This window comes from Schistocerca gregaria, chromosome 7 (assembly GCF_023897955.1).
Source record: "Schistocerca gregaria isolate iqSchGreg1 chromosome 7, iqSchGreg1.2, whole genome shotgun sequence".
Taxonomy (NCBI): Eukaryota; Metazoa; Arthropoda; class Insecta; order Orthoptera; family Acrididae; genus Schistocerca; species Schistocerca gregaria.
In genome coordinates this window covers 233,126,637-233,414,994 of record NC_064926.1, presented here as the reverse complement: position 1 = coordinate 233,414,994, position 288,358 = coordinate 233,126,637, and the positions used below count along the sequence as shown (strand labels likewise).

The 288,358-nt window shown below is 43.3% G+C and overlaps 1 protein-coding gene across 1 annotated transcript; it reads left to right on the top strand.

Moving 5' to 3' along the window:
• The first annotated feature begins 95,014 nt into the window (after positions 1–95,014).
• Positions 95,015–235,474, top strand: LOC126281909 (uncharacterized). Its single transcript, XM_049981234.1, has 4 exons — positions 95,015–95,095; positions 129,351–129,491; positions 207,419–207,538; positions 233,492–235,474. The coding sequence occupies exons 1-4, from the start codon at positions 95,056–95,058 to the stop codon at positions 233,737–233,739; spliced, it is 549 nt and encodes a 182-aa protein (XP_049837191.1). The 5' UTR covers positions 95,015–95,055; the 3' UTR covers positions 233,740–235,474.
• The last annotated feature ends 52,884 nt before the right edge of the window (positions 235,475–288,358 follow it).

Sequence of the window (288,358 nt, the reverse complement as noted above, 5' to 3'; positions counted from 1 at the left end):
TGTACAACGTAGTACAGAAATCAATATCGTTTCATACAGTACTCGATTTATATCGTTTCAGACAGGATTCGATTTAACTTAGATCCATCCACAGCAAAACCAATCTGATATTCACGAATCGAGAGTTAACTATAGAATAATGCCAACGAATCTTATGGAGTGTTTATCAGAAGTTCATAATATCTCTGCTCACCAAATAACTTTACATTAGTACTTAATTACTATGAATGTTCTTTTCATATGAATCTTTGTGGTAGTAGAGCTTGGTCACAGCAGGGAACAATAAAGGAGATAATATAACACCTTTCTATAGGTAACCTACCTATGAATTCGTGAACTGGTAGGGAGCACTTTTGTTTGAAATATGTAATACGAGTATGATATCCTTTTTCTATCCTTAACTGAAAAAGTCTCATTACCAGAACGGTTTATGATGGTTATTGTGGTGCCTGTACTTGGTACTGGTACCTACCACTAGCACAATTACATATCTCGTAACCGGAAGAGATTTTAAATCCAAGATAAATAACTTTACCTCACAATTTGGGCTTGGCTCATAGGGAAACCCGACAAAAATTCTTGCGAAATCTTCATGTCTGAGGGACGTAATTGTATTGTCTATTAATGTAAGTAGTGTAATGCAGATGTAGTAATATATAAGCCATACTGATGATAACATACTAGGATCGACTCTAGTCTCTTGACAGCTATTGGTAACGTAGGTGTATTTCATGGATAGATATATAGGTTGTTCATACAGTCCTCACGTTGTGGCGATCGTAAAAGTCGGAATCAGAGTTGCAGTTGTGAGGAGACAGCAAGGTGAAAGGAATCAGGTTCGGAACAAGTGACACGACGGATGATGATGTGCTTAGTCAGCAAAGCTCGTTCAGAAGGAAATGGATTCCAGACAGCCACAAACATCATGGTTGGTGCGGACATGGAACAATTGAAGAATGGGACTAGAAAAAGCAACTGCTGTTTTTGATGGGGCTGAAAGAAAAGAGTAATATGGGGTCATCTCTCATTCACATTCAGTTCAATTGGAGTCTGGAGGAACTCAAGAAAAGTAATACGGTGACCATTATTGACTCTTTAGTGAACACCAGGACAGCACCATGAAACTAGCTGACTCTCCAATGCAGTCACGAGCGTGCACTAATAAGCGTATTCAAGGGGTAACGACTTTATCACGCCACTGTGGCTATGGCAGTTTGTGATTTAAGAACGTTCGTCCCATGACACTCATGCAGCTTTGATATTTCGAGTTTACTGCGTTTCACAATAGCTTCATAATCCCAGTTATTCATAAGAGATTGAGTAAGGGCTTTAGTCGGCCTTCATATTCATTCCTTGTTACTAACTGTCCGCTAATAGTCGCACATAGATTTTGGTAATAGTGAGAGGTTCCGTATCTTCTTTTGCATATTGCCTCTCATTTTCATCAATTTTATTAATGTTTTATATCACGTCACGGTGGGAATGGGCTGAAAAAGGTTATTCTGGTGGGAGCATTTGCACTGAAAGCTCAAATTACTATTCACTTGATTACTGTGCATGTTGGGCACTGTATGTGGTCTTGCTTTTACTTTTCTCTGTTGCTTCCGTGTGTGGATTGTTGCGAGGCGAGCACCCGAGGACGCGACACACTGCGTTTTCGTGGGGGGTCTCCACTTCGGCGAACACGGAGAGGGTCGCACACTATAGACTTGAGCGCCTGGCGGGGCGACTGACCTCAGTCGAGTTCCGCCTATTGTATGGAGGGCGAAACGACCTGCGGGCCGTCTAAGCGTCGCCACAGTTTATGTGTTTACCATTCCGGTGCGTCTGGAACGAAGACTGCTGGCGTCGACTGACTGTATTGTCTTCACGATTTTGAGAATTTTTGTGGATGGTTCGCTGTTGGGTGCGACTGTCTGGCGCCGGATGGTCGGTGGTCTTGGCATGCTGTTTTCGTAGCCGGTAAAACGGCAAGTTCAGTGCCCCCAGCTAAATAGCAGAGGCATTATTTGTACACTTGAACTGAGACCAGTTGACGTCATGAAGCCCTGAATGAAGTTGGAGGGAATGATCGCTACTGACGCGGATGATGTTCTGACATAGTGTGGGGGAAATTCGGAATCAGCACTGAATCTGGATTCGCAACTTTCGAGGGTAGTGGGGAGTTGAATAACGTTGACTTCGCTCTTGCGTTGCGCGGGCGTTTGGCATTCAGGATCAGATCTTGGTCGGAATTGGACGGTCTGGCGACTTTGTTGCACTTTTTCGGAATCATTGTGGAGCATGACTCCGGTCAGACTCCAGTTTCATTCTGCGACATAAGACCCAGATTCTTACTCTGCGTTTTCGCACCTGTACCTATAGGGCGAGTTTAGGCGGTTTTGCTGCGTATCTTACTGGAGATACATCCTCGTGCATCCAGGAATTTCCCTGCTTCGGCCACATGTGCAGAACTTAAAATCCTCAGACAGCATTCGATGCAATGGGTTGAAACAGAGTTGTTGCACAGCAGGTGTGGGCACCTACATCATCAGAACGCTGGCTACGGACGACGTGCTGCAGGTTTCAGGACTGGTAAAGTATTTTGCGGTTCCAGCATTGTAGGACATATCATTTTTATACTGTAGTCCTTAGCACCACGTCAGCTTTCTTTGCTACAAGTCCACCTTACTTGTTTCTCGACGTGTTAACATTTGAGGTCTCACTACTAATCGTAATATTGGATTATAGTCGGGGGAGTAATATTTGATTCATTAGGAGCTCCAGTCAATATCGTCAAACTATTGCATCACAAAGAGTAGGAGCCCCTTGTTTTCGAGCCAACTCTTATTTTCATAATAGTTCGGTAAACCGTGTTCTTTAGCCTACTGTTCGTATCGACAGTCAAATACCTTTGTGTTTGGATTTATAATAAATCTCATTTTAATATTTAATTCGCATATCATTTCGTAGATAGAAGCAGAATCCCATTTCCTGTCGTTTATTATGATAAAATTCCCTTTAGTTACTGAGTAGATTACAATTGTTATTAAATTATTGTGGGTGTGCACTCCTTATTTTAGCGACTTACCGTTGTGCGCATAATTAATTAGGTGGTAGGTAAGGAGGGGGTCGAGTGTATGTCTAGTTCTCGTGCTAAATTCGCCAGAATTAAAGAGGTACAAACTCCTCTCCACCCCGGCACCTCGCAACAGATGTGCCCATGGGTATGGTATGCCATGTATTGTACATCGGAAGGGAGGTTCACCGAATTAATTACTATCCGAATGTCCTTAAATTCCTGTGTTCGTACTTTCAGCAACTGATTTACACTGGAGATAACCTTGGTACATTCAGTTAGAATCATTCGCTAGTAGGTTACATGTTTTAATTATGCGTTTGAGGGCTAAGATAACTGTACACACCCACGTCCTGGCGTCACAGGCAGCTAGGATTGGGTACTGATCCTATGAACAGAAACATGCTTAATATGCAATCTAGAATGTCCAAGATTCACATAACTAGTGTACCCGTCAGTAGATTGCCATCACTTGCTAATCACAGCTCAATAATACGTTACTGCTGAGAAAACTTTGTAGAAACCATTAGTTTCTAAATGTATTCAATGCTGTAATAACCTTAGATACTACGGAAATTGTCAAAATTCATGGAAACTTCATGTAACTTAATAAGTTCAACTTTTAGGTAATTATATGTATATACATAGAAATAATCTTTGCTTAATATTGGAGAACAAGAGCAACAGAACAATATTTACCTTAAATTACGTTACTTTAAGGTCACTCATTTCAACATCCATAACTTTCAAGAAATTTTGAGTGAATGTTCACGTGTAGTAACGTTTTAAATCTCTGTGGGGGTATATTCCTTTGATCTTTTTACTTCTGAGGTGCAACAGTAGGTAGGCATCTGGATGTACCCTCATTGCTATCTTAAATGTGCACATGTAAATAAACTGACTTTTGTTGTTTTGTTTCTACAATGTGGATGATCTGTGATGGTCTTCAGGAGTACAGCCACCTGAACTTCAAAACGTTGTCTCTTTCGTATGGTTTTATCATACTGATGTTTTCTCTGACGAGCTCTTACAGTCAGGGTGATGACTCCTTCCTTAATCTTTTGTTCCTAAGCTTCTTGAATCATAGGAGCAAGTGAGGTTTTTACACTTCACCCATATCTTTCCAGTCTTTGCAACATTCTCTTACTCTCATGGTCTGTGGCTGATCTTAATGCTCAGGGATTGACATATTCACCAATTGCGACTGTCCTCTAACAGCAACAATTAACTACTGGAACAATAGGTACATTCGTTCTTTCCTTAATTCTTTGGAACAGAGCTAATGGTATAGCATTGATACATACATCCATTTCAAGTAATGCATTCACAGTTAGACCTTCAATTTCAATCTGTATTGTAGATCGTGGAATCTTAGTTGAATTCGCATTACATGGATCAGGATTGCACATATTCCCCATCATTGTAGCATAGCATTAACAACCCACCATTCCTAATTCTACTACAGCCCCTATGGCAATTCCCGACCTACATATAGGGGCGACAAAAGGTCGATTTTAGTTAAATGTCGATGATTGCGGAGTAGGACAATCCTCCTTCAATTCATCCATAATAATTGACGATTATTCTTCCAATCGTTGTTTACATTAGGAGAAATCAATAGTTTAGGTGAAACTCATTATTGCCAGAATTTACATGGTACCGTGGCCTGAATCTTCGCTCTGTTAATGTTGGTTGTGAGCATTACCGTTTTCGTTATTGTGGTTCTGGTCCATGGTATTCATCACTGGGTTGTGTGGAGTAGGTACATTTTCGTTCCAGCATCACATACTGCAGGAACTAACTAGTATCGACATTCGTTAGCGCTTCCATTTGCATGACGTCTTGTGGGATGAGAGTTACCCAGGAAATAATTCTGACAAGGAAGACTGTGAATATTATTGCTCATTGCTACATTCGTAACAATTGAAGCTATCCTCTAGGTTCCTGCCTAACCACACATTCGGAAATAGTTACATATTCGGAAATTGAGAGCCAGATATTAGTGAGAAGAAAGAGTACGAATTTAATGCTGCTCGTTTTCGTCGCAGAAGCTACAGCTGTCCTCTTAGGTTCCTACTCAACATTGCACTTGGAAAACGCCACATACTCGAAAATAGGAGAGGGAAGAATATGAATGTTATTGCTCCTTGTTTCACTCGCAGCAATTAAAGCTGTCGTGTTAGGTTCCTGCCTAACCTCACATACAGAAATAGCCAGATATTTGTAAATAAATAGCCAAATATTTATTTCATCTTTCGTGCACTAATCAGACGGAAATGTTAAGTAACATCGAATACTACGGAACATACATGTATTACATTCATATGGAAGTCCCAGAATGTGTTAACAATGTAACATGGAAAAAAGCAGGTAATGGATGGAAACCCACATCCTTTGACTCCTTGACGTTATCTATTACGCTACAGCTTTGTCATATGGCTTTTGTCTCTTGTCTCGATTGTCATAGTGTCTCTAAAAGACTTATATGTGTTGATGCTGATTTTTAACTGACATTTAATAATAAGGGTACATGTTTGTGATACATTTTGAGTGTGCCGTTGCCTTGAAACGGTATACTGCCAGTTATGATAAAACACATCTAAATATACGATAACGTTGGATGCTGAAGAAGTGAATTTAATTTTTTGCTGCGGCCGGAACTCGAACTCGAGTCTTCTTGCCTACTGGGCAAATATGCTGGGCCTTACACCGCCGCAGCGTTACGGTCAACACAGCTGCACGAACTACCCAGGTCAATTCCCCCCCCCCCCCCCCCCCCTCCAACACAAACTCCAATTCACCTCTCCCCAGGACACGTCGGAATCGCCGGCAACGAACTTGCCGACAGGCTGGCCAAACAGGAGACGCGGAAACCACTGCTGGAGATAGGCAACTCCGAAGCTGACCTGCGTACTGTCTTACATCGCAGGGTTTTCGGGCTTTGGGAGACGAAATGGAATAACAGCATTCACAGCAAACTGTGTGTCATTAAGGAGACTATGAATGTGTGGAAGTCTTCCAAGCGGGCCTCTCGCAGGGAATCCGTTGTCCTCTGCCGGCTCCGCGTTGGCCACACGTGGCTAACGCATGGATACCTACTCCGTCGCGAGGACCCACCTCAGTGTCGCTGTGGCTCCCAAATGACAGTCATTCACCTCTTGTTGGACTGCCCACTTTTAGCCGCTCTGCGGCAGACTTTTAACTTTCCCAGCACCCTGCCTTCGGTCTTGGGCGACAATGCCTCTACAGAAGCTTTAGTTTTACGTTTTATCCGTGAGAGTGGGTGTCATACTTCTATGTAGGTGTCAGCGCATGTCCTTTGTCCCTCTGTGTCCTCCACTCTAGTGCTTTTAGGATGGAGGTTTTAATGTGTTACAGAGAGGCTGGCTTTCCCTTTTTTTCCTCGTGGTTGGCCAGCCACTGTAATCTGCTTCCATGCTTTACTCTCTTCTGTTTCTAGCGTCTCTCTGTTTTCTTGTCCTCTTTTGTTCCTTTTAGTGTTCGTTGCCTTTCCTTCGTCCTTGTGGCTTTTCCTTTCTTTCCTTTTTGTGTTTCGTCCGTTTTATTCTCACTCTTGTGACATCGTTTTACTAGGAACAAAGGACCGATGGCCTCGTAGTTTGGTCCCTTCTCCCGCCTCTAAACCAACCAGCCAACCAAACTTATATTGTCACTATTACTAGGGCTCTCGGACATTGGACTAGCACCACAGCATTGGACGTATGGGAGCCTTTATATTTTATGAAGTAACAGCATTTTCATGAGATGAGAAAACATTTTATTTTCCAAGCACAGATCAAAAACTAACAAGAATAAACAACTCGTAACCAAGCCGACTACGGCAAAGATAAATATCTATCAGCTGCAGCTTTCAACCGCTGTTTTTGGCGCAGTGGGTGAATGACGTCACCCCATCAGCTCCCTTCCTTTTGAAACCGGGTGCACCAGGTATGTGGGGAAACATGCACTTGATTTTTCTACCAGCTCTCGTGAAAACATCTGGTGCAGGCAATGGCTGTGAGAGTGGGTGTCATACTTCTATGTAGGTGTCAGCGCATGTCCTTTGTCAAATGGTTCAAATGGCTCTGAGCACTATGGGACTCAACTGCTGTGGTCATTAGTCCCCTAGAACTTAGAACTACTTAAACCTAACTAACCTAAGGACATCACACACATCCATGCCCGAGGCAGGATTCGAACCTGCGACCGTAGCAGTCGCACGGTTCCAGACTGCGCGCCTAGAACCGCGAGACCACCGCGGCCGGCGCATGTCCTTTGTCCCTCTGTGTCCTCCACCCTAGTGCTTTTAGGGTGGAGGTTTTAATGTGTTACAGTGAGGCTGGCTTTCCCTTTTTTTCCTCGTGGTTCTTTGGCTTCCACGTTTGAGGGTGATTTTGTAGACCGAGAAAGGAGTGTACCCTCTTCGGTGTAAGCAGGTTTCAGTCGCTCAATTGAGACTTTACTATCCCTATCGATTTTGAAGCTGCGGCTTCTTCTTGTGATTACCCTGTATGGTCCAGAGTAAGGCAAAACAAGCGGCGGGCGCACCGTATCATCCCTAAGCCACATGAGGGATGTTGCTTGCAGGTCTTTGTGTACAAACACTCTCCGGTCTCCATGTCTGACAGGGTTAGTGGTTTTTATGTTTCTCATTCTAACGCTGAGTTGTCTCGCGAATTGCGTGCATAGCTCAGGGGCGAACGGCTGTGTAGATGCTGGAACGATAAATTCTCCAGGAACCCTCAACTGCTCGCCATAAACCAATTCTGCGGAAGAGCACTGTAAGTCCTCCTTCACGGCCGTTCTCAATCCGAGTAGGACCAGCGGTAGTGCTTCAGGCCATGAAGTGGAACTACACATTAATGCAGCTTTGAGCGTGCGGTGTAGTCGGTCTACCATTCCATTACTAGATGGATGATAGCTTGTGGTGCGTAGGTGGTTGCACCCGCACAGTAGTAAAAGTTCATTGAAAAGTTGGCTTTCAAACTGCCTTCCGCGATCTGTAGTTATGTTTTGCGGAACGCCAAGCCTGGAGAACCATGAATGCAACAGTGCTTTTGCAACCGACTCCGCGGAAATGTCTTGTATTTGCAACTACTTCTGGCCACCTGGTAAAACGATCAATGAGCAAATAGCGTTGTTCTGAAGAGCATGATAGCTGGCCCACAATGTCGACATGTATATGTGAAAATCTTGCAGATGGCGTCGGGAAGTCAGCAATAGGTGCAAAGACATGTCTGCTGATTTTATTACGCTGGCATGTTAGGCACGCACGCGCCCACTCACGACAATCTTTTAGTATTCCAGGCCACACTACTTTGGAGGAAACTAACTTGGCTGTAGCTCGTACTCCTGGATGTGGTAGGTTATGTGGCGCATTATAAATCTCGCGACGATATTGTTCTGGTATGTAAGGTCGCTCCTTTCCTTTTGCTACATCACACCAAATTCCGTCTGGAACATTTGGGACAGACATACGTCTGAGCTGCAGCGCAGTTCTCTGTTCCTCTATTAGACGGCGCAAGAAAGGATCTTCTCGTTGTTTAGACGCTAACTCGGTCCAAGGAATTTAAACTGACACAATTCCTAGACAGGCAATCTGCGACCAGGTTGTCTTTTCCTGAAATGTGACGCACGTCAGTTGTGAACTGTGCAATGTACTCGACTTGCCTGCACTGACGTGCTGAAATGAGCTCTGTGCCTCGTTGAAATATAGCAACTAACGGCTTGTGATCGGTTTTGCTGCTGTCGAGTCAGTTTTTTAGAGAAAAATGCGAGCGGCTGCCATCTGCCATCAACTTCTTGCTGTAGCGCTGCACCCACTGCTGTTTGGCTCGCATCAACCATGAGCGCTAAAGGAGCGCTCAATCATGGATGTCCCAGTATTGTTGCCCGAGAAAGACATTTCTTTAAGTCATGGAAAGCTGCTTCACCATCTGGACTCCATGGAATTTTACGATTTCCTGTTGTATTTTTACCTGCAAGTAACGTTGTGAGTGGCTCTTGGGCGGCAGCTAATTTAGGTAAGTGACGTCTGTAATAGTTGAGCATGCCTAACAATCTGCTAAGTCCTTTGTAAGTTGTGGGAAGGGGCATCTTTTGTACTTCTTCAATCCGCTCAGGCAAAGGTGACAGGCCTGCTGCTGAAACCAAAAATCCCAGGAACTTAACCTCGCGATTTCCAAACGTGCACTTTGTTTCGTTAATAATTATGTCATACTCTGTCAGACGGCGGAAAAGCTGCCGCAGATGTTCGACATGCTGATATACAGAACCAGAGAATACTAAAATGTCGTCCATATAACAAAATACGAATGGTAATTCTCGAAGCACCTCATGCATGAATCTTTGCCATATTTGGGCAGCGTTTCTGAGGCCAAATGGCATAAAATTGTACTCAAACAAACCGAATGGTGTGATAACTGCTGTTTTTTTAATGTCAGATGGAGCCATGGGAATCTGGGAAAATGCTTTGGCGCAATCAACACACTAAATATTTTGGCATTGCTAATCGTACTGTTAAAACCAGTCACATTGGGTACTGGGTAGCGGTCGGGAATTGTGCGGGCATTGAGCGCCCTGTAGTCTCCACATACTCTCCATGAATTGTCTTTTTTACGGACCATGTGAATTGGAGATGCCCATGAACTATCAGACCTACTTACAATACCTGTTTTTAGAAGTCTGTCGAACTCAGCTCGCGCCGCGAGCAGCTTCTCTGGAGGCAGACGCCGCGGGCGGATGGCAACGGGTTGACCTTGTGCCGTGCTGATGTGGTATTGAGTATTGTGTCTGCATTTCCTGATTGCGTTGACGGGTTCGGTAAGTGCTGGAAAGTCCTGAAGCAGTTTACGAAAAAGTGATTCCTCCGACAGTGTTTCTGATATTGCCTACAGTATACGAATCGTTACGACTGTCGGGTGTCTTCTTGCGTGAAGCACACGTGTGCGCCCCGCTTAGTTGCGGGTACGAAATCGTATCACAATATCCCGACGCGGATGACGCGGTAGAAGAGCCGGAAATCTTCGTGCGGAAAGACTCGGGCACATCATACTGCACTTTACCGATGCGGAAGACGCAGTAGGCAATATCCCTTCTGTGGCGCAGTGAATAAATGACGTCGCCACAGACGTAATGGGGAAGTGCTGTACTACGTGTGATCGTGTAGATCTGAAATTAAATTTTCCCTGAGACATTTAAGTCTCTAATCTACTACGCAGCAGAAATTTTAATTAACTTCTTCAGCTTCCAACGTTATCGTAGATAAATTAGAGATTTAAATGTCTCAGGGAAAATTTAATTTCACATCTAAATATGCCAATATGAATATGGCACCTACCACATAGATTGTCGATATTGCGTGACGTCAAAATGACGTAATGTTTGCAGGAAGCCTTGTGAGATGAACGTTAACCAACGTAGAATAATGTCAAAGAATAAATTTCTCATGGAGGCACTCTAACACGTTCATATCCTCTCTGCTCAGCAAGTAATTATACAGTGTTACTTAATTACTTTGAATGTTCCTGTATACGATTCTGTATAATAACGAAGTTTGGCGACAAAAGGAAATAATAAAAGGGATAATGTACCAGGTATTGTGATGATGAAGTCCCATACTCCGTAATAGAGTTTAGGGGACGATGCGGGAGAGCCGCACCGCCGTACTAGGCAAGGTCCTAGTAGAGATGGTTTGCCATTGCCTTCCTCCGACCGTAACGCGAATGAATGAATGAATGATGATGATGATGATGATGACGACACAACAACACCCAGTCATCTCGAGGCAGGTGAAAATCCCTGACCCCGCCGGGAATCGAACCCGGGGCTCCGTGCTCGGGAAGCGAGAACGCAAGCGCGAGACGACGAGCGGCTGACAGGTATTGAGAAACACCTATTTATAAATGAGTATTACAGATATGTGAAGCGCCTCAAACACTGAAAGCCAACGGCTACTTCGTGCACTGGTGTGCTCTTTTACATACGACTGCATGACACTCATACGCCGTTCAGTGTTAGATGCAAAGTTTTCTTGGCTATTCAACTGATAACCGGGGTGTTCGTTATTCCAAGTTCAAGCAGCAAAGTTAATTAGTTTGATCCTGCTCCGACATACAGTAATTTGTGATACAAGATTTCCGATCTTTGCGAGAATGACCTTATATCGTAACATATTATGTCATTTACGACGAAGGTTTCGTAATTCTAGAGCTACGCAATAGATCAGCTACCAAATTCAGTACGTCTAATTTGTCACTGCGTTAAAAGGTCGCACCTTCTGTACTCCATTCTGTGTGTGGAGAGTTTTTTGTCTACGCAGTATATATTTATTTGCCATTATACATAAGGTTTACCACGTGGGGGCTTTGGAAAACCATGGTACGTAACTACTTCAGAATGCAACTCCACTGTTACTTTAATCCTAGCATAGTGTGTCGATCTATTTATAGATGTTTTCTATATTTCGTTATTCAGTTTTCTTTGTTGCGTAATGCTATTCGTCGACGCTTGTTGAAGCGCCATGTACATGAGATTAGCGCACTAGGTGTCCGGTGCCATATTCTGCGTCACTTTTGTTAGACTGCTATCGAGGTCTCTAGTATAACAAGCAGTCAAATGAAAACGAGAAAGACGGAAAGAGGTAAGTGCGCTGTTTATTATTTCAAAAGTAATCGCCATAGCTGTTAATGCATTTATCCCACTGAGAGACATCCCAGTCAGTGCCTTCGTGGAATAATGTTTGCGATTGCCTACAGAACCATGGTTGTACGTAGGCGTGTATCTTCGTCCGAAGCAAATCTATGGCCACGAATAGCGTTCGTATTCGGGGCTCCAAAACTATGGAAATCACATGGGGAGAGGTCAGGACTGTATGGAGGATGTGTAAAGGCTTCCGAGTGAAGCATAATGGAAATAGCGTTGGCAACTTGTGCGTCGTCCACCGTAACATTTTTTCCATGAGGGCAAACTCGTAAATTCGTGGTAAGCTCCTATGGGAACAAACTGCTGAGGCCGTCGGTCCCTAAACTTACACACTACTTAATCTAACTTAACTTGCGCTAAGGACAACACACACCCCATGCCCGAGGGAGGACTCGAACCTCTGACAGAAGGAGCCGCACGGATAATGACAAGGCGCCTCAACCGCACGGCTATTCCGTGCAGCCATGAAGGCATTAACCGTCTTGTCTCACAGTAGGATAAATAGACTAACAGGAATGGTGATTACTTTAGTCACAATAAACTTTCAGTTACTTTTTTCCATGTCTCGCTTTCAGTTGACTGCACGTTATATACTAGTGTCAGTGGAAGAGAACTTATATTTCGTAAATGGTACCAGTTACCCGTAGAAATGGTGCTCTATTGAGACGTTATTTGTTGACAGTCTTATGCTCTATGAAGTCGTTGCTTAGTAACACTCATACGTAGAAATTGTGCTCTATTGAGTCGTTACTTCGTAACAGTCATACGAGCAGCATCGGAGGTATCGGGGTGGACCAGCAATTGATACCTCTCGAAACCCGTCACGTCAGCACATAAACCATCCCAGTAACTGCTGACAATGTATATATCACAAGCGTGACTATTCCACTTACGAAATTTCTGCAAAAAAGCTGTTGAGAGCGAAGTGAAGGAGGTTTATTCTTACAGTGCAGGTATGTTTTATAAACATTACTCTAGAAGCGCTTAACAAAATATTGCCGTCAACTGGTATTCATGGACAAATGCTTTTGTCGCATTAGATTTGCCCAAATGGAGACTCAGCAGTTTCCTCGGCCGTCACCGCCGGGAGATTAGCTTCGGTAAACATTTAGGTATTTTTGTTGGACGAATTATGCTACTGAGACATTTCAAAGTCACGGAACTCCCATATCCTACCAGAGATTGTGTCCATGTCTATTACTGAAGACCGTTAGCAGTGATGTTGATTTCGTTAGATGACGGAAGACTTAGCTGATTTGTCTGTTGCTTTTCAACATCAAGCGCCCATTTGCGTGCCCATTAAGGGTGCAGCCACGTTGTTACACATAATGATTTCAAGAGGTGTTTGATGACAGTAGGTGTATTCATGGGGTAATATTTTCGTTTTATGAAACGTAATCGGATGCTTGTTCATGAGGCTGTGTTCGGCGAAACCGGGACATTTAATATGGCGTTGGTGCTGTGTGTAGCTTTCTGAAAATGTTGTTATTGATTCACCAATGTAAATGCAACCATATTCAAGAGGATTTAATAATTTCCAGGTACACCGAGATCATTGCTGTCTTTATCTGATCACATTATCTTTAATTTTCTTGGCTAGACGGAAAATGGATTGAATACAATATGTGTGCAGGACTCTGCCTCTTTGTGATAGCAACAAAGAAAAAAGGAATGTTATGGGCTGATCGTCTGATGATTAACTATCTAAAGCAGCATCAGCCACAACATGCCGAATTTCACGCATGCATGGTGAGCGGGTTGCGTGCGAGCCAAGGCCTGGTCCGTCTCGGCTTTGATGTCCTCCTCGGAAGTAACCGCGGCAGCGGCTCCTGCGATCGCTGCACGGCTCTGCGTCATGAAAAATTCCTAATATGCTGAAAACTGCTAAGAATGTGGTATGAAATCTTGGGCAAGCTAGCAATAAATGATTACAGGTAATAATTTTAACAATTTCTATATCCAAAAAATCAACATAAATTGAACGTGCACACCTTTTACAAATATCAACCCTCCAATGGCGTCTTGGCTACAAGAAGACAGAGAGAGTAATGTTTTAACCTCCACTATTTACAGGCAATTTAATAAGCATCTATGTACTTATTTTTCATTATCTGCTTTGATACATACATTCGCCAACCACAGACGTTATTTGTAAAATACAGATACATAAATATTGCACAAACATAAAAAATGAAAAATTATTTCCTTTTATACGTAATCTACAACCATTCACACAGTAATGGAATAATAATAATAATAACAATAATACAGATAATTTTTTTTTTACATTCTACCGATTTTGTAAATGTCTCAACTTGACTGCACACTGCCCGCGGTAAGACATTGCGACATGTGAAACGACTTCTTTCTGGTTTGATGGGTACGGATTTAAAAAGAGAATCACGTTGTAGAAGGAACAATTTCTGACAAACAAAGACCAGTTACCTAAGCTCAGAAGGATAGTTTCCTAAACGTTTTGAGGGTGCTGCCGTCTTACATCTTTCTTCGACGCCATTTGTCGTTTCAGTTGAAAGCGACTCTGTGCATGTGCAGATGTAACTGATCGAGTTGCAACGTAATTCCCGTTTTGATGACAAATCCTTCTATGTTAAACCTGTACAGGATACATTGCATTCCTCAGGTAAGGTTTTGACGTCTACATGACGATGTTGCAAAAATGCTACAATATTTCGTTCAACTGATGTGTGTGACAAACATTTTTTTATTATGAAACTAATTAAGTCGCCATTAATTGGCAACCTGCTTGCGATAATATGTGAAATTGTCTATGTTTGTCTGTATGCTCTAATGACCCTCCCTTGGCCGCTAGAAAAATTATTAAGTATTATTAAGTATTAAGAGCAAAAAATGGTTCAAATGGCTCTCAGCACAATGGGACTTAACATGTGAGGTCATCAGCCCCCTAGACTTAGAACTACTTAAACCCAACTAACCTAAGGACACCACACACATCCATGCCCGAGGCAGGATTCGAACCTGCGACCGTAACAGCCGCGTGGTTCCGGAATGAAGTGCGTGGAACCGCTCGACCACAGCAGCCGCCTGATAAGAGTAAGAAGGTCAGACAGGCAGCCTCGAAACTTTCCGCTGCAAAACTGATTGTAGCTACTGTACCCTACTCTTACCAGGTTCTCTTTCCTTCCTATTATTAAATAATTTAAGTAATTTTGTCCTTTGGTATTACTTTTGGATATGAAAACTGAAATTGACTTTCATAAAAAATTAAATATTTAGTGCTGTGGATCTTAATTACAGACTTCTTGGCTGGAAAAGAGTAAATTATTAATTTTGCAGTGATATGTTGCGTCTCCTGGAGTGCAGTTGAGCGCACCCAAGGTTAAAGTTATTCTTAGCAGCCAGCGTAATGAACAGCTTTTCAAGATCTGCGTCGTAATGTAGCTCTGAAAAATTCTTGAGGGTGTAATTGAAGACCAAGTCAGACGGATACTATTCTGAGCAACTATGGTAGTCTGTATTGATAGGGCAAGTTCCATAAATTTTCGCTTTTGATAAGTAAGAAACTGTTCATTCCAAAAGAACGTGTTATCAGACAGGGTTCGCATAGTACTACCTAGCATTCAAAAGCCTGTCTTCTGCTTCCGTGCACGTTGTATCGTAATTTCTAGAAGAGGAAAGATGAGCTTAATAGTCACTTCAGAAATGAGAAAATTTTTAAGATAACAATTATTATTTCATAAAAACGTCATTCGCAGTGCTCAACTATTACAGTATTTCAACTTCTTACAAGAGCATATATTGATAAAAAATAATATTTTCTAATATCTTGCAGCAGTGGCGGTTGTCATTTCTTTTTTTAACAACCTCCTTTGAAAATACGTCCTTCCGCAGTCAACTCTACTCTCAGAAAAAAAAAAAAACATTTGTGAAGTCACGGAATACATAAATTTGTTAAAAAAATCACGGAACGCTAACAAGCCAATGTGTTATTTACAATGCTGCGCTCTCGCAGGCCAAAGCGGTAATTCACGTTATTTATAAGTGAGAGTTTTTCTGATGTGTGCGTGTTACGTAAAGTTCGACAAGCCATTATAATGTAATGGTCTTTCTAGCCGTCGCAGCACTTCATATTTGGATTTAATTCACAGTTTGTATTACATGTTATGAAGTGATACTATACTGCCAACTGCTTGTACCAGATAAAAATTGTATTCTGTTTTCAGTACGCCAGAAATAATTAAATAACACCGAAAATTTGTTATATTTGTGATATCGTTTGTTGCAAAATGTGAAATACTAGTGTAAAATAAGTTGTATACAGTGCGACTGCACTGCCATTTAAATGCGGCACTTTTGCATTTGCCACCTCTTCCCAATCCTTGCGCTCAGACAGTATATAGTGGCAGTGGGGGGAAGTGTGTCAGCCAGGCTGAGTGGTATGGCACTTGTGCCATCTCACAGCTTGCGAGCCAAATTCTTGGCCACTTGTGATCCACAGTGGCCGACATATTAAGTTTACTGTCTCTAAGAAACAGAAATACAGAGATTATCAGTTTTTAGAAGGTGATCAGCCTATAGCATTCCTTCCTTTCTTCAGAGCTGTAACAAATAAAATAGGCAGAGTCCTTGGTAGACACGGTATTCAGACACATTATCCAACCCCCTATTAAGTTAAATGTGTACTGTGCTCTGGAATTTATAAGATAACCTTGTGAATGAGGTAGTAGTTACAATGGCCATACAATAAAAACAATTTGAGAACGCTGCATTGAGCGCCGGCGCCATTCTGAATATCGCGATTGCGAGTAATTTCCAATTTCCTAACACAGCCTCATGAACAAACACACGATTACGTTTGACAAAAAGAAAATATTATACCATGCAGTTACCTGCAGCACCCTACGCCATATTCAGCGAGTGGCCTAGATGCTTAGTGACATATAGATTGAAGAAGGTCTGTCCAGTTAGAGAATGTTGTGATGGCTAACTGAATGTTCTGAAGGAATTATGGAACTTGGTCAGGAAATGTAAGAACAAAAGAGGAGACTTGAAAAACAGCAATATTTATTGATCGTCTGAAAATAAAAGGAATGACTGATCCGAATGAAAGCTCACTGTTTCTGTTTATCAAGTTCTCCTGGAGGGTATGTGGCTACATACGACTGCGGGCAGAGCCAGAGCGAACACTTCAAGCCTTAACGTGAGTGAAGACTATGGCTATCGAAAAGATAGACCTTGCTCTGTTGGTGAAACTGTTTTATGTGAATGTCAGCAGTTACACTGCTGCAGTGAGAGAGTATCACCGACTGAAAGGTCTGAGGTGATGCCCTATGTCATTAAATGGTTTAAAGACGATGATAACGACATTCGAAACATCGGTGAGCTTGGTGTGGCATCTGGAAGAGGAAGGCGTGCTGTCCTGGTGGAAGTTAGTGACGAAGGTGTTTTCATGTAACTGACCATGCAGCATGTAGCCTGGCTGGTGCGAGAACTCATGGTGTGTCACGAGAATTGTCCATTTCATGGTCAGCAGCAGGGAAAGTTTTGCGATCTGTTTTACACTGGTGCTCATAGAAGATCCAGATGGTGCAGCAACTGAAACCTCATGATCTGCAGCAACATTCTGATTTTCCTCTTTGGTTTTTGGCAGGAATCGAAGTTGATGACATGTGGCTGAGCAATATTCTATTGTGTGACGAGGCACATTTTACACTACAGGGTGTAGTGAATATACAGAACTGCCGAATTTGGGGTACTGTTAAACCACGTCTTGTGCACTAAGAGCCATTACGCTCGCTGCATGTGAATGTTGTGGCGATACCTGTAAGACACCGCTAGCCCACGCCTCTCGCGGTGTGCGTTTAACCCCATTTAAACGACGCGCCAAGCGCGCGCCCAGCGGCTGTACGATTAATTAAATAATCGGCGTGCCAAACTCAGTTGAAATCTCTGGTCCAGAGGGACGTGAAGAGGCTGTGGTCCAGAGAGAGAGTAGAGTCAGTCGAGTCTTGTTCAGTCTTAAGAGTCAGTCGAGCTAGAAAGTGTCTTGTGAAACGATCATTCTGTGGATAATATGTGTTCTTTATTATTCTTGTTCTATATTCTTTTATATGTGTCGTGTTGTCTTCTTCGATGAGTAAAAAAAAAATATAGGTAAAATAATTTTTTGTGATGTCCATCAATAAGTTCATTCCAGTAAAAATAGAACCACTTCCCTTCACCTTTATTCACCCTTTTTTCTTTCTTTCCTTCCAACAAAGAAAAAAACAAAAAAATTACCACCCTCCTTTTTGTTTTTAATTCCGGACATCACACTGGCGACCGTTTACAGGACGCCAATCTTCGGATTTTACTGGAATGAACTTAACAAGGGCAAATTAAAGTAAAATCATACGTGTAGTAATATTTATTGTCTTGTACATTGGCTAAAAAACTGTAATTTTCTCTTTCATGCCCAATATGAAAACGAGAGCTAACGTTGTTTCAAGATTAACAAGATTTCTGCAAGCTGCAACGCAGCGCGGTGAGTAGTGCAAAAGCTTTTGTTCTGCTATGCCATTGTCCAGCGTGCGCCTCCCGCCTATGCTAACTTTTATTCCCATTTCCCATGCCTTTCCCTAAACAAGAATCATACCTTTTGTCAATGGAATTTCTATTATTGTAACATTGAAATTCAACAGTAAGATATGCAGAAGTCATTGTTATGAGTCAATCCTGTTTGTTACGTCATGTCACCACTTTCAGATTAGCTACGCGAATACGGTTACAACCACAATAATAATTCAGACATTTTTGGAAATTCTATCAAGTAATAGTTATTACCGTCTAACTATTTAAATTTTATTTATCTTTTGTACTTTGCAAGCCATCGCCATTCTGGGTGTGCTATTTGTATATTTCACGTTTGTTAATTATTGGCAAAAATGGAACAACAGCAACAGCAAACTGATAACGGTGATGCTACTGTATCATCACCATCCTCTTTCCTAGGCTTTTCCAGCCCAGAATCTATGGAATTTACTGCAGGTGTATCACATCAAATAATACTAAGTAACGAAAGTAATTCATCAGGTGACACACCCAATAATCCTGACCCTATGGAAAACGATAGTAGACGTGTCCAACTAGGGATTTCCCACTCCGGTCCTAATTTGCACAACTCTAGTGAAAGGAACAATGATCCAAACATTGATCCGAATCAGTACGGAATTTTAATACAACTTCTTACGCGAAGTATGGATAGCATCCTTAATGAAAGGTTTGATAAACTAGACACTAGATTTGATAAACAGGAGCAGAGTACAAAAGAATTAAACAGCAAAATCGATCAATTGTCTTCTGAGGTAACGTCTACTCTGGAAAAACAGGCTAACCAAATCTCAGAACTTAATTCAAAAACGACACAATTGACCGAAAGTTTCAACGAATTGTCATGTCGTGTAAACACTCACGAAAATTCCTTTGTTAAATATCAAACAGTGACAAATTCCGAAATGCAGTCATGTAAAACCAAGTTGGATCAGGTCACGAACGCTCAGGCTCAGGTCAATGATCTAGTTCAGAATTTCGTGCAAAATCAAACCACCTCACAAATAAAATTTCGATGGATATCGAAGGTATTACTCAACAAGTTAGCGTAGTATGCTTACAACAATTAGAAATGAAAGAAAAAATTTCCCATTTGGAGGAAAAAACAGAATCGCTTTCTTTAGAGTGTAACGCAAACATTGCAGAAAAATTAGTGCACGAATGTGGTATTTGCAACAAGCTCACTGAGCAAAGGGTAGAAACCGCTACAAAAGAGATTTTACACCAGGCCACGTCGCAGGTGCAAACCGAGACCAACACTTTAAAAAACCAAATTTCTCAGTTATTAACTCCCGATTCTAACGTAGTTACTGTTCCGCCTACAACCCCACTCACAACGAGTTCACCGCCTAATTTCACTGTGCAGTTTGTTCCACAGTCTAACAGCGAATCACTTGCGAGCGAAAAACATCAAACAGAGCCGCTCTCAGTGATCGCACAAAACAGTAATTCTCAACCACCCTTGTGCCATGAAGTTTCACCAGGGAACAATAGTTCAGGCCCTATAGTGCCTGCCGGTATTGTGGACGGTAACATGATTAAACATGCCTATTTTCCAACGTTCCGTTCCGATCCTCAGGGGATTCGCTACACTAAGTGAATATGTGCCGTAGCGTGCACAGGGCCCCGAGCTGTGGTGGTGCTATTTCCCTTTTAGTTTTCTGCACCGCTGCCTACTCTTTTACTATTCTTTGTATCTATCAAAACAACTCTTCAATTAACAATCTATCTAGAGAGTCGGTAAAGAATAACCGGATATGACTATTTTACCCAAAAGTGATTTAGGAAATTACCGTTTGGACTTACTGTATCTTCAGCAGCATTCATTCGTAGCTTAAACGAAATTTTACCTGTTTATCTTCGTGACAATATTACTTCATATGTTGACGATATTCTTATTGCTAAACGTTCTTGGAGTGAGCATGACAAAATTTTGGATTCATTATTACGTGTTTTTGCTAGAGTTGGCATTACAATGAACTTGGAAAAATCTGAATTTGGTCGTTCTCAGGTGAAATTTCTTGGTCATATTATTTCTACAGAAGGTATTCTTCCAGATCAAGAAAAACTAGACACTATTCGTAATTATGCTCTTCCTACTACAAAACGTGATGTTCGTAGTTTCCTTGGTCTCTGTAATTTTCTTAGACGCTTTGTTAGATTGGATAATTTGGCCACACCCCGTTTGTGTGAACTATCTGGAAGGAATTCTAATTGGTGTTGGGATGAGGAAGCTCAATCAAAATTTGAACAACTTCGTGAATGATACCCAAGCGGTGCACCCGATTGTTTTTATTAGGTCTTTTGACGGAATGTTTCCGCACAACTGGTCAGATGCGGAAAAGATTTTTTTTGTAAGTAATCTGTTGAGGGGGCGAGCATCCAGATGGGGAGCTGAAATAAAAAGGCAAAATTTAACTTTCAAGCAATTTGAAGAGGCTTTTCTGCAGGAATTCTGGTCAGAACATGAGCAAAAACAACTTCGACGTGAAGTTCACAATCCCGAACCATACAACCCTCGTAAAGAAACTTTGCGTCAATATTTTGAAAGATACCTGGACAAAACACTTTATTGGTCAAAACCGGCCGATCTTGCCGATGTGATTAACACCTTAAAAAGTCATTTACCCCTGCATTACCGGACACAATTAATTGGTGTTCCGGAAACAAACATCAAGAAATTTCTAGATTATTTGAATGAAGTAGACCTTGTGTTTAGAAGAGATTCAGGGAACACTCCACATATTTATAATGCTAATTCCAACTCTCGCCAAAACAATTGCCATAATTTCAATCAAAATAACAACAGCGGTAACATGTGGAATGCAAACCCGCTTCCTCAAAATCAGGGGCAAAAATCACAACAGCCCAACTTCACACAATATTCGCAGCAATCTTGCGATCCCCGATTCCAAAATTCCAACAATTACAACAGTTTTGGTAATGGTCAATTTTACCGAAAAAGTAATAGTAATGGCAACAGACGCAATGGTAGTTTCAACAACAATCAGTACTCCAGAGGCAACAACAACCGTAACCGAAACAACAACAATCAAAACAGACGTCAGGATGGAAGATACAACCCTGGTTATTTTGAGAGAAATTCGCCATATCAGCAGAATAATTCAAATTGTCAAAATTCTAGAGTCAGTTATCCACCCCCGCAGTGGGGAAACCCGAACTATACACCACACAACTACAATTATATGTTTCCGAATGCACGACACTTTGTACCAACAAACAATGCTAATAATCAGGACTGCGGTATTCAAACTCCACCGAATACCAAACATGTCCATGAACAAAGGATAAATATTATTGAGGAAAGTGATGACCAATATGCGTCGCCTAATAACGCGGCGGAAAACATGAGCAGACCGGCGTAAGCGCCCAACCCCCGGTCGAGAACTTGAGCACGGGCGCAAATAATCTTGCAAATTGTTTTTTGAGATTCCGAGACGGACACACTATGGAGCATGACCTCCTTACCGAGAATAATAAGTCTAGTAATAACGACAAAGTAAAGGTAACGGTTCAGGCAACTGCTGTTTTATCGTTCGAGGCTAAAACGTTTGCTTAAGAAATGGCAATTAGTTTACTCAGGTCCATACCGGATCGTCGATATTCCTCACCCTGGATGTTATTTATTAGCATACCCTACAACACAGAAAGTTAAAGGACTTTACGCCCACCACCACTTAAAGCAGTATGTAAAGTAAGAGAAAGAGAAAGGATGTGCTAGTTACAGCTAAAATGTTAGTGTTAATTGTTAGTCAATGCAAAGAATCATAACGCATTAAACTATAGCAAATCTACGTTAAACATTACATGCAATCCAAGAACTATTTAATCTACGTTATATTTACTATGCTACGAATAATTTGACTACTAGCCAAGGACAACGAAGTTAGCGACCAGACTTACTCCTTAAACAGGCATTTTCTAGAACAGGAAACTATGTACAAGAAAAAAAGATTTTATTATGTTAATAACTGTGATGAATTTGAGAGCCACCAGAATGCTATACTATACGCCAGCATGAGTGAATGATTGTGCTGAAATGAGTGTGAAAGAATGAATGTGAATTTTAGTTTATAAGGTAGTTTTTATGATGATGATGAGGATTTCGTTGTGTGTGAGCCAATGATGCCACCACGTAGTATTATTTGATGATTTGCGATTTATATTGAAACTGCTCTATGAGAAGAAAGGTGAATATTAATTATATGAAGCTGTATGAATGAAAACGATACGTGTGTATGAATACTGAAAGATGTTAATGAGAAATGATTCGCCGTGTAGGCAATAAAAAAGGAGAAAGAAAAACTTATTTGGTATGTGCCCTATTTAAAAAACCATTATCTCACGCTTGACATAAAGAGTTTGTGTGCTCTCCATCGTAACAAACGTAAATTTTGTACATAGGTCATTGTGGAGGAAAAATGTTTATCAGCCACAGCGAAATAAATAATCTGCTTACGTAGCGAATAAAAATTGCTGTCGTTATAGAATCTCATTCTTTACACAGGCTAATTGTGTAGTACCATGCATGCAGGCTGCCTTCGTAAGATTCGTATTCTACATTTACGAAGGTCGTGTTTAATGGTTACGAACTTATGAACTCACTAACATTAACACTATTTAAAAAAAATGTTTTTATCCTGTGAAGTAATTTAGGTGAAATCTAGCACTCATTACTTGATACTGTGAGGACATGGACATATGTATTTGTGTAAGTGGGATAGTATATAAGTTATGCAATTTTATGTCGTTCTGTCTGGACCAGAGTTAAGAAAATGCGACTCTCATAAAACAATTGCTAGGATACGAAGTCTCCCGCTCTCTGCTCATGTTCTCGACCAGGAAACAAAAACTACACGACTACCGGTACGACGTACAATTCACGATTACAAGAAAACATACTTTAGTGTATGAGATTTTTCTTTCTCTTTCAGCAAGTGGATAAGTTTTTGAAGATTTGTGTGTGAAGCAGTACGACGCAGCTGTCTTCGTGGACACAGCGATTTTCTTGTCTTTATGGAAACTAAAGCGCATTCATTTTCCTTTACCTACAGGAAGTTCATATATTTATTTTACTACGTGATACTCACTAAAGTACACCTCTTATGGAAGGATCCTATAGTCATTTATTAGTACGTTTACTGACCGAATTTTTTTCAGGAATATAAACTACCGTGTCATTAAGCGCGTATTTACCTAAACATGACTGATTCAACGAGTGAATTAAACCATATACGGTACTCACATTGATTCTTGCAAAAATCTTTGACTGATTTACAGGAAGTGATTGACAATGATCATTGAATTTCTTTTTGCTTAAACAGCAATTCGGATCAACTTTAAAGGATGAAACTGAATACAACATGAATTGGCTTAAAGTCAGTGACACTTGCGCAATGGCAAAGTTTATGATGCATACGTTACGCAAACAGATACACTATTCGTCGCACACATGTGTGAAAACACTACTGTATTGATGAAGATTTTGTAAATATGAATATAACCCAATCCTTCTATCTTGATCCTACTCCCACCTCCTTGCTCACTGCTGGACGATGGATAGTGGGGTAGTGAGGTTTTTGCACTGTTCTTTTGTATATTTTACCCATTCATAATTTGCAGCACTTAGGGTCTCTCGTCGAGTTTTGCAGAATTCTTGATGGCAGATGCCATAGATTTCAATATTCTGTAAAGAAGGAGATAGTACTCCGTTAGTGCACATGCACAGCAAGAAATAGATGGCACAACCTGAATTTCGTGTACATAAATATGTCATGTCATGTCTAATTGTAAAATTTTGTAAATGTAAACAACTAGCAATCTCAATATAAATCTGAATTTTGTAAAGTTTCACAGGACACGACTAGCAAAACATGTCTAATTGTAAGTTTTTGAAGATGTAAACAACTAGTATTCTCTATATAAATATGAATTTTGGGAGAGTTTCACAGGTCACGACTAGCAAAGTATTTCAATGGCTATGTAGCAACTTAGCTACGAAGAAGTTCATTTGTATTATGTATATTGAATTTCATGTCTATAGTAGATAAGCATTTTATGTATATGTACATGTCCATTTTTTCTATGTAATTTTGAACTTGCCTATTCAAAACTTAAATGTCCTCTTGTGAAGGCTACACAAAAAACAGTCTTACTATGTGCACCTAATATAAAAGGAGAAAAGATGCAAAGTGTAATTTTGCTCAAAAGTGAAGTGTCTGTGAAAATGTGTTCTCAGAAGGAACAGGACGTCGAACCTCCCTTCTGAACAGTGTAAAAAAAATCAAATAGTGTTGATAAAGAGAAATCAACCAGTCAAGAGTAAAAATATGATAGAAAAGTGTTTTCCGTACAAAGTGATAAGTTTAATCTCAAATTCTACGATAAAGTGCAATGATGCGTATCACAGTGATCCCTACCTTGGAAAGTGCTTGGAAGTCTGCGTTGTACGGTCTTCGGATGCGGCTACCAGTACTGTCGCGTCCGTCGTAAGGGGTGGCGCCGCCAGACGTGTCACCGCCTATTATACCTCAACAGCGGACCCGAGCGCGAGGCTGTACACAGTGCCGCGGTGCGTAGTGGATGGACCACTTTATCAAAATTACTGCACTCGTGCACGCACAGCCACTCTTAAACACCAACAATACTGACATGAACTTTGTTGTCATCGACAACTTAAAACCAAATTGTATGACCTTTTGTGTTCTTTTGTCGTAAGCAGATTCATTACCTATTGTCCTGATGTGCAAACTGTAAAGTAAACAAAGTTGTGGTGCTGTGACTTTTACTGTGCCTCGCACGACGCACCACACTGAACTGAGGCAAAGCATAGTGCTCACTGGTCGACACAATAAGAACTGTGAATACAGGGTAACAGCTATTGTTTTAATAACAGGACTGCCAACGGTGTAGGCATCTCTCTAAAAAAAATGAATCATCCATTGATCAATTTCAAAGTGGCTATTTTGTAATGTGCAACAATTTATGTATATTTACTTAAACTTTGTACTTTAGGCTATAATTCTTTATATATGTATGTACTTGTCATATGTTTGAAAATGTTGTATAATGCTGGTGCAAACACTGCACAACCTTGTTCGTCAACTCAAATCTGGTACTGCCGCGAAGTTTGAAAAACTTACGCACCAGTAGAGGGGGCCGTGTGGCGATACCTGTAAGACACCGCTAGCCCACGCCTCTCGCGGTGTGCGTTTAACCCCATTTAAACGACGCGCCAAGCGCGCGCCCAGCGGCTGTACGATTAATTAAATAATCGGCGTGCCAAACTCAGTTGAAATCTCTGGTCCAAAGGGACGTGAAGAGGCTGTGGTCCAGAGAGAGAGTAGAGTCAGTCGAGTCTTGTTCAGTCTTAAGAGTCAGTCGAGCTAGAAAGTGTCTTGTGAAACGATCATTCTGTGGATAATATGTGTTCTTTATTATTCTTGTTCTATATTCTTTTATATGTGTCGTGTTGTCTTCTTCGATGAGTAAAAAAAAAATATAGGTAAAATAATTTTTTGTGATGTCCATCAATAAGTTCATTCCAGTAAAAATGGAACCACTTCCCTTCACCTTTATTCACCCTTTTTTCTTTCTTTCCTTCCAACAAAGAAAAAAACAAAAAAATTACCACCCTCCTTTTTTTTTAATTCCGGACATCACAATGTGTGGTGTGAATTCACAAGTATCTGTATTCTCCGTCCGTTCTTCTTTGAAGAGAACGATCCCCGAGAGTTTGTCAGGTGAACCGTGATGTCTGTAGGGTATCGATACCTGCTTGTACAGCATGTGATTCCCGCTTTGAAAGAGCGCAACTGTGGAAACCACTGTTTTCATGCAAGATGGGACAATACCTCATGTCGCTCACCCTGTGAGAGATCTGCTTAATGCAGCCTTTCACGGATTTGCAATCTCCAGAGGTTTTGCAGATGCATGGGTTACAGAATCATCTGATCTGGATCCATGTTACATTTGGCTCTGGGATATCTAAAAGAACACGTTTATCCGGTACACCTTCGGTCTCTACCTGATATTAAGGACAGTGCACAGGGAAATGTTGCTCATATTCCACGGGAAATATTGTGAGCAACTGTTGATCACGTCATTGTTCGGATGCAGCATCTCGTCCATATCTCTGGTGCTCAAATTGAACTAATTGTAAAGTGGCTGTTAATAATAAAATAAACATTATGCCTCTCTCACTTGTTTGACCTTTTCTGCTCGCATCCCGTTCCTAATCCATTACAAATGAAAACATTTATATACACCTTTATGGCATTGATAGCGCCAAATTTGCTTTTGGTGGTCAAAGCCGATCTAATTTTTTTCCAGCGTAAATCGGTTACGCATTAACGCATTAGAATATTTATTACGTCTCACTGCCATACGATAATTACAGCCCACACCAGACTTCTGTGAGTAGCTGCATTTTAATTATAACCACCTGGGACATGAGTGCAGGCCCTAGACCTGACCCGTACAAAGTTCTCCCTCTCGTACGATTGTCTCACCTCCTGGTCAGGCGCCTCATCTACACCTGTATACTATACGGCAGGCCACGTCGTCTGTCCCACATTGACGAGGCAGCGAGTGACCATGTATTACGGTATGGCTGCAGCCAACGACTGACGCACTCCGCAGCTGCCTCACGTGAACACGCCTGCCAAGCCGAGCCAAGTCTTACTGGCATCATTTTCTTCGTATTGTCTCTAGAAATCTTATTCGTTTTGGTTTCTGTTATTTGCCTTACCGCACTGCGTTTTCTAGATATACCTGCTGGTATTCTGTCATTAAACAAGCCCTTGAAGTGTAACTACAGTTTCAACCGGGACAGTGACTACACCCTTAGGGGTGCATGCAAACGTGCGATTGATGCTGAAATTCAACAGGGAAATGAATTAAGTTTTTCACCATTTAACTAAACACGCAACGGTGCACGTGTTCCGTAGCCACAGACATCGAATAATTTATAGTTCCATATGAAAGTTCTGTGACTTCATGAGAATAATACTCATCTCAGAACAGTTTCTGCAAACGTGACGTCATTTTCGCGTCACATATGAAACGTCCCCTTAGAAAAATTATACAGGACAGGTCTATATGAAACGTCCCCTTTGAAAAATTATACAAGACTGTGCTTAAACTGACACACAATATTTTTAGCGCAACGCAATCTGACTTCCAAAAATCTCTACGAAAGTATGGCCCTGACTAACATTAACCTATACGTTTCACAAATCACTTACCTCACAAAAATCTTCGTTACTCAAGCTACTGCAATACAGCGAGCGCCACTACTGCCAGCTAAATAAAAGATTCAAACTACTGAAGGCACTAACTACTGATAGGCATAGTTAGCAAATGAAAGATTTTAATAGAGAACAAACAATGTATTTACCTTAATAGTCATAATATATATATCAGTTCATGACACCAATTCTTACAAATTTCAAAACTCCGCCATCTCTCTCCCCACGTCCACCACTGCTGGCGGCTCACCTCCAACTGCGCAACGCTACGCGCTGTTAGCATCCAGCTGCCGCTGCCCAAAACTACAATGGCAGACAACAATGCAAACCAGCCACAGACTGCACACGGCACAGCCAGTGATTTTTCATACAGAGCGCTACGTGGCGTTACCAATAAGAAAACGTAAACAGCCTACTTACATAGCCCCCATGCTCCCCACAAAAAATTTTTACAAATTGTTTTGGGCAGTGGCCAATAATGATTTGATAAAATTTTTCATAATTACTATAACAAAGATATCAAATGCACACACTTATTGATACAATGTTGGTCAAAAGATAAAATTTTCTCACAGTCCATATAGACAGTTCTTATCATTCATCACAGTAAAATAGTAGTGTTTTTCTCAAAAACTGAACAATAAAAGAAAATGCACACGGAAGTAGTGGATTTCCATGCACTTTTGAAGAAGTAGTGTTGTCCTTCCAACGAAAGACAGTGCTGACTCTTGACATGCAGACAGGTAATGGGCAACAACAGAGTCAGTCGACGTTGAAGACTATCGGTAGGTAGGTCATCACAGAGCAGACCCACTGTAGTCCTGGTAGAGATTACGGTATTGGTGGGCCACCAGAGGTGCAGACCCATTGCAGTCCTTGTAGAAATAATGGTATTGGTGGGTCATCAAAGGTGTAGACCCACTGTAGTCCTTGTAGAGATGGCCAGCAGCCATCTGTTTGACTGTGCAGGCGCACAATCACCATTGAAGAGTCTTGCGGATAATATAACAAGTCCATAACCACCACTTGTGCACTCAGAAAAATTGTTTTTGAAATGTCCTTAGAACCATCAATGCTGTTATCCAGTCCCTTACTGAGTTATTAACACATGTGCAAACACTATCAGTCCCTACTTCTCACTTATTGTCCACATACTATGACCAACAGAAATGTGTGCAGTGAAATGTAATTTACAAGTTACTTAATTTGATGAACTGGTGTCAATTACAATTTTATAACATAAGAATACAATAACAAAGGTACAAAATACATCATTAAAGAACATAACAATACAGATAACATTAGCAGTAGTACAGGCTTTACAAAAGAATCGAAATATCAAATACATCAGTGTTACAAAATGACGACATAAGTACATACATAAAAGATCAGAATAACTTTTGAAACATCAACTTCACACATGAGCATTAAAACAAAACACAACAAATAATGTCTGAACATATTTACAAAGAAAATAACATAGTATTTGAAAAATTGTACAACATAAATCTTATTAGCTAAACACATAAAGACAGGAAAAAGACAAATACACAATGGTACACAAACAAATAGCAGGATAACACAAAAGGAAAGGACAGGGTTTGTTTTCAGTGTAACATTTGGTACTGCTGTCCAACCCAAAACGTCATTCTGTAGATCTTAAGTCTTATCTCAACATTTGTTTCCACCAAAAATATCCTATCCAAGCATGCTTTCTGTATTCTGTTCTCATCCTCTTTCAAAAATAGTTTTCCTCCACTGTACACTACTTTTTTGGCCAAACCATTTTCTTATAGCTTCTCAATGCTTTTCTTCCAATTCATCATAGTTAGTTTCTTATATAGTCTACCCCCTCTTAAGCTAACTTAAACTTACTGAGCTCAGATGCTAAACTAATGGATGAGGCAATGCAGCAGCACAAAACAATTAATACAAACAGGAATGTCAAAAAAATGCAAGTAAGCATAGCGAGCAGCAATAAATGTAATAATTTATATCTAAACATGACAAAGCTGAAGCAGAAAAAATATTACAGTAAAAATGTTTAATACCTATGTCACACCTTAACACTAGAGTGATGCATCACTAGAACATACGCTAGCAGATAAGTTACCAAATCGTAAAAAAATTATTTTTGCAAGTCCTGTGAAGGGAAATGTCTATTTGTGCCCTCTTTTCTAAGGAAGTACAGCATAAAATGATTCTTTACTGGGTCTGTAGACAGAAAGTAGTTATATTAGTACATGTATTAAATTTTAATTTAAACAATGCTGCGTTGCAACAAGAAACTAGATATTAAACAAAATAGGCAAAGCAAGGCGTGAAACGTCATTTGCTAGCCATAAGGCACTTCATAATGCAGTAAACAATCTTCCAGCTAGCAAGACAATTGACATGAAACGTTTCTCATCATTTCATTTCAGTAAATATCATAAATTAAGAACTCTACAGTGTTGTCATGTTTTCAAGTTTGAGGGTGTCGTATTTACGATGCTTTCTACAAAGGAATGTCAATAGCGAGGATAATGGCCTCTTTTTTTTTTCCACCTGTGCCTCTGACAGGCACACACTAATGGCTTTTTTCCAGGCGTCTGTCGCGCAGATGGGTGCCCACGACGCATTACGTGCAGGTGGTCACTTAACTTTCTTACCGAAATATTTACGGCACCAGTTTCCGCTACAGTGGCAGTCTCATGTAAAAATATTTCACAGGTCAAGAATTTGCGTTACAAATATGTGGAAACAAAATCCTTTAAATATAATAGTGTCCCAAAAATTTTTGTCGGCATTGTAATACATTCACACATTTACATACATTTCATAGCTCTTAAAGAACGATTCTTGGTTTCCAACAACCTTTTTCCCAGACCAGAGTCCCTAACCACTACTCATTATTCCTTATCTTATTCATCGACACTTCTTCAATATTTCATCATAACAGATACATAGCATAACCAAATAACTCATATAGCATCAGCTTAAACATACCTCAGAAACATAATTCACATCGTCGTCATAATAATAACATCATAACACCTCAGTCAAATCTCAAAAACGTCATAGATTTCTGCAATAATTTCAAAACCTAAAAAAAAAATTCTCTGCTCATGTCAAAAGTGTCATCTACCTCAAACGTACTTTAAAAATCATGATCCCATACCAAATACATCATTCAAAGCTCTCATAGTATCACAATGGTTCCAACAAAATATGAACAGTTCACAAAGTACAGACAAAATACAATTTCATAAGTGTGAAGCTATTCAACTGTGTAATTGCGTAAATATCTGTCACTGACATAGTAAAAAAAAGTCTGTTTCTCTGTTAAATAATCAGATAGCTGTGTAATTTATGTGTTAGAGAAATATGGTACCAATGTGTAGAGTTGTATAAGCAAATACCATATTAGCTACGGCTCCTTGTGCTTGCCAAATACATGATACACAAAGTAAGTGTGTACCCCCCTGAGGATTAATGTAATTATATCCTCAGGTGTTACAGATTACAGCAATGGAATGAAATGTATCACGGAAAACTTTCTTTGTAATTCAAATATGTTGAAAAATAAATAGTTTAATGCGTGTCCTGTAGCGCTAAATGTGCGTCTTGCTGTAAGACAATCTCTGTGGAAGTGTCGTAGTTATTGTCCTCCGAAAGCTAAGTTCTGCAGAAGTCAATGTACTTACCTCATGATAAACGAAATTGAAATGCTTTGCGTATAGATATCTTAGTTATTACGCTTATTGCCGTGATGAAGTAAGTACTGTACTGTACGTATTTTTGTGCTACAGAAAAGGCTGTCTCATTGTAGCTATGCCACAAAAGTTACTACTAAAACATGTTTTACTTTCCAGAATAATACAGAAAAACTGTGCAGATATAAAAAAGATACAGTGCAACAGCAACATTGTAAATTGTCACTCATTAGTAGCGTCGTGATAAAATCGTGTAGCTGTCACATAAACTAACCACTAAGTACTTTAAATCCAGAATTTATTTTCAAGTAAACAAAAATGTTGCATTAAAATCTCATTAGCAATACTGGTAACTGTTCTAAGTATGTCAGCCTTATATTCGTTACGTAATCGTGCAACTAACAAGCAAGAATGTACACGCACAATAACACTGTAATGTCTGTTCACTATAACAATGCATTCGTAATTTCTGTTAAAATAAGTTCTCTTGGTTCTTGACTGGGTATTTAACTTCAAACGTTGTTGCATGTTAACAGTTTCTCAGTGTGACAAATTGTACTAGCAGCGTGAAGTGAAAAATTTTATGGCAAGGACTAAGTTAAAAAGCAGATTATCTCTCAATAAACGGTCTTACATGTGAAATGTGGTGCAATCTTTTACCCTTCATAGTGCTCAGAGTTAACTTGAACGCAATTATCTTGCGCTATACGTCGGTAAGGATTGCTAAAAGTTTTCTCAAGGTTAGCTTATGTTATTTTTCTCTGAGCCAGCCGGCGCAAGCGGCTGCCTGCGGTGCGAGTCATTGTCTGTCTCTTTGTTGGCGCGCGCCGTTATTGGGATTAGGAGACCTAACTTCTACCAATTCACCTTGCCGAGAGGGCCCTGTCCTGTAGGAATCCCGCCAGTTCTGATGCAATTCAGGTCTGTCATTTTGTCGGTAGATTCCATAGTTTCTTTCTTGTCGACCACGTGATGGAGAATTTCTCCCTGAATCGTAACTGCGCGCTGGACCATTGCGTCTGAAGTTATTCTGTGTCCCTTGATAGTAATTATTTTCGTTCCCGTATTGTCTGTTTCTCCGATTGTGTCTGTGATAGTCATTACTACTGAAATGCGATCTTTCTCTGTAACTATTATTACTCCGCCAGTGGTTGTCATATGGGTGGTGTCTGTTTTGGTCACGATTTGCGTTGTAAGAATAGACTTGTCGTGTCCAGTTATTGTTTCTGTCGTCACGGAATTGTGACGGATGTGAACTGTAGTGATTGTTTTCCTGTTGTAATGAACAGCTTATAGTCAAAATCATCGTGTCGGCGGGTCGCATGTCGGTCATTGTTACGTCGTTTCGGCGGTTCCATCTCAAAATTCGGTGTACTTTGCCAATTTCTTTCATAATCTCCAAAGTCCCCTGTGTTGTTATTTTGTGGCAGTTCTGTATTTTTATGTCCCTCTTCCCATATTGGAGTGCGAGTGTCCTCTGAAATACGTAATTCTTGTATTACCTGTGTCAGCTGATCTTGTACTTCCCGGATTTCTCTTTGGTGTTGCGTATTAATTTGATTCTGATTTTGTTTGAATTTCCTAATTTGTTCGAGCTCTTCTGTGTCATTAAAGACTACCGGTTTTGTGTCATTCAGATTATCATCTACCCTCGTAGATAAATTATTTAGCTGATCCGAAAGTTCAACTACTTTCTCTGATAACGAACTAATGTCCTCCATGTGTCTTTCTGAACCAATTTTCAGAGTATCTACTGTGTCCTTTAAGTTTTCTTGAGTTTTTGCAAGTTGCGTAACCGAATCGGTAGATGCAACTGAGTCAATTTTAGCTTGCAAGGTCTCATGATTTTTATGAACAATTGTTTGCAGTTCTTTTATGGCTGCTTCGTGATTCTGTAATGCATTTTCATGCCGCGAAAAAATAGGTTGGAATTGCTCACAAATTTGTGTTTTTACGTCATTACAGACTTTTTGACATTTCGATTCGATTTTATGTAATTCAGTAGTTAAATCTTCACGTGTTTGTTCAAGCGTAAGTTCCACTGAGTCTAACTTTTGAAGCTTTTGCTCCATTGCGTCTAACTTTTGCTGTGTTTGTCTCTGATTTTGTTCCATTGTGTCTAACTTTTGAAGATTTTGTCCCATTTGTTTCTGATTTTGTTCAAGCGTTGTGTCTAACTTTTGTAGCCTTTGTCCCATTTGTTGCATTAACTGTAATAACAGTTCACTGGTGTCTGAAACATGTTCCTCAGTGCTTTTCGGCAGTGCGTTTGAACCGGCAATATTCGCATTTTGAAAAGCAGAAAATGTGTCTTGATTTATTTGAGAAAACGGTGAGGACGCAAAATCTGAATCTACGGTATTTGCAAGATTGTGTCCTGTCATTTCGGAATCCTGAGGCGAGCTGTTGCCGACCGATCGATCGATAATGCTTCCCTGTTCACTAATTGTTTCATTGCCTACACCATTATTTGCAACCCGCTCCATTTCCCTATGCACAATTACCAAATTACTACTTTGAACATTAGTTAATTCATTACATGGTGACGCTAACACACTGCTTTCGTCTTCACTGTCATTTCTCAGTTTACTTTGGAGCCTAGTATTACGTTTTTCACACGCCATTATTGTCACAATTTTTCACACGACAACAAAGAAAAACACAATTTGAAAAACAAAAATAAGAGAACACATTAACATAGCATTGAAAATAATATCTAGTTAATTGCAGGCGCAGCTGCGAAATACTTCGTGCAAAACTACATGCATGCCACAACTATTTTACTGTACAACAATGAAAGACTGCAACTACAAAGGAAATTCTCTCTATGATTACGCGCTAGCAATAAAAAAGTCTACATTAATTACACAAACTACAAGAAAAAATCAGAAGATTCCAGTGAGGTATCCTTGGCTAAGGGTCGACATATGAAACGTCCCCTTAGAAAAATTATACACGACTGTGCTTAAACTGACACACAATATCTTTAGCGCAACGCAATCTGACTTCCAAAAATCTCTACGAAAGAATGGCCCTGACTAACATTAACCTATACGTTTCACAAATCACTTACCTCACAAAAATCTTCGTTACTCAAGCTACTGCAATACAGCGAGCGCCACTACTGCCAGCTAAATAAAAGATTCAAACTACTGAAGGCACTAACTACTGATAGGCATAGTTAGCAAATGAAAGATTTTAATAGAGAACAAACAATGTATTTACCTTAATAGTCATAATATATATATCAGTTCATGACACCAATTCTTACAAATTTCAAAACTCCGCCATCTCTCTCCCCACGTCCACCACTGCTGGCGGCTCACCTCCAACTGCGCAACGCTACGCGCTGTTAGCATCCAGCTGCCGCTGCCCAAAACTACAATGGCAGACAACAATGCAAACCAGCCACAGACTGCACACGGCACAGCCAGTGATTTTTCATACAGAGCGCTACGTGGCGTTACCAATAAGAAAATGTAAACAGCCTACTTACACATCCAATATCGACAATGCATGCGGCACGTGTCGTGTTCAGTTTAGTATATTTAGATACTTTGTATTGTAATTTGCAGCATGCCGTTTCAAGGCAACGGCGCACAGAAAATTAATAACAAACGCTTCACAATCATCATTAAATACCAGTTAATAAAGGATCAAGCATATAACCTTCAAGAGATGCTATATAACCAAGACAATAAAACAGAAAACACACGACCAAGCACTATCGTATTGGATAACGTTGTGGCTTGAGAAAACGAAGAATGTAGGTTCGCATCCCGTTGCATGTTACTACATTTTTCATTTTAGCGTTGTTAACACTTTATAGGACTTCCTTATGAATGTAATACAAGCATATTTTGCAATATCCGACGTTATTTAAATTCAAGGCTGATTAGAGAACGAAGGATCAAATAAATATTTGGCTTTCTCCGAGTGTGTAGTTAGGCAGGGACCTAAGAGAACAGATTTAATTGCTGCGACTGAAACATGCAACAATAAAATGCACATTCTTCCTTTTAAGAAATACTTATCTCATTATTTCCGAATATGTGGCCGTTTCCAAGAATGTATTTAGGCAGGAATCTAAGAGGACAGCTTCAGTTGCTGCGAGTGAAACGAGGAGCGAAAACAGTCATGTTCTTCCTTGTCACAAAGTCGTTAGTAATTCCTGTGTTTGTCGATGCTGCATGTAATGTCAAAATGACGTCATATTTGCAGAAAGTCTTGTGAGGAGAGTGTTAACCTGCTTTATGGTGAGTTCATAGCATAACTCGGTCAACTAAAGTACACAATGGTATCCGAAATCTAATCTCCCGAAGATGGAGGACGTCGCCCAAAACTCGTTATTGACGTTACAAGAAATCCGTGAAGCATTTATTCAAGCATGTCACAGCGGAAACCTACGATCTCATAGCTGATATTCATGTTGAGTCGAACACTGATGTACCGAGAACTATCAATTAAAAAAAAGGTAGCTCACGGTAGATACTTCCTTTTCTTCGGTCATAATCATTTGGTACATTCTGATTTAAACGTGTACCGCCACCAATGTTCCGATTTTTACCCCTTCGTCGGAGAACGATTGTGCCATGTCTTCTGTAGTTTGGCCTGCGTCACGCAAGATCTTCAGTCCAGACTGCACGCTGTGTGTTAAGTAACAATATATTTCTCTGCCTCACCTTTCATCAAGACGAGTTTCGAGAATTAGTACCTCCGAACTGCCTTGTTGGTGGCAGCGAAAAGCTGGAGGAACGTCTGCACTTCACCCTTTGAATACCAATGAGGCTAAGTACGAGTGCACCTGTCTGTATTGCTCCTCTCGCCGTACCGGATACAGGAGCCCCTTGTGAGTAGATTTACGTCAATGACACATCACAGTAATGAAACACCTAACTTAATTTATTAACGAAAATAGACACTCTAAGAAGAAGGGGGGGGGGGGGGGGAAGAACGACGCACCATGAAGGAATCGTCAGGATGCGACGGAAATCGGTAGATATGATTTACATGCGCCGACGAGCAAATAATTTCGAATCAACAAAAATTGTACGATTTATTCAAGAGAAAGAGCTTCACAAATTGAACAATTCAGTAAAGCTTTGGTCCGTCACTGGCCCTTATGCAAGCAATTATTCTGCTTGACATTGATTAACAAAGTTGATGGATGTCCTCCCGAGGAATGACATAACAAATTCTAACTGGCGGGTTAAATCGTATAACCCCAAGCTGATAGGTGAATGGGACGCCCTACCATGAGAACTCCTTACCAACCGTGTGGCCAATAGAGGAGGACGTTGCAGAGCATGCATTTTCGTGATCACACACCCTATTAAGAACCATGTAACGCCTTTTGTAATGCCAGCTCGTCCATCATAAATCACGGTGACTTAAGTGTAATTATTGTCTTTGAATAAAAGTGGAATTTCTTATCTTCTCATTGCGTATTTCTTTCTGCTACCTGTTGCAGTATACCGTAACACCTATTTCTGTGTATGGATCAAGTTTCATCGAGCTATGTTTCTTGGCAGTGAATCATGCGAAAATTACTTTCGTCCTTGAGCTTTGCACACCAGTGTACATGTACGAAGAGTGTGACCATACAAACGTCTTCTTTTTATCCATGTCTCAGACAAATCTCAACAGATCCTCACGAAAAATGACTAAATGCCACATTTTTTGTTTTCAGCTTAATTTTAAAATTACTGAGTTGATGGCTGCTAAAAGAGAATCTACTAACGAAAGAACTGGAAGGAGAGACCTTAATTAATGTTTCAGGTAGACTTTCAGACTAAGACCTCGGCTTTGGAAAGGTTAAAAAACTAATCTACGAGTAAACAATGAACGCAGCGAGTCCGAAATGGTTATCGTTTTCAGCTAGCTTTTTTTTTTCAGAGATTTAAAAATGATCGTACTTTTACTCGTTTTTGTTCTAAATTAGATTTCACTTAGACGAACATGAAAGTGTAACAACATTTTATTCTGTGTCAGACAGTTTTACCCCCGGACTGTGTCTCTGCCGTTAAACCTACCATGTGAAAAATTGAGCTACTGCTTGTAGAAGACATGTGCCATCATAAAACGATTGTAGATCACCTATGAATTATTTTGTGAAAAGGATTTACATTTTTTCTATGTACTTCTGAAGAATGAGATTGTGAATTACGTTTTATAAAGTTTTTCAGCCAATTAATATGTATTGCATTCTTTTACAATATTAAGTGAAAAAATAACACGAAGATTCCACATCTTTTTGCAATGAAAATTTATAAAATATTGATCAATACATATAATACATTACTTGTTATAAACCTGTAGTGTGCGCGTTTCTTCATATGATTGTATTCTACAACATGAGCACATGTATTTATCTCCAACAATAAAAAGCTGGTTTTTTCATATGCTTACTAATCTCACAGTATCAAAACATTTGTCATTTTTTTCTCAGGGAAGAAAATGCTACTATCAGTTGCCTGGCAAGTTGAAGAAGAAATGAAAGCTGGTCTTGTTTTATCTGCCCGCTGTTAGCTTTTCTTTATGCATTCAATAACCAAAACTAATTAAAATAAAAAAATAAAACAGTGTGCCCCCTCTTGACAGATCGCCTACCCAGAGCGTACTGTTGACGTAGCTGGTCCAACAAATCCGCCCATCTCATGGACCTCATTACAGTTTTGGACTGCAAGAGGCAACTAATATTTGCTGAAACGCAATCCTAGGCTTTCTTTTTCTTTTTTACAGTTGTAAAATAATTCGGGTACTGCAGTTTAGTGGGAAAAGTCACTGTACTGTTGTTCATCCATTTCAGAGCTGAAAGACAGCATTTATTCACAAATTTAAAATCACGTTTCTTGAATTTTCCGTTATTTTTCACAAGTTTTGGCGATCTCTGTCCATTTTCTCCAACAGTCCACAGGAGAAATTTCTCCTCTGAGGAGAATCTTAAGCAGATTTGTAGTCGAGAAAAAAATTGCGAAAGGGGAAAAGGCAGAATTATTTGGATGTTACTTTGTGTCAGTAGTTTCAGTAAATTACATTCTACCAGTGTAAAACGAATAAGGTCCTTCGATTTCCCACCGTAAACATAAGAATTCCAGTCACTGATTAAAGATTAGTTTCTTGAACAGAAGTGTCCATATTATTCAACTCTTCACTTCCTTCTGGAGCCCTCTCTGTATCAGAATCATCATTATGATCATGCTATAAAACAAATATATCACTTACCATGTCTAAGCTTATACAGGTATTCAAGAACACATAATCTGGTTCAAAATTGTTCAAATGACTCTGAGCACTATGGGACTTAAATTCTGAGGTCAGCAGTCTCTTAGAACTTAGAACTACGTAAACCTAACTAACCCAAGGACATCACACACATCCATGACCGAGGCAGGATTCGAACCTGTGACCGCAGCGGTCGCGCGTTTCCAGACTGTAGCGCCATATAATCAGGCAACTGAAAATGTAACAGTGTGACAAGTAAATGAGAAATATTAATGCCACTAGGAAGATAGTAGTCACTTTATAGTTTTTACGTCACAGTTGTAATGCTATCATGACCACAAAAATTAGCATCACATTTGAAATATATGATGAAAAAGAAAATTATGTCTTCCGTATTTAAATAAAACGGTAATAATTTAATATGGATGGCTGACTACCTGAATAACAATGCAATAGTACTATGGTACTACTGAAACACACTTGAATGCCACCGGATAGCGGTCACTGTCACTGATCACACATGACATATGGGCCTTACATCCAAACGCGTCACGGTTTCACCGAAATAATTCAGTACTAGCCAAATACTTTCGCCTAACCGACAAATATCTAGTATCATTTCTGCTCTTGTCTAAGACAGATGACTGAACTCCACACACATACACACACACACACACACATACACACACACACACACACACACACACACTCACTCACTTTACTAAAGTTTGAAGCTCCTGCTGATACCAGGTAACGCGATTTAAAAATTGGGTTGTTCTGAAAATGAGCCTCATGCAAACACAATTGCTTTCTCTTTATATTTACCCAGACATGTTTCGACATCTATGTGTCATCTTCTGTCGGTCAAACTTTTATTTCTATACAGCATAATATCAAATTTATAATTATTTAACTATTGTACGCCTAATAACTACAATACCTGCATTTTGCTTTGTTTTGTTTAGACGTTCACCTTAAAATTACATCGCTAAAGGAACAGCGTTATTATACAAAGGTTTTTGTGCCCCTTTTTCGTGTCTATGATAATGCAATTCATTTAGCGATGTAATTTTAAGGTGATCGTCTAAACAAAACAAAGCAAAATGCACATATTGTAATTCTTAGGCCTACAATAGTTCAATTATTAGAAATTTGATATTATGCTTTACAAGAATAAAAGTTTGATCCACAGAAGATGTCAATTGAGTGTCGAAACCTGTCTGGTTAATATAAAAATAAAGGAATTGTGTTTGCGTAAGGCTGATTTTCAAAACAACCTAAAGACACACTCACACAGACACACATTCACATAAAACAGTTACAAAGGTAAAATCAGAATAATACATAGACAACTATTTACTTCTCCGTCTTAACTCTATGTTTTTAGAAGTGTAGGTGAAATCGAAAATGTCTGAAAACAAGCATTTTCATAATAAAGTAGCAGTATCTATGTATATTTTAATAGCAAACGTATTGTGGTAATGCCATCTGCATGTTATTTCATAGCAGACATGCAACCCTGAGAGCTGTGACGCTTTAGACCGTTAGTGTCCTTCATTCGGGTTCAGGATCATCTACTCCAACGTTTATATATGGTTTGGGCAGCAAAACTATGAGACATGATTTTGGTCGTGGGCTATAGTACTGATAGTGATGCTGATTAAGTTCATTCTTCGTCATTCGGATCTAAATGGACGTATCCGCTGCCCCAGCCTTTCCGAAAGCAGGAGGAACGTCGAGTTTATTAGTTTGTTTGCCGCATATGGGTACATGCTCCTTTTTCGTCGCTACTAGCAGGGACAGAGAAAACCGCAGCGCTGTGGCGTCCAGCGGTCGCCACGCCTCCGACTCAGCAGCTGCTCTCGCAGTTTCCCAACAGCTGTTGTCGAGCTCAGGCGTTACTGATACCAGGCAACGTTGCGTGTTCACTACCCACTGCCAGGCTTGGCACTCCTGACTGAAGCTAGGCCTGCAGTCCAGCCAGAATTACTGCCCACTTGGGACCTTTGGCACCGCTCACATTCATTTTATTTTGCTTTTTAATTTTATTTTGGCTTTTTTTCTGAAGGCCATGCTATCAGCTCTTAGTGCCTTAGGAACTTTCCAGGATTTTACGAGGTAAGGGTACACTCATTTAAGAACTTCATATTTGGTTTTAAAATTAATGTATTGTGTTGGTATGGTGATGCCTCCTACTATTGTTCCATCACATTTATGTTAAGGATTATCTTGACCGTGTATTCAGTAAAAGTAGCTGCGGAATGATCCATGATTAAATCTAATACGAGTCAGAGAACTCATAAATCTTATATTTGCCTTAACTGTGTGGAAACAGAGTTACGAGGGAATGTTTGCTTGTATTTGTCCATAGTATTTCTCTTTACTGCGTACGGATGATTGACATTCGTCTTCCCATTGGTGTCTTGCTCCGTCTTTGGTTTAATGGTGGCAATAAGTGTTTTCAAGTGTGTCGTTTTCAGCGGCGATCTTCGACTATTTCATTATATTTGATGTTAGCGCGTCCGTTGATTCACAAAATATTTAACTTCTACCTTGGTAACTTTCATAACGTTCAATAACAATACATTAGCTTTGTTAAGGAGGGCTGGTATCTTGAAGACGCTTCTACGTACAGTCCGTTAGAGTCAAAAAATTTTCTGTACTGTGAGGGCCCTCAAGTAACGTAAGACTGTAAGTATAGCTGTCTCTCTCTTTTTTTTTTAAAAAAAAAAAAAAGTAGTAATTTTAATTGGACAGCGAGATGAGTTCCTTGTAAACTGTTATAGGTCAGAGGAACACGCAGGCCACTCTGCCATTATATGTAGTGTATTTCTCGAAATACTCCGAGAAATTCTCAGCAGTGCAGGTTTTTACTAACTGCTCTGCTCCGTTGTATGTTTCACTGTCCACTGTTCTGCAGACCGTTGCGTGTATTCTCACGCTGTCAATAGTGCATCACTGACATTCCTTATCTTTCGCCACTTCAGCGTGTGACGAGTTTTTAATGTTCGCTATTTTCTGTGTTCAAAGCAGTTACGAATAACCATCACTGATAGATCCTGCAGCACTCTCATTGTACCCTATCTTTTGCACATAACGAACATAAGTCTCTAGATATCTCTTTAGTAACACAAATGTATTACACATCTGATATGTTGCAGCATGTTTCACAATAGGACCACGTATCAGTACGTCTCAATGTGATCGCCCTTCAAGTCTAGCCACAGCTTCCAGCGCTCTTCCACAGGCCGAAACGCAGCTGGAGATATATGGTTAATTGCGTCCCTAATTCGTTGTTTCAATTGCGCTATGCTGTTAATCTCTACGTGACACTCTTTAACCTTGATAAACCCACACAAATAAATCGAAGAGGGTCATGTCCCAACAGCTAGGATCTCACATCCATGCCATCTACTGCGTAAAGCTGCATCCAGAAAACTAAGGGAAAGTAGGGTGGTGCCCCATCCAGCTGGAACACAACTTGAGTCCATAATCCCATCCTGTACCAACTGTATACCGAGGTATGTATCTGCAATTATTGTTTTCTCAACGAACGTAGTCCTCGTCATCCCTAACCAGACATTAATTTTACAGTGAGTTTGGTTCTTCATTTACCCATATCGTCCAGTTGTGTCTATTTACATGCCAACAGGTGTCTAGTGTAGCTTCATCACTGAAAAACACTTGTGGCATGAAATTTTCATTTCTCATAGCCTGTAACAGAGTATAATACATAACCCTCACAGTCCTCACCTTCGGAATATGCGGAATATGGACACGAGATTCGCGTTTGCCCAGTGTGAATCGCAAGTTTTTCCAAATTGGGGATTCTAGAATACCTAGGTTAATCCTCTACGCGTCCCACTGTGGCCTGCGTTTTGGACTGCCTCCCAGGACGTCACTTACCAAAAATCTACCCATAAGTTTGAATTTGTTAATCGGGTTCTTGATTGCCAAACGTTTAGGACCTGACTGCTTAAATTTTCCGATGAAATCTTTTCCCACATGTTGGTATGTCATCCCACACAAATGGGCACGAACAATAGCGGTTCCTTCTTGTGTTAAGAGCAGTCTGGTAGATCACATGCAACGAAAATGGATTTATCTATATCACAGAAATCTGCAGAAACTTCTTTTACAGCCTCTATTTTTTCTTCTGTTATCTAATGTGTAGCATATAATAGCTTACTTATTCTCAAATATCATATTGTTCGTACATATTTTAGCGTTACATTAGACTAAACAACCGCCTCCATAGCCGAGGTAGTTAATGCACGCCCGTGCGGTGGCGCTCGACACGGTGGCACGCCAGTTCGGGTTATGGTGGTGGATGAAATTTTCACGGACAGCGTTTGGACGGCGGCGAGGAGATGTAATGGCGTAAAGTTCCTGGTCACCAGTCTTTGCGCCAGTGTCCTGGATTCAGTTCCACACCTCTCTGCTGTGCCTCACGAAGTGAGGGCACGTGGCTCAGTTGACGGTGACTCGTCCATTGTATAGGGACGTTAAGATCGGCTACCCACTGGGTGCTGTTCGGGAAGAACTGGCTAAGTGCCGGCACCGGGTTTCTCCCTCTCCCTTCTGTCATCATCACAATCATCATCATCATCACATATAACACGAACGTAACGCTACATTATCCTCGGATCCGTTAAACCCACCTACGCACTACATTCACACATACAACGCAACTCTTAGACATACATAAGGTCAGACTGGGATATTCAAGCCAACATTTACGCAAAGGAATTAAAGACATTAGCTGCCAGTGGGAACTGATTTAGCTGCAGTCTGGAACCGCGCGACCACTACGGGCGCAGGTAAGATTCCTACCTCGGGTATGGAAGTGTGTGATGTCCTTAGGTTAGTTAGGTTTAAGTAGTTCTAAGTCCAATGGGACTGATGACCTCAGCAGTTAAGTCCCATACTGTTCAGAGCCATTTGAACTCATTTATGTCAGCAGGGCAAGTGGAAAAGTTTTGCTGGACCAGGATTCGAACCGGGTCTCCTGCTTACAAGGCAGATGAATAGATCATTACGCCATACAGACACAGTGGTCTTCACAACCGCGCGTAGTACTCTGCACGCCTCCCGTCGGACCCGAATTGTCAATTTACACCACACACTGCTGACGTAATCCCCCTTCTCATTATGCTTATTACTCGCGGAATCTCGCTGATTCCCATAAAAGTTCGAGCTAGGAGTGCATCTGCAATGAAGGTATGATTGGCGGTAATCGCCTTAATTATATGTGTGATGTCTGTTCTGTCGGACATGTCCAGAAGAACAGACCCCAGGTATACAATTTATAAACTCCTGCAAATGGAAAAAAGAACACATTGACAGCAGTGTGTCAGACCCACCATACTTGCTCCGGACACTGCGAGAGGGCTGTACAAGCAATGATCACACGCACGGCACAGCGGACACACCAGGAACCGCGGTGTTGGCCGTCGAATGGCGCTAGCTGCACAGCATTTGTGCACCGCCGCCGTCAGTGCCAGCCAGTTTGCCGTGGCATACGGAGCTCCATCGCAGTCTTTAACACTGGTAGCATGCCGCGACAGCGTGGACGTGAACCGTATGTGCAGTTGACGGACTTAGAGCGAGGGCGTATAGTGGGCATGCGGGAGGCCGGATGGACGTACCGCCAAATTGCTCAACACGTGGGGCGTGAGGTCTCCACAGGACATCGATGTTGTCGCCAGTGTTCGGCGGAAGGTGCACGTGCCCGTCGACCTACACACGCGAGACAGATACGCACGGATGCACGCCAAGACCGTAGGATCCTACGCAGTGTCGTAGGGGACCGCACCGCCACTTCCCAGCAAATTAGGGACACTGTTGCTTCTGGGGTATCGGCGAGGACCATTCGCAACCGTCTCCATGAAGCTGGGCAACGGTCCCGCACACCGTTAGGCCGTCTTCCACCCACGCCCCAACATCATGCAGCCCGCCTCCAGTGGTTTCGCGACAGGCGTGAATGGAGGGACGAATGGAGACATGTCGTCTTCAGCTATGAGAGTCGCTTCTGCCTTGGTGCCAATGATGGTCGTATGCGTGTTTGGCGCCATGCAGGTGAGCGTCACAATCAGGACTGCATACGACCGAGGCACACAGGGCCAACACCCGGCATCATGGTGTGGGGAGCGATCTCCTACACTGGCCGTACACCTCTGGTGATCGTCGAGGGGACACTGAATAGTGCACGGTTCATCCAAACCGTCATCGAACCCATCGTTCTACCATTCCTAGACGGGCAAGGGAACTTGCTGTTCCAACAGGACAATGCACGTCCGCATGTATTCCGTGCCACCCAACGTGCTCTAGAAGGTGTAAGTCAACTACCCTGGCCAGCAAGATCTCCGGATCTGTCCCCCATTGAGCATGTTTGGGACTGGATGAAGCGTCGCCTCACGCGGTCTGCACGTCCAGCACGAACGCTGGTCCAACTGAGGCGCCAGGTGGAAATGGCATGGCAAGCCGTTCCACAGGACTACATCCAGCATCTCTACGATCGTCTCCATGGGAGAATAGCAGCCTGCATTGCTGCGAAAGGTGGATATACACTGTACTAGTGCCGACATTGTACATGCTCTGTTGCCTGTGACTATGTGCCTGTGGTTCTGTCAGTGTGATCATGTGATGATATCTGACCCCAGGAATGTGTCAATAAAGTTTCCCCTTCCTGGGACAATGAATTCACGGTGTTCTTATTTCAATTTCCAGGAGTGTATTTGGTACCAGCCTGTAGCCTGGACAGCCCGTGCATAAATGCAGGCCTGGAGAGTATACTATACATAATAAGTTTGCACAATCACTCGTGTGTTGTTAATGTGTAGCCTGAGTTCTCCTTGTGAAAGAGTTTACGGTATGCGACGAATGAACGAGTGTTTCCACTATAACCAAATGTACAATGTAATGTGGTGCGTGTAAGTACCAGACGTATTCAAAAAATTACGAGAGTTTTAGTTTTATGGAAATAATTTCATTTATTCGTATATATCAATGTCATTCCCCTCAAAACTGTCCACATTAGACACTAAACACTTTAACGTGCCAGCGTTTTTCCAATCCCCGTAAAACTGCTGAAACTCAGTCTTTGGGGTAGCTTTTACTTCTATCGCGTTATGCATCTCTAAACCCATCTCAGCTTCTAAACCGAAAGCACTTCAAAGTTTCCTGTATGTTAGTGAGCAAAAAAAAGTTTCATGGCGACATTTCTGGAGAATATGGACGCTGGGACATTATTACTAGTTTCTTGCCAAAATTTCATGAACGAAGAGCGAAATTAGTGCAGGTGAAATATCGTGTTTCCAAAGCTATGCGTTGTTACGACAGAAATCCGGAGAACATCTTCGATCTGATTCACGCAGACGGCGTTGAATTTGTGAGTATTAGTTCTTATTGATCTTTCGATCAAGAGCTCATGGTACACAACTCTGTTAAAATCGAACCACATAGTGAGCATAACTACATATCTCAGAGTACTAGTCGGCCTATTTTAGGTCTTGACGATACAGCTTGCATCCACTGGTTTTGCTGAACATTAGTAACCCCATGTTTAAAAACCTTTCATGTCTTGGTTCAGTAACTCTACAGGGTGAGTCACCTATCGTTACCACTGGATGTATTTCGTAAACCACATCAAATACTGACGAACCGATTCCATAGACCGAACGTGAGGAGACGGGCTAGTATAATTGGTTAATACAAACCATAAAGAAAATGCACGGAAATACGTTTTTTAACACAAACCTACGTTTCTTTTAAATGTAATGACGTTAGTTTTGTTAGCACATCTGAACATATAAACAAACAGGTAATCAGTGCCGTTTGTTGCATTGTAAAATGTTAATTACATCCGGAGATATTGTAGCCTAAAGTTGACGCTTGAAACCTCCGACGTTCAGTTGCGTGTTGTAACAAACTTGGGCCACGGTCGGCGAGCAGCATCTGCAGGGACATGTTTACTATGACGACCGTGTTTATGAGTGTGGTTGTAGTGCACTGTTGTGGTTTGGTCTAGCTGTCGCAGTGTCCGCATGTAGCGCTTGCTGCTATTGTTATTCTGCATTCGTCTCCGCACGCCGACCAACTGTAGTACACCGTGTTACCAGACGTCTGTGATAGCGTAGTGTTGTAGGGAGTGTGACTATGGTGTATTAGAACTCTGAAAAGGCGGAGATGATACTCATCTATGGCGAGTGTCGACGAAATGCAGCTGAAGCCTGCAGGGTGTATGCAGAACGGTACCCGGACAGAGAGCATCCAACGTGCCGCACATTGCAAAACATCTACCGCCAACTGTATGCAACAGGTATTGTCGTAGCACGCAAACGGGTCCGTAACAGGCCCGTCACAGAAGAAGCGGGTGCAGTTGGTGTGTTAGCTGCAGTTGCCATGAACCTACACATGAGTACACGGGACATTGCGAGAGCCGGTGGACTTAGTCAAAGTAGTGTCATGCGCATACTGCATTGTCACCGCTTTCACCCGTTTCATGTGTCGCTACATTAGCAATTACATGGTGATGACTTTAATCATCGAGTGCAATTCTGTCAATGGGCATTAACAGAGAATACGTTGCAGTTCTACCTGTATACCGATGACGCGGGTTTCACGAACCACGGGGCAGTGAATCTACGGAACATGCATTACTGGTCCGTGGACAATCCTCGCTGGCTCAGACAGGTAGAGCGACAGCGACCGTGGACTGTAAATGTGTGGTGCGGAATCATTGGCGACCACCCCATTGGTCCTCACTTCATTGCAGGGGCAAAAACAGCTACCACATACATCGAGTTTCTACAGAATGATGTGCTAACGTTGCTCGAAAATGTCCCACTGGAAACGCGTCGACGTATGTGGTATCAGCATGATTGTGCACCTGCACATTCCGCAATTAACACTAGGCTGACCCTTGGCAGGATGTTCGACGGGCGTTTCATAGGACGTGGAGGACGCATAAATTGGCCAGCCTGTTCTCCTGATCTTACACCTCTGGACTTCTTTCTGTGGGGTACGTTAAAGGAGAATGTGTACCGTGATGTGCCTACAACACCAGAGGATATGAAACAACGTATTGTGGCAGCCTGCGGCGAAATTACACCAGATGTACTGCGGCGTGTACGACATTCATTACGCCAGAGATTGCAATTGTGTGCAGCAAATGATGGCCACCACATTGAACATCTATTGGCCTGACATGTCAGGACACACTCTATTCCACTCCGTAATTGGAAACGGAAACCACGTGTGTACGTGTACCTCACTCCTCATGGTAATGTACATGTGCGTCAGTGAAAAAGACCAATAAAAAGGTGTTAGAATGTGGACGTAATGTGCTGTTCCAGTCTCTTCCGTACCTAGGGTCCATCACCGTTCTCTTCGGATCCATATGTAATTCGTGCTCTCCGGTACACACTATTGAACAGCGGAGGAGTGGTACTACAACACTACACTATCACAGACGTTTGGTAACACGGTGTACTACAGTTGGTCTGCGTGCGGAGACGAATGCAGAATAACAATAGCAGCAAGCGCTACATGCGGACACTGCGACAGCTAGACCAAACCACAACAGTGCACTACAACCACACTCGTAAACACAGTCGTCATAGTAAACATGTCCCTGCAGATGCTGATCGCCGACCTTGGCCCGTGTTTGTTACAACACACAACTGAACGTCGGAGGTTTCAAGCGTCAAATTTAGGTTACAATATCTCCCGATGTAATTAACGTTTTACAATTCATCAAACGGCACTGATTACGTATTTGTTTATAGGTTCAGATGTGCTAACAAAACTAACGTCATTCCGTTAAAAGAAACGTAGGTTTGTGTTAAAAAACCTACTTCCGTGCATTTTTGTATGGCTTGTATTAAACAATTACACCAGCCTCTCTCCTCACGTTCGGTCTATGGAATCGGTTCGTCATTATTTGATGTGGTTTACCAAATATATCCAGCGGTAACGTTAGGTGACTCACCCTGTATATCGTAGTTGACTGCATCTATTGACTGCTGTCAAACTTGCATTCTCCGCTGTTTTCACTTGAAATTCAACAATGTTGGAGCAAATTTTGCTATCAACACGTTTCATACCCAAATATACCTAAGAATTACAGTGATATGCGAAAATCATTAGAGACTTCTCTGGTGGTGATTGGACGATAATACGTAATCTTTTTTTCACTTTTTCCCCAGTTTTACCGGTTTACAATATGTCGAGGGGTCCGGGGCGCTAATCGTCTTCAACGTTTTCACGGCCATCTTAGAAACGCTTCAGTCGTAAACCCTTGTTTTGCTGATAGCGGGGACATCAAATGCAGTGCTTAATAGTTCTAAAACTTTTCAGCACTTTATTCCGTTCTTATGTCAAAATTTAATATAAATTCTCTGATCCATTTTTATACAAAATACGGAATCTCCTGTACTAGCTGAACAACTGTAACATTTTTGACAGGTGACAATAGACTAAATAACTATTACAGCTAACAACATGCTGGCACTTTTACCAACACAGCAAGGAAAAATCGCGGGAATAGCAGTAATGAAACACACTAAATTACAAAATTCAAGTCACTTTTTGAGCACACCTCGCAAGTGAAAACATCCGCTCTGGTTTGACTACAACGTCGACAACAAACTGCTAGGACCCATCACAACCGTCATATATCTCAGCGAATAGATCTGAGGCGTCGTTATCTTGAATAACTGTATAAATACAGTTGAACGGAGGCAGGTCACGTTCATCATTATCGCCACCACCACTTCATGTATTAGTCAATTTACTACCTCTTGTACACCTATCCTCCATTTCTTCTTCCTCTGCATTGAGAACAGAACCTTTGCCGGGATTGCTTCTCCACTCACTCGGTCTACATGCTGTTCCATTTTTTCTCCTAATTTTGTTTATTTTTACTTTTAGGTCACACATATTGCTAAATATTTCCTTATATCATTTATTTCATGATCTTTTGTTGTGCGTCCTTCCATTGTTAGAAAACTATTCTCGAGCTTGTATTCCACTTTCCCGGCGTATTATTGTCAACAATGGGTTTGTATTGGTATGGATTTGTTCAGTTTGCTTTATTACCTGGCTTTATTATGCAAACTTTTTACAATTGTTCCAGATGTGGGAGTAAAACTATTTGATTTTTAGTCCACGTCATTGTCAACGTCGCACCCTGAATATTTCAGTGAAATGTCAGACAAATATTCATTGGAAAGGCGTCGCTTAGGAAACTCTCGCCTGACCGATTATTGATCATACTGACCATTACTCTGCATCGTTTATCAAAATACACTCCTGGAAATGGAAAAAAGAACACATTGACACCGGTGTGTCAGACCCACCATACTTCCTCCGGACACTGCGAGACGGCTGTACAAGCAATGATCACACGCACGGCACAGCGGACACACCAGGAACCGCGGTGTTGGCCGTTGAATGGCGCTAGCTGCGCAGCATTTGTGCACCGCCGCCGTCAGTGCCAGCCGGTTTGCCGTGGCATACGGAGCTCCATCGCAGTCTTTAACACTGGTAGCATGCCGCGACAGCGTGGACGTGAACCGTATGTGCAGTTGACGGACTTTGAGCGAGGGCGTATAGTGGGCATGCGGGAGGCCGGGTGGACGTACCGCCGAATTGCTCAACACGTGGGGCGTGAGGTCTCCACAGTACGTCGATGTTGTCGCCAGTGGTCGACGGAAGGTGCACGTGCCCGTCGACCTGGGACCGGACCGCAGCGACGCACGGATGCACGCCAAGACCGTAGGATCCTACGCAGTGTCGTAGGGGACCACACCGCCACTTCCCAGCAAATTAGGGACACTGTTGCTCCTGGGGTATCGGCGAGGACCATTCGCAACCGTCTCCATGAAGCTGGGCTACGGACCCACACACCGTTAGGCCGTCTTCCGCTCACGCCCCAACATCGTGCAGCCCGCCTCCAGTGGTGTCGCGACAGGCGTGAATGGAGGGACGAATGGAGACGTGTCGTCTTCAGCGATGAGAGTCGCTTCTGCCTTGTTGCCAATGATGGTCGTATGCGTGTTTGGCGCCGTGCAGGTGAGCGCTACAATCAGGACTGCATACGACCGAGGCACACAGGGCCAACACCCGGCATCATGGTGTGGGGAGCGATCTCCTACACTGGCCGTACACCTCTGGTGATCGTCGAGGGGACACTGAATAGTGCACGGTACATCCAAACCGTCATCGAACCCATCGTTCTACCATTCCTAGACCGGCAAGGGAACTTGCTGTTCCAACAGGACAATGCACGTCCGCATGTATTCCGTGCCACCCAACGTGCTCTAGAAGGTGTAAGTCAACTACCCTGGCCAGCAAGATCCCCGGATCTGTCCCCCATTGAGCATGTTTGGGACTGGATGAAGCGTCGTCTCACGCGGTCTGCACGTCCAGCACGAACGCTGGTCCAGCTGAGGCGCCAGGTGGAAATGGCATGGCAAGCCGTTCCACAGGACTACATCCAGCATCTCTACGATCGTCTCCATGGGAGAATAGCAGCCTGCATTGCTGCGAAAGGTGGATATACACTGTACTAGTGCCGACATTGTGCAAGCTCTGTTGCCTGTGACTATGTGCCTGTGGTTCTGTCAGTGTGATCATGTGATGATATCTGACCCCAGGAATGTGTCAATAAAGTTTCCCCTTCCTGGGACAATGAATTCACGGTGTTCTTATTTCAATTTCCAGGAGTGTACATTAAAGGAAGAGACAGAATAAAAATGGTTCATATGGCTCTGAGCACTATGGGACTGAACTTCTGAGGGCATTAGTTCCGTAGAACGTAGAACTAGGTAAACCTAACTAACCTGAGGACATCACACACATCCATGCCCGAGGTAGGATTCGAACCTGCGACCTTAGCGGTCTCGCGGTTCGAGACAGAATGTTCTGGGACGAGCTGCACGGTTTGAAACGTCCCACAGCGTCGCAGATACGTTCCAGTGATCTTACTGGAGGGCTTTGCAGGAATGCTCTTGTACGTCATGTTAGAGACTGAGTGTTCGAGAGAACACCAAGACTACTCAACGAATGCGTTACGGAAAGTCTCTGGCTGATACAAACTGTATTACAGATGAGGATTCGATCATGGTACCTTGTTTTCCGCGAGCAGTCCTCGTTACCGACTGAGCTATCCAAGAACGATGCAAGAGCCGGCCTCATAACTTCAGTTCTGCCAGCTCTTCTTTCCTACTTTCCTAACGCAGCCCTATAGCTCAGCAGGTAGAGGTATTTCCTGTAACAAGCAAATTCCGGTTTCGATCGTGATCCGGGGCAGCTTCAAAATACCACACACTTATGTAAAGAGTGAATGATTCAGTCTGGAAACAACTGCTTGGTGTGATGCAGGATTCGGTGTGAACAGAAAGCAGCTGGGGGTTGTGCAGGCGTAGACTCTTATGCAAATGAAACTTCACTTTGTTAAACAATGTAAATGAACGGAATGTAATGACTTTCGAAACTGAGGATTTCGTCCACAAATGGAGCACCGCCTCTCTTTCAGAATGTCAATGCCACACCACATAAGAGCGTCGCAACATTTGCCACAATCCAACACCTTCGATTCACTGTCATCAGTCATTACCGGTACGGTCCCGACATGGCCACATCTGATTTTCATTTGCTTCCAACAGCTACAGGACGCCTTCGAGAATTTAGCTTTAATAGCGATGAAGTGGTGCAAGCAGATGTAAGGCTGAAGTTTCGTCAAAAAATCAAACAATCTACAGTGACGGTATCAACCAACTGATCATTAGTTGGGAGACATCTGTTCGTCGCAGGGTGACTGTGTTGAGAAATAAATATGTACATATGGAGAATAAAGATGTAAAACGTTACCAAAGTTTGTTTTATTTAAAAAGCTTGTAGGGTTTTCCCAATAAAATTGGAGGCATTATCTTTCATCACGTCGTTGTACAATGGAAGCCAAACAGGTAAGGTGTGCCGAAAACATAAAGCTGCAACATAGCGATCCTATCCCCGATCAATTGGTAAGACCTGGAATAAAACGCTGTGTGACAACTAGTGAAGCCACTCATTGGTCTTATCGCTATTTTTCATTACTTACCTTTCGAACTGGCTAACAGTTACATCATCAGGTTGAAACCTTCCCGTCTCCTCTATATCTCTCATGTTACGCAACCTTCCCTTCTACAATAACTTATGAAACCTTTCCTTAAGATTTCTATCTCTTGCTTAGTAATAATAAATGAAATCTTCCCTTTGAAATTTATCCTCTTTCTCAATCTTCGCATACAAATTTAATTGCTGCTTATTAAAAGTGATTTCCTGATTATGCGACGAAACATAGAATGTGTCGTCGTCGTGGCCCTCAGTCGTTATCTGCAATAACCCGAAAGTGTTCCTTACCTTTTTTACTGTTACTGGATCGACATCGGACTGCTACATCGAACTGCAACATGAATATACTTACTCTGGTTTACTATGCTCTATTAACTGCTGGTGGGCTGTCATAATAAGTGGCTGTATTTATTACCAAAGCTGACGGTATTCTTTAATAGCATAGCTGACGTTATTGTTTAATTAATTTGACTGAAGTTACATAATTCATAGCTACACTTTTTTTAACAACAATAAAACTTTTGCAAAGTTTTACATTGATGGATTTTGGGATGGATTATAATCAGTAATGCAACATTGCTGGCAAAAATTATTTATATTCTGAAAACGTTTCTTCAAATATTTACTGCTGGTAATGAAATACTTTTACAGACTTTCAAATGGGACTTACTTTTGACAATAATCTTACAACTAGCATTGCGCAAACATACCTTCAGTAGCCTTTTTCAAAAAAATTAATTCTATAACATTAGTTCCTCTTATGATAAAAGTTAGCTGATGTCTCTGTACACCCGTTTATAATCTCTTGTAAATCATAGCTGGTGGCTGGCAGGCACACTGCTCCTCTCAACCTCTCGCTTCAGACCTACTACCAACTCGCTTCACATCTCGCTTACTACTGACTTCCTACGAACGCTAAGTGCGGTCTCTCCTGCCAACAATGCTTTTTGGTGCAGACAATCCCTGCTACCATTACAAAATATATCAATGCGCGGTATTTCCCGCTCTTTTCTTAAAATGTATCCATACGCGGTCTCTCCCGCCCTTTTAAAAATTATATCAATGTGCGGTCTCTCTTGCCAATAATACTTTGGTGCAGACATTCCCTGCTACCACAATTATTTCCAACATGACAAATATGAATTATTCCTACTTAATCCTGTTAATAAAATACACTCCTGGAAATGGAACAAAGAACACATTGACACCGGTGTGTCAGACCCACCATACTTGCTCCGGACACTGCGAGAGGGCTGTACAAGCAATGATCACACGCACGGCACAGCGGACACACCAGGAACCGCGGTGTTGGCCGTCGAATGGCGCTAGCTGCGCAGCATTTGTGCACCGCCGCCGTCAGTGTCAGCCAGTTTGCCGTGGCATACGGAGCTCCATCGCAGTCTTTAACACTGGTAGCATGCCGCGACAGCGTAGACGTGAACCGTATGTGCAGTTGACGGACTTTGAGTGAGGGCGTATAGTGGGCATGCGGGAGGCCGGGTGGACGTACCGCCAAATTGCTCAACACGTGGGGCGTGAGGTCTCCACAGTACATCGATGTTGTCGCCAGTGGTCGGCGGAAGGTGCACGTGCCCGTCGACCTGGGACCGGACCGCAGCGACGCACAGATGCACGCCAAGACCGTAGGATCCAACGCAGTGTCGTAGGGGACCGCACCGCCACTTCCCAGCAAATTAGGGACACTGTTGCTCCTGGGGTATCAGCGAGGACCATTCGCAACCGTCTCCATGAAGCTGGGCTACGGTCCCACACACCGTTAGGCCGTCTTCGGCTCACGCCCCAACATCGTGCAGCCCGCCTCCAGTGGTGTCGCGACAGGCGTGAATGGAGGGACGAATGGAGATGTGTCGTCTTCAGCGATGACAGTCGCTTCTGCCTTGGTGCCAATGATGGTCGTATGCGTGTTTGGCGCCGTGCAGGTGAGCGCCACAATCAGGACTGCATACGACCGAGGCACACAGGGCATCTACCCGGCATCATGGTGTGGGGAGCGATCTCCTACACTGGCCGTACACCTCTGGTGATCGTCGAGGGGACACTGAATAGTGCACGGTACATCCAAACCGTCATCGAACCCATCGTTCTACCATTCCTAGACCGGCAAGGGAACTTGCTCTTCCAACAGGACAATGCACGTCCGCATGTATCCCGTGCCACCCAACGTGCTCTAGAAGGTGTAAGTCAACTACCCTGGCCAGCAAGATCTCCGGATCTGTCCCCCATTGAGCATGTTTGGGACTGGATGAAGTGTCGCCTCACGCGGTCTGCACGTCCAGCACGAACGCTGGTCCAACTGAGGCGCCAGGTGGAAATGGCATGGCAAGCCGTTCCACAGGACTACATCCAGCATCTCTACGATCGTCTCCATGGGAGAATAGCAGCCTGCATTGCTGCGAAAGGTGGATATACACTGTACTAGTGCCGACATTGTACATGCTCTGTTGCCTGTGACTATGTGCCTGTGGTTCTGTCAGTGTGATCATGTGATGATATCTGACCCCAGGAATGTGTCAATAAAGTTTCCCCTTCCTGGGACAATGAATTCACGGTGTTCTTATTTCAATTTCCAGGAGTGTATTTGGTACCAGCCTGTAGCCTGGACAGCCCGTGCATAAATGCAGGCCTGGAGAGTATACTATACATAATAAGTTTGCACAATCACTCGTGTGTTGTTAATGTGTAGCCTGAGTTCTCCTTGTGAAAGAGTTTACGGTATGCGACGAATGAACGAGTGTTTCCACTATAACCAAATGTACAATGTAATGTGGTGCGTGTAAGTACCAGACGTATTCAAAAAATTACGAGAGTTTTAGTTTTATGGAAATAATTTCATTTATTCGTATATATCAATGTCATTCCCCTCAAAACTGTCCACATTAGACACTAAACACTTTAACGTGCCAGCGTTTTTCCAATCCCCGTAAAACTGCTGAAACTCAGTCTTTGGGGTAGCTTTTACTTCTATCGCGTTATGCATCTCTAAACCCATCTCAGCTTCTAAACCGAAAGCACTTCAAAGTTTCCTGTATGTTAGTGAGCAAAAAAAAGTTTCATGGCGACATTTCTGGAGAATATGGACGCTGGGACATTATTACTAGTTTCTTGCCAAAATTTCATGAACGAAGAACGAAATTAGTGCAGGTGAAATATCGTGTTTCCAAAGCTATGCGTTGTTACGACAGAAATCCGGAGAACATCTTCGATCTGATTCACGCAGACGGCGTTGAATTTGTGAGTATTAGTTCTTATTGATCTTTCGATCAAGAGCTCATGGTACACAACTCTGTTAAAATCGAACCACATAGTGAGCATAACTACATATCTCAGAGTACTAGTCGGCCTATTTTAGGTCTTGACGATACAGCTTGCATCCACTGGTTTTGCTGAACATTAGTAACCCCATGTTTAAAAACCTTTCATGTCTTGGTTCAGTAACTCTACAGGGTGAGTCACCTATCGTTACCACTGGATGTATTTCGTAAACCACATCAAATACTGACGAACCGATTCCATAGACCGAACGTGAGGAGACGGGCTAGTATAATTGGTTAATACAAACCATAAAGAAAATGCACGGAAATACGTTTTTTAACACAAACCTACGTTTCTTTTAAATGTAATGACGTTAGTTTTGTTAGCACATCTGAACATATAAACAAACAGGTAATCAGTGCCGTTTGTTGCATTGTAAAATGTTAATTACATCCGGAGATATTGTAGCCTAAAGTTGACGCTTGAAACCTCCGACGTTCAGTTGCGTGTTGTAACAAACTTGGGCCACGGTCGGCGAGCAGCATCTGCAGGGACATGTTTACTATGACGACCGTGTTTATGAGTGTGGTTGTAGTGCACTGTTGTGGTTTGGTCTAGCTGTCGCAGTGTCCGCATGTAGCGCTTGCTGCTATTGTTATTCTGCATTCGTCTCCGCACGCCGACCAACTGTAGTACACCGTGTTACCAGACGTCTGTGATAGCGTAGTGTTGTAGGGAGTGTGACTATGGTGTATTAGAACTCTGAAAAGGCGGAGATGATACTCATCTATGGCGAGTGTCGACGAAATGCAGCTGAAGCCTGCAGGGTGTATGCAGAACGGTACCCGGACAGAGAGCATCCAACGTGCCGCACATTGCAAAACATCTACCGCCAACTGTATGCAACAGGTATTGTCGTAGCACGCAAACGGGTCCGTAACAGGCCCGTCACAGAAGAAGCGGGTGCAGTTGGTGTGTTAGCTGCAGTTGCCATGAACCCACACATGAGTACACGGGACATTGCGAGAGCCGGTGGACTTAGTCAAAGTAGTGTCATGCGCATACTGCATTGTCACCGCTTTCACCCGTTTCATGTGTCGCTACATTAGCAATTACATGGTGATGACTTTAATCATCGAGTGCAATTCTGTCAATGGGCATTAACAGAGAATACGTTGCAGTTCTACCTGTATACCGATGACGCGGGTTTCACGAACCACGGGGCAGTGAATCTACGGAACATGCATTACTGGTCCGTGGACAATCCTCGCTGGCTCAGACAGGTAGAGCGACAGCGACCGTGGACTGTAAATGTGTGGTGCGGAATCATTGGCGACCACCCCATTGGTCCTCACTTCATTGCAGGGGCAAAAACAGCTACCACATACATCGAGTTTCTACAGAATGATGTGCTAACGTTGCTCGAAAATGTCCCACTGGAAACGCGTCGACGTATGTGGTATCAGCATGATTGTGCACCTGCACATTCCGCAATTAACACTAGGCTGACCCTTGGCAGGATGTTCGACGGGCGTTTCATAGGACGTGGAGGACGCATAAATTGGCCAGCCTGTTCTCCTGATCTTACACCTCTGGACTTCTTTCTGTGGGGTACGTTAAAGGAGAATGTGTACCGTGATGTGCCTACAACACCAGAGGATATGAAACAACGTATTGTGGCAGCCTGCGGCGAAATTACACCAGATGTACTGCGGCGTGTACGACATTCATTACGCCAGAGATTGCAATTGTGTGCAGCAAATGATGGCCACCACATTGAACATCTATTGGCCTGACATGTCAGGACACACTCTATTCCACTCCGTAATTGGAAACGGAAACCACGTGTGTACGTGTACCTCACTCCTCATGGTAATGTACATGTGCGTCAGTGAAAAAGACCAATAAAAAGGTGTTAGAATGTGGACGTAATGTGCTGTTCCAGTCTCTTCCGTACCTAGGGTCCATCACCGTTCTCTTCGGATCCATACGTAATTCGTGCTCTCCGGTACACACTATTGAACAGCGGAGGAGTGGTACTACAACACTACACTATCACAGACGTCTGGTAACACGGTGTACTACAGTTGGTCTGCGTGCGGAGACGAATGCAGAATAACAATAGCAGCAAGCGCTACATGCGGACACTGCGACAGCTAGACCAAACCACAACAGTGCACTACAACCACACTCGTAAACACAGTCGTCATAGTAAACATGTCCCTGCAGATGCTGATCGCCGACCTTGGCCCGTGTTTGTTACAACACACAACTGAACGTCGGAGGTTTCAAGCGTCAAATTTAGGTTACAATATCTCCCGATGTAATTAACGTTTTACAATTCATCAAACGGCACTGATTACGTATTTGTTTATAGGTTCAGATGTGCTAACAAAACTAACGTCATTCCGTTAAAAGAAACGTAGGTTTGTGTTAAAAAACCTACTTCCGTGCATTTTTGTATGGCTTGTATTAAACAATTACACCAGCCTCTCTCCTCACGTTCGGTCTATGGAATCGGTTCGTCATTATTTGATGTGGTTTACCAAATATATCCAGCGGTAACGTTAGGTGACTCACCCTGTATATCGTAGTTGACTGCATCTATTGACTGCTGTCAAACTTGCATTCTCCGCTGTTTTCACTTGAAATTCAACAATGTTGGAGCAAATTTTGCTATCAACACGTTTCATACCCAAATATACCTAAGAATTACAGTGATATGCGAAAATCATTAGAGACTTCTCTGGTGGTGATTGGACGATAATACGTAATCTTTTTTTCACTTTTTCCCCAGTTTTACCGGTTTACAATATGTCGAGGGGTCCGGGGCGCTAATCGTCTTCAACGTTTTCACGGCCATCTTAGAAACGCTTCAGTCGTAAACCCTTGTTTTGCTGATAGCGGGGACATCAAATGCAGTGCTTAATAGTTCTAAAACTTTTCAGCACTTTATTCCGTTCTTATGTCAAAATTTAATATAAATTCTCTGATCCATTTTTATACAAAATACGGAATCTCCTGTACTAGCTGAACAACTGTAACATTTTTGACAGGTGACAATAGACTAAATAACTATTACAGCTAACAACATGCTGGCACTTTTACCAACACAGCAAGGAAAAATCGCGGGAATAGCAGTAATGAAACACACTAAATTACAAAATTCAAGTCACTTTTTGAGCACACCTCGCAAGTGAAAACATCCGCTCTGGTTTGACTACAACGTCGACAACAAACTGCTAGGACCCATCACAACCGTCATATATCTCAGCGAATAGATCTGAGGCGTCGTTATCTTGAATAACTGTATAAATACAGTTGAACGGAGGCAGGTCACGTTCATCATTATCGCCACCACCACTTCATGTATTAGTCAATTTACTACCTCTTGTACACCTATCCTCCATTTCTTCTTCCTCTGCATTGAGAACAGAACCTTTGCCGGGATTGCTTCTCCACTCACTCGGTCTACATGCTGTTCCATTTTTTCTCCTAATTTTGTTTATTTTTACTTTTAGGTCACACATATTGCTAAATATTTCCTTATATCATTTATTTCATGATCTTTTGTTGTGCGTCCTTCCATTGTTAGAAAACTATTCTCGAGCTTGTATTCCACTTTCCCGGCGTATTATTGTCAACAATGGGTTTGTATTGGTATGGATTTGTTCAGTTTGCTTTATTACCTGGCTTTATTATGCAAACTTTTTACAATTGTTCCAGATGTGGGAGTAAAACTATTTGATTTTTAGTCCACGTCATTGTCAACGTCGCACCCTGAATATTTCAGTGAAATGTCAGACAAATATTCATTGGAAAGGCGTCGCTTAGGAAACTCTCGCCTGACCGATTATTGATCATACTGACCATTACTCTGCATCGTTTATCAAAATACACTCCTGGAAATGGAAAAAAGAACACATTGACACCGGTGTGTCAGACCCACCATACTTCCTCCGGACACTGCGAGACGGCTGTACAAGCAATGATCACACGCACGGCACAGCGGACACACCAGGAACCGCGGTGTTGGCCGTTGAATGGCGCTAGCTGCGCAGCATTTGTGCACCGCCGCCGTCAGTGCCAGCCGGTTTGCCGTGGCATACGGAGCTCCATCGCAGTCTTTAACACTGGTAGCATGCCGCGACAGCGTGGACGTGAACCGTATGTGCAGTTGACGGACTTTGAGCGAGGGCGTATAGTGGGCATGCGGGAGGCCGGGTGGACGTACCGCCGAATTGCTCAACACGTGGGGCGTGAGGTCTCCACAGTACGTCGATGTTGTCGCCAGTGGTCGACGGAAGGTGCACGTGCCCGTCGACCTGGGACCGGACCGCAGCGACGCACGGATGCACGCCAAGACCGTAGGATCCTACGCAGTGTCGTAGGGGACCACACCGCCACTTCCCAGCAAATTAGGGACACTGTTGCTCCTGGGGTATCGGCGAGGACCATTCGCAACCGTCTCCATGAAGCTGGGCTACGGACCCACACACCGTTAGGCCGTCTTCCGCTCACGCCCCAACATCGTGCAGCCCGCCTCCAGTGGTGTCGCGACAGGCGTGAATGGAGGGACGAATGAAGACGTGTCGTCTTCAGCGATGAGAGTCGCTTCTGCCTTGTTGCCAATGATGGTCGTATGCGTGTTTGGCGCCGTGCAGGTGAGCGCCACAATCAGGACTGCATACGACCGAGGCACACAGGGCCAACACCCGGCATCATGGTGTGGGGAGCGATCTCCTACACTGGCCGTACACCTCTGGTGATCGTCGAGGGGACACTGAATAGTGCACGGTACATCCAAACCGTCATCGAACCCATCGTTCTACCATTCCTAGACCGGCAAGGGAACTTGCTGTTCCAACAGGACAATGCACGTCCGCATGTATTCCGTGCCACCCAACGTGCTCTAGAAGGTGTAAGTCAACTACCCTGGCCAGCAAGATCCCCGGATCTGTCCCCCATTGAGCATGTTTGGGACTGGATGAAGCGTCGTCTCACGCGGTCTGCACGTCCAGCACGAACGCTGGTCCAGCTGAGGCGCCAGGTGGAAATGGCATGGCAAGCCGTTCCACAGGACTACATCCAGCATCTCTACGATCGTCTCCATGGGAGAATAGCAGCCTGCATTGCTGCGAAAGGTGGATATACACTGTACTAGTGCCGACATTGTGCAAGCTCTGTTGCCTGTGACTATGTGCCTGTGGTTCTGTCAGTGTGATCATGTGATGATATCTGACCCCAGGAATGTGTCAATAAAGTTTCCCCTTCCTGGGACAATGAATTCACGGTGTTCTTATTTCAATTTCCAGGAGTGTACATTAAAGGAAGAGACAGAATAAAAATGGTTCATATGGCTCTGAGCACTATGGGACTGAACTTCTGAGGTCATTAGTTCCGTAGAACGTAGAACTAGGTAAACCTAACTAACCTGAGGACATCACACACATCCATGCCCGAGGTAGGATTCGAACCTGCGACCTTAGCGGTCTCGCGGTTTGAGACAGAATGTTCTGGGACGAGCTGCACGGTTTGAAACGTCCCACAGCGTCGCAGATACGTTCCAGTGATCTTACTGGAGGGCTTTGCAGGAATGCTCTTGTACGTCATGTTAGAGACTGAGTGTTCGAGAGAACACCAAGACTACTCAACGAATGCGTTACGGAAAGTCTCTGGCTGATACAAACTGTATTACAGATGAGGATTCGATCATGGTACCTTGTTTTCCGCGAGCAGTCCTCGTTACCGACTGAGCTATCCAAGAACGATGCAAGAGCCGGCCTCATAACTTCAGTTCTGCCAGCTCTTCTTTCCTACTTTCCTAACGCAGCCCTATAGCTCAGCAGGTAGAGGTATTTCCTGTAACAAGCAAATTCCGGTTTCGATCGTGATCCGGGGCAGCTTCAAAATACCACACACTTATGTAAAGAGTGAAAGATTCAGTCTGGAAACAACTGCTTGGTGTGATGCAGGATTCGGTGTGAACAGAAAGCAGCTGGGGGTTGTGCAGGCGTAGACTCTTATGCAAATGAAACTTCACTTTGTTAAACAATGTAAATGAACGGAATGTAATGACTTTCGAAACTGAGGATTTCGTCCACAAATGGAGCACCGCCTCTCTTTCAGAATGTCAATGCCACACCACATAAGAGCGTCGCAACATTTGCCACAATCCAACACCTTCGATTCACTGTCATCAGTCATTACCGGTACGGTCCCGACATGGCCACATCTGATTTTCATTTGCTTCCAACAGCTACAGGACGCCTTCGAGAATTTAGCTTTAATAGCGATGAAGTGGTGCAAGCAGATGTAAGGCTGAAGTTTCGTCAAAAAATCAAACAATCTACAGTGACGGTATCAACCAACTGATCATTAGTTGGGAGACATCTGTTCGTCGCAGGGTGACTGTGTTGAGAAATAAATATGTACATATGGAGAATAAAGATGTAAAACGTTACCAAAGTTTGTTTTATTTAAAAAGCTTGTAGGGTTTTCCCAATAAAATTGGAGGCATTATCTTTCATCACGTCGTTGTACAATGGAAGCCAAACAGGTAAGGTGTGCCGAAAACATAAAGCTGCAACATAGCGATCCTATCCCCGATCAATTGGTAAGACCTGGAATAAAACGCTGTGTGACAACTAGTGAAGCCACTCATTGGTCTTATCGCTATTTTTCATTACTTACCTTTCGAACTGGCTAACAGTTACATCATCAGGTTGAAACCTTCCCGTCTCCTCTATATCTCTCATGTTACGCAACCTTCCCTTCTACAATAACTTATGAAACCTTTCCTTAAGATTTCTATCTCTTGCTTAGTAATAATAAATGAAATCTTCCCTTTGAAATTTATCCTCTTTCTCAATCTTCGCATACAAATTTAATTGCTGCTTATTAAAAGTGATTTCCTGATTATGCGACGAAACATAGAATGTGTCGTCGTCGTGGCCCTCAGTCGTTATCTGCAATAACCCGAAAGTGTTCCTTACCTTTTTTACTGTTACTGGATCGACATCGGACTGCTACATCGAACTGCAACATGAATATACTTACTCTGGTTTACTATGCTCTATTAACTGCTGGTGGGCTGTCATAATAAGTGGCTGTATTTATTACCAAAGCTGACGGTATTCTTTAATAGCATAGCTGACGTTATTGTTTAATTAATTTGACTGAAGTTACATAATTCATAGCTACACTTTTTTTTAACAACAATAAAACTTTTGCAAAGTTTTACATTGATGGATTTTGGGATGGATTATAATCAGTAATGCAACATTGCTGGCAAAAATTATTTATATTCTGAAAACGTTTCTTCAAATATTTACTGCTGGTAATGAAATACTTTTACAGACTTTCAAATGGGACTTACTTTTGACAATAATCTTACAACTAGCATTGCGCAAACATACCTTCAGTAGCCTTTTTCAAAAAAATTAATTCTATAACATTAGTTCCTCTTATGATAAAAGTTAGCTGATGTCTCTGTACACCCGTTTATAATCTATTGTAAATCATAGCTGGTGGCTGGCAGGCACACTGCTCCTCTCAACCTCTCGCTTCAGACCTACTACCAACTCGCTTCACATCTCGCTTACTACTGACTTCCTACGAACGCTAAGTGCGGTCTCTCCTGCCAACAATGCTTTTTGGTGCAGACAATCCCTGCTACCATTACAAAATATATCAATGCGCGGTATTTCCCGCTCTTTTCTTAAAATGTATCCATACGCGGTCTCTCCCGCCCTTTTAAAAATTATATCAATGTGCGGTCTCTCTTGCCAATAATACTTTGGTGCAGACATTCCCTGCTACCACAATTATTTCCAACATGACAAATATGAATTATTCCTACTTAATCCTGTTAATAAAATACACTCCTGGAAATGGAACAAAGAACACATTGACACCGATGTGTCAGACCCACCATACTTGCTCCGGACACTGCGAGAGGGCTGTACAAGCAATGATCACACGCACGGCACAGCGGACACACCAGGAACCGCGGTGTTGGCCGTCGAATGGCGCTAGCTGCGCAGCATTTGTGCACCGCCGCCGTCAGTGTCAGCCAGTTTGCCGTGGCATACGGAGCTCCATCGCAGTCTTTAACACTGGTAGCATGCCGCGACAGCGTAGACGTGAACCGTATGTGCAGTTGACGGACTTTGAGCGAGGGCGTATAGTGGGCATGCGGGAGGCCGGGTGGACGTACCGCCAAATTGCTCAACACGTGGGGCGTGAGGTCTCCACAGTACATCGATGTTGTCGCCAGTGGTCGGCGGAAGGTGCACGTGCCCGTCGACCTGGGACCGGACCGCAGCGAAGCACGGATGCACGCCAAGACCGTAGGATCCTACGCAGTGTCGTAGGGGACCGCACCGCCACTTCCCAGCAAATTAGGGACACTGTTGCTCCTGGGGTATCGGCGAGGACCATTCGCAACCGTCTCCATGAAGCTGGGCTGCGGTCCCACACACCGTTAGGCCGTCTTCCGCTCACGCCCCAACATCGTGCAGCCCGCCTCCAGTGGTGTCGCGACAGGCGTGAATGGAGGGACGAATGGAGATGTGTCGTCTTCAGCGATGACAGTCGCTTCTGCCTTGGTGCCAATGATGGTCGTATGCGTGTTTGGCGCCGTGCAGGTGAGCGCCACAATCAGGACTGCATACGACCGAGGCACACAGGGCATCCACCCAGCATCATGGTGTGGGGAGCGATCTCCTACACTGGCCGTACACCTCTGGTGATCGTCGAGGGGACACTGAATAGTGCACGGTACATCCAAACCGTCATCGAACCCATCGTTCTACCATTCCTAGACCGGCAAGGGAACTTGCTGTTCCAACAGGACAATGCACGTCCGCATGTATCCCGTGCCACCCAACGTGCTCTAGAAGGTGTAAGTCAACTACCCTGGCCAGCAAGATCTCCGGATCTGTCCCCCATTGAGCATGTTTGGGATTGGATGAAGCGTCGTCTCACGCGGTCTGCACGTCCAGCACGAACGCTGTTCCAACTGAGGCGCCAGGTGGAAATGGCATGGCAAGCCGTTCCACAGGACTACATCCAGCATCTCTACGATCGTCTCCATGAGAGAATAGCAGCCTGCATTGCTGCGTAAGGTGGATATACACTGTACTAGTGCCGACATTGTGCATGCTCTGTTGCCTGTGTCTATGTGCCTGTGGTTCTGTCAGTGTGATCATGTGATGTATCTGACCCCAGGAATGTGTCAATAAAGTTTCCCCTTCCTGGGACAATGAATTCACGGTGTTCTTATTTCAATTTCCAGGAGTGTATAAACATCTTTCATAAATCGTGGTTTGACAATAGACAACAGAAATATACACGTCTTACAATGTTATAACTTTCAGTGAGTTGTTTCTTTTTGATCCCGTTTTAATTTCTTGTTTAATTACATAGTGTTCATGTTGTTTCGTTGGTTGTCGCACAGAATTTTACTGTAAGTCTTAATCGCATCTATGATCGCTACGTTGCAGCTTTTACATTTTTGACATACCGCCTTCTTAATGGTTTAGCTATTATCCTAAATTTACGTACAATGTTGGGTCTTCCATACCTACCCCATTTCGCTCATCTTATGACTTGAGATATGTGAGTACCATCGATTGCAGCTGTGTTTACGAGTTTAGACTAATACTAGAAGGTAAATATAATAATTATGTGATGATTATGTGTTTATATCAACATGTTCACCTGAATATGCGGTTGTAACGCCACGAACTTGTCATGAGTCGAATAAAAGCGATCTTCATAAAACTGACCTTGACTCTTGATACATTAAAAACGAATGTACAAATTAATGTATGAAATCTACTATATGGCATCCAAAATCATTAGTTCACCATTTCTCACTCCTCTTCCCCTCCTCATACCATTCCCCTGAAATCACTTTATAATAGAGGGGGCAGCAGTAAAGACCTACAGTAACGACACACGTACTAACAGGGGAACACGAGGACACCCAACCGTAGCCTCCGTTGGCAAACACCATAGACACAATACAGACAGACCGACAGACAGACAGACACAAGCTGCAGAGAGACATATCAACTAAATCGGCCAGAATCAAGGGAAAGTGCGTACGTATTGCGAAGAAACGAAACTATCAATGACACTAGCGACTTAAGGTTCAGGGAAAACGTGTCACCATGATGCGGGGCGGTTTATCGGAACATTGGTGCGAGCGTTTCAGCGAGGGAACGAGATACCATATCAGGGGATGGTGTAGTTGATTCAGATGAAACTGCAAGATGAAATTACCTACAGATAAAGTTGAAATATGTGTACAAATATGTCACACACATTATATATATGATGAGTCACTAACTATTGCCACCTAGAATAACTCCGAAAGTATGATGGAGCTGTAAAGTTGCATGGGGCAACGAGACCATAATATGACGTTGGGTTTTTGTTGTCAGGTGGGATCGCTTCAGAGATATGAAGGTCAACTTTTTTTTTTAAAAGGGAGGCTACAGTTTGGTACTTATTTTCTGATAGCAGCTATCGAGACGAATCCAATGCGTGTAATAGTAAGGTCTTTAAAGGTCAACGAAGGTCACAAAGGTGGTATGAACGTCCGTTTACAGAAGGTGTTGGAAGTGATGACCATTGGTATCAATGCAGTGCTGCAATCTTCTTATCACGGATTGAGTGGCGTTCCTTATCACTTCGGCGCTTATCGAAGCACATGCTCTGACAATTCTCTCTCATAAATCGTGCAAATAGTAAATATTCGCCGAATATGGCGTATCCATCTAACATACCATTGACATGTAAACACCATCCGACTATTTCGCAATACAACACTAACAGGAACGGTAAGACTAGTATCGTCGAATCGAGCGAATGTGAATGATGTATTCCTTCGAAGAGCAAGTCGATCTGCTTCTTATTTACGGAGAATGCCAACGAAATTCCGTGAGAACTAGAGCCATATACGCTGAAAGATATCCTCAATGTACTCACCCTACACGTCGTACATTTAAATATGTGTATGATAAATTGAGAACAACTGGATCTTAAATGCAACAGAAACATATCCGGCGAAGGAAAGTTACTAAGAAGAAACGGAAATTGGTACTCTTGCCACTGTGGTTCGAAATCCTTGTCGTAGTTCGAGTGAAATCGCAAGGGAATCTGGAATGAGCCAGAGTAGTGTTGTTCGTGTTCTGAATCGCCATAAGTATCATCCTTACCATATCAGTCTCAACCAAGAATTTACTGGTGCGTAGTGCATGCGTCACATTGAATTCTGCCATTGTGTTCAACTTCAGATTCAGACGGATGACACATTTAAAAATTTTATTTTATTTACTGTCGAGGGTACATTCACGAACCACGGAAATGTTAATCTGCATAGCATTCATTATTGGGCAACTGAAAATCCATATTGGCTGTGGCAAGTTGCACGCAAGAAACAGTGGCTGGAGAATGTATGGTGTAGGACTTTGGAGGACAGAATTATAGAACCTTATTTCGTCGAAGGAAATTCTTAATGGTAGGAAGTACACCACATTCCTGCGAGAAACATTAGGTCTGTTATTGGAAGAAATACCTTTAGGAACAAGGAACAGAATGCGGTATCAACACGATGGGTGTGCGGCACATTTTCCGCTGATGGCAAGAAATGAGCTGCAGAGACACTTCCCAAATCAGTGGATTGGACGCGGAGGAGATGTGTCGTGGCTAGGTAGTTTGCCAGACTTGACGCTTCTGGAGTTTTTCTTGTGGGGATTCGTAAAAAAACATTGTTTATAAAGACGTTCCAACTACACCTGGAGACATGCGAGAGAGAATTGTCAGAGTATGTGCTTCGAAACGTGCCGATGTGAGGAGGAATACCACTCAATCCACAACAAGAAGATTGCAACACTGTATTGATACCATTGGTCATCACTTCGAACACCATCTGTAAATGGACGTTCATGCCACTTTTGTGAACTTCATTGACCTTCAATGACCTTACTGTTACAGATCATTAGATTCGTCTCGACAGCCGCTGTCAGGAAATAAGTACCAAACTATAGCATCCCATAAAAAAAAAAAAACAAAGTTGATCTTCATATGTCTGAAGCGATCCCACTGACAACAAAAAACGGTCATATTATGACCGCGTTGTCGCATGCCACTTTTGTCCCACAATAACAGATAAAATAAAATATTTGTGAGTCCCAAAAAGATGTCAAGATAATATAAGTTTATGTAAACGCAGTCAACTATATAACACAGTAAACCGCTTAATTTCTTAACGAACTCCTCGACGGTACAGAAGGAGTGACCCACGAGAACACTCTTCAGTTTCGATATGAAAGCGCGTGGATTACTGTTAAAGTTTTTGAATTCCTCTGGTAGCTTATTGAGAATGTATGCTGCATTATACTGCACACCTTTCTGAGCAAGAGTCAAGGAAGTGCGATCCAAATGCAGATTTGATTTCTGTCTGGTGTTAACTGAGTGAAAACTGCCAATTCTCGGGAATAAGCTGATATTGTGAACAAGAAACGACAGTAAAGAACATGTATATTGAGAGGCCAATGCCAGAATACCAAGACTAGTGAACAGGGATCGAGAAGAGGTTCGTGAACTTACGCCACGTATTGTCCGAACCGCCCAGGAGCGTACGAAAAATACCCTATGAGAGTAGGAAGACTTACTCCAAAATATAATACCATACATCGTAAGCGAATGAAAATAAGCAAATTAGACTACTTTTTATGTCGAACTGTCATTTACTTCAAATACTGTTTTTATACACTCCTGGAAATGGAAAAAGAACACATTGACACCGGTGTGTCAGACCCACCATACTTCCCTCGGACACTGCGAGAGGGCTGTACAAGCAATGATCACACGCACGGCACAGCGGACACACCAGGAACCGCGGTGTTGGCCGTCGAATGGCGCTAGCTGCGCAGCATTTGTGCACCGCCGCCGTCAGTGTCAGCCAGTTTGCCGTGGCATACGGAGCTCCATCGCAGTCTTTAACACTGGTAGCATGCCGCGACAGCGTGGACGTGAACCGTATGTGCAGTTGACGGACTTTGAGCGAGGGCGTATAGTGGGCATGCGGGAGGTCGGGTGGACGTACCGCCGAATTGCTCAACACGTGGGGCGTGAGGTCTCCACAGTACATCGATGTTGTAGCCAGTGGTCGGCGGAAGGTGCACGTGCCCATCGATCTGGGACCGGACCGCAGCGACGCACGGATGCACGCCAAGACCGTAGGATCCTACGCAGTGTCGTAGGGGACCGCACCGCCACTTCCCAGCAAATTAGGGACACTGTTGCTCCTGGGGTATCGGCGAGGACCATTCGCAACCGTCTTCATGAAGCTGGGCTACGGTCCCGCACACCGTTAGGCCGACTTCCGCTCACGCCCCAACATCGTGCAGCCCGCCTCCAGTGGTGTCGCGACAGGCGTGAATGGAGGGACGAATGGAGATGTGTCGTCTTCAGCGATGACAGTCGCTTCTGCCTTGGTGCCAATGATGGTCGTATGCGTGTTTGGCGCCGTGCAGGTGAGCGCCACAATCAGCACTGCATACGACCGAGGCACACAGGGCATCCACCCGGCATCATGGTGTGGGGAGCGATCTCCTACACTGGCCGTACACCTCTGGTGATCGTCGAGGGGACACTGAATAGTGCACGGTACATCCAAACCGTCATCGAACCCATCGTTCTACCATTCCTAGACCGGCAAGGGAACTTGCTGTTCCAACAGGACAATGCACGTCCGCATGTATCCCGTGCCACCCAACGTGCTCTAGAAGGTGTAAGTCAACTACCCTGGCCAGCAAGATCTCCGGATCTGTCCCCCATTGAGCATGTTTGGGATTGGATGAAGCGTCGTCTCACGCGGTCTGCACGTCCAGCACGAACGCTGTTCCAACTGAGGCGCCAGGTGGAAATGGCATGGCAAGCCGTTCCACAGGACTACATCCAGCATCTCTACGATCGTCTCCATGAGAGAATAGCAGCCTGCATTGCTGCGTAAGGTGGATATACACTGTACTAGTGCCGACATTGTGCATGCTCTGTTGCCTGTGTCTATGTGCCTGTGGTTCTGTCAGTGTGATCATGTGATGTATCTGACCCCAGGAATGTGTCAATAAAGTTTCCCCTTCCTGGGACAATGAATTCACGGTGTTCTTATTTCAATTTCCAGGAGTGTATAAACATCTTTCATAAATCGTGGTTTGACAATAGACAACAGAAATATACACGTCTTACAATGTTATAACTTTCAGTGAGTTGTTTCTTTTTGATCCTGTTTTAATTTCTTGTTTAATTACATAGTGTTCATGTTGTTTCGTTGGTTGTCGCACAGAATTTTACTGTAAGTCTTAATCGCATCTATGATCGCTACGTTGCAGCTTTTACATTTTTGACATACCGCCTTCTTAATGGTTTAGCTATTATCCTAAATTTACGTACAATGTTGGGTCTTCCATACCCACCCCATTTCGCTCATCTTATGACTTGAGATATGTGAGTACCATCGATTGCAGCTGTGTTTACGAGTTTAGACTAATACTAGAAGGTAAATATAATAATTATGTGATGATTATGTGTTTATATCAACATGTTCACCTGAATATGCGGTTGTAACGCCACGAACTTGTCATGAGTCGAATAAAAGCGATCTTCATAAAACTGACCTTGACTCTTGATACATTAAAAACGAATGTACAAATTAATGTATGAAATCTACTATATGGCATCCAAAATCATTAGTTCACCATTTCTCACTCCTCTTCCCCTCCTCATACCACTCCCCTGAAATCACTTTATAATAGAGGGGGCAGCAGTAAAGACCTACAGTAACGACACACGTACTAACAGGGGAACACGAGGACACCCAACCGAAGCCTCCGTTGGCAAACACCATAGACACAATACAGACAGACCGACAGACAGACAGACACAAGCTGCAGAGAGACATATCAACTAAATCGGCCAGATTCAAGGGAAAGTGCGTACGTATTGCGAAGAAACGAAACTATCAATGACACTAGCGACTTAAGGTTCAGGGAAAACGTGTCACCATGATGCGTGGCGGTTTATCGGAACATTAGTGCGAGCGTTTCAGCGAGGGAACGAGATACCATATCAGGGGATGGTGTAGTTGATTCAGATGAAACTGCAAGATGAAATTACCTACAGATAAAGTTGAAATATGTGTACAAATATGTCACACACATTATATATATGATGAGTCACTAACTATTGCCACCTAGAATAACTCCGAAAGTATGATGGAGCTGTAAAGTTGCATGGGGCAACGAGACCATAATATGACGTTGGGTTTTTGTTGTCAGGTGGGATCGCTTCAGAGATATGAAGGTCAACTTTTTTTTTTTAAAGGGAGGCTACAGTTTGGTACTTATTTTCTGATAGCAGCTATCGAGACGAATCCAATGCGTGTAATAGTAAGGTCTTTAAAGGTCAACGAAGGTCACAAAGGTGGTATGAACGTCCGTTTACAGAAGGTGTTGGAAGTGATGACCATTGGTATCAGTGCAGTGGTGCAGTCTTCTTATCACGGATTGAGTGGTGTTCCTTATCACTTCGGCGCTTATCGAAGCACATGCTCTGACAATTCTCTCTCATAAATCGTGCAAATAGTAAATATTCGCCGAATATGGCGTATCCATCTAACATACCATTGACATGTAAACACCATCCGACTATTTCGCAATACAACACTAACAGGAACGGTAAGACTAGTATCGTCGAATCGAGCGAATGTGAATGATGTATTCCTTCGAAGAGCAAGTCGATCTGCTTCTTATTTACGGAGAATGCCAACGAAATTCCGTGAGAACTAGAGCCATATACGCTGAAAGATATCCTCAATGTACTCACCCTACACGTCGTACATTTAAATATGTGTATGATAAATTGAGAACAACTGGATCTTAAATGCAACAGAAACATATCCGGCGAAGGAAAGTTACTAAGAAGAAACGGAAATTGGTACTCTTGCCACTGTGGTTCGAAATCCTTGTCGTAGTTCGAGTGAAATCGCAAGGGAATCTGGAATGAGCCAGAGTAGTGTTGTTCGTGTTCTGAATCGCCATAAGTATCATCCATACCATATCAGTCTCAACCAAGAATTTACTGGTGCGTAGTGCATGCGTCACATTGAATTCTGCCATTGTGTTCAACTTCAGATTCAGACGGATGACACATTTAAAAATTTTATTTTATTTACTGTCGAGGGTACATTCACGAACCACGGAAATTTTAATCTGCATAGCATTCATTATTGGGCAACTGAAAATCCATATTGGCTGTGGCAAGTTGCACGCAAGAAACAGTGGCCGGAGAATGTATGGTGTAGGACTTTGGAGGACAGAATTATAGACCCCTATTTCGTCGAAGGAAATTCTTAATGGTAGGAAGTACACCACATTCCTGCGAGAAACATTAGGTCTGTTATTGGAAGAAATACCTTTAGGAACAAGGAACAGAATGCGGTATCAACACGATGGGTGTGCGGCACATTTTCCGCTGATGGCTAGAAATGAGCTGCAGAGACACTTTCCAAATCAGTGGATTGGACGCGGAGGAGATGTGTCGTGGCTAGGTAGTTTGCCAGACTTGACGCTTCTGGAGTTTTTCTTGTGGGGATTCGTAAAAAAACATTGTTTATAAAGACGTTCCAACTACACCTGGAGACATGCGAGAGAGAATTGTCAGAGTATGTGCTTCGAAACGTGCCGATGTGAGAAGGAATACCACTCAATCCATAACAAGAAGATTGCAACACTGTATTGATACCATTGGTCATCACTTCGAACACCATCTGTAAATGGACGTTCATGCCACTTTTGTGAACTTCATTGACCTTCAATGACCTTACTGTTACAGATCATTAGATTCGTCTCGACAGCCGCTGTCAGGAAATAAGTACCAAACTAAAGCATCCCATAAAAAAAAACAAAGTTGACCTTCATATGTCTGAAGCGATCCCACTGACAACAAAAAACGGTCATATTATGACCGCGTTGTCGCATGCCACTTTTGTCCCACAATAACAGATAAAATAAAATATTTGTGAGTCCCAAAAAGATGTCAAGATAATATAAGTTTATGTAAACGCAGTCAACTATATAACACAGTAAACCGCTTAATTTTTTAACGAACTCCTCGACGGAACAGTAGGAGTGACCCACGAGAACACTCTTCAGTTTCGATATGAAAGCGCGTGGATTACTGTTAATGTTTTTGAATTCCTCTGGTAGCTTATTGAGAATGTATGCTGCATTATACTGCACACCTTTCTGAGCAAGAGTCAAGGAAGTGCGATCCAAATGCAGATTTGATTTCTGTCTGGTGTTAACTGAGTGAAAACTGCCAATTCTCGGGAATAAGCTGATATTGTGAACAAGAAACGACAGTAAAGAACATGTATATTGAGAGGCCAATGCCAGAATACCAAGACTAGTGAACAGGGATCGAGAAGAGGTTCGTGAACTTACGCCACGTATTGTCCGAACCGCCCAGGAGCGTACGAAAAATACCCTATGAGAGTAGGAAGACTTACTCCAAAATATAATACCATACATCGTAAGCGAATGAAAATAAGCAAATTAGACTACTTTTTATGTCGAACTGTCATTTACTTCAAATACTGTTTTTATACACTCCTGGAAATGGAAAAAGAAAACATTGACACCGGTGTGTCAGACCCACCATACTTCCCTCGGACACTGCGAGAGGGCTGTACAAGCAATGATCACACGCACGGCACAGCGGACACACCAGGAGCCGCGGTGTTGGCCGTCGAATGGCGCTAGCTGCGCAGCCTTTGTGCACCGCCGCTGTCAGTGTCAGCCAGTTTGCCGTGGCATACGGAGCTCCATCGCAGTCTTTAACACTGGTAGCATGCCGCGACAGCGTGGACGTGTACCGTATGTGCAGTTGACGGACTTTGAGCGAGGGCGTATAGTGGGCATGCGGGAGGTCGGGTGGACGTACCGCCGAATTGCTCAACACGTGGGGCGTGAGGTCTCCACAGTACATCGATGTTGTCGCCAGTGGTCGGCGGAAGGTGCACGTGCCCATCGACCTGGGACCGGATTGCAGCGACGCACGGATGCACGCCAAGACCGTAGGATCCAACGCAGTGTCGTAGGGGACCGCACCGCCACTTCCCAGCAAATTAGGGACACTGTTGCTCCTGGGGTATCGGCGAGGACCATTCGCAACCGTCTTCATGAAGCTGGGCTACGGTCCCGCACACCGTTAGGCCGTCTTCCGCTCACGCCCCAACATCGTGCAGCCCGCCTCCAGTGGTGTCGCGACAGGCGTGAATGGAGGGACGAATGGAGATGTGTCGTCTTCAGCGATGACAGTCGCTTCTGCCTTGGTGCCAATGATGGTCGTATGCGTGTTTGGCGCCGTGCAGGTGAGCGCCACAATCAGGACTGCATACGACCGAGGCACACAGGGCATCCACCCGGCATCATGGTGTGGGGAGCGATCTCCTACACTGGACGTACACCTCTGGTGATCGTCGAGGGGACACTGAATAGTGCACGGTACATCCAAACCGTCATCGAACCCATCGTTCTACCATTCCTAGACCGGCAAGGGAACTTGCTGTTCCAACAGGACAATGCACGTCCGCATGTATCCCGTGCCACCCAACGTGCTCTAGAAGGTATAAGTCAACTACCCTGGGCAGCAAGATCTCCGGATCTGTCCCCCATTGAGCATGTTTGGGATTGGATGAAGCGTCGTCTCACGCGGTCTGCACGTCCAGCACGAACGCTGTTCCAACTGAGGCGCCAGGTGGAAATGGCATGGCAAGCCGTTCCACAGGACTACATCCAGCATCTCTACGATCGTCTCCATGAGAGAATAGCAGCCTGCATTGCTGCGTAAGGTGGATATACACTGTACTAGTGCCGACATTGTGCATGCTCTGTTGCCTGTGTCTATGTGCCTGTGGTTCTGTCAGTGTGATCATGTGATGTATCTGACCCCAGGAATGTGTCAATAAAGTTTCCCCTTCCTGGGACAATGAATTCACGGTGTTCTTATTTCAATTTCCAGGAGTGTATAAACATCTTTCATAAATCGTGGTTTGACAATAGACAACAGAAATATACACGTCTTACAATGTTATAACTTTCAGTGAGTTGTTTCTTTTTGATCCCGTTTTAATTTCTTGTTTAATTACATAGTGTTCATGTTGTTTCGTTGGTTGTCGCACAGAATTTTACTGTAAGTCTTAATCGCATCTATGATCGCTACGTTGCAGCTTTTACATTTTTGACATACCGCCTTCTTAATGGTTTAGCTATTATCCTAAATTTACGTACAATGTTGGGTCTTCCATACCCACCCCATTTCGCTCATCTTATGACTTGAGATATGTGAGTACCATCGATTGCAGCTGTGTTTACGAGTTTAGACTAATACTAGAAGGTAAATATAATAATTATGTGATGATTATGTGTTTATATCAACATGTTCACCTGAATATGCGGTTGTAACGCCACGAACTTGTCATGAGTCGAATAAAAGCGATCTTCATAAAACTGACCTTGACTCTTGATACATTAAAAACGAATGTACAAATTAATGTATGAAATCTACTATATGGCATCCAAAATCATTAGTTCACCATTTCTCACTCCTCTTCCCCTCCTCATACCACTCCCCTGAAATCACTTTATAATAGAGGGGGCAGCAGTAAAGACCTACAGTAACGACACACGTACTAACAGGGGAACACGAGGACACCCAACCGAAGCCTCCGTTGGCAAACACCATAGACACAATACAGACAGACCGACAGACAGACAGACACAAGCTGCAGAGAGACATATCAACTAAATCGGCCAGATTCAAGGGAAAGTGCGTACGTATTGCGAAGAAACGAAACTATCAATGACACTAGCGACTTAAGGTTCAGGGAAAACGTGTCACCATGATGCGTGGCGGTTTATCGGAACATTAGTGCGAGCGTTTCAGCGAGGGAACGAGATACCATATCAGGGGATGGTGTAGTTGATTCAGATGAAACTGCAAGATGAAATTACCTACAGATAAAGTTGAAATATGTGTACAAATATGTCACACACATTATATATATGATGAGTCACTAACTATTGCCACCTAGAATAACTCCGAAAGTATGATGGAGCTGTAAAGTTGCATGGGGCAACGAGACCATAATATGACGTTGGGTTTTTGTTGTCAGGTGGGATCGCTTCAGAGATATGAAGGTCAACTTTTTTTTTTAAAAGGGAGGCTACAGTTTGGTACTTATTTTCTGATAGCAGCTATCGAGACGAATCCAATGCGTGTAATAGTAAGGTCTTTAAAGGTCAACGAAGGTCACAAAGGTGGTATGAACGTCCGTTTACAGAAGGTGTTGGAAGTGATGACCATTGGTATCAGTGCAGTGGTGCAGTCTTCTTATCACGGATTGAGTGGTGTTCCTTATCACTTCGGCGCTTATCGAAGCACATGCTCTGACAATTCTCTCTCATAAATCGTGCAAATAGTAAATATTCGCCGAATATGGCGTATCCATCTAACATACCATTGACATGTAAACACCATCCGACTACTTCGCAATACAACACTAACAGGAACGGTAAGACTAGTATCGTCGAATCGAGCGAATGTGAATGATGTATTCCTTCGAAGAGCAAGTCGATCTGCTTCTTATTTACGGAGAATGCCAACGAAATTCCGTGAGAACTAGAGCCATATACGCTGAAAGATATCCTCAATGTACTCACCCTACACGTCGTACATTTAAATATGTGTATGATAAATTGAGAACAACTGGATCTTAAATGCAACAGAAACATATCCGGCGAAGGAAAGTTACTAAGAAGAAACGGAAATTGGTACTCTTGCCACTGTGGTTCGAAATCCTTGTCGTAGTTCGAGTGAAATCGCAAGGGAATCTGGAATGAGCCAGAGTAGTGTTGTTCGTGTTCTGAATCGCCATAAGTATCATCCATACCATATCAGTCTCAACCAAGAATTTACTGGTGCGTAGTGCATGCGTCACATTGAATTCTGCCATTGTGTTCAACTTCAGATTCAGACGGATGACACATTTAAAAATTTTATTTTATTTACTGTCGAGGGTACATTCACGAACCACGGAAATTTTAATCTGCATAGCATTCATTATTGGGCAACTGAAAATCCATATTGGCTGTGGCAAGTTGCACGCAAGAAACAGTGGCCGGAGAATGTATGGTGTAGGACTTTGGAGGACAGAATTATAGAACCTTATTTCGTCGAAGGAAATTCTTAATGGTAGGAAGTACACCACATTCCTGCGAGAAACATTAGGTCTGTTATTGGAAGAAATACCTTTAGGAACAAGGAACAGAATGCGGTATCAACACGATGGGTGTGCGGCACATTTTCCGCTGATGGCTAGAAATGAGCTGCAGAGACACTTCCCAAATCAGTGGATTGGACGCGGAGGAGATGTGTCGTGGCTAGGTAGTTTGCCAGACTTGACGCTTCTGGAGTTTTTCTTGTGGGGATTCGTAAAAAAACATTGTTTATAAAGACGTTCCAACTACACCTGGAGACATGCGAGAGAGAATTGTCAGAGTATGTGCTTCGAAACGTGCCGATGTGAGGAGGAATACCACTCAATCCACAACAAGAAGATTGCAACACTGTATTGATACCATTGGTCATCACTTCGAACACCATCTGTAAATGGACGTTCATGCCACTTTTGTGAACTTCATTGACCTTCAATGACCTTACTGTTACAGATCATTAGATTCGTCTCGACAGCCGCTGTCAGGAAATAAGTACCAAACTAAAGCATCCCATAAAAAAAAACAAAGTTGACCTTCATATGTCTGAAGCGATCCCACTGACAACAAAAAACGGTCATATTATGACCGCGTTGTCGCATGCCACTTTTGTCCCACAATAACAGATAAAATAAAATATTTGTGAGTCCCAAAAAGATGTCAAGATAATATAAGTTTATGTAAACGCAGTCAACTATATAACACAGTAAACCGCTTAATTGCTTAACGAACTCCTCGACGGTACAGAAGGAGTGACCCACGAGAACACTCTTCAGTTTCGATATGAAAGCGCGTGGATTACTGTTAAAGTTTTTGAATTCCTCTGGTCGCTTATTGAGAATGTATGCTGCATTATACTGCACACCTTTCTGAGCAAGAGTCAAGGAAGTGCGATCCAAATGCAGATTTGATTTCTGTCTGGTGTTAACTGAGTGAAAACTGCCAATTCTCGGGAATAAGCTGATATTGTGAACAAGAAACGACAGTAAAGAACATGTATATTGAGAGGCCAATGCCAGAATACCAAGACTAGTGAACAGGGATCGAGAAGAGGTTCGTGAACTTACGCCACGTATTGTCCGAACCGCCCAGGAGCGTACGAAAAATACCCTATGAGAGTAGGAAGACTTACTCCAAAATATAATACCATACATCGTAAGCGAATGAAAATAAGCAAATTAGACTACTTTTTATGTTGAACTGTCATTTACTTCAAATACTGTTTTTATACACTCCTGGAAATGGAAAAAAGAACACATTGACACCGGTGTGTCAGACCCACCATACTTCCTCCGGACACTGCGAGAGGGCTGTACAAGCAATGATCACACGCACGGCACAGCGGACACACCAGGAGCCGCGGTGTTGGCCGTCGAATGGCGCTAGCTGCGCAGCATTTGTGCACCGCCGCCGTCAGTGTCAGCCAGTTTGCCGTGGCATACGGAGCTCCATCGCAGTCTTTAACACTGGTAGCATGCCGCGACAGCGTGGACGTGAACCGTATGTGCAGTTGACGGACTTTGAGCGAGGGCGTATAGTGGGCATGCGGGAGGCCGGGTGGACGTACCGCCGAATTGCTCAACACGTGGGGCTTGAGGTCTCCACAGTACATCGATGTTGTCGCCAGTGGTCGGCGGAAGGTGCAAGTGCCCATCGATCTGGGACCGGACCGCAGCGACGCACGGATGCACGCCAAGACCGTAGGATCCTACGCAGTGTCGTAGGGGACCGCACCGCCACTTCCCAGTAAATTAGGGACACTGTTGCTCCTGGGGTATCGGCGAGGACCATTCGCAACCGTCTTCATGAAGCCGGGCTACGGTCCCGCACACCGTTAGGCCGTCTTCCGCTCACGCCCCAACATCGTGCAGCCCGCCTCCAGTGGTGTCGCGACAGGCGTGAATGGAGGGACGAATGGAGACGTGTCGTCTTCAGCGATGAGAGTCGCTTCTGCCTTGGTGACAATGATGGTCGTATGCGTGTTTGGCGACGTGCAGGTGAGCGCCACAATCAGGACTGCATACGACCGAGGCACATAGGGCCAACACCCGGCATCATGGTGTGGGGAGCGATCTCCTACACTGGCCGTACACCTCTGTTGTTCGTCGAGGGGACACTGAATAGTGCACGGTACATCCAAACCGTCATCGAACCCATCGTTCTACCATTCCTAGACCGGCAAGGGAACTTGCTGTTCCAACAGGACAATGCACGTCCGCATGTATCCCGTGCCACCCAACGTGCTCTAGAAGGTATAAGTCAACTACCCTGGGCAGCAAGATCTCCGGATCTGTCCCTCATTGAGCATGTTTGGGACTGGATGAAGCGTCGCCTCACGCGGTCTGCACGTCCAGCACGAACGCTGGTCCAACTGAGGCGCCAGGTGGAAATGGCATGGCAAGCCGTTCCACAGGACTACATCCAGCATCTCTACGATCGTCTCCATGAGAGAATAGCAGCCTGCATTGCTGCGAAAGTTGGATATACACTGTACTAGTGCCGACATTGTGCATGCTCTGTTGCCTGTGTCTATGCGCCTGTGGTTCTGTCAGTGTGATCATGTGTTGTATCTGACCCCAGGAATGTGTCAATAAAGTTTCCCCTTCCTGGGACAATGAATTCACGGTGTTCTTATTTCAATTTCCAGGAGTGTAGTAAAAGTAGCAGAATTAAGCCTTTGAACCAGATCTTGAAGATGGGCTTTCACAGACAATTTACTGTATGTCTGAACACCTAAAAATCTGAATTGTTCATTCTCACTAATCACATTCCAGTTCTGTGTCATGAAAACGTAAATTTTGTTGATATGTGTGTTAGAAACTGTAAAAATTGAGATTTATTGTGATTTAGCTTTATTTTCTATAGGCCATGAACTTATGAGTTGAACTGCACTATTCGAAACAGTGCCAATGTTGCATGCGACATCCATTACTACCAAGCAAACAGAAATATTTTAGAATCACCTGTAATACTAGAAGGCACGTTACTTATATAAACAAGAAATAGGTGTGGCCCCAGCACTGATCTGTGGGACACCCTCCAATTAACCATATCTCATTGAGATCTCACATCATAGCCATTCACTATACTGTGGAGAATGAAATTTTACTGTCAGTTCTTAAAGTAAGAGGTCAACCAGTTGTGAGCTTCTCCCCGTATTCCCTAATGATTCAACTTCTGGAGTAATATTTTGTGATCAACACAATCAAAGACCTCAGTTAAATCATAAAAGATGCCTAGCGTTCGAAGCATTTAGATTAATCCATCCAGCATTGCACAGAGAAAAGTAGAATATACCGTTACGGTATATTGATAATTTTTACTTACGGACCGTCTGACAGCAACTGAATAAAACACAATTTTAGTGCCATACGCGTTTCGTCTTTATTTTCCGCACGGGGTCATCAGTGGCCTGGAATATGTACATATGTTAGCTATTTAATTTACATTTTTGTGACTGTGCCTCCTATTGCATTTTTGGTGTTCTTCTTCTTCTTATGAACGCCAATTTGCGGTTTTTTCCACATTCCACAGCACTATGAACTGAACGCTTGTTTTAATGCAATGTTTTGGTTTCTGTTGCCGACTGTCAAATGTTTTTGCCAAAGATCGAATGTTATTGCCAAACTTATGGGTGTAACTGTTGAAGTATCTGTTGTCTGTTCGTGTATGCATTTGTGTGTGCGTTTGTGTGTGTGTGTGTGTGTGTGTGTGTGTGTGTGTGTGTGTGTGTGTATGTGTGTGTGTGTGTGTGTGTGTGTGTGTGAATTGTCATTAAATCAATAAAATAAAATAAATAGCACACCAAAACGCACACAAACATAAAATAACAATTTATATAATACAACAAAAATATGTACAACAAATAACTAGAATAATAATGAACCTTTGGGTTATTTTCTAGATATCGTATTACAGAAACCAGTTTTATTACACATGGATGTATGTGACGTGAAAGCTTCTTTTATTTATGTAGTAAAAAAAGTTTCCGTTTTTCAAAATTCATTAATGGTGGTGGGGTGATATGCAAATTCTCAATTTTTTTTCAAAAGTTGACTATACAGTTTTCCTGAACGCTATTTACATTTCAACTTTTATATGAAAGACATTTTTGTGTGCTTAACGGTTTACAAGGTATTCCCTCTAAGCCGATTATACCAAATTACCTTTCAGAGTGTGTCGTGCCACTTAATATTGAAATTGGGCACAAAGAAAAAAATGTGAATTGTGATATTTTGCCCCCTCTGCGCACCTTCCAAGTCTCATCAACATCGTTTTTTGACACTTGGGAATGTCCCCTTATCAATTAAAATAGAGCGGATGTGAAACACTTTTAAAGCTGTGTAATTCCTCAGCACCATAAAGAAAACATTATTCGTTTTGGAACCTTTGTTTAGCAAATTAAGCAGCTTAACACAACCACTGTGATATTATGTCTTGCGTCAGGGCAGCTTTTCCTAAACTTCTGCTTATACATCAAATCGGGAACTCGGCGCTGTTGACTGTGCGACTTTATATTCCCTGAAGCATGCTTGCATTAGAAAACTGAACGAACATACCATTCGCACTTAAATGCTTGACGCTTACAGTATTATGCCATATCCATCAAGTCTCAGCTGCAGCATATTACATTAAAACCAAGAAGGAAAAATGGCGCAGGTACCAGCCAAAATCCTTCAATGGAGAACACTTGAATAAATCTAGGTGTATGTAGGTCAGCGAGTCTGTGTTCACTTCGACACTTACCAGTTCCAAAATTTCCTGGAGCTGACTGAGAATACCAGTTTAACAGCTACAGGTGCGTTACAGTCAACGGCCAGAAATCCCTCTAAGGAAAAGGAGTACCACGATTTCAACCCAGCTGGATATTAACAGCACAGATAGAATTAATTTTAAAAATTACTAAAACGTACCAGGGCCCCCTGAAAATTAAAACCACCGATTCTTCTACGTGAACACTCTTAAAGCTTTTTATTTGAAATAAATTTTTTTAACATTCCACATCTTTGTTTTTAACGTATATATATATATATATATATATATATATATATATATATATATATATATATATTTCTGAACATAGAAACCGTGGTGACGAATACATTTCTCCCAACGAGAGACCAGTTCCTTGATACCGTCACTGTAGAAAGTTTGTCTTTGTTGGCGGAACCACTCCCACACTCCCACATGCACTGCTTTATCACTATCAAAGTGACGTCCACGAAGATGTTCTTCAGGTTTTGTAAACAGATGAAAATCGGATGGGGCCAAGTTGAGACTGTGTGGAAGATGATAGATGACAGAGACCTCAAACCGGCGGATTCTTGTAGATGTCGCAGCGCTGATATGTGGTCTGGCATTGTCATGCTGAAGGAGAGGGTGCTCTTTGTGTGGACAAACTCTTGGAATTCGTGACTTCAGATTTCTGAGGGTCTCTCACGCACCAACATAGTTTCGTTACGCACCTGCACATTACACGCTTGTATCATCACAGTCGGCCAAGTAATAAGCCTGACATCTAATACCATAATCAAAATAGACAACAGAATAAAAAAAGCTTTTAGGTATTATTTTTAGCACTCCTCGAACAATAGAGATAAGAAAGGACTCGGCTGTCAACTACAACATAAAAGCAAATAGAGACTGCCTTATCACTGTCGCGCATCCTCTCCCTATCTAACTCAATCTCAGAAAGTAAATTCTTTATACAACCTGGAGCCTCGTTGTATACTCAGAGAACGCTCAGTGTTCTAGGCAGCTGTCAGTCACATTCCGCTAATACTAATACACTTTATATTTCTGGTGCTACGTGGGTCCGTTATAAGTTTTTTCTCGCAGTACCGGGGCTGATGACCACCGTACCTTTATAATTCACCACTCTGTAATACATTTTACACCTAGCCCCACCACCATCACTGCAATCATGGGTAGCTGTCCAGGCTGAGCCCCACGGACCACACTGCTGTGGCTTTTCCAACTGAAGACCCTTATTTCTTGCTCCACTTTCATAGTTGACATAGTATTTACGAAAGGTATGACAGTGCGAACTTTGGCCTACCTTGTATATCTTCCTTACTATTGGCTGTTCTAAATTGCTTTTACGCTCATTGCTTCTTTGAATTAAAAATAACACAACAGGGGCGGAGAACTGTTACTGAACCATAAAATCTTCTTAAGATGTACTTATCTTTCCTGACCTTGCACTTTCATTTCTCCCATACGATTTTTTGTAGATCTTCTTATTCTTTGTCTTTTGCTCCGCTTGTAGCAGGGTCATCTAATGATGGCAGTGATCCATTGATGATTTGACGTGTATCTTCTGTTTATTTTTTGGCACAATGCTCCTCCTACCACTGTAATAACCCGTTACTCAAAAGATAAAGAGCCTTGCGCACCATCTGCTTGCTAATCGTTGAAACTCTGCTTTCCGTGTTTTTTCCATTTTAATTGTATATTTATTGTATTACTGAAGAGGAGATAGCAAACGAGCCGAATATTTGCTTTCTAATGTGCCGATCATTCTTACAGTCTGCTCCCCACTACTTGTCCTGCAAGGACGTCTGAGTGTATGTAGAAGTGTTAATGTTCTGGCACTGACAGGTAGGCAGCTTGAATCGTCGTATTGGTTAGACACCAGAAGAATGATTATTTGTGGATTCCTGAAACACTTTCTGTACCAAGTAAATTAATGTATGCGAGTAGGTAGCCTACTTTTAGGACAAACAACTTGTTCCCTGTGCTGTTATATTGTGTTTATTGATTTAGTATAGCAGTGACACAAGTATCAGATAGTTATACACTCCTGGAAATGGAAAAAAGAACACATTGACACCGGTGTGTCAGACCCACCATACTTGCTCCGGACACTGCGAGAGGGCTGTACAAGCAATGATCACACGCACGGCACAGCGGACACACCAGGAACCGCGGTGTTGGCCGTCGAATGGCGCTAGCTGCGCAGCATTTGTGCACCGCCGCCGTCAGTGTCAGCCAGTTTGCCGTGGCATACGGAGCTCCATCGCAGTCTTTAACACTGGTAGCATGCCGCGACAGCGTGGACGTGAACCGTATGTGCAGTTGACGGACTTTGAGCGAGGGCTGTATAGTAGGCATGCGGGAGGCCGAGTGGACGTACCGCCGAATTGCTCAACACGTGGGGCGTGAGGTCTCCACAGTACATCGATGTTGTCGCCAGTGGTCGGCGGAAGGTGCACGTGCCCGTCGACCTGGGCCCGAACCGCAGCGACGCACGGATGCACGCCAAGACCGCAGGATCCTACGCAGTGCCGTAGGGGACCGCACCGCCACTTCCCAGCAAATTAGGGACACTGTTACTCCTGGGGTATCGGTGAGGACCATTCGCAACCGTCTCCATGAAGCTGTGCTACGGTCCCGCACACCGTTAGGCCGTCTTCCGCTCACGCCCCAACATCGTGCAGCCTGCCTCCAGTGGTGTCGCGACAGGCGTGAATGGAGGGACGAATGGAGATGTGTCGTCTTCAGCGATGAGAGTCGCTTCTGCCTTGGTGCCAATGATGGTCGTATGCGTGTTTGGCGCCGTGCAGGTGAGCGCCACCATCAGGACTGCATACGACCGAGGCACACAGGGCCAACACCTGGCATCATGGTGTGGGGAGCGATCTCCTACACTGGCCGTACACCTCTGGTGATCGTCGAGGGGACACTGAATAGTGCACGGTACATCCAAACAGTCATCGAACCCATCGTTCTACCATTCCTAGACCGGCAAGGGAACTTGCTGTTCCAACAGGACAATGCACGTCCTTATGTATCCCGAGCCACCCAACGTGCTCTTGAAGGTGTAAGTCAACTACCCTGGCCAGCAAGATCTCCGGATCTGTCCCCCATTGAGCATGTTTGGGACTGGATGAAGCGCTGTCTCACGCGGTCTGCACGTCCAGCACGAACGTTGGTCCAACTGAGGCGCCAGGTGGAAAGGGCATGGCAAGCCGTTCCACAGGACTACATCCAGCATCTCTACGACCGTCTCCATGGGAGAATAGCAGCCTGCATTGCTGCGAAAGGTGGATATACACTGTACTAGTGCCGACATTGTGCATGCTCTGTTGCCTGTGTCTATGTGCCTGTGGTTCTGTCACTGTGATCATGTGATGTATCTGACCCCAGGAATGTGTCAATAAAGTTTCCCCTTTCTGGGACAATGAATTCACGGTGTTCTTATTTCAATTTCCAGGAGTGTAGATGAGAATCCTTTGTTACTCAATGATTTAAAACAAATGAGTAAACATAATTAAATTATGCAGAACTGGATTCTATAATATACTATACTTAAACAACGTTAATTATTGTAGCTGAACAACCGTTCCTAACTGACATTCAACTTTATGATCTTGCCTGGCTGAACACAACATGCCTTGTGATGACTGGGTGTTGTGTGATGTCCTTAGGTTAGTTAGGTTTAAGTAGTTTTAAGTTCTAGAGGACTGATGACCATAGATGTTAAGTCCCATAGTGCTCAGAGCCATTTGAACAATTTTTTTGAACACAACACGGATGAGGGTTTAGTATACTACTCCATACTGGACGCTGAACTGGACAAAGAGGCACGCTTGTGTTAAGTCCCATAGTGCTCAGAGCCATTTGAACAATTTTTTTGAACACAACACGGATGAGGGTTTAGTATACTACTCCATACTGGACGCTGAACTGGACAAAGAGGCACGCTTGTGTTAAGTCCCATAGTGCTCAGAGCCATTTGAACAATTTTTTTGAACACAACACGGATGAGGGTTTAGTATACTACTCCATACTGGACGCTGAACTGGACAAAGAGGCACGCTTGTGACAACATCATATGCAACGTACTCATTGTGCGGTTGTAATGCGTCATTTCCATTTGCTGCACAATGTGTCGTTGGCCGTGCAGGATTCCAGACAGCTTCGTCTGCGCTGGTCTGCCTGTCAGCTGTTTAATCTTGACTGACATGTCAGTCCTATACTCTTAAGAGTTGTTCTGTGAAGCAGAAGACTGGCTGCCCCTTGTCTGTCTATAATGGCGACATATGCTCGCCTGGTTAGTGGGGTGAAGTGCACAGTGATGCCGTCGCAATTCTCACAAGAATGTATTAACTAACACTACTTTTCTCGATGCCTCCACCTGGAGAATACATGAGGCTTGCAGCTCATTTAACGCTGACCTATTTAGAGTCTATTGTGATCGAAGTGACCACAGAATAAATCTCTTTCCACGCCCCACAGAGCATTAATCACTCCGTGTATCAACACAACGTTTTGGAGAGACCCAGCCGTTTTTGTCACCAAATAGCACATATCGAGCTACCTCCCCCCTCTATGTGAACATTGCTTCCCTCCGAATTGGAGTCTCCCAGCCAAAATACGACGTACAGGAATTATTTCTCCCACTCTTAAAACATTACTATCGGTGGTTCTATCTGCTATCTCCACCTCCGCATGGAAGTGACGTAAAGAGTGCAGTCTCCCTTCCCTCGAAATTTTCAGACTGTTCTGCCAGTGAGAGAGTGTTCTTCTAGAGGCGCAGATCTTCACTAGCACTCATATATATATATATATATATATATATATATATATATATATATATATATATATATATATATATATATATATATATATTAGATATCATGCCTGTTCACAAGAGTGCTGCGTGCTTTTTTAACTACGTATTTCTTTTTCTGCCCCTAAAAATGTGGCTCACCAAATTAGTGTGAAGTGCACAGTTGCCTCCCACTTAGGCTACGTGAGGCAGTAAACACACCCTCCACCTCCTGTGGCAAAACAAGCTATGCGACTCTGTGGAGACCCACACTGTGTCCCTTCAGCCATGGTAGTTGTGACTGACCCCTATCCTTTGACATGGGTCTCCAAAGTGGCTTTTAAAGAAAATTGAAGCTGTTTCATGTCTGCATTGCCACCAAAATATGTGTGCATGCAAATGGGAAAAGGGCTTACTTAGTACAGTATTCCATGCAGCCACATACACTTTCATTGTCATTTGATATGCAAACTAAGTCTGTTACACACAAAGTATGATATGTGTCACATTCGAATCGTCTCATTGAGTTGATGCTCATGGAAGGAGGTAAAATGGACTGCCACCTTATCATTTGTCATGAAATATGGTAAAAATGGATTGCCACGTTACATAACCTCTCCCTTCATAGTTAATTTGGTGGTGGATTTAGTCAGAGGTATTTTTGTATTAGGCAATCTAAGCCTACGTCATCCTCTTTTTGTTTTTTATGCATGGAGGGAGATCCTCCTGCTCATCACAAGATTCCCAGTCTGTTGTGCCGCAACCTTTTACCTTTTTGCCCCACTGAATACGAAATTCCAACTCTCTCACAATCCCTTCACACGCTTGCACATCATCTCCTGTTCCTGCTACTAACGACTATATATATATATATATATATATATATATATATATATATATATATATATATATATAGCTCTCCATCACTGTACAATGTGTCCAGACATTGGTTTATTTTTGCCACGTTCCCCAAAACTAAAACTGCTTTTTGGAGCAACTCACACTTTATACGATTTTGTGCTTCACTTGGCAACTACATCATAAGAAAAGTTGTCTTAAAATCGTCATGTGACGTTCAGTTCCTTTCCACCCTCTCCATGATTTCTGCTACAACATACTCCATGTGAGCTCATATCAAGTCCACTTCATACACTAGTAACCAATGTTCTACTAACGTTGCTGGGAACTGATTTATAAAGGACCTTGGATGCCATGCTGAAACTTACTGACTGTTAAGAAGTGGTCATTATCAAAATTTGTTGTTCCACCATGTGATGATGATTCCGCTATCGTACCCCATCTTCTACCTGTTGTGTCCATATTGTTACTTTCTGATTGTTGAATGGCAATCGGGTATTGCAGACTTTCTAGGTGCGTATTGCAACGCCTTAATTGTACGCATATACCTGTGTCTATTTGACCCGCCGTTAACATTTTGTCTATTCCAGGTATGTTTTCACGTCCTTGACTTACGCCCGTTATCGGTTGTGTGCAGCGGTGGCTGCTCTGTAAGCGTACAACAAGAACACATAAACATCACAACTTTCCAAACCTTGAGGATTTATTGGTTATTTTTCTTTGAATGCTGTTAGACGTAACATAGATGCTGCAATCGGAAAGGTATGGCACTTTAATCTACCGCACTACTGCTCCTCTAGACTCCATTAAACTCGGCATCAGGGTCGACAGCACACCTTCAGTTGCGCACGTTTTAAAGAGCTCTTGAGCTTGCCCAACTCGCGTGACGTAATTGCCTTAAGTGCCAAATACATACGGATTTGATCATCAATGTGGACGGTTCATGATGTGCGCAAGGGCCACTTACCTAGAAGTTTACATCTGTGCCATCATGTGGTGGTAGCACACTGTGGCAGAGTTTTTACCCCATTTGCTTGGCATAAATCCTGCTGGATGAGAGCACACTCCTTAGATATGCTAATTCATTCACTAAATGCTGTAGTAAAATTAGATCGGACTTCAGTATAAGTTAAAGTTGTACTGGAAGTAAACATATTTTGGGGGCTTCTATATGAGTTATGCTATAATAAATTATGAATTTTATCATACAGTAATCCGTTTGAGTTACTGAGAACCATAAGTGACTAAAGCACATCAGTATAGATTGGGTGATTGTAGTATTTATTCATGTTTCTGAAATCTGTTATCTTATGATGAGTCAGGTTTGTCTGTTCTGTTGGCCCACATTATATATATGAAAATTCACGAAAAGCTATTCCACTGGTTTCTCTGATATACATTTGAATGTGGGATCGACGGTTGTGTGCTTTAGGCCCTTGTGGATCTCATCGCCTCATTTGTATTCTTGTCAAGTGATCATGTTGGAGGACGTTAGTACTAGAGTTCAATCATTTCCAGAAACGGCACTTTGTGTTTGGAGCTGATTGTTACTGTGCGGGAATCGGCTTTCGATTGCAGTGAAAATATGAACTACGTTGAATCTATTTTAAATGCTAACAGACAAGTAAAGCTGTAAAGATGAGTCGTGAGTCATGATTGGGTAGCTCGGTCGGTAGAGCACTTGCCCCACGAAAGGCAGAGGTCCCGAGTTCGAGTCTCAGTCCAGCACACAGCTTTAACCTGCTGGGAAGTTTCATGTCAGCACACACTCCGCTGCGAAATGAAAAATCTTATTCTGGGAACGGAAAAGTAAATTCTCAGCAATTAGTCACAAAGGAACTAGGGCTTCCGAGAAAAATCCTTTGATTGAGAGAGAGACGAAATCAAGTAAGCGTGATTACAAGCGAACATTTTATAAGGAAGCGTAGAGTTAGCACAAGTTATTGTATAGGTACAGCGAATGATCATCTCATTTTCAGCCCGCAAGTAAATTCTTGTACTAATACATTTGTTAGGGATCTTGTACATTTGTCATAAGAAATGGAAAAGCACTCCCACGTAGACAAAAATGGGAAATGGAGAGTTGCGAAAGGTTACACATTATTTCGTTTTTGCACTAAATTGTACTTAATTATGTACAAAACAACAAAATTCCACCAAAACAATTCTTTCTTTTGTCAGATAAGTTATGCATCTTATTACTTTTATTATTATTATTATTATTATTATTATTATTATTATTACTGTTATACTTATTAGCAGTGGCTGTAGTTGTATAAACTTGTTGATAAGCATAACTGTTATACAGCAAATGCTGCTTATTTCACTCTCTCAAATTTATCTGAATCGAAGAAAGTCAGACTATTATACATCATAGACTGTTCTGTACTAGAATGAGATTTTCACCCTACAGCGGAGTGTGCGCTGATATGAAATTTCCAGGCAGATTAAAACTGTGTCCCAGACCGAGACTCGAACTCGGGACCTTTGCCTTTCGCGGGCAAGTGCTCTACCATGTTTTTTTTATTTTTTTGTTAAATCTCATTTAGTTCGCTTTTGTTCGTTGCATCTGCTCGGGGCGGACGTCGTAAGACATCCGTTTAAGTTCGGTGTTGATCGATTAACTCAGGTTTTTTATCACAGAGGGCAGCTAGCCCTCTGACCAAACACGCTGAGCTACCGTGCCGGCAACCATCTGAGCTACCGAAGCACGACTCACGCCCCTTCCTCACAGCTTTACTTCCGCCAGTACCTTCACAGAAGCTCTCCTGCGAACCTAGCAGAACTAGCAGTCTTAGAAGAAAGGATATGTGGAGACATGGCGTAGCCACAGCCTGGGGGATGTTTCCAGAATGAGATTTACACTCTGCAGCGGAGTGTGCGCTGACATGAAACTTCCTGGCATATTAAAACTGTGTGCCGGACCGTGACTCGAACTCGGGACCTTTGCCTTTCACGGGCAAGTGTTCTCTACTGTGTCTTGCTACACATTGCATTGGTTCTTGTTTAGCTGTGACTAGTCTGGCTTGACACTTGCCTGCATGCGTTACCCTGAGCGCAAGTCCGATTAGATTGTGTTTCTCGAATCTCTTATCGGTTTTCTAGAATCTCTTGTAAGGTTGTATTTGACTGTCTAATGTTTCTTGACTGGTTTGTTTTTGACTTAGGGTGATTGACTCAATTTCTGCAAAAATTCGAGCATGTCAAGTTCGTCGTCATGTTTACTGCCCTGCTTTTCTGTTACCATTGTATACAATCTTTCCCTGTTTCGTTTGTCAACTGCCGAATCTTTCTCCCATGCACATAGTACTGGTGTACTAACATGCAACGCTTTGGTATTACGGTTGTTAGGATCTTGTGACTTTCGATCCTCTATGATTGTGTGAGGTTCCACGTAAACTAGTACATCCTGCTCATCGTTACTCATGATTTTCGGTACTTCTCCAAATGATTCAAAATCGAGTACTTCTACTCGCCCATGTCTGCCATGTACAGGATGTGACACTTGTTTACTTACGCAGTGAGTGACATAAATTTGATCTTGCTACGTCAAACCGTTCCTAAGGAGTAGGGACTTAACAGATGGACGGACAGACAGAGTGTCTCATAACAAATGTCAAAAAAAAAAAAAAATTCTCGTGTGAGATAAAGACAAATTAACAGTTTTCGGATTTTTTTCTTTTCTTGTACTTGAAACCTTTTTTCTTGCCAAATTTCGTGACTCTAGACCAACGAAAAGCACCCTACAGTTTTGAAGAGTGAGTGTTCGAGTATCAAAGTATGCGACATAAGTGGCCGTATCTATTGATTGTATTGAGTTATAAGCTGACATTTATAATAACACCAATGACCATAAACCTTAGTATGTGACATATATTTTAGCTTCTGTGTCTACCTGTCCCTGAGAGAAGTGATTCGTAACAGATGAACAGACAGCCAGATAACAAATTACAATTTTTTTCGTGTGGTATAAGTAGGCAGTAAATGTTCCGATTTTTCCCTTTGTTTGTACTGTAAAACCAGATTCCTGCAAAATTTTGTGATTCCAGACCAACGATAACTACCCTGCAGGTTTTGATTAATGTGTTTTCTAGTATGTATGTGACTTAAACGTCAATACATTTTGACTGCATTTATTTGGAAACTTCAATTTCTTACACCGCCTTGGGACCGTAGACTGCAGTAGGTGACATAAATTTCAGCTTGATACGTTTACACATCCTGCAGAAAACTGTTTTCAAGCCGGCCGGAGTGGCCGTGCGGTTCTAGGCGCTACAGTCTGGAGCCGAGCGACCGCTCCGGTCGCAGGTTCGAATCCTGCCTCGGGCATGGACGTGTGTGATGTCCTTAGGTTAGTTAGGTTTAATTAGTTCTAACTTCTGGGCGACTGATGACTTCAGAAGTCGAGTCGCATAGTGCTCAGAGCCATTTGAACCATTTTTTGAACTGTTTTCAAAAGTCAGAGATACAGACAGTCAGACAGATGGACAACAAAGTGATCCTATAAGGGTTTCGTTTTTACAGAATTAGGTACGGAATCGTAAAAATATAATTTTTTTAAATATATAACCTATACTTGCATGTCAACATTACTTCTCCACATAGCCGCCAGCAAACCTCAAACACCTGTCATAACATGACGCCAGCATCTTTATCCTTTCATCAAAGAATGTTGCCGCCTGATGCTTCAGCCGCCAGTTGGTGACGGCAGTCTTGACCTCATCGTCCGTCGTGAAGTGCTGAGCTGCCGTCTCGGGCCTGGTCCCAAAGTCTGGACTATAAGGAGGATAATAAATAATCTCCTTACCAAAAGATCTAATTTTTTTCTGCGTTGAATTGGCAGTAATGGGTCGCTTATTGTCGAGAAGGATTAGCCTGGGGAATTTCGTTGGGGTCACAGCATTTTCAAACGTTACTGTCTTGGAGTTTGTTGTCAAAACCCATTTCCAGTCCCAAAAAAAAAAAAAAAAACTGTAACCATTATTTTGCAAGTCTGTCTGAGTTTCTGTGCTTATTAAGAGGATGAGTGTTCATCTACGTCTGTTTCTTAGTTTCAGAGTTTACGTACTGCCCTCTTATCTCGTTCCCCGTAATGATTTTGTTCAGAAATTCATTCCCCTCTTCAAAGTCGCGCCGATGTAATGTCAAGGTTGAAGCCTTGCTTTCAGTTTTGGGACCATCGGCTAGACATTTTGGCACAAACCGAGCATAAAAACGTACGTTAATCTAAACTCTCTGTAAATATGTTAAAGAAGGTTGTCCTTGGAATCTCCAGAAATTCGAAAATTATGGACCGACATCTCACAAGCACAATAATTTGGCCAACCAGTTGCGCAAGTTCATCAGACACGTGTGAATGTCTTCCTCAACCACATTCATCGTGCATTTCTTTGCGGCCAGCCTTCACTTTTCGCTACCAATCCTCCACAACACCATCACTTATAACCCCATCCCCCTATAAACGACACAATCGACGATGAACTTCGACGGCACTTCCTTTTACTAGTTGCAGGGCGCGAATGACAGGAAGTGTCTCGGAACTGTTGGGAGACATACACTACTGGCCACTAAAATTGCTACACCAAGAAGAAATGGAGATGGTAAACGGGTATTCATTGAACAAATATATTGTACTAGAACTGATATATGATTACATTTTCACGCAATTTTGGTTCATAGATCCTGAGAAATCAGTACCCAACGCAACCACTCTGCTCGTAATAACGGCCTTGATACGCCTGGGCATTGAGTCAAACAGAGCTTGGATGGCGTGTACAGGTACAGCTGCCCATGCAGCTTCAACACGATTCCACAGTTCATCAAGAGTGGTGACTGGCGTATTGTGACGAGTCAGTTGCTTGGCCACCATTGACCAGACGTTTTCAATTGGTGAGAGATCTGGAGAATGTGGTGGCCAGGGCAGCAGTCGAACATTTTCTGTATCGAGAAACGCCCGTACTGGACCTGCAACATGGGGTCGTGCATTATCCTGCTGAAATGTAGGGTTTCGCAGGGATCGAATGAAGGGTAGAGCCACGGGTCGTAACACACCTGAAATGTAACGTCCACTGTTCAAAGTGCCGTCAATGCGACCAAGAGGTGACCAAGGCATCCCATACCGTCACTCCGGGTGATAGGCCAGTATGGCGATGACGAATACACGCTTTCAATGTGCGTTCACCGCGATATCGCCAAACACGGATGCGACCATCTTGATGCTGTAAACAGAACCTGGATTCATCCGAAAAAATGGCGTTTTGCCACTAGTGCACCCAAGTTCGTCGTTGAGTACACCATCGCTCCTGTCTGTGATGCAGCGTCAAGGGTAACCGCAGCCATGGTCTCCGAGCTGATAGTCCATGCTGCTGCAAACGTGGTCGAACTGTTCTTGCAGATGGTTGTTGTCTTGCAAACGTCCCCATCTGTTGATTCAGAGATCGAGACGTGGCTGCACAATCCGTTAGAGCCATGCGGATAAGATGCCTGTCATCTCGACTGCTAGTGATACGAGGCCGTTGGTATCCAGCACGGCCTTCCATATTACCCTCCGATTCCATATTCTGCAAACAGTCATTGGATCTCCACCCACGCGAGCGGCAATGTCGCGATACGATAAACCGGAATAGCGATAGGCTACAATCCGACCTTTATCAAAATCGGAATCGTGATGGTATGCATTTCTCCTCCTTACACAAAGCATCACAACAACGTTTCACCAGGCAACGCCGGTCAACTGCTGTTTGTGTATGAGAAATTGGTTGGAAACTTTCCTCATGTCAGCACGTTGTATTTGTCGCCACCGCGGCCAACCTAGTGTGAGAGGTCTGAAAAGCTTATCATGTCCATAGCACCGCATCTTCTTCCTGTCGGTTAAATTTCGCGTCTGTAGCACGTCATCTTCGTGGTGTAGCAATTTTAATGGCCAGTAGTGTAGTAACGCATTCCGTTTCAGTCGTTTGGTGCTTACACACCGAGAAACGTAACAAAGGGTTGACTGACGCAACGCGATCTTCAGGATGTGTTTTTCTTACCACACAAGCGCAGTGAAGCTACAATCATTTGTTTATTTTTAACAGCCAGTCGTAAATGGCAGCAGCGATGAACAAAAGATATCACCCGTTATTTGGCTTCAGAACTGTGAAAAACTGCTAAAAGCGACATGCGAGTACCCGTGTGTGTTCTACGTGGGCGGTAGCGCTCTGGCGTACGGAATGGGTAAGGTGCCTCTGACAAAGAAAGCGTGCGTCAACATGTCACGGCTGATTTCCCGATAGGGAGACGGGTTATCAGCACGCGCCGCTTATCGCCCGCGCCGTCAATCAGAAGCTTGACGCCTAGGTCGCCATCTCAGTCGCATGCAAGAGTGCCCGACGACGACTACGCCGCCATGCGGGTTCTGTGGGCGCTGCTACTGGTGCTGTTCGCCGGTAAGAACTGACCACTCCCTACATGTAGACAGCCACTCATTTGCACAGTTCTCGCGAAATTGGACAACTCTGGAATGTGTAGAGATTAGATTCCAGGTGCAAGAACATTACTCCTCTGATGCCATTGTGTAGAACTTCTACAGTACGATCGGAAAGTCGCGTGCTTGAAAATAAACGTCTCTCTAAATAGGAGCTACATTGCATTTTCCCATCAGCGTGATAGCACGTAAAGCAAATGAAGACGCCAATGCAACAGATACACGTCTGAAGACTTCTGTAGTAGATCGTAGTTCACTGACAGGTTGACTGAATACAAGGCACATTTATTAGTTAAAGAGACAGATAGCTACAAAAAAGCTGTAATTTTACAAAATGAGGCTTCTACTACTTACCAACGTAATCCTCACCAATACTAACTCACTTGTCTAAAAGATGAACAATTTTGCTTATACCAGATGCCACGACGTCTGTCTTGTTGTTTGAGCCACTTAATCACAGATTGTTTCACCTTATCGTTGTTGCTGAATTTTAGTGAACCAAAAAAAAATCTTGTTTATCAAACACACGTCTCCCTTTTCCTAGCGTTCTTTCAAGGGTCTACACAGTTGAGTCTTGTTTCCTTGTGTTTTGTGTCGTTGCGTTAACTCTTCCCAGATACTTCTTGCACTCATTTTGCGGTACTTCATCTTATTACTGATAACGTCACGAACTGTAGGCAACGCTTAGTGCAGCTGCTTTCGCTGTACGTGTAACAGTAAAAAGTCGGTATTCGCGAATAATGTCTTCAGTGCGGGTTTCAAGCAAATGGAGTTGACACTCCAACTAGCCGGCCAGGACGTTGCTCATCAGTCACTGGTTTCAACCCGTTTTTGAACTTTTTTACCCATTTATGAATATCTCTGCTGTTCACCATATTGAAAAAATCGTTAGAGGATCACCGAACGTTATTCAACTAATGTGGAAACTTAAGTGGGCGCGCCATCGTTAAATGCCATGCTAAGACTATAAACAAAACAATTTTTATCCGTCTGCTGTTCTTAAAAAAATGGTTCAAATGGCTCTGAGCACTATGGGACTCAACTGCTGTGGTCATCAGTCCCCTAGAACTTAGAACTACTTAAACCTAACTAACCTAAGGACATCAAACACATCCATGCCCGAGGCAGGATTCGAACCTGCGACCGTAGCAGTCGCACGTTTCCGGACTGCGAGTCTAGAACCGCGAGACCACCGCGGCCGGCTGCTGTTCTTAGCTCATCCCTGTGACACCGAAGTAATGTGATGAAAGTACAAAACTCCTCCAACTAACTGTTTCATTCCTATATCAGTTTGCCCATTTAATGACGGAATGTCCCTAATATAACGTTTTCCCCAAGAGTTTCATATGCATGTGCTACAGGCGCTTTTTTGTGGGAAATCCAGATGTCACAAAGCCGAACAATTCAGCAATAACGAGATTAATCGGCTGTTTCCGGGAATGCGGTTCAGTTGCTTACAAGCAGATGGAGATTGGGCATTTTCGTGGACGCTCAACAGGCCGAGGTGAAGAAAGTGATGCGGTGTTCGCCTTCATAACGTTTGAGGTAACCAGCTGTCCAGTGTCAGACATCGTATGGTAGTGCTCAGAAAGTAACGCAGAAATTAAATTCTTGTGCATAAAGTATTTATAGCGGACTGGAGGTGCAGGATAAAGAAAAGCGTACAGCGTAATATACATGGTTCCGGTCATTTGTTGACATCCATGGAATCACGGAACTGTACCGTGTTCTTTGATGAGGTGTGGTTTCACCTTATTGGATAGATGAATAGCCAGAATTCGGTCAACCGAAAATTCACGTGCACTGTTAAAAAATTGGAGTGTGGTGTGTCGTATCACGTCGTTCAATAGTGGGGCACCTATTTTCTTTGAAACGTGACTGAATAGTATCGTGTGTATAGTTTATTTCACTACTTGAGGTAAATAACCTTTTTGTTGCTTGCAGAACGACGGTACCACTTGTCGCACATCTGGTGAAACGATACTTTCTTAAGCGAAATCTTATTAATCGGATCAGTTCTAAAGGATTAGGGTCCCCAAGTTCTCTCTATTTAAAGTCTCGTTATTTCTTCCCGTGGGACTATGTTAAGGGAAGGGCATATAAAAACACGCTATACACACTGGCGGAACTATAGAGTTACATATCAACGGAGATTAATGTCCAGTATCAACGCACTCCGTATACTTTGTGAATGAATTATGTTCATAGGAACCATTTTGAGTGTATGTTATAGACAATGTGTTTGATGTAATGAATTAAAATAATTGTTATGCATTTGTGCGACGTTTTTAGATGATAATTACTTCAACCATACCTGTAAAATACAGGTATGGCAAAGCAGTGAACGGCGGAGGGGACGAGTGCATACTGCAAAAGTGTCATTTAACCCCATGTCCATTCCGCGCACTACTGGGTTGTGGAAAGACTGGCTAACACTGCGTTTCCTAGTAAGCACAAATTATTCAAATTTTCTTGTCATGGTAACCGCGCTCAAAGTTCTTGGGAGAAATCAAAAAGGTCCTTGACTCGGTTTGTATTTATAAGACGAATCTCTTACACGATACCCAATTTCTACCCTGTAGCAGCTACCAGTGGAGGTCTTTCCTGCGACGTTCACGCATTCACTGAAAAAATCTGCGATGACTTGCATGGATTAACCGGCCTATTTCACTGATCGTGGTTGGTAAAGATCCAGTTGATGAACAGTAAGACACGATTTTCAGAGGGTCTTCCTGGATATATTACATATTCTTTGGATTATTTTTACCAGCGTGTATTCCCTACAACTACTGTGGTTGTTGCACCTTAGAGTACAGCGGATGAGTGACTGATTCGCCTACTTATTGACAATGAATTAAACTTGCTGATAGGACTGTGAACTGTCTGCCCATATTGGGAGACACGAGCAGGCCTGCTGCTGAGCGGGGCTCGCTGCACTTCAAAGTGATTCGACCTTCCTGTGTACATATACATGGTTCGCGAATAGCGTCAAAGAGATGCTGCCATTATTTTCCGGGCCATTTGTATGTACTGTGAATGGCAAGTGTCGTGTAAGGCATTACTGAGGCACACCGGACGTTAAAGGCCGTTCTGTCTGTCTTTCAGTTGATACTGACGGAATGAGCTATGTGTTCTAAGAGGCCTTCAGTTCAAAGCAAGTACATCCTCCGATATTCTGCAAGGGATTATTTATGTCGCTGATGGAATATCTGAAATGCATAAAAGTAAACCAGTAACCGTCCACAGGCGCTGGGGTACCGACCCACTACTGGGTCATCCTCTAATAATGATGGCATTGGATGTGGTGCGAGGGCGGTCAGCATACCGTTCTCCCGGCCGTTGTCAGTTTTCGTGACCAGGAGCAGCTACTAATCTGTCATGTAAGTCCGTAACTGGCACCACGAGGCAAAGTGCACCCGGTTACAATCCTTCCACCAAAGAAAAAATTCCCAGCAGTATCGCTAATCGAACGCAGGCCCTCGGGAGGATAGTCATCCGCGTTGAGCACTCAGCTACGGAGCGGACGAAACGTAAAAAACAATGGCGAATTGATATATTGAGTAAGTGAGCTCAGTGGCCACTCAATCAACGTAAACTGATACTTTTTCTCTAGTAATGAAATCGGAAATGTAACCATGAAGTTGGTGTTATGAGACAGAGTGTGATCTGAACATACTAGTATGTGTTCTGTCCTGCTGGGTGTTGCGAAGCGAGACATATATTTTTATACTGTAGTACGTATTGCTGATTTGTCTTTCTGTTCTCTTCGTTTATAATAGTGTAATGTGAGATTTTAGGAAATACCACACACAAGTGCAGTGAGATGAACTTGAACACATTTGCAATGTTGTTTCGACGATTTTTGCAAGGAAGATGGAAGATCAGATTTAACACCTCGTCGATATCGAATTTTCTAATGTGTTAGGACTTAACAACTCAGGAAAATAAGAGGCAAACGTGAGAAGCGGAACTAGCGATTCAGCTGTGGCTTCAGGCCCTATAGAATAAACCATACCAGAAATAAAAAATTGGACAACCTCTGTTACTTGGGTACCAGTCTTCATGAATATGAAAGCAACTGCAAACTGTCCGTTGTGACCCTCAATTGGTTAATTACAGTACGCTCATAGCTCTATATTGTGCTGGTATCTTATAAACACACAACTGATCACAGCTTCCGACCGAGCTATGATGATTCTGTGTATATTTTTCACCCTGCGGTGCATCACCGTTCTTCCCAACTGTTCTTCATATCTTTCGTTTACCATAATGCCGTAATACCCCTATACTATATGTAAGGTGTAACAGTTAGCTGTGGTGTCTATAATACCTGAAACTACACTACTGGCCATTAAAATTGCTACACCAAGAAGAAATGCAGATGATAAACGGGTATTCATTGGACAAATATATTATGCTAGAACTGACATGTGATTACATTTTCACGCAATTTGGGTGCACAGATCCTGAGAAATCAGTACCCAACGCAACCACTCTGGCCGTAATAACGGCCTTGATACGCATGGGCATTGAGTCAAACAGAGCTTGGATGGTGTGTACAGGTACAGCTGCCCATTCAGCTTCAACACGATACCACAGTTCATTAAGAGTAGTGACTGGGGTACTGTGACGAGCCAGTTCCTAGGCCACCATTGACCAGACGTTTTCAATTGGTGAGAGATCTGGAGAATGTGCTGGCCAGGGCAGCAGTCGAACATTTTCTGTAGCCAGAAAGGCCCGTGCACGACCTGCAACACGCGGTTGTGCATTATCCTGCTGAAATGTAGGGTTTCGCAGATATCGAATGAAGGGTAGAGAAACGGGTCGTAACACATCTGAAATGTAACGCCCACTGTTCAAAGTGCCGTCAATGCGAACAAGAGGTGACCGAGACGTGTAACCAATGGCACCCCATACCATCACGCCGGGTGATATGCTAGTATGGCGATGATGAATACGCTTCCAATGTGCGGTCACCGCGATGTCGCCAAACAGGGATGCGACCATCATGTTGCTCTAAACAGAACCTGGATTCATCCGAAAAAATGGCGTTTGCCATTCGTGCATCCAGGTTTGTCGTTGAGTACACCATCGCAGGCGCTCCTGTCTGTGATGCAGCGTCAAAGGTAACTGCAGCCATGGCCTCCGAGGTGATAGTCCATGCTGCTGCATACGTCATCGAACTGTTCATGCAGATGGTTGTTGTCTTGCAAACGTCCCCATCTGTTGACTCAGGGATCGAGACGTCGCTGCTCGATCCGTTACAGCCATGTGGATAAGATGCCATCTCGACTGCTAGTGATACGAGGCCATTGGGATCCAGCAGGGCGGTCCGTATTACCCTCCTGAACCCATCGATTCCATATTCTGCTAACAGTCATCGGATCTCGACCAACGCGAGTAGTAATGTCACGATACGATAAACCAAACTTTCGATAGGCTACAATCCGACCTTTATCAAAGTCGGAAACATGATGGTACGCATTTCTCCTCCTTACACGAGGCCTCACAACAACGTTTCACCAGGCAACACCGGTCAACTGCTGTTTGTGTATGAGAAACCGGTTGGAACCTTTCCTCATGTCAGCACGTTGTAGCTGGCGCCACCGGCGCCAACCTTGTGTGAATGCTCTGAAAATCTAATCATTTGCATATCACAGCATCCTCTTCTTGTCGGTTAAATTTCGCGTCTGTAGCACGTCATCTTCGTGGTGTAGCAATTTTAATGGCCAGCAGCGTATATAGATAGTGCGTGTAACGGGTATAAGTACAGTTATTTATATTGAAGACTGAGGATGGTGTGCTGAACACATCATATCAGTATTTACGTAATTTGCAGACTAATAACACTGTTCGACATGGGTTCTGTTTCTGATATTAAAGTATGTGCTTCTAGACCATTTTACCGTGGGAAATTCAAATATGTAAACAAAATATCGTTGTCAGGGATACTTTTTATGTAATATGTATATATATGAATATTCACAATTCATGGCATACACAGAGACATTACAGAGCAATACGGGTATGTTGCCACATCCGGTAGTGATAGAACGTGATAATTTCTTGTGCAACAGCAGGTGGGAAGAATCAGACATCATTAGGTTATCCCCCGCCACACCTATGTCATTAAGACCACCTGAAACATCTCATTAACTCGGAACGGCAACAGCCATTCGCTGCCTCTGCAGTAAAGCTTCACGTCTCCTAGGGGCAGGTGCATCGAGTTTACAACAGAGGTGTTTGCTGCAATTTGTGCCAGTCTTAGTGAGTGGGTGTTTTGGCTGACTAGTAACTGTCTCTAATATTTCCGAACACCGTTGAATTTTTTAGTCCCTGTGTGTAAACTGATTGAGCCTGGTGCTGAAGGTAAAACGACTGCTTGTTTCTACACATCAGCATTCCTCTAGTTCCCTACTATTAATTTAATACAGGTGTATTACCAAAGTGGTATTCTTAAATTTGCAGAAATGGCACATCGTTATGGATGTCGATATAAACTGGACAACTTCTGCTGCATCTGTGGGAAGTTCACTTTTGCCACAAATAGAAAGGAAATCTGTTCAATCATAAAGAAAGCATACAAACATTACTTTGGAGTAGAGGTAGTAGACCAAGATGAAGAGTGGGCACCACATTCTGTTGTGCTAGATGTTACTGCAAACTAATTCAGTGGTGAAAAGGTAAAGAGAATATGGCGTTGTTTGCTGTTCCCATGGTGTGGAGGGAGCCTAAGGACCATGTTACTGATTGTTATTTCTGTCTAACAAAAATTCAGGGTTTTAAAAACAAAAAGTAAAAGAGGCACAGTGTTTACTCAGATCTGCCTTCAGCGAGAATGCCACTGCAGCATTCCGACAACCTTCCAGTACCTTGACGAGCTCGAGGTCTAATTCCGAGTGACAGTGAAATAAGTGGTACTGAAGAAATCACAGATGATAATTCTTTATATCACTGCACAAGTGAGTCATCGTCACATTTTTTAACACAGGCAGATTTAAATGATTTAGTACGTGATCTAGGACTAAGTAAACAAAAGGCGCAGCTGCTTGGTTCAAGATTACAAGAGTATAATCTACTGCACCAAAGTACTAAAATCAGTGTGTCCAGGCACAGAGAACATGCCTTTATTTCTTATTTTTCAACTGACAAAGCACAGACATTTTGCAATGACGTTGCTGGCCTGATGAAAGTGCTGAACTTCACTTATATTTCACAGGAGTCGAGACTTTTCATAGATGCATCGAAAACAAGTCTGAAGGATGTTTTGCTCCATAACGGAAATAAAATACCCTCTGTTCCAGTAGCTTGCGCTAGTTTGACAAAAGAGAATTACGAATTCGTACAAAGGATGCTAAATTCATTAAAATACAATGAACACAAATGGAAAATATGTGCAGATTTCAAGGTAATTGCTATGGTACTGGGAATGCAACAAGGCTACACAAAGTATGCCTGTTTTCTTTGCGAGTGGGATAGTCAAGACCGAAATTCTCACTACGTGAAAAAGAAATGGCCTAGGCGAAGAGGGAAAGTTGGCGAAAAGAATGTACAACGTGAAAGTCTGGTAGCTCCTGAATATATACTACTTCCACCGCTTCATATCAAACTTGGCCTGATGAAACAATTCGTGAAGGCCATGGATTCAACAGGCTGTGGGTTTGCATATCTATCTACCAAATTCCCCCGTCTTTCAGCTGCAAAAATAAAGGAAGGTGTATTTGTGGGCCTACAAATCAGGGAGCTGCAGAAAGATGCAAATTTTGAAGCATGCTTAACTGATAAAGAAAAAACCGCATGGGACTGTTTCAAGATGGTGTCGGAAAACTTCCTCGGAAGAAGAAGAGCTACTAACTACAAAGCAATGGTGAAGGATATGATCAAAGCATATCAGGATTTGGGGTGCAATATGTCTTTGAAGGTACATATGATGGACTCTCATCTGGACTACTTCAAAGAGAGTTGTAGTGACGTATCGGATGAACATGGGGAAAGATTCCATAAAGGCATTTCTACCATAGAAAGGCGCTATGGAGGGAAGTAGGTACATTCTATGTTAGCAGATTATTGCTGGAATATCATTCGAGAGAAGAAAGATTCACAATACAAGAGAAAAAAGTGATGTGCATTACAAGGCAGTGGCTCATTGTATGTGAATTTTCTGTAATTTCTCATGTCAAATAAATGCTTCAAAGTGTACCCACAAAGGTTACTGTGTTATATGTTAGATCCCACCCTCCACTAATGTGATGAACTTATAACATCATAAAGATGTGCATTTGTTTGTCGATTTTCACCTCACGTTTGCTGCACTATATCAGAAACTGAAAAGAGAAATAAAATTGCGATTACTCAAGAACTATCCCTGACAGAAAAAAAACAAAAACAGTTTTCAATTCAGCACTCAAAATACAACTAGGATCACAATATTTTTTTATCAGAAATAGAGAAAAGGTTTTTTTTGTAGAACAGTGTAATTATAGCTATTAGAAGTAGTATGTTTTTAGGATGGTTAGTACATCCAAGTACACGGGGCAAGAGCAAGCCATTAATGTTTATTTTTCCCTAGGCAGCAGGCCAGGTGTTGAAGTATGGACGCAAAACGGTTAGTCTATAACGAAAGGCCAATCCACTTAATGGTGCAGCTACCACCCTGCAGAAAACGTCAGGTTGCAATGTTTGCGAGGTGTATGTGGTAAGACTGCTCAACGCGGAGAAAAAACAAGCAACACACTTACGTGTGTACATATTAAGGTACCACATATAAAACTATCTGCACTTATACCCGTTGCACGCTGTTTGTATGTTGCAACTAAATTCCCTGTGCAGGGTTACACCAAAACAAGAAAAAAGTCCAATAAAATAGTCTATGAATTGCGTAGCTCAAGGGCTATGAGCACTTGTTCAACTTCGATACTGTCAACCACATCTCTTCCAGTGCCAGCTCTTTGCTTTCCATATTCTGGAAGCAGGTAGTATGGATCAAAAGAAGAAAAAATTATTCGGTGAACATGGACTCTAAAATGCATCCTTGAAGAGCTGAGAGCACTTATTCAACTCTGCTACTTAAGCCACATCTCTTCAACTAAACAAGTGGTCATCGCTCTTATAGTATGCATTTTAGAGACTTTTTTCTTGTTTTGTTGTAAGAAACCTGTCGTCAAAGTCCGCAAAGGAAAGTTAGCTACATATTATATATTTTGTGTGCTCTCATTAGTATTGTCCTATTGCGTGTGCAATATTCAGGGGAAACCAGAACTTCCCCTCAACATTTCGGAGATTTTTAAGCGATATTTTCTGAATAGTTCGGTGTAAGGGACTCGTGATCTCCGGTGGCTGGTAACAGAATAATTGCATTTCGTTCTTTTCTTTCTTGCATTTATTTTTGCACCTGTGTCGCACTGAAAATACCTGCTCAGTAGTGAAAAGGTCGACAGTTGGAGCCCTGTGTCCTGTTTGGGAACTAAATCGTTCGATTCACCTACGGTACTTGGTGTTGACAAGAGTAATGTCCTCTTAACCCTGTGCTCTAAAGCTTGCATTCAGTATGTCTCCGTTCTGTCTCGGGATTGTTCCTCCGGTAATAATGATACACTGCGGTGTGAATGGGTTGGCTTATGAAGAGTTGACTGATATGCATTGCGTGTGTGGCTACAATGAATGGAATAACAACCAGAGTAAATCATTATTACATTACTACTATGTAACGAGTCACCAGTGACCACGGGTCCCTTATACGACAATACTCAGAAAATATTCCTGAACAGCCTCTGAAATTTTTTATATTAGTAACCACAGTGCTAGGCCTAAAACCAAAATGGTCGTCTCCTAACCTACTTCAATTTTCTTTCCTATTCTTCAACATAGTACTCTCATCAGTATTTTTTAAGCATATATCGATTAAAATCTAAATGACTAATCTTCAGTTCACATTTAAATGCTTGGCAGAGGGTTCTTTGAACATTTTCAGACCATTTTTCTACCGTTCTTCAGTCTAACAGCGCTTGGGGGAAACTGAACACTTAAATCTCTTTGTACTTGCTCTGTTTTCACTTATTTTATTATGATGACAATTCTTCCGTGCGTAAGCTGGTGACAGTAAAATATTTTCACATTCAGAGGTGAAAGTTGGTCACTGAAATTTTGTGAAAAGATCTCGCCTTTGTTTTAATGATTGCGATCCCTACTCGCTTATGACAGCCGTCACACCCTCTCACCTTTTTCGCTACAAGTCAAAATGAGCTGCCGTTCTTTGAAATTTTTCGACGTCCATCGTCAATCCTATCTGGTAAGGATTTCATACAGTAGAGCAATACTCTAGCAGTTTACGGACAAGCGTAATGTAGGTCGTCTCTTTAGCAGATCTGTTGCATCTTCTGTGTGTTCTACCAACAAAACGTTGGTTTGCCTTTCCCAGAACATTATTTATGTAGACGTCCAAATTAAGTTGTTCGTAATTGTAGTTCCTAGGTATTTATTCGAATTGACAACCTTTAAATTTGTGTGATTTGTTGTGTAATGGCAATTTAACGGATTGCTTGTTGTACTCATGTGGATGACTTTTCCTTACACTGGGACAGCTGCCATTTTTCGCACCGTTCAGATATTGAATATAAGTCATTTTGAGTTTGGTTTTGATCACCTGATTACATAAGTATACTGTAAATAACATTACCAACTGAAAACATTCTACGGGGGAAGATCAGATTGTCTTTTAAATCGTTTATGCAGATAATGAACAACAGGGAGCCTGTAACACTTCCTTGGAGAACGACAGACATCACTTCTGTTTTACTAGATTATTTTCCGTCTATTACTACGTACTATGACCTTTCTGAGGAGAAATCACAGATAAAGTCGCACAGCTGAAGTGATACTCCATAGGCAAGCGATTTGATTAGAAGTCTCTAGTAAGGAACGGTGGCAGTTTGAGACCCCCTATCGATAGCATTCAGTACTTCGTGAGAATAAAGACCTTGTTGTGTTCCACAAGAGCAGTATTTTCTGTCCTTGCTGACTGTGTGTCAATACACCGTTACCTCCGAGGTAATTCATAATGTTCGAACACACTATATGTTCCAAGATCATACTGCAAATCGACGCTGGTATATGGATCTGTAATTCAGCGGATTTCACGTATTTGTCCGCAGCTCGTGGTCGTGCGGTAGCGTTCTTGATTCCCCCGCCCGGGTTCCCGGGTTCGATTCCCGGCGAGGTCAGGGACTTTCTCTGCCTCGTAATGACTGGGTGTTGTGTGATGTCCTTAGGTTAGTTAGGTTTAAGTAGTTCTAAGTTCTAGGGGACTTATGACCATAGCTGTTAAGTCCCATAGTGCTCAGAGCCATTACACGTATTACTTTTCTTGAGTATTTGTGCGATCTGTGCATCTTTCCAGCCTTTTGATATAGATCACTCGTCAGACGAGCCGTTGTATGTGATTGTTAAGCACGAGGTTATTATATCAGCATACTCTGAAGGGAACCTTATTGGTATGCTGTGTTGACAAGAAGGCTTGTCTTTAAGTGCTTTAAGAATATCTGCTACTAAGTTACTCATGTTGGTAATTGTTCTCGATTCGAATTCTGGAATATTTACTTTGTCTTCTTTGTTAAAGGAATTTCGGAAAACTGTGTTTAACAACTACGATTTAGTGGCGCTGCCATTGGTTATATTACCATTGCTATTCATTTCATCATAACTGACTCGCAAGCTACCGAAACGGTCTCACATCGAAAGAGTTGCAGCAGGCTGCCGAATACCTCGGACGGGATATCCCCGCCAAAAATGCCATTCGATCATTTCATTTCATTTTACCACCGTAATCGTAGAGAGAGAGTACTGGTTGCGTCTTGCCGCTGATGTAATTTACATACAATCAGAATCTCTTTTGATTTTCTGTCACCAGAGTTTCATTGTGGATGTTGCTAAAAGTATCTGGCGCTGACGTCCGCGCTAAGTTTCGAACTTCTACATCTACATGATTACTCTGCAATTCACAATTAAGTGCTTAGCTGAGGGTTCACCGAACCACTTTCAAGGTATTTCTTCACGATTCCACTCTCTAACAGCGCGCGGGAAAAACGAACACTTAAACCTTTCTGCGATTTATTTTATCAAGATGATCATTTCTCGCTATGTAAGTGGAAGCCAACGGAATAGTTTCGCTTTCGGGGGAGAAAGTTGGAGATCGAAATTTCACAATAAGATTTTGCTGCAACGAAAAACGCCTTTGTTTTAATGACTGCCACCCTAATCCATGTAGCATGTGAGCTGCACTCTCTCTCCTAGTTCACGATAATACATAACGAGCTAACCTTATTTGAACTTTTTCGGTGTCCTCCGTCTGTCCCACCTGATGCGGATCCCACACCCCACAGCAGTATTCCAGAATAGGGTAGATAAGTGTGGTGTACGCAGTTCTTTACGTGACCTGTTGCATTTTCTAAGTGTTCTACCAATAAATCACAGTCTTCAGTTTGCTTTACCCACAACATTATCTATGTGATCGTTCCAATTGAAATTATTCGTAATTGTAATCCCTACGTATTTAGTTGAATTTACACCTTCCAGATTTGTGTGATTTATCATGTAATCGAAATTTAGCGGATTTCTTTCAGTAAAAGATCACCAGTCCTGGAGTACATGTACTTGTAAATTTGGCTTGCATTTTCGTTGTTACTGCACGCTGTTCTGACCTGTTCCGTGTACCACGGGAGATTATCGCCATCTTTTATAGGCTGTCTTTAGGGTAGGCGTCAAACGAATTTTTATCTACTTTTTTAAGTAGAAATATTTTGAGTTTATTTTTGGTGGATTTGGATGTGCATTTTGCAGTAGTCAGTCTCGTTACAACGATCTTTGGTCACTAATACCTGTATACGACTTGATGCTTCTAATATATTCAGGATTATTTGTTGCTAAGAGGTAAAGTATGTTTTTGGAAGCATTTTCATTTCGAGTGGGTTTCTGAACTAATAACCCGAAATAATTTTCGGAGAAAACATTTAGTACAATTTCTGCCGATGTTCTATACCTACCACCGGCTTTGAAAATGTATTTTGTCCAACAAATCGTGGTAACATTGAAGTCACCACTTGGTATAATTGTATGGGCGGGTACCTATTTGGGACTCAAGCTTTCTATGAACAAGAAACTTGATACAAGGTTGGCTGTAAGGGTACGTTCCACTTGTATCTGCTCTTGCTTTACTAAGAAGCATAAAAACTTCTACACTGGCGAGCTCTTTGTCTAGCTCGCAGGTGTACGGGACAGTGTTGGAACTGCATTGCGATAGAAGAAGATCGCCTGAAAATTTCTACTGAGATGGTTTTTATAATATGATATTATATGATATGTTCTCCTTAGTATAATCACTTACAACGGTGTCTAATATGAAATTATTGCATAGAGACTAAGGTGTAATAAATTTAGAGACTGTGAGATGCGTATATCTTTAAACTGTTTTGTCATTACTTCCTCGGGCCGCCCCTCCTCCCCTTCTCATTGGCAACTTTCTACGTTCTGAGCGAATGATGGTCTTCCTACTGAATGGAATGAAACAAGTTCGTGTTGAAATCTGGTTGGTTGTGCAACAAAATGGTTGAATGAATTTAATTAAAATTATTTCTCACGTTCACTTAAACTACTTTACTGGCATTGGCAGTGTCATATCTGGCATTCCGTTTGCCATTTTTGGGGCATCGTTCTCCAGAAATTGTTTTCCAACATGTGCAGCTCACTGCACCGTATACTAGCTGAGTCTCTGGTTTGAACATTGGCCATAATTTGAAGCCCTCATCTCGAACGATTGTTCATCAGATGCGGCGCTGAAGACGAAAAACTTTGTATAGACGGGGGATAGACTCATTCTTATCCTAAGAAAACGTCGATTCGATTGGGGAGAAAGAAAGTAAAGAAGTTATATCTTAAGCAAGCCAGAGACAGAACTGATAGAAAATTAAATGAGGGAATAGAAATAGTAAGGATCAGGCAAGCTTCTAGGTTTGCATCTATGCTGTTTAATATCTACCTAGGCGCCTGGACGAGATCACAGGAGAGTAAATAGGTGGAAAGTGAGGTATGTGTGTAGGCCGAGGGCGTGTTGACCGAATCCAGTAAGGAGCTTAATGAAAAGGTAGAAGATGAAAATAACAAACGCGTATTGCTCGCAATGAAAATACTAGGGAAAAGGAGAGATTGTCACAATCACGATAAAAGAACAAGAATTAGAGCAGATTTCAAAATTCAAGTACTCAGTAACTATTACAACAGAGGATCTAGAGAAAATTGGTATGTGAGCTACCGAATAAAACACAATGGAAAAGATTGACGAAACACTACAAATCGAGAACTGTATTGTATGTTGCAGAGACACGAACGCTGAGAAAATATAAAGAAAGAAAACTGTAAACACTATAAATGTGGATATCGGGATAACTAGACGGTGTGAGTTTGAAAGAGAGGCGAGAAGCATAATGGTGATGATAAGACTTTGGGAGATCAGAAAACTTTTAGAGGTCATCTGAAAAAGGAAGGAAAATCGTCTAGGAAACATCTTGAGACGCCGGAGTTTATTCTAGCAAGTAATTGAAGGGATAGTAAAGGGAAAGAGAGGGAGTGGGATCAAGAAGACAGCAACAAACCCAACAGTGTCAGTGGGGAATGCTATAACTGCCAGTAACTGAAGATAAAGGCAAAAAAGAAATAGACAGGGAGAGGTGGACAAGTACCAAGGCTATTTTTTATTCCGCAATATTGAATTTCTTGAGATGAGAATGAGTTTGTCTTCCTCTGATAAGTCGGAAGGCCTGCTTCTAAGATTCACAGGCTGCCTGGGCAGAGGTTCAGAGCCACGGCAGTAACTTTTCACGGGCCGTCGGTTTCCGGTCGGGCTCATAAAACAGAAACCAAGCCGCTCCTGATGCCTGGCAATTAACTGCTGGCGCCGCTGCCGGTTTTGTTGTCCTAGTAACGAGGTCTCGCCCGGGCCTGCCAACTTCTGACGCGGTTTTATTAAGGACGTGCTGTGCTGACTGCTCCAGTGCTGCCTGTTTTCTACCTCTTTCCCTTTGCGTTCGCTTTCAGCTCTTTCGTCAGCACTCGAACGGTGAAAATAAATAGGAGCGCCAGAGTAAAAAGTTTTAATTCTGATCGCGGGAACAGTTTTTACACAGTGATAAACCAGCACTACTGCATTAGTAATTACTGATTTCTTTTAATTTGCTTCCCCATGATTATTGTCAACAGGCCATGGATTTTCTTGTAAGGTTTCAGACATTGGTAGAAGAACTAAACAAACGCTAACCAGGTGGTTTGTGGGGTGAGGACCTTTTGCCTTTCAGACGACTTTCTAATCTTAAAATATTAGTCGTATAAATTTCTTATTAATTCCTCAGGATTCAGCACAGAGAAGTTTCACAAACCTATTAAGATTTGATGGTTCTTACGGAAATGAGGTTATATACACACAACATGAACAACAACTGAAATCTGCACTACGAACACAGAGAAAGCAGTGTCGAATTAGTCCACCGCTATCAGCCCTCACACAACCAGCGTTCACTGAGGGCGAAACATGGAGGCAGCTGTCGAAATATAGAAAAGTTGAGATTCCAATCAAGATGGTTTTATAAAAAGCAGGGGTCCAAACTATACTCAAATAGCGAAATGTGAGCGAAGTTCCAAACGAAAATCCAGCCACGCACACAGCGTAGTCTGAGTCCAGAGATTAGGATGAAGGCAAGGATGGCTTTCGTAGCAGATCATGACCGTTTTTACTGCATCCCTTTTGGCGATAAGTGAGCGATGAAGGGCAGATTACTCCTACATACCTGTACAATGCATGCAACATTGTGCTTCTATTCAACACCAGCGATTTTATGCCCTATTCCATTAGCGCATTATGTGACGGAAATATCAGTGTCTCTGTGCCTCAGTATGCACACAGTTCTGTCTTATTTTCACGATCCCTGCGCGAGGCCTAACAGAGTGGCAGCAAAATAGTCGAACAATCTTCTTCGAATGCAGGTACTCTTAATTTCGGGAGAGCTACGTCGTCTTTCTTCGAAAGACACCCATTTCCGTTCCCCGAGCATTTCTGTTAGACTTTTGGTTGTACTATACCGACCAGTTACGATCCTAGCAGCGCGCTTCTGAATTCGCTCCGTGTCTGTTATACCTACACTACTTGATAAAGACTACAGACACTGTGATAGTTAAAATGGGTCGCGTTTTGCATGCGATTTACATTGCAGAGGCGCTGCACTTTCCTAGAATCCTGTCAACAAATCTAAGCGCTGTGTAGTAATGATTTTACGAAATGATCCCATTTCACATCGCTTCTTAGCATTACCCCTCCGTACTTATACCATGTGACATTCCCAAGACGTTCACCGCTGATCTCATAATCTCATACTACTGGGTTCTTTTTATGTGTTACAGGCTTTGTCTTCCTTTTATGCACTTTAATGGGGATTGCCATTGACCACAGCAAGTGGTATGTCATTTAAAATCTTTCTGCATATGATCCAACGGCGATACTTTCCCTACACAGCAACGTCGTCAGCTAGCAGTTTTATAGTGCTCCTGATCCAATCTCATTAATTTTTTGTCAATATTGAGAACGTCAGAGGTTACGTTAAGCTTCCTTCTGTCATACATGATATCATTTTCATTTCTGTAGGACATTGGGCTTCCAGTGTAACGCAGTGAATTGCATTAGGCGTACACGGTCCAGTCGCATCATTGTGACCACCACCGATGTTCAAAGTCAACGTGCAATAACCACACACACAAGGCAGATAGCAGCACTAGCAGTGTATTGTGTATGAAGCATGAGCCGGCCGCTGTGTCCGAGCGGTTCTTGGCGCTTTAGTCCACGCTGCTGCTACGGTCGCAGGTTCGAATCCTGCCTCAGGCCTGGATGTGTGTGATGGCCTTAAATTAGTTAGGTTTAACTAGTTCTAAGCCTAGGGGACAGATGGCCTCAAATGTTGATTCTCATAGTGCTTGGTGTCATTTGAACCATTTTATAAAGCATGTCGGGAGAGGGGCTTGGGCAGGAAACAACGCGTCATTGCTGTAATGCGGAAATAGAGAAATTTATCTGATGTCCAGAATACCATGATCGTTGGCTAAGTCTGTGAACAGCCTTTACAGTTTACAGCCTTTACTATACAGATTTCTAGAGCGTACGTGCCACGAAGAGTCGGACAACATTCTGCTTCTTTGCACATACGTCTCGCATAATGACATCGAAAAGACAAGAGGGGAGGGGGGAGAAATAATATTGGAACTGCTGTGGTTGGCAGGAGACCCAACACCTTGGTACTAAAGGAGGCCGAAATGCACGCGTTTTAGCTCACGCAGGCTGGCGTGAGGTCTGGAACATGGCAAGGGAATTAAAATTGAGAAAAACGGACGTAGCTGGTGGAATACCTAACTTTAATCCATTAATGACGAACGTCGCTCTTGATGGTACATGATTTACAATATCAATAGAAACTGGTCATGGCGCCTTGCTAGGTCGTAGCAAATAACGTAGCAGAAGGCTATGCTAACTATCGTCTCGGCAAATGAGAGCGTGGAAGTCAGTGAACCATCGCTAGCAAAGTCGGCTGTACAACTGGGGCAATTGCTAGGAAGTCTCTCTAGACCTGCCGTGTGGCTGCTCTCGGTCTGCAATCACTGATAGTGGCGACACGCGAGTCCGACGTACACTACCGGACCGCGGCCGATTTAAAGACTACCACCTAGCAAGTATGGTTTCTGGCGGTGACACCACAGGAACCCTCCGCCAAACTTCGTCATCTGGCTTGGGGAGTAGAAAAGTGGATGAATTTCTTTTTTACTGGTTACTACCGTTGCTCACCAGTAGCTTCCATTATTCCACACTAAAAACACACTCTACAATAAAGTTTAGTTTGCCTGTTTCTCTCACAACAACAGCATAAGACGGATGTTCAATAACTTGCTGCTGGACCTGCGAAGCAAATGTTGCGTAAACGGAGGAAAATGCGGGTGAGTCGTTGCAGACGGTGTAGTTCCTGATGGCTGTGTCGATGGGATGCTGCATTTTCGGTGTTTATTCTAAGCTTCAGATCGATGAGTAGGCTCCCTTTTCGATCTGGAGTGAACGGAGACTCTCCCAGCCGCATTAGATGTCATGTCGTTCTTTATTGGGGACAGTACCGGCTTAGCACCGTTACAGATGGAGCCTCAGGAGATGCAATGATCAGCCTTCGAACATTCGGGAAGGCACGATGCCCGATAGTTCAGTAACAAATCGAAAATGTTGATCCAATATAGGCTGTTGCGATAGTAACCTTGGTATTAAGCACCAGTGACCTTGGAGTAGCGTTCTCGCTTTTCTCGCACGGGTTCCCAGGTTCGATTCCTGGCGGGGTCAGGGTTTTTCCCTACCTCAAGAATACTGGGTGTTGTTGTGTCGTCTTCATCATTATCATTCATCACTATTGCGGTTGGAGGAAGACAATGGCAAACCACCTCCGCTAGGACCTTGCCTAGTACAGCGTTGCAGGTCTCCCGCATCATCCACTACGCTCCTCGAAGTATGGGACCTCATCATCGCCAGGTGAAGAACTGGACACATGGGGTGATAAGATCATTAAGCAAATGCGAAAACCGCGACTGTTCGTTATGCCAATGCTACGGACTGGTAATCGGTGGTGTTGTACTAGAAGCTCATATTGACATACTTTCATCTCGACTTTAATACCATGAATCAGGCGATTCCCAGGGTTTTCTGCAGAAACGCCATAAGAAACAGCATAAAATAAGCATTACTATGATTCATGTATGCTCGGCAAGATGTAGAACCAACGCAGGAAGCATCCGCGGTACAGCTGTTGCAGGTTGCGGGCGGTAAAGTGGATATTGAGCAAATGGGCCTTGAAATAGTATAAAAGAACACAGCAGGCAGTCATCCTGGAAGCATATTGAAATCTTCTATCTAAGATACTATTGAGAAGATCGAACATCACTCAGAGTCTTAAAGCACTCATACACTGATGGAAAAGAAATCGCCACACCAAGAAGGAATTCAGCGACATAAACGAAAGTTGGTAGGCGTGTTTCTACATCTGAAAGATGATGTCTATTCAGATCTCGTGGCAGTCGCATAAGAATGGCGCTAGTAGCGTCACTACGAGGATGCAAATCAGGTTTGCCTTAAATATGCGCTGTGATGGTCGTGAACGTTAGTTACCTTTGAGACTGCACGTGGTGAGTCTATGTTAGTCTAGAATGCCTTTCAGGCCACAAAGACACCATTATAAACACCTCACTGAGTTTGAACGAGGTCGTGTATAGGGCTAGGAGAAGCTGCATGTTCCTTCTGCGATATGCAGAAAGACTTGGCAGGAATGTAGACACTGTGCATGACTGCACGTGGCAGTGGTGGTCACGAGAACGTACGGTCGCAAGGAGGCCGGAATCCTGACAGCCACGTGGCACTATGGAGGGGGAAGACCACTGTATGCACCGTAATGGGTCTTCAGCAGCAATTTGAGCAGCAGATGATACCACAGCGACACAGTGACCTGTTATGATTCGATAACTGCAAGGAGAGTTTCAAACCCGACGCCCTCTAGCGTGCTTGCCACTGATCCCAACCACCGCCATTTGTGACTTAAGTGGTGACCTGATTGGAGGGCTGGATGGAGGTCTGTTGTATTTTCTGATGAAAGCTCGTTCTGCCTCGGTGCCAGTGATGGCCGTAGGTTGGCTGTAAGGACGCCAATTGAGGGCCTGCAGCCAACTTACGTGCTAGAGACACTGGACCCACACCTGGAGTTAAGGTGTGGGGTGCAGTTTAGTGTGACAGCAAGAAGCTCTCGTGGTGACTTTGTACGTCAGTCTGGTGATTTGATCCGTTGTGCTACCATTCTTGTTCAGCGTCCCAGGAGGTATTTTCCAACAGGATAACCCTCGCCCAAATATCGTCGTTGCAACCCAACATGCTATGCAGAGTGTCGACATGTCGCCTTGACCTGCTCGATCACCAGATCTGTCTCCAATTGAGCACAGATTAGATTTCTTCGGTCGACAACTCCAGCGTCGTCCACAAACAGCATTAACCGTCCCTGTATTGATCGACCAAGTGCAACAGGCACGGAACCTCATCCCAGAAACCGACAACGAGCACCCGTACAACACCTGGAGTTACAAGAAATGCAAGCTCGTTTGCGTGCTTGCATTCAACATTCTCAGTTTCCTCAGGCTTACATTAACCTGTAATCTTGCAAAGTTAATCATTTAAATAAGTTACCTAGACGTATATACTTCCGAATTCTCGTTACTCTGTTTTAATTATTTTGTTGTTGTGATTTTTTTTTTCGTCACTGTGGTTGGAAGATTTACTCCAAGGTGGAGGAAGGGTAGGGTTGGGGGGTGGGATGGGGGGGGGGGCGGGGGGGATGGGGGGGTGGAAATTGCGCGGCTCGTCACATCGAACCGTTCTTCACTTTTTGATAGGTCCTGGTATTTCTGCGTAGAGAAAAGTGTCAGGAAATATATGTGGCTGGCGTGGAAGGGAGAGTCGTTTGACAGCAGCAGATACGTAATCAAAGGTGCCTGTAATTGCTGAATAGAGAAAAAGAGAGAAAGATAACGTCACCTGCGGGGGAAAGTGCGGAGGACACATGGGGCGGAGTCGATCCGTGAAAAGAAGACTGACAAGCGCAAATCAGCGGTCCGAACCGCAGTGAGGATCAATCGGAGCGGAGCGGCGCGTAATGAGATCTCGGCCGCCGATCGGTCCATACTGTTCGTCGCTCCCCTGTCCCCCTTCCTCTCCTACCTGCCTCGGTTCTGCTCCAGAAAGAGACAAAAAACCGGCAATTAACTTTTTACGGCAATAGGCGCCTGTCGTGTGGCGCGCCGCTGCCGGTCTAGGCGGGTGCGCAATCGATAGGCAAAATAAAATTACGCCGCTGGTGGAGGGAGGGGGGGGGGGGGGGTGGAGGATGGGCGACGAGCGGGTTATCCGGGCGCCGTCGGGCTCCACTGGAGGCTGAAATTAATATCGAGCGCCGACATCGCCATCGCCGGCCGGGATCTCAGATTGGCCAGCTCGCTGGCTGGCGGTAACGCGATCGTTCCATTCCGGCGCTGGCTGCTGGCTCGCCGCTCTGCTTAACGTGGTCCTTGCACAACCTCCCACTACCGTCTGCTCAGCACTGCAGCCAGAGAGAACTGACCTTCGAGAGATCTGCCGCGCAGCCATTGATGTAACGTGCACGAATGCGCACTCGCCCGCTTGTGTGGCTGTGTGACGGGGGAAAAAGAAGAGGCGAGGCTACATGCATACCAGCCAGGTGGAATAAACCAGAGGAAAAATGCTCCTATCGGATCACATAAAGCGCCAATATTTTTAAATGACAGACTGAAAAGTGGTGTACCAGCTGCCTCATTCTATCCTTCTCAACATATTCAAAAATTGTCCCAAAAATTTTCCCATGAAAATATTTTCGCTCTTTTTCACAGGCATCTCACATCTCACACCCACAAGCTCCCCTTACTGTAATTCGCTCAAGCCTATTAGTCCATCTGTGTAAGTCACTCCGCTACCACTTGCCCATTCTCACTCACTCATCCAGCCCGACTCACTGTCATTATCTCTTTGCGTCTCTCTAAATATATGTATCATTGTTCTCTGTTTCATAGCCCCGGTATCCTTCGTTCTGTCCTACTACTACTTCTACTGTGTCCTCTCACTCACTCATCCAACAAAAAAGAAAAAGAAAAAGAAGAAAAAATGTGTTCAAATGGCTCTGAGCACTATCGGATTTGAAATCTATGGTCATCAGTCCCCTAGAACTTAGAACTACTTAAACCTAACTAACCTAAGGACATCACACACATCCATGCCCAAGGCAGGATTCGAACCTGCGACCGTAGTGGTCGTGCAGTTCTAGACTGAAGGGCCTAGAATCACTTGGCCACGACGGCCGGCACTCATCCAGCCCAGCTCTCAGTCATTATCTCTTTGCGTCTCTCTAAATATAAGTATCGTTGTCCTGTGTTTCATAGCCCCAGTACCCTTTGTTCTGACCTACTACTGTCTCATCTCACTGTCGCTGTCTCCCGCTTGTTCGCTCTTACTGCTACTGTCTTATTCATTGCTTGTCACCGCTGCTGTCTCTTCTCCCTGTCACTACCCGTCTGTTCTTCGTTATCACTGCTATAGACTCTGTCTTTCATTATCACTGGTTCTCACCCATCTCAACTTTCTCCTTCTTTTTGTTCCTCTCCCACTGACACTGTCTTCTTCACTCTTTTCCTAGACTAATCTGTCAATGTCACTGTGTTCCACTCCTACTGTGTTCTTCTCTTTCTCCCACACTGTCGCAGTCTCCTTCGCTCTTTCTATACCAAGACCACTAGCTACTATCTTCCAGTATTTATTATTTTTCGGTTTGTTACCCATTGTCACTGTCTCCTTTTCTCTCAGCATAAAAAAGCGCGAACATATTCCTGTGCCAAAATTTTTGGTACAATTTTGAAGGTGGTGAGATGTGTAGAATGAGACAGCTGGTACCACCTGTTCAGTCAGCTTCTTTCAAAACAGGAGCAAATCAGCTACTTTTGTGCTCTGAAATTTTTGTGCTCTTACTGGAGCACTCTTCCGCTGGTTCCCTTCTTTTCCCTACCACACAAGAGCATGTCACTCATATTTAAATAACTTTGTAGGACAGTGAAATTTTTATAGTTTACTTACGTGAAACTGAGCAATTTTTCAGCTCAGATCTGATTTTACGTGCACAAAAATTTTGCGGTGCTTCAGTACTACAACAGATCGTTCTCAGAGCGCTACTTACGATAACACAAGCACTTTACAGTATAAAATTAAAATAATTGCACCCCTAGGTTGCGAAAATGAAGTCTATTTGATATAGGTTTCGGCGACTTCTAAGAGTGCCTTCATCAGAAATAAAACATTTAAAACTGGCATGTCACGTATAAAATAAATATGACGCGAAAACGCTTTAGTCACAAAAATATTAAAATAGAAAACATGGAGGCAGCCCGCTAAGGGCTGCACCACATGTCGAGCTGCGGCATCATCAGACTGAGGCGCCCGCGTTAGCAATTGCAGGAAGGTGAACGTTATACCAAAGATGCCATCTAGTAGCCCCAAACACAAACCGGCTACTTAACATTCCAAGTATAGACAGGTGAAATATGAAATACACGAAGTAAGAGCCAATATTGTATCTGACAGCAGCAGCCATGGCAACAAATTGTTACAGTTTAAAGACTGAAAAACGCCATTACAGAATTACTAAAGGAGCTGAATAACTCAGCAAATAGAAAAACAGTGTAACATGAAATGTAGTTAATATAAACCATTTAATGAACAAACAGTTAAGAATCGACTTAGATAGAAAAAATATTTCGGTAACTGCAGGAGGGAACACGAAATCAAGTAACAGGTAACGGCTTTATACCGTTGAAGAAGGTTTTATTACGTAATTATAGCTGCTCATTAAGACTGAGGCCATCATTTCGAGAAAGATGTTTAAACACTTTTAATTTTTCGCGAATATCTTATCTACGCCCATTCTTCTCAGTGTGCAAAATGTTGATATCTTGAACAGCGTTAGGCGCGTGGCCTGTTTTAGAAGGTGGTCAGAAAAAGGCGTATTTTGGGTGTTTGTACCATTTTTTCTTAAAAGATGTTCTTTATACCTGACTGTAAAGGCACGTTCTGTTTGTCCTATGTACACTCCTGGAAATTGAAATAAGAACGCCGTGAATTCATTGTCCCAGGAAGGGGAAACTTTATTGACACATTCCTGGGGTCAGATACATCACATGATCACACTGACAGAACCACAGGCACATAGACACAGGCAACAGAGCATGCACAATGGCGACACTAGTACAGTGTATATCCACCTTTCGCAGCAATGCAGGCTGCTATTCTCCCATGGAGACGATCGTAGAGATGCTGGATGTAGTCCTGTGGAACGGATTGCCATGCCATTTCCACCTGGCGCCTCAGTTGGACCAGCGTTCGTGCTGGACGTGCAGACCGCGTGAGACGACGCTTCATCCAGTCCCAAACATGCTCAATGGGGGACAGATCCGGAGATCTTGCTGGCCAGGGTAGTTGACTTACACCTTCTGGAGCACGTTGGGTGGCACGGAATACATGCGGACGTGCATTGTCCTGTTGGAACAGCAAGTTCCCTTGCCGGACTAGGAATGGTAGAACGATGGGTTCGATGACGGTTTGGATGTACCGTGCACTATTCAGTGTCCCCTCGACGAGCACCAGAGGTGTACGGCCAGTGTAGGAGATCGCTCCCCACACCATGATGCCGGGTGTTGGCCCTGTGTGCCTCAGTCGTATGCAGTCCTGATTGTGGCGCTCATCTGCACGGCGCCAAAGACGCATACGACCATCATTGTCACCAAGGCAGAAGCGACTCTCATCGCTGAAGACGACACGTCTCCATTCGTCCCTCCATTCACGCCTGTCGCGACACCACTGGAGGCGGGCTGCACGATGTTGGGGCGTGAGCGGAAGACGGCCTAACGGTGTGCGGGACCGTAGCCGAGCTTCATGCAGGCGGTTGCGAATGGTCCTCGCCGATACCCCAGGAGCAACAGTGTCCCTAATTTGCTGGGAAGTGGCGGTGCGGTCCCCTACGGCACTGCGTAGGATCCTACGGTCTTGGCGTGCATCCGTGCGTCGCTGCGGTCCGGTCCCAGGTCGACGGGCACGTGCACCTTCCGCCGACCACTGGCGACAACATCGATGTACTGTGGAGACCTCACGCCCCACGTGTTGAGCAATTCGGCGGTACGTCCACCCGGCCTCCCGCATGCCCACTATACGCCCTCGCTCAAAGTCCGTCAACTGCACATACGGTTCACGTCCACGCTGTCGCGGCATGCTACCAGTGTTAAAGACTGCGATGGAGCTCCGTATGCCACGGCAAACTGGCTGACACTGACGGCGGCGGTGCACAAATGCTGCGCATCTAGCGCCATTCGACGGCCAACACCGCGGTTCCTGGAGTGTCCGCTGTGCCGTGCGTGTGATCATTGCTTGTACAGCCGTCTCGCAGTGTCCGGAGCAAATATGGTGGGTCTGACACACCGCTGTCAATGTGTTCTTTTTTCCATTTCCAGGAGTGTAGTAAGAAAAGCAGGTGTCGCAAAGAATCTTATAGATACCAGAGTTTTTCAAAGAGGAACGGGTCGATTTTAAATTATGAATAAAATTTTTTCAAACGGTATATTTGTCCTCAATACGTCACTTTATAAAATATGTTTCCGCATCATACCAAATATTACATCCGTATTTTACATGTGCATGTAGAGTAACTTTGAACCTCTGCACCTCGGAAACGAATAAAGATATCAAGAAAGTTTCCAAGCTTGCTCGATATCGGTATCTTTTGAATCCATCGTAAAACTTTCAGCCATTAGTTGCGCACAGCCGTCTTGGAACCCACGGCTCGCGTTTGGTATCCAAAAACCGTGTTCTTCAGGTTTCCTTAGAAACCGCGCATGAAGTAAAATGTTCCTCCATAATCGCCTTAGGACACACCTTAGACCACATACAAAGGGAAAAGAACCAATCCATTTGCTCCATTTGCCTGTCCTGTAGGAAGTGGATAATATTAGAACTTTGACCTAACTCTAGGATAGTTACAGTAAGACGATCCTTCTTTGGCGTCTACAAATGGTTCCTAACCCATGGGCTATCCAAAACACTTGACTTACCTTCCTACCACCAGCCTAACACAAGCGATGAACCCCGGAAAATTCCCGTCTTCATGAGCAGCGTTTGGGTACATGCGTACCAATGAATGTCAGGAGCAATAAGGTCATATCTGAGGATCCGTTGTTACCACGCAGCCAGTACAATCAGCAACACAGTACAGTCTGACCTGTGTGAATGCAACAGAACAAGATTTCTCATAATAAGAATGAAACAGTTGGTTTCACTGTTATGATTTACTAGCGATCCGCACTGGCTTTCCACGAACAGCACTACTGAGGGGAAATTTGTGGAATATGTCGGGATTGACAAGAAATGAAAGTAACAGAAGTGGAAGCTCCTCACGGCCTAGTGTTTAGAATAAAAAGCATATTTGGCGCGGCTCCAGCGAATTACGATCCATTTGTGCTATAGCAATTTCAAGGCAACGCTTTGCACAACAAATGGTTCAAATAACTCTGAGCACTATGGTACTTAACATCTGAGGTCATCAGTCCCCTAGAACTTAGAACTACTTAAACCTAAATAACCTAAGGACATCGCAAACATCCATGCCCGAGGCAGGATTCGAACCTGCGACCTTAGCGGTCGCGCGGTTCCGGACTGTAGCGCCTAGAAACGCTCGGACACCCCGGCCGGCTCTGCACAACAGAAAGAGTACAGAACAGTAATCCAAAAGTCGTGGAGTAGTTACCATAAGCGAATTTTTTTTTAATTTTCAGTTTTATGTTACTGACACAACAAACCGCACCATAAATGCGTTTTTGTTTCTGATTGTTTGACCGACTAGAGCCCCGACTTCTGTCACTTTCGTTTCCGACCAAACCTTGCACATGCAATAAATTTGCGCGAAATCGGCGATAATAAATCGGTGCGGTCCACTTGTAAATATTTTCCACCGGAGCATTGGTCTGGCGTAAGGCTAACAAATTATGTACACAATCCATCAATGAAAAACCTTGAAAAATCCTGCAATATTTCCTGAGATTAGCTTGACCATACAGACAGAAACTGCAGCGGAGCACTTTAATTTATAATATGTATATAGAAGAAGTTAGAGGATGAGTCACTCAGTTAATGAAAGTCCTAACGTAATTCAGTATAATCGAGGTACAGAAAGGATGTTTACGGAAATTTAGGAAATTTGTGGTAGGGTCTTATGGGGCCAAACTGTTGAGGTCATTGGTCCCTAAGCTTACATACTATTTAATCTAACTTAAATTAACGATGAGGACAACACACACACTGTAAGGGATCCGTGATCCCACGAACATAGATGCTAGAATCCGACGCCCAGGTCGATAGCAGACAGGAGTCGATTGTTGGGCGCTGCAGGAGGCAGTGAGACGAGTGTCGAGAGTCGAGTAGTATGGGAGAGTGACGAGTGAGAAGTAGTGTTGCAGAAACGAGCAAGAATGGTGTTCGAGTAAGTTCACCGGAGTATGACGAGTGAGCGCGTCGCCCTGATCGTCGTGGGGTGGACCCTCATCGATACCGATTCGCGAGTGATATGAAACCAAAAGTGACAAGTGCCGAATTACGTGTTTCGCGTCAACCGCGTCGGCCAGCAACAACCATGGATTGCAGTGAGGATTGTTGTGAATGTTAACAATCATCATTGTGTGTGACGAAGTACCTAAAATCAACAACTAATGAAAGACATAACCGTAATTAAATATGTAAGGCGAAGGTAGCAACTGCCTCAGAATTTGTGTGTTAGTAGGAAATATATATGTTTGTACATCGCAATCTTTGTGGTCCTTAATAATAGACAAACTTTCAATCATTCCACTATTCAATCTCAGAACAGCCGCACTAAGTTGAAATACCTCCGAAACCACAGCATAAAAACCGATAGCCTTTCATCCATTAAGCATACGTTCATATAATCATAATAATTAACTGTTTGGTGACTACGATAAATTACAATAAAACCAATAAGGAATTTAAACGGAGGTGTTTCAACACCCATGCCAGAGCGAGGACTCGAACTTCCAATGTGGGAGTCGCGCTAACTGTGCCGAGGCGCCTGAGACCGCTCGGCTACCAAGCGCAGCAGAGAGAACAAGTGTCTGCCGCAATTGTTAGATCGGTTACTGCTGCTACAATGGCAGATTATCAAGAATTAAGTGAGCCTGAACGTTGTTTTATAGTCGGCGAACGAGCGATGAAGCACATCTCCTAGGCAGTGATGAAGTGGAGATTTTCCCATACGACCATTTCACGAGTGCGCCGGCCGAAGTGGCCGAGCGGTTCTAGGCGTTTCAGTCCAGAGCCGCGCCACTGCTACGGTCGCAGGTTCGCATCCTGCCTCGGGCACGGATATGTGTGATGTCCTTAGGTTAGTTAGGTTTAAGTAGCTCTAAGTTCTAGGGGACTGATGACCTCAGATGTTAAGTCCCGTAGTGCTCAGAGCCATTTGAACCATTTGAACCATTTCACGAGTGCACTGTGAATATCGGGAATTCGGTAAAACAACGTCGCTGCCGCTGGAAAAAGTTTCTGCAAGAACGGGTAGAACGATGAGTGGAGAGAATCATTCAACGTGACCGAAGTGCAGCCCTTCCGCAAAGTGCTGCAGATTTCAGTGCTGAGCCATCAACAACTGTCAGTGTGCGATGACGAACCATCATCATTACGGGCTTTCGGAGCCGAAGGTACACTCGTGTACCCTTGATGATTGCACGACACAAAGTTTTACGTCTCGCCTGGTCCCGTCAACACCGATATTGGACTGTTGATGACTGGATACATGTGGCCTGTTCTGACGAGTCTCTTTCCAAATTGTATCGAGCGGTTGGACGTGTACGCGTGTGGAGACAACCTCATGAATCTGACACTGCATCCCAGCAGGGGACAATTCAAGTTCGTAAACGCTCTGTAACGGTGTAGGACATGTGCAGTTGGAGTGATATGGGACCCTGATAGGTCTAAATACGATTCTGGCTGGTGACACATACATAAGCATCCTGTCTGATCACCTGAATCCGTTCTTGTCTATTGTACAGTCTGACGGACTTGTTCAGTCAATTTCAGCAAGACAATGCGACACCCCACACGTCCAGAGTTTCTACAGAGTGACTCCAGGAACTCTCTTCTGAGTTTAAACACTTCCGCTGGCCACCAGACTTCTCAGACATGAACATTATGGGGCATATCTGGGGTGCTTTGCAAGTGCTATTCAGAAGATATCTGCATCCCCTCATAACCTTACGTATTTATGGTCAGCTCTGTAGGATTCATAGTCTCAGATCCCTCGAGCACTATTTCAGATTTAAGATGAGTCTATGCCAGGTTGCGTTGCAGGTGTTCATACGGTACGGTCGATATAAGGGACATGCAAGCCATGTGAACGGCAAGTATTACGTAGAAATCCGCATTATGAAGAAGATTTGGTTTCCCGCTGCCACGAACTGTATTAAGAAGTGTGAAGTCAGGCGAATTGTGGAGAGAGAGAGAGAGATCTTATAAGAACTGCTTGAGATTTCGTTAAGACGTGTACACGTTGTTGTTGTTGTTGTTGTGGTCTTCAGTCCTGAGACTCGTTTGATGCAGCTCTCCATGCTACTCTATCCTGTGCAAGCTTCTTCATCTCCCAGTACCTACTGCAACCTACATCCTTCTGAATCTGCTTAGTGTATTCATCTCTTGGTCTCCCTCTACGATTTTTACCCTCCACACTGCCCTCCAATACTAAACTGCTGATCCCTTGATGCCTCAGAACATGTCCTACCAACCTATCCCTTCTTCTGGTCAAGTTGTGCCACAAACTTCTCTTCTTCCCCCTTCTATTCAATACTTCCTCATTAGTTATGTGATCTACCCATCTAATCTTCAGCATTCTTCTGTAGCACCACATTTCGAAAGCTTCTATTCTCTTCTTGTCTAAACTATTTATCGTCCATGTTTCACTTCCATACATGGCTACACTCCATACAAATACTTTCAGAAAAGACTTCCTTACACCTAATTCTATACTCGATGTTAACAAATTTCTCTTCTTCAGAAACGCTTTCCTTGCCATTGCCAGTCTACGTTTTATATCCTCTCTACTTCGACCATCATCAGTTATCTTGCTCCCCAAATAGCAAAACTCATTTACTACTTTAAGTGTCTCATTTCCTAATCTAATTCCCTCAGCATCACCTGACTTAATTCGACTACATTCCATTATCCTAGTTTTTCTTTTGTTGATGTTCATCTTATATCCTCCTTTCAAGACACTGTCCATTCCATTCATCTGCTCTTCCAAGTCCTTTGCTGTCTCTGACAGAATTACGATGCCATCGGCGAAACTCAAAGTTTTTATTTCTTCTCCATGGATTTTAATACCTACTCCGAATTTTTCTTTTGTTTCCTTTACTGCTTGCTCAATATACAGATTGAATAACATCGGGGAGAGGCTACAACCCTGTCTTACTCCCTTCCCAACCACTGCTTCTCTTTCATGTCCCTCGACTCTTATAACTGTCATCTGGTTTCTGTACAAATTGTAAATAGCCTTTCGCTCCCTGTATTTTACCCCTGCCACCTTTAGAATTTGAAAGAGAGTATTCCATTCAACATTCTCAAAAGCTTTCTCTAAGTCTACAAATTCTAGAAACGTAGGTTTGCCTTTCCTTAATCTAGCTTCTAAGATAAGTCGTAAGGTCAGTATTGCCTCACGTGTTCCAGTATTTCTACGGAATCAAAACTGATCTTCCCTGAGGTCGGCTTCTACTAGTTTTTCCATTCGTCTGTAAAGAATTCGTGTTAGTATTTTGCAGCTGTGGCTGATGAAACTGATTGTTCGGTAATTTTCACATCTGTCAACACCTGCTTTCTTTCGGATTGGAATTATTATATTCTTCTTGAAGTATGAGGATATTTCGGCTGTCTCATACATCTTGCTCACCAGATGGTAGAGTTGTGTCAGGACTGGCTCTCCCAAGGCCGTCAATAGTTCTAATTGAATGTTGTCTACTCCCGTGGCCTTGTTTCGACTCAGGTCTTTCAGTGCTCTGTCAAACTCTTCACGCAGTATCGTATCTCCCATTTCATCTTCATCTACATCCTCTTCCATTTCTATAATATTGTCCTCAAGAACATTGCCCCTGTATAGACCCTCTATATACTCCTTCCACCTTTCTTCTTTCCCTTCTTTGGTTACAACAGGGTTTCCATCTGAGCTCTTGATATTCATACACGTGGTTCTGGTTTCTCCAAAGGTCTCTTTAATTTTCCTGTATGCAGTATCTATCTTACCCCTAGTGAGATAAGCCTCTACATCCTTACATTTGTCCTCTAGCCATGCCTGCTTAGCCATTTTGCACTTCCTGTCGGTCTCATTTTTGAGACATCTGTATTCCTTTTTGCCTGCTTCATTTACTGCATTTTTATATTTTCTCCTTTCATCAATTAAATTCAATAGATCTCCTGTTACCCAAGGATTTCTACTAGCCCTCGTCTTTTTACCTACTTGAACCTGTGCTGCCTTCACTACTTCATCCCTCAAAGCTACCCATTCTTCTTCTATTGTACTTCTTTCCCCCATTCCTGGCAATTGTTCCCTTATGCTCTCCCTGAAACTCTGTACAACCACTGGTTCTTTCAGTTTATCCATGTCCCATCTCCTTAAATTCCCACCGTTTTGCAGTTTCTTCAGTTTTAATCTACAGGTCATAACCAATAGATTGTGGTCAGAGTCCACATCTGCCCCTGGAAATGTCTTACAGTTTAAAACCTGGTTCCTAAATCTCTGTCTTACCATTATATAATCTATTTGATACCTTTTAGTATCTCCAGGGTTCTTCCATGTATACAACCTTCTTTCATGGTTCTTAAACCAAGTGTTAGCTATGATTAAGTTGTGCTCTGTGCAAAATTCTACCAGGCGGCCTCCTCTTTCATTTCTTAGCCCTAATCCATATTCACCTACTACGTTTCCTTCTCTCCCTTTTCCTACACTCGAATTCCAGTCACCCATGACTATTAAATTTTCGTCTCCCTTCACTACCTGAATAATTTCTTTTATTTCATCATATATTTCTTCAATTTCTTCATCACCTGCAGAGATAGTTGGCATATAAACTTGTACTACTGTAGTAGGTGTGGGCTTGGTATCTATCTTGGCCACAATAATGCGTTCACTATGCTGTTTGTAGTAGATTACCCGCATTCCTATTTTCCTATTCATTATTAAACCTACTCCTGCATTACCCCTACTTGATTTTGTGTTTATAACCCGGTAGTCACCTGACGAGAAGTCTTGTTCCTCCTGCCACCGAACTTCACTAATTCCCACTATATCTAACTTTAACCTATCCATTTCCCTTTTTAAATTTTCGAACCTACCTGCCCGATTAAGAGATCTGACATTCCACGCTCCGATCCGTAGAACGCCAGTTATCTTTCTCCTGATAACGACATCCTCTTGAGTAGTCTCCGCCGGGGAACCGAATGGGTGGCTATTTTACCTCCGGAATATTTTACCCAAGAGGACGCCATCATTATTTAATCATACAGTAAAGCTGCATGCCCTCGGGAAAAATTACGGCCGTAGTTTCCCCTTGCTTTCAGCCGTTCGCAGTACCAACACAGCAAGGCCATTTTGGTTATTGTTACAGGGCCAGATCAGTCAATCATCCAGACTGTTGCACCTGCAACTACTGAAAAGGCTGCTGCCCCTCTTGAGGAACCACACGTTTGTCTGGCCTCTCAACAGATACCCCTCCGTTGTGGTTGTACCTACGGTACGGCTATCTGTATCGCCGAGGCACGCAAGCCTCCCCACCAATGGCAAGGTCCATGGTTCATGGGGGGAATGGTAATAAAACACACGTTGAGCGTAGGTAGAACACTTTTAACTTAATATTGCGAACTCGTTCAACTCGCTTAGATGGTCGAACTTTGTGTCAGTCAACTGCAACGAACAGTATACTTTATATCTCTAGCAGTCGATTAATTTATCTTACTTTGAAATCTGGTGTGTGTGGCTTTAGTCTTTTAGAAGTTTTAAGCTTATCTCTCGAGAGTAAGCTGAACATAGTGAAAATTAGCTCCGACATTGTTCTCATTTCAAGGTTCCGAGTGATTTAGTGCAACATATTGTTCTGGTATTTTATTTGTTATCATAGTTGTTTCAGGGGCACGGACATGGCTAGATATAAAAACGATTAGCGAATGGAGCTTCTCTATAAGAGAAGCATCCTTTCTTTTTCCTCCACACGTGAAAATATGCAAAACTTTTCTGAAATTTTGTGATTCGTTTAACTGAGGCGGGACGTCAGTATCACCTCGCAATTCAATTACTCGGATGTGGGACACCGCTTAAAAACGAAATTTAGGCTGGCTGGTACAGCGAGCCTCATCGTTAACCCTCGGACAGATCCGATCCAGGGCCGGGGCGCCTGCTCCCGAATCCCGGAAGTGACATGCTAAGGCGCATGGCTATTCCGGCAGTTCTGCCAGTGCATCATCCAAGATCTAAAATTGATGAGCTTAATAGGGTTTTCCTGGAATGTGCTCAAAAGGCGTTTGATTTACAGTCTCCTGACAGTTCCTCCTCCATTGATGAAAGCAATGTTATTGCTGGAACAAGAACAATATAACTTAAGACGTAAACGCATAGGTAATCCATCTGCGTCGTGCGTTTGTAGGTTTATCGTGCTTCATTTGCGATTTGTACGTACATGTACTGTTTCCAACTTCCAGCCTAGTTTACTTCCTAAAAGCAAAACATGACGGGAGTCCAGCCGGCCGGTGTGAACGAGCGGTTCTAGGCGCTACAGTCTGGTACCGCGCGACCGCTACGGGCGCAGGTTCAAATCCTGCCTCGGGCATGTGTGTGTGATGTCATTAGGTTAGGTAGGTTTAAGTAGTTCTACGTTCTAGGGGACTGATGACCTTAGAAGTTAAGTCCCATAGTGCTCAGAGCCATTTGAACCATTTTTGAACGGGGGTCCAATGATGAATTGGGCAGCCATGTCGTGGTATTCTATGAGCCCCATGAGCACTCTGTTATGTCGCATTACAGCTACGGATTATGTGGTCATTTTGGTCTATCAAGTCCATCCTATGGGACAATGTTTCCACAGTACTGACGTTGTGTTCAAAGACGATGGGACTTCTGTTCACACAGCTCGGATTGTCTAGGGATGGTTTTGTGACCAAAGGGAGGAAAGTCCAATCTCCCCCACTGTCCACTTCCACCATCGTTACCTGAAAATGCCACTGTTTCCTAGGAAGAAAGGTGTAAGATTCCGTTGAAAACCACACGGAACTCATATTTAACCACTCCGAGACGACTGTAAGCTGTTTTGAATGGCAACGGATTTCCTACACCGTATTCGTCGGGGTAATGTGTTGTGTTTTCTGAGTTTTCATATTTTTTACCACCCCTGTTGATGCTTGTCCGGCTAAGAACAGTTTGTTAAGTGTATTTTCACAGTGAGAGATGAGCGGTTTCATGCTTGGTTTACAGGCTCGGTGAGGCTGCAGGACACGTACTGCTTCCGCTTCACGTGGCTGGGCCCCACGTGGGACAACAGCAGCGAGCTGGGCAACATGACGTGCAAGGACCTCAACCTGATGGCGCCGTGCACCAACCCGCTGGTCATCACAGGTCGGTATCGCGCGCCGGCCAGCGATAGCGCCCGCCTGTTATCTGAGCGCTCGCCGCAGATAATCTGCCTGCGAAACAACGGCACACCCTTGTCTTGCTGATAACTCGTATCGCCTTGCCAGTGTTATCTCGCGCATTCTGTGTCAGCTTTCTGTGAGCTATAAACGTTTGCATTGTTCTAAAGGTACCGAGATTTAAATCCGTGCGCACTGGACAGTAACTAAAAAATTACAGTAAACCTGCAATAGTTCGGACATCATCAGTCCGGAATTCGCGATAATTCGGATCAGTTAGTATCGTGAAATGTAGTGCTGCCTTTCTGTATCAGATAATCATTCGTGCTAAATTCATTTACTGTCAAATGTTGAACGCATCCCCCTGTTCCCATTTTCTTCACCCGTGGACGACAATGAGTAACGCATGTATAAGAGGTTATCAATAAATTTCTATTAGAAGGCCGTATATTCCGGAATGGGTGTGCCAGTCCGTCAAAACCATCGCGAGCATTGAGGCTATGATCCCATCAACGCTCAGGTAGAAGATATCTTTTGGTAAAACACCGTCCCCTGCTGTCTCAGTAAATCCGTGACTGCTTCCTGCACATCCCTGGTGGTGTGATAATAGCTTGGGTAGAGGTCAAGACCACAAGGCGGGTGCTCGAATGTCTCGCACTTGGATTGCCGTTACTTAGGAGTTACGGCATTTGCAATATAGAGACATGAGTTATCATGAAGCAGCATCACCCCTTGTCGCAATCTTTCCCGATGTTTCGCCTTCACTGCCCCATAAACAATCTTTAATCGCCGATGGGTGTCTGGCTGTTTGTCGTTCAGCAGCAAAGAGAAGAATAACAGCTCGTTGGTTCTATTTGGGCGCATTTGGTAATAACATCGCTGTAGTTGACATAAAATGGCTAAGTAAGAATGCACTCCGTCTTCAGGCCACAAGTGGCCCATCGGGACTATCCGACCGCCGTGTCGTCCTCAGCCGAGGATGCGGATAGGAGGGGCGTGTGGTCAGCAAACCGCTCCCCCGGTCGTTTTGATGGTTTTCTTTGATCGAAGCCGCTACTATTCGGTCGAGTAGCTCCTCAATCGGCATCACGAGGCTGAGTGCACCCCGAAAAATGGCAGCAGAGCATGCCGGCCCTGATGATCACCCATGCAAGTGTAGGCCACGTCCGAGAGCGCTTAACTTCGGTGATCTGATGGAAACCGGTGTATCCTCTGCGGCAAGGCCGTTGCCTAAGCAAGAATGACCAGAGGGCAAATGTACGGATTTAGAAACATATTTCACTGGGTGAAATACGGATAGCGCCTACAGGAAAATTAAAGAGGGCTTTGGGGAAAAGAGAAGCAGCTGTATAATTATCAAGAGCTCAGATGGAAAACCAGACTTAAGCAAAAAGGGCAAAGCTGAAAGATGGAAGGTACAAGAGAGATGAATTTGAAGGCAGTATCATAGACATACAAGAAGAGGTAGATGAAGTTGAGATGGGAGAGATGAAAGTGCGAGAAGAATTTGACAGAGCTCTGAAAGATCTAAGTCAAAACAAGGGCCCTGGGGTAGATGATATTTCGTTAGAATTGTTGATAGCCATGGAAATGCCAGCCTTGACGAAACTCCTCCATCTGGTGAGCAGGATGTATGAGACAGGCGAAATACCCTCAGACTTCAAGAAGAATATAATAACTCCAATCTCAAAGAAAGCAGGTGTTGACAGATGTGATAATTACCGAACTATCAGTTTAATAAGTCATGGCTGCAAAATACTAACACGAATTCTTCGCAGAAGAATGAAAAAAAACGGCCTTGAGGAAGATCAGTTAGGATTCTGGAGAAATGTAGGAACGCGCGAGGCGATATTGATCGTACGACTTATCTTAGAAGATAGGTTAAGGAAAGACAAATCTACGTTTATAGCGTTTGTAGACTTAGAGAAAGCTTTTCACAATGTTGACTGAAATGCTTTGAGGTTCTGAAGGTAGCAGGGATTAAATAGAGGGAGCGAAGTGCTGTTTACAACTTCTACAGAAATCAGATTGCAGTTATAAGAGTCGTGAGGCATGAAAGGGAAGCAGTGATTGAGAAGGGAGTGAGACAGGGTTGTAGCCTATCCACGGTGTTTTTCAATCTCTGTATTGAACAAGCAGTAAAGGAAAACACAGAAAAGTTTGGAGTAGGAATTAAATTTCAGAGAGAAGAAATAAAAACTTTGAGGTTTGTCGATGACATTGTAATTCTGTCAGAGGCAGCAAAGGACTTGCAAGAGCAGTTGGACGGAATGGACAGTGTCTTTAAGGGAAGATGAAAATCACCAAACGAAAAACCAAGATAATGGAAAGTAGTTGAATTAAATCAAGTAATGCTAAGGAAATTAGATTAGGAAATAAGACACTTTAAGTAATAGATGAGTTTTGCTACTTGAGCAGCGAAGTAACTGATAACGGCTGAAGTAGAGAGGATATAAAGTGTGGACTGTCAACGGCAAGAAAAAAATTTCTGAAGGAGAGACATTTACTAACATCGAATATAGGAAGTCTTTCCTGAGAGTGTAGCCACATAAGGAAGAGAAAGATGGACGGTAAACAGTTTAGTCAAATATAAAATAGAAGCTTTTCTAACGTGCTGCTACAAAAGAATGTTGAAGATTAGATGGGGCGATCAAGTAATTAATGAGCAGGTACTGAACAGAATTGGGGAGACAAGAAATTTGAAGCACGACTTGACCAAAAGAAAGATAGGTTGACAGAAAACATAATGAGACGCCAAGGGATCACCAGTTTAGTATTGGAGAGAATGTGGGAGGTAAAAATTGTAGAGGGAGGCCAAGAGATGAATGCAGTAAGCAGATTGAGAAGGATGTAGGTTGAAGTAGTTATTCAGAGATGAAGAGACTCGTACAGGATAGAGTTGCATGGAAACGTGAATCAAACCAGTCTTCGGACTGAAGACAACAACAACAACGATAATTTACGTTTCCGCATTTACCGCCCGCTCGTCGGAAAGACACGAATGACAAAGTAACCCCATGCCTACATGTCATTGCTTGTATACCCGCATCGGAGTCGCGCTATGGGCTTATAATCCGTCTCTATCTTAAGCGTAAAAGTGTGTTCAGTTGTCACACGGTGACAGTTGTATTTGTGTTTAAAAAGAAGTTTAGTATACTCTCATAGATAGTGACAAATATGTTCTGATCTTTTGAAGGGATACAAAATGAAGAGAAGTGCGTTAAAGCAATCTGACTCACAACATAGTAGAAAATATTCACACAGCACATACTTTCATAAATTCAGCGAAGCGGAGAGAGGTCCGGGCCTGTATATTTGGTATGCGTACGCAGCACTTAAATGAAATTGTTACTTTGAACACCGGTTAGCTTTCCGCTTTGTAGCGCCCATCTGTGCTGTGGGGCAGTATATCCTTATGTACATACATAAATTCAGAGCCCAGAAAATAGTCAACAAAAAGATAAATTTCAGTATAAACTCGCTCCGTACGACATACAGCGTTAGATAAGTGATTCCTTCAAAAATGAATTCTAATGGCATGATTGGCTGGGAAACGCCGAAGGGCACATACAGCCACCTAATTGCAAAGTCTTTTCCTGTCTCTCGCGCACACTGACCCTTTTCCTTTGCGAAGTGTCAGATTTTTGTGTTAAGTTTACCTTGTACTTGTAGATGACTATAATGAGTTTGTGTGTAGTGTAATGTCATTTTTGTGTTCGAAATGTTGAGAGGAGGGGGAGGGTGGAACCCAGTGCCGCGTACTCTTCTCGAAGATAACCATGGGGACCGTCGAGCTTAACGTTCTCAACCGACGGACGGATTACCATCAACAATCTCATAAGCCCTCAGTCCATAAAACACTGTTCAGACGTTTATAATTCAGTACAGGACATTGACCCAAAGTCTGGTAATCAGGAACCTTATTCCATAACCCCTGTAGCGAAGGGAAAATTGCCAACTGCTCGTGACGTACCAGTGCGGTCAATTATACAAGTACCGGTCACACTCGTCGTTGCTTAATTTCAGTGATCTGACATGAATCTGTGTGTTGACGTAGACAAGGCCGTTGGCAATGAGCTGATAGAACACGACATTCCATACCAGAAGTCAGCAATTCAGCACCACCGAAGACCTATCTTTTGTCACCACCTGAAGCCTAACTTGCTTGCAGAGAAATTCTGCTTATTGTTGATTGTAATTCCAGGATCAGCTCTGCGGCGATTGGCAATCCCTCAGAGTGACTGTGAGTCGAGTATTCAAGTCGTGTAACTCCACAAGATAGCGTCTCAAGTGTGGCATATCCAAACACATCAATTGCAAAACAGGGTAGTCTATTCGGGAAACAAAAACGGGTAACTGGACCAAAACTGGGTACCATTAGTGATGTCGTGCATGCCTGTTACAAACAACAACGCTGTGTCCGAATTCCTGCAGGAGGAATAGAACTGGAAGCTACAGTGGAAGATCTGCAGATAGATTAGGCCAAACAAACTTTAATGTTAGTGCTATTGGCTGTTCAGATTCCGTAATCGGCGTAACGCCTCTTTTTTAGAAGAGAGAAATTTGTGTTTCGCACAGTTTATCCCAGACAGGACATCAGGAAAGACAGTTAGTCAAGTACTTACTGAACCACTACGTGCAGAATATATCACGTTTTTAAACATAGCTCCAGGTAGCTGTTTTGGAAAACTTTTATGTAATTCTGACATTCATTTATTCGGACTGGGACTCGCCTCACTTAATTCTAATTAGTGAGGTTTCTCTGTATTATACACTTCAGTGCTTAACGAAGGCTAGAATAAATACGTCGATGTCAACACATGGCGACAAAGTTAAGTTATTTCCTCGTCCAATTTTTCACCAATCAACTGCAAAGAATCTTCAAGAGGAACTTTGGAAAACAGAGACACAACATAATTTTTTTTATTTAGTGACAAATACTTTGAACAAACTGACGGAGTGGCTATAGGGAGTCCATTATCCCCCATAGTGGCCAATTTGTTTAGGGAGGATTTTGAGGCCACGGCGCGGAAGACCGCGTTTTAAAATCAACTTGTTTCTGGAGATACGTCGATGATACATTTATGGTATGGCCACATGGGAGGGATGCTGTAAATTGCTTCCTAGAACGTCTGAACTGCCTGCATCCCAATAGTAAGTTCACGATGGAAGTTGAAATGGATGGAAAACTTCCGTTTTTAGATGTATTGGTCTACAAGAGGGATGATGGGACATTGGGACATAGTGTTTATCGTAAGCCCATGCATACGAACCGATATGTTCATGGATCAAGTTGTCATCCATCGCACCAGCGCAATGGGGTCCCATGTACAATGGTAAAACGAGCTTACGTCATCTCAGGTGCAGATGGTTTGACAGAGGAAATAGACCATCTAAAAGCTGTGTTCAAGCAGAATAGTTATACTGAGAATCAGATCCGTCGTGCTCTATAGATTGGATCTTCGCGTGAAGCAATGGGAGATACAAGTAAATCGGTGGCTTTTCTACCTTTTGCGGGGAGCATATCTTCAAAAATAGATAGAATTTTAAAGAAATTTAATATTAAAAGTGTATTCCATTCGCCTGCTAAGACCAAAGCCCTACTGGGCTCAGTGAACGATGATTTAGGTTTGAGAAAGCCCGAAGTCCCTGCCATTCCGGGAAAGTCTGTATTGGACAAACAATTCGTACGGTCCAGTATTGGTGCATGGAGCATCATCGCCACACGCGTTTATTTTTAGCCAGAAAAATCTGCGGTGGTGGAACATTCTCTTACAAAAGGACATAGAATGTTGTACGATGAGACACAAGTGTTTGCCCCTGCGTCGCGGTACTGGACCTACCATTCAAATCTGGCTATCTGACAATATTATAAACAGAGATAAGGGATATCCTTTAAGTAAGAGTTGGAACCCTGTTCTGTTTGACATTAAAATCAAAGGTCCTTGTTTCGGTCTTCAAAAACTGTCAGTAGTGTTTGATATCGATTTATCGTTTCTGGGAGCTTTCCCCACCGGTGCGCTGTTGTGCCTGTCGCTAGAGGGCAGTTATGTTAGCTCACGCGCGGTGTACCCACGGGCGGTGTACAAAGGAGCCGCCGCAGGGTGTTAGATTTCAGTTCCGGTGAGATAGTACGACGGCCTACTCACCTGAAGATGGGTGGCCAGATGGGCCCCGAAATATTGTGTCCAGATGTCGAGATGTTCTGGCTGGAGACCCGATATGAATACAATGTACAGTAAGTAAAGTATTAAAGTATGACGGGGCGGGAGGGGGGATGGGATGGGCCGAAGCGCATGGTAAACAGTACAGTCGTTGTCGTAATGCGGAAACAGAGCGAATTATCTGACACCTAAAAGGGCATGATCATTAGCTTGCGGTGAACGAGCGCAAGAATTTCCGAAGCGGCTAAGTCTGTAAACAGTTCGCGTGTCCCCGTAGTCGAAGTGCACCATGCATGGCAAAATGGTGCTATCCAAAATCAGTGTGGAGGCAGTTGTGATGCACTACAGGTGAACGACAGCTGCGGAATTGTGTACAGGAGAACTGACATGGGATTCTTCAGCAGCTTACTGCCCAGGCGAATCACAGGGCTACCACAATAGTGTCTTGTCAACGATTGTTCAGAGAACGTTGCCTCGGCAACAGGTAGCTGGTTCATAGACGCTGTTCATTGTTGACAAAGGCTGGAATTCGCATGCCACTGAGTGGCTTTTTCGGATGAATTGCGTTTTATGATCCAGTGGCGTGAAATATTTGAGAGGAAACGCCTTTGAACAATCCTCGAAGAGTCCAGGCTGGAGGAGGGAGCGTTATGGTCTGGAAATGTTTTCGTAGCATTCCCGAAGTGATCTCATCATTCTGTAAGGAACAATGGATCAAGTAACTATCTACCTTAGAGGCAATGTCCTCCTCCACGCGCAGTTTGTTCTTCCTCGGCAAGGGGGCATCTACCTGCAGGACAGTGCAACATGTCACACAGGTCGCAGTCTAAGTGCATGGCTTGACAAGCACCATAATAAGTTTACTGTATTCCCCTGGCCACCAAAGTTCCTGAATGTAACCCAATCGAGAATCTGTGAGACCACCTCGAACAAGCTGTTTATACCATCGATTGAGTTGGTTGGTTGCTTAATTGACTGTGTGGGGGGAGGGTAGGAGGGGGACGACGACCAAACTGTGAGGTCATAGGTCCCCTGACCTCACATGACAGATACTAAGAGAATAACAATACAAACAGCACAGTTCAGTGAATGGGGAAGAAAAACAGACAAACAAAGAGGCAAAAGGAACGTTGGGTGGCAAGAAGAGTCAAGAATAGGAGCGGGGAGGGTACGAGGAGGTGGGGAAGGGCGAGAGTGGGGGGCGCCCCAATGGCGCTACGCGCGATGGGAGGCAGCACCACTGTCAACCCTTGCCGACCGCCACACCATACTGTGATCACGACACAACTGGAACAGCACCAGTTGAAGAAGGCGCAGGAAAGGGGAAACAAAACGTCGCAAAAGAGCAGACAAAACGAAGTGAAAAGGGTGAAAACCTGGCTGGCGCGGAGGCGAGGTCAAAAGTCTCCCAAATCACTAACCAAGGGAAGGAAATGCAGGTACTTCAATCTGGAAAGACAAACCACTTTCACGAAGAAAACTGAGGACGGGCGTAATCATGTAAGGGTCGTCCAGGAACACCAATATCAAGGAAGCTGGGAGAGCATTTTTAGAGCAAAGTGCCAAAAGCTGGGGGCGTTCCAACAAAATATAGAGCACCGTGAGGGGGGCCCCCCAACTACAATAGTGGGGAGGGGGGTAATTACGGATTAAGAAACCATGGTTCAACCTGGTACAGCCGATATGAAGACGGCAGTGGATTTTAAAATTTAGTTTTTGGGGGGGTCCACAGCCTCAGCGTCTTCTGAGAACGAGGACACGTTCCAGGTAGCCTGTATTTTTATTATTATGTGTGGGGTTGGCCAGTTTCAACTATTGGACATTTTAAATTACGTGTCTTAAGCTTTCAGCCTCATTTTACATTTTAACTCATGTACCAGCGATATATTATAAAGTAAAATGAAGTTATAAGCTGAAGATACGTGCTTGAAAATGAGCAAATGTTGAAACAAGCCAGCGGTCGTGGTGGCCGAGCGGTTCTAGGCGCTTCAGTCCGAAACCGCGCGACTGCTACGGTCGCAGATTCGAATCCTGCCATTGGCATGGATGTGTGTGATGTCCTTAGGTTGTTAGGTTTAAGTAGTTCTAAGTCGAGGGAACTAATGACCTCAGATGTTAAGTCCCCCAGTCCTCAGAGCCATTTGAAACAAGCCAATCACACACGCAACAAAAAGAATACATCCTCCCTCGACCATGTTTTCATTCTCAGAACGGCGGAGGATGTTAGCCTGTTGTCGGGAGAGGCGAAGGGAAGAACACCACATGGTAGAAGTACTTTGTATCGCACGAAACCCAGCGTAGCTGGCCACGCCACTGGAATCGGCGTGCCTCAACATACCTTCCAGAACCTTACTGACTCTCCTCCTGCACCCATCGCTGCGTTCAGCGCTGCAAAAGATGGACTTTCTGGCTTTCGACAGGTGGTCACATTAATGTGAGTGGACACTGTAGTATCGTTCCACGGAGGACAGACTCCTGCAAAAAGCCACATTTGTCTATAATGTTGCAGGAGATCGAGTATAGCGAAAAAATTCTATTATTAGCTGAAAATTTTCAAGCTAACCATTTTCACTGATGCGGTCTCATCATCGATGCAGCGACTAAATAAAAAGGAGTGAGAAAAAAGATTGAAGTTTACTTGCTAGTATTCTGAACGTATGTAACTTTGTTAATTTACGTGACAGTTCTCCCGGAATAGAGCCGTGTGAAGCTCGTTACGTTGGTCAGAGTCGTGTGCACAGTTGGGTTCCTGACGCGCAGCTGAGTCCGGCGCAATTACCGCACATCGTTTCCGGCGGTCCCCGTTTTATTCCTGCTTCCGGTCGTGCGAAATTCCTTTGGCGGAGGCAATTTCCCGGCAGGATGGAGGACGGGAGCTAATATTCCGGCAGGAGCTGGCCAATTCAGGGGCCGTCCCGGCGGAACGTCGCCGCTCTCATAACGGGCTATACGTGAGCGCAAGGTGTCTGCCGCTGGACAGGGATGGGGGAGGGGAGTTGTGGGGGGGGGGGGGGGAGGGGAGACCGAGGGCACAGGAGCAGCTTTGTGCGTCGCACGAGTCGTAACTCCTTTGTCTGTAGGATGATTTTTTCCACCTTGTACAAACTCTAGGGACTGATCGATGAGGGTATACTGAAAAAAAGGTGTAATGAACTTACGTCCGGAAATGCGTGGTTTCCATGCTAGATACCATTTACTCAATATTATTTTGTTACAGAGACTGCGCTGCAATACGCGCGGTACCATGCAGCCACAGTTACAGCATGCAATGAAAATACGCCGAGCGAGGTGGCGCAGTGGTTAGCACACTGGACTCGCATTCGGGAGGATGACGGTTCAATGCCGCGTCCGGCCATCCTGATTTTCCGTAATTTCTCTAAATCGCTCCAGGCAAATGCCGGGATGGTTCCTCTGAAAGGGCACTGCCGACTTCCTTCCCCGACCTTCCCTAATCCGATGAGACAGATGACCTCACTGTTTGGCCTCTTCCCCAAAACAACACCACCAACCCCATTGAAAATAGTTTCCTCAAAGTATGTGTGAAGTGCCGTAGCATATTCTGTCACACACGTTCACAACAGCCAGCCTGCATCCGAACAGTGTTAAACGCAGCATCATTACGCTGCTCCAGTCTCACCAGATCTGGAATTGGCTCTGCGTACACGATACTTCTGAGATGGCCCCATAACTAGCAATTGCACGGCTTGAGATCCGACGAACGAGCATATCATGCAACTACACCCCCTTGTCCGATCCATTGACCAGGGAAGACACGATTGAGATGCGTCCGGACGTTAACGGCGAAGTGGACTGGAGCATCATCATGTAGCTGCCACATAACACTTCGAATTATCAATGGCACTTCTTCCGGCAGGGAAGGCAAAGTACCCGCAAAAAAATGCCACTAGTTCCGGGCTGTTAGGCGACTTCGAAGGAAGACTGGTCGCCCATTATCCCAGCCCACACATTCCGGCTGCATCGATGCTGATGATTCGCTCTCACCATACCGTTGGGATTCTGCATATTATCCCACAGATGACTGTTATGAAAGTTTAAGATCGCGTGAAGGTGGTCTCAGCTGTGAAAAGGCTAGATGACACAAATCCCGGAATCGTGGTTGCCTGGTGAAGAAACCAATGACCAAACTCTCGCCAGTAAGCCCTGCACACACTGTAATTGATAAGGGTAGTAACAATTGTCATGCAAAATGTTCCACACGACCATCTGGTACTGACATGGCAGTGGCTTTCCACAATGTTAATCACATTTCCCTCCAGATCTGGTGTCCGAACATTTCGGGCATGTCCTTCATGATTCCCTGCTTCCTGAAACGACACTGTCTCAGACAAACGACGAAACACAGTTGAAAACATTGAATGGTGTGGTTTTTGTAGGCGAGGTAGGTTTCCTGATACAATCTTGCCGCTTGCCGCCCGTTGCCATTTGCCTTTCCGTAAGTAAACACCATATCAGCAAGTTCTCGATTCGAATACGGGACCATTGTGTACAACGCTGTACCACATCCACTACAAGGTGAATCAGTAAGGGAAGTGAATCGGACATGACGTTACCAATTACTATGGCAGAAGATAACGCTAGGGCATGACATATTAGGAACACTACCATCCTTTAGGAGGAAACCATGCATAATGTGGCTGCATGGTACAGCGCATATTAGAGCGCAGCCTCTGTAATAAAGCTGGAAACTGTGCATGTCCGGACGCCAGTTCATTAACACTTACTTCCGAATGTTGTTTTCTATGCTGAAGGTGCATGACATCGTTGTCATTATTGTCTGTGCTATTTCAATCAAGAATCAAACGGAGTATAGTAAATTGTGATTTTTATAACTGCTTATTTTACTTTAGTTAATAAGGAACTTCATTTTTATCTTTTATCTTTTACAATTAAATTTAACATTTAAATATGAACATTGGTAACAAGTTTATCGTGATGGTATTTTCACTGAAGCTGTATATACACTGAGGAGACAAAAGCCATGGGATACCTCCCAGTATCTTGCCCAGCATAGGGGAGAAACTCGATGTCGCATGGACTCAACAAGTCGTTGGAAGTCCCCTGATGAAATGTTGAGCCAAGCTGTGTCTATACGCGTCCATAACTGCAAAAGTGTTGTCGGTGCAGGATTTTACGCATGAAATGACCTCTCAATTATGTCCTGTAAATGTTCGATGGTATATGTGTCGGGCGATGTGGGTGGCCAAATAATTCGCTCAAATTGTCCAGAATGTTCTTCAAACCAATGGCGATCAGTTGTGGATCCGTGACATGGAGCATGTTTGGGAACATGAAGTCCATGAATGGCTGCAAATGGTCTCCAAGTAGCCGAACATAACCATTTCCAGTCAGCGATCGGTTCAGTTGGCCAAATGATCCAGTCAGTTGTCTGTAAACACAGCCCAAACCATTATGGAGCCACCGCCAGATTGCACAGTGCCTTGTTGACAACTTGCGTCCATGGCTTCATGGAGCATGTATCACACTCAACGTACAACCAGCTCCTACCAACTGAAATCGGGACTCATCTTACCACGCCGGCCGGAGTGGCCGAGCGGTTCTAGGCGCTACAGTCTGGAACCGCGCGACCGCTACGGTCGCAGATTCGAATCCTGCCTCGGGCATGGACGTTTGTGATGTCCTTAGGTTAGTTAGGTTTAAGTAGTTCTAAGTTGTAGGGGACTGATGACCTCAGAAGTTAAGTCCCATAGTGCTCAGAGTCATTTGAACCATCTTACCACGACATTGTTTTCGTCATTTAAGATCCAACTAACATGGTCACGAGCCCAGGACAGGTGTTGCAGGTGATGTCGTGCTGTTAGTAAAAGCACTTGTGTCTATCATCTGCTGCCATAGCACATCAACGCCAAATTTCGTCGCACGCGACCTAACGGATACGTTCGTCGTACGTCACACATTAATTTCTGAGGTTAATTCAGGAAGTGTTGCTTGTGTTTTAGGACTGACAACTCTACGCAAACGTCCTTGCTATCGGTTGTCAAATGAAGTCTGTTGGCCAATGTGCTGACCGCAGTGAGAGGAAATGCCTTACATTTGTTTATCTCGGCACACTCTTTATATTGTGGAGCGTGAAATATTTAATTCACTAACGATCTCCGAAACTGAATGTCACATGCACCTAGCTCCAGTTACCATTCTGCGTTCAAAATCTGTTAATTCCCGTCTTGCGACTATAGTCATGTCAGAAACCTTTTCACATGAATTACCTGAGTACAAATGACAGCTCCTCCAATCCACTGTACGCGATACTACCACGAACTGCATATGTGCATATTCCGATCCCACTTTATTTCTCGTTATATAGGTGTCGTGGTCTGATACAGTTCCTCCCTCTCACCACCTCTTTTAGGGCATGGTATTTTCTCCTCTCTTTTTTCTGTAGTTGTCCTGCATTATTTCTTCCTGGTGTTATCGTGACCGGCGCATATAATACGGCGCTCCTCACCACTGTCTTGCATTTTAGATCTTTGCGTCTGTTCATATATTCGTTTTATTACATATATCTCTGGTCCTACAATAGTCTGGCTCATCTTCCAGGTCCTATCTAATATTCCCTCATTGCTCCTGCTCCTTCCTGTTATACACTGAAGAGGCAAAGAAACTAGTACACCTGCCTAATATCCTGTGCTCCCCCCCCCCCCCCCCCCCCCGCGTGCCTTGAAACGACGTAGCATGGACTCGACTAACGTCTGAAATAGCACTGGAGGGAACTGACACTATGAATCCATAAGAGTACGAGGGGGTGGAGATCTCTTCTGGACAGAACATTGCAAGGCATCCCAGATATGCTCAACAATTTTCATGTTTGGGAAGTCTGGTGGCCATCGGAAGTGTTGAAACTCAGAATAATGTTCCTGGAGCAACTCTGTAGCAATTCTGGACGTGTGGGGTGTCGCATAGACCTGCTGGAATTGCCCAAGTCCGTCGGATTGCACAATACACAAGAAAGGATTCAGATGATCAAACAGGAAGCTTATGTGCGTGTTACCTTCCAGAGTCGTATTTAAACCTATCAAGCGTCCCATATCACGCCAACTGCACATGCCCCACACCATTACAGAGCCTCTACCAACTACAACAGTTCCTTGCTGGCGTGCAGGACCCATAGATTCATGAGGTTGTCTCCATACCCTTTCAAGTCCCTTCGCTCGATACAATTCGAAACGAGATTCATCAGAACAGGCAACATGTTTCCAGTCATCAACGGTCCAATGTCAGTGTTGACGGGACCAGGCGAAGCGTAAAGTATTGTTTCTTGCAGTCGTCAAGGGTTCACGAGTGGGCCTTCGGCTTCGGAAGCCCATATCGATTATGTGTCTTTGTATGGTTCTCAGGCTGACACTTGTTGACGGCACAGCATTAAAATCTGCAGCAATTTGCGGAATGGTTGCACTTCTGTCACGTTGAGCTATTTTCTTCAGTCGTCGTTGTTTCCGTTCTTGCAGGATCTTTTTACAACCACAGTGATTTCGGTGATTTAATGTTTACGAGATTCCTGATATTCAAGGTACAATCGTGAAATGGTCGTACGGGAAAATCCCCACTTCATCGCTACCTCGGAAATGCTGTGTCCCATTGCTTGTGCGCCGTCTATATCACCACGTCAAAACTCACTTAAATCTTGATAATCTGCGATTGTAGCAACAGTGACCAATGTAATAACTGCGCCAGACACTTGGTGTCTTACATAGGCGTTGCCGGCCGCAGCGCCTTATTCTGCCTGTTTACATACCTCTATATTTGAATACGCCTGCCTGTACCAGTCGCTTTGGAGCTTCAGTGTATAGTCTCTGAGGTATTTAAATTTGTCCGCTATTGCACGATACTTTCTAGTGTTTTCCTATCCTCAGTCGCATCCAATACCTTTATCATGTTGTAGGCGATCTTCAGTCCCACTTCTCTGGCTATCTTGCTTAGCTTGTCGTGTTGTCTTGGCTTCTTCTTCCGTCTCACTAACGCTATGCCGTTCGTAAAGATGATGCAGTCCACTTGGGCCCTATTATCCATTTTGTTCTCCAGGTACGTGCCTGTTATTTCATTTTGTTTTTTCGCTATTGTTCTTCACTGACTGATTACTTTGTCCAGAGCTGAAAAATTAGTGGCAATCCGTCTCCCTGTTTGGCACCGATCATGATCTCAAACACTTATACGGCAGATACGGCTCCTCTGAATCTCAAAATTTCCGCTATTAGTTCTAGGGTAGTGTCTTCTAGTTCCTGTTCTTCAGCGTCCTTTCGAGAGTCTGTCTATCGATGGAGTCATAAGTCTTGGTAATTGTAAATGAGCGTTTGGCGTCATTGCCCGGGAGGCCCCTTGCGGGGCAGTTCCGGACGCCTTGGTGCAGGTCTTATTACATTCGACGCTACATTGGGCGACCTGCGCGCCGGATGGGGATGAAATGATGATGAAGACAACACAGCATCCAGGCCCTGAGAGGAGTAAATCTTCGATCGAGCCAGGAATCGAACCCGGGCCCTTAGGACGGCAATCCGTCACACTGACCACTCAGCTATCGGGGCGGACGTAAGTGTTGGTGAAGTTCAATAATGCTACTACGACTACTACCTTCTTATTTAAGGCAGTATTTTCTATCAGTCGTTTCAGGCTTAATATGTGTTCTATGCATCCTCTTCCCTTCTTAAATCCCACTTCCGCTTGTTAGTCTCCAATTGTACTTTATATCTGTTCTTTTAAGCTCTGGAGTAGCCGATCTCTATTAGCGATAATAATTATAATTTTTGTGCAACCCTCTTGGACCCCTTTGACCCTATGATCACATTCTTCCATCCTTCCGATAACTTCTTTATCCTCCAAATCTGGAATATAACCTTGGGCAGTATTTTTAGATCGTATATGGGCTCTAGCGACCTCCTCTCTAATTGGATGGTGACTCTCCTCCTACGTCCAGCACAATTTCAGTTCGTCTTCAGCTCGGTCGCAGTTCGGCAGGCCGTGAAAGTATTTTACACGCATCCTACACCTTAGCTCTAACGGCCAGTTCCATTTCCGTATTTCTTGTAAACAGTTCTCTGTCTCCATATCCAGTTAGTTTCTTCTCGAATTTCTTGAAAAAGTTTCTACTGTTGATTTTCCTAAAATTGTTCTCAATTTCATACAGTTTCTGCTTCATCCTTCGTGTTCTGCTCCATCTTTTTGTTTTGATCTCCATCTTCTTTATTCCTAGGAAAAACTCACATTTTTCTTATGTTCTAGCCTGCATAAATTTTCCTGCTGTTCTCTTCCGTTTCCTCGCAGTTCCACCACCAGTGCGTCTTTTTCTTTTCTTCCTTTCGCCATACTTAAGCCTATTTCCCCATGTTCAGCTTCATGTCTTTCCCCTCACTGAATGTTTCTGTTCGTTTCTCGTACTGGACTCGATAACGTCGTAATTTGTCTCTTTGTATTTCCGTTTGCTCTACTCATCTATGACTACCTGCCTCTGTTTGGAATCCAGTGGCACTTGACTTCTGTAAGACAGTGACAGTTTTTACAAAAAAAGAAAAATAACGGAACTGGCTTCCTCTGTCACTGTCACTGATAGCAGTGGCAATGTGAATTCGAATTAGTGTGACCGCTTCTCGGCAGGCAGCATCGTTGTTCAGGGCAGAAAACATTCAACTATCATTTTTCCCATCCTGACCACTTTCGCACACCTTCCCCTACCGATCTTACTATTAATTGGTAAGCGACATAAATTAGTATGTTACAATAATTAATAATAGTAACGCAATGTGAGAGACGATCACAAATGTCCACTAAATGTTCTGAATGTCATTTGGTTCTTATTAATTGCACTGTATTACAACTGCCTTAATTTGATTTCATACCATAGCAGCTGATCGCTGCTGGTTGCGCGCGTTCGTGAGTTGTCAGCACTGGAATACAAACAATAAAGTACACCTCACCCCCCCCCCCTCCCGCGCGCCACACTTCTTTTAACATTTTAACACCACAGTGACCGCGCTACGTACTACTTTGTCACTGACGTAAGCGGCGAACTTCACTTAGCTCAAGGCGAAATTCACAAATCTCTGTTAAAATTAAGCATATACTAAAATATTATTGACTCTATAAGTATATTTGCGGTTGAGTAAGAAAAGTACACAAATAAAAACTTCTTAAAGTTAGTTCACGTTTTTTGATTCTGATGTTAGTTGTTAGGTGGGTGTTATTGTGAAATACTGTTGAGTACTGTGTGCGGGCCGCAGGCCTCAGTGTGACGACCACTGGACTCGTAACAAATAAAATCCCGACACTCAATGCTGTGAAATGGGCGAGAAAGCAACTGCAAGATTTTCGTTTCTAATTATCTATCTACTCAATTTGCGAAATAGTTATTATATTCTTGCGTTCAAAGTATTAGTAAATTAGGAAGAGGCGCGAATCATCGTTAAATAAATGTAGAAATATCCTACATTACCTACAACTCATATACGAGAAGCGTATAATTTCTGTTGTCATTTCTTATTATGATTGGTACTTTCTGTCATACGTAACAATTTTGTATGGAGTCCAATGTTTCGCACTTTCTTATACTACTAGTCTTTCTTGTGGCTGAATATATTTTTGGAAATGTAATTACTTTTGCTTCCTAAGCGAAGGTGTTGAAGATTCCTGACGTTTACGGTTTAGATGTAGCAACAATTGCCGAATTAATTTGTTTCTTCTGGGTATGGAAACAGTTTTATTGTGGATGTTTTCTTGTTATTAGGTCAGTGTGGTTTTCGTTTCAGCTATAGTTGTGGTGGCATATTTGGTACGATAAATCATGTGGGTGTTTCATTCTGCACAAGTTTCCTACGTTCCACATCCAGTGATCTGACTGGAAACAGAGTAAAGAAAACTTTACGTTGTTGAATAAGTACATGATTTTTTCTCCAAGAGATCAGGTCTTCTCCTGCTCATTAGCAACCTTTTTGTTTTTAAAAGCACAAGACGTTCATCAGTAAATATCTCCAACTTGCAAGAAATTCGTAAATAATCTGTTCCGTAACGAAGCGGCTCACACCTTCCAGGGTCATTAGTAAATCTAAAAAAAAGACAAACGCAGTGTCGTCTTCTTGTTTTTTGCGATAATTTATTGCGCTCCAGGTGCTTCCGGTCGTAAAAAAAAAACAATTCTTCATACGAATATAAACTATTACGATTCGCTTTCGTTTTCACAAGATCACGTTGAACTCATTCCCTGTTCGCAGTGACTTATTAATATAACTTCCTGATCTCAGTTGGTAATAAAGGCGATACGGAGTGTCTCGATTTGTGAGAAAAATAGAGTATGTAATCTGTGGCATGAGCATAACATACTGCGCGTATCAAACCGGCCTAGCCACGTGATTTTGGGACGATGCTACTTGTCTACATTTTGCAGTAATAGCGAAACTGGAATATTACACATATTCAGCTTGTTTTAAATACGTTTCTGCACGTTTGAGTGTTAGTAACAGTTATGGTGCAGTATTGCTGTTGCTGAGGAGGTAAAGAGAGGTATGTGAAAGGAGGACCAGTTACTTTTAGTGTAAATGTAAATGTCAGATTGGTATGAGGAAATTTACATCATGGCAGAATGTGAGGCACGGTAGACACGATATTATAAATTCTTCTACTGCAGAACTATTGTCAGCGATTTTGTGACCATGTGCTTACGAGAGAAGCGCTAGATAAATTTGGTATTGTATTTGAGTGAACTGCCACTCACTGCATGTACACGGTGATAATTATTGAACTATATGAAATATAACCGTTATTACTTCTGAACGTTGTACATCAGGACGTTGGGGCATGATGGAATTATAGTCCGCTCCACAAACGATGGCGGTTCGCGCAGGTCGAGAAACGGACGGGGTCTGCATTGTTGCCGGTTTCAAACGACAGTTGCGATACGCGCATACACGTGCTTTGCGCTTCATATGAGAGTCTGTCCTACAAATTATGTGCCACATTTGCTTGTGCAGGATTTGTTACTTACAACCACCATCAGCCATGACAAATTGCAACAAATGGAATAAAACTTCTCTAAGTAAATCGCTACGATCACGTTTAATGCTCACATTTTGTACGATATTCATAGCAGAGCGCTCCGAACACGACTGGACGTTCCTGGCTGTCTGAGAATACTTACGTAGCTGTGCAGTGGAAGCCTGAACTCGACCGCCATTGTTTGTGACTCCAACTTCCGGGTGATCAAAAAGTCAGTATAAATTTGCAGACTGAATAAATCACGGAATAATGTAGATAGAGAGGTACAAATTGACAAACATGCTTGGAATGACATGCGGTTTCATTAGTACCAAAAAAATACAAACGTTCAAAAAATGTCCGACAGATGGCGCTTCATCTGATCAGAATAGGAATAATTAGCATAACAAATTAAGACAAAGCAATGGTGATGTTCTTTACAGGAAATGATCAATATGTCCACCATCATTCCTCAACAATAACTGTAGTCGAGGAATAATGTTGTAGACAGCACTGTAAAACATGTCCTGAGCTATGGTGAGGCATAAGCGTCGGATGTTGTCTTTCAGAGGTCGGTCGATCACGATACACTTGCGACTTCAGGTAACCCCAAAGCCAATAATGGCACGGACTGAGGTCTGGGGACCTGGGAGGCCAAGCATGACGAAAGTGGCGGCTGAGCACACGATCATCACCAAACGACGCGCGCAAGAGATCTTTCATGGGTCTAGCAATACTTTATTTTTATTTATTTATTGGTTGTAATAAAACCCCATGTCATTCCAAGCATGTGTGTCAATTTTTACCTACCTATCTACATTATTCCGTGGTTTATTAAGTTTTCAAATTTTATACTGTCTTTTTGATCACCCGGTATACAGTATGCGCGTGCGCGCGCCTTGTCGTTGTCGACCATTTGCACGTGAAAACGTCACGGTACAGCGTGCCTGACCGTATAGTGGTTGTGAAGGCCAACTATGTGATCAATAACAGACCAGCTGCGGCTCAAAGGAAGTTTGCGACCGAGTTGTGTTAGTCATGACAGTGTTGGCATGTCGGTCATCTGGAAAGGGCGAAAACGCCTGAAAACATCGATAAGGCAGACGCGGTGTTTCAAACCAGCCCCAGGAAATCGATCAGATGAGCTGCACAGAAGGTGGGAATCAAGCAGAAGAAACAACGACAAATTGTTGCTGAAGACCTGCATCTCTCGTCATACAAAATGCAAACCCATAAGCCATTAAGTTCCCAGAGCTTGTGACTACAGAACGATATGTGAAGATTTTGGATGATGATTTCATCCTCATTACTCAAAGTGACCCTGGTTTTGACAAGATGTGGTTCATGCAAGATGGAGGTCGACCCCATCAAAGCAGGAGAGTGTTTAGTATCCTGGTGGAACACTTTAGGGAACTCATTCTGCTTCTAGGGTACCCAGAAGCCGCTGGCATAACCTGTTGTTGTTGTTGTTGTGGTCTTCAGTCCTGAGACTGGTTTGATGCAGCTCTCCATGCTACTCTATCCTTTGCAACCTTCTTCATCTCCCAGTACCTACTGCAACCTACATCCTTCTGAATCTGCTTAGTGTAGTCATCTCTTGGTCTCCCTCTACGATTTTTACCCTCCACGCTGCCCACCAATACTAAATCGGTGATCCCTTGATGCCTCAGAACATGTCCTAACAACCGATCCCTTCTTCTGGTCAAGTTGTGCCACAAACTTCTCTTCTGCCCAATCCTATTCAATACTTCCTCATTAGTTATGTGATCTACCCATCTAATCTTCAGCATTCTTCTGTAGCACCACATTTCGAAAGCTTCTATTCTCTTCTTGTCAAAACTATTTATCGTCTATGTTTCGCTTTCATACATGGCTACACTCCATACAAATACTTTCAGAAATGACTTCCTGACACTTAAATCTATACTCGATGTTAACAAACGTCTCTTCTTCAGAAACGCTTTCCTTGCCATTGCCAGTCTACGTTTTATATCCTCTCTACTTCGATCATCATCATTTATTTTGCTCCCCAAATAGCAAAACTCCTTTACTACTGTAAGTGTCTCATTTCCTATTCTAATTCTCTGAGCATCACCCGACTTAATTCGACTACATTCCATTATCCTCGTTTTGCTTTTGTTGATCTTCATCTTATATCCTCCTTTCAAGACACTATCCATTCCGTTCAACTGGTCTTCCAAGTCCTTTTGCTGTCTCTGACAGAATTACGATGCCATCGGCGAAACTCAAAGTTTTTATTTCTTCTCCATGGAGTTTAATACCTACTCCGAATTTTTCTTTTGTTTCCTTCACTGGTTGCTCAATATGCAGATTGAATAACATCGGGGAGAGACTACAACCCTGCCTCACTCCCTTCCCAACCACTGCCTCCCTTTCATGTCCCTCGACTGTAATAACTGCCATTTGGTTTCTATACAAATTGTAAACAGACTTTCGCTCCCTGTATTTTACCCCTGCCGCCTTCAGAATTTGAAAGAGAGTATTCCAGTCAACATTGTCAAAAGCTTTCTCTAAGTCTACAAATGCTAGAAACGTAGGTTTGCCCTTTCTTAATCTAGCTTCTAAGTTAAGTCGTAGTGTCAGTACTGCCTCACGTGTTCCAACATTTCTACTGAATCCAAACTGATTTTCCCCGAGGTCGGTAATTTTCACACTTATCAACACCTGCTTTCTTTGGGATTGGAATTATTATATTCTTCTTGAAGTCTGAGGGTATTTTGCCTGTTTCATACATCTTGTTCACCAGATGGTAGAGTTTTGTCAGGACTGGCTCTCCCAAGGCCGTCAATAGTTCTAATTGAATGTTGTCTACTCCGGGGGCCTTGTTTCGACTCAGGTCTTTCATCTTCATCTACATCCTCTTCCATTTCCATAATATTGTCCTCAAGTACATCGCCCTTGTATAGACCCTCTATACACTCCTTCCACCTTTCTGCTTTCCCTTCTTTGGTTATAACTGGGTTTCCATGTGAGCTCTTGATGTTCATACAAGTGGTTCTCTTATCTCCAAACCGAGCGAGGTGACGCAGTGGTTAGCACACTGGACTAGCATTCGGGAGGACGACGGTTCAATCCCGTCTCCGGCCATCCTGATTTAGGTTTTCCGTGATTTCCCTAAATCGTTTCAGCCCAATGCCGGGATGGTTCCTTTGAAAGGGCACGGCCGATTTCCTTCCCAATCCTTCCCTAACCCGAGCTTGCGCTCCGTCTCTAATAACCTCGTTGTCGACGGGACGTTAAACATTAACCACCACCACCACTTATCTCCAAAGGTCTCTTTATTTTTTCTGTAGGCAGTATCTATCTTACCCCTAGTGAGATAAGCCTCTACTTTCTTACATTTGTCCTCTAGCCATGCCTGCTTAGCCATTTTGCACTGCCTATCGATCTCATTTTTGAGACGTCTGTATTCGTTTTTGCATGCTTCATTTACTGCATTTTCATATTTTCTCCTTTCATGAATTAAATTCAATATTTCTTCTGTTACCCAAGGATTTCTACTAGCCCTCGTCTTTTTACCTACTTGATCCTCTGCTGTCTTCGCTACTTCATCCCTCAAAGCTACCCATTCTTCTTCTACTGTATTTCTTTCCCCCATTCCTGTCAATTGCTCCCTTATATTCTCCCTGAAACTCTGTACAACCTCTGGTTCTTTTAGTTTATCCAGGTCCCATCTACTTAAATTCCCACCTTTTTGGAGCTTCTTCAGTTTTAATCTACAGGTCATAACCAATAGATTGTGGTCAGAGTCCACATCTGCCCCTGGAAATGTCTTACAATTTAAAACCTGGTTCCTAAATCTCTGTCTTACCATTATATAATCTATCTGAAACCTGTCAGTAGCTCCAGGCTTCTTCCATGTATATAGCTTTCTTTTATGATTCTTGAACCAAGTGTTAGCTATGATTAAGTTGTGCTCTGTGCAAAATTCTACCAGGCGGCTTCCTCTTTCATTTCGTACCCCAATCCATATTCACCTACTACGTTTCCTTCTCTCCCTTTTCCTACTACCGAATTCCAGTCACTCATGACTATTAAATTTTCGTCACCCTTCACTATCTGAATAATTTCTTTTATTTCATATAAACTTGTACTACTGTAGTAGGTGTGGGCTTCGTATCTACCTTGGCCACAATAATGCGTTCACTATGCTGTTTGTAGTAGCTTACCCGCATTCCTATTTTCCTATTCATTATTAAACCTACTCCTGCATTACCCCTATTTGATTTTGTGTTTATAACCCTGTAGTCACCTCACCAGAAGTCTTGTTCCTCCTGTCACCGAACTTCACTAATTCCCATTATATCTAACTTTACCCTATCCTTTTCCCTTTTTAAATTTTCTAACCCACCTGCCCGATTAAGAGATCCGTCATTCCACGCTCCGATCCGTAGAACTGCCAGTTTTCTTTCTCCTGATAACGACATCCTCTTGAGTAGTCCTCGCCCGGAGATCCGAATGGGGGACTATTTTACCTCAGGAATATTTTACCCAAGAGGACGCCATCATCATTAAATCATACAGTAAAGCCGCATGCCCTCGGGAAAAATTACGGTCGTAGTTTCCCTTTGCTTTCAGCCGTTCGCAGTACCAGCACAGCAAGGCCGATTTGGTTATTGTTACAAGGCCAGATCAGTCAATTATCCATACTGTTGCCCCTGCAACTACTGACAAGGCTGCTGCCCGTCTTCAGGAACCACACGTTTGTCTGGCCTCTCAACAGATACCCCTCCGTTGTGGTTGCACCTACGGTACGGCTATCTGTATCGCTGAGGCACGCAAGTCTCCCCACCAACGGCAAGGTCCATGGTTCATGGGGGCATAACCTATGGCCACCATACTCTCCAGATCTGCACACATGCGACGCTTTTTTGTAGAGCTATATTAAGGACAAGATGTACAGAAGTAACCTCAAAACTATTGCTCAACTTAAAACAGCCATTCAGGAGGTCATTGACTGCAACGATGTTCCGACACTTCAGCGGGTCATGCAGAATTTCACTATTCGTCCGCTCCGCATCATCGCCAATGATGGCAGGCATATAGAACTATCTTAACCTAAATCCGAATATCGATCGTGACGTTTACATGTTGAATGAAGTGTGTGCACACCACAGTTTGTAACTAATTTACTTTTTTTTTCATGAGAATGTAAATGTCGTGTGACTAGGGCCTCCCATCGGGTATACCGTTCGCCCGGGTGCAAGTCTTTCGATGAGAAGGGACGCCAGGTTTGGGACTAGCAATGGTTGAGTTAAATTATGTACATCAATAATAATGTTCATTCTCTAGAAACAAAAATATATTTTGTTCTATTTGGCGCTTCACATTTTTGTTCGAATTTTTAATTAATTGTGAATGCTCGCATTTTCATGCGTTTAGTGACCAAAAACATAAAGTTACAATTTTTATTGGAAATCTGTTGTTTTATATTTGTTGGTTAATATTTGTATTTGATAATATATACAGAATTTAATAAAAATTGCTGCAGGCTAGAATCGAGCCAGGGACTCGTTTGCATTAATTTTACTGTATTTTATTTATCTATCAGATTGCGTGGGACTATGCGAGTCATAGTTACTTGGCTATGAAACGAGTCAGTACGTAATTTACAAGATGCTAACTATAAGCCTCATAAACAAAAGAGTTAAATCATTAATAAAACACAAAAAAATTATAAAAGAGTCTAAATAACACAATACTAAGAAAAGTTCACAACTACTGCGGGGAACTACTGTACAGAACACGGGGAACGTGCCAGAAGGAAACCATTCCACCTGGATTTGAATACTTTGGTTTATCGCTCATTATTTTTAGTTCTACTGGAAGCCTACTGAAAATGAAACCTGCTGAATGGTGCGCACCTTTCTGTACAGTGCTTAAGTGTTATTGAAGTGCGCATCGTTCTTCCGTTCAGTATTCACTACTAGCAATTGCGAGGTAAAGAGAGAGAGAGAGAGAGAGAGAGAGAGAGAGAGAGAGAGAGAAAGAGAGAAAGGTAAACTTCTTTGCCAAGTTCGATAATAACCATTATTGTAAAAAAAAAAAATGTTCAAATGGCTCTGAGCACTATGGGACTTAACATCTGTCATCAGTCCCCTAGAACGTAGAATTACGTAAACCTAACTAACCTAAGGACATCACATACATCAATGCCCGAGGCAGGATTCGAACCTGCGACCATAATAGTCGTGCGGTTCCGGACTCAAGCGCCTAGAACCGCTCGGCCAGTGTGGCCGGCCCTTTATTCTAGATAACCGGATCCATGGGCAGTGTTACCGTCTTCAGATCTCGACAGACAGGTTACTGCGTATTGCTAAAAATAGCACGTACCGAACACACTAGAACGTGCCAACTCATGAGAAAGAAATGTGTAACAACCTGTTTGTCGAGATGTGAAGATGGTAATACTGATTATCGAAACCGGTTATCGAGAATAAAGGTTATTATAGATCTTGACAAAGAAGGTTATCTTCTGTAATCTATTATCACAGCTCGCCCCTTGCGTCTCAAAAATAATAAATTATTTTTTTATATATTTTTTCAACTTACTGCTACTAACATTGGAAAAGCCGAGAGTAACTGTTCGTACGAATCACGTATTCATTTCATGATCGCTTAATTCGTTGTGCTTCTTTCTTGATCCAATGACGTATAGAGGTTCATGGAATGTTCATCTCCACCGCCCACGTCGCTGCCGCGTATGCTGATGAGAGAAACAATGTTGCAATGACTTCATTACCATTGTCACATTGTGTTAGTGGTACCTGTCACAGAAAAAGTTCCAAAGGTCTTTCTTTGCAGTTTCCGAAGATTAGCCTCCGTTGTGGTTTCTTTTGTGAAGCGCCTAACAAAGTTTTTCGTAATTTTATCATATGTCTCGTCTGTTCGTTTCTTTCTATGCATCCATGGACTAGGAAGAAGACGTTCTTCTGTTGTGAATCTGCTTGTATCTCCCAATACAATAGAAATGTTTACAACAAGATCACCTTGGCAGCAAAACAGAAAACGATCTTATGCTGCAGCGTTCGTCAAAACAACAAGCGAAACAAGTCTGTCACAAGCCGTATTTCCATGGAATGACGCCTGCAGTGTTGTAATTCGAGTTCCCAATAGCAGAAGACGGACTAAGTCGTGCAGGTAACATTGTTTTCAACCTAGAATACATTTTCAGATCCGTACGCCCCCGAAACTAAATGTTAAGTTATTAAGTTACTAGGATACTTCCCGATAGTGACTACTGAACCGCTCTGTACATTAAAGCCGCTCGCACGGGGGTGAGGCGTGAGACACACAGACAGCGCGTTGAAGCGAGAGGCCTTGACGGACGCTTGGCGATGTTTACTGCGACCATCAGCACTTTTAGAGCCGCTTCAGATACTGACTACGTAGCTCCTAGTTCCTGCGAAGCAGTTAGAGCGCTGAAACTGTCCAGGCGAAACGTTTCCTGCATGAAGCTTCCAGTCTGTGCGCGAAACCTGTGGCCGCTTTCCGGATGGAGGTGTGCGGCGGAGTTTGTTTCCTCCTCTGCTAGGGTGGGGAGGGCGGAATTGGGGAAGCGGTTTCCTGTGTGGCTTTCCGCAAGCCTCCCGAGGTTGCTGGGCAGGTGTCGTGTCTGTTACGGAACGAGGATAATCCTGTCCCAAGTAAACAAACAAACCACGTGGAGTAAGAAGAGAAGCGAGAGATCTTCTAACCACAGAGAGATAATGCATTGGCGTATTCAAAGACATAGTTTATGTCCCCATGATCACCTTATATTATCGATTAATAATAGTCTGTTACTATACACAGTTTTATTTGGCGGAGGGGGGAGGGGGGGGGGGGGGGGGGCTGCAGGGTAATCTATTACGGAAAATATTTGTAAGACGGACGCAGAACTTGTTAACGAACAGGACATTGCCCATCACAGAAGTTGCTGGAAACCGTAATTTCGATGTACCAATCGGTTGCTGCCACATGTCTATGCAACTAAATGTTCTGTTCCAAGTACTTCGCTATGTCGTTTTCAAGGGGACATACGCACTGAACATTAGTATTACTACTGAAACCCTACGCTGGGAATTCAAGCGAGGTGTGAGCGATGGGGGTGGTGGACAGTATGACAAAAGAAAGTTTCGGTTCATCGTGGAAACATGCTCGGATAGCCGAAGTTGTTAAAGTGAACGCTCACAACATGCGGGAAATCTGCGTTCGAGTCCCGGCCTGGAACATATTTTCAATATCTCTTCATTTTTAAAATAGCAACTGTCAACAAATTTTCGTAATTGGGAATAAGTTTCGTAAATGTGTCAAATGATCAAGCTGGTGATGATCTGTGGACCTAGACTGGTTGTTAAATAAATAAATTTTATGCACAACTTTTGCCAGTAATCATGAAGTTCTTCAAATGTGCAGAACATTTCGCGAGAGTTTAAGACTGGAAATGTTTTGCAAAAACTCTAGCAAAGTGTACAATGAATAACCTAGTGGCAAAATGGCGTGAAACTGGCTTCGTAGCGAATAAGAACGGTTATGCTCATTATCCACTATCTATACAGTTTCAATCTTATTATAAATATTTTCGGGACCAGTTTCATTTTGAACTTATATACATGCTCCAACGTCTCTTTGCTTATTGGCTCTAAGCACTATGGGACTTAACATCTGACGTCATCAGTCCCCTTGACTTAGAACTACTTAAACCTGACTAATCTAAGGACATCACACACTCCATGCCCGCGGCAGGATTCGAATCTGCGACCGTAGCAGCAGCGTGGTTCCTGGCTGAAGCACCTAGAACCGCTCGGCCACAGTGGCTGGCTTTAGCTTATACTCATGACTGTTACGCGAGATGTATGTTGTGGCGACGGATATTTATCATGGTAGCAACTTCATGGAGTGGGGTAGCGCTAGGTACTGGGCTCCAGTAAAGTTTTAATACAATAATTTCTTTTATTGGGTTCAAATGGCTCTGAGCACTATGCGACTTAACTTCTGAGGCCATCAGTCGCCTGGAACTTAGAAGTAATTAAAATCTAAGGACATGACACACATCCATGCCGAGGCAGGATTCGAACCTGCGACCGTAGAGGTCGCTCGGCTCTAGACTGTAGCGCCTAGAACCGCACGGTCACTCCGGCCGGCTTTCTTTTATTTCCCAGAGGTCTCCATAAAGGAAATTTGGCACACTATTTGAAAAGAATATTCTAATTAAATTTAATACAGTTTAAATAAAGCACTCTGAACCAACTGTCAATTGAAATTAAATAAAAAATTGTCTTAAAGATCTTGACTATCAAGGTTACAGCTTGAACTAAGGAATTACAAGCATCAACGCTATTTTAAAATCAGCATAAGATCAAGGTAATACGCTTCCATCACAGATTTAAATATATGGTTATTAACATAGTCAGACATGTCTCAAAAGCAGTAAAAATTCATAATCAGCTCCACTGTAACAGGGGCACCCAATGAACTCACCATATAACCTCGACTCCGTACAGGTGCTACCTCTGTGCTTTACAAGTTACGAAAGCCATTAGCGCCAATGGACCACTTGTCTAAAACATTCAGAGAGGAAAGTTACACACATGCCATACACCTGAATACGTGGAAAATTTAACACTCAATAGACATTCAGTCACGAAATACGTGCCAATAATGATTACTAGACGAGTTGTGCTTGTAGTACACTTGACTTGATAACGCCAACGCACAATATCATCAGTTTATGTAAGATCAATGCCTAGCTGATTTATACTCTACGTTAATAGTCTTCTGGAAACTAATCAAAGTACAAACTATTTGTAAATAATGAATTTCAGCTATCAGTCGTCCTTTCTAAATTTTTTTGGCATATCTAAATTTTAGCTAGGAACTAGCCAATCTCAATGAACTATCATTTTTGATCAACGCATGTAATGCCTGTTGGTCGGGCTTCATCCACAGTTCAATGACTCGACCCCATGACCTCAGCACTACCTTTCTGCTGTCTTCCCGCTGCACCAACCGCTGCCGAAAAATCTCACTAACACAAATGGCTGATGCCTCGCCAGACCGCCGCCAAAAATTCTATTTTTTCTAAACGCCTGACCATATGGAGCTCTAGCCGACGGTCATTTTTTCTGACAATCCAAATGTCTACTACGGCAGGTTGAAAAAGAAAGGTGAGGGAGAGAGGGCGATATATAAGTGCGTATGATAAACCGCTTCGCTCTAAAATTTATGTCCTTCATACTTCCTCTGTGTTACCACAGATGACGTGTCACTGATCTCATTTGAAATAAGATTGTAGTACGCGTGCCTGTTTGCTTCCACAGCCCTGAGTGGAATGCAGAAGTTCTAATAAATGTTCAGCAACATGTAGTCTTCTATAGTTGTTATCCCCTCCACAAAAAACAGCACGTAAGTCGTGAATCCATTACCTTGAGGCTGTAAGAAAACCTTAGCTAGGAACTGATGTTAAGTAAAAGTTATATTTCCAATTATTTTGTTTCTACTGCATGCCACTCACTTTTTATTAGCAGAACACGAGCAACTGCACAATTACATTTTAGAGTCACAAATAATTTCCATTCTTCAACAAAATAATAAACTGCATATTTCCGTAATTACTATCACATTGTTTTCAACTGTATATCCAAATAACCATACATCGCTGATAAAGTCTAAACCCGATTCCGGCCGCAGTAGACAACATGTCTGTCGTCCGAGGCTGCTGAACGAGCTTCGACTTTTTTCAGCCGAACCACTTCGCCCGCCATCCAAACTGGGCGGGATCCGAAGATCACCGAAGTGCTTCGTCTGCCTTTTCATTTAGCAATTATTTATTATTCTGCTGGTGATTAATACTTGTGAAATAATGGAATGGTAGCACGCTATTGAGAGATGCTTTGATATGAAATCCAAGTAAAAACGCTGTTTAGTTTTTCTAATATTAATAATAGAAGATTATCATTGTGGCACGCAACTTCCGAACGCAGCATCCAGTTGCGGAGAAGGACCAACGTTTAGGAGGTCTTTCTCATGATACCTTTACCAAACAGGCCATCTGTCATCGGTATCTCACACCACGTTAGGTCATCTTGTCACTGCTGCCTTCTCAACTGCTCTAAAAAGAGCTTCTAGTGGCTGAATATGATGACCAGCCAGAAAAATTATACTACGACAAATCTGAATGAAATCGGTGATTGGAGTGGTTCCTTGTGGACCGCAAACGCCTTGAGCAAGTGCTTACCTGCGTCCCCGTAAAAACTGCTGGTCATCTGGACAACTCAGGATTTCTCGGTGGTCGTCACGTTAAAATCGGATACATGGAAACAGTGAAGGAACACTTAACCCATGGTGTGAAGTGTCGCAACATGAAACATTGTTAGAACGCTGTAATTCCAATGTTACACGCTAGCTACCACTGACGGACTTTTAGACTCACAAGCTCAGAAATTTTATCACCCTCTGCAAAGACTGAAGGAGCCGTTTCCCAGTGTCGATCACTCACTGGGTGAGGTTCCAAACTGAGCCTGCCCGTCGCAAAAACTATACGATGGGGAATTCAGCAAACTGGACGACACACTGGCGAACTGCTGAGTAGGGGCAGCCGAGAGAGCGGACATTAGTGAGGGAAGATAATGATCGACTGAAAAATGAGAGGAAAACCCAGTGGTGCCCGAAAGAAGTGATTAGTGTACTGCGTTGCCTAAAGCGTAAAAATTTTTCCTTATAGATGAATGTCAGCCTGATGTCGACACAATTATCAGACTCTGAGTTGCATCCCTGTCACTTTGTGACATCCCAGTTTTCCCTTCCGTATCGGATGAAGTTTCTTACGGAACAACACTTATGTGACGTCAGTCCCAAATGAACATATATCTGATGGCTGGGTGTTGTGTGTTGTCCTTAGGTTAGTTAGGTTTAAGTAGTTCTAAGTTCTAGGGGACTGATGACCATAGACGTTAAGTCCCATAGTGCTCAGAGCCATTTGAACCACTTGGAAAGCCGCACCACTTCTGAGAGCTGGTCATTGCGGACAAGAGATGCCTAGCATGAGTCCTGCTATAAAAATAAGTGGCACCCTAGATCATCACTCCTGGTTGCCAGGTCGTAAAGCAGGTGGAAGTCAGATTGGTATCACACTACTGTCCGGGACGTCTCCAGACATTTCTTCGCTTGTCGTCGGGCTCAGTTCGAAGCGGGACTCATGACTGAAGACACGTCTAGTCCAGTCAGTGAGTCCCATTCAGATAATTGCTTCGTGGTGCTCCGTTTTATTTTTATATTTTTAACGAAATGCCGAGTGCAGGTCGTAACTAAAATAAACTGCTGTTCTCTTACTTTAATAATAAATGCAGTCAATTAAAATTTGGGGAACCAGAATGGTCAACGACTGTCAACACAGAAGGATGATTCTGCCTGTCCATAGAGGTTGTCACGTTTCGTGGTTGATTGCTGCACTTTTGTTAAAGTATTCGTTTTCTGTGAATGATTGGAACGAACTTACGGTTGACATCACTAGAGACAGCCTGCTATTCTACACTCAGGTGACGAAGGTCATACGATTGGGAAATGCACATATACAGATAGCGGTAGTATCACGTACACAAGGTGTAAAAGGGCTGTGCATTAGTTGAGGCGTCATTTATACTCAGGGCATTCATGTGAAAGCTAGACGCAGGGGACATTTAATTTCGGAAATAGGAAATTCAATATTCAGAGATCCACAATGTCAAGATAGTGCCGAGAATACGAAATTTCAGACATTACCTTTCACAACAGACAGCGCAGTGGCCGATGACCTTCACTTATCGATCGAAAGCAGCGGCGTTTGCGTAGATTTTGTAAGTGCTAACAGACAAGCAACAACACGTGAAGGCGCGACATGAGTGTCTTTGCTAACAGCACGACATCTCCTGCAGAACCTGTCCTGGGCCCATTACCATATGTGTTGGGACCTAGATAACTGGATAACCGTGGTCTAGTCAGGTAAGTTCAAATGGGTCTGAGCACTATGGGACTTAACTTCTGAGGTCATCAGTCCCCTAGAACTGAGAACTACTTAAACCTAACTAACCTAAGGACATCACACACATCCATGCCCGAGGCAGGATTCGAACCTGCGACCGTAGGTCAGGTAAGTACCGATTTCAGTTGGTAAGAGGTGATAGTAGGGTTCCAGTGTGGCGCAGACTCCGCAAAACCATGTATCCAAGTTGTCGGCCGGCCGCGGTGGTCTCGCGGTTCTAGGCGCTCAGTCCGCAACTGCGCGGCTGCTACGGTCGCAGGTTCGAATCCTGCCTCGGGCATAGATGTGTGTGATGTCCTTAGGTTAGTTAGGTTTAAGTAGTTCTAACTTCTAGGGGACTGATGACCACAGATGTTAAGTCCCATAGTGCTCAGAGCCATTTGAACAATTTTTTTTACCAAGTTGTCAACAAAATACTGTGCAAGCTGGTGATGGCTTCATAATGATGTGAGCTGTGTTTACATGGAATGGACTGAATCCTCTGGTCCAACTGAACGATGATTGACTGAAAATGGCTGTATTCATATCTTTGGGGACCATTTGCAGCTATTCATAGACTTCATGTTTCTACACAGCGACGGAATTTTCATGCAGTGCGCTATGTCACTGGGCCATGATCGTTCGCGATTGGCTTGAAGAACGTGCTGTACAATTCGAGTGAATGATTTGGCCACCCAGATCACTCGATATGAGTCCTACCGAACATTTATGGGACATAATCGAGGGGTCAGTTCATGTACAAAATCCTGCACCGCCAATACTTTCGCAATTATGGACGCTTTCAAAGGTAGCATGGCTCAGTATTTCTGCAGAGGACTTCCAGCGTCGACCACATTTATTGTTACAAGACAGTGGACACGAGAAAAATTTGGCGGAACCTGCTTTTCTCTAAACCGTTTAAGAGGGAATGCAGAACAATGAAACCCTGAATTTTTTAATGCGAAAACCTTAAAGTTTTCACGTAAAACCTACTTTTCTAACATTCTATATCTTTCTTATTTATGTCTACATATTTATTTCTCAACATGGTCACCCTTTAACAGAGGTGGAGCCCCTCCACGCCCACACCGGCATGATGGCGAACTCAAAAGGTCTACTGCCATTTCTGCATCAGGGTTAGTTTTCACTAAAGTGAGGTGTCGCAGGATGTGGGCACTGCGATGTTGGGGTACGTATGGTTAAGGTTAACCATTAATACGCGTTCACCTGGAGATAGCTTGTGTCGAAGTCGAACGAAGGGTAGTGGTTTGAAGGGCAGAGGAAAAAAAGTGCCAAGGCAAGAGCCAAGGGAAGAAAACCTTTGCGATAGTTAGGTCGGGCGGTAAGAGCAGTAGCGGATGTCTTGCTGCCTGCGATAGGTCGTTCAAGGGTAGACTTTGTTACTAGTGGGTATTATGCATGTCGATACCTTTGACGTTGTGCGGTGGTGTTGCTCGGCGGCTGCCGCTCGGTGCCTGTGTTGAGCTCTCCTTCAGCGTCAGCAACCTGCAACAGTTAGATTTATCATCGTTTTTGTGTCCGATAGGTCGTATATCGGATGCACAGTGTAGGGTGATGTTGGCGAATTGTTTGTGCGTCAGTGGGCGAGCTCATCGGTGTCCCTGCTGTGTGGGCCTGTTGGTCGGCTCTAATAGCAGCTGGTAAATACCAGTCAGTGTTGGTGATATACAGGGGCTTGCCGAAGTTTGTCGCTTGTTAGTGTATGTTAGTTTGCCATAGGTGCCTATGCCCTAGCTAGTAGTGTCTTTTGCCGCTTGTGCTTCCACTAACGATGGTCATCCTGGCGACGAACAGATTTCTCCCTACTAGAGACCAATTTGTTGATATCGTCACTGTAGAGCCGGAAACTCACCTTTGCTTGCACCTCCTCATCGCTATCAAACCGAAGACCGCGAAGGTGTACGTTAAATTTTGGAAGCAGATGGAAATCGATCGGGTCCAAGTAAGGACTGTATGGAGAAATAGCGATGACGGTGAACCCGCATTGTTGCAGATGTCGCAGCGCTCGTGTCTGGTCTGGCGTTGTCATATTGAAGGAGAGGATGCTCAATGTTGCCTTGCTGAAGTAGAGGGTGCTCCATGTATGTCCGAACTCTTCGAATTCGTGCTTTCATTTGTCTGAGGGCTTACAGCACTCTGTTTCTCACGCACTGAGGTAGTAATTCGGGGGCCTCTAGCGGCAGAGGGTTGCAACTTGCGTCAGTGAAGCGAGGAAGTCGACCGAGTAAAATGCTTCACATTTAATGCCGAAAGCGATATTTAGAAAAAAAATAATAACGGGGGAATTACTTCTCAGCACGCTCTCGTATTTATCTTCTTGGTGCCTTCTCGTTACTCCATGCATACTTCAAGAACGAAAAAGAACCAATACACATCACATTAAATAGACGTATAGAGCTTTGTAAATTGAGTTCCCGTTTAGAGTCCCTTTCTACACACGAGTTTTTTAACGCTTCCGAAATGAATGGCCCCTAGCACTTCTGTTTAGGCGACTGGAACATTCCAAAGTTTCTTTCGGCGCCATCTGTTTCAATAGCAATTGGTGCATTGTAAGCGGGCCGTTTTCTGCAGCTCGTGAGAGCCGCCGCCCGAATCGGACAAAGTTGGCTCAGTATTCGAGCGGCGCGGCGGGCGCCGGAGACCCATTGGAAAGTAGTAATATTCTCCGGCAAGTTGCCCGGCGCGACCGAGGGGCGAAAGTCGCTCATCTCCCTCCCCGCCTCACTGCCCGCTCTCAGGGAACCGTTCTCCCCCACTGCGCTTCGCCCACCCCTCTTTCCCTAATAATTATGAAACTTTGGTCGTGCCGCGGTCTCCAGTGCGCTGTGTGCGTGTAATCCTTTTCTGTAATTTAATGAACGGAAAGGAAGGCGAAGGCGTCGTTCATCACTTAAAAGCTCTCTCCCCCCCCCCCACACCGTGTGAAAACAGGGCCAGGATGACTCTGTGCAAGGCGGGTGGGGGTGGAGAGTTGGAGAAGGAGGGGCAGTAGTTGGTCGCGTAAATAACGAGTTTCCGGGGGAGTTGGCCCGGTCGCCGGTTATCGACCGCCAGGGTAATCGCCGCCTCTGCTGCCGACCCCGGTCTGCCTTGTTACCAGGTAACCATTCCACCTAACAGTTTACGGCAGGTACCCCCAAGTCTTCGGCTTCGCGAAAAGATATTCCGTATCATTCAATGGCTGTTATAAAAACTTTCGGTCCAAAGCAGAGCTGGCACGAATGTCGCCAAAATACTTCACGAAAACTTGAATGTTGGTGCCTAACAAGTAGCCATTGGCATCCCTCATGACAGTGATGACATATTGTGACATGGACAATACGATAAATCCAAACCGTTGAGGAGCCACCCTGAAACACAACCACTCTGCACTCACAGTAGTCAGTTACACCACGGCTCTAGGCGTCCACGTCTTGCTAGACCACAAAGAGAAAGAAGACTATGGCTTACCGCTTCGTTCGTGGCAAAGTCATTGTGAAAGAGCACATGCTCCGACTGAACAAGAATTGAGAAGTGAAACAGTCAGATTCTTTACCTTAAGCTATTTAGGGAAAGCACGGGCAATTGAATCTAGTCTGCGTGGGAATTTGAGACCAGCCGCTAGTGAAAGCGAGTCCAGTGCACTCTCAGTATGTTCAGTTGAACTGAGGGCAGGTGAGCTGGAAGTCAGTGCGACGTTCCTCAATCCATTCTCACATAAATATGGCGACTGTAGAACATTAACGTGCGAAAATTATCAAGGGTGTAGAATTTGAAGAAATGGATTTTCGTTGTCAAGCATTAGTCTCCTGTGTGGTGCACCAGGGACCTCATTTCAACCGACAGAAACATTTCTAATATTCTCTTGCTACATCGGCGTCACAACTGCATGGAAAAACTCGTCAGCCCGCTGTGCAAATAGAAAAAACAGAAAGTATCTAAAAGTCTGAGATGTGATGCTGCAGGAAGATTTTAGGAAGTAAGTGGAAAGATAAGATAAAAAATAAAGATCCTCTTTGCAGAACTGGCGAGGAAAGAGTGGGGTTGTGGATTTCCCATACAAATCATTATACCATCAGTTGAATCACAAATAGTGCAAGGACACGAAAATTATAAGTTGTTAACATCGTTTAATACTACTGTAACATCTGAAATCGTCGGCAAAGATTGGACAAAGTGAATGGAACATTCCCATAACCCTCCTGGCCTCTCCCTTCCTTTGTCACTGTCCTCACCCTTCCCTGTTCCCACTCCAGCACTACACAGCCGTTGTTCCATCACCACACGCAGTATCTTTATTTCTCTCCTTTTCCTCCCCACTTCTCCCCCCCCCCCCCCAACCCACTTCTCCTCTGCCGTCTGTCTAACCTGAAGTACTTCACTGTCCACCATCCCCACCATACCATCCCTCCGATTCCTCACCCCAGCCTCCTCCTTACCCCCACGCTGTCGCCACTGCCATCACGCACTGGTGCTACTGCTCCCCGTGTGGTTCGAGTTGCCTGAGACTGCAGTCGCGTGTGTGAGTTGCGTTTGCATGATTGTGTGTGTTTGTGTGTGTGTGTGTGCCTATGTATGTCTATTGTTGACGAAGGCCAATGGTCGAAAGCTTCAATTGTGAGAGTCTTTTCGTTGTGCCTATCTCCGACTCAGCATCTCCGTTATATGGTCAGTAGCAACTTCCAAATGTTCCAATATGTGTGATTTTCTAAGGGGCCAAACTGCTGATGTCTTCGGTCCCTAGACTTACACCTACTTAAACTAACTGAAACCAACTTTTAGTAAGAACAACACACACACTCCCTCCATGACATGACGCCTTTGACTGCGCGGCCACTCCACGCGGCTAGCAACTTTCCTTCTCATAATATTATTACATTCCATCCTGGATTTTCTATTGTTTGAATATTGTCCTGGGCTACGTAATGCCTCGCCAGCTGGATCTATTCATTTAGTTCTGTAAGAGTTGTTGGTGGACGAGTCGCATGAGCAACTTCTCGTCCCACCAAAACCCCACATGAACTCGGTTGGAAACAAGTCCGCAGAACGTGCTTGCCACGGAATCTACTGCGCGTCATCGAAGTCCACGGGCAGCGTGTGGGCGAGCATTACCCTGTTCGAACAACACATCACTTTCCTGTAGCAAGAACGGCAAAAGAACAGATCTAACAGCCGGCCGTGGAGGGCGAGCGGTTCTAGGCGCTACATCCTTATTGAATCCAATCTTTGCCCCGTCTCTAATGACATCAGTGTCGACGAGACACTAAACACCAATCTTCCTTCCTCCACCCAAAGAACGCACTATATAGCGATCATTTGGCCATAATCGGTGAAAACACTGACACCAAGAAACGAAAAGACGCAAACCAAGTTTCATAGCGTAGGCTTGTATATTTGGTCCGAAGGGCACATGAAGCCTTTAACGCACAGTTCTAATTTCTAACGACATTATTCACTGTCTCAGGATACGTTGTAATCGAAATTAAATCTGTGAAATGAATGTGAATGCTAGTAACTGTCCGTCCTTAGAACTGTGTTGATTACAAGACGCACACTCTAAAACAACAGCGCAGAAACCTACTTTCGTCCTGCGCCAAGTGGCGAGTCCCCACTCGGACTGTGTAGTCACCTTCTTGGTGTCACCTCGGGCCATCCCCTGTTGGTACTTTCATTATTCCCATTACCGCATTTAATGCAGCCTCAGGCGTTCAATAAGTAATGCAGCACATTTTTTTCTCGGGCAGTTGCAGTTGAAAAAGAACGGATTTTTTCTGCGATGTTGTGGAATACTCCAGCTTCAGCCGCTATAGTTTCACGAAGTTCCGATAGGTTGCGGCGCTACACGTACCTCCAAAATGGCGTCTCTAACGCAGGTGCGTTCCAAGCTGACTTCCTCTTGGCGGAAAACCAGAGCATCGCGGATATTTCATAGGTGCTTGCGGAATGTCTACGGAGACCTGGCACTGAACAAAAGCACGGTGCGTCGTTGGACGAGGCATCTGTCTGCATCGCAACAAGGTCGGACAAACCTGCTCGATCTCCCTCTGCCCGGCTGTCTGAATACAGCTGTGATTCCTGCAGATAGTGTGATCCATATATCATAATCAAAACCTTCGCTGCCCAACTGCACCTCTGTGTTGGTAGTGCGGACACACTCGTCCAACACTTGGGTTACTCAAAGGTGTGTGTCCGCTGGGTTCCTCGAGGCCTAACAGAAGACCAGAAAAATCAACGAAGAGCCAAAAATGGTACAAATGGCTCTGAGCACTATGGGACTTAACATCTGAGGTAATCAGTCCCCTAAAACTTAGAACTACTTAAACCTAACTAACCCAAGGACATCATACACATCCATGCCCGAGGCAGGATTCGAACCTGCGACAGTAGCAGTCGCGCGGTTCCAGACTCATGCGCCTAGAACCGCTCGTCCACCGAGGCCGGCACGAAGAGCCATGTATGCGGTATTGCTTCCCCGTTACGAGGCTGATCGTGACAATTTCTTGTGGAACACAGTCATACATGATGAAACACGGTTCATCAATTCGAATCAGAAACAAAACGGCAATACATTGAGCGGCGCCACACCACCTGTCGTCTGAAGTGGAGCAGCACCCTCAGCACGTGAAGTCATGGCGACCTTCTAGGACTCTCTCATGGCGCAACGACCAACTATGAAGTGTATTGTGCTACCCTCAGAAAAGTGAATAAACGACTTCAGCATGTTAGTCGCCTAAAAAAATGCAAATGAACTTCTCCTTCTCCATGACAAAGCAGGGCCTCACACAAGTCTGCGCACCATCGAGGAGCTCACAAAACTTCATTGGACTGTTTTGCATCTACCCTAAAAACCGGATGTTATACCCTCCGAGTTCCATCTGCTTGGTCCAATGAAGCACTCACTCCACAGTAAGCTATACGTGGATGATGGGAAGGTTATGGATGCAGCAAGACGTGGGCTCAGATGTCGAAGAGTAGACTAGTACCAAGCGAACATACAGGCCCTGTCAGTATGGTGGCGTAAAGTCATCGTACTGAACGGAGATTATGTTGAAAAATAGGCTTTTGTAGTCAAAAGAGTGAGGGATAATATGGTGTATTTGAATCCTGAATGAAACCAAACTGCTTTCAGAGAAAAATGCATCGTATTACTGGCTGAACGTCCCTCGTAATTTTCTACCGGGCTCTGTTCCATTTCACCTCCACCGAAATGTGTTGATAGACTGATGGACGAGTCCATTCCCTTGTCCGAGAGTTGTCTTCGCTGGTTCATTGCCCCTTAATACTTCTGTAGAAAGGAAATCTACGTTTTCGTTACATTCTCGTAGAATATTGTCCAAGGCTTCTGGTCACTCTCTGACTTTGTGTCTCCCCTCTTCCACGGTGTGCCTCTTAGCCATCCTTTGATCTCTGTCGCACACCTAAGGAAGAAAAGAAAACGAACTAGATGCGCGCTTCTTTGTTTTATGGGAAGTAAACCTTCAGATTAATTCCTAGACTGCTTCTGTCGTTACGCATGAAATTAGGACTCAGAAAAATGTACCCTTTCATACAGAAGCGTCATTTACTTGTAAATGCACATGAATACTAACATGATTCGTTGGATATGGTATGGAGTGCGGATACCGTGATTATCAGAAATGATAACTCATGAAAGTAGTCGAGTTACCACACTTCGATTGGTTTTAATAGTGCGCCGACTAACATTATGAAGCCTTTTCTTTCAAATACAACGTACTTAAAAAATCCTTTATTCTTTCACAACTGGCTACAGTTTTACAGACGTCCATTACGGACGAGGTAAATTTTAAAATTACATCCTTTTGTTTTTGACACTGAAAAACGCTGGTTGGGGTTCTTTAGCATCCCCTGTCCTCTCGACGCCATATTCCTGGCTCCATCTTGTCCATGCGTTAAATCGGGCCCTAATCCCTCTTGCCGTTTACCCATTAGGCTCCTGAAGATGCTAACGCCAGACAGCGACCGCCACTGCAGCACCTTACGTATATGCTGCCGTTTCTGCAGGGCAGGTAGAAGCAAAATACGTTAGAAAAATTCAAGTTTCTTCGTCTATCACATTTGATGACATTCGCCATTATTCTCAATATAGCGTCTTGATTACGAGGGCGTGCTTATAAGTCAATGGTTTTTCCTGTTTAAATGGAAATGGATTAATTCTGATGCTTTAAAATAATCTTTTTCTTTACATCATGTGTGATATTAATCGCATAGTAGTAACATTGGTTATTATTTTTATGTGCAGATTTGAAGTTAATGCTGTTAAGGAAATAGAGAATTCACAGTGAAACAGTCATGTTTTGATTAAGTACTTTTTTTTAAAAAAAAAAGAGAACACGGCCAAACAAATTTATGATGATATGTCTGGTACATAGAGTCGTAACTGCCCTTCTTACTCCACTACCAAGAATGTATTGCCGTTTTGTTTATGATTCGAAGCGATGAAGATGAAGAGGCCAACTCACGTCACAGTTCCGGAAACCGTGGGTGCTGTTCATTCCCTGGTCTTCGATGATCAGAGAATAACTGCTAAAAACATAGCAGACGCTCTATGAGTATCCCGAGAACGTGGGTGTCATATTATTCATGAAATTTCCAACATGAGAAAGCTCTCAGCACAATGGGCTCCATTTTTTCGATGCAGACCAAAAGTATGAACAAGAGTTTGCCTCACTGTCCAGTTTGGTCCATTTTATCCGGGATCCTATGGAAGTTCTGTATCGTCTTGTCAATTTGATGAAACATAGATGTACGCCTATGATCCAGAGACCACAGAACAGTCCAAAGAGGAGGAGAAGGCGGAGATTGGTGTTTAACGCCCTGCCGACAACGAGATCATTAAAGACGGAGCATCAGCTCGGTGTAGGGGAGGATGCGGAAGAAAATCGGCCGTGCCCTTTCGAAGGAAGCATCCCGGCATTTGTCTGAAGCGATTTAGGGAAATCACGGAAAACCTAAATCTGGATGGCTTGACGGGGCTTTGAACCGTCGCCTTCCCAAATGCGATTCCAGTGTGCTAACCACTGGACCATCTCGTGCGGTAAAGAACAGCCCAGAGAATGAAAACGCAGTGGTTCCCTATGTCGGATTAGAAATTCAAAATATGAAGATCAGAAGCAAAGCTGTTCACACCCATCTAAGGGGATACAGATGCAGTCCTACTTATTGACTACTTAGAACCTGTTAATCACGAGAAAATTTTTAGAAAGCATTCCACATCTGGAGCAAGCGGTATAAAATGCTAAAAATCAAATAGAAACAGTCTCGATCGTGTTTTCAGATGTTTATTCGTTACCAACCGGTTTTGGCCTTCCCTCAGACGATTATCAGGCCTTTCCCCGCCGCCGTTTGGGCTGTTGGTGCCAGCAGATGGAGCGGGATCCTTAGCGGTGACATCGTTACTTCTACGGATCTGCCTCCGTCTGGCGCCATCAGCATCCATAATGGCGGCCAAAAGAATGAAGATGATCTGAGGAAGGGGTCGAAACCCGTTACTAACGAATAAAAATCTGAAAACGCCATCGAGACTGTTTTTATTTCATTTTTAACAAACTACTATGCCAAATCTTTCGACAAACTGAAGGAAGCAGGCAACCACTTGACACGCCTCCAACGCCAGTTGCCTGCCTTCACGTGTCTAGGAGTAATTCACAAGTTTTCTCTGTAAAGGCACCTTTTGAAAGTTCTCAATAAATGTGGACGGGTGCCACCGAGGGTACTGACGAACTGGTGGATCTTAGGGGGACCCTTATCCACTTTATTCACGCATATGCCAATGTCGCGCCTCCGTTGTTCAAATGTGTGTGAAATCTAATGGGATTTAACTGCTATGGTCATCAGTCCCTAAGCTTACACACTGCTTAACCTAAATCATCCTAAGGACAAACACACACACCCATGCCCGAGGAAGGACTCGAACCTCCGCCGGGACCAGCTGCACAGTCCATGACTGCAGTGCCTTATACCGCTCGGCTAATCCCGCGCGGCTCGCGCCTCCGTGATCACGCCAAAGAAGGTAGCGAAACAGGACGGGTCGATAAGCATAAGCACCCTTTGCTGATTCAGGTCACGTTTAAATTTCGTTGATTAGTTTTGAACGGTTCCTAGTGCTTCCACACTAGACACTAGAGCAAATATTGGGTAGCACTGCATTCCAAGGCACTACGATCACTTTCAGCGTGGTTGCAGCACCACAGTGTCCTTAGAGAGGGTGTTCAAATGTGTGTGAAATCTTATGGGACTTAACTTCTAATGTCATTAGCCCCTAAACGTACACACTACTTTACCTTAATTATCCTAAGGACAAACACACACACCCATGCCCGTGGGAGGACTCGAACCTCCATTGGGACCAGCCGCATTGTCCACGACTGGAGCGCCTAAGACCGCTCAGCTAATCCCGCGCTGCCCTTAGAGAGGGATTGAAATTTTCTGTGGAATCAGCATGGTCAAGGGTTGTGAGTAAACGTCGTTCTGTTGCTGTCGTTTTCGACCGCGATATGTGCTCGAATCAATACCTCAAGTAAAGAGGTTGTTTCCTTGACACTCTTTATACTACGAACTGAGACCTTTCCGTAGCGATTCTAAACGGCGATATGTCTGAATTCTTTTCCTCGCCACCCATAACGAAACGTAGTGGTTTCAACGCTCGGTGTCGCCGTCCTGACCTCCATCACGGAGGCGTCGAAAGAAGGGGTGTAATGTGGGTTAAGGGGGCGGGGATGAAACGACCTTCTCATCGTGTGACACGTTCACGGTGTTGTAGGACAGTATTTTGTTGGTGCAGTTTGGTGACAGTGTGATACCATTAACCTACCTTACACTTGACATGAACTCTTGAGCTCTGGCCTTATTTGCGAATGTGTCGACACCTTGCTTTATGAAACGTCACAGGTTGTCATGCCTTTGTACTATTACAGAGAAAGTTTGTAGACATCTTTGAGGCAAATTTCTTACTTACTCGTTTGAATGGGAAAACAATTACCGGCTGTCGAAAATGTGATCTTTTAATTACATTGTGCAGTGTGTGATTGGTACTCATTTAAATAAGGGAGATGAAGAAACATACCGGTGACGTCGGAAGAAGCAATCGGACATTTCCCAGACCCGATGTGAAACAGAAAACTTACGTCAGGATGATCGGATAAAATCCTGACTGGTAAAGAAAGCAGTTTGCAGATAGACTGTAATGCAATATGAGGGCCTAGAAGCTACGTGAAGATAGATTGTTACGGTCTGTACGTAGTTCTAAAAGCTCGGCCACGTTCGTCAGCTCGTTAACGGTGAGTCACATAAGTAATCGTTCTTCCCACAGTGATCTGCAGAAAATTGCTGCTGCACGAAAACGTCCATTGTCGGTCTTTTTTTTTTTGTATGGATCCAGTTTCAGTTTCTGCAGTGAAGAACCTATTTAAACATCGGTCGACTGAGTTCAGAGGACTGTATATAATATGTCGACTTGGACAGTCTGTGTTTCCAGCATCCGCTTGAAACGACAGAGGAGTCGAGGCTGTAATTCATGGTACGCATTACCAGCCCATTCCGGCAAATGCGCGGAGAACAGGGAAGCAAAACGACCGGGGAAGATGAATGTTGCTATTCCCAAAACTTGTGGATGTAATCGAGCAGAATAGTCGTTTCTGTCTGGAGTGTTCCGGCCAAGAGCAAAATGCACAGTTTATTGCTGCTCTACATGGCAGTTGGCCGCTGTTTTCTGCGATAAAAAGTTTCGGGGCGAGATGTAAGGAACATCAGTCTAAGGAAGCGTTAATGCACTTTTGATGAAGAAACTGTAAGAACTAACTGAAACATCGATCTAACCGAATCCAATAATCATGATAAGTCACAGTTTATGATTTTGTAGGAAATGTGCAACAATATTCACTTTATTCCCTGTATTCACTGTGTCCAAGAGTTTACAGGAAACCGACTCATACAGACAAATATTTACATGCTACCAGTTGCCATCCACCTTTTAAACCTACAGGAGTCCTTTGGTCTTTGGTTAATCGAACATTTACCACAATAGCTGTAACATCTTAAGGACGTGTTCAATAATAACGGCTACATGGACCGACAAATTCGACGTGCTTTTGAGTTGGGGCCTCTACCAGAACCTTCTGAAGACACCTTTAGGTCTGTGGCTTTTCTTCCGTATGCTGGGAATGTGTGAGCCAAGATAGGTGGACCTTTGAAGACATATGAGATCAGATGTGTTTTTCGTGCGCCAGCTAAGATTCGAGCACTTCGTGGCTCCGTCAAAGATGATTTAGGTTTGAGGAAGTCTGGCGTTTACAAAATACCGTGTGAGTGCGAGAAAATTCACATTGGCCATACTATTCGTATTGTCAACGACAGGTGTATTGAACATCATCGCCATACGCGATTATTACAACCAGATATGTCTGTGGTGGCTGAGCGTTGCCTTTCAGAGGGACACAGGATGCTATAGAATGAGACGCAAGTAGTTGCAAACGTTTCTCGGTACTGGTATTATGTTTTAAAAGAATCTGTTGAAATCAGACTAGCAGATTATATCATTAAACGTGATAATGGATACCAGCTAAGTAAGACTTGGAATCCTGTTTTATCAGACATGAAGAAACAACAGCACATGAATCGGACGGCTATGAATAATCATTTGTAACGATATATCGTTTTCAACAGCATTCACCACCGGAGGCGCTGCGACTCTTTTTACGCCAGAGGGCATCAGGACTGATTGAATGCGTGCGCACTGTATCCAGGGCATTCGCTGTTGTACTCCCGATGCATATAAAGGTGCAGTCACTTGCGAGTGGAATCTCCCGCCGCTTCCCCAGCTGCCCCATGCTCTCCCCTCCTATTCCATACTCTCTCACCTTTTCCCTCGGTGGGTCCCAGCTGGCAGTTTTATTTTTCATTGTGTGTGCTCCAAGTCGGTTTTAAGTGTGTTATTCTGGAGTGTTTTTACTATTGTAGCCGACTTTTAACCTGTGCCTGCGCATTCAGTGTCTTCTCTGTGTTTTAAGAATCGCCAACTGTGTTTTTTTTTTTTTTTTAACTGTCCCCCATGAACGTCCCCATGCAAGTGTATATATTACCTCCATTTTCTCCCCTTACTCTGTTTTATGTTCCCCTTTTCTATCTCGTTATGTATGTATCATTTTATTCTTGTTTTAGTTGTAGTGTCACTCGGCTGAAGGACGGCGGATTGTGCCGGGGCAGGGGAATGAAATCACGGTAAAGAAAAGAAAAACATGAGTGGAATCCCCCTCCCTGCTGCACCTTGCTATCCCCTCCTTTTCCATCCTCTCAGGCCTCTCCCATGGCAGGGTCCACCTGGCAGTTTTATTCTTCATCGTGTGTGCTCCAAGTGGGTTTGAAGTGTGTTGTTCTGGAGTGTCTTTAATACTGTGGCCAACTTTTAACCTGTGCGTGTGCTTTCAGCGTCTTTTTTGTGTTCTGCGAATCGCCAACTGTGTTTTTTAACTTTATGTCGACTTTTTTAATCGTCCCTCCATGAATGTCTCCATGTCAGTGTGTTTTTACCTCCATTATCTCCTCTTACTCTGTTTTCTGTCCCCCTTTTTTATCGCCCTATATCTAACACTTTATTCTTGTATTAGTTATCATATCACTCGGCTGAAGAACGGAGGATTGTACCGCTGACAGTCCATATGGGGCAGGGGAATGAAATCACAATAAAGAAAAAAAGAGTTGAATCAGTTATCGGCGTGAGCAGTGTATCTTTTCTCACCTGATAATGGCGGCCAGGTGGACCGCCGAAATATTGTGCTCAGATGACAGTTTGATCTGGCTGGAAACCCGACAAGAATTTGAGTGCACAAACCATTGTCTCACATTAGCTGATATGACAGAATGCACTGTCGTGCTTATATAACCATCATCCCCGAACTTTTCCTCTACACATAACATAATGCTGTACGACGAGTTCGTATCCCTAGCGTTTTCTTAAGCGCTGTAAATGGACCAGACCATAAACCTGAAAAACAATCCCATGCCGTCACACCACATGATCAATCAGTGCGCTGCTGTATCGCTGGTTAATGAGAGGCGCTGGCACTAGTACCAATGGCCCAATTCTGCACCTACATATTACTCTATGGGCTGCTCTTCAGTGCATGGGGGAGGGTAATTCGTAACAATACCAGCGACCTCCTTTCTTATTCCATTCGTACACTGAGCGATGGAACAGTTGCTGCATATGAGCTTCTGCATGCGGTGGGCAGCGACCACAATATTCGGCTCATCAGTATGTTACGGACATTTTAGACAGAGTGCATATACGAATTACCGTCTTGAATTATTGAGTCATCTGGTAGGAGCAGCGGCTCGGCCTGTGACGTGAAAGTGTGTCGCACTGTATACCACTTTCCTTTCAGTGTGGCCATAGAACAAACCAAGTCCAAACCATTGCACAGCTCCTCCCACGCATCTTCGTAGAGGGATAGGAAAAGTCATTGAACTTTTTTCGTGACAGTTTCCACATGAGATCTCGTCATGTGCTCACATTACTTTGTACATGTTGCTTGAAATTGACCTCTGACATGAAATATTTTATTTTCTTCTGACTTAGAGAAATGTGAGGTTTATTGGATTCTTACTGACAGAAGAGAAGACTTAGGCGACCCTGAACCATTAGATAACCTAGCTGACAAGATTACTAGTTGTATATCGTAAATCTGTCCTCTGACTTCTTCGTCACCAAGTAGGGCGTAGAGCTAGACAGTTCTATTTCTTATTGACGAGTCGGAGTCGTCTCAGTAGCTATAATCCTCCGCCACTCTTCTTGAATATCCGATATTGCCAAGAGTCCCACGTTTGGTAAAGAAAGTGCACGTACTTCCTCTACAAGGTGGAGAAAAGAAAAGTTACCTTAAACTATAAACCAACTTTTACTTGTTACAATATTTTGCGACTCAAAAAGGATAGATTAGAGATCAATGTAGCTTCGACAATTTAGTGATCAGAATTTTGGGGAGGAGGGGTAGCATTAGCTCGTATCACACACCGATGGGGAAGCACATTAGTCGTTATTACTACCGGAAACAGTCTTGGCATTGACTTCATATGGTTTACGAAAATCACAAAAATGCTAAAACCGGAGAGTATCTGAAACTTTCTGATTCAGAATGGATGTCTAGAGGATTACATATTTTCGACCTCGATTCGTTGAAAACGTTGTGAGATGGAATATACTGACGAAAGTAACTCCAACTTGGATTGAGGAAGCTCCACTATCTTGAAGTTATGCTCTCAATCCCCCAGCATGATAACACACAGGCAGATTCCTAGATTTCAGAAAAGCACTAGCATTTTACTAACCAAAGATTCGAGTTTGGAGGCAGCTTTTTCAAAAATGTGAGTAGCTCGATTTTTTTTTCTAGTGATAGCGCGCGTTATGTTCTTCTGGGTGACGATTGCTCAACAGAAAGGAATGTCAGGCGTGGCAGCAGAAAGATCCATGATAAACGTCTCACTCTCGATAAGTGACCTGTCAGATAGAGAGCAGAAACTCGGTTTTTAAATAATGACGCAGTGGTTGCTGGAACATAGCGTTCTTAAACGACTCAGTGAAACTCAAAAAGACATGTAGATTCTCCAGGACTAATTATTAATCGGAACATGCGGATAACTCAAAGAGAACGCTTATTATGAGGAAAAAACACAAGACTGCTTTTGAGTACACAATTAGTGATCTCTTTCTGGAATCATTCACATCGATTAAATACCTACGTGCGGTTAGAAAGCCATATGAAGACAGCAATATTAAAAAATAGTAATGATAAATTGACTGCTTCGATATATTTGGGGAACAATGTTAAGTCTAAGGCGGCTGCAAGAGACACCGCATATCGGTCCCTCGAGCGGATCAAATCCTCATCAGGTAGGAATAAAGGAAGAGACGAATTCAGCGCCACACTACTAGATTTTCAGTGGACCGGCTCTGTCAGTAGGGAAGTGAAACGCAGAAGTTAAATGATATTGGAAGCAAATGCATAACGAAACTGTTTCTTTAGATTTTTTGTGTGTCCATCCTTAAGGTTGATTGTCTGCGGGGCTTCGGCAATTTACTTACGTATTAAAATGAAACACTTATACCAGTCTTTTTGTTAGATTACAACGGTAAAACAAGACGTTATCCAGCATTTTTTTACTGCATTTCCTTACTCGAGACCTTTACAGTTGCCGAGAAATTTATTGATAACTTGTTTAAACGATATCCAAAGTCACCATTAAATTTCACTCATTCTTTCTTCCTGCGTAACATCAGAATGTCATGGCCGACGAAAGCCCTTTCTTCCATATTACCTTCTGATAGCCGTGGTAAATTACTTGTCACATACTTAAAAGTGTCAGTATATTTTAGTAGGGTTTCACAGTTTGAAATGAAGGCAGAAATTTTTGTCTGTTCCACAAAAGAATCGAATAGTACGTTTTCCTCCTGAACTTTTGACGTTCTAATTAGGCAGTTTTTTCTGAGACCAGTGCTTGTCTTTCGTATGACTGCCCAATTCGCACAGGACGCAAGAGTCCTTGGCTAATAATCGTTTTGACAAAGGATCACGGAGATCACTTTCAAATCGCCTCACATAGTCCACTCGTATTCTTCGTTATTAAGCTTTTCCAGAATACTCTTTCTGTTTTACTGAATATCCAATGGGCATGGAACCAGAAGTGTTCCCATAGAGTAGAGGAAGAGCTTCGAGAATTCGTTTTGAAGTTTTCAGTCATTTTCCTTGTACTGAATTCTAAACATTTGCAACAAACAAGTAACGCCGGAGCATTTCACAACGTCATCATCATTGGAAAAGTAATGAAGGAAATCATTTTTTTGAATTTCTAATTCAAGAGAAAGAAGTTCCAGAGGTTCAAATGGCTCTGAACACTATGGGACTTAACTGCTGTGGTCATCAGTCCCATAGAACTTAAAACTACTTAAACCTAACTAATCTAAGGACATCACACACATCCATGTCCGAGGCAGGATTTGAACCTGCGACCGTAGCGGTCACGCGGTTCCAGACTGTAGCGCCTAGAACCGCTCGGCCACTCCGGCCGGCGTTCCAGAGATCAATATGCTTTTTTAGTGCAGTATAAAGACTAATAGCTGAGCAGTACCCTTTATGAGTGGCAGGTCTCTGGTCAAACCGCTCAATTCGAACTGTGTGAACAATTTTCGTTCACGACAGTCTTTGATTTCATAATCTTCGTCAGCACTGTTGTGCGTCTCTTTCCCTAAACGTGAAAGCACACCGTCGAGAGCATCAGGTCCCAGAGGTACGGGAGTACCGTATCAGGTTCACGAGGCACAGGGCGCTACGCACGTTGAATGTTCGGTTAAGAGATTTCTTTTTTTGTTTCAAAATTGTGTCCGCGTGTGTTCCACAACCAAATGTAGCAGCCATCGCTGTGATGACGACTCACTCTGCATCATTGGCACCACGAAACAGAAAGATGTCACCTCATGCTTAGACAGGATATGAAATTCTTCCGCATAACTTGAGCACAGACGAAGCCGGGCACTTGAATTGTCCTGATCTCCAACGTTTACCTCAGCATACGCAGAAAACGCTGCTTTGACAAAGTCTGGGATTGTTCGCTGTTGCTTTTTGACTACAAGTTTGACATAGATGTAGTAGAAGTGTTCAGAGAATTATTATAACTCGTTGAAGCCATAAAATTTGGAAAATCAGGACCGATGATTTCACTTGTCGCCGAAATTTGAGTGAAAACGAAATGTAAAACAAACATGTAGGATTGGCATTACAGTACCGTAGAAATATATAGATAACTCCTATTATAGATTATAAAATAATGAATCTTTTTGTAGCAGGTTACATTGCATAGCTTCAAAAGACAATACTGTTGTTATTATAATGAAAAAATAATTACATTTTTTTTAAACCTCACATAAACTCTCAATTTGTATCAAAACTGCTTGTGACTGAACAGTTTAAGTGCTTTACCTGAAACCAGCACTCAGATGTGCACCAAAAACACCTTTTAACTTGCAGAAAGAAATTCAGTGTCACCCATTGCAACATTTGTGTAAAATAGCGGTAACGGTATATTACCGCAACGGTGTGACAACAACACAGAAGGAATCGAACTCAAAAAAGTTAACCAGAAGAAAATGGAAAGTGATAGAGCTGAGGAGGTGGTGGTGAAAGGAAAATAAAAAGGCTACTGTTGGGAAGGAGAGACAAAGTCGTAAGGACAGGGATGTGGAAAGCAAAGAGAATGTTGAGAACAGGGACGAGTTGCTGGTTGTTTCTGAGACAGAAATAAGACACCAGAAGTATACCGAGGGGAAAAAGTCTGCTGTTCCATAAAGTATTCTGGCTACTGGGCAGTTTTTTCACAGACATATTGCTGAGATAGAGAAGGAAATAGAGAAAGATTTAGTTGCGCACACGGAAGGACAAGACACTGGGCGTGTCAGGTGCCGTACTGCAGTTTTCGCATGTTGACTGGTATTTGATAAACGAGACTAGTTACGGACTAGTCCAGTGACTGAAAAGCCGACAAAGGAAACGAAGTGAATGTCGCATGAACTTTAAGTAGAAAAGGGAGACCAGTATGGTAGTCTACCAAACACTTAAACAACGCAAGCATTAATTAGTAGCTCGAGTCATCTGGAGTTTTCACTGTTATTTCTTTTTTAAACTACATTACGCTAGTCAGGACGATAAATGACTCGACTTCTTTTTTTTTATTTTACACGAAAAGTTTTTAAAATCTTTTTTATTACGTGCAAGAGGGCAGGAAATTGGCAGCATACTATGACGGTCCGTTCGACCAGTTCGAGAGTAATTCAGGATTACGTTGAGGTAGTTTATGTTTTTTTATGAAGTTGCTGCGTACCATCAAGGCATGTGGCAGGAACAACCTTACGAAAATATATCGATGGGATTTTAGGATGTTTTCTTCAATCGGAGACCCATATTTTGTGCCCATCTTAATACTGAGAAACTGACATTATTTATGAGAGAGATGTTAGAGGGGATATTCCTTGTGCAGGTACAACGAGGGGTTATCATCAAATAAAATAAAGGTACACGAACGTAGCACATATACGAAATCAATGATATACAGGAAAAAAATTATGGACCAAGGACCGGAACCTGGGAGCTACTGAGAGCACATTTTTTTCCCACGAGGTCATCTCCGTTAACTGGTATCTATTACTCAGACTGTTGTAAGATGACATAGATGCTTTCTGAGATATCTAGCTGCTTTTATTTGAGAAGTAAGATATTTACATCAATGGTATAAAACGTGTTACTGTAACAGATCCGCCGGCCGCGGTGGTCGTGCGGATCTAGGCGCTGCAGTCCGGAACCGCGGGACTGCTACAGTCGCAGGTTCGAATCCTGCCTCGGGCATGGATGTGTGTGATGTCCTTAGGTTAGTTAGGTTTAAGTAGTTCTAAGTTCTAGGGGACTGATGACCTAAGATGCTAAGTCCCATAGTGCTCAGAACCATTTGAACCATTTTTTGTAACAGTTCAGTCGTCACTTGTATTAATAAAGTTATTATTAGATGATGTTGATCATGGTCGTTATCAGCGTTAATGTAGTTTGCCAGCTGATCCTAAACAATGTATTCCCAAGCTTTTAATACAGAGGGTAATATCTAGCTAGACGTATAATTACATAAAGATTGTAGGTTACTATTCGAGGGTACAGGTTGATTTAAATTAGTAAAATATGTAACGGCAGAGATATTGACTATGTCTATAAGAAACAGAATAACAGATTTGCGACGTTTTTAATCATATATACGGTCTCGTGATCAATTTTTTTACTGTGTTGGTTGAACATGTTTTAAGAAAAAACTTCTGGTCACGTAAGTGCCATAATATTGTGGATATTACGACCTGTAATTGATGTCAGCTTTAGAGCTGCTCGGTGACGGAAAGAAACGTTGTTTAAATTGTCTCCACAGCTCTGAAAAACAATATCAAGATTAATTTTGTTTTCCTAATCCTTGGTTGCAGAATTCAGCTCGTTGCACTGACGTATCTAGCATAAAGACATGTCTAATTTTGTAGTTGTGTAGCTCTTGCTTCACACGGCCACACAGGATACTGCATTTTCGATAATGTTGGGTTTCTCTCACCGAACTCTGAAGTAGCATATTCAGCATCTGTGGAGGCTAGCTGCCACCACTTTGGGTGTTGGGTACTGGAACAGCACAAACAAGGAGCTGATTGAAATTCGAGCGTCTGTGAATATTCAATATTGCTGGAGTTGTGCTCAGTTTGTACACCTATGTTTAAAGCATTCAGTCAAGGGCGACGTCTTGCTGCACCTCATTGGTGGTTGGTAACGAGAAATACTGCCCGGTGAACAGAAGCATATAGGGTGGCTTGTTAGTTTGTTTTGGAAGGGTTGCTTCAGGAGTTAGACATTCGCCGCCACCGATGCACATATAAGGCAACCTACAAAATGAAAGTTTCAACTCTTTCTTGGCTATCCATATGACAAACTTTACACCCCTGTTCATCATTCGTATCCCGTACAGACATTTCGCATAATTTTCGACATGAAAAGCTACATAGTTACACTTCTGCATCGGAGTGTCTTGTCGGCGTAGTATTTCCAGTAGCCCTTGCCATTACCTTTACGAAAAATGACTCTCAACACCAGGGCTGTGTCACAACCATTGAGCACTTTTTATATGCCTCGATATAATACTTTTACTAACTCTAGGGATAGGTTCCTTAAACAAGAACAAAGAAAAAAATTTGATATAAATATATGTCCGAAAACCCTCGTTCGACCGATTCGTGAATATAGCTCGTCAGTAAGGGATCCATACCAGAAAGAATTGATACAGGAAACAGAGAAGATCGTAAGAAGAGCAGCACGTTTCGTTACTGTTTCAGTTAGTAAGCGCTAAAGCGTCACGGAGATGCTCGTCCAAAGCAAGCAAGATACAAGCATACTTTCCTAAAAGAGTCAAGCAATGTATTACGTTCTCCTACACATACCTCATGCAAAGATCGTTAAAGTAAAGATTCGAACTCACACGAAGGCTTACCAACAATCTTTCTTCGGATGCACACTAGGCAACTGTCTGAAAGTTATTCCTATAATGTCGGCTACCTATACGGTATAAAGTTTTCCGTCTACACTGGCTCAAGTGTAATTATAATCACCGTGCAGGTGTAGAGCAGGAGGGAGAGAATGGAAGATTAGTGTTTAATAACCCACTGACTAATAGATACCATGAGACCGAACACAAGTTTGGATTTGACGAGGACGGGACAGGAAAAACATCACGGTCTTTAGAAAAGAACACCACTGGCACTCACTTTGATTGATTTTATCAATCAACTGATTTTGGTTTCATCAAACACACTCCTGCTGAATGTGACCGCCCTATGTTAGCCAGAGTACCATGTCGGTCTAAAAAAGGGAACGATGGTGAGCGAGAGAACGTTCCACGTGCGAATTACGAACGCAACGCACAGCCGGAACTGAAAGTATCAAGCCACAGCTGAAGTTGCACAATGGGCGAGGTGGAAAATGGTGCGGCACTGCTGCACCGGAACGCTTATGCGAAGCGTAATGAGCAGCGAGTGATTTCGCCGGCCCGTATTTGGGGATGCTGAACACAAGTCGGAAGCAGACACTGGATGCGCCACACCGCGGAGCGGGCGCACAAAGCGCCGGCGCGTAGGATTTAGGGCGGCGGTATGCGGCATGTCGGCGCCTCCCTGCGCCCGTCGCGACCCAGTTTGTAGTTAGCAGTTTGCCCGCCAGGTGCCGCGAGGAAGCATTCGGTGCGGTGCGGCTAATTCGCGACGTGAAATACGGCGTCCGGGCGCGCGGGAATTCCGCAGTTCCTCACTTGCGCAGGCTGGCCGGCCCTCTGTTCTGGGCCGGACTGCAGGCGCTAACGATCGCTCCAGGAGGACCTCATTCTCTGCCAGAGGAATACAAGTGTCCTCTCATCCCGAGAACGTACGTAAGGTACCTTTCCCAAACTGGTACGAATCATCTGACTAAAGAATACGTATCTCATTCTGGAAACATCTCCCAGGCTGTGGCTAAGCCATGTCTCCGCAGTATCCTTTCTTTCAGGAGTGCTAGTTCTGCAACGTTCGCAGGAGAGCTTCTGTGAAGTTTGGAAGGTAGGAGACGAGGTACTGGCAGAAGTAAAGCTGTGAGGACCGGGCGTGAGTCGTGCTTCGGTAGCTCAGATGGTAGAGCACTTGCCCGCGTAAGGCAAAGGTCTCGAGTTCGAGTCTCGGTCGGGCACACAGTTTTAATCTGCCAGGAAGTTTAAAATTTATCTTATCCTGAGGTCATTCTCTCAAGAAATTTTACGTCCAGTAAGTGCAATGTGGGAGCCTATAGTCGCCACTAAGGCGTCGTGCTTGGGTAGCTCAGTTGGTAGAGCACGTGCCCGCGAAAGGCAAAGCTCCCGAATTCGAGTCTCGGTCCGGCACACAGTTTTGCCGGCACGGTAGCTCAGCGTATTCGGTCAGAGAGCTGGTTGCCCTCTGTAATAAAAAAAAACTGAGTGGAAAGATCAACATACGAACTTGAACGGATGTCATATGACGTCCGCAACGACCATACACAACGATCAACAACGAAAAAAAAGTGGCGAGTGAAAGCAGTTCCTGGATTATCTAGATGACGTTGAAATCCTTGCTGCAACGCTCTATGATCATAGTGTAATATTTTAAAAGTATTTAACGTTTGGTGAATTTTAAGATTCGGTGATATCCCTTCATTCGACAAGCATTCAACAGTTTTCTGCAGCCCAAGAACTACACAGAACCGACAAACGTCATGCGATACCTCCCAATGTCGTGTCGGACCTGCTTTTGTCCGACATAGCGCAACAACCCGACATGGAATGGACTCAACAAGTCGTTGGAAGTCCCCTGCAGCAACACTGAGCCATGCTGCCTCCACAGCCGTCCATAATTGCGAAATTGTTGCCGGTGCAGCAGTCTGTCCATGAACAGGCCTCTCGATTGTGTCCCAGTAATGTTCGATCGAATGGTTCCAATAGCTCTGAGCGCTATGGGACTTACCTTCTGAGGTCATCAGTCCACTAGAACTTCGAACTACTTAAACCTAAGGACATCATACACATCCATGCCCGAGGCAGGATTCGAACCTGCGACCGTAGCGGTCGCGCGGTTCCAGACTGCAGCGCCTAGAACCACTCGGCCACTCCGGCCTGCAATGCTCGATCGGCTGGGTGGCCAAATCATTCGCTAGAATTACCCAGAATGTTCTTCAAACCAACTGTGGCCAGGTAAAACAGAAGCCAATGCATGGCAGTACCTGGTGTTCAAGTAGCCAAACATAAACGTTTCCAGTCAATGATAGGTTCAGCTGGGCCAGAGGACCCAGTCCTTTCCATGTAAACACAGCCCACACCACTATGGAGCCACCACCAGCTTCCACAGTGCTTTGTTGACAACCTGGGTCCATAGCCTCGTGGGATCTGTGACGCATTCGATCCCTACCATCAGGTCTACCAGCTGAAATCGGGACTCATCTGACTAGGCCGGTATTCGAGTCGTCTGGGGTCCAACCGATACGGTCACGAGTCCAGCAGAGCTGCTGCACCCCACGTCGTAGTGTTGGCAAAGACACTGGCGTCGGTTGCCTGTTGCTATAGCCCATTAAAGCCAAATTTCGCCGTACTGATCTATCGGATACATTCGTCGTACATCCCACATTGATTTCTGCGGTTATTTCAGGTAGCGTTGCTTGCCTGTTGGGACGGACAACTCTACACAATTGCCGCTCATCTCTGTCGTTAAGTTTAGGTCGTCGGCTACTGCGCTGTCTGTGGTGAAAGGTAATGACTGAAATTTGGTATTCGTGACACATTCTTGGTGCTGTGGATCTCGAAATATTGAATTCCCAAACGATTTACGAACTGGAATGTCCCATGTGTCTAGCTCCAACTACCATTCCATGTTTAAAGTCTGTTAATTCTCTTTGTTCGGCCACAATCATGTCTAAAGCCTTTTCACACGAATCACCTAAGTACAAATGATAGCTCCGTCAATGCAGAGCCCTTTCCTAACTTGTGTACGCGATACTACCGCGATCTGTTTATGTGCATATCGCTATGCCATGACTTTCGCTACTTCAGTGTACGTGCGTCTGTGTCTGCGCAGGTTCTGCATCATCGTCGGGCGGGGTCAGAACCAGAAGTCTGCCGGGCGAAGTCTCTGCCTGTTGCATCCTGACCGAAGAGTGTTGCAGTTGCCTGCAGAACACGAAGTGTCTCTTCTGCGTGTAAAACGCGAAGTGACTCTGCTGCGAACAGAAGCCTAAGTGTCCTCTCTGCAAGCAGAGCCTGAACTCATCCTACTCAGAGCAGAATCTAAAGCGTCGCAAAAGCGCAGAGTGCGTCAGTCCTGTGGACGTTTCCTACCTCTCAAGCAGTCGATACCAATAAGAAAAGTAACATTTTTGTTCAGTCAATGAAAAAGTTAAACAGACGCTACTGTACTCCCAAGACAGAAGGAAAAATTCAGCTCTCTCAGTCCAGAATATTGAAACCCCTCTTCCAGAAACTAGCATCTAAAAGTTTTACGTCACGATACTCAAGCCAATCCAGATGTCTTGTTTTGGCGTCTTTTGCCTGCTGTTTTCAAGTGTGGGAATATAAAAAGGACTGGCTGTCTCTTTTAGAAAGCTTGGTATCCCCCTAGATAGTTTTCTTCTAAACAATGGCTTAGAAAACTGATTGTGTTAATTACAATTAAGTTTCGCAGATGTCTTTAGCCGAAAAATGTTACAGAGTGCACCTGGCTGATGATGATGACTAAGTGAAACCATCAGCTGCCGACAGGTATTGTTGATGTACCTCGATGTGGACAGCTGAAAATGTGTGCCCCGACCGGGACTCGAACCTGGGATCTCCTGCTTATATGGCAGACGCTCCCGGTCTAGGCACACATTTTCAGCTGTCCACATCGAGGTGAACCAACAACACCTGTCGGCAGCTGATGGTTTCAGTTAGTCATCATTTATTCCAGGGAAAAGCTGCACGGTTATCAACAGTATCTGTTCTTTTGTGAACAGTTACTTTCTTCATATATATGACTGATAATATTTCGCCAGGAAGTGGTTGGAGGACAATGGCCGGCTATCTCCAGCATCCGTCCTCCCCTACCTGAATGTAGAACCAGAGGCTGACACTTTCTCTGCCTCTTAAATCGGCGAGGGTTGAGATGGTTGCTCTGCAGTTGGCACAGCACGCATATTTCGTCTTTGCCCACACCCAGTACACGCAGTGCAATATCTTCAAGTGTCATTACTGACGGAAAGGAAGAAATCAACTACGAAATCACTGCTGTCTTTTTGCAGTTGGAAATAAATGTGAAATTCCGAAGTCTCCCAGATTTCAGCTGGGTTTAATTGAAATGTGATTAATTTGCTTATTAAACTGAATATAATTTACAGATAAAAATGTGGCTAGTTTGCATAATGGTATATTTTGGAATGAAAAGAGATGTGGCCTTCTGCTTCCGCAATTTACACTACTGTTGAAACGTCCACGCTTAGAGCTCTTGATCTATGGACACAACTAATTACTGACTTTCCGCCGCATCTGAGGAGACACCTTAAGATATAAAACTGTAAACTTAATCGAATGCTAATGTAAAAAATTTTATACATCAACTATGCCCTCACAGCCCCAAAGATTGTTTCCTTAGAAAATTAAAGTGATTAATTTCCGTGTGATTTTACGTCTTTCATGTCTTTTAATAGCCATTTTCTACGCTGAAGTTGTCGAGGACACTGAAAAGAGCCAGATGAAGGTTAAAGGGATGGTGTTACCATCATATGTTTCTAATCTAGAGGTTGGATCTTGGAAGTGATCGGTTTGTGAATGCAGTGACAGAGTTGTCTCATGGGTCAATGCTAGGCTGACTATTTCACAGACTTAATAGTCTGGAGAATAGGTTGAGGGACTGATGATTACTAGTTTCTCGCCAACAGAGGAATTACCTGTGTCGCAAGGGCATACGTCGTATGAGCGATGGTATAGCCATGTTTTCGTGACATTGCAAAACTAGACTGAGGGAAAGAGGATTGTTACACTTACTCCAGTACAATCCATCCCACCGCACCGAGTGAAGTGTCGCTGTGGTCAGACAATAGATTCGTATTCGGAAGGACAGCGGTTCAAATACTCGTAGAAGCATCCAGATGTAGATTTTCTCTGATTTCCCTAAACTATTGAAGCAAAGCTTCGGGATGGCTCCTTTGCAAGGGCACAGCCGATTTCCATCCCCATTCTTGACACATTCAAGACTATGCTCCACCTCTAATGACGTAGTCAACGAGACTTTACATCCTAATATTACGCTTCCTTCTGACCATCGTTTTCATCACAGAAGTCCCGATAACTAAATCTCTATAAAAACTCCCGATGTAACTAGTGATGCTGCTCCACCGTGGATGTAAAAACCCAGTTAATAATTATGGGAATTATATGACTGGGTAGATGGTCCCAACCGCCAAAAATCCGAAATCCCAAGAATAACAATTCACAGGGTCTAAGTTTCACGACCGTCATCTGCACTTACAAGACCCTCATCTACGTCATTTTGATCTGCCCAGTTTTCCTCCAAACATTTGAATGATGTGTGACCCGCTCCATTTTCCATCAGCCATCCTTAACCTGTACTAATTAATAAAATTCCCACACTTCTTCAGACATCTAGAGTGTCTGTTAACATTTAAAACGCCCTACAGATTATAACCAGTCCATGCGATAACAGCGGCCCCATTCGGACAATCTTCGTCGGTCACAGCAGGTGATCTCTATGGTGACAATACAGTATTAGTCTTTTCGAGTTACCCAAGATTGGCCTCTGGAACGGTGGTGGCCTTGGGGAACACAGTACTTGTCCAAACTTGAATTGATGAGAAATGCTTGGATGGTTCCGATGAGAAGAAAATAGCTGTCTTCTACCCCAACATGAACATATGCCACATTGTTCATGGAACGTTAAACCCAAAACTTATTCTCTTTTTTCCCAAACTATATGCCTCTCGTGCTCGTTGCCGATCATGTATTTCGAGATTTACTGTTTCGCCCACACTGTTGCTGGGCTAAAAGCCAATAATAGGTTTGATATCAGGCTTATAGAACACACCAAGCTATTCCACTCGATGGGTTTGCTGCAGTTCTACTAATCGACGTGGCAGCTACTGTATCTCTAACTCTATTACTCATCGCTAGTTATTCGAAATATAAAATTCGAGTTTCATCAATATCCTTGGTCAAGGACAAAAAATAAACGAAAGTGATGTGAGTAGCAGACTTAGAAAACGAACTTGTTGAACGTGAAGAATGGCAGACGTACTGTAGAGGAAGTGAAACAAATCTGTCCAGGATGCAAAATTTCGGTAGATGACAAACGAGAGAGGCACCAGTACAGAAATAAAAGTACTCTTGATCAAATGATCTCTACCGGACTTAGTAACTGATATCAAAGTTACGAAAAGATTTACTTAGTAGCGAGTCTAAAGCCCAGAATACTGCAACGTCTGCTCTGGAAAGCATCAGTATAAAATTAACTAAAATTGAAACTTTGGACTACAGAGGAACGTCAAAAATGAAATCGATATCAGTAGTTGCATATGTTTGTGTCTCTGTACGTTTACATAAAGGTTTGCAATTTCACCTAGTCAATCTGTATATCTCTCTTCTTCCGTCCTGTTCTTAATAGTTTCATCGTTTCCCCTCAAAATTTTTCCCAAACCATCAGTTGATGAGCGTTATCTTCTTAGTCAAGTCACTTCTTCATGCCCCTTATTTTCACCTGTGAAATTTATCCAATTTTACGACCTCTTGTCGAGTACTTCCACATTCGTTAAGTTAGTTGCCCACCTCTTCTTTTCTAAATTCCTGCGTAATTACGTATGGAAGGCCTCTAAATTTCTATCTGATCATCCACGTCATGCATTACCCCCTCCCCCCCCCCCCCCGCCCCCAACTGAAAATCCACTCATCACACAAAGAAATAGACATATTTTTCTGAGTTGAGGTTCCAGTATTCCTAAAAGCACTTTTCTCTTCCTGTTAAATACTTGGACGATAATTGCAGTCCAGCTCGTTTTTTTATCCTTGACTGTGTGTAATGTCCTCCATTACCTAGGCACTATTGATTTTAACTGTATCACTTGCTCAGTTTTGTCTTGACGATTATTTAAGAACTTACTCTCTCTCTCTCTCTCTCTCTCTCTCTCTCTCTCTCTGTGTGTGTGTGTGTGAGGGGGTGGGGGGTGGCTGAATCTGTATGCAAATTTTTAATAACTGGTTTGATTCTGTTTAATAATATTTTATAGTAAAACGGCTGTTAGTCACGTAACCTGTATCAGCGTTGCCATGAAATGAGGGGAAGCAGAATATGTCTCTGACCGACACACGCCAGGCACCCCACCCCCAACGGCCTCCGCCCTCAGCTTCGCTTGATGACCGCTTCACCCACCCCGTGACTGCCAGACTTGGCTCGACAGAATTCTTCAGAGAAAGCTGCGCGAGTCGCATTTGTCTGTGTCTTAAAAAAGCGAGAGAAACTTGAGCAGCCGGCTGAAGTTCTCGCATTCTTTAGCGAAACAAATTGCCAGCAATGAAACTTAGGGTAAGCTCCACCGTCCGCTGCAGATCTGCCTCTGCAGAATGCTCCACGACTGTCTTCGTTCACATTCGCTCTCGCGCCTTTCCCTACATTTAGACTAAATTAAGCACAGACGTAAATTATACTAACACTTGACTGTAAGAAAAATATCACTCGTAAACTATTATCGGAGAGGAGCTCTATTTTTCTTTCAATGTGAAAGCCGGTTGCTTCATTATAGAAATAGGGGACGCTTTGCTTCTAGACCTCCGACTATTTCACACACTTATATTATCCAGGCCTGTTCGTTAAGTTATCTCAACGCTAGTTGACTTCCATAATCATTTGCTAAGATATAACGCTTTTCAATTATTTTTGGTATCATGGCTGGAAATGGGCGACCTAAATCGAATTTTAATAAAGTAGTTAGTGTTAGTCTTAAAAAAAAAACAGGGTGATTATAATTAAACCTTCGCTACTTAAGCCAGTGTAGACTGAAAACTATTCGACTTATGGGTGTAGGAATTATGCTCACACTGTGCAATGCAAGATTTGTGTTGTTAATAGTGTTAAGTGTCTTGAGTTGCCGTTAGGAGCCGGTACTGGTACAGCGACATAAGGATGAAACAGAAGCACCATCATGCATGACAGTTGCAGGCAGCCGACATAGGCCTGGACAAGGTGAGCAGGGCTTTCGCTCATAAAGCTCTTTTATCGAAACAACAGGAATAACGATGCTGCTCTTGACGAGTATCGACGTGTTAAGGAAACACAGAGAGGTCCTTTTTCAGCACCGGCTTTGAAGAGCGTGATTCGGAAGTTCGAATTACCTGAAAAACTATTATTTCCATCATATCAGAACACACATACCACAAAAATTTAATTTTAATAGCTTTGAAATGTAAGGTTTTTTTTCCGCTGTCTACTGACTGGTTTGATGCGGCCCGCCACGAATTCCTTTCCTGTGCTAAGCTCTTCATCTCAGAGTAGCACTTGCAACCTACGTCCTCAATTATTTGCTTGTCGTATTCCAATCTCTGTCTTCCTCTACAGTTTTTGCCCTCTACAGCTCCCTCTAGTACCATGGAAGTCATTCCCTCATGTCTTAGCAGATGTCCTATCATCCTGTCCCTTCTCCTTATCAGTGTTTTCCACATATTCCTTTCCTCTCTGATTATGCGTAGAACCTCCTCACTCCTTACCTTATCAGTCCACCTAATTTTCAACATTCGTCTATAGCACCACATCTCAAATGCTTCGATTCTCTTCTGTTCCGGTTTTCCCACAGTCCATGTTTCACTACCATACAATGCTGTACTCCAGACGTACATCCTCAGAAATTTCTTCCTCAAATTAAGGCCGGTATTTGATATTAGTAGACTTCTCTTGGCCAGAAATGCCTTTTTTGCCATAGCGAGTCTGCTTTTGATGTCCTCCTTGCTCCGTCCGTCATTGGTTATTTTACTGCCTAGGTAGCAGAATCCCTTAACTTCATTGACTTCGTGACCATCAATCCTGATGTTAAGTTTCTCGCTGTTCTCATTTCTACTACATCTCATTACCTTCATCTTTCTCCGATTTACGCTCAGACCACACTGTGTACTCATTAGACTGTTCATTCCGTTCAGCAGATCATTTAATTCTTCTTTACTTTCACGCAGGATAGCAATGTCATCAGCGAATCGTATCAATGATATCCTTTCACCTTGTATTTTAATTCCACTCCTGAACCTTTCTTTTATTTCCATCAGTGCTTCCTCGATGTACAGATTGAAGAGTAGGGGCGAAAGGCTACAGCCTTGTCTTACACCCTTCTTAATACGAGCTCTTTGTTCTTGATCGTCCACTCTTATTATTCCCTCTTGGTTGTTGTACATATTGTATATGACCCGTCTCTCCCTATAGCTTACCCCTACTTTTTTCAGAATCTCGAACAGCTTGCACCATTTTATATTGTCGAACGCTTTTTCCAGGTCGACAAATCCTATGAACGTGTCTTGATTTTTCTTTAACCTTGCTTCCATTATTAGCCGTAACGTTAGAATTGCCTCTCTCGTGTCTTTACTTTTCCTAAAGCCAAACTGATCGTCACCTAGCACATTCTCAATTTTCTTTTCTATTCTTCTGTATATTATTCTTGTAAGCAGCTTCGATGCATGAGCTGTTAAGCTGATTGTGCGATAATTCTCGCACTTGTCAGCTCTTGCCGTCTTTGGAATTGTGTGGATGATGCTTTTCCGAAAGTCAGATGGTATGTCGCCAGACTCATATATTCTACACACCAACGTGAATAGTCATTTTGTTGCCACTTCCCCTAATGATTTTAGAAATTCTGATGGAATGTTATCTATCCCTTCTGCCTTATTAGACCGTAAGTCCTCCAAAGCTCTTTTAAGTTCCGATTCTAATACTGGATCCCTATCTCTTCCAAATCGACTACTTCTATCACATCAGACAAGTATTCACCCTCATAGAGGCTTTCAATGTATTCCTTCCACCTATCTGCTCGCTCCTCTGCATTTAACAGTGGAATTCTCGTTGCACTCTTAATGTTACCATCGTTTCTTTTAATATCACCAAAGGTTGTTTTTACTTTCCTGTATGCTGAGTCTGTCCTTCCGACAATCCTATCTTTTTCAATGTCTTCACATTTTTCCTGCAGCCATTTCGTCTTAGCTTCCCTGCACTTCCCATTTATTTCATTCCTCAGCGACTTGTATTTCTGTATTCCTGATTTTCCCGGAACATGTTTGTACTTCCTCCTTTCATCAATCAACTGAAGTATTTCTTCTGTTACCCATGGTTCCTTTGCAGCTACCTTCTTTGTACCTATGTTTTCCTTCCCAACTTCTGTGATGGCCCTTTTTAGAGATGTCCATTCCTCTTCAACTGTGCTGCCTACTGCGCTATTCGTTGTTGCTGTATCTATAGCGTTAGAGAACTTCAAACGTATTGCGTATTGATTCTTCCTGACTAATGTCTTGAACTTCAGCCTACTCTTCATCACTACTATATTGTGATCTGAGTCTATATCTGCTCCTGGGTACGCCTTACAATCAAGTATCTGATTTCGGAATCTCTGTCTGACCATGATGTAATCTAATTGAAATCTTCCCGTATCTCCCGGCCTTTTCCAAGTATACCTCCTCCTCTTGTGGTTCTTGAACAGGGTATTCGCTATTACTAGCTGAAACTTTTTACAGAAATCAATTAGTCTTTCTCCTCTTTCATTCCTTGTCCCAAGCCCATATTCTCCTGTAACCTTTTCTTCTACTCCTTCCCCTACAACTGCATTCCAGTCGCCCATGACTATTAGATTTTCGTCCCCCTTTACATACTGCATTACCTTTTCAATATCCTCATACACTTTCTCTATCTGTTAATCTTCAGCTTGCGACGTCGGCATGTATACCTGAACTATCGTTGTCGGTGTTGGTCTACTGTCGATTCTTATTAGAATAACCCGGTCACTGAACTGTTCACAGTAGCACACCCTCCTCCCTACCTTCCTATCCATAACGAATCCTACACCTGTTATACCATTTTCTGCTGTTGATATTACCCGATACTCATCTGACGAGAAATCCTTGTCTTCCTTCCATTTCACTTCACTGACCCCTACTATATCTAGATTGAGCCTTTCCATTTCCCTTTTCAGATTTTCTAGTTTCCCTACCACGTTTAAGCTTCTGACGTTCCACGCCCCGACTCGTAGAACATTATCCTTTCGTTGATTATTCAATCTTTTTCTCATGGTAACCTCCCCCTTGGCAGTCCCCTCCAGGAGATCCGAATGGGGGACTATTCCGGAATCTTTTGCCAATGGAGAGATCATCTTGACACTTCTTCCACATGTCCTGTGGATACACGTTACGTGTCTTTAATGCAGTGGTTTCCATTGCCTTCTGCATCCTCATGTCGTTGATCATTGCTGATTCTTCCGCCTTTAGGGGCAATTTCCCACCCCTAGGACAAGAGAGTGCCCTGAACCTCTATCCGCTCCTCCGCCCTCTTTGACAAGGCCGTTGGCAGAATGAGGCTGACTTCTTATGCCGGAAGCCTTCGGCTGCCAATGCTGATTATTTATCAAAATTTAGGCAGTGGCGGGGATCGAACCCGGGAACGAAGACGTTTTGATTATAAATCAAAGACGCTACCCCCTTTTTTTGGGGGGGTGGGGGAGGGCGGGGACGGCAGAGTGATCAGGGGTCGTAACCCGAGGCCTGGTCACAGTGTCCCTCTCGTCCGTCAAGGAATCAGGGATGGGAAATCTTTTGTGGGAATCATTATTTATTTATTTATTTTTATTTACTGTTTTTTCATACAAAGTTAATGTGGTTGTACTTTATACCACAACGAAAATAAATGTATCTAGCACCGCATCGTGCCCTGAGTAAAAAAAAAAACAAAAAAAAAAACCTCGGCACGTTCCTACACCGAGGTAATGTATATGGGGAAGACGAAAAAAAAGAGTGCTTCATACAGGATGTAGAAGGATGTGTCGCTACTCTCCTTACGCTTCATCATCCAGGTACGTCTTCACGTATATCATGTTATTCCACCGAGAATCGAACTTAGTCTTGTCAGCTCACTCAGTGGGTGTCTTCTGTTGATGATCCAGCTGCGTGGAGGGCCGCGTAGGGCACTCCCTAAGTGATTAGAAAAATACTGTCTGTATTTTGGGTTCCGTACGATCTTGCAATGACGTTCTTGTAGGTAGTTCCAAAAGTCGAATACATCTTTAGGTCCATCGTGAAATAAGTAGTGTACCGCATGCGCACGGATCCACGTAACAGCGTTGGTCTTGGCGCGCGGGAAATGCTGTTGATCCGGAAATAGTAGAAACTGAGGTGTAATGTGTTCCGGAGTCACTCGTAGAAAATACGACAAAATTTGTCGCACCAAGCGCCATACGTCTTCTGCCGCGCCACATGTGAGACGGTGTTCGTCCGTGTCTGGTATCCCGCAGTCTACGCAGAGAGGCGATTCCGCCATGTTTATCTTGTGGAGGCGTGATCGGGTGATCTGTTTACCATTGACTGTGATATACCATGTGGATCGGATGGCTGTGTCCAGTGTAACCGCGTGAATCGTCTTCCACACCACCTTCCAATTAAGCTGACGGCTTTTGGTCTCCACGATGTTTGGTGGGCGTCTCTGCTGTAGGACATGATATATATCCCACGCAGACGCCTGTTTCGTCAGTGCTACTGCGATACGGACTTAGCTGTGTTCAATGTAAAAGTTCCCGAAGTAATAGAAGGGTGGGGGTATGTCATGCGTCGTCAGTGGGGGCATAAGGGAGGGTGGAGCTAAGGACTCCAACAGCAAACCTGTCAAACTTTCCGGGTGGTGGCGCAACAGCTTGATGTGTGAGCTGACATACAGGGCCACAGCTCTGTCGTGGACATGGACTAGACCAAGACCTCCCCTTTCTGGGGGAAGGGTCAGTGACTCATAACTGACTTTGAAGAGCATGCCTGTACTGACGTAGGCTCCGAATGCCGCTAATAGACGTCGAGCCATCAGTAACGGTATTGGAAGAACACGCGCTATGTGTGGAAGGCGCGATGCGAGGTAAACATTGACGAAGTGTGTCCTTTGGAGAATGTCCAGGGTCCGCAGACGAAGGTTGAAGATCTGGACCCGAATTTGTTGTAATAAGCGGCGGTAGTTAAGAGCCGCAGTGCGCCGTATGTCGTTGTGAAACTCTATTCCGAGACATTTGATAGTGCCACAAAGCTGTAGGGGTTCGACACACGCTGGGGTCAACCCGTCTCCTATGGCCATGGCGACGGATTTGGCGACGTTGAGACAGCTGCCGGAAGCCACACCGTACGTGGTAATCCATTCTAGTGCTCTGTTGACATCGTCGCGATTGTAGAACACGAGGACCAGGTCGTCTGCATATGCTGTACAGCGAAATGTGACGTCACGTAGGGTAAGACCGGTGAGGCGTTGACGGAGGCCACAGAGGAGCGGTTCCAGTGCCAGAGCATATAGTAACGTCGACAAGGGGCAGCCTTGACGCACGGAGCGGTAAATCGCGAGGGACTGCGAGAGACGCCCGTTAACGAGTACTTTGGAAGTCGCCCCTCGGAGGAGGCGCATCACGACGTCTGTGAATTGCTGTGGGTACTGCATATGCTGGAGAACGGACGTTAGGTACGCGTGATCCACTCGATCAAAAGCTTGGCTAAAATCTAGTGATGCCAGCGCTCCCGGGATACGGCGTGCCCTGGCTAGAGCTATTAAGTCACGGTATCGACACGGTGCTGTGTGGATGTTGTTGATACCCCCTAGGGAAGTCTGATCTGGCGAGATGACGTAAGGTAGGGTCGGTCGTAGACGGTTTGCTAACAGTCTGGTGAATATCTTCATGTCGCAGTTGACGAGTGTTAGCGGGCGGTAATCTTGTATTCGAGCCCCACCTTTAGGTTTGTGAACCGGTATAATTATTCCTTCTACGAAGGTCGCAGGGAGCGGCACCGCGGGGGACATAAGTTCCCGACAGATGTCTGTTAACTTGGGAGCCAGTAAATAATGGAAAGTTCTATAAAACTCCACAGGGAGCCCGTCCGGGCCAGGAGATTTATTCGCCGCTCCTTTACCGATGGCGTCGATAACTTCGTCTTCCGTAATGTCGTTCAATAATTCAGTTTGTAAATCCTGTGGGACAACGCCGTAAACCAGTTGTGAGACTGCTGTCACCATCGTTGGGTCGGAAAATTGAGCAGAATAAAGTCGTGCGTAATGGTCGAAGAAGGCTGCAACAATATCGCGTTGTGTGGTGTGACGAAGGCCGTCCTCAGTGGTGACGGCATGTATCAGCGCCCGTCTTCGCAATGTACGTTCTCGGATGACATGGTACATGGAGGGTCGTTCCGTTGCGAGTCTGTCTTGTGTTCGCGTTCGGACGATCGTCCCTTCGAGGTGGCGGCGCATATGGGCTACGATCTGTGCTTTCGCACGCTGAACTGTCAACTGTCGTTCCGGTGTGGGTGGCAAAGAGGCGCATTCGCGAAGGACGGTGAAATAAAAATCAAGGGTCTGCCGCCTCCAAGCAGCAGTCTCACGACCATACGTAATAAAGGTTCGCCGTAGGGCCGGCTTGGCACAGGTTAACCACCAACTAATCGACGTAGGATACTCTGGGAGGCGGCGGACGCACAAACTCCACGTGTCTTCGATGGCGCGTCGACAATCCGGAGAAGTGAGATGAGCAAGGTTTAATTTCCAGGGATGTCGGCTACGCCACACCCGTTGGCGACGAAGGGTGACGGCACATATATAGGCCTCGTGATCAGAAAAGGCTACTGGCCACACCTCCGCGTCACTCACCGATGCCGCGAGAGAACAGGAGACGTAAATCCTATCGATGCGACTAGACGAGTGACTCGTGAAACGGGTGTATCCAGGTCCATTTCCTCGAACATGTTCCCATGTATCTACCAGCTGGAGATCGTCGATGAGTGTCCCAAGTTCGGGGCACGGTGAATGGCGTGGCAGCTGATCTTTAGGCGCTTGGGTGCAATTGAAATCGCCCCCTAATATCAAGTCATCGTGCCTGCCCTGAAAAAGGGGTGCTATTCCTTCTGTGAAGAAGAGCGATCGGTCACGACGGCGATTCGTTCCGGAAGGGGCGTACACATTGATAAAGCGGACGCCTTGCACAGTTGCGGCCATTCCTCTAGCGTCGGGGAGATATCGGACTTCGTCCTCCTCGAGGCCCTCTCTGAGGAGAATTGCGACTCCACTGTTAGTTGGCGAGGCGTGGGACACATGAGCCGTATAACTATACATCTCCGGCAAATCGGCGACGAAGACTTCTTGGAGAAAGACAATGTCAACGTCTGCTGCATTGAGCATGTCTTGGAGCACCGACAACTTCGAACGTGTCCGAATGGTGTTAATGTTGATGGTCGTTAAGCGATAAGTCTGTAGATCGTCTCCTGCGGTGGGGGCCGCCGTCAGTGTCGCCGTAAAAGGTGTGGCCTGTGATCTGCTGGCCGCGTCCGCGCCGTCATCTGTGCTACTCGGGAGGGGCCGAGTTGTGGGAGGAGAGACCCCTCTTCTCATCCACCACAGCGGCCGTAGAATCGTCTTCAATGTCATCCGCCCAAGGTCCGTAAGTTAACGGTGGCTGCGGTAGAACACTTGTGGGCTCAGTGACTAAGGGTGAATCCGCAGTTGTTTCCGGTTGTGTACCAACGGCGGGTAATGTGTTGGCCATCCGTTTGCCCGAGAGAGCGGAATCGGTTTTGTCAAAATCAGACAAAGTGACCGGTGAGGGCGATCTCGTGTCATCCATTTTCCTCGTCGTTTCGTCGGCCGTCCGGTCGTCAATTGGAGAAGACGTCCGCTGGATGCAATCGTCTGAGGGTGTGCGACGTCGCTTTTTATGTTTTCTCGGTGACCTTTGTTTGCGGACGTGGGTTTCTGTGTCCGAAAGAGCTTGTGGCTCCCGTATAGCATCCCCCTCAGGTAGAAAGGCAGAGGTTGGTACAACACTAGCGTCGAGTTCCATTCTCTCGTCCGAATCTTCATGTGGAGTCGATGGGCGGCGTTCTGCAACCTCTGCAGACACCGTAATGGTGTTGGTCAATCCAGGACCGGCGACAGGCGCGCAGTCTAACGCTTCCTGTCTTCCTGGGGGGTTGTCGTCTGTCATAACAGTCGATCGTGTCACCTCTGCGTAATTGAGGGGAGGTGGTGTCGTGTCATGCAATGGAAGTTGTGTAACCCGACGTTGAATACGCGCCGAGCGCACATGACCCTCCTGGCCGCAACCAGAACAAGTACGAGGTTGTCCGTCGTACATTACTATTGCTCGACAGCCACCTATGACTAAGTAGGACGGCACATGTTTCTTTAATTCAATTTTCACTTGACGGACGCCGTTGAGGACCTGGTACGTCTCGAAGGTGTTGCATTTTTCGGCCACGTGACTAATTACCGTCCCATAAGGGCGGAAAGCTGAGGTAACGACGTCCGGTGGTACTTCGAAAGGGAGTTCGAAGACTCTTAGTGTGCGTAATCCTAGTCCAGCATGGTCAACAGTAACTTCTTCGATGTGACCATCGGAGTGTTTGAACTTGAGAGTATTCGCGCATCTGTTCACAACTGTGTGACATAACTCGTCATCGACCATCTTGACGTAAACGACGCTACTTGTGATGGATAGGTGGATACCGATGATGTGCTGGGTTGGTATTTGAACTTCGTCACGGATGAATCGTTCGACTTCAAAGGCTCGTGGTCGTGCGTAGTCGGGCTGGAAGGTGATCTTGATGGTAGCTTTTCTGTACGAATGAGCCATGGCGACTCAGTGTTAACGGACGCGAGTATTAGCTGCGGCGAGGAAGTAAACAAACTACGCGCGCTCGCGACTCTGCGGACGGGACGTAAACAAGACGTCCTCGCCGCTTACCGGTCGAAAGCAGACTGAACCCCTAGACCACGGGTTACACTTTTCAGAAATAGGTAACAAAACTGGAAGAGGATATACAAAGTTTGGGGTCTACACCGATTTGTAGTTTTCTATCCACGATACTTCGACATTTGGTTGTCTTCCTCAGGTCTTATTTACAGTTTGGACTTCATTCAAACTGTCAACGCGACACCCTGCGCAGCACCAAGTAACTGTTTCCCGGCGCCTTCAGAGAATAGAACAGTCTCACAGAAATTTAATATGAACCGTTGGAGGAAATCGAGATTATAGTGGTGAATAGTTTAATTAAGAAGGATGTAGGCATTTTTTTAAGTGTAGCATGGGGTTCGACGCTCAGTTTTCTGAGGTCACCTCGGAAAACGTGTCAGTTCTCTCTTGCTGGTCATTGATAGGCGCCTTTTAAGTGAGTTTTGGTTTGTCATTAGATTCTCTGACACTGCTTTATTATTTGATATCACGGGAAACAATCGATAGGTTGGCAAGCAACGTGCTGGTTTGTTTGCAGTCAAAATAGCGAGCAATCCCTGAAAGAAACAACCAGCGAAGTTATCGAAATACCACATAAATAAAAAGACAATTCGATAGCAAATCAGTAACTAACAAACTATAATCTTTACCGAAAAGGAAGAGATTACAAAAAAAGAATTAATAGGTGATATCGTCGCCAGTATACGTCACATATACATGGCAGTGATGTTGGACCGGACGGAATAACACTCGTGGAGGGACCGAAATGATACTACAACACATAACATATTGGATCACTTTATTATAACATGAACAAGATAAAATACTTAACCTCGTTGCAATTCATGTCCACAGGAATGTAATGAGTATTTATTACTGCCATTGAACATTAGCGTATCGCCGGCCGTGGTGTCCGAGCGGTTCTAGGCGCTACAGTCTGGAACCGCACGACCGCTACGGTCGCAGGTTCGAATCCTGCCTCGGGGATGGATGTGTGTGATGCCCTTAGGTTAGTTGGGTTTAAGTAGTTCTAAGTTCTAGGGGACTGATGACCTCAGGAGTTAAGTCCCATAGTGCTCAGACCCATTTGAACCCATTAGCGTATCAGTTGATACGGAACAAGATACTAGTCTCTTCTCTCAGAGTACAACTGACGACACACTTTAACGTAGATTTCTGCCTAACCCAATTATCGCACTGCTTGCTTGGATGACTGCTGATTGGGCTAAGCGGTACTACTCTCAGACTTGAGAAACGTAGCTGATGGGTGGCGTATGGAAACTCTTCTGGGCGTTTCTACGTCTCCGTCTCCCATTCGTCGTGGCTCCAGGCAGCAACTTTATGTTACGATGACGACGAACGAGTCGTCACCACTCTTGACTGCTGGCCGATGCTAAACAGAAACGTATAAATCACAGCAGGTTTGTCAGTAAATTCGATAAGGTGCTGGCAGCATGGTCTGGATCTGCAACGACTAAAATAATTAGAAGTCGTTGGTAAAAAATAATATATATTGTACTGAACTGGTTGTACAGCATTCTTCTTGGCTGCATACGTATAATTATAAACAGATAACTATTGAGGCACAACTTAGGCCATACGTTACGAAGCGCCTTGGTAGAGGTTGTTTCCTATCAGCTGAAGGCTATGCTACTTTACTACTTGGCGTACCTGGCAAGAATGGACGAGAGCTCTCTAGAAACTCGATACAAGCCGCGGAGCGGCGCTAGTGGCGCGACTTGTGGTTCCATCGATACTGATACGACCGCGGTCGATGACTGCAACCCCTAACAAGGGTGGTATCGAACATTGATACCACACTATGTTTACTTATGGTTTCGCCGTGAGATACCAACCTCGCTTCTGCTCCTCGCTCTTCGGATGTCAACACAAGTGATATGAGCATTGGAAGTAGGAGCTATACTGTGGTCTAGGAGGGTCCTACGCGATATCTGACAAGATGCGTATGTACGTAGACACGAATCTCTCACTGACCATTGCGACCAGCTTCACTTGCGAAACTTCATTCACTAGAGTAACTCAATATGGACGGGCACATCATCTGCAATGAAGAAATAAACACCAACCGCATCTCTGACAAGTTGCACAAGTTCTTTCCATATCTTATTTCTTTGCGTGTGCACGTTAATAATACTTATTTCAGCAGCAAATCGAATGAGCAGCACTAGACTCGCAGGCAACATGATGCCTCTCCGCACAAGGGGCAACACCACAAAACTGACCCCTTTCTCCTACATATCATGATTGAATTGGCCTCTGTTTTCTCTCCAGACGAATGAGCCAAGAATGTTACTGAACAAGCTTCATCACCACATTGAGTTCAGTCCTTGTCCAGTCTCGATGTTGCTAACTTTCCAACGAACAGATGCGTCTCTGTATTAGCGTGAATGGGGAAAATTGTGATGGACATTTCGCCTTCAAACCTATTGATCCGAACCTCCAATACACAGCTTATCACGTAAATACAACTCCTTAGACAGCTGTGAGCAGCTGCAGACAATTATCTTTCGGATATTGTTGCAGTTTTTCATACTATTAAGACCAGAAGTAGTCCATGTTTTGCACTGCTTATTTTTGGCTGACAAATTTCGATCTATGGAGAACTTTACTCTGGAAATGCTAGCCAAAGTGTTAAATGACACTTTGCGGGACATTTAATGCAGGTGACACGACGCTTTATGCCTGACCTTTTCCAAGGCTCCGAGAATTTTATTCTGGTAAGCAAGGCCCAAATGAAGTCCTCGTGGCACTCTAGAAATGAGAGAGTATTGCACAAATAAGAAAGTGGGTGATGGAGTGAAGCATTGGAACATGGATCAGTCAACACCAGCGAATAGCGTCATTTTGCCTTATAAACCTTTGCGCCTCAGAGCCTGAGAACCATGGATGAAGGACAAGAGGCAGATTTGATATTCCTGGATTTCCGAAAATGGTTTGGCTCGATGACTCACTGAATACTGTTAACGTAGATACGAGCATACCGAATAGGTTCCCAGATATGTGAATGGCTCGAAGACCTCTTAAGCAATAGAACGTAGTACATTGTCCTCAACGGCGAGTGTTGATGAGAGACAACGGTATCGTCAGGAGTGACGCAGAGAAGTGTAGCAGGACCGCTGTTACTTTCTATATACACAGAAGCGCCAAAGAAGCTGGTGTAGGCATGCGCATTCAAATACAGAGATATGTAAACAGGCAGAATACGGCGCTGCGGTCGGCAACGCCTATATAAGACAACAAAGTGTGTGGCGCAGTTATTTGATCGGTTATCGCTGCTACAATGGCAGTTTATCAAGATTTAAGAGAATTGGATCGTGAAGCTATAGTTGGCGCACGAGCGATGGGACACAGCATTTCCGAGGTAACGACGAAGTGGGCATTAACCCGTACGAGCATCTCATGAGCGTCCCGTGAAAATCAGGAATCCGGTAAAACATCAAATCTTCGACATCGATGCAACCGGAAACAGATCCTGCAACAACGGGACCAACGAAGATAGAAGAGAGTCGTTCAACGTGACAGAAGTGCAACCCTTTCGCAAATTGTTGCTGATTTCAGTGGTGAGCCATCATCAAGACATATCATCGATAAGGGCTTTCGGAGTCGAAGGCCCACTCGTGTACCCTTGATGACTGCACGACACAAAGCTATACCCCGCGCCTGGGTCCGTTAACACCGACATTGGACTGTTGATGACCGGCAATATGTTGCCTGGCCGGACGAGTCTCTTCTTAAATTGTATAGAGCGGAGGGACCTGTACGGGTATGGGGACAACCTCATGAATCCATGGACCCTGTATGTCAATAAGGGACTGTTCAAGCTGGTGGAGGCTCTGTAATGGTGTGGGGCGTGTGCAGATGGATTGATATGGGACCACTGATACATCTAGATATGACTCTGATATGCGACACGTACATAAGCATTCTGTCTGGTCACCTGCGTCCATTCATGTCCATTGTTCATTTCAACGGACTTAGGCAATTCCAGCAGTACAATGCGACACCCCAGACGTCCAGTATTTGCTACAGAGTGGCTCCAGGAACACTCTTCTGAGTTTAAATACTTCCGCTGGCCACCAAACTCCTCAGACATAAACATCATTGAGTATATCTGGGATACCTTACAACGTGCTGCTCAGAAGAGATCTCACCCCGCCGTGCTGTTATGGATTCATGTCATCCGTTCCATCCAGCTTCAGACATTAGTCGAGTCCATGCCACGTGATGTGGCACTTCTGCGTGCTCACGGAGGCCCTACACGATACTTGTGTACCAGTTTCTTCTGCTCTTCAGGGTAAATAAATGATTTGTCGGACAGGGTTAGCAGCAATCTGCGACTGTTTGCTGAAGATGCTGTGTTACAAGGAAAGTTGAGTGTGAGTAGGAAGATACAAGATGACTTGGGCAAAATTTCTAGTTGTTGTGACGAATGGCAGCCAGCTCTAAATGTATAAAAAAATGTAATGCCGATGAATAGGAGAAAAAAACCTGTAACGTTCAAATACAGCATTAGTAGCGTACTGCTTGGCACAGTCACGTTGATTAAATATCTAGGCGTAACGTCTCAAAGCGATGTGAAATGTAACAAGCATGTAAGGATTGCAATGGGGAAGGCGAATGGTCGACTTCGATTAATTGGGATAATTTTACAAACATGTGGTTCTTCTACAAAGGAGACCCCATATATGACTTGAGTGTGACTCACTCTTGAGTACCGCTCGATTTTTTGGGATCCGTAGCAGGTCGGATTGAAGGAAGACATGGAAGCACTCCAGAGGCGGGCTGCTAGATTTTGTTACCGGTTGGTTCGAAAAACACGCAAGTATTACAGAAATCTCTGGAAGGAAGGCGACGTTCTTTTCGAGAAACACTATTAAGGAAGTTTAAAAAACCAGAATTGGAAGCTGATTGCAGAATAAGTGTACTGCTGCCGACATAAATTGCGCGTAAGACCCACGCTGATACGATCAGAGAAATTAGGGCTCGTATTGACGAATTTTTCTCTCGCTCTGTTTGCGAGTTCAAAAAAATGGTTCAAATGGCTCTGAGCACTATGGGACTTAACTCCTGAGGTCATCAGTCCCCTAGAACGTAGAAATGGCTTGGCTCTTAGCACTATGGGACTTAACATCTTAGGTCATCAGTCCTCTAGAACTTAGGACTACTTAAACCTAACTAACCTAAGAACATCACACACATCCATGCTCGAGGCAGGATTCGAACCTGCGACCCTAGAGGTCGCGCGGTTCCAGACTGTAGCGCCTAGAACAGCTCGGCCACCCCGGCCGGCTTGCGAGTGCAACTGGAAAGGAAATGACTAATCGTGTACAAGGTATACTTCCCCACGCATCTTACGGCGCCCTGCGAAGCATCTATGTAGATGTAGATGTTGAGCCTATGTAGAAAATTTAGCAAAGATTTTCGTGTTAGTCCACGTACAGTGGCGCTCTTTTGTCATTACAGTGTTCGTTATAAACTACATAAAGCTAAAAAACCAGTAACGCACTAAAACGCGATAGCAATGTTTTGTTGCGACCACACAAATATTTCGAAAGAGAGATGAAAATATAAGTAGTGTCCGCAGTGTAATATACGAGCTGTGTGAGAAAAGTAATGAGACTGATTTGGTACCTACCAAAGTCTTTTTTTTTTTGCCTACCAAAGAATTTTTTAATAACAAATTGTCCCTTTTAAAGTAGTTCCCTTTGGCAGCTATACACTGGCAGTCATTGTTCCCATACTTGGTAGCAGTGCTGAAAGGGTTCCACTGGTTGGGTCTTCAACATGTTGGTCACACCCTTTTTAATGATCTACAGAGTCATAGAGCGACTTTCTGTCAAGACCTTTCCCATTCAGGAAACCGAAAAGGGCACAAGGACTCTGATCAGGGGATTGGAGGGCTGTGGAACGACAGGAATTCCTTTTGCAGTTAAAAATTTCACGATGGAAGTGGCTTTGTGACGTGAGGCTTTGTCATGGTGCACTATCCACTTGTCTGTAATGTGAAAAACTCTCACAATGTGAAGTATGGTGCAAATCTTGAAGTTTGGCGGGTCACCCAACAACTTATTAAACGTCTATCTCATCTGACGAGAGCACGCAACGACGCAACGTTTTCGTCTTTTTTTTTTATGAATGAACGTCATCTTCAATTTATTCCCAGGCTACATTCACGGATTACCCAAGTTTAACACAAAACTTAGGAGCTTCAAATTCTGCTGTTCCGTTTTCGTAACACACAACAAAAACATAACTACACTGATGGTGCTCTGAAAAATTACATCGCGGCTGCGCGTTGCTGAAACTCGGACAGACCATCTGGAAGGAATGAGCACACAGATCGACACAGGTAGAACAGCACAGCGTTGCCATATCGCTCACAGTGTTGTCAGTCTCATTACTTTTTTCACACACCTCGTACCTCTCCACAGAGAGAGAGAGAGAGAGAGAGAGAGAGAGAGAGAGACAGCACACTGGCGACGTCACTCAGTATTGTCCATCTTTCTCTCTGCAGAAAACACATCAATCTACTACACTAACCCATTCTACGAGGGGTGATCAAAAAGTTCTCGTTTGAGGGCGTTGCTGCAGTGTATATGTAACATAGTGAGACTACGTTGCGGATATATGAGCACCGACATGCAGGCAAGGGATTAGTATAGCATTCGTTTCTTTCCAACGTGAAGTGGTAAATTCGCAAACGTCAACTATGGCGATGCAGAGGATGTGCAGCAGACTTCTTCACGCAGCAGGATATGGTGTTTTACCAAATGGGTATCTTCTTCATGGTGCATCTGTGGGATGATTGCCTCTATGCTCACAGCGATTTTGCATAGTTGGCATACCGATTCTGGACTGTACGGCCTTCCAAAGGAAACTTTTTGAACGCCATGTGGACACAGGTATTAATGTGAGACCTGAGTTTCTCCTGGCGTATACAGTTTTTCAAACAACTTACGGGTATTCAGCCAGGTAGTATTTTCAGCGACCGCCGATATTTCGGCGGGAGTACACCCCGCCATTTTCAAGCTAAACTGCAACGGACAGACGATGTACAGACAAATTTAAAACCTCGGTTCTTAGACTGATGAAGGAAGATAACACACATCTGAACGCTAGCGCCACCAAAGATGACCAAAATGAGAGATAGCGGTAGTGAGACTACGAACTAGCAGGTGAGGTTTCTTGACAAGGGAGAGAGCCGGATTCCAAACAGAGTTTAAACAAAAACCTCCATCCCTCTTTACAAGGTGGCTCGCTAATTTAATCTCAACAGTCTCCTTAATAACGCTGGCCCAATTGCTGGACGTGCATACCAATATCTCGGTGTTGTTATATTGCATGGGGTGACCTGTATCCAGACAATGTTCGACAATAGCAGATCTACTTGGCTGCTGTAATTGTGTGTGCCGTTTATGCTCGGTTACATCGGTCCTCCAAGGTTCTGACAGTTTGACCAATATATTTCATGCCACAGCTACAAGGAATGCGATATACACTCGCCTTACGCCAACCAAGACCATCCTTAACAGATCCCAAAAGCACTTTAATTTTAGATGGAGGTCGGAAAACATATTTCACATCGTATTTCCGTAAAATACGACCGATATTGCTGGAAATGCTTCCTAAGTAAGGCAAAATGGCAGTAGACTTAGGAGTCGACTCAGAATTATCCAGCGGGGTCAGGGATTTTCTCTGCCTCGTGATGGCTGGGTGTTGTGTGATGTCCTTAGGTTAGTTAGGTTTAAGTAGTTCTAAGTTCTAGGGGACTGATGACCATATATGTTAAGTCCCATAGTGCTCAGAGCCATTTTAACCATTTTTTCAGAATTATCATGAATCACTAGGTGCACAGTTGGTCGATAGCGCAACGCACGTTCAATCATTCTATCACTATAACCATTTTGACGAAACGTAAATTCAAGATAGGACAGTTCAACTGGCAAAGTCTCAGCGTCGGAAACGACATGTGCCCTGTGTACCAAGGTACGAAATAACCCTTCACGCTGAGCCTGATGGTGACAACTATTAGCCTGTAAGTAAAAGTCGGTGTGAGTACGTTTTCTGTAAACAGCATGTCCCAATGATCAATCATCCTTCCTCTTAACCAAAACGTCAAGAAAGGGTCGGCAACCATCCCTCTTCCACCTCCATCGTAAAACGAATGTTCGGGTGAATCGAGTTCAGATAAAGGCATTCAAATTATCCCTACCATGAAGCCAAACAACAAAAGTATCGTCAGTATATCTAAAGAAACAGGTGGATTTCAAAGGCGCCGACTCCAGTTCACATTCCTCGAAGTCTTCCATAAACAAATTTGCGATCACAGGAGATAACGACTACCCATCACAGCTCCATCTGTCTGCTCGTAATGGAGTTCTAAACGAAGCTTTTGCCAGGAAAAAAGTATCTGGCGTAGCTAAGAGAGACTGAGTTTCATGGAAAGTTAATTGTAAAAGGGCCTTATGCGATCTAGACGGAAATTATAAAGTTGAAGCGAAAAATGTACTCAAACCTGAAATTAGTTTCCTTTATTAATAAATCTAACATATCAACATGCTTGGACAACAGTTGTGTTACCGAATAGCCATCTTAAACTGTGTTTCAAACCTTGCTTAAATGGTACTGTATTCCTTGCCGTATTGACTACATATTTAGTGTGTTGTTTCAGTGGACCGCACGCCGCCGAACATGACGTACATGTGGTACACCTATGAGCGGTCCCAAGTAGCCTGCAAACTCGCCAGGGGCCAGGTCTGCCTCAAGTACGCCTACTACTACAACGACCAGCGTAAGTACACATGGCACGTACAATTAGTCTAGTTCTTGATTTGGACACGAGACATGTTCTTAAGCATTTACATTGTTATGTGCACTGGCACCACTTTGTATAATCCCACTTAATGGTGAATCTACAGAACCGGAAACATTGGTTAATGAGTCGTGACTTAAAGGAGCTTCCACGTCATGGAAAGATATCGAGGTATCTAGAATAATGCTGTAGTCGATGCACGACCACTTTCTACGTGAGTAATGCTGATGGCAACTGGAGTTTTATCAAGCCAGTGCGAGATCATAAAATTGGCATTTCATCGATGTAACAAATCCTACAACGTCAAATGATGTGAAGTATCATCTATGAGGATCTCAGCTATTGCAAACAGACGATTGAGTGTGAAATGGGAATCTGACAGAACATCAGTAGCCCAAAGATGACCGGAAGCCCAATACAGTCAGCTGCTGAAAATGTCGTTCTGGAAAATCGAAATTCTCCTACCTTCACCGTCACCAAACACTTTCACGTTAACAAAAATATCCACGGGTGTACTGCCGGTCTGCAGTGTCCATCGGGCACAATATTTCGGCGATCATACATGTCGCCATCATCAGGTGAACTGACGGACTGAGATCCAGTGAACGTGCCGGCACGGAGATCCGTACGCTATGGGAACTGGGTCCGGTCGCTGATGCTCACATCTATTTCTTTCCCCTCTTTGGGGAAGTGTGCGGGGGAGTTTTAGCCTTGCGGCTTTTACTCCCCTGTGTACTTGTGTGTGTGATTATGTCTGTACTTTTTGGTGTCTGTGAAATGTGATGATTGTTCGGTGTGTGTCTGGTAGTTGCCTGAGGTTTGGCAAGATAATTATGGTTATTTGGGTAGGAGCAGGATTTGGGAAAGGATATTGGGATTTACTCTTCGACTTAGTCGTCGAAGATCGTCATGGGGCGATTATGTTTATTGCGGGACATGTCATACCGACCTAGGGAGTGGATGAGGGCGTTTCCCGACCTGGAAGAACCTTCATAGAAGGCCCTTGCCAGGTCTTGAAAACGCTCTTTCAGGAGGGGGATTTCTGCCACGGCATGCAAATCGTCAATGGGGAATCCGGAAGGTAAACGCAGTGCCTCCTGAGGGCGCGGTTCTGCAGCCTCTGGAGTTTGTCCAGGTGCTGCTTCGCCGCGTATCCCCAGACAGAACACACGTATTCCATGACTGGCCGGATCAGAGCCTGGTGGGTCCGGACGCGGTGGCGGCCGATTTAAATACCCTCCGCCTGCGGCGTGCTCCCTCCGCTGTCCGCGCCCCGCGCCACGGTCGCGCGGTGGAACAGATTGCGACGGCGTCTGAGATGACGTCCGAGTTATGGCTCTGTCCGCAGTGGTCGTCACACCTATACGTTTGCTCGATTTACTCTTGATTAACCCAATCGCTGGTTCCCAACCCTTGCAAAGATTGTAGCCACAGTCGCGGTTTATGAGGTCGTCATTGGTGCGAATTTCGATGGCCTCTCTAACAACGCTGCCCCAGTATCTCGACGTCTGTACCAGAATCCTCGTGCGTTCATGCTCCTTAGCGTGATTTTCCGACGAACAATGTTCAGCGACCGCCGACTTGCTCGGATGCATCAATCGAGTGTGCCTCTGGTGTTCACGGCATCGATCCTCGGCGGTACGCATACTCTGACCAATATACGACTTGCCACATTGACACGGAATCTGGTACACGCCGGCCTTCCTCAAACCGAGGTTATCTTTGGCGCTCCCCACCAGTGCACCAGTTTTATTCGGAGGACAAAACACAGTTCCGACTCAATGTTTCTTCAAAATGCGGGCGATTTTCCCCGAGAGTGCGCCTGTAAATGGAATAAACGCAGTGCCTACTTCCTCCCTCGTGATTTCACCCATCTCCACAGGTTGTGCTGTAGTGGTTGGGTGGAGAGCACGTTGAATCTGCCACTCTGAGTACACATTTTTTCGAAATACAGTTCTCAGATGTTCCAATTCCTGGGGTAGACTCTCTGCGTCAGAGATAGTGCGCGCCCTATGTACTAGAGTTCTTAAGTACCCCATTCCTGTGTGAAGTGTAGTGGCATCTGTTTGCCTGCAAATACAGATCAGTCTGCGTTGTCTTCCGATACACCCCATGACCTAGGGTGCCGTCAGCCCTTCTCTTGACCAAGACGTCAAGGAAAGGTAATTTACCCTCCGTTTCAGTCTCCACAGTGAATTTGATGTTGGGGTGTATGGAGTTTAGATGTGTAAGAATCTCACTTTCACGTTCTCCTAGCAGTGTGATTTTTTTAAACTGAGTTGGTGCCACATATCTTAGATCCAACTGCTCGAGTCAGGCAGAGGATCACGTGGTGGTTGGAGCTACGATGCAGGGAAGTGGAAAGACATTCACCGAAATTGTGAGTCGCGGTACAAAGTGTACTGTTCTGGAAATAGCATGTAACCGTACCGTGTTCGCCCACGCTTAGCAAGTGCGGTGGAAGTTTTGTTTCCGCCGGTGAAATAGGGCATCGATTATACGAAAACCTATCAAATGAAATATCGATTAACCGAAACCGCTCCAGTCGGCACATTCAAATTTTTGCGTGCGTGATGTAGAAGTTTAGCTTCTCATTTAAAACTGGACTGTAGTCCGATTCACGAACGATGGCCGTTCGTGCAGATCGAGTCACAAACGGGGATTACATTATTGCCTGTTCCAGGCGGCAATTGCGGTTTTCATCTACACGTGATTTGCGGTTAAGGAAAGCTTTTAAGCCGAAAATTTTGTCTCTCACTTGCTCATAAAGAAATTGTCACTTCCAACTACCAACAGTGACGACAGCTGTCAACAAATGGAATGAAAATTCACTAAATCACGTTTAAGCTCGCATTGGCTGTGACATTCACAACCATTGTTGCCAACTCTTCAAAACGATATAAGCTGAATGTGTCTACAAAAGAAGCCAGAAAAAATCGGAAATAAAAGAAGGTTTATTACTGCGAAGGTTTAATTTTGTAACAATTATAGTATACGGTATTTAAGGAGCGGAGGGAGGGACATTGTTCGATAACTTCACCTCTATGCAAAACCATTTGATCAAATTTGATGCACAGACAAACCAAAAAGTAATCAGCGCGGATACTATTTGGATGAAATTTTCTTTTTTACTTTGGAAAAAATAAGTTACTCAGATTCACTCATATCAGATATGTAACTCAGTTTAAAACAACTTCAAGGAAATAACTGTTCCGAGGGATTTTGCATCATTTCTTAGTTGCATTCACAGCGTTTCATTTTAGTGGCTTTAACAGCCAGGGGGCTGTCGGAAAATGTGCGATACAGGTGCACAGAACAAGCATAAACTCGAGTACCATCCTTCCTGACTCCAACTATAGCCAGTTCAACGCTTTCCCTCTCCCTGCCAGCCGTCATTGCTGCCTTCGTGTTTAACATTTGAGCGTTCGCTTTGACAGATCATGGAGTTGTTTTTGCCGTACGCAAAGGCGATTAAACGTGAAGGCTTTGTTCTTAGTGTTTCCCATAGTCTGAAAATAATGGAGCAGTTGAACGAAGATGCTCTCCGATGAAGCTTTGCTCGGGAATATGTTCTTGTAAAGGCAACAATATCGGGTATAAAAATGAATAATAATATACCTATAAATTTTATCACTGTACTTGACAATCAAGATGTAATCTTACACAGAAAAAATAATGAAAACAACAGTAAAATAATTTTCAGAAACTACACAGAGCTTGGAATAATGTCCTATCTTCAGATGTGGCTATCGCCGTGCCTCAACAAGCGCCAAACATCCATTTTGTATTCGAAATGACTGGACTGATTAAGGAATCTATTGTTTGAAAATATTCGTAACTGATTCGAATGTGATGTTGACGACGCTGGCTGAAGAACCGTGAAATAACTGTCGGCGTCATCGGCGATCAAGACCCTTGTGACGGCGCGGAAGAGCCGAGAGGCAACTATGTGGTAGAAGGACCATTCCGTGTGCTAGTGTTTCACTTACGTCAGACGGCTATGGAATGATGAGAACAACTAAAAGAATGTGATGCTGTCCAAATGGAGTCTTTAACACAAATGCTGGATTTAGTGGCAAAAAGGAAAAAAAAGAGTCTCAATTCTGAAGAAAAAATTAATTTTTGACTTCTTTTCTTAAACTGTATCTCTATATTAATGGGCATTTAAGCTTTTTATTTCATACTTCGTTAGTTCACAGGATTAATTGTTTCATATTTCTATGAATAATGGTAGAATATCTTTTGGAAAATCTGTTACCTCTTCCCTCCCTCCCCGCCCCTTCCGTCGTCAATTATTTCGGGTAATTGATGCTCTACTGTAATTCGAGGAAGTTTGTGAAGAGGATGCGCTACTTATAAAAAGACGAGTATTTTCATCAGCTTAAGTTGACGATGCGTAGAGCAGTCAACTGACTCTTCAACGCATCATCAACTTCAGCTGATGGTATTATCTGAAGAAAATTTATATTCCCACTGACATGAATTACATCAAGATTATGAGATTTAGGTAACTGTTACGAAGAGATCGCATGTTGTTGCATTTAACTATTATTTTCCCCATTGTCGATAAACGCAATATGCGATTCTTGAACAAGCTTAGGATATTCATTGTAAATTTTTGCGACCACAAGAAATTTATTCAGGGTACCTCACTCAATCTAATTTAATATTTATTGTATATTATGCATTCTCAGTTACACATTTGTTGTAATGTGATTTAATTAATTCGAGAGAGCTATTAAACTGATAATGGACTTCTCCACAATAAGAATAGTATTTTAATTTATGAAAAGAGTGTCATTGACTTTGACTTGATGTGAATAATTAACTGGCGTTCTTAGAGTGAATTCATTTATATTTCAGTTTGACCCATCGCTTATAGTGCGTAATTTGAAATGAGTGTAATTGACTTTGACTTGCTGTGAATAATTAGCTGGCGTTCTTAGAGTGAAGTCATTTATATTTCAGTTTGACCCATCGCTTATAGTGCGTAATTTGAATGAAAATTTAACCATGCTCGTACTTGATGAGACACGCAGTCGTTGTTAGGAACAAATGCGGTCTGCGGATGAATCCCGCCGTTAGTCATTCCCATGTTGGAATTTTGACGAACCATAATCGTAAATATAAAATCACTGAAAAAATGCTCTTGATCGCGATGGTTATTTTATTAAAATGAGCGGTTTGGGCGTTGGCTTAGGCCATCTTCAGACAGCTCCATCAGCTTAAGTGGACGATGCGTAGAGCAGTCAACTGACTCTTCAACGCATCATCAACTTCAGCTGATGGTATTATCTGATGATGACCTAAGCCTAGACCGAAACCGGTCATGTTAATTAAAAAACCATCGCTATCAAGACTGTGTTTTCACTGATTTTATCGAGATCAAGGGGGGTAAAAAGGAAATGACAAGTATTTTGGACAGGTCAGGAAAACTGCTGGTGAATCCCGTGGATGCCTTGGGCAGATGGAGGGAATATTTTGAAGAGTTGCTCAATGTAGGTGAAAGCACGATCAGTAATGTTTCAGATTTCGAGGTAGAATGGGATAGAAATAATGATGGAAATAGGATCACATTTGATGAAGTGGAGAAAATGGTCAATAGATTGCAGTGCAATAAAGCAGCTGGGGTGGATGAAATTAAGTCGTAACTCATCAAATACAGTGGAAATCAGGTCTTAAATTGCTACACAGGATAATTGAAATGGCCTGGGAGTCGGGACAGGTTCCATCAGAATGGACAAAAGCAGTAATCACACCAATCTATAAACATGGAAACAAGAAAGATTGTAGCAACTACAGAGGTATCTCTTTAATCAGCGTTGTGGGCAAAATCTTGTCAGGTATTGTTGAAAGGAAAATGCGAGTCTTAGTCGAGGACCAATTGGATGAAAATCAGTGTGGGTTTAGGCCTCTTAGAGGTTGTCAGGGCCAGATCTTTAGCTTACGGCAAATAATGGAGAAGTGTTATGAGTGGAACAGGGAATTGTATCTATGATTTATAGTTCTAGAAAAGGCATATGACCGGGTTCGTAGGATGAAGTTATTGTCTGTTCTACGAGATTATGGAATAGGAGGCAAACTTTTGCAAGCAATTAAAGCTCTTTACATGGATAGTCAGGCAGCAGTTAGAGTTGACGGTAAATTGAGTTCATGGTTCAGAGTAGTTTCAGGGGTAAGACAAGGCTGCAACCTGTCTCCACTGTTGTTCATATTATTTATGGATCATATGTTGAAAACGACAGGCTTGCTGGGTGAGATTAAGATATGTGAACACAAAATAAGCAGTCTTGCATATGCGGATGACTTAGTTGTGATCGCAGATTCGATTGAAAGTTTGCAAAGTAATATTTCAGAGCTAGATCAGAGATGTAAGGACTATGGTATGAAGATTAGCATCTCCAAAATGAAAGTAATGTCAGTGGGAAAGAAATATAAATGGATTGAGTGCCAAATAGGAAGAACAAAGTTAGAACGGGTGGACGGTTTCAAGCACTTAGGATGCACATTCTCACAGGATGGCAACATAGTGAAAGAACTAGCGAGGTGTAGCAAAGCTAATGCAGTGAGCGCTCAGCTACGATCTACTCTCTTCTGCAAGAAGGAAGCCAGTACCAAGACTAAGTTATCTGTGCACCGTTCAATCTTTCGACCAACTTTGTTGTATGGGAGCGAAAGCTGGGTGGATTCAGGTTACCTTATCAACAAGGTTGAGGTTACGGATATGAAAGTAGCTAGGATGATTGCAGGTACTAGTAGATGGGAACAATGGCAGGAGGGTGTCCACAATGAGGAAATCAAAGAAAAACTGGGAATGAACTCTATAGATGTAGCAGTCAGGGCGAACAGGCTTATGGTGGGGTCATGTTACAAGCATGGGAGAAACAAGGTTGCCCAAGAGACTCATGTTTTCAGCAGTAGAGGGTAGGAGGAGTCGGGGCAGACCAAGGAGAAGGTACCTGGATTCGGTTAAGAATGATTTTGAAGTAATAGGTTTAACATCAGAAGAGGCACCAATGTTAGCACTGAATAGGGGATCGTGGAGGAATTTTATAAGGGTTCTATGCTCCAGACTGAACGCTGAAAGGCATGATCAGTCTTAAATGATGATGATGATGATGACAGAATCGGAGAAAAGTACGCGAGGGTGAATTGGACGTCAGGCGAATATCGCCTACCATCCTGCATAGTACATACGATGGCATTTGTAGCTTTTTCTGATGATTTAAGTTCTAGGAAAACCATGGGACGCTTCTACGAACAAAAAAATAGTTTCAGCATCAGGATTCGATACGGCTGCCTCCGAGGCGAGTATCTCGCCACAAGCATACGGAAGCGTCCTCGGAAAAGCGGGATGTAGGCGTCAAGATCGTTAATAATGTCTAAATCAACATAGACATGAAGACATGCGACTGCATCTAATGCTCTTGAATGCTCGCTCGCTACACAAAGTAGTTAAGCTGCCGGTTCCCGAGAAACAGAAATAGAAATTCGTTCCTAGAAAACTGCGTGTTTCCCAGGGAACGGAATTTTTCGGTTATGTGACTGGATGTTAATGTAGCTGTGTACAGTTAGTTTAACTTATAATTCATTTCTCTAGAATTTTACTACATGCTTTCTCTTCCTGTTTAAAACAGATGATTTCACGATGACTTGATAATAAGTCGAAAGTGGTAACATCATTGAATGACCTGAGATAGATAGAGGTAGACACATATGATGAAACCATTTTACCAGACAGTCACTGCTTTTTTCATAAGTACGGGTTTCCTTAGCTCTCTTTCATAATTACTATTATTATTGACCAAAAAGGAGAGTTTGCGTCGTAGCGAAAGGTACTTTAGTCTCTTCCTTGATGTGATATGGAACATAATAAAGTAGTGCAATTCTATTTCAATACTTCTCTTCGCTGAAGCTGTGCAGTTTTAACAACACATTTCGTTTCTACAGGTCTCAATTTAAAATCAGTGCATTGTTCTTGATCTAAAATGACACTATTCCCTTTCTCTTCGTGGCGTTATCTATGAATTGTTTTCTTTCAAGCGTTTTTCATATTTGTCTGAGACACATTTCGTTTCGCTATAGACAACTGCTGCTTTATTTCCAGAATGGAACGCTATGATACCGAATGATCAGTGCAATTTACTTAATTCATTTACTAACCATATTTCAGAACCACTTCTCCTTCTCTACCTGTAGTCCTACCGCCAGTGGGTTAAAAGCAACACCTTCTTCGTATGAGAAGCTATTGTTACAAGCCTCCAAACATCTGACACAACACAAACGCAAAAAGCTATGAACTAAGAATATAAGTACAAAGGAATGCAGGAAGTAAAGAAATATGATATAGTTTACCTTGTGTGAGATAACTACTGTTCGAATTTATCAACGATAAAGCTCTCTGCCATTAGCAGCGCTAGCCGACTGACGCATGTAGAGATTTCTTGCGTCAGTTTGCTTGTCTTATCGGCCTGTGCCAGCGCAATTAAAGGCGTTGCCCTAAAAGTGTTGACGTTTGCTGGGAAAGTAAATTTGCACTACATGAAAATCAATCGTTGAAACTGTTTCTTTGTCAAATTCATTTTTGTTGTTGCTTCTGTTGAAAACATCGATTCTTGAACGTTGCGACTGAAATCTACCTTTAATCAATTGTCTTGGCAAAATTGACTTAGATATGAATGATAAATTAAAACAGTTATCTGCGTCAGTCACTTTTAAGTTGTTCTCACGATGCGTTTCGAGGGCTTACACACTCTTCTTCGGGTGATCAATGTTTTACAGTACAGTTTTGTTGGCGGGATGTTGCCAGTTGTCTCTTTTGAGCTGCATTACGCTACAAATAAGGTTTAATTTGCACTTGTTATTGTAATATGGTACTAGAACTACCTAAATTGTATTGTTAGGTTAGATTATCTAAATCATGTCCTGTGTCGTTAATATGAGTAGCTGTGACAGGATTATTGGGAGTTTCAATCGTAACTGCATTTGTGTGTTCCTTAAATTTAGTTTGGAAACATCGTCCTTGCACTTTATCTTTTAGACACTCATGTTGGAAATGTGTCTTCCTTGGGTTTCATGTTACGTAGCAGTCATTTATATAATTTATTGCCACGGAAAAAATCAAGTTTTCTATAACATCATCTCAATACATTAGCAAGTTTGTGTGAAATGGCACAGAAATAGGGAATGCACACTGTCCTATTTTCTGATAGACCAGTGTCTTTGTTTTTGACAGTGTTTTCAATAGAGCAATGAGAAACGTTGGCATATAATAAGTTCTGTCTCACCTGAAATATACAATGCATCAGTAACTCAAGGCATTTTTACAGAGAGACTGAAATATATCGTTGTTAAACACATGAGCAACACTAATACCGTCAGCAAATTACAATTTGGGTTTCAGAAGAGTTTCTTCACTGAGGATGCCATTTGCATGTTCATTCACCAAATTGTACAAGTGTTAAATAACAAAACAGCCCCATTTGGTATTTTCTGCAATCTGTCTGTGAATCAGAATATTGTCCTATATAAACTCAGGTTTTATGGGATTGATGGTATAGCCAACCAATTGATGATGTCATAAGTAAGCAAAAGAATAAAGAAATTTGTAATTAGTAATTCAACCAATGTAGTGTGGAGAAATTAATCTGACTGGTGAGATATGAAGCCAGGGATTCCTCAATGCTCAGTCTTTGGTCCATTACTGTTCCTTATATTCCACACAAATGACCATCTGTCTAATATCCAAAGCAGATTTAGTTGTTTTTGTAGATGACCCTAGTACTGTAATAAATCCAAGCATACATATATACAACTGCAGAAGAAACGATAAACAAAGTTCATGAAAGTATCATTGATTGGTTTTCTACAAATGGTATCACTCTTAATTTTAAAAAGATGCAACATATTCAAATGTGCAAATCTAGGGGTTCTACATCAGTGATAAGTGCAACACATGGCGAGGAAATAATGAGTACAATAGAAACTTTAAAATTCTTAGGTATTCATATTCATAAGAATTTGAACTGAAAAAAAGCATGTTTTAAGAATGCTGAAATATCTTAGTTCAGGACACATTTGCACTTAGAATACCTGCAAATTTTGAGGAGAGACAAATCAGTAAGTTGACATATTTTGCACATTTTTATTCAATGATGTCATGTGTTCTAGGGTAGCCCATCTACGAAAAACTCTTCACTGCTCAAAAACGTGCTGTAAGAATGATATGAGGTGCTCAGCCACTACTGTCTTGCTGACATCTGTTTAAGAAGTTGAGATTTCTCAGTATTGTTTCATAGTGTATTTATCCACTCATGAAGTTTGTTGTAAATAATAAACTACAGTTCCAAAGGAAGAATGATGTACATAATTACAATACCAAAAGAAAAAATGACATTTGTTACTCCACATTGAGATTTTCTTTAGCATAAATGGGGGGAGGGGGGGGGGCACAATGCTGAAACTAAATTTTTTTGTTAAGTTTTCCATTGATATAAAATGCCTGGCAGGCAGAAAAGTTAAGTTTGGAAACAAACAAAAAACTTGCTCCTTGACAATCTCTTCTGTTTCACATTTCTCTTAGCGTAATGTCTAAAGGTGGTGGGTAGGAATTATTATTATTATTAGAAATTATTATAAATACTCAGCATGTTGCCATATTTACTAGTTAATTTGCGATGTGAATGTGTAGTGATTTGTTCCACATCATTCTGATTTATTATGCAAATGATCCATCAAACATTGGACTAACTAACTAGCAAAGACAACAAATTTAACGTCTATGAAGAACTTGAAATGTTTATTCACAACAGGAAGCATGTGAATGTGTAGTGATTTGTTCCACATCATTCTGATTTATTATGCAAATGATCCATCAAACATTGGACTAACTAACTAGCAAAGACAACAAATTGAACGTCTATGGAGAATTTGAAATGTTTATTCACAACAGGAAGCATGGGCATAACATACTAAATGACAAAGCTGAGATAATGACAATGAACTTTTTTTGACGTTTCTGAAGCAGGCTACATAACAGAAAGTAACTGTTACTATTATCTTTTCTTTAGTTGCTTCAAATGACCAAACCAATACAACACGAAGTAAATTTGATTATGTGTGTATATATTTCCAGTTTTGATATTTTTAAGCAGTAAGGGTGAAAATTTTTATTTTTATACATGTTATTTGTGTCGTTGATGTGTAATGTAGGCTGGTAATGCTCTTTGGATTACAGAACCCCATATTTCGACATCTGTATGATCTCTAGAGTGTTTGTGTTGTTTTATGCATGTGCTGTTTATTGATGATAATGGATATTTGCAATGACGCTAAGGTTTCCTTTCACTGGAACATTTATACCTTATTTGTAGTGAAATAAGTTCAAAATAGGAAACTAGACACATGCATCAAACAAAACCCTAATATTAATCGTTGATGCATCTGGAGATGAGGGTATTGGTCCTCGAAAAGTGCCTCTCAAGAAAATTAAGTGACTGACACAGATAACTGTTTCAGTTTCTCTTTTATGTCGCAGTCGCGTTTTTTAAAAAGATGGTCGACGTAACTTTAGATACACACACAGCTGGCTACCACTTGTATGTAAACAACTCCACATATCTGTTTAATGCACGGATGCATGACAACAAGAGCAATTGCTTAATATCTCGAAAATTAACTTGCGAAATGTATATGGTAAGTTGGTGCCATGGAAAATGAACAACTTTCATATTTCAATGATATTTCAAGATACTGAAAGAAAACTTTTTAGCAAGCCATGGTATGGAAAGGGACAGACTAGACCCTTTGTCCAAAAAGTTTCAAGACGGATTTCATTCTTGACGTATGAGTGACGTTAGCACAATTGTTACAGTTGAACTAATGAGCAACAGACGTGCATTCGACCAGTCGCTTATGAATAGGCAATGTTAAGTTGTGTATGTGCAGATATAGTGTGTCAACATTGTTTTGTCACATATTGCAATAGAGCAAAATCCCTAAATCAAGTGTTTAAGACATTATCCGGAATGTTTCAAAGAAGGGGAAAGTGTGTGCAAAGTCAGTCCCATACGTCTTCACTCCAAAAATAACATACCAAAGGTGTATACGTATGGCGACTTGATTGAAATGCAAAACGCAGATTATTCTATTCTGGAAAAAATCATCACCGATGGCGAGAGTTGGTTTAATCAGCGCAAAACTGCCACAAAAAGAAAAGTGTGTAAATTCACATAAAGGGCCAACGGTTTGGCAACATAACCGACAAATCATTGTGTCATGTGAGTTGGACAACATCCCAAGAAAGAACTTTTCTGACAGTTTCACCTGGTTGTATGAAGGTTATGTTCATTGTACTTAAATGGGGGGCTCTGTGGAACAACTGAAGCATTAAAACCACAATTTAAACATTTATTTTTTTATTACTCAAGACTAACTTTTTGGATTGACAGGGTATATTTTTGTATTGTGTATACACATGATTTTTTATCTACCAAGATCACCAATATCGTCATTAGGCATTTGAAATTCACTGATGTATAAAGGTCTCTAGACTTTTTCAAATGTGTCTTGAATTTTAAGCATCCATGTTGTTCCTATTTGTTTTTAAATTTATCTACCAAACTTTCATTAATCCATCATCCTTCCCCCTTTTCTTGCCTCTTGGAATCTAACGAAATATTTCCTTGGTTCGTTTCAAATCCACGTGACTCCCCGCATGTCCTGCCCACCTCCATGTCATTTCAGTGAAAATCATGATTCATTTTGCACTCCAGGCTGTTCCCTGATACATCTGTTTGTTTCTCCATCTGAGGACCACACCGTTTTTTAAATAGATTTCGCGTCTTACGTCCATGTCTCGGTGCTATAAAACAAAACTGACAGCATATATTAACTGTAAAATTTCTGTTGCAGACATATTGTTTAAGATAGCACTACTCTCTCGTCACTCATTCCTCATGGTCCCAAACTTAAGAAGTAATACATTCCAGGTAGGAAAGGTATCCTGCCATTAGGCTAGAGCTCGATTTTCCAAACTTTTGGTGTGATGGAACACTTTGAGAATCCCGGTACTTTGATGGAACACCTTGTTTATGTTGAAGGTTAATAAAATTTTAGAAAACGAGAAGAACTTGTTTTATTCAGGAATTGTTTCAATTTTAAATCATAATTAATAACACAGAAAAATAGTAATAATAGTTTTTCTAAGAGCACCTATTCACTTCACGAAAATATAGTTTGGGAAACCCTAGGTTAGAGGATGTGCACCAACCACAACCAGTTTTGGTTACCACTGACAGCCATCAACATGTTAATAAATAAATTTCTCTGTTTTCACCAGAAACTAGCACCGATATTTCACACAGAAGAAAACGGAACGCGTGATTAATACACTGACCTCTGCCATTTCACTTTTTAACGTCACTGATATGTCTGACTGGCATTCAGGCACGCTTTCGGATTACCGAAGCTCTTTACAGCAATCCTGCTCACTGTTAAGTCAGAGTCGGAAGCGTACACTGCACTCAAGTTTTATTCGTATGTTTGATTCATTTACTCCCCACCCAGTCATTATCTTCAAGTGCTCCAAACATAGAAATTCGGCAGTTGGTTTTGTGAGTTCGTTGCTCATCTATGCACCTTTCTATTCTATGTCTTAATTGTACATTATCATTGACTCATTACAATTATTTTCAGGCCTACTTTCAACCGTGGTCTGCACTCTTCCGTTCACTGTTGAAGTGTATCAACAGTAGAGGCGAACAATGCGAAGCCGTCCACAAAACAAAGATGGTTTATAAGTCAACAATAATATTTTTTTCTTTGTTTTCCAGTTTAACCCATATGGACTGTTATAACGTTGGCACTCGTGCGGGATGTTGGAAATGCCACATAATTTTAAAGCCTGTGCTGCGTTTTCTACGCTATTTTGTATTTTTTTCCGAATCAGAAACATGCTATTTATCGAAACATTCATTACCTATTGTACCCATATGACTCAGACACATTTTTTATACGCTTCGCACAGAAATTTTTTGATTTCACGTTGTAGGTAGTGGGGAGTAGGCGTGGGAAATGCGACGATAAACAACCACTCACGTTACCGTCACTTACTAAGAATACTTTCATTCTCGCAGTGTATACACGTTGCGTGTAGCATGGAGCGCGTACTGCAGGGAACTGACTGCCACAGACACAGTTGTTCTTGCTGCGGTAGGGCAGCGGGTAGAGCCAGTGGTTCTACGTCCCCACAACGTCTTTACTTCTTGGGCGCTTTATACTTGTCTTCTTGCTCCTTTCATATCCTACATTTCTGTTTGCAAGCCTTGGTCTTTCTGAAAGAAGGTTCTTGGTTTTTGTCTTCTTCTGTTGTTATCTTGGCTACTTTCCGTTTGATGGACTTAGGTAGAAATGCACTTGCTGCCTTCTTCTGTATAGCTGGTTGTATTGGCTGTAAACCAAGTTCTCATAAGAACGGTTTTCTAGCCATCATATTGGTCTCTTTATTTATGGTAAATGCTGTTTGAAGATTTATTCCAGGAATATCGAGGACACGGAAAGATATTGCACAGTCTCGTTTTTCTTGATGTTTAGTAGGTGGCGCATATTTCATCCCACGTATCGACTGATGTTTTTGTGGAGTACTACTATGTGATGATCTCAGGCTTTCTTTTCCCCCTATTGTGCTCTCGTCTATTTTGTTATTGGAGTGCACAGGTGAAAGAGGTCTGACGTTGTTTTTCCTTTTTGGCACTTACGAGACGACTGTCAAATCCTTTTAAAATCCAAATAAGCTACTATTTACTTCAGGTTCGGAAATTCAGGAGGAAATTCGGTTTCATTTTTACGAACATATTCGGTCCAAGTGAATTTCCTCTTCAGCAGCCTTTTAAACAGGCTGCAGCTTGTAAACCAGTTGTCTGCCGTTATACTGCGGCCTCTCCCCTCAGCTGCATTGTTCAGGCGAACTAAATATCTTACAGCGAGTTTGAAATTTCTTATCGCCCAGCTGGCTGTAAATTGTTGTATCACTCCATGGTATGTGGTGTGTGTGTGTGTGTGTGTGTGTGTGTGTGTGTGTGTGTGTGTGTGTGTGTACCAAGTCCTGTCATCGCAGAGCTTTAGAATGTTCGGACTGTTCTCCGACTGCTTGCTTGGTACATACTGGCTAAAACTACACTTTCCTCTGAAAGCGACCATCTGTTCATCCACTGCAGTATATTCAGCCAATGTGTATTTCTTGTTACTCTTCGCCTGGAACAGTTGAGATATTTCTCTATTATGTCAGGTTTATGTATTTTCTTACACTCTGTTTTGGATCTATCAAATCCTATGCATCTGAACAGGAACAGTGACTGATGCAAACTCATCGTATTGTGAAATATCCTCTGTCTATTCCAAAACCAGTTGTGCCCCAAAGATCCTTTAGATTTATACGTCCAGTGAAGGAAAAACTTGCAAAAATAAGTACCTCATTGAAAGCCCTAATTTCAGTCATATCTGTCTCTTTGGAGTTTCGTTTCCGGGCAGAATTCCCCAAAATGCTTCTTATTACACATTATTATGTTCACATATTTCTTCGAACATTGGTTCTACCTTCATAAAAACAAGGAAGCTCCCTAAGATCGCTTTCGCATCTGGTTACATCCCTCGCATCTGGTAGATTAATAATAGTACTTTGAGCTCGCGTCCTGACATTCCTTGTTGGAAGGTTCTTCATCCATTTCGTTGATTCTTCTTTTCCCAAATAGACACTGTAATTTAAAAAGCTTATTTCACTAATATCACCATCCGTCTCTGTGTTAGTTCCATGATCCAATTATTCGCACCCATCAGATGACTCTGTATCTGATTTATCATACGTTTCTTATGATTCAGCCCCCCAGGGGCTCAGCACTCATTTGATGAGTACGGGCTTGGCGACCCCGGGGTTCCTGAGCAGGGGACTGGTAAGCGCCGCCAGTCCCCTGTCACCGTAAGCTCTGGGCATGCTTCAACGACCACCGTGTTGCGCGGCGGTGGAATGTTGTGTGTCTCAGGGAGTGGGGATCTTGGCTTGGCCGCCCGGATCGCGAGGATGGAATAAACCTCTATAAACAACCCCTCAATCTCAAGGTGCGCTGCGCGCTGATGAGATGCATGGCTGTTGAGGTGGAACAGTCGCTAGCGGGCGACCTCTGAGGAACCTGCCGCACCACAGTTGTATAAGGCTTACCCAGGCATGCGGGTCTCTGTCTGGGCGGATGTTTAATTCCCTAGCTGCTCGTGGGACGCAGCAGGCAACCACGTATTTCCCTTCACCACCTTCGCAATCAGTGAAGCGCATGAGGGAGGCTAGTCCTCCAGATATGCTGATAGAACAGAATAACAGGGCTCATGGAGTCGTAAATGACAATGTTTTCATCGTGATTGAGAGGAAGGAGGGCTCATTTGAAAAAGTGTCACCTTTCTACATACGTAAAGGTTTAGAAGGACTCGCAGGTACACTGAAATCTATCAAACGCCTGAGAAATGGTACCCTGTTAGTTGAGACTACTAGGGCAAAGCAAGTGGACCTGCTTCGAAAGTCAACCAAGTTAGGCGAGTATGATATTACTGTCGAGTTGCACAATTCCCTCAACTCCAGTAAAGGCGTTGTCACCTGCCTTGATTTAATGGATATCGAGGTAGAAGAGCTGAAGCAAGAATGGGCAATACAGGGGATTGTAGACGTGGAACAAAGGACACGTAGGAATAATGGAATTATTGAGAAATCTGCCACCTTCATTGTGACTTTCAATTCGCCTGTCTTACCTGAATAAGTTCTGGCTGGTTTCCTCCGACTTAGGGTTAGGCCTTATATACCTAACCCTATGCGACGTTTCAAATGTCAGCGATTTGGCCATATGACTCCTTACGACTATGAGTTGTGGGGGTGAACCGACCTGCGGTATATGTGGCAAGGCAGCTCATGAAGCTGGGACCAACTGCACATCTCCAGCGCTGTGTATTAATTGCTCTGGGAGCCATCCCATCTGGAGCAGAGACTGCCCCGTCTTCGCGGAGGAAAGAAAAATTCAGGAGATCAAGGTGACAAAGAGGCTACCTTATGTGGAAGCCAAAAAAGAGTATAGGGCGACAAAACCCCCTGTCTTTGCCACATCCTTTGCCTCCTTGGTGCACAACCGTGCATCAAAAGTTGACGCTTCGACGCAGACCATGTCCAGCATAGCAGTATCCTCCACAAATACCTGTACCTGCGTTTGTACCTGCCAGAGCACTACCAATAATGCTGTAGCTATTCAGGCTGCTCCGACTGCACCCACCGCTATTGCAGGGAAAGCTACACTAAAGCCTTCGAAGGCCCTCCAGAAACAGAGTGCCTCTCCACTTCCACCATCCCCGACTTCCACAAAGAAAACGGGACCAGGGAAAGGGGCACGGCATTTGACGTCAAACCTGCCAAAGGCACCATCGGATGTCGTCATGGCATCCCTGACTGATGAGGAAGAAATCGTCATGGATTTTGATGCCTCTTCCCCAGAACCTGGCAGCCCCTCTGCTGCCACTCGCTCCACAAGTGCCTCACCAGCGCGGCGCAAAGACAGGGGGAAATCTAAACCGAAACGCTGATATGGCTCCCATACTTCAGTGGAATCTGAATGGAGTCAGACCACGCTTTGAAGAATTGCGGCTATTAGTACAGAAAAACCCCTTTTGCATCTCTTTGCAAGAGACACATTTTAAAGAGACTGACACGCCCGTCCTTACAGGATACCACATGTACCGGAAAGACGATCTGACTGGTAATAGAGCTCAGGGTGGGGTGGCAGTGTTCATTAAGGACACTTTCCACTCCTCACCTGTGCCCTTAACCACAACGCTACAGGCGGTTGCAGCTCGGATCCTGGCCCAGGTTAATGTCACAGTGAGCTCATTGACAGTGAAGCCCTCGCACAGCTTATTGATCAGCTACCCCGTCCCTTTCTCATTTTAGGAGATTTTAATGCTCATAATGCATTATGGGGTTCAAACAAAACCTGCCAAGAGACCGATGATTGAGCAGTTGATCAGGACTTCAGACATCATACTGCTGAACACAGGTCAGGCCACGCATTTTAGCACTGCTTCAGGATCGTCTTCTGCCATAGACCTCTCTATTTGTTCGACTGTGCTTGCGGTCATTGCTCAGTGGGTCGTAGACGACGACCTTCACGGCAGCGACCATTATCCTATCTGGCTCCATCTCCCAGTTGAAATGGGTCGTGTCGAACAGCCGCCGAAATGGTTGTTCCGGAAGGGAAACTGGACGCTCTACCGGCAGTTGGCTGTTTTTGAACAGTGTGAAGGCGTCCAGGATTGGGTGGATTACATTACGACGGTGATGCACCATGCCGCTGATGTATCCATACTAAAGTCAAAGGGAACACTTGTGAGACAGCCTGTCCCTGGGTGGAATGACGACTGTCGTACCGCAATCAGAGACAGAAGGGCGGCTTTGAGAAGATTCCATCGGTGCCTCATTGATGCGAATCTGGCAACATTCCGCATAGCACGGGCACGGGCGAGACGAATCGTTAGGGAGAGTAAACGGAGGTCTTGGTGCGAGTTCCTGAACTCCATCAATAGGTCCACATCTTCAAGCAAAGTATGGGAAGCCATTAGGAGGATCTCAAGGCGATACCCTCTACCGCCAATAGCAGCTATACGTGAGCGGGGGTGTCTCTTAACATCTCCAAGAGACATCGCCCGGGGGTTGGCAGAATCTTTTCAATCTATTACGGCCGATTCTAGCCAGGACCCAGAATTTCTTCGCTATCGGGGTACTCAGGAGAGAGCTGGTTTTGATTTCCGTTCAAACAACACTGAGGTATACAACCAGCTTTTCTCTTTGTGGGAGTTGGACTCTGCACTGTCAGTCTCTCGGGATACTGCGCCTGGTCCAGACCTGATATCGTATAGCATGCTGCAGCAGTTGGATCTGCGGTCAAAGGAAGTCTTCCTTCTACTTTTTAATGAAATTTGGAAGACAGATGACTTTCCTAGTTCGTGGAAAGAATCGATTTTAATTCCACTTTTAAAACCAGGGAAGGATCGGACCGAACCCAGTAGCTATCGTAGCATTAGTCTCACGACCTGCGTAGGAAAGACATTTGAGTATATGGTCAATAGGCGCCTGGTTTGGGTTCTTCAATCCAGATCCTTACTTACCCGCTGCCAGTGTGGGTTCAGGAGGTATCATTCCACCCTAGATAACCTGATCCCACTCGAAACAGCGATACAAGATGCTTTCCTACGTAAGCAACACCTTCTCTGGGTTTTCTTCGACCTGGGAGAAGGCGTACGATACTACCTGGAGGCATAACATTTTGCGGCAGCTTTATGAGTGGGCTTTCCATGGGCGTTTACCCACAATCATCAGATCCTTTCAGTCTGATAGGTATTTTAAGTATAAGGTTGGGAATGTCCTGTCTGCCCGTTTTGAGCAGGAGAACGGTGTCCCTCAAGGCAGTGTCCTCAGTGTGACAGCTTTCGCAATTGCGATCAATAGTGTTGCGTCCATGGTACGACGGCCCGTACAATGATCCTTGTTTGTGGACGATTTCTCCATTTTCTGTGCATCTTCCTCCCTTACAACTGCTACACGCCAATTGCAGCTGACACTCGTGCGATTGGAGGAATGGTCTAAGGCCACAGGCTTTAAATTCTCTTTGGAGAAGACTGTTTGTGTAGATTTTAACCGTTACCGTTCTCTTTTTAATCTCACTGTTTTAAAACTAGGAGACACTGTTCTCCCCTTTATGGGAAAAGTGAAATATCTCGGGCTTCTTTTTGATGAGAAGCTTACATGGTTGCCACACTTAAAGGATCTAAAAGTCCGCTGTTTCAAGGCTTTAAACGTCCTTAAATGCGTCAGTCATAGATCCTGGGGCGCCGACAGGGCACGTCTGCTCCAACTTTATAAGGCCTTTGTGCGACCTCGACTGGAATACGGATGTCAAGCTTATGGCTCTGCACGACCTTCCTACCTCAAAATGTTGGATGTAATTCACCATGAGGGTATTAGGCTTTCAACGGGGGCTTATCGCACGAGTCCAGTTGCTAGTCTATGTGTCGAGGCGGGAGAGCCTCCCCTGTCCATTCGGCGTCTTCTCCTCGTGGTACGGCACGCGTACAAGGCCAAGTCCACTCCTCTTTCATTGGCGTCCAACACCTTTTCCCAGCCCGCATCTCGTGGTCGTGCGGTAGCGTTCTCGCTTCCCACGCCCGGGTTCCCGGGTTCGATTCCCGGCGGGATCAGGGATTTTCTCTGCCTCGTGATGGCTGGATGTTGTGTGATGTCCTTAGGTTAGTTAGGTTTAAGTAGTTCTAAGTTCTAGGGGACTGATGACCTAAGCTGTTAAGTCCCATAGTGTTCAGAGCCATTTTTTTTTTTAACCTTTTCCCAGCCGGCACTGGAACGTCTCTTCCCCGAAGGCAACAAAGCCATTTGGCATACGTGCAAATGAGAGTCTCGAGTCAGTACACCTGGAGGGCATTAAGGCCCTCCGCCAGGGATGGAGTAGGGGATCTCCCTGGCTACTTCAAAGGCCAAGATTACTTCTTGATCTGACTGCTTACAAGAAGTAATGTACCCGGACCACCTTTTTAAAATTAAACGCCATTCAGATTTTATTGCTGTTTACACGGATGGGTCTAAACAGGGGGATTTTATGGGCTGCTCTGCTGTGTTTCCCGATACTGTCCGTATAGGATAGGGCTCCCAGAGCAGTTCTCAGTTTACTATGCGGAACTGTTTGCCATTCTGCAAGCATTAGAACATATGCGCCGACACCGTGGCACGCAATTCATCATCTGCTCCGATTCCCAAGTGCTGTATACGCTCTTGAACAGATGTACGCAGCCGATTGGATAGTGCAAAAAGTGCAGGACGCACTCCTGCTTTTGCAACAGCAGGGTAAGGATGTAATTTTCTGCTGGGTTCCAGGGCACATAGGTATTCCTGGAAATGAACTTGCAGATGCTGCTGCCAAGGAGGCTTGCTCCATCACACCTCCTGCTCGCTGTTCCGTCCCCCTGCGGTCAACAACATCTTTCGTGACTCGAAAGGTCATGCGTTGGTGGGAGGCTCAGTAGCTGGACGTGAGGGACAATAAGTTGCGAGCGGTGAAGGATTCTGTCCGACCGTGGCTCACCTTCTTTCGACAACGGCGAACTGAGGAAGTAGCCCTTACACGGCTTAGAATAGGACATTGTCCTTTGACACATGGTTTTCTGTTACGTCGTGAGGAGCCACCAACGTGTCAGACATGTGGGACACAGCAGTCGATACGACATATTTTAACTGTGTGTGTTTTATATGCGGGTTTGAGGGAAGATTTCAGTTTCCCACCAGACCTCACCTCTATTTTAACTGACAATGAGGCGAGTGTCGCTAGAGTTTTACGCTTTTGTGTGATGGCTGGACTTTTCCCAAAATATTGGGATTGAGGTCTTAATGTGCTGTACATTGGTTGGGCACCTGCTTTTTGTAAGTGGTCACTCAGCCGCCGTTACTTACTTTTACCTGTTTTGTACTGCTCTTTTATTTCTAGTTTTATCTACCTGTTTTGATTTGCTGTGTCAAATCTAGCAAATTTGAACATTACCACTTCTCGCAAAGATCGGCTCTGAATTGATTTTTTGGTAAAGGGCACTGATAACCTTGTTGTTGTGCGCCCTAAAACACTAATCATCATCATCATCAACTGATTCAGCTTCTTCAAGTACCTGTAATTGCTGTTTTCGTCTTTCATTTCCTTCATACTTGAACACAATACATTTACAGCAAACAAGCTCACTCCAAGACTTTTATTTCACATGGACAGCAGTTAGAGTAGAAGTATTAGACAACAATAGGTTTACTTAACACAACAAGTAATGCGACAACAATGACATGAATGTAAAATTGAAAAATAATTAACGCTTGGTATTATTTTAATTTTTGTTGCATTAGGATGGCGCGGGGTGTCCTGAATAAATCAGTGTATGTTTTTGGCAATTGAACAAATGTGACAATGTATTTTCACTTAATTATTTACATAACTTTGAAATTTATTCACTGACAGCAAATTCCTTGACATCGTATGTATAGATTACGATCCAATAGTGACATGTGAACATTTATGCCGGACCGTGATTCGAACGCAGATTTTCCTCTTACCGCAAGAGGTCGCCTTAACCACTTCGAATATTTGTCTATTTACCCCTGACCAACCAAAACTTCCACATGTCATATTTGTTTATATCGTAATCCAGGGAAGGGTCGGTATGATTTTATGAACCACTCTGTAGTTAGTTTGTGTGATACAGTGCGGTAGAGACGATGGGGAACTGCGCGCTCGCTCTTTATTTTGTACATCTATTGACCACCAATTGGTGAGCTACCTTCCCTCAGACTTCTAACCTCCACCCCCGCCTTTCCAACCGGTTACACCCCAGAACTTAATTTATCCCTTAATATGGTTCTACTGTACTTAGATGTGGCCCAGACAATTAATGTCTGTTCGTAACACTCGTTATTTAACAATATATATTAATTTTATACTATTAAAACATTATTTCTAATAATCTGCTATTTTTCCACCCACTGCAGTGGGGTAACTGTCAGTTCTAGAGAAGAAAATGAGTATGATCTGTTTTGTAGGGAATTGAATCTGGTTTAATTTTGTACTCTGAAATGTTTTCGCTAGAAGCCGCGGTTTCCTAGATGGTCAACGGTCACAACTCACCATATAAGATTTTAGATGTGTTATTCATTACACTGACCCCTACGACTGGACAAAAACTTGCGTACCGAGCGAGGTGGCGCAGTGGTTAGCACACTGGACTCGCATTCGGGAGGACGACGGTTCAATCCCGTCTCCGGCAATCCTGATTTAGGTTTTCCGTGACTTCCCTAAATCGCTTCAGGCAAATGCGGGGATGGTTCCTTTGAAAGGGCACGGCCGATTTCCTTCTCCATCCTTCCCTCACCCGAGCTTGCGCTCCGTCTCTAATGACCCCGTTGTCGACGGGACGTTAAACACTAATCTCCTCCTCCTCCAAAAACTTGCGACTACATGAATTTTTCCCGTTACTTACCTTCTTTGATTGCACTATAATAATCTTTCTTCCGAAGTACCATCCACGATTGGAAGATGAAGGGAAGGAAAGTAATTGAGGACTGGATATGGTAAACGCTGAAAGCGACAAAATTGGATATTTTCGCTTTTATTTCTCTATAAACCGCTCAATGTGCCATTAATAACGATAACTTGAGATAGGTTTGCCTTGTACTTCAATATACCTCTACTAAGAGGACTAATCAACAAAGGCAGATCGATTTTTTTCGTGTAGCTTCCGTGATAGTTTCCATCTGTACCATACATATTTGAAAAGAGCAGGTTGTTATGTATAATGCCCATAGGTGGCAGCACTCTGGTATCAGTAGGTTGGTAGTAACGCTATATTTAGTACGCGCTCTTTCTGTTTCACATACCACGCACTGAAGGAGACGCGAGCGGAGCAGTACGACCCAATAAAATTCTGTGTTTGTTTAAACCAGACAGCCACTGAAACTTACAAAAAGCTGCAGCAAGCGTTCGGTGAAGATGTAATACTTCGTGCAACAGTGTTTAGGTAGTCAAGAACGTCAAAGAACAGCGACTTGCCCCTGTTAAACAACGTGGGCCTAATATTTAGGCTCATGCTGTGACTGAACTCAGCATCTACACAGCTGCTGTAACTGACAGTGAAGATCAGCGGATAATGGCTTGGTCACTTCAATACGACCTTGTTTGTGCCCGTTGGGTGTCACGTCTGTTGGCTTGCTGACAAAATTCTGTGTGGGTGGAACCCAGTTCCTTTGATGATGGAGTGGATACATTTCTACAATCAATTATCACCGGCGATGAGTCATGCCAACGTCATTATGATTGTAAAGGTAAACGAGCCAGCACATTGTTGGAATCGCCAGGTTCTCCAACACCAAAAATGGCGGTAGTTGTTCCATCTGGAGGGAAAGGGATGGTGGTCACATTTTTTGACTTGCTGGAATGATTTACTAGCATACAGTTCCCGCTCACACTACTGTTACAGCATCGTACTACCAGTCAGTACTGGCTACACTGAGGAAGCACACTGGAAGGAAAGGAATAGAACTTTCTCAGACTGGGTGGCGACTTCATTACGACAATGCGCGGCCTCAGGTCGTAAATCAAGTCACACAGTTGCTGGCTCTATTCAACATTACCTGTGTAACGCAACCGTTTCACAACCCCGATATTGCACCCTATGATTTTTTTTTGTTTCTGCGCTAAAGGCTAAGCTTCGGCCTATTCAATTCGAAAAATCAAAAGCAGCGCTCAAGGAAAGTGAGGCGATTCTCAAGGTCCTGACAGAATGGCTATAAAAAGTGCATTCAGGCAGGAGCAGAGTACTTTGAAAAATATCATGTAAAAATTGAAATGGAATAATAAACATTTATGAAAAAAATCTGTCTCATTCTTTGTTGAACAGCGCTCGTAGATGCAAAAGCATGTAAATTCCGTTCTTCGTGAGATGAGGAATGCTGAATAAAAAATAAAAAAAAGGTGACATGTTCCATATCCACGAGGATCTCCTCAACATGGATCTATGTAACGAAAAACTAATCTAATCTAAGCATGTCTGACGCTGGTTATAAACATGATATAACACGTTTCTCGCTCATTTTCCTATGGCAACAAGCAATAGTTCAGTTCACTTGTTTTCCATATGAATATATTCTGTCCAGTGCTTTGTGACGGAAAGGAAAGGCAAAAAAAGAAACAAAATGTAGGATATTAAGCTGAGAAGTCAAGGAAAGCCATATGTAACAAAAAAAATGGAGGAAGGAAGATTAGGGTTCACCATCCCGACGACATCGAGGCCATTAGAGACAGAGCACAAGCTCGGATTAGGGAAGAATGCGGAAGGAAACAGATAGTGACATTTCAAAGAAACCAGCCCAGCATTTGTCGTAAGCGATTTAGGGAAATCACGGAAAACCCAAGTCTGGATGGTCGAACGACGATTTGTGTAATAGACAAAGCAATAGGTGTTGATCAGAAAGAACCAGCACAACGTGATGTAAGTTTAAATCTTTAGAATTTAACTGCGTGGAGTGTAGCATAATGAAATACAACCGAATATCTTGTACTTTTGGGGTTCAAACTGCACGATCTTACCATCCTAGGAAATCCTCGTCCACCATTAACCAACAAATTAAATGCTTAAACTCGTCGATTCTCTTGAAGTGAATTACAGGTATTTTCTTTTCAGTGATGTCAATACTGTATTCTTTGTCACCGTAATGCCCAGAAATAAGAGATATGATGCTGTGCACATTCAGTGTTTACTTGGTAGTGAAGCATGGCGCTTGTTTACCTAAACTCTCATTTTTACACATTTTATAAAAATTCGAAGCTTATTACAGTTTTTCGACACTTTTTCTACCAGAGGTCAGTAAAGGGTGAAACTATCAATCTGCATTCCTTCGAATAAAGTGATTCGTAATGCGAATCTGTTATGGGTTTTCCTGTTTTATTACTTTTTGACATTCACACTGCCAGTATTCAATTGTTGTACACCATGTACTGTCTATCACACATCGTAAAATGGCTTAAGGAATGCTGTTGAAGACTTAAGTGTGGCACTTCCAGGCCACTGTGTTCTTATTGCCTACACAGATGAGTAGTGATTTAGAGTTGATCAGTAGTGATGGTTTCTTTATGCCCAAAATACTTTTCTTCTATTCATCATCGCAATATGTTCATGTACGCATGTGAAAAAAAAGCGGAAATGGAGATTAGAACAAGGAAACGTGGTATATTTCTCAGCGTCTTGCTTGCAGTGTGACACTTCTTGAGCCGACTCGTTAGCTTTGCCTTATTGTGCCTCCCTTCTGTGTTGCAGTTGAGAATGTAACATACTTGTGCGGCAAGATGACGCTGGACGGCAACGCAGTGACCTCGGGCTGCGAATGGACGACCAAGGGCGCGTACCGCACCGAAGCGTGCGCCTGCACCTCCTACAGCTCCACAGGAATGCCTTGCAACTCGTCCACAGCGCTCTCCGGGCAGCACTTCGTGGCGCTGCTAGTAGTTGCGTTCGCTGCCGTCTTGGCGGCGCTACCTGCTGCATCCCTTTTCTGCAGTGCATAACAGATGGCGCAGCAGCCACCTCGACAGCAGTGTCGCCTTTCCGCTGGAACTCCGTCGCTTGCAGTAATTCAAGCCAATGCGCATCAACCATCAATTTATGGGAGACAGAGGGACGATACACGCAATATAATTTTGAAACTTTGTCAATAAAGCTACAACGTACCAGAATAACTGTCCACACCCAATACAGTTATTTCACGACTGTTAGTCAGGGTCCATAATGTACATACTTGTCATAAACATACTAATTAATAATAATTTATTTGTTTACTCGTAGTGAAATTTTAATTTACCACGCCATTTTGACTAATAACTTTTCACTAGTATTTACTTATTATATTGTTATATGAACAGATGCATCAACACGCTCTGCAAAAAGAAACGTGACTAATACACATTTCATAAATTGCTTCACTTTCGTTTCATTTAGAGAATTAGAAAATAAGATCTTACAAAGATACCTTCAAATTATATTTTTTCTGCAAACAGTCCTCATTCTGACAAGGAATCAATTGTAACAGAAGAAAAAGCAAAACAAAAAGAAAAATTCTCTTAGTTACATAACTCAACTCTTTTCTTAGTTTCCTATAGATTCATCACAACACTGCAAAGGTATTAATTAATATATTTGTTGTCAGCAAGTGACAGGTGTGAATTTTTTGTCAAGTAATAAAGCATGGAAGGTGTACAGGTACACATGTTACTAAGTTTGAAGGAATATCATTGAAGCTATTTTCAATACAGTAGAACCGCATTTGTGTTGCGCATCACAGCTGTGACACTCGGAACTCTTTGAACCTTCACGAAAGGCAAAACTGAACATGAGAACCTGAGGTAATGAATCCCTACTCAGGAACGCAAAGTATTTGCTCTTACCCTGTTTGTTGCCCCTTGCTGTCATGGGGACTAAAGAAAATAGATATGTATTACTATTACAAATACAGGTACAAATACAAATGTTTTACTTCAGCTATGAACAATCTTTAGATGCAGTCGGTGTCGTCAAAGTTAACACAATAATAATAACAATTACAATAATACAAACTTCGACAGATGTTATTATGTACAAGAAACTAATGCATGATGGATACCCAGTATATATAAGTAAATAACAATAAAAATGAAAGTTTCCTATTAGAGCAATTACAAGGTAAATGAAACACGCAGTTGACTGAATGACAAACATAAGAAATAATTATACAGATAAATGACAATAAGTACCTACATAAAACAGGAATAAAGTAGTTACATAGCATGGCATGTATAAAGTTTGTTGTTCATTCTCATAAGAAATGTGGGCCATTTGTCACACACTCAGGGAACTGTTGAACAGAGTAAACTCCTTTACCTTTCATCCAGCTCAAAAGACTAACGCTAAACTTATTTACTGGCACTGTGTAGACATTTTCAGGTAATTTGTTGAATTAGACAGGACCAAGATATTTGTGACTGTTATTGCCATGGGGCCGTCTGTCAAACGGTATATTCTAAGTAACATTGAAGAACGCAATTAGAAGGTGCACAGCTACTAGTTTTCCATATTGTTTTTTGATTTTGTTTTTTTTTTAAGAAAAGAAAGAAAATTTGCTTAGTACTTTTCCATTTGTTCCTAATCTAAAAACGCCAGATATTGATTGTGGAACAGTAATCATTTAAAAAGTTACTTCGTTATGATTGTATAATATTTGGACAAAACCATGTAATAAAATATCGGATTATGTTTGTTACCAATAAACAGCAATAAAATTGAAAATTTCAGATACTATTGATTAAATCCTCTTTCCTTTACAGACTGTGCATGAGAAGTTGTTTAAAATAGTTATACTGCATAGAGACTCGGTACTGTATATAGTTGACAACGCTACTGAATAATGGCGTGTAACACTTATTTCGAAGATGTCGTAGCATGACAAGCACAAACACCAAACACGTTGGGAGCAAAATTGAAGTCGATTACTAATCATCTATCACCCACAAGTCATGGAGACTGATCCTAGGTTGAGTTGTATACGTTTGATATAGGGTTGGGGCCAGGGGATCAGTGCCGGAGTTGGGAGAGGGGGCAGACAGGCGAAGGGGGCTGAGGACCGCACAAGCCCCTGCATATTTGGAGAGTGTCTGTCAATACAGAGTACGTGTATAATATAAAATAATATTAATGGGTTAATATAATATTAATGGTTTGTGGGTTACGTGTGTGCAAGTGTATGAACTCAAATCGGTATTCGTAGTCTGTGCAAAAGCCTGGCTTATACCAGAGCGAACACAAGCAAAGTCATACAAGCGAGAATTCTTTCTGGTGTAAATGGTAGACGAGCGCGAGCGAAGAGTATTCATTCGAGTTCAGTTCGCATTCGCCGGAGTTCGCTCGTGTTCGACTGGTTGTCAGCATTTTAGTGAACCATCAGACGAAGTTCGCTTTTTCTCTGCTTCGGCGCTAACAGCAAACAGAGCTTTTGCCTTCTGTTCGTCTGCGAACTGCTTTTGTTGTCGACACGGTTGCGTGATCGCTGGAATGAGACAGATGAGAATGTAATGTTGGCGATAGGGAAATATAAATATCATCAGTGCTTGTGGGATCAAATGCCGAAGGAGAAGTTTTTGTTGTGGACACGGTTATGTGACCGCTGGAATAGGTCGGAAGAGAATGCAATGTTGGTGACAGAGAACCGAAATATCATCGATGCTTGTGGGACCAAATGCCGAAGTAGAAGATATATGAGTTGTAGAAACTTGTTGAAGCATCAAAGGTCCAACTCGGCAGGCAATACATGCATTAGATGCTTGCATCAGGCGAGAGCAGAGTGAGTAAGCACAAGCCTTATACTTCACTTTAATACAAAGGGAAAGCACATTAAATTTTCATGAAAGTAGGAAGGTTTAAATATTTATCTATTCTGCTGATTCAAATTAAAGTGTATGAAGGATTTGAGCATTCACTTTGCTAACTTTCACGGTAGTTGTTTCTTGCGAGTGGTGAGGTGCCGGGCACACGTTCGGCAGGCCGGTGTTCAAATCTCCATCCAGCCATTAAGATTAAGGATTTCCTAGGTTTCCCTATACGATTGCAAGGCGGTTTCTTTTCAAAAGCGCACAGCCAATTTATTTTCTCGATTCGAGCGTGTGCGCCGTCCCTGTTGACCACGTCGACCACGGGGCGTTAAACTATTTCAGCTTTGTCCATTTTATCTACATCAACATCTACATGGATACTCTGCAAATAACATTTAAGTGCCTGGCAGATGGTTCATCGAACCACCTCCACAATTCTCTATTATTCCAATCTCGCATAGTGCGCGGAAAGAATGAACACCTATATCTTTTCGAACGAGCTCTGATTTCCCTTATTTTATCGTGGTGATCGTTCCTCCCCATGTAGGTCGGTGTCAACGAAATATTTTCGCATTCGGAGGAGAAAGTTGGTGATTGGAATCTCGTGAGAAGATTCCGTCGCAACGAAAAACACCTTTCTTTTAACGATGTCCAGCCCAGATCCTGTATCATTTCTGTGACACTCTCTCCCATATTTCGCGATGGTACAAAACATGCTGCCTTTCTTTGAACTTTTTTGATGTACTCCGTCAGTCGTGTCTGGTAAGGATCCCACACCGCGGAGCAGTATTCTAAAAGAGGACGGACAAGCGTAGTGTAGGCAGTCTCCTTAGTAGGTGTGTTACATTTTCTAAGTGTCCCGCCAATAAAACGCAGTCTTTGGCTAGCCTTCCCCACAACATTTTCTATCTGTTCCTTCCAATTTAAGTTGTTCGTAATTTTAATACCTAGGTATTTAGTTGAATTAACGGCTTTTAGATTACACTGGTTTATCGTGTAACCGTAATTTAACGAGTTCCTTTTAGTACTCATCTGGATGACCTGGCTGAAATCTAGTTGCTGTGAGACAGTGAGCGTTGTTGCGGCAGAGAAGACAATCCTTTGATCACAAGTGGTTTTCCACATTATTTCTTGAAATAGATTTACTGATATTTACACAAGCTGCTAAATTGTCGCGAATAAAACAGTGACCCGTATATACAACAAGTTTCCTTTAATTTACGTCTATGGTCACAAACTTTTTGTTAACAGATTACCGGTTTCGGTCTGTAATGACCATCATCAGATCTGCAGCAAAAAATAGGGAAAACATAAATACTCTCGCAGATTGTCTACAGCTTAAAAGCAAAACATAGAGCATTATGAAAAGTACTGCTGACAAAAATATGCATTTGTGCACCTTAAGTATGAAGAAGCATATCTGTTTTATGAAAACAGAGTCCTAATGTATTGCAGCCGTAGTGGAATCGTCAAATGTTAAATGCAGAATTAGCACCAGCATCGTCAAATATATGTAAATAACATCACACGCACGAGTCGTGTTGTCAGCAGCACTACTGTTCAAAACGAGATGCCGTACAGTAGCCACAAGATGTTTGTGTTGTAGGTTCACAAGATGTCGCTAATGTCGGCATGCACTAGTTTTCAATAATTCATTGAAACAGCAAAAATAAACGGGGATACAATAGTTGAAGTCTGTAATCTGTTAACAAAAAAATTTGTAACCATAATGTAAATTAAAGGAAAATTATTGATATTTAGTTATGTCACTCATTGTATGGCTACCAGTATCGGTGGTTCAATGCACCATCTTCAGTCCTCAGCTGATGATGAAGTGGTTAACACCATCCGTATAGACGATGCATCGATGGCCAACGTAACTGGTTTACGCAGGTTACCTGTAAGTGTGATGTCTGTTGGAGAGACAAACTGGAAGCCGCACAGTAAGTGACATCATATGGACGACTGTAGGTGTTTCATTTCCTTACATAAGCGAGCGGCCGTAATCCCCCAGGCCTCCAGTTACAAGGATGAACATACAAATACATTTCCAAAATGTATTAAAAAGTTTAATAAAACAAAATTTCTTAATAAGGCAGCTAAAAATTACTTCTTAAGCCAGTGGTCGTCAAACGGCGGCCCGCGGACCGGATACGATCCGAAAGAAGTATTTGTGAGGCCCACGGTTCTAAGCCGTATTTCATAACAATATGCATCTAGCAAGTAACAGCCGAATCCAGATACGTCAAGTAAGGTTAAGAGCTTCTTAAGAAGTGTAGCTTTCCTGCTCAGCAATAAAAACGCTTACAGAGACAGTAGCATTTTAAGATCTCTTTAATTCGGTCGTGATTTAATAAAGTTGGCGACTTAATATCGGGTCAAATGGATACATAGCGGGCCACTATGGGTTACAGGACGTGAGAGGGGTAAGTTTTCCTGCTTGTCTTCCAGTACTGGCAAGTCACGGACTGGCATGGTTAATATTTTGAGGTGGTAATTATGTGAATTCATAACGCGCGTTACACAGACAGTCGTCTTCAGATGCTGTTCAGCTTTGTAGTAAGAAATATGAAATTAAATTGAGGGTGTTGTAATACAATACCATGAGTAGAAGAAAAATGACATTCAAAACAATTGGTAAACATCTGTGATCGTGTAAAATGTAAAATTTCACGGCCGCAAATGACGGAATTAATAAAATATCCCAGGCTATTATACCGTTTCGTTCTCGTCTGCGGAGGACAGATCCAAGGGGGATCGTGGCTTTGTTGAATGTCCGATTAACATCCTGGCTCGCTACTGACTACAGCCAAATTCCGCTTCCGCTAGCTTCTGCGCAGTGGTGTGACGTCACATGTTTTGAATACGGGTGTGCAACTGGCCGTTGTCGACTACCGTTGTCCGCTGTTGTTATCATCCCATGGCGGAACACTGGTGCACGTCTTCTTTAGCACCGGAATCCAAATGTAATTCAATTTCACACCCTCATCCTCCCTGTTGAAATTCCTGGGATATTTTCCAATCTCTATGGCTTCTCTGTATACCCTTTCATGGTATCTGCTTGTAGCTGCCAGTACTTTAGTCCGTTAAAAATGAATGTCGTGGTCTCGTGGCTGTAGGACATGTTCGGCATTGCCCTTTTGCTCTTCAACTCTTTTTTTGTATTACGCACGTACACCTTCCCACAACTGCACGGAATCCTATAAATTCCAGCTTTTTCTAGCGGCCGGCCGCTGTGGCCCAGCGGTTCTAGGCGCTTCAGTCTGGAACCGCGTCCGCTGTGGTCGCAGGTTCGAATCCTGCTTCGGGCATGGATGTGTGTGATGTCCTTAGGTTAGTTAGGTTTAAGCAGTTCTAAGTTCTAGGGGACTGATGACCTCAGACTTTAAGTCCTATAGTGCTGAGAGTCATTTGAACCATTTTTTCCCAGCGGTTGATGAGCATCCTTGCCCGATTTAGGTGACCTTCTATCTTCCGCGTAGGTGAGTAGGTCACCGCGATGTCCGCTTTTTAGGATTATTTTATGCGATGAGTCAGGTCGTTAATGAATGGCAGGAAAACTTTAGATTTCACCGGCGCTTGAGGATCGCTTTAATTTGTACGCGGTGGTCTTACAGCTCTTTTCATCGGAGGGAACGAATAATCGTTCTTGAGCAATGCTTGGGTTAGATGTTTTAATTCTGCGGCAAGCAGCTCTGCTTCGCAAATTTTTGTTCAATTGTGTGTGAATTCCTATGGGACCAAACTGCTGAGGTCATCGGTCCCTAGGCTTACACACTACTTAAACTAACTTAAGCTATGGACAACACACACATGCATGCCCGAGGGAGGACTCGAACCTTTGGCGGGAGTGGCCGCCCGATTTGTTACACGGTGCCTCTAACCCCGCGGTGCGCGAATTTTTCTTGATCGTTGTTATGATGCCTCGCTTTTGCTGTGGATGGTAGTTCTGACGATGAGAGATCTGTGCTTGCCAAGGGTGGAAACTCTGTAACTGTTTCGCGAGTTGTGCCCACGAAGAATAATAGCCAGTGTAGAAGCAGAAGCAGGCATTCTTAGTAGGAACAAGGTTACGCCTGGAAGAGATCAGCATAGAAGCTGTAAGAGTATTGTCTCGCGTGAAGCCTCCAAAAAACGGACGTGCTGACAAGAGAAATGCAATGTTTGTTTTGAACGTGACCGTCCGTTATAGTAAGATTAACGACTTACTATATCCGCAAACATGTAGGAAAATAAGTATAGACCCCACTGACACAGTTCTCAGAACTGTTACGCTGCTGCTAAAGAAGTCCTCTATCGAACAGAGCATTCAGAAAAGCCTGTTCAAATCAGTTGCCCTAGCACCAAGATTTTATGGATCGCCAAAGGCGCACAAAGAACATGTTCCTCTAAGGCCTACAATGAGTGCTATTGGTTCGCCCACCTATTCGATTGCCGTTCTTGACAACATTATTACGACCGAATGGGGACAGATCGGATTCGTATATCAAGAGTTCGGCACATTTTATCAGTAAATTAAACGGCAAAGCGGTGCAGCCGGAGGACATATTTTGATATGGTGTCGCTATTCACTATGGTTCCACTCAATGAAGTGTTGCAACATCTGAACTGGATTTTTCCTCCCAATGTGTTGCAGAACTGTTTACAAATTGCCTCACAGCCACGTATTCGAAATGGAACGAAGAGTTCTGTGAACAGGTGGATGATTACGCTATGGGCAGCCCCTTAAGCCCGGTAAAAAAAAAAAAAAAAGGCTTTGAGCACTATGGGACTCTACTGCTGTGGTCATCAGTCCCCTAGAACTTAGAACTACTTAAACCTAACTAACCTATGGACATCACACACATCCATGCCCGAGGCAGGATTCGAACCTGCGACCGTAGCAGTCACACGGTTCCAGACTGCGCGCCTAGAACCGCGAGACCACCGCGGCCGGCAGCCCGGTTACAGCGAAATTCTTTATGTAACAGTTCGAGGAGCAGGCATCGAAAACTGCAAACAAGAAATGGAATGTCTGGTTCCGTTACGTGGGTGATACGTTCGTTCTGTGGCGGCATGGCAGGGAGGAACTGGATCGTTTTCACAATCATCTGAACAGGGTCGATTCGAAGATCCAGTTTACCAAGGAGGAGGCAGACAGAGGATAAAATTTTCTTGATGTACTAGTTTTCAAGATAGAAGATGAAAACTTATGCCACTTGCTTTTACCGAAAACCCACGCACACAGACGGTTACCTTCACCGAGATTCGAACCACCACCCACAACAAAATCGACGCATCATAAAACCGTTGGCAGATGGAGAAAGGAAATCTGCGAACCAGACCTGCTTGACTCAGAATTGAAACATCTCAAAAGTGCATTGCTCAAGAGTTGTTTTCGTTCACTGAGGTGAAAAGAGCGGTAAGCCCAAGGTGTAGAAATTAAAGCGATCCTCAAGCTCTGGTGAAGTGGAAAGTTTTTCTGCCATTCATAAACGACGTGACTAACCGCATAGGAAAAATCCTGAAAAAACGAAATATCGTTGCAATCTACACACATACAAGGAACATACAAAAGCGTCGGTCGAGGTGGCAAAGCGGTTCTAGGCACTACAGTCGAGAACCGAGCGACCGCTACGGTCGCAGGTTCAAATCCTGTCTCGGATATGGATGTGTGTGATGTTCTTAGGTTAGTTAGGTTTAAGTAGTTCTAAGTAGTAGGTGATTGATGACCTCAGAAGATAAGTCCCATAGTGCTCACAGCCATTTTGAACATACAAAATCACATAAAATCGGTCAAGGATGCTCGCCAATCGCTGGAAAAAGCTGGAATTTATAGGACTCCGTGCAGTTGCGAGGAGGTGTACGTACGTGGGTACTACAAAAAGAACAGTCAAACAACGACTTGAGGAACACAGGGGAAATTGCAGAAGTTGGGAGGTTGGCAGATCAGCCGTTGAAAGGACTCAAATACTGGCAGCCACAAGCTATACAAGCGGCCAGAGAGATTACAAAACAGGAATGCGGAGGGTGTGAAAGTGAATGAAATTTGGATCGTGGTGCTGAATAGGACGTGTACCAGTCTTCCAGCATGGAATGATAGGAACAGCGGATGACGACTGTCGACAACGGCCAATTGCTCTCGCGTATTCAAAATATGTGACGTCGCGTCATTGTGCGGAAGCTCGCGGTAGCGGGGTTTTGCTGTAGTCAGTAGCGATCTAGGGTGTGAATCGCACATTCTCCCCAGATGAGGACGAATCGTCGGGTTTTGAGGTGAAATCCATTGGACTGCAGCGTAACAACACGGAATATTTTATTATCTGTGATTTGTGATCGTGTCTCGTATTACATAATCAGTTTAAATATAAATACAATTGCTATTATTAATCAAGTAATCATACACTCACAGAGAGAACACAAGAACACTTCGCGAGCTTTAAACGATGAGTACTTGATGACCGGCGGCCAACTTACCGCGCACTTGTTATAGCAACTCTGTTGTGAGCTCATATCATAGAAATTTGTGTAGGTTACGTATGCGACCCGGGATGCCGCACTGGAATATTCGTATTGACGACCACTGTTTCAAGCGACATAATTTTGAATCAGTTAGCCGACACAGAGTAACGATTTGTAAAAAATGAAACAAGCGTAAATAATAATGAACAAGTCTATTACTTCACAACACACTGTCGCCCTATAACTTTGTTCACTCTGGAAAATATAAAATATTACATCGAAGTTCCGCAATCGATAATACTCTGCTGAATTCGCCATTTTATTCGTTGTGGAGGGTGCTGATTCCACTTTCAGGTATGGAAATGGCAAGTTGGGTAAACCAAATACTAAATATAATCTTGAGGGAATAGAGAGCAGTGGTTATTTTGTACAGCTATTGGTCTTGAAAAATGACTGAACAAAGTGGGACTGTTATAATGTACTTTGTGCGGTGACTGAGTGTAATGTATGCTCTCTTTCTGGCAGATAATAAAGCGAGAATAAAGGTTTGCCTTGGGAAATACAAGTCACAAATGCAACGGTGCGATCCAGTCACTTTCACAACACCTTGATTGTATTCTGTAAGTCACTGCTTAATATGTTTCTTTTGGTGCATCACACACTAGTGGCTATGGCACATCATCATTGTTTAAAAACATTTTGGCCGTGAAGATATTAAATTGACTTTCACGTAAAAAGTGATAACAGGCATTAGTTCGGACTTCCAAAGTTATGCAGGTTGGACTTTTTGAGAATTTAATATTTAAACGAAATGATGCGATAAGCTATCGATCGTTCTTTCTCAAACAATATGTGTACAGATCCTGACACATTGATCTGCAACGTAAAACTCATAGAACAAAATTAATATGTCATTACTTATATGTTTCTAGAATTAATGCAGACATATTTACAATCAATATGGCAATTATTATTCAGTAAAAGAGGTAAATTACAGAGCTCCTACAGGGGCCCGAACTTATAAAAAATATTGGGAAGGTGGAGGGGCATACTGAGGGTCTTGCCCTGAGAAATTTTCTAAATGTAGAAGAAAAATAGTGAGTTATAGACCTTTTTTTAAACATTTTAGAGTCATATGACTAACAATAGAACCACGAAAACTGGACTCTCGATAACTCGACACTCCGGGAAACTTGACAAGCCTGACACATTTTTTGCCTTTGAAGAAAGAAAGAAAATATAAAAACGCAAGGTATTTTCGTAAAAAGCTAATTTAATTTACAGTAATCATCATGCTTACCGGTTATTACAGAGCAGTGAATATACAGCTCTGAAAAGACTGAAATTATATTTAAATAAGTCCTAAAGTATCATTAGAAGAATAAAACTTAAAATATTGCTGTCCCATAGTCATAGCACTTTGATTAATAAGTGAAATAGGTCATTTAAGCTTACTTAGAGTAAGGCTCAGGGTGCATTAAATAAAAACAATATCTCGAAGTAAATGTTTTAATACAGTTAATAAAGTTAATACAGCATGCCTAATACTTTCAGTCAAAAAGTATCTAAATATTGCAGTTAACACATAGTGCTTAGTGGGGCAATCTCTCTGTTGTAGAAATAATTCAAAAGCCAAGATCGCTTAAATACTGTTTATTGGAAAACCGGTTTCAACACACTAAAGCTGCCATCATTTGATCTTAACATTTATAGACCATTTGGATATAACGATACATGAGTCAGACCAGTTGATATGAAATCATTGTCTGCATTCAGATCCGATGATGGCACCTTTAGTATGTTGAAACCTGTTATCCAGTAAACCAGCTATGTGTGCAGTATTGGTGAACAGAAAAACTTGTGAACTTTTATTATGTGTGGTTCTCCACACAATGCCCAGTTTATGGCTCCACTGTGTATCTACATTCCTTCAGTCCATTGCCCCCAGCTCTCCAGCCTAGTTTTCAGGTGGTGCCAATGCAGGTATTGTGGCATTGTTCTGCTGGAGACCTGTCTTGACGATGGGCTGCTCTGTCTGCCTGTGTGGGAAGATTTACTGAGGGATGGGCTCGCCACTAATTGCTTCCAACTCTCAATATGCCATTTCTATGAGCTAAAAACCATAAAAATACCTCACACTTTTAGCGCCCTACCAGGCACCATCAATGTATGCTCAAGCAATGAACTTCCTGGAGTCTCGTTCAACGTCCATCAGGTTATAACAAAATCATTAATAACTTTGCGTATACGAAAAATAGGCGATTGAATAAGTTTTCCTCTATCAAAATTAATTCATTTTTTGTACTTCAAGAAATTCTTGTAACCTTACTTTCCAGATTAGCCTCATAAAGGATTTCCACAAATAAAACTACACTGGTGAGCCAAATCGAAATTTTCACATGATGTGACACAAGCCAGTAACATAGTTCCATGAAACTTGGTCCATACATAGAACGAACTGCTATAGTATAATACGGAAGAAATGGTTTGGGACATTTTACCGTATTTCTACGAGAAAGTCAACGGTTATAGCAAATGTTAAATTTTTTTATAATAAAACAATCCTAACTGCATAAAGATGTTTTCTTATTTACTGGTGATCGGTTTCGACCAGTGTTATGGTCATCATCAGACTCCAGGGGAGTCTTCTTGAGCTACTTCCCAAACTTTTGGTTACTATGGGAGCACGTTGCAGATCAGGCATTGTCGTCCATGGTGATCGTACACCATATTAAGGACCATGTCTCCTTTTTGCGATGTCGAGGGTGCAATCATAAATTGCTGTGACTTCAGTGTAATCAGTCTCTTTCAATAAAAGCGTCATTTCTGTTGGAGTCATTGTGTTTTCCTATGTTATCTTCTGCACAGCAAAATTTTATCATACAATAAAAAACAGTGATTACGCTGAAGTCACTGCGATTTATGATGGTTCCCTTGACATTGCAGAAAGGATCAATCGTCCTTAATAGAGTGTATGATCACCATGAACAATGCCTGGTCTGCAACGTGCTCCCATACTGGTCAAAAGCTTTGTAAATAGTTCTTGTGGAAGGACGTTCTATTTCTCTGTCGACGTGGTTGAAACTGATGGATGATTTTTGGTGCATGCAGATATGCTACAATACGTCTCTCCAAAACATACCACCCATGCTCGATGGGATTTAAGTGGGAGGAACGGCCAAGTCAGTCCATTCTCTGAATATCTTCTCATTGCAACAGCTCCTCCAGTTTCGTTGTTCGACGCGGTCGTGCAGCGTCACCCAATCAACATTATACCTAGTCACATTGTATCACCTATACCGCCGTAATGATCATGTTCAAGAATATTCCAGGGTGCATTACGTGTTTGAACCACTTGTAATATGAGGATACGTCCGGAATCACTACTGAAACTGAACATTTTCTCATCCGTGAAGAGCACCTGGCCTCACTTCTCTTGGAAAAATAACAAACGGTGCAACTGATGTGCTGGTCTCAACGGAATACAACCCAATGGCCGAAGGGCAAAGAGATCACCTCGACGCAATCGCTGTGCAAATGTGCATCGTCAGATTGCGTGTCTTGAAGTCTTGTAAAATGTGGTTGCAGTTGCAACCGCTGTTGGACGTGGGTGCTTTCTTGCTTGTTGCACAGTGTAACGGAAATCTACTACTGAAGTTGGCCATGATCGACCACCTACTCTCCTTCGGGAAATAGTTCCTGTGGTTCGGAACGCCCCTCATGCAGGCGAATCAATGCTATGAGCGGAACCAAATCTCCAGAGCTACATTCTTCATACTTCTCCCTTCTTCTCGTTTCCCGATAATTCATCCAGATATTGGCTCCGGGCCATGTGTAATGACGAACACCACCACTGCTCGCTGATTGACACACACGGTCTTTTCTCGTTCCTTCAACCACCTCCTGTTGCGGAGTCAAACCATTGCCGTTATAGTCATGCTGACCTCACGTCATGCACAACTGGGAGACGTCTGGTAACATGGCTCTGCACTTTCATTAATTTCCAGTGAGTTATTAACATTTTATGTTGTTTTGTATATCTCGTCCTTAAGTTTTGCAAAGCAGTGTACTATTATAACAATCTTGATGAAATTGTTGTTTGGGTATCGCGTTTTTTATTAACGTCTCCAAGCGCATAAATCGTCGAACAAGTGAAATTCCAGTTACGATAACAAGCAGTCCAATATAGCTAACGCTATGAAAGATACACCAAGTCGGTCTTCTCATGGTGAGTATACCATCAGTTTTACAAGGCTAATCCATCTCGTCAACTCTTACAGCGCTCCCATCGAAATTGTGAGATTTTTTCGAACTCACATCATTATAAAAAACATGTGATTACTCACTCGAGAAACTCGAGAATAAGCAGGATGAATTATTAGCAAGCAATGCACTTTGCAGAAGAGATATAATTTTTTTCTAATGTTAACAAAGAACAGCGGAAAAATTCTCCTGTCGGAGAGCAGAAAATGTGAATGTACTCCTCTATAGAAGACTGACGATAAAGTGGCAAATCAGTTGCCTCAGTCCTCATTCCACCTTGTTGACCTAAAACTTTGGCATGCAAATTTATTCGTGCTCTTTTAACATAGAACATTCTAGATCGTTTTACCCAGTCTCTCTTTGTAGTTAAGGACTCGACATTTCCCTATCATAGCCACTGTCTATATGTGGCTCTCTCCTACTGCCTCCTCCGTTCTTTTTACGGTATATCCCACTACCTTTGCCTCCAATCTCTCTCTTACACTGTCTCCTTTTGTCTTTCTTTCCCACTGCCTCAGTCTCCACCCTATCCCAGGAGCTCAAACACTCTGGCATACCCAATTTATTTTTTCCTCTGTAGACACGCATTTAAAATTTCATTCCAAATTGGGCCGTCCCCTATACCACCCAGTTAAAGTTCATAGACCTGTGAGAGCCCAGACCTCAAAAGCCCATGTATCGTCTCCACTCATTTGTATTTTTCATTTCCACTGACTCCTCTCTCTTTATCTCTCACTGCTTCTATCTGCATCCATATTTCTCTTTCATTGCTACTTTTTATCTCTCACAATCAGTATCACCTCTCTCTTTCTCTCCTATTGGCACTGTCACCTACCTCCTCCACTATGAGGGTCTCTCTGCAACTCTCTTTCAGCACAAAAATCGTGAATATGTTCACGTTCAAAATTTTTGGTGAGGAATGTGGAATGAGAATTCAGGCATATGATTCCCCACATTTGTGTCACAATATATCAGAGAGAAGCATAGTCGCCTTTCAGTTGCTCAGATGGGAGTATTTTTCCTCTGGTTCTCTTATTTTCCCTGTTACAGCAGGGTGTGCTGTTTATATAAAAAATAATTCTATAGGCAAGTGAAGTTTTCGAAATTTATATGTATACTAAAACACATTTAAATACTTCAGTACACAAAAACAAAAATAAATATGCATAATGTAAGAATTATTATTTACATGTGTTCTCAGAGGGTAATTCCAATCGAAAGACCAATTTGTATTGGTGCCTGTTACATCTGCGTTTCGGTATACCAGATGTTGAAGGATAAAATTCAGCCGAAATGCTAGTAGCATAATTCGCCCCATGTTTTAACTGTCAAAATTTTGTTTGTTGTCACCTTTCTATTGTCAGTTTCTAGTGAGAGATTCTAGAGTGCTGAAAGTTGGCTGAGTAATTTTTACTACACCACATGTTTCGGCCATTGTATTTTAAAAGCCTTTCTGCTCTTGCCTTTTATGAAACTTTTTAGAGACATTGTTCTGATGACCTTAGCATGTACACACACACACACACACACACACACACACACACACACACACACCACATTTTAAGACCATCAGAGTGGGACAAGATGTATTAGAACGTTCTAGAGCCTGCAAAATATACATATGTGCCAAATTTGGTTCGAGCATACTCACCTAAGTATCTGGCCTTTTTGACAAGTGTTCAAAAAGTGCTGTGGTGAGTGTTTTCAACATGTGGTGAAACCATGTCCATATGTTGTGGGGGTGGGTGGCCACCACTCATTACTGATTTTGGATGAAGGCTATGTAGACGGGTAAAAGAGAGCAGATGCCAAATAATGCGGGAATGAACATCAGACTTTAATGCTCTGTAATCTACAAGTGCGTCTGAGTGCTCAGTGCACTGAAGACTCTTAATGATGGGCATCCACAGGTGACGACCCATTCATATGCCAATGTTAATACAAGACTGGCAACTACGACTTAAATGGACACATAACCATGAACACTGGACATTAGCACAGTGGCAGTGCGTGATGAATACCAAAGCCTTCTTCATCATGCCTATGGGAGGATGCGAATCTGTTGCCTTCAGGGGAACAGCACCTTGACACCTGTACTGCATGATGGACAGAGTAGTAGCGCAGTGTTTGTTCTGGCGTGATTTTGATGTTACATATGAAATTAATTATGCAAATTAATTAATTGATCAAATAATTACCTCCATCCTCTGATGACATCATTCGTTTTCCCTTGCTGCCACATGGTGTCTCTGCCCCACCATCCCTCATCTGTCCCCTTCCTCTCCCCAAAGGAACACCGTCACACAGAGTGGCTGCATGGTTAGAGACACCGTGTTGAAGATTGCTCAGCCCCTCCTGCTTGATGTTCGAGTCCACCCTTAGTCATGGGCATGTGAGTTGTTCTTACCATAAGTTAGTTTAAGTAATGTGTAAGTCTACACACTGATGACCTCAGCAGTTTGGTCCCTTAGGAATTCAAACACACATATATACACAAAAAGGAAGACTTACCTGAGTGGGTGAAGGATATTCCTGATGACATGGATGAAATGCTCATGCCAAGGGATCAGAGCAGGAAAAGAAATTACTTTCTATGCTTGTAACAATATGACTGTCATATATAAAATCTGATACTTCTTCTTTTGCCTCTCTCTGCAACATTGTACTTAATTTTCGTTATTGTCTCTCTCTCTTCTACAGTGATGCTGTAGATCACTGTGGAGAGGGTTTCTGGCCGAAACAACATCTGTGAAGTGCACCTCCATGAGGTACGCACATCTGTGCAAGGCACCTATGATCCTGACATGGGAAACTGCCCAGGCTGCAGCTACCAGTAAGCCCACTGTTTGAGCTGCCCCAATGACACCTGCAATCTGACATCCCTGGATAGAACACCAGGAGGAGCTACAGGCGCCCATCCCTCAAGCTAGAGAGTTAGGTCTGAAAGAACACCAGGAGCAGTATCAAAAACTATCAACACAGTCAGGATGCTCTCACTGGCCTGCCCCAGTAGCATGCTTCCTAATCCATCACCTCGTCCCTGCTAGAATCAGCATCAATGAAAGCTATGTGTGCCTAGGCAAATATGCCTCAACATCTCTTAAGGATAAGAAGCGAGGGTTACTATACTTTTGGCCACCTAGTTTCGGCTACTTTTCCAGGTCATTCTACCGCCTACTTTCTGCTGCTGTACACTATAATCATGCAAAGGACATATGTGGTTTATTATTTTTGGTATGGCAAGGTGTTGTAGCAATGCAGTTGATAACGGCCAAATCTAGGTAGACGAAAGTATAGTACCCCTCATTTCTACCACTACGGGGAGCTCCTTTTCCACAACAGGTAAGTGTGCTCTAAGAGACCTGACAAGGTCACGATACCATCCTAGTGTGCAAGATTCGTTCATCAAACGCATCCACAAACACTGAGTATTCTAATTGCAGTATGGTGTCACTATTCTGTTGTCCTTCGCTAAAAGGACAGGAGAGGGAACTACTGCTACTCACAGGATCACTGTTAGTACTTTTACTAGAACTAGATCATGACTGAATCTAACCCACTGGCTAAGGTGGTTGAAGTGAGGTTTGAGGAATATGTGCTGAGGCACACATACCTTTCATTGACGCCCATTCTGGGGTGGATGAGATTACTCATCAGGAGGCAACACTACTGGGTCAAGCCAGTTGAGAGCACTCTGGCTGTAGTGATGGTTCTTGATGCTGCTGCTGATGTTTGTGTAGGCCTAACCCACTAGCCAGAGGGCTGGGAGCCTGTTGCTCTACCTGATGCCCTATCCACAGTTGCCAGAGGGGTGCTGGGGCAACATCGAGAGGGTTGAGCAGTGGCCATGGCTGCAGCAGCATGACTATAGGTGTCTTGCACAGCTGTGCATGACTCACCGGGAGCGCTTCATGGGTGTTGGGGTGTTGGTTTGTTCCCCAACTCTGCTGGAATCCTAGCCATAGTGAGCTAGACACCACTGTAGAGGAGAGAGACATGCGAAAATTAATTACAACATTCCAGAGAGAGGCAGGAGAATAAGAATAAGAGCAAGAATACATGTTTTATATGTGAGAATCCCATCGTTACAAGTACAGTGAGTAATTACCTTTCCCGCTCTGGGTCCATGGCATGAGCATTTCATTTGTCACCAATAATATCCTCCACCCACTCAGGTAAGTCCTCCTTCTCGAAAAGCACCAGACCATGGCGCCTTTGCATCTCTTCCTCCACTGACCCACTCTGGAATTTCGTCCTTATCAGAATCGTAATAAACCAAACAACCTAATTCGCTGAAATTGCTTACAATAGGATATTGATTTTATAACTTATACACAAATCTACAAAAAATGAAATCTATAGACTCATTACTTATAACAATAAGATAATAATTTTAAAACTTATACACAAGTCCATGAAAGAAAGAAATGGATAGAACCGCTACCTACGAGATAGACGTAATACCTCCTGGCTCCCATCTTCGTCACATGTCACTCCCAGATCATCAGACATTGCTCCCATAGATTCATCTGCAGCAAACAATATATAGCTGAGACAAAAACGCACTACATAGATGACGAAATTTTTATAACATGTTTAAAATCAACATACTACAAAATAAAAATATATTTACTTACCTTCCTGATGTGCGGCTGTCTGAACTACTGGTGGAGACTGCCTCTGCTGTCTTTCAGTCTCCAGCTGCTGATATCGTAGAAAAATGCTGAAAAAATATTAGCACATACTATGAACAAACATTATGAAGGTCACTTTTGAATATCTTCGTACAGAGTAAGCCTAGGTCTTCTGAAGCTCTAAGTCATTTGCCGGCACCACTCTTGATGCTATTGCTACTGGTACTTTTAATTTTTTAAAACAGATAGACGGACACAAAACTATAACCTCTGGACAAGACCGTAGTGAGGAAGGTGGGGGGGGGGGGATACTGACTTTTATGGACCCACAACATTTCACAGGCAGCCGATCAGATGGTTTCATTTTGAAAGGACCCCAAATTGCTAATGGTAGTTGACAGAATGTTTCTGAAATTGCTTGTCCCACTGTGAGGTGGTGTGACCTGTGACATGACACTTCTTTGTCAGGTCTGATAGCTGTGTCCAGCAGGTCTTTGTACAAGAGAAAGTGGCGTGATCCTTGATGTCACAACAGCCAGTGGCCTGACTTTGGCCGGGATTCATTCAATAGTAGTCAGCGGCAGTGAGCAGATCCCCATGCGGCCTCCATTCCATTCATATAAGTAGAAAGTGAGGGTGACGTGGGTTCAGCCACTTTTCCAGGTAACCCAACTACCCACTTTATGCTGCCGTGCACTACAACCATGAGAAAGACGCATGTGGTTTATCATAGATAGGAGACTATTTAAGGATTTTTGGCAGGGCAAGTTGCTCTTGCCTAGTAGTAGCTGGTTGGGGAACCTGGAAAAGTAGTTAAAACTGGGTAACCAAACTATAGTAAACCTCGTTCCTTACCTATATGAACAATATATCTCTGCTTATTCCCTAGTGTTGTCATCAGTTTTGGAGTAGAGCCTACTCGCATAACTAGTTGCTCTGGATACAGCGGAAAATCGGCGAGCACATCATGTTCTGCCACCATCACATACCCCACATTTGAATCAGCCATCAAACACCTTGACTTTTCTGTCTAATCCCGTGCATTGGTCTTCTGGCAGCCACCAAATCTCGCCAATTGACAGCGATTGTCGCATGGTTTGCCATTAAAGGTTATTTACACCAAGGTACATGATGTACATCATATCAGGGGATACAATGAATCTGTCACTCTTCCATGGGTTATTTGCCTTGGTGTGCCTATGGACACATTGGAAAAGTCCCCCTTGCATCCCTCACTCAACGAAAAGAAGCTTGTTGGGATCAGTGAATAATTCGAGACTGTATGTTGCTGTCTTGGGCATAGCATCGCAGAATACTCCAGGTGCCATGTAACAAAAGACAGGATCCAGAGAATAGATGGTCATACATAGACTCTGGATTTTCTTTAAAACACCTGCTAGCAAGTGCACATATGTGTCAACGAAAAGGAATGCATACTTTCCTAGAGTGGAGATGTTCAATTCCTGCCAGACGTTCACAGCATGCTCATACTCTGTTTCTAATATGGCATCACCTGTAAGATTGTGTTTTGCAATACTGTCAGATACTCATACGGGAAAACCCCCTTTCTAGTCACAAGTTGAAACTTTTTCTCATTGGGAAATGCAGCTCAAATGATGTGCATACGCTCCCAGGTAGAGTTTCAGTGAGTCTCTGGTGTGTTGCCTGCATAAACGTAGGAGGATGGCGAAGCAGAAAGTAATTCTTGGCGCCACTCGTTTGGAGAAGTAAATGTATTTCTCGATGCTCTCAGGCAGAACACTGACCCGATTTTTCTCCATGCTGAAATCCACCAAGTGCTCAACAAGAAAGAGAGTGTCAAACCCGCTTAAATTATGGAAGAAAACGTGTATGTAGCTTGGAACTGGTGCTTCAAACTTCATGCATTGTGGGCTGCGCCTTGGAACTTCCCCATAAGATTATATTGGTTCATATGAAGGATTTCCACCTCTCTATCGAAGGGTAACCTACAAATATGGTTAAAATGGCTCTGAGCACTATGGGACTTAACATCTGAGGTCATCAGTCCCCTAGAACATAGAACTACTTAAACATTACTAACCTAAGGACATCACACACATCCGTGCCTGGGGCAGGATTCGAACCTGCGACCGTAGTGGTCTCGCGGTTCCGGACTGAATCGCCTAGACCCGCTTGGCCGCCGTGGCCGGCTATGGTAGTCAGAAGCGTCATATGCTCCACGACACATTTAATGACAGGATACCGTCGGCCATTAACAACTTTGAGGAGCTCCGTTTCCACAACTGGGAAGCATGCTCTTAGAAATCCAAAAGGGTCACAGTATCTTCCTGCTGCATTCTTGAGCCCAGTGAATAAGATTTGTTCTTCAAAGGCATCCACAGTCACGAAGTATTCTGATTGTGGTATGCTATTATTATTATGATGCCCTTCACTAAAAGGGCAGGAGAGGAAGTTAAGGTTAGCCACAGGATCGCTGCTATTACTGATACTGTAACTAGGTGATGACTGTGTCCATCTGTGAGTGAAGGTGGGTGTGGTGAGGTGTTGAGGGGTATGTGCTGAGGCTCACATACCTTTCATTGTCCCCAGTTCTTGTGGGAATGAGATTACTGAGGAGTAGGCGGCGCTACTGAGTCAGGCCAGTGAGAGCACTGTGGCTGTGATGATGGTTTTCGATGTCATTGCTGCTGTTTGTGCAGGATTACCCACTAGCTTTGCTCTGCCTGATGTCCTATTCAGGGGTGCCAGAGCGGAGGTGGCGCTGGAGCAGCACTGAGAGAGGGTTGAGTGGCGACCAAGGTTGCAGCAGCTTCACGCACCATGACTACAGGTGTTTTGCATGGCTGTGCTTGACTTGTCAGGCCACACTTCGTGGAAGTTGGTTTGGCCACTAATGCCCCTGGAATTCTAGCAACTGTGCACTGCTATAGACGAGGAAGAGAGGAACGAAAATTAAGAATAATGTTTCACAGAGGAAAGGAAGATGATTTTATATATGAAGAGTACATCAATATAAGCATCGCCAGTAATTATCTTTCTCGCTTTGAGTCCACGGCATGAGCATTTCATTCCTGTCACCAGGAATATTCTCCACCCACTCAGGTAAGTCCTCCTCCTCTGAAAGGGCCAGTTCGCAGCGCCTGTGCATCCCTTCTTCAACCGTCATTTCCCTGAAACATTTTCATTTCTTGTCCTGAGCATGGACCCATCGATCTAACTCGCTGAAATTGCCTACAAGGAGATACCAATTTTAAAACTTATGCACAAATCTGCGAAAATAGTCTATAATATCGTTACTCACAACAACAAGATAATGATTTTAAAACTCATACACTAATCTAAAAAAAAGTATAGGCACACTGCTTACCCTAAGTGATTGATCCTGGCTCTCAACCTTGGCACATACTCCTTGCAGATCATCAGATGTTGCTTCCACAGATTCATCTATTACAAAAATGTATGTCTCAGAAAAGAACATATTAAAAAAACGATGAAATTTTTATAACATGTTTAAAAGCAACATATTATGAAAAAAGAATACACTTAGTTTCCTGATGTGCTGCCCCTCAAATACTGCTGGAGACTATCGCTGCTGTCTCTCCACCTCCACCTGATGAACACGTGGAAAAATTATGAAAAAAACAATTAGCACATACTATGAAAATGTTTCTAAACACATGTTATGAAAATAACTTTTGAATACCTACTTACATCTGCATCTACATCCATACTCAGCAAGCCACCTGACGGTGTGTGGCGGAGGGTAGCCTGAGTACCTCTATCGGTTCTCCCTTCTATTCCAGTCTCGTATTGTACGTGGAAAGAAGGATTGTCGGTATGCTTCTGTGTGGGCTCTAATCTCTCTGATTTTATCCTCATGGTCTCTTCGCGAGATATACGTAGGAGGGAGCAATATACTGCTTGACTCTTCGGTGAAGGTATGTTGTCGAAACTTTAACAAAAGCCCGTACCGAGCTACTGAGCGTCTCTCCTGCAGAGTCTTCCATTGGAGTTTATCTATCATCTCCGTAACGCTTTCGCGATTACTAAATGATCCTGTAACGAAGCGCGCTGCTCTCCGTTGGATCTTCTCTATCTCTGGTGCGGATCCCACACTGCTGAGCAGTATTCAAGCATTGGGCGAACAAGCGTACTGTAACCTACTTCCTTTGTTGTCGGATTGCATTTCCTTAGGATTCTTCCAATGGATCTCAGACTGGCATCTGCTTTACCGACGATCAACTTTATATGATCATTCCATTTTAAATCACTCCTAATGCGTACTTACAGGGTAATACTAAGTCTTCCGACACTCTAAACCATTTGCCGCCACAACTGTCGATGATATTGCTGCTGGTACATTTAATTTTTAAAAACTGACAGACGAACACGAAACTATAACCTCTGGACAAGAGCAGAGTGTGGAAGGGGGTGTAGGTGACTGGCTTATATAGACCCAGAGGGAAGAAGGTATGGGCGAGGCAATGTGGGGGAAGGACCTCATATGCAAGCTGGGGAAAACCTGACGCATCATTAAAGATAGGCATAATTTATTTATCAATTAATTAATTTGCATAATTAATTTTAGTGTAAATTTGATATCAAAAGCTCACCAGATCAGACATTGCTCTACTACTAGTGAGAAGCTATAAGTAGCTCCATTATGCTCTGGGGAACATGAACATCCATGGGTCCAGTGGAGTTTGTGAAAGGCATCATGACAGCCAAGGAGTATCGTACACTGACTGGTTGGCTACCATGTACATCCCTTGATGACGATTATGTTTCCTTAAGACTGTGGCATTTTTCAAAAAGATAATGCTTCATGTCACAAGACCATGGACTGGTTCTAGGAACACAGGGGAGAGTTCCAATTGATGTGTTGGTCTCCCAACTCTCCAGATCTGAACACAATTGAACCAATCTGGAATTTGATTCAATGTGGCACAAGAACTCGTAATCCTCTCCCTAGAATTTATGGGAATTAGGTGGCTTCTGTGCACAGATGTAGTGCCAACTCCCTCCAGCGACCTACCAAGGCCTCCCTTCTTCCATGCCACTACGTGTCATAGCCGTTATGTGTGCCAAGGTTGGACATACCAGCTATTTGGAAGGTGATCATAATGTTCTAGCTGAACGGTGTATCAGTAGTCGTAGGTGGCTGCCACACAGCATGTAACGAACGTAGAGGTAGAATCTTACGAGAAGGATGGGTTTGTTCATATTGAGATTTATAAAACAATACTTGGGTCTTATGAAGATCTAATTCTCGAAACTTGACTAAAATTATAAAGCTTTCATTTAGTAAACCATCTGCAGTAGACGCTCGGTTATTCGAAATTCAAAGGACCTAAAAAAACTTCGAACAACTGAGAGTTAAATTCAAGGGAAGTTTGAAAGATTAAGGTGCAATCAGGGAAAAGAAGAAATACGATTGTAAGCTAAAAACTGACACTTTATTTGCAAATAAAGACTGAAAGTAACAATTAGGGTTAAAAATAAAAGAAAGTGGACATATTATCTGTTTTATTACTTTTTATTTTAAAAATTCAAACGAAATAAGGACACAAATTTCTGAAAATACGTAAGAAAACTTCGTTGTCATTGCTTTTCCCAAGCGTAGCCAACTGAGTCATCAAATTTCTCGTTTTATCCACAAATCATTCTAAGATCAAAGCTATGTCTTTTTTTTAAGTTAGTGGGACCCCCTCATTAGCGCTAAAACCTTCCTATCCCAGAGTAATTGGCCTTATCGTTAAGCATATGACCTCCGACATACATGTTTTATCCTCTATATTTCGGTAGGCATTGTTCGTCATACGAGAACTAACATTACCGGCTTCTCTTCTTTCGTAAGTGTTATACGATTGCAGTAATCTAATCTTTCTGCTTCAGGATTTTCGTCAGCGTGGACAGCAGATTTCCGAACATTTTTACTAGCGTCGTTTCTTTCCTCGCATTCCACGGCCTGTGTAACTAGCTTCTTTTCTGCGAAAAATCGAACTCATGTTCTTATCCGCAGTTATTATTCCATCTGATTCATTTACTTTAGTACACTGAGCATTGATGAGGAAACAAAAGAGTGTCACGAAGAGATGAATGACGGAAGAGTTAAATGAACAACAAATAAAACAGTTAGAGTTACCGGGCGCTAGATAGCGACTGACTTCGGTTTATAGAGTGTTTGCGAGACTGCCTGCCATGACAATCGGTCCGATTTATCTAGTGTACGAAAACACATGGAATTTATTCGACTCATTGATGTTTTCAGGGGACTTCACAACGAATTAAGTAAATCGTAAAATTTGATTTATCGAGGTTCGATTTAGCGAGAGTCGTCTCTAGGGGAGACTGTTGAACATTGGTACACTTTTCAGGTTTCGCCTCTAGCCAGCTCTGTAAGAAATGTTTAAAATATTTTCTCATCCTTTTCCAAATAGCGGCATTGAATTTTTATGAGCTGGACTCTTTTTCCGAAGTACCAAAAAATTACTCCGGAAAATTGAGATTATGCAAATGTGAAAACATATTTCAAGGTACAACATGGTCATATAACTAGGAGCAAATATTGAATTGAAATTTAAATTTGTTGCACTCCGGAAAATCTTGTCAGTAGAGTATTTAGTTGTCTGTCTGTTACACTATTACTCTACTTCACACCATTGATTAGTAAGGGAATTCTAATGTTCCAGAAGTATTATCAAAACCAGTTATAAATCAAATACATTCTGAAATGCAAGCTGTTGAAAACTCTTGAAATTATTGAGACAAGTAAAATTGTTAAGACATTAAAGAAGCTCATTCCTTTGCAAGTATGAGATGTTACATGATAAAAGGCCTTTTGTGTTTTAATGCAAAAGATGGTGCACGACCAACAAAGAATGGCTTAACTGTCCACACGCTATGTAAGTAGTTCTGAAAACGTGAAATATTTTACGCATCACAACATTCTGTACGCGAAGAATTAACAATATATTCCAAACAAATATAATATACTATACAGAACTTAAATCTGTAGAACGTCAAATATTTGCAATCGATTCGCAAATCAACCTCATATCCAACAACAACAAAAACTGTAGGAACTGGCGGGAAATGCTTATGGCTGTCTCAAGCGCATATTACTTCATGTGATACCAAAATCAGTCAGTAAACTAAGACAAAAAGACATCAGTGCTAAGGTAGTTCACTCTCCCCTAATATGGTGTCTTTTACTCTTTCCCCTTTCACTTTTCAGAAAGAAACTGAAACAAACAAACAGTAACTCGGTATCAGTGCCCAAATATGTTTAAATAATGTTCAATATCCTATACATAGTTGTCTATTTTTTGTAATCTAAAACTGCTACATTTATAGCTACCTATTATTATTAATTACAGCGAGTATTTTGTTGTTACTGGCATAAATAACAACGCCCCTTTCCTCAAAGCGTCTCACTGTCTTCAACGAAGTTTCTAGAATGATTGTCACTGCTAGAATTACTATCACGACCATTGTCTACTTATGGAAGGGAATTATGAACGTCTGTGAGTAAAATACTCTGTCGCACGAATCAGTCCACTGTCCACTGTGGTACGGCGTAGGTACTATGCAATTCGCTGTGCAGCACAGAAAAAGAGACACGTGCCAGAAGGTTACAGTTCGAATTCTGGAATTCCTTTTCCTAATGGTTTCTGGAAATGGGTCGACAAGATACCACATCAATCCAGCAACAGCTGAGATCATTTCTTAAGGACATAGATCACAAAAATACATTTGAGTTTAATATTTTGTACTACCAGTAAATATTAACTTCAAACATTTGTAAGCTAGGTCTCTAACTTCACAATGCTATTGAGATACGTTAGGTGACAATGACAGTGAGTAATGTGCCGACGGAAACACAGAAACACATGAATAACACTCCAGAATTTGAAGTTAAAACTGTATGTCACTCGCGAAACGCACAGCTTTGACAGAATAATCAGTAGGAAATGCGGAGCACAAAGCATCGTTTTGTCTGCGTCTCCCATGTCAACAGCAGTACAAAGACTTTCCCTGATTGGTTGTTTCCTGACAATTGCCAAACTGAAAACTGAATCCCGTTCTGTTTTTCTCTTGCAGCGGAAACTCAGGAAATTACGTGTCCTTTTCAGATAAAAGTTGTGGTATCAACGGAAATGTAATCCGTCATATATAAGCATTTACGAAGCTCATATTTCGCTGCGGTTTCGGAAGCCCGTTCTCGCCACTTCTTGCTCGCGTTTGGGTCTTCTAATGGAGCAATTTCACGAGACTTTTGTGCTGCTGCATGTTTCTGCAAAGCGGATATGTGAACAAATTCCCTGTACTAATGAGGACGTTAGCGTAAAATAGTGTGTCTGTTAGCAGATAGTGCTCGTGTGCTTCATGACATACTGACTGGTACGAAATTTGCGCAATCTAAGCGCAACGTACGATTCAGTTGCAAGAAAAGAGCAAAAAACGGAAGCAGAAGTACTTCCAACACATTTGTGGGATATTAACCCGTACTGCTGTAGGGGAGAGCTTGGGTTCAAAAGTAACAGGGGTCAGTTGTTACAGTTAAAATTTACCGCCAAATGTTGTTCGTACAATTTTCCAGGGGTGGTAGTAGGTTTCAGTTGTCTTTCATAAGGATTGGAACAAGGCAGATAGACAATCGCTTGTGAGTTTGTTGTATGAGAGACAGATACTTGTTTGTACAGTGCTGAACTAAAATTAAATTTTCTGAAATATTTCTTTCTATGGATTTCAACGGAAGAGAGTTTTTTTTAACTAATACGTGGACATATATATTAATTTAATTTCACTTTCGTATGCAGTTTCATTTCGTGTAGTGCTCAACTGATGTTAGTTAATTTAAATCTTAATATGTTGTGATGGGATCGTCTGTAACAGTGTCCTTGGTGAGATTTGTAACATGACACTCGTAAAAATGAACCGTTTAGGAATCGAATTTTCCACAATTTAGCCTGTCTGAACAGTATGTAGAATATATATTTTTTGGTACGTTCTATATTAACATCGTTTTTGATAGGGCCCGGACTGTAAGCATCCAACAGAGACGGGGCAGCTGCTGCTGATTAAGTAGCGAATCACAGAAAATCTGTGACGAATGTAGCGAGAAATACTAGCATATTACTTATCTATCACTGCGTAGACGTTGTCACAAAATGAGGAAGAACGAGATTCTACAGTAGGCTAAAATCCGCATATCCGTATATTTAATGTTGGGCTCGATAATAAACTTGCAGACTACATCAAACATTCTGCGGATATGATTATGGATTGCCTATAAAGAATGTTAGTGGGTGTGTGGGACGAGTTTGGCTACCGTGTTGATGTTCGCGTGTAGCCAACAGTGGTCACATTCAACGTTTATAACGTTTATCACATTTCTAATTATTAAATGATTATTAAAAACAGATCAATTACAAATTTTTACAGATTATTAAATTTATTAAATTCATATCAAACGCTATAAAAGAACTCTGAAACTTCTTCTTTTCGTTGGTATAAAGCTTGTTCATTTGGGATTGTCGCCCTAACCGCCGTCTGCTTCACGTCTGCTGTGCAGCGAGCTACCTTAATTTAAGTATTATCTGTATTTTTCTTACTTGTCACTTCTTCTTCTGCGTGTTTTTGCTTTTAGGAAGCTTTAATAGTAGAGTGCTATTAAGTGTTCCATAGATCTCGTGTTTGTTTTGAATACAGTCAGGGAGAGTCCCTTTAGTCAGCCATAGTGCCAGTAGTGTCAGTGTCGCCCTAACTGCCGTCTGCTTCACGTCTTCTGTGCAGCGAGCTACCTTAATTTAAGTATTATCTGTATTTTTCTTACTTGTCACTTCTTCTTCTGCGTGTTTTTGCTTTTAGGAAGCTTTAATAGTAGAGTGCTATTAAGTGTTCCATAGATCTCGTGTTTGTTTTGAATACAGTCAGAGAGTCCCTTTAGTCAGCCATAGTGCTAGTAGTGCTAGTGTTTGTTTTTAGTACCGTCCAGAGACAGGTAGTGCTATTTTCCTTGTTTCTACAAGAAGTGGTTAGCAATCACAGTTTAGTCAATAATCAACCGCCTTTAGTGAATTAGCTGTCTAGTTAAAAGCTGATTAACACTCTATAGTAAATTGATTTCTTAGGATGGCTAGGATGTGTGGCTGCTGTGTACGGACGCAGGAGGAGCTGGCCACTCTTCGCGAACAGCTGAGCGTGTTGATGGCCGCGGTCAGCCGTCTTCAGGCTGCTGCCTCGGAGTGTAGCGGCAGTGGGGAGTCTGGTGCGTCGCATGGTGCACCCCAGGTGTTAGATGCTTCACCCACTGTCCCTGCTGTCGAGACATCTTCGCGGGTACCGGGCGCGGTTGGGCCACCCTCTCCCCAAGGGGAGTGGCGGGTTCAGCGGCGTTCGCGGCGCACGAGGCGGAGGGTCAATGTGGAGGCTGGCCGTGTGGCATCGCCCGCTCTGCCTGTGAGTGGACATGTGGCTGCTCCTTCAGCAAGGTCCGAGCAGGCACACGGGGGAGGGGTTTATTAGTTATTGGGAGCTCCAACGTTAGGCGGGTGATGGAGCCCCTTAGGGAAATAGCGGAAAGGTCGGGGAAGAAGGCCAGTGTTCACTCTGTCTGCTTGCCGGGGGGTCTCATCCGAGATGTGGAGGAGGCCATACCGGCGGCGATAGAGAGCACTGGGTGCACCCGACTGCAAATTGTTGCTCATGTCGGCACCAATGACTCTTGCCGTCTGGGTTCAGAGGTCATCCTCAGTTCGTACAGGCGGTTGGCGGAGTTGGTGAAGGTGGAAAGCCTCGCTCGCGGGGTGGAATCAGAGCTAACTATTTGTAGTATCGTTCCGAGAACCGATCGCGGTCCTCTGGTTTGGATCCGAGTGGAAGGCTTAAACCAGAGGCTCAGACGATTCTGCGGAGAGCTGGGGTGCAAATTTCTCGACCTCCGCTATCGGGTGGAGAAATGTAGGGTCACCCTGAATAGGTCAGGCGTGCACTACACGCCGGAAGCGGCTACGAGGGTAGCGGAGTACGTGTGGAGTGCACATGGTTTTTTTTTTTTTAGGTTAGAGAATTCCCTCCCTAGGCCCGACAAGACGCCTCCTGAGACGCGGCAAGGCAGGAGTAGGCAAAATGCAACAAGGAATAACAATATTAATGTGCTAATGGTAAACTGCAGGAGCGTCTATAGAAAGGTCCCAGAACTGCTCTCATTAATAAACGGTCACAACGCCCATATAGTACTAGGAACAGAAAGTTGGCTGAAACCAGACGTAAACAGTAATGAAATCCTAAACTCTGATTGGAATGTATACCGCAGAGATAGGCTGGACAGTGAAGGGGGAGGCGTGTTTATAGCGATAAGAAGTGCAATAGTATCGAAGGAAATTGACGGAGATTCGAATTGTGAAATGATTTGGGTGAAGGTCACGGTTAAAGCAGGCTCAGACATGGTAATTGGATGTCTCTATAGGCCCCCGGGCTCAGCAGCTGTTGTGGCTCAGCACCTGAAGAATAATTTGGAAAATATTTCGAGTAGATTTCCCCACCATGTTATAGTTCTGGGTGGAGATTTTAATTTGTCGGATATAGAGTGGGAGACTCAAACGTTCATAACGGGTGGCAGGGACAAAGAATCCAGTGAAATATTTTTAAGTGCTTTATCTGAAAACTACCTTGAGCAGTTAAACAGAAAACCGACTCGTGGAGATAATATATTAGACCTTCTGGTGACAAACAGACCCGAACAATTTGAATCAGTTAATGCAGAAAAGGGAATCAGCGATCATAAAGCGGTTACTGCGTCGATGATTTCAGCCGTAAATAGAAATATTAAAAAAGGTAGGAAGATTTTTCTGTTTAGCAAAAGTGACAAAAAGCAGATTACAGAGTACCTGACGGCTCAACACAAAAGTTTTGTCTCAAGTGCAGATAGTGTTGAGGATCAGTGGACAAAGTTCAAAACCATAGTACAATATGCGTTAGATGAGTATGTGCCAAGCAAGATCGTAAGAGATGGAAAAGAGCCACCGTGGTACAACAACCGAGTTAGAAAACTGCTGCGGAAGCAAAGGGAACTTCACAGCAAACATAAACATAGCCAAAGCCTTGCAGACAAACAAAAATTACGCGAAGCGAAATGCAGTGTGAGGAGGGCTATGCGAGAGGCTTTCAATGAATTCGAAAGTAAAGTTCTATGTACTGACTTGGCAGAAAATCCTAAGAAATTTTGGTCCTATGTCAAAGCGGTAGGTGGATCAAAACAAAATGTCCAGACACTCTGTGACCAAAATGGTACTGAAACAGAGGATGGCAGACTAAAGGCCGAATTACTAAATGCCTTCTTCCAAAGCTGTTTCACAGAGGAAGACTGCACTGTGCTTCCTTCTCTAGATTGTCGCACAGTTGACAAAATGGTAGATATCGAAGTAGACGACAGAGGGATAGAGAAACAATTAAAATCGCTCAAAAGAGGAAAGGCCGCTGGTCCTGATGGGATACCAGTTCGATTTTACACAGAGTACGCGAAGGAACTTGCCCCCCTTCTTGCAGCGGTGTACCGTAGGTCTCTAGAAGAGCGAAGCGTTCCAAAGGATTGGAAAAGGGCACAGGTCATCCCCGTTCTCAAGAAGGGACGTCGAACAGATGTGCAGAACTATAGACCTATATCTCTAACGTCGATCAGTTGTAGAATTTTGGAACACGTATTATGTTCGAGTATAATGTCTTTTCTGGAGACTAGAAATCTACTCTGTAGGAATCAGCATGGGTTTCGAAAAAGACGGTCGTGTGAAACCCAGCTCTCGCTATTCGTCCACGAGACTCAGAGGGCCTTAGACACGGGTTCACAGGTAGATGCCGTGTTTCTTGACTTCCGCAAGGCGTTTGACACAGTTCCCCACAGTCGTTTAATGAACAAAGTAAGAGCATACGGACTATCAGATCAATTGTGTGATTGGATTGAGGAGTTCCTAGATAACAGAACGCAGCATGTCATTCTCAATGGAGAGAAGTCTTCCGAAGTAAGAGTGATTTCAGGTGTGCCCCAGGGGAGTGTCATAGGACCGTTGCTATTCACAATATACATAAATGACCTGGTGGATGACATCGGAAGTTCACTGAGGCTTTTTGCAGATGATGCTGTGGTGTATCGAGAGGTTGCAACAATGGAAAATTGTACTGAAATGCAGGAGGATCTGCAGCGAATTGACGCATGGTGCACGAAATGGCAATTGAATCTCAATGTAGCGAAGTGTAATGTGATGCGAATACATAGAAAGATAGGTCCCTTATCATTTAGCTACAAAATAGCAGGTCAGCAACTGGAAGCAGTTAATTCCATAAATTATCTGGGAGTACGCATTAGGAGTGATTTAAAATGGAATGATCATATAAAGTTGATCGTCGGTAAAGCAGATGCCAGACTGAGGTTCATTGGAAGAATCCTAAGGAAATGCAATCCGAAAACAAAGGAAGTAGGTTACAGTACGCTTGTTCGCCCAATGCTTGAATACTGCTCAGCAGTGTGGGATCCGCACCAGGTAGGGTTGATAGAAGAGATAGAGAAGATCCAACGGAGAGCAGCGCGCTTCGTTACAGGATCATTTAGTAATTGCGAAAGCGTTACGGAGATGATAGATAAACTCCAGTGGAAGACTCTGCAGGAGAGACGCTCAGTAGCTCGGTACGGGCTTTTGTTAAAGTTTCGAGAACATACCTTCACCGAAGAGTCAAGCAGTATATTGCTCCCTCCTACGCATATCTCGCGAAGAGACCATGAGGATAAAATCAGAGAGATTAGAGCCCACACAGAAGCATACCGACAATCCTTCTTTCCACGTACAATACGAGACTGGAATAGAAGGGAGAACCGATAGAGGTACTCAGGGTACCCTCCGCCACACACCGTCAGGTGGCTTGCGGAGTACGGATGTAGATGTAGATAGATGTAGATGTAGATTTGTACTTGAATAAGTAGGAAGTTTTGAAAATGGTTCCATCATTTCGAATAGCCCTGTATATTGGAGCACCAGAGTGATAGGCAGGATTACCTGTCAACCTGTGTGGAAGTGACGAACCTTCTGTCGGTCGCTCTGCCACAGTAAGTGTGGTAGTGGTTAGTGTTTAACGTCCCTTCGACAACGAGGCCATTAGAGATGGAGCGAAAGCTCGGGTTAGGGAAGAATTGGAAAGGAAATCGGCCGTGCCCTTTCAAAGGAACCATCCCGGAATTTGCCTGAAGCGATTCAGGGAAATCGCGGAAAACCTAAATCAGGATGGCCGGAGACGGGATTGAACCGTCGTCCTCCCGAATGCGAGTCCAGTCTGTTTCAGTAAGAGCCTTCTTCGTTTATTATTACCCATATGCCATGCAGTCACTGTATAACTGTCATATATCATAATAATTATGATGTACCACTTGAGTTGAAGATGCTAGCAGTGAATATTTAGTCGCTTAAAGATTTAATATGTCAGTTGTGGGATGAAGTATAAATATACTTGACTCAATTTGAACCGCGTCAGCTTGTATCGATTGCCGTCTGTAGATCGTATCTCTGGTTCGTTTTCTCTCTGGTCACCTGGTGGCGCTCTTGCTTCGTGTTTTCCGGTTTGAAATGTTTCCGAGGCAGGCGAGAAGTGGAACTGACGGTCACCGGGAGGACGAGGAGGATGGAAATCGGTTGGAGGAAACAAAATGGTTGAAACGGTTCTGAGCTAACCTAAGGACATCGCACACATCCATGCCCCAGGCAGGATTCGAACCTGCGACCGTAGCGGTCGCGCGGTTCCAGGCTGAAGCGCCTAGAACCGCTCGGCCACACCAGCCGGCTGTGTTTCTCACACGCAGGTGGTCGGTGTCTTGACCGATTCGCTCAGAGCAAACCATTGCAACGGGATCGACTTTGATTATGATTAGCTGACTCCGGTGATCTGAGGAGGAACCTCTTTCCTCTTGTCAGACCATGTCGTGGAACCTAGTTTGGCGGCGTCAGCGGGCTCTGTTGTTACTGCCCCGCCCTACGTGATTCTTATCTGAGTTGTTGATATATGCTTTCGGAAAATTTGGATCCGCCGTAGTATGGTCTATATCACTTACACAAACTGTCTGAGACTGCACACCTCTGTGTTCACTGAGCGCCCGGTGCTGGTTTCCAGAAAAGTAACTTACTTCTGATTACCGGGTGTGACGATTGTGGTGACAGGTTTTTGTTTGATTTTAATAGCTACTCTCCTTGCCAAATGATGCCTAACTAACATTATTACTGTCACCGTCCGTACAAGTGGTGGGATTGTGATGGCGGTCGCATGTGCTACTGGTGCTGTGATGAACATTTATGATTAATGTGCTCTTTTATTTATGTTTTGGATTCTGATCTGGCCAGACCGGGTGCACTGCCGGAGATCTGTAAAATTTTCTGTGTTGACTCCCCTGGGTGTTGCAAGGCAACACCCCTTACCTGTTTCTTGGAGCCTGATTTGGTCTGTGGACCTTGTATGATAAACACAACCAGCATTTCAACGCAGAAGAAATGTCCCTGAGCACTATGGGACATAACTTCTGAGGTCATCAGTCCCCTAGAACATAGAACTACTTAAACATAACTAGCCTAAGGACATCACACACATCCGTGCCCGCGGCAGGATTCGAAACTGTGACCGTAGCGGTCGCGCCGTTCCAGACTGTAGGGCCTAGAACCGCTTGGCCAACCCGGCCGGCTCAACGCAGAAGGGAATTCTACTTACACTATGTAGTTTGATCATGTTAACATGCTTATTCTTGGTTCCTGCCAGTGTTGTAATTGTGGTATTCTTGATGTTCTTAGTTTAATCTGTTAATTGGCCTTTTTTGCGATTGTTGTAGCTTATTCTGGATTGCTTGTTTAGCCAGTTATATTCTGAAAGTTTGTTATCGTACTAATTGACCTGTTGCTGTTTCTAGGCGTCCTATTGTCGCATGACGCTTATTTTACGAGCGCCCTGCTCCTACCTGATTGGTCAGCTACTGTTTCTGTAGTGTATGCAGGAAACTAGCCCGACCTGACAATTGTGAGATTGCCGGCTGGGTATCGCCGGTGCCGTTACCTTGTGTGATGCAGCTCTACGGTACGGTATCTGCGGTTTAAGGTAAGTTTTTTCTTCTCTGGTTCCCGTGGCCATGATTTTTTTCAGAGTTTGCGTATTTTGTCTTATGGCTTGGATCCCTCTTGTATCGTGCCCTTTCTGTACAACGTTTTGCCTAGTCCGCTGGGCCATTTGGTGGTCCTTGCATTGCTTACTTTTGTCATCTCTCTTAAACGACCATGATAAAGTATGATTTGTAATTTAAAACCATTCTCTCAGCTCGGACAATTAAATTTATTCTAATATTTTACCTGTTACTATATTTCTATTAGTTGTTGTTGTATTTGACCCCCAAAAATTTTGCTTAAAATTTATCAGGACAGCATCAAATCTTGCGTTTGTGATTTAAAACCATTGTCAGCCTGGCATCATTTTGGTACTTAAATGTGAATCACTTGATAAATAAAGAATATCAGAACCTAGGGCCTAGTCCTTCCGTGAATTCTTTTTCACTGGCTCGCTGGAGCACAATTATTATCCTTTCTTAATCCATGAACCACATATATCCATGGATAATAGAAACTTCAGCGAGACCCACTGAGGATGCAGTACTCAGGGCCCCATAACAGATCATGTTTTATTAAATTTCGTTGTGAAACTGAGGTGTGATCTGTCACCTAACGCTGTCAGTCAGATCATTACATGCAGAAATAGGCTGCTCGTGGCATCTCGCTATATCATTTCGTGTCATCGCGTCTTCGCTGCTGTCATCGATTTTATGTAAACGAACTGACCGAAACTGGTTTCTTTTATCAACCTCAAACGATTCATTCTTCCATATGTACGTTATAAGCATCTATCAAATAGTTTTCGTTCAAAGACCGTACTAACCCCTCGCCTACATGCCGGTGCTCATATAGCAGCATCGGAGACGAGCAGGGTTGCAGACACGCCGCAGCAATGCCCTCAAACGGAAACTTTTGATTGCCCCTCATGTTATGTGTGATATATGGTGGACTGTTAAGACGCTTCTTCATCATCAAATCGTTTGTCAGTGATTTTTTAAATTTATCTTTAACCGCATCACGTCTGTGGTGCAGAAATAGTTTTCGTTTTAGAACTCTCCATGATTGTTTCTTTATATAACATGTCGTTGTAATGAAACTGGAGTCGATTGACTATTAAATATTTTACTTTCAGCTCCTGCTGTTTACAAGATGTCGTTTAACAAACACTTACAAGCTGCAAAAATACAAGATTTTCAACACAGAAAGCTTTAGGGCAGCTAAAACCAAGTGAACTTTAACTCCAGGCAAGAACATCCTAAGTAAATCTGGGATTGGCTGTCCAAGTACGAACCGCTCTATAAAAGAAAGGAGGGAGAGAGGTTTTAGGGATTAAGAGAAGCCTTTGTGTACCAACATCGCCAAAGGAGCTAACAATGAATTTGGGACACGAGGTGTGAATTCAGACACACAATAAGTATAGAAGTCCCCAATACATTGTTTGAACCTCGAACACCTTTGGAAAGCAATTAGCATTCCGTAGAACAACGAAGTTAATGGCTTTAACTTCCAATCATTGAGAGTTCCTGCTTTTTATTGGGAGTCAGTTGGCAACCTGCCCCTGTTTCTGAAAAAACTTTGTGCTCTGCCTTACGGCGGATCTTGTCATGAGGGAAGCCGGAAATCCCGGGTTCGAGTCAAGGTCGGGGCACATATTTTCACCTGTCGCCGTTGATATATATCAACTCCAGTCAGCAGCTGAAGGTATTAATACATAATTCTAACCTCGTCAGAGAGGTCGACTGCATGAGAATCTAGGGAAGTGATTCCAGTGGTGGTTTCCTGTTGCCTTCCACTGATGATGGTGAAACGATAATGAGGACAACACAACACCCAGTCCCAGCCGCGAATCGAACCCGGACCCCTTGGCGTGACAGACCACCGCGTTGACCACTCAGCTATCCCTTTTAGAGTGTGACTTACAAGGACATCACACAGCTGTAGGATTTTTGTAATATTTTTATATTTGTGTTATTTAAAGTGCAGAACTCAAATATCAATCACCAAAGCTTTTCGATGGGACTCTTAAAAAATTCTCGAAAAATCAACTTTGAAGTTTTCCGCGCTTCTTTAATTCACTAAAACAGAAAGCAATTTCTCCATCGGTCTCGCGGCTCTGTGGGAGAGTACTTGTCTGCATCACATGTGGCTCCGGTTCGATACCTGGCAGATGCAAATTATTAAACAAAGTTTCACATTCAGCGAGCGTGCCTGTGAAGCGTGAAATACGTAAAGATGAATAGAAAGATAATCGCAAGCCTCTCAAGAGTTGTATATGATTATTCGTTTTTGCTCCAGAAATTTGAGTTGTATGTTTTTTTTTTTTAATTTAAGCAATTTTATTAACAATCTCTTATAAAAGATCGTTAATGAAGAATTTATATTTATGATGAAACAGGAATTTTACATAGATATGCAATTGGAAATATGTGCATTTTTCATTAAAACAATAATTACGTAAGTGTTAATTAGCATATATTTGATGAATTTTATATTTTAATCACGTAGGTATTGTAATTGAAGGAATAAAGAGCAAAAGAATCGTGACTAACACGAGACTTGAAATAATGATTACCAGTTTCGAAGGCTACTGATGTGTTTTCTTGCATGTGTATATATTTTAAGCTTTATAGAAATGCTTGTAAAACAAGCACCTTTACTTGTAAATTTGTATCGTCTTGGAATGGAACATGGGACGCCAACATGGCAGGCAAGCATTCTACCACAGAACCACTTGGTCAACGAAAAATTTTTTTAATGTTAGTGAACTAGCGAGAGACCCATCATTGCCCAGGAATATAATTTACACTCCGCTTCAGGTCTTTTGCTTAAAATTTATGACGTCATGTACTACGTGTGCAAGATGATGCAATACTATAGGTACGTTCAGTGGCATGCGTGGACACTGTATGTTAAATTTATAGCCAATAGAATTACTAGCATAGTAGCAATAAATTTAAGCGACATGCACGATGCGGCAAATTTTCACGCATCTCGCTGTTTATGGCGTCACATTTCCTGAACTATGTGTCGTACAATTATGGAATACTGTAGGCACATTCAGCGGCATATGCAGATAGTGGCTACGATTTTGATTACGAATAGAAATGGTAGCACAGAAGTAATAAATTTAAACGTCATGCATGATGTGTCAGTTTTTCACGCAGATAACTGTTTACGACATCGTTTCTTCTGAACTATGTGTCACAAAATGATATAATTTCGCTGTTAGATTCAATGATGTACCAGCATACTGTCTGCAAAATATGTTGCAAATACAGTTGGTTGTAAAGAATTTTACTGCATGAGGAAAATTTGGAAGCGATAAACATTTCTCCTTTGATAATTTCCTAGCGGTTGCCAGCGAGAAAATATTTCGTAAAAGTTAGAAGATTTGTGTAAAGTTTGCTGCAAGTTGATAAGTGCTCCCATTCCCAAATACTAAATGAATAAAATCTGGGAATTCAAGCGTCGCGGTCTAAGTATCCTTTTTAGACCCACCCCCAACCCTTCTATAGGTAGGTGATTCTTGCTCCTGACAGTAAGATACATGTATACGAAGTTTGCTTAAAATCGGTCCCGTGGTTTAGGAGGAGATGTGAATGTACGCACATACACATACAAACATTAATCCATTTTTATAGTATACATCGGTTAAATGTGCTCGGAAAATTTCAGAGACGATTTTCTCGAGAATTTTAGGGAGTTCCATCGAATTGCGTGGTTGACTAATATTTGAGCTCTAAATTTCATATAGCGTAAACACAAAAGCAATTGCAAGAATCAGATTGCCTTGTGGTTCACACGCCAGAAGACGGGACTGAGATAGTTCCTCTGCCTGTATCTATAAGAGAGGAGACTTAGAACCGAACTAAGACCATTGCGCAACAGTGGTGGCTCATTGTCAGAAAAGGGTTCAAGTTGTGGGTTTCCAGCAGACACATTTCGGCTGCGGTTGGGATTACATGTATATCACAGTGTGGGTGTGAAATGGCATAGCAAACGGAAACGTGCTCAAAATCAAGCATACACGCCAGTACGATTCTCGTGGGCAAGACATTCTCCACGAAATTCTGACGGTAGTGCAATGGGGCGAACAGTTTGACGAAGTACGCACAGGCGTGGATGGTGATGATCGAGAAGGAACTATCGCCATCGAGCACAGACAAAAATGTCCAGGAAACTGAGGAACTGAACGGTCGGTAGAACGGTCCGGCCGCTGTTTAAAGTGACTTTATAACTTGTTGAACAATAGTGTTGTGGATCTGTTAAAGTTACTTGGCCTGTAACTTAAATAAATTTATGTTTTTAAGTTCCTTCATACAATACACCGCACTAATAAAGTTTTGTTGCTCAGAGAAGTCGAGGAATATAATCTATGGGAAAGAGATTACGGCTCCTGTGAACAAGTAAGGAATGTATATGAACTCTGAAGCCAGAAGAGTTGTTATGTTTTTGTAAATTTTACCTCTGAACTTCCTCTAACTAATTCTCCTAATAAAAGAATGGATTTCAGAGAAAGCAGAGAGTCTCCACTCCCTTTCATTTCCGAATAAATCACCGAAATACCACCCTTCAGAATGCTATTCAGCAATCTTAACTCTACGTTAGTGTGCGCCATAATCTAGTGATTTAGCTAAAGCTAAAACAGTGGATCACAAGAGAATCCAATAACTGGACAATTATTTTAAAGAAAGATGCTTCTTTAACGGTTACTTATGTGCCCAGCAATACTACTGATACGATGAGTGCTCGCTGGTTCTAAAAATAGAGCTACATGGCATTTAAAGCAAATCATGTTAATAGCAATGGTATATTACCTTTTATTTTAAAGATTCTAATCGTTTTTAAGTGAAAATATCTTTCAAAAAGAAAAATTCCTTATAGCCATACGACACTTACAGGTACGTAAGTTAGACACACTGTGAAACCAACCCCCATATTTCTTATCACAAACAGCAGCAGTCCGGTCCGATAATAGCGCTAGCGCCACCTCACACATGTAGCTCGTAATACCGACCCATCAGTAAAGTTTACGCTGGCGCCGTACACACATCTATAGTCTACGGTACCTATATATCGAAGTTAAGTCATTTTACTGTGTGTTATTAGTTAGCTCGCGTAATTATACGGTGGACAGAGATTCAAACTGGTTTATCCGACTTCCTTTCACTTGTAGGTGCTCCATGGTTTAATCATGGACTACCGCTTTTTGCTTGCTGTCTGTTTCTATCCTAATGATGAACGATGGGACTCGGCCCTAAGCAGTCACTTTGTCGCGCCATGACTGTTTAAGAAACATGTAAGTACCCAGCGCTCATCGTTATGTCGCACTTTATCACTGTACGCATCTATTCTCAAGTCATTGTAACTCTGTAACATTTTAATTTCTTGTAGAGATCACCTGAAGACGTATCTCTATTGATGCGAAACCGAGAACTTCTTCTTAGTAAAAGTATTTTAACAGCCAGGGCGGAAGATTTTATTCGCCATTTGGGATCCGGTGTATTGCATACGTCGTGACAAATGAAATTTTATGCCAGACCGGGACCCAATCCAGAATTTCCTGCATTTCACAAGCAAACTTCTCACTTTTTTTATTTTATTACGGTCCTTTTTCTTCCTTACGGCCCTTCCTTGCACTCATCATATTTTGCTTTCTCGGTCTGGCTTCATATATTCTCACCGTGGCATAGACTACAAAAGTCGTTGCAAGCCCCCTGCCTTTATAGCCGTCCGTGATTGCGAAAATGTTTCCAGTGCAGGATATTGTGTACGACCGATCTCTCGATTATAGCCGATGTCGGGCGATCTAGGTGGCTAAACATTCGCTCTAACTGTCCAGAAAGTTCTTTCAACCATACACGAACAATGATGGCTCAGTTCCATATAAATTCCGTGGTCGTTTGGGAACAGGAAGTCCATCAAAGGCTGCAAATGGTCACCGGGTAGCCGAACATAATAATTTCCAGTCAATGATCGGTTCAGCTGGATCAGAGGACTCAATCAATTCCATGTAAACAAAGCCAACACCATTATGGAGCTACCACCAGTTTGCACAGCGCCTTGTTGACAGCTTGTGTCCATGGCTTCGTGGGGTCTGCGCCCCACTCGAACCCCATCAGCTCTTACCAACTGAAATCGGAACTCATCCAACCAGGCCACGGTTTTCCAATCTTGTAGGGTAAAACCGCTACACTTAAGGAGCCAAGGATAGCCGCTGCAGTTGACGTGCGGTTAGCGAAGACACTCGCGTCAGTCGTCTCGTGCCATAGCCCATTAACGCCAAATTCGCCACGCTGTTCTAGTGGATATGTTAGTCGTACGCTCCACATTTATTTCTGCGGAGTTTTCACGTGGTGTTGCTTGAAAGCTGGCAATGACAACTCTACGCAAACGCCATTGCTCTCGATCATTAAGTGAAGGCCGTCGGCCATTGTGTCGTCTATGGTGAGATGTACTGTCTGAAATTCGATATTCGCGGCACGCTTTTGGCACTGCGGATCTCGGAATACTGAATTCCCTAACGATTTTCGAAACTGAACGTCCTATGTGACTAGCTCCAACTACCATTTCGCGTTCAGTATATTCCCCTTTCTTGGGACCATAATCCATCGGAAACCTTCTCACATGAATCACCTGAGTACACGTGGCAGCTTCTCCAATGCTTTTATATCTTGTACACGCGATACTACTTGCTTAAGTAGATGAACATATCGCTATACTATGACTGTCACTTCATTGTAATGCGTACCTAGTGAGGCCCCATCACTGCACTCTATCCCCGTAACCTACAACGCTGATCCAAGAGAGCGATGCTCTCCACTGAAGCATAAACCTACAGGTCCAATAAAAATTTATGGTCATACCATCTACAACGTCTACTAAGCAACATTCCGCATCTGCACATCCCGATTGGATTTGATGGCTGCTGCCCATTTCGTTTTGCATTCCTCCAATCCTGCTGCTGGTGCCCAGGCAGCTCACATTTCCTACTTTGTGGATGGTGACATTGACTCGGGATGTAGCCCATAACGCCCTATCTATGAGTCCTTACAGGAGCAGAGAAGACACTTCCTCTACACTTCCTCCATATAAATTCCGTGGTCGTTTGGGAACAGGAAGTCCATCAAAGGCTGCAAATGGTCACTGCACCTATCAACTTAAGCTCTGAAAATAAACTGATGGCAGCAACCAGGTCCTGCGACGTTTCCTGCCCGTACCATCCTCGACGTATAACGTGGCAGTTCCGTCAAAATAGCATCCAATGCACTGAGCCCCATCACCTGGAGAATTACTTTGTTTGTTTCGTCATTTATGTATTATAGTGACCGCCATGCTTGGTTAACAATCTACGTAAATAGATGGCTGGAATTGCCTTGCTTTTTGTTTCAGTTGTTCTATACAGTTGCCTGCGTGGAACACAACGTGCCACTAGCATATTAATGAGCGACCTCACGGAGACGACACTGGAGTGGCCATTCTTCAGTAGCAGGAGGGCGTTTTGTGGTGCGATTGGCATCAGATCACGACGCTTTGTTTTTGGCGGGATATCGTACATAAGAGAGCCTTGTTATGGGATCGCTGTGTAATGCGTTTTCTACTGTTGGGGGTGCGGGGGACGGGGGCAGGGACTTCCTGGGGATGGGTGGTGGATGACCACATATAGTATTCTTACGGGCACACAGAGTTGTTCACGTCTTGTGCATGTTAGCTGTATACGTATGAGGTGGAAGTTAGCGCATTTTGGCAGTCGAGCAGGGAGCGAAGTTACAGTCGAGAGCAATTTACATGGTGCCAGCCTTCAACAAGCCGGCTGTGGTGTATAACTCTGATAAGCATATGAAGCATCGCTGAGGTCATAGAGATTTCTTAGTTCATACTTTTGGAATTCTGTACGAGTATCTGTCTCAGAAGCAGCTGTGGTGTGTTGATAGTGTGAGCTTTGCAGTTAGCCACAAGGTTTACAGTTGCTATTTTACAAATGAAGTTAACAACCTTTATGTATGGTTTTCTGATCGATTTATCAATTGAAGCAACCAATTATAATTTCTGGAATTTGTGTTTGTAAACCATTCCACATTTTCTCATGATATGTGCATATAATTGATGCTGTAGTGAATAAACTAACGAGATTATGAAATATGGTTTCCTTTAGACATATTCCCTTGGAAGTAATTATTCCTCGTTTAAATCCCCATTTTAAGAACTATGGTTAGGGCCAATAAAACTCGAAGTATTCAATTAAGTTGTGCACATTAAACTTGTAGGGTACATCTTAAAAGTGTGGCCTGCTCACAATTAGTTTTATGGGTTGGGGTACCTTCACACATGCGGGGTTTCACTCACTGACGGGAACTCCAAATAAATTGTTACACATATGCTCAGGTTTCGAGTGTCTGTTGCATCTTCTAATGCACAATCAGAATAATTAATGATAGTTTCATTCATTTCGAGTTCTTGGTGTGACTGGCAAGAGACAAAACATCGTACCGCGGTAGTTTCTATTACCTGTTGGTGCGGATTAGGAATTCATATATTTTATGTAAGTAGATGCTCTTTGTTTTTTGGATTCTGATCCAAATCTGATGATGTATTAGTGCTGAACACTAGAATTGCAAAACTTCTGGGTTGGAATGTTTTATGGTGAGGGGAGGCCACGACACGAGTAAAAACGTCAGTGGTAGTATAGGTAATTCAGTTACTGTATCACACATACGTATATGGTCAGTTCTGAATGTTAAAATGAAGCAAAGCACCGCTCAAATTATCAGGATAATTATCAAACAGATAGCATCATGGAGCGACATAAAATTATAGATTTTTGCGGAACCGGAGGGGATTATGTGACTTTTTCCGCAGAACAGTCAAACTCCAAAGGTAGTGATTATGGGAATAATGTAATGGACGACATCCTGTCAGAGAATGTAAACAGTACAGCCACGGTAGTACTCACGCGGAAACAGAAGTGATCAGACCACAACATGTGGAAGTGGTGGTGGTGGTTCAAAATGGTTCAAATGGCTCTGAGCGCTATGGGACTTAACATCTGTGGTTATCAGTCCCCTAGAACTTAGAACTACTTAAACCTAACTAACCTAAGGACATCACACACATCCATGCCCGAGGCAGGATTCGAACCTGCGACCGTAGCAGTCGCGCGGTTCCGAACTGAGCGCCTTAACCGCGAGACCACCGCAGCCGGCGTGGTGGTGGTAATTCGTTACCAAAAGAAAGAGGAAATCATAGAATCGAAACAGGAGGAGATCAAAAATACCCTGCAGGATCATGAGCAGCTTCATTTGACAGATCTACCGAAACAGAAGTTGACGAGTTCACTGTCACATTTTTTTGAAAATAGTGAGGAGAGAAAATAAAGACATGGGAGGAATAACACAAGAAGAAAATCAGTCAGAGAATAACGATGGCGAAAACGATAAGGCAAGAAAATAAGGAGATAGGAGAAAACATCAAGAAAGAAAAAAGGACATCGGAAAAAATCAGGAAAGTAAATAAGGACATAGAAAAGAGAAAACAGAATGAAATTCGGGAAATAAGGCTAAGATGGCAGAGGAAACAAAGAAAACAGATGAGGAAGTGAAAGAAAAAGTGAAAGACCGGTACCACTCACATAAACTGAAGAAGTCAGCGAGAAGTCACTAATTGGCAGGCAGAGTAGAACGTAGAACAGGCATTGAAGAAGTATATGAAGCAACAATGAAAGGACAGGTTGCTGTCTGGTGAGGACAGTAGATCAATGGAATCACGCAACTGTGTAACAATAGATACGAGTCATGGTCACAATGACAGTGAATTCAACTTCAGAATTGGCAAAAGTTGTAGCTGTATGAGGTAGAGAGGCAGGAAAATGTAAGAAGAGGCGAAAGGTATAGGTACCATGTCGAATTAAAACTATTTAACTGAAGCCCAGCCCCGGCATATCTTAACCACGTGGTCGTTGGCAGCGGCAACTACGTTGGCCAACAGTTAAGTAGTTTTCATTCGACATGGTACCACGGTACTATAGGTTTTTATTTTAATGTTGACTGTGCCTTACTCTGGCATGTTATAGTAATTTTATGCTTCTGAAGAAGGCTACATTAATTTAGCCGAAACCTGGTACAGACCACAAAAATTGCGCAATTGAGGCGGATTCTGCAATATATTAGTTTATCACAGTTGTTGAAGGGGCTGCAATATGCTAAAAATTCTTAGGCAACCACATGTCTCTCACACAGAGAATTTAGAGACGGGATCCTGGAGAATTAGTGCTCAAAGGAAACTAAGGAGAAAATAAAGCATGAGGTGATTATGCAAAATACTACATGAAACAAAAACCCGGTGAAATTTACAGAAGCAGTTAATAAAAACAACAGTTTCTAGACATACCACGCAAGCCAGAAGAAATCATTAGGCACCATTAAATGAAGGTACCGTCTCACTAGCAGCAAGTGCTAGCAAGTAGATGTAAGATTGATATAAACACATTCCGGAGCACTCTGCACGTGCTAGAATTTGCATTTAGTGTGCAGCACAGTCGAGAGAGGGACAGCGATAATAAAGAGCACTTTGGAGAACTGTCATGTCACCAGAACCAAAATAATTACCACCAGTGGGGCGGACGCTCAAGAAATGGGTATTACTCCTCAGGTACATCGGGTGGAGGAAATTTGGGTTGCATTGAAGTACAAAATAACGGCGAATGGAATAACAAATCGAAGAATAATTGCAGGCCATGAAATAGAGGATGCAGTAGTAAGAGAAATAGTAATGGACATCTGAATGGCAGATGGAACGATCTGAGAAACAGCCACAATGGAGATAAATTTGGTGTGAATAAATGAAGGAGGGAATCACAGTCGCCTGGATGTTGTGGCCGAGCGGTTCTAGGCGCTTCAATCCGTAACCGCGTTGCTGCTACGGTCGCAGGTTCGAATCCTGCCTCGGGCACGGATGTGTGTGGTGTCCTTAGGTTAGTTAGGTGTAAGTAGTTGTAAGTCTAGGGGACTAATGACCTCAGATGTCAAGTCCCATGGTGCTCAGAGTCATTTGAACTATTTGAATCAGAGACAGAAATTATTGACATTTGTCGGCCTAACCCACAACATAACAGGTGCACACGCAGTCCACTGTGACAATGACTGCAAGAAAAAGCAGAAGAAACTAATTTTGCACCCACCACAACAGTTAAAACCATCTTTATCATTGGGGTACAATGATATATCTGAAGTGTTGTTCAAAGAGAAAGAGATTAGATCTATGAAAGACGTCCAAGGTGTGTTAAAGGTTGCGACAGTAGGACCGATGTTTGATAAATGCAGAGCGGATTGTAAGTGGCCAGAAATTTCGTTGAAAAAAGTAGGATAAAAGGTGCAGGAACACAGCTGGAGATGGCAGATAAAAGGCCAGAGAAATTCAGCTCAAAACACTGGTGACTCATTGTATCCATCTGTGTTAAAACCAACATGGAAAAAAGCTGTTTATCTCAGTATTACATAGCAGAAGTCAAACTCTGCTCTACGAAAGAATCGATGCCTCTGACAGACTACAGAAAAAACTAATGGGTGGAGTTATAATAAGTACCAACGCTTGAGTGTTTGAGCAAGGCGACTCTCGCCGCCATGACGATTGCAAGAGTAATTATGTCAACACTTGTTCACAGGCACGTATTAGCTTTTAAGGAGTTAAACTGAAAAGCCTTCTAGTATGGAGAATGGCACCGAGCACTGACAGTTAACGCTTGTGAGCGATTTGAGGGCAACGTACGTGCTATTCCAACCAAATAGCGTGAACCATGCCAATTAACTAAGCTAAGAACAACCAGAAGTCTCGGCTTCACCGAAGACCTAGGGAATGTATCAGACTGATGTTTAATAATCGAGAGATTTTGAGCAGATTCTCAGGTGCACAGCTTGCGCTGACAGCGGCCACTGCCGTCACTAACGAAAGGTAAACATGCGCGCCCGCGCTACGCCAGCGCACTCGCAACTGTGATCGTCTGCTCAAGAATACACTCAAATTACGAAAACTCAGATGTTGCCTCTAAACCATCTGGCGCTACAGGCGCCACTGAAAGTTACTAGTAAACGAACATCACCCATTCCTTCCCGTGAGATCACACGAACAGATGCTCATTGTTAATTCCAATTATTTTAGAACACCTGGTTCCCACATAGCTTGGCATCCACCGAAAAGCCAGCTGGAAATGTCAGAGGATCAGCACCTCTTTCCATGCTGTGGCGATCTTGTGGTTCCTGCAACACAGAAAAACACTTTTCTGAGCTGCACCCACCCGCCTCCGCCCAAGCTCTGATCCTCATGTCGAGCGAATGCACACAACTATGCTTTACAGCGAAGAGCACTCTGCAACAAGTCCATATGATTTCACTGGCATGAGTCTTATGTCAAGGGTTATATTGGGAGCCTTCCACGCAAAATGTGCTGATAGTCAAAGAGCCAACTGCCAAAGCCATTCCCGCTACCTAGCACATGTGAGCCGGAAGACAACTGCGATGAGACGGTCTCTTGTGCCACTCTTGAAGGCTTAGTACAGATGTACTTAGATGAGAGGCAGAACACACGCAACAACGGTAACCTCTCTGAAATCGATAGGGACCGTCTCAGGACTGGTAGAGATTTTAATAGTTTTGATCTGTTGTTGATTTACTGGTGGATGGTTAGTAGGTGAGATTTCCACATTAGCTAGAAGTCGAGAGTTAGGCCAAGATAATTTAGCGTGTTAGTTAACTGGATAGGATGGTCATAAATAGTAAGGAAGAAGTCATGGAGTGTTAGGTGTGGGTAATTGCTCCTATAATTATTGCCTTTCACTTATTTCTTTTGTTTCAGATTTCGCTGTTATTTATGATACACTCAGAAATCCCCAGGAACAGGAAGGGGACTGGAAATCATCATGGAAGGCTAAGCCCCAGTTATGAAGTCATTAATCTTTCTCACAATTTGAATTTATTTTTCGTAATGAGATAATCACAACTGAAAAAAGTGCTAATTTGCCCCAAATATTTCGAAAAATGTAAAACAGTTAATGACATTACAAGCTCATATATTGAGACAACGATCCAACTACTTTTTAAAAAAAAGAGAAGTACCAAAAATTAAAAAGTCTTAGTTGAGAGAGTGCTGATTGACAACTAGTACAACCACAGAATTGACGTATAAGATGCTGGTCAAATACTGAATACTGAATAACTTGCCAAAACCAAACGGGTAAAAAAAGTTACAATTGTGATTAAGGCAATACCAAATTTCAAAACAATTTCAGAAAAACAATCCTTAAAAAAGGTCTCTGCTAATAGAATGAATTAATTATCAAATATACAATAGAATAACAAGTGTCTGAGTCAAGGTCAGTAAGTACTTAATATCACAGGATTGCACCGGCATTAACGATCAAGCTGCTACACAGTATATATGTATATGAGGCACCGAGGAACAAGCTGCTAAAGGCTTCAGAAAGAAGGGCAAACTCAACCTAGGAAGCTGACGAAGCGGCATGAAAGGTGCCTGCAGAGGTAAGCGACGGTGTAAGACCTTGCGCTGCCCACAAACGCGCCGTACCGAGCAGACGCACGCTGCAGTATGCAGCCATTCCAGTACCGGATCACCCCAGGTCCCGCAGTCAAGGCGAGAAGCGCTGCCACGTAGGAAACAGCGCATTGAAGGAATGGCCTAAGCAGTGCAGGTCCAAATCAAACAGTAATACAATCACAATAATCCTCCACCAAAGGAGGCGCAAGGTAGACACCTAAGCCCCTTCAGTTGGGTGCAATTAAGTGACAGATCTTTAAAACAAGCTGAATCAACTTATTGATCACTAAGTTATAATTTGAATTTCCATTAAGTTATGTACTCAACAAATTCATTCAGTAAGTCTCTATAAGAGACAAACCAAATTTAATACAATTTTCAACTGTGGTATCGATAGCAACGATGCCACGGCGTATTAAAGTTCTTAGGTTGCCACTACGATAGACACCGACTACAGCGCCCTCTAGCCGGTGCTGTGGAGCTCTACGAGCTCCGCTCCAGATTCAGCCCATTTCATCAAGAGAAGACGGCTGGGAAACTTCGCTTCATACACTTTGCTCTACGTACGACGGGTTTAAGGCTTCGTACCTCATTACAAAGTTATGTATGCCCTGTATATATTCATGCACCAGCAAACCACTTTTACTTTCTTGCAGTACCGACGTGTATTACCTTTTCCTGCTCCTACTCACTTCCTTCAGTCGGCCAACCTTTCAGTTTTCAGGAGCGGACCCACGCGCCGACTTCCAAACAGGATACAAAATGAACACCAATTAATTAACTTGAAAATAGTTACAATTACTTACCCTGGATGATAGTGAGAAATGTCAAATAGGAACCGCAGAATTTTTGAATGTTGAGGTACGAATGTGAGGCCCAAGATGGGTATAGTCACATAAGAAAAGCCAAGCACATTATTTCAAAGTCAGACAGGGTAATGACAAGCACCTATCAAATTTATCCTCATTAACAGCGTCAATAAACACTCTGAGGACCTGGCCCGATCACACATATAAAACATAACTAAAACCAATGCATGTTAAAACATGAACGTATGTTAAATGAATAACAATGATTAAGTGCAATTGAGCAGAAACGTGTATAGTGCAATCACCCCGGGAGGGGAGAATATTAAACAGCAAAATGCCCCTAACCTTTAACTCAGTACGATAACCTTAAATACACTATGAAACATACTGATCACGACTTGCAGAGGAATTTTTACAAATTATTTGGGTTGAGTGACACAGACATTAATAGGGAAACAATTAGAATGGGAAAACCCTTAGTCTATATTGAAACAAATACGCTCACAGCAATATTAATAATGCCAGAGAGCAATACGACGCAACAGGAAGGCAGAGGCGATCCTATTCAAAACAAATCGCGGCATCAGCAAAGATGTGATTGAGCGTCTCGCCAAATACACGAGGAAACTTAGACTCTTGTAGGAAGTGCACAGCGTCCACGTTAATGCAGCATAAACCGCTAGGAGTGCGCAGGCTGATTCATTTAGCCCATGAATGGAATGCACAAGGAAAACACCTTTCCAAACACCGAACTATCTAGGTTCCCCATAGATAAACCTTGCACCGTAACGGTTCCCGCTACAACGCAACACACTGTTTCAACACGGTCGCCCCCTCGTCCGCCAACGGCCATCTCTTCCTCTCTCACTCTCACCAAAGAGCTCAGTGTTGCACTCGACTCAGAGATCACTGCACAACTCGCAACGGAGCGCAGCCATGCCACCTCGCGGTGCGCCAGAATGGTGAAGTCACACCAGTAGGCCGCAGAGCAGATACTTGTACGAGCCGGCATGGCTCACCAGCCACCGCCCCCTCCCATTTTTAATGAATTATTCGCCACCGTGCATCTTTCAGATCAGTTCTTGCCTGCTCCATTGTGATGCAAAACACTGTTTCACGGGTAAAGTTGTGCGCTATCTGAAACGATGTTGAAGAGCTTGGTGGCTGTTTTGGTGGAAGGAAGACAGAATGGCGCCGGTACGGCGGGGCACAGTGTTGGTGGTAAGCAACGCTGCCGCTGGAGGCGCTACGGTCGCAAGGCCGCAGATAGCGGCTAATGCCGTGGCCGGCGTACGCTAAACCAGTTACGCTCCCCGCGCAAACAAAACTGTTTGATTTATTAAACGCGCGCTCAGTGAAATAATCTGAGCAAAAAACACTGTAAAAGCCATTTAATAAAAAAAATGCGGCGGCCGTTACATTCGAGACTAAAAATTTATGACACCGGCGCCCCCGTCGGTTTTCAAACAAACTATTCTGTTTCCAGGTGCGGTTTTTTCCCGTTATTCTTCTTTTTCCAGTTTATGGATTTAAATTAAATACGCAGAGCATTACTTACGTACGTAGGGTACTGAAACTGTAATGAGCGCTTTCATCACTTATACTCCTCAAGAAAATAAAGGTGAAAATGCTTTATTCTTGCTGGAAGTAAGAAATTGAATCAAGCATTTAGATTGTTTGGTAGACATGAAACAGAGGAAACTGTCCGTCACCGCCCCTATGATTTGTTGTGTAGCCCTAATTTCAGCGACTCAATAGGAATAAAATTTTGGCAACGGTTTACCTAATGACATGGTAGGAGCATTTAGTAACTGTACAAGTAGAACACTTTCCGAAATTTGGTGCTTCTTCTTGCAAGAAAATGGTTAACTTTGATGAAATTTAGCACATGGATTATTCGTATATGACGGATAAAATTTCTTTAAGGAAATCGGAAAAGTCCATAGTTCTTTAGCGGCTGTAAGTTCATCAGAAAAAAAATCAATCACGTCAATACGCACGCACTGATGAATCGTTCAGCCTTTACAGATGGCGCAACGATAGGGTCACGTGCTCAACATCGTGCGCACTGCCTCGAAATATTTATGTTTCAGACGAGCATTGTACGTAAATATGGGTAAGTGTAAGGACTCAGGACGTGACAGAATGGCAAAAAAGGACCACTCGTGTTTGGCCTTGCCCATGACCCTACGGTGTGTGAAGCTGCTGGATTTGTTGGTGTTTCGCGGCGGACTGTTGTTCGACGTCTCTAGTCAGTGGTGTCGCATAGCTGGCCACTAAACACGACATTAGTTCAAATGGCTCTGAGCCTTATGGGACTTAACCGCTAAGGTCATCAGTCGCCTAGAACTTAAACCTAACTAACCTAAGGACATCAGAAATATCCATGCCCGAGTCAGGATTCGAACCTGCGAGCATAGCGGTCGCGCGTTTCCAGACCGTAGCGCCTAGAACCGCTCGGCCTCAGCGGCCGGCCACGGCATTGTTCCTTGAAACAGAGAACCTTAGAGTTTTCCCAAAATACAGCGTGTTTTGTCAAGGACCAAGTTTTGTGCAAGGAAGATCCACGATGTGTCTTATTTGTATTGACGTGTACAACAGTTGAGGAAATGTATTAAGAATTCACAATGACTGACTTGTCTTTGTTTGACTCGCCACTACACATCTGTTACATTCCAATACATAAAAACTAAAAGGTGGCTTAGAATACGCTTTTGATTAGAATTAGACAACTTACGATTATTTTGTACAGTTAATACAAAATCAAGATTCACTGTTGACTCTTCAGAATACACTTACATATATACCACTGAATTCTTCTTTCGTTATATATATATATATATATATATATATATATATATATATATATATATATATATATATATATATACAAGCATTGTCTTGAATAAAAATGGCACTACCATACTCTCGTATGAGACGCAAGCCATGAGAACTTAGGATGTCCGTGACGACATACCGTTGTGCCCTCAGAGCTCTCTCAGTCAATATCAACTGTGGCCTGAAGTCACACGCGACGGCTTCGCAGAAAATGATGCCAGTACTAACCGAAAACCTGGTATAATGAGGTCTCTTCACAAGCCATATATGCCGACGATGGCCATCCGGCGTAGTGCAGAACGACGACTTACCTCTGAACACAGTGCGTCAGCATCTACATCTAGATCAACAATCAGCAAGCCACCTGACGCTGTGCTGTGGAGAGTATTTCTCGTACCGCTGACTGAGCTCCCTTTCCGTGCTCCATTCTCGAATGGCACCTTTGAAAAATGATTGGTGGTAAGCCTCTGTATTGGCTCAAATTTCTCGAATATTCGTCGTAGTCATTCTACGAGGTGTATGTGGGAGGAAGTAATATGTTGTCCGGCTCTTTCAGGAATGTACGCTCTCGAAATGTCAACAGTAAACTTCTCCTTGGTGCAGAACACCACTTTTGTAACGTCTGCCACGGGAATTTGCTGAGCATCTCTGTAACGCTATCTCGCCGACCAAACAGTCTCACGACGAGATGCTCCGCTCTTCGTTGGATCTTATATCTCTCTCTCCTCTCTCTCTCTCACTCTCCCTTCCCTCCTCTCTCTCTCTCTCTCTCTCTCTCTCTATCTCTCTCTCTCTCTCTCTCTCTCTCTCTCTCTCTCTCTCTCTCTGTGTGTGTGTGTGTGTGTGTGTGTGTGTGTGTGTGTCGTCGATCGTTCTTACCTGGTAAGGAAACCAGACTGATGTACGAAACTCAAGGATCAGTCGAACAAGCCCCTTGTAAGCCAGTTGTTTCGTGGATGAGCTACATTTCCCGAAGATTCCTCCTACGAATCTCGGTCTGCCATATTATTGTCCTGTTATTTGCGGTGATTGCACTTAATGTCGCCTGGATAATTACATGGTAATAGTTTCCAACAATTTTTTGCCGACAGTGTATTTATACAGAACTGAACCTCTTTTCTTTGTTATGCGAAATATGTTGGTTCAACTGTCAGAGCCACCACAATCCATCTATGTTCTGTAGATTATTATGCAAATCGATACAGTATTCTGGAACTGCTACTTTCTTAAAGACAACCACATCGTCTGCGAACAGTCTTAAAGAGGTAACGACGCTTTCTGTTAGCTCATTTATATAGGATGTAAACAGCACCCCTTCCTTGGGGCACTTCAGAAATTACCTTTACATCTGTCGATTCTGTTGCGCTAAGAGCGACGTGTTGAGCTCGACATGCGATGAAGCCTTCAATCGAGTCAGAAATCTGGTCCGATACTCGCAATGTTTGTATATTTTTTTCATTGAGCGGCAGTGTGGGACGGTGTCAGTTGCCTTCTTGATGTCAAGGAATACGGCAGCACCCTCATCGCTGTTGTCTACAGCGCTATGTATCCCATCGAGAGAGTTTCGCAAGAGCCCTGTTCACGGATTCCATTCTGATATTTATAGAGAAGATTTTCATTCTCCAAAAGCCTCATAATTACTGAGCGTAAAACATGTCCCAAGGTGGGCTGAAGTCATAGATGTGCTACAGAATTTTTTTATTAGGGAGACTCGATTTCAAGCTTCAATTACAAGCAAACAAATACGCCTATCACAAAATGAATCATACCAATATTTTTCTTGTTTTATTCTGCGTTGGGCTACAAGGTGTAGTTAGGTTTCAAAGTTCAACATATCTTTTTTATTTTACATTGTAGTAAGGATTGTCCAGTTTTCAGTGTCTTCGCTAGAAAATGCTCATTTCAAAACTATGTGGTTTTAAATGTATTTATACGAGATTAATTAAGTGTTAATAAGTTATAGGTACGTATATTGGTAGTGGAAAGTTCAAGTAAGTTTTTCTGAGCATAGGATAAATGCATAAGAGAAAGCGTGGGTTTCTTTTGGAAGTCCCTTTTGTGTTGCAAGAAGATATAGCGGCTCTTACCTCGCAGTGTGACACGGATTTTATGAAGAGTGATACTTAAGACTGGTTCAGTGCGTACTGAACCTCACAATTAATAGCGCCCACCACTGCGAAAATGAATGCGCGGTCGCCGCTAACCCTCGAGTTAGTGGAAAACGGTTTGCCTGTGACTGGGAATGCCCGCCTCTGCGTCCACTGTTATTCCCACGGTCCATCACGCGCAGGACCCGTCTTACATATCTCTCTTTATAAAATCCGTATAACACTGTACGGTCACAGTGGTTGTAGCTTCTTATAACTGCAAATGAAAGCTTCAAAACAAACCCACGCTCTCTGCCATACGTTTATCCTGCGCTGAGAAAAAGTTACTTTAGAAAAATTATAAGAACGTTTTATGGATGATTGAAAAATTTTGTAGCTCGAGATTTCCACTACCAATAAATTTCCCTACTAGCTATTAAAATTTCATCAACGCCGGAAAAGTACATTTCAAGCTATACAATTTTGAAGTGAGCAGTTCGGAGTGAGGACGCCGAAAACTGGACAATTCTTACTACAGCCTAAAATACAGAAGATATATTGAACATTAAATTCTAATAGCTTTGCATAGCCTAACGCAGAATAAAACAATAGAAACAATGGTATAAATTTTGCGGTAGGCCTATTGGTTCGCTTCTAATTAAAGCTTAATCTTGAGTTTCCATAATAAAAATAATCCAACAGTAATTAGGTGGATCTGTCCTAAGACGTTCTTGGAAACGGGATTTTTTTGTGCGATATAATTACATATTAACAATTTTCTCATCGTTTTCCTTTACTTGTACCGTGAAAACTTGCTTCTTGTCAAATTTTATGATTCTACATCAGCGGGAGGTACGCTATAGACGTCTGTGAGTGAGTTCGTATCAAAATGTGTGACATAACAGCATTACGTTTCTACACCACTAATGGGCATTAGACCTCAGTATGTGAGATAAATTTCATACTGATACATTTACCAAACCCTGAGAAAAAGAGGCCTTAAGAGATGGAAGGACGACAGTCATATAATGCCTGACAAAATTTTTTTTTCCTGTGAT

Bases quoted from the DNA above. Each gene is read 5' to 3' on its own strand.
- LOC126281909 (XM_049981234.1), top strand. From the start codon at position 95,056: ATGCGGGTTCTGTGGGCGCTGCTACTGGTGCTGTTCGCCG. The intron at 95,096-129,350 runs GTAAGAACTGAC...CTTGGTTTACAG, and splicing joins GCTACTGGTGCTGTTCGCCG to GCTCGGTGAGGCTGCAGGAC. The intron at 129,492-207,418 runs GTCGGTATCGCG...GTGTTGTTTCAG, and splicing joins CAACCCGCTGGTCATCACAG to TGGACCGCACGCCGCCGAAC.